The sequence below is a fragment of the Oncorhynchus masou genome, chromosome 14 (genome assembly GCF_036934945.1).
Source record: "Oncorhynchus masou masou isolate Uvic2021 chromosome 14, UVic_Omas_1.1, whole genome shotgun sequence".
Taxonomy (NCBI): Eukaryota; Metazoa; Chordata; class Actinopteri; order Salmoniformes; family Salmonidae; genus Oncorhynchus; species Oncorhynchus masou.
The window spans coordinates 34817365-35058802 of NC_088225.1; the positions used below are offsets into that span (position 1 = coordinate 34817365).

General features: G+C 42.1%; 3 protein-coding genes and 1 long non-coding RNA gene across 7 annotated transcripts; 1 reads left to right on the top strand and 3 right to left on the bottom strand.

Moving 5' to 3' along the window:
• The first annotated feature begins 213 nt into the window (after positions 1 to 213).
• LOC135554803 (NLR family CARD domain-containing protein 3-like) lies at positions 214 to 20365 on the top strand. Its single transcript, XM_064987241.1, has 11 exons — positions 214 to 484; positions 807 to 887; positions 10523 to 10794; positions 11137 to 11253; positions 11447 to 11531; positions 11661 to 11889; positions 12256 to 14026; positions 14312 to 14485; positions 15879 to 16052; positions 16249 to 16295; positions 16697 to 20365. The coding sequence occupies exons 1-11, from the start codon at positions 374 to 376 to the stop codon at positions 17248 to 17250; spliced, it is 3615 nt and encodes a 1204-aa protein (XP_064843313.1). The 5' UTR covers positions 214 to 373; the 3' UTR covers positions 17251 to 20365.
• A 71306-nt stretch (positions 20366 to 91671) lies between these two features.
• On the bottom strand, positions 91672 to 93283 carry LOC135554806 (uncharacterized). Its single transcript, XR_010457746.1, has 2 exons — positions 92332 to 93283; positions 91672 to 92251 (listed from the first exon to the last, which is right to left on the bottom strand). It is a non-coding gene; the product is annotated as an uncharacterized LOC135554806 (long non-coding RNA).
• A 6527-nt stretch (positions 93284 to 99810) lies between these two features.
• On the bottom strand, positions 99811 to 163107 carry LOC135553884 (uncharacterized). The gene is made up of 21 exons (XM_064985811.1): positions 162990 to 163107; positions 161982 to 162080; positions 157648 to 157764; positions 157222 to 157306; positions 156864 to 157092; positions 154772 to 156563; positions 154147 to 154320; positions 145738 to 145911; positions 143940 to 144113; positions 143278 to 143324; positions 142280 to 142806; positions 122192 to 122199; positions 121259 to 121537; positions 110282 to 110398; positions 109862 to 109946; positions 109503 to 109731; positions 107369 to 109160; positions 106954 to 107127; positions 102772 to 102945; positions 100788 to 100834; positions 99811 to 100404 (listed from the first exon to the last, which is right to left on the bottom strand). The coding sequence occupies exons 2-21, from the start codon at positions 162062 to 162064 to the stop codon at positions 99881 to 99883; spliced, it is 6831 nt and encodes a 2276-aa protein (XP_064841883.1). The 5' UTR covers positions 162065 to 162080; positions 162990 to 163107; the 3' UTR covers positions 99811 to 99880.
• A 10466-nt stretch (positions 163108 to 173573) lies between these two features.
• On the bottom strand, positions 173574 to 233211 carry LOC135554789 (NACHT, LRR and PYD domains-containing protein 3-like). 4 transcript variants are annotated; one of them, XM_064987218.1, is made up of 13 exons: positions 233094 to 233211; positions 220194 to 220285; positions 201273 to 201389; positions 200921 to 201005; positions 200562 to 200790; positions 198423 to 200214; positions 197963 to 198136; positions 195631 to 195804; positions 187087 to 187260; positions 185016 to 185189; positions 181781 to 181954; positions 179673 to 179719; positions 173574 to 178154 (listed from the first exon to the last, which is right to left on the bottom strand). In XM_064987218.1, exons 2-13 carry the CDS (start codon positions 220274 to 220276, stop codon positions 177628 to 177630), a joined length of 3750 nt encoding a protein of 1249 aa, XP_064843290.1. In that variant the 5' UTR covers positions 220277 to 220285; positions 233094 to 233211; the 3' UTR covers positions 173574 to 177627. The 4 variants fall into 4 exon arrangements, with proteins under 4 accessions (XP_064843290.1, XP_064843289.1, XP_064843293.1 ...); XM_064987217.1 differs by having other exon boundaries at positions 198423 to 200226; XM_064987221.1 differs by lacking the exons at positions 195631 to 195804; positions 197963 to 198136.
• Positions 233212 to 241438: the final 8227 nt, after the last annotated feature.

A 241438-nucleotide genomic window follows, 5' to 3' on the forward strand; every position in this document is an offset into this window, starting at 1 on the left:
CCAACATATAACACAATATTGAGATACTAAAAAATGTATATGCAACCTGTGGACTGATCTAGTCTATGTTGAAATAATCTAAATGACTGCAGCGACCCCTTCATTAAAACTATAGACGCATTTGACCGTAGACCATGTTGTTTTATAATGGTTACATGTTCAGTACACACCCCTGCATTCTATATTATAAAGTAGGCTGTTGGTCTTTGAGGTCCGTTATGTCAATTTGCCTTTATACATCTCATTGACCTACTGTCAACTCCCTCAGTTGTAAACATCTACAATAATCATTAGACGTACGCGTCAGAGTTATCATACCCCGTGTCGGGTTGGTACAGAGTTGGTTAAATCCGCTCTTTTGCTCCCCACTTACATGGGTAATAATCTCCAAGCTGCTCTAAGCTGTGATGTTTTTGGTGTCTCTAGGTTCATCTCTAGACTGTTGAATGAGGCCTGTTTCAACTTTCTGACAAAACCTTTAAAGGTAGTTTGTGAAACTATTCAGTCGTGGATGTATGTAAAACATATTTAACACGTATTGCAGGTTACAGAAGCCTCCTGTTGTACTATGAATCCCCCCTCATCCCTGTGAGATCTTGATGTGTTGGCTCTCTATGTATGTACATGTTTATAATCCACATAGTGTGAATATTGTTTTCCATAAAGTTAATAACCCCCCTAAACCCCCTCTTCCCCTATCGTTAAAGCGTGAGATACATTTTTAAAACCTGTGATTTAATTCAAAATATTTAGTACCTACATTTTAACACATGTTATAATTACAAAATGTTTACTATTTCTTACAGATAAAGGGTCCGGTTAGCCCTGACCATTATCCGTTTCCAATTCACCAACGCAAAGACGCTTGCCCGATCCATCAAAACTCCGTAAGTTTTCCCTCCATGTGTAGATCAACCGTCCTGCCTGTAAATTTTGGGTATGCCCACATCATTAATTAATAAGATGTGTAGAAAACTGTTTAGCCATAGTTAAAGGCCTTTCATAAAGAGGCTGTCATGATTGCCTGTGCCTCATGTTTAACACCTATTGCTTGTTACAGAATACTACTGTTGTACATTTAATATCCCCTAGCAGATTTCGTCGCATTTGCACAAATTCTGTCCTGTTACTGTGGTCTTTTTAAAAGTCAATAAATATGTGTGTAAAGTGTACATGTTTGTTTCACTGTAGATTTGTTTAAGCCCTCCTAGAAACACCTAATTTCATCATCCCACAGCATTAATTAATAAGCTGTGTAGAAGCTGTTTAGCCATAAGTAAAGGCCTTTCATAAAGCGGCTGTCATGATAAACCTGAATCTGAAATGACCTTTAGGATCTTTTCTTTGGGGTTCTAATCTCCCCAGGTGTGCAGGCCCTGCAAATCCTTAGGCTGGAGCCATCTGGAAGCTCTGTGCCTGTACATATAAAGAGAACTAAATAGGAAACTAGGCTGAGAAACATTATTTAGATGGCTGTTTAATTGTTGTTTAAAGCCTGAAATGGACACAATGCCAAGGGACCTTGTTTCTAACACCCCCTCCCCAAAAGTTCCAAAAGTTCAAAACTCAACCCCCCCAGTTCAACCAGGCCCCTAGACATCAATCACCATGACTACTTCAAAGGATGCAATATAGATATAAAATAACACACACCCTCTAACAGAAGTTGAATTTAAGTTTGTAGTTGAATGCACTTACAAAATGGATTTTGAAACTGTGGCGCACATTTCTCTGTAATCATTAGAAGTCGGGTAAAAGTATTGATTTGAAGGAAAGACGAGCAGATTCTGGTAAGTCGAGACGCAACATACAAACTATTATAAAGTTAGGTCGTCAGACATTTAATAGTCAAGATTAGGTCTGATCTATGATCACTGATCATCATGTGTGTAGTGCTGGGGAGAACTTTCAATTTAAGAAGACACAAAGAAAATATTCTGATCAATTCTAAATGAATTATATTTAATTACCAGGTGAATGGTAACGTTACTGTTACAAAAAATATACCAATTTCTAATAAGATTTTAGGACGGTTTGCTGAAGCTGAATAGTAAAAAAAATTGGAGGACGGATTCGATCCCTCTTCTAAAACAGGGCTCTCTGATCCTGTTCCTGGAGAGATACCATCCTGTAGGTTTTCATTACTATTCAGAACTAGTCACCTGATTAAAATAATGAGTTGATTTATAAAATAAATCATGCTATTTCCAGCTGGGATTGGAGTGAAACCCTACCGTAGGGTAGCGCTCCAGAAACAGGGTTGGAGTGAAACCCTACCGGAGGGTCGCGCTCCAGAAACATGATTGGAGTGAAACCCTACCGGAGGGTCGCGCTCCAGAAACAGGGTTGGAGTGAACCCCTACCGGAGGGTAGCGCCCCAGAAACAGGGTTGGAGTGAAACCCTACTGGAGGGTAGCGCTCCAGAAACAGGGTTGGAGTGAAACCCTACTGGAGGGTAGCGCCCCAGAAACAGGGTTGGAGTGAAACCCTACCGGAGGGTAGCGCTCCAGAAACATGGTTGGAGAGACCTGTAATGAAAGACTATGCAAAAGAATACATATGTCGATACAAACGTTGATGTAATAAATTGTGACATCATTTACATAGTTTGCTGTGCTCCCTCACCTAAAAAAAAATACATCACTGCTTATCATGCCGACCGACCTGATGGCCTCCGTTGAAAATGTTGTAAAAAATATCAGGCCGAGGCTACATTCTCTGTCCTGCTACTGGTAGGACTATAACATTATGTGAACTGATCTGAACAGGTTTAGACTGGTCATCTATGATATGTAGGTTATATACAGTACATTCTCTGTCCTGCTACTGGTAGGACTATAACATTATGTGAACTGATCTGAACAGGTTTAGACTGGTCATCTATGATATGTAGGTTATATACAGTACATTCTCTGTCCTGCTACTGGTAGGACTATAACATTATGTGAACTGATCTGAACAGGTTTAGACTGGTCATCTATGATATGTAGGTTATAGCTCAGGTATAGACCTTGATCTGCATATCACTACCAACCCACTACTCTACATTATAACCTAGTATACTTTACATAATATAACATATCACTACCAACCCACTATTATACATTATAACCTAGTCTACTTTAAATAATATAACATCTACATATCACTAACAACCCACTACTATACATTATAACCTCGTCTACTTTACAAAATATAACATATTTGTCAGGACCCGGTTACGAACCTGGGTCGCCTGAGTGAGAAACAGTCACTTAACCAACTGAGCCACGAATAGTCAGCAGAACCCAGAAGATGAGGCAGACACAGCAGTACTTAAGACGGTGTATTTAATAAAGTAAAAAGGAGAAGTCCTTCAATACAAAAATGGCAAATCCAAAAGGTGGTAGGAATAGCACAAAAAAGCCTCAAGAGATACTCAAAAACAAACAGAATTCCACAAGAGCATCCACCGGAATCGACAAGAATACACAGAACACTAGGGCTGGGTGCTAACATACAAACACAGAGCACAGAACTGAGGGAAACTAAGGGTTTAAATACAATCAGGGGAAACGAGGCACAGGTGCAAATAATAATGGGGAACAAGGGAAAAAACATAAGGTCAAAAAGCACAATGGGGGCATCTAGTGACCAAAACCCGGAACAACCCTGGCAAAATCCTGACAGAATCCCCCCCCTAGGAACGGCTCCTGAAGTTCCTACCAGCTCTCTCAGGGTGGAGGGCCCTGAACTGACGAATGAGGTCAGGATCCAGGATGTCTTTGGCAGGAACCCAGGAGCGCTCCTCGGGACCGTAGCCTTCCCAATCCACCAGATACTGCCAGGACCGCTGCACCCGGCGGGAATCCAGTATCCGATGGACGGTATAAGCCGGCTGGCCTCCAATGACACGAGGCGGAGGGGGAGGTCTGTCTGCCGGGACAAGGGGAGAAAAAACAGGTTTTAACAATGAAATGTGAAATGTGGGATTAATCTTAAGGGATCTGGGTAAGTGTAGGCGATAAGAAACTGGGTTAACTCTCCTGGCAACCTTGAAGGGACCGATGTATTTTTGGGACAGCTTGCGAGACTCCACCCGTAGAGGTAAGTCTCTTGTGGAGAGCCAGACTCTCTGGCCGGGGCGCAGGGTAGGCCCGGGACGGCGACGTCTGTTGGCTTGTTGTTGGTACCTCTGTGAGGAACGCATAAGATTAAGACGGGTCTTCCTCCACATAAGCCGACAGCGTCTGACGAACTTCAAGGCTGAAGGCACTCTGACTTCTGCCTCCTGGTCCGGGAACAATGGAGGAGCATAGCCAAACTGACACTCGTGCGGGGACATACCAGTGGAGGAGGAGCGCAAGGTGTTGTGCGCGTATTCGGCCCAAACAATAAAGGATGACCATGTGGACGGGTTGTCACGAGTCATACATCGGAGGGTGGTTTCCAGCTCTTTATTCATCCTCTCTGTTTGGCCGTTGGACTCCGGATGGTACCCTGAAGATAGACTGGCAGAAGCCCCCATGAGTTGGCAGAAGGCCTTCCAAAACCTTGAGGCGAACTGGGGACCTCTGTCAGAAACCATATCTTGAGGAATGCCGAAGACTCGGAACACATGATTAATTACCAACTCAGCCGTTTCCTTGGCAGAAGGTAACTTAGTCAGAGGGACGAACCTGGCCGCCTTTGAAAACCTGTCGATTATGACTAGGATAGTAGTATTGCCATGGGATGGAGGAAGTCCAGTAATAAAGTCCAATGAGATATGGGACCAGGGTCTGTGGGGAACAGGTAAAGGGTGAAGGAGTCCTTGAGGGCGGAGGTGAGAAGATTTGCCCTGGCAGCACACGGGACAGGCATTGACGAAAGTGGCAACGTCTTCTCTTATGGTAGGCCACCAGAACTTACGCTGGATGAACTCCAAGGTGCGACCTACGCCCGGATGACAGGTGAGGCGAGAGGAGTGCCCCCACAGAAGGACCTGAGTCCTCACTGCCTTGGGGACAAACAACCGATTGGCAGGACCTCCTTTCGGGTCCGGTTCGCTAGCTTGAGCACGTCTCACGGTATCCTCAACTTGCCACGAGATCGGAGCCACGATCTTAGCAGCAGGAAGGACAGGCATGTCCGTGTCATCTCGAATGGCAGGAGCGTAGACTCGGGACAGGGCATCCGGTTTGAGATTCTTCGACCCGGGCCGATAGGTGAGGATAAACTGGAATCGATTGAAGAAAAGAGACCATCTAGCTTGTCTAGAGTTCAACCGCTTCGCCTGCTGGATATACTCCAGATTTTTGTGGTCCGTAAGCACTTGAAACAGGTGAGAAGCCCCCTCGAGCCAGTGTCTCCATTCCTTCAATGCCATCTTAACCGCTAGGATTTCACGATCCCCCACATCGTAGTTCCTCTCAGTCGGGGTAAGCCGGTGTGAGAAGAAAGCGCACGGATGAAGCTTCTTGTCTTCACCCCTCTGAGACAGGACAGCTCCAACACCAACCTCTGATGTGTCTACCTCCACCACAAATGGTTCATCCGTAGTCGGTAGTATCAGGATGGGAGCAGAGAGAACGCGCTGCTTGAGTCCTTGGAATGCCGTCTCAGCTTCTCTTCCCCACAAAAACCTTGCATTGCCACCCTTGGTTAAAGCTGAGAGAGGGGCTGCCACCAAGCTGAAGTTCTTGATGAACTTGCAGTAAAAGTTTGTGAAGCCCAGGAAACGCTGAACTTCCTTAACGGATTTGGGGGTGGGCCAATCCGCTACCGCCCCTACCTTCCTGGGGTCCATTTGGACTCGACCGGGTTCCACTACAAATCCCAGGAATTGTACTCGGGATGAATGGAATTCACATTTTTCCGGCTTAACGTACAGGTGGCTGTCTAGGAGGCGTTTGAGTACTTGTCTGACATGCTTAGTGTGTTCTTGAAGAGAGCTCGAAAAAATGAGGATGTCATCCAAGTAAACGAACACAAATATGTTAAGCATATCCCTAAGCACATCGTTTATGAGCGCTTGGAACACCGCTGGGGCGTTGGTCAGGCCGAAGGGCATCACCAAGTATTCATAGTGACCAGTAGGCGTGTTGAAAGCGGTCTTCCACTCGTCACCAGGTCTGATCCGCACAAGATGGTATGCGTTCCGCAGGTCAAGCTTAGTGAAAGCAACTGCTTCCTGGAGCAGCTCGAAGGCTGTGGCCATAAGGGGTAGCGGGTAACGGTTACGGACGGTTATGGCATTGAGTCCCCGGTAGTCGATGCAATGACGTAATCCACCGTCTTTCTTGGCCACAAAGAAAAACCCTGCTCCCGCCGGGGAGGTGGATGGACGCATGAGGCCTGCTTCCAGAGCGTCCTTGATGTAGGTATCCATAGCAGCTCGTTCGGGTGGAGATAGGGAAAAGATCCGACCCCTGGGGGGCAAGTGCCCGGAAACAGGTCGATGGGGCAATCGTAAGGTCTATGGGGTGGTAGCATGGTGGCCCTCTGTTTGCTAAACACCAGTTTGAGGTCATGGTAACACTCGGGAACTCGGGTCAGGTCGATGGATTCTAAAGACTCGGGAGTAGAACTCGGGAATTCTGGAAAATACAAGTAGCTTGGCACGTAGGACCCCACTGCTTGATAGTGCCCACAGACCAGTCGATGTGAGGGTTATGGCTGTGAAGCCAGGGGTATCCAAGGCTGAGAGGGAACTCGGAACAGGAGATCAAATGAAAGTTCATCAATTCCTGGTGTTGTGAAACTGAAAGTCGCAAGGAGGTAGTGACATGAGTGACAAGTCCAGATCCCAAAGGGCTTCCATCCAATGTAGTGACCCTCATGGGTTCACTTAGAGGTTCAGAGGGAACGCCATTCTCCTTCGCCCAGACACCATCCATGAAGTTACCTGCGGCTCCAGAGTCTACCAAGGCTTGAAGGTGAAGCTTGTGGTTGTCCCAGGAGAGGGTGACTGGAATGACCAGACGGGAGTTGGACGGATGGGAGGAGGTTATGTTTCCCGTTACAGTTCCCCCCGGTCTGTACGGGACAGAGCGTTTCCCTGGAGCCCGGGACACGTGGAACGGAAATGGCCCGGTTTGCCGCAATATAGACAGCGTCGCTCCCTCATCCGGCGGTCTCTCTCAGCCTGGGAGATGCGTCCAATCTGCATGGGTTCCGATGGAGCCAGCGAGGATAAAGGTGGGGACTCGGAGCTGGGACTGATAGGGGCTAGAGGTCTACGGTTGAGTTCTCTCTCTCTCAGACGCTGGTCAATGCGTGAGGCCAACTTGATCAGGGACTCGAGATTGTCCGGTGGTTCCCGAGTGGCCAGTTCATCTTGGATAGTGTCGGAAAGGCCTTTCAGAAAGCACACCGTGAGCGCCTCGTTGTTCCAGCCACTTGCTGCTGCCACCGTGCGGAACTGGATGGCATAGTCCGTCACGCTGCGCCAACCTTGGTGGAGAGTCAGGAGCTGTTTGGCTGAGTCAGAACCACTGCTTGGGCCTTGAAACACTCGTTTGAATTCCTCAGCAAAGGCAGAGTAGCTGGCACAGCTGGAACTATGGGCATCCCACACAGCAGTAGCCCAGGCCAGGGCTTTTTCCGACAGCAGGGTGATGATATAAGCGATCTTAGACCGGTCGGTGGGAAACGACGAGGGTTGTAGCTCAAAGGAGAGAGAACATTGGGTGAGAAACCCTTTACAAGCACTTGGATCACCTGAGAACCGTTGGGGAGGTGGAAGACGAGGTTCAGCCAGGGGGTTAACTGCCATGCGTACGTGAATCTGAGGTACTGGGACGGGAACTGTTGCCGGGGTAAGACGATCAGATATTTGCTTAATGGAAGTCAGCATCTCCGACAGAAGATGAGAATGTCTAGCCATTAAGGCCTCTTGCTGAACCAGGGCGGCTTCGTGGCATTGGACAGTCTCCTGGTGGTGGGACAGCATGGCAAAAAGGTCCTGGGAACTGGCTGCCTCTGGGTTCATTTTTGGCTCTGTGTTTCTGTCAGGACCCGGTTACGAACCTGGGTCTCCGGAGTGAGAAACAGTCACTTAACCAACTGAGCCACAAATAGTCAGCAGAACCCAGAAGATGAGGCAGACACAGCAGTACTTAAAACGGTGTATTTAATAAAGTAAAAAGGAGAAGTCCTTCAATACAAAAATGGCAAATCCAAAAGGTGGTAGGAATAGCACAAAAAAGCCTCAAGAGATACTCAAAAACAAAAACAGAATTCCACAAGAGCATCCACCGGAATCGACAAGAATACACAGAACACTAGGGCTGGGTGCTAACATACAAACACAGAGCACAGAACTGAGGGAAACTAAGGGTTTAAATACAATCAGGGGAAACGAGGCACAGGTGCAAATAATAATGGGGAACAAGGGAAAAAACATAAGGTCAAAAAGCACAATGGGGGCATCTAGTGACCAAAACCCGGAACAACCCTGGCCAAATCCTGACACATCTATTACTTGATGCAAATAAACTTTCTGAATGGATCAATGATTTCCCCCTCAGATCAATCATGTCCATTTTATCCCTTCTGTCTACATTCTCAGAAACATTTAGAAAAGAACTGATTGAAAGACAATAAATAGCACACCTTTAAATAATAAAATAAGAATTTGTTCAGACACTTTTAATGAATAAAAATAAGTGTGAGACATGGCCTTATGTTGCTGTACTGTCTATAACTACCTTAACAAACAGTGACTTATTATTATTATTATTATTGTTGCTGTACTGTCTATAACTACCTTAACAAACAGTGACTTATTATAATTATTATTGCTGTACTGTCTATAACTACCTTAACAAACAGTGACTTATTATTATTATTATTATTGTTGCTGTACTGTCTATAACTACCTTAACAAACAGTGACTTATTATAATTATTATTATTGTTGCTGTACTGTCTATAACTACCTTAACAAACCGTGACTTATTATAATTATTATTATTGTTGCTGTACTGTCTATAACTACCTTAACAAACAGTGACTTATTATAATTATTATTATTGTTGCTGTACTGTCTATAACTACCTTAACAAACAGTGACTTATTATAATTATTATTATTGTTGCTGTACTGTCTATAACTACCTTAACAAACAGTGACTTATTATAATTATTATTATTGTTGCTGTACTGTCTATAACTACCTTAACAAACAGTGACTTATTATAATTATTATTATTGTTGCTGTACTGTCTATAACTACCTTAACAAACAGTGACTTATTATTATTATTATTATTGTTGCTGTATAACTACCTTAACAAACAGTGACTTATTATTATTATTATTATTATTGTTGCTGTACTGTCTATAACTACCTTAACAAACTGTGACTTATTATTATTATTATTATTGTTGCTGTACTGTCTATAACTACCTTAACAAACAGTGACTTATTATTATTATTATTATTGTTGCTGTACTGTCTATAACTACCTTAACAAACAGTGACTTATTATTATTATTATTGTTATTATTGTTGCTGTACTGTCTATAACTACCTTAACAAACAGTGACTTATTATTATTATTATTATTGTTTCTGTACTGTCTATAACTACCTTAACAAACAGTGACTTATTATTATTGTTATTGTTGTTGCTGTACTGTCTATAACTACCTTAACAAACAGTGACTTATTATAATTATTATTATTGTTACTGTACTGTCTATAACTACCTTAACAAACAGTGACTTATTATTATTATTATTGTTGTTGCTGTACTGTCTATAACTACCTTAACAAACAGTGACTTATTATTATTATTATTACAGACAGTTGCCATGGAGATGAAATGTCACTACATTAAATCACCTGACTGTTTCTATGTCTGTTAATAAATGTTTTATTTCTCAAAGAGTTAAATGACTAAATGAGAGTTAATAAATGAGAACAATTCAAAAATGACTATGTTAAACACAACCAACATGTTGTATCTCTGTTTAGTTGTCACTGTGTTAACCACAACCAACATGTTGGATCTCTGTTTAGTTGTCACTGTGTTAACCACAACCAACATGTTGGATCTCTGTTTAGTTGTCACTGTGTTAACCACAACCAACATGTTGGATCTCTGTTTAGTTGTCACTGTGTTAAACACAACCAACATGTTGTATCTCTGTTTAGTTGTCACTGTGTTAACCACAACCAACATGTTGGATCTCTGTTTAGTTGTCACTGTGTTAACCACAACCAACATGTTGGATCTCTGTTTAGTTGTCACTGTGTTAACCACAACCAACATGTTGGATCTCTGTTTAGTTGTCACTGTGTTAACCACAACCAACATGTTGGATCTCTGTTTAGTTGTCACTGTGTTAACCACAACCAACATGTTGGATCTCTGTTTAGTTGTCACTGTGTTAACCACAACCAACATGTTGGATCTCTGTTTCGTTGTCACTGTGTTAACCAGAACCAACATGTTGGATCTCTGTTTAGTTGTCACTGTGTTAAACACAACCAACATGTTGGATCTCTGTTTAGTTGTCACTGTGTTAACCACAACCAACATGTTGGATCTCTGTTTAAGGGTCAGTGCTCTAAAATGAGTCTCTCTGGGGAGAGAGAGGAGGAGGGACCTGCCTCTAAAATGAGTCACTCTGGGAAGAGAGAGGAGGGACCTGCCTCTAAAAGGCGTCTCTCTGGGAAGAGAGAGGAGGGACCTGCCCCTAAAAGGCGTCTCTCTGGGGAGAGAGAGGAGGAGGGACCTGCCTCTAAAAGGCGTCTCTCTGGGAAGAGAGAGGAGGGGGACACTGCCTCTAAAATTAGTCTCTCTGGGGAACATGACAGCAAAACTAAGAGGTGATATGACAATATTGTTTAAGAATATATTTTCTAAAACGTTTTGGAATCTGAAAATATTGCTTATGTGTACATTCTATATACTCTAACTGTTCTAGATGTTGTTTTGTTTTGTCGTTGATCCATTTCTCATCAAATCAATTCTATCTTTTTTAAGTGAAATTACTTTAGAATCCTTTATAAAGACTTGAAGTCATTTAATAATTTCTATAAACAATCAAATATAATTTACTAACATTTCTGAAAGTGGACAGAGCGTTTTGGAATGAAACTCTTCTTATGTTTCCCCATCTGAGCTCAGAGTAGATGAGAGATGTAATGTTTGTCTCTGTTGTGTTGAAGACCAATCCAGCAGGAGAGACCAGCCTCCCCTGTTCCCAGCTGTGTGTCCATGAAGAGTGACGGGTCTATGGATCATCCTATAGAGTTTAGAGAGGGAGACTTTTCTACTGAACAAAGGTAAGAAGAACTCATGGGTCCTGGTCAGTGAGTTGAACAGTGAGTGTGAGTGTGTGTGTGAGTGAGTGAGTGAGTGAGTGAGTGAGTGAGTGAGTGAGTGAGTGAGTGAGTGAGTGAGTGCGTGCATGCGTGCGTGTGTGTGTGTGTGTGTTCTCCCTGGATGAGGAGATGTAATCTCATGTTTTGTCCACAGAAACCAACAGGAGAGATCAGAGTCAGAGATTCTCAGTGGTCAGTCTTCCCAGAGTCATCAAACAGACCTGGCCTCCATATTCAGTGTATGTGGTCCTGTTATGTACATTTGTTTTTGTTTACCTCAAGTAAAGTTGATCTGTCAATCATTCATTAATGTGTTAATGAGAAAGCATTTATTCTCTTGCTTAACTTATTTACTTGATTTATTTCAGTTGCTTGAAGAGAAAATTATGACATTTATGAGGAACGAGCTGAAGATGTTCAAGAGGATTCTTAGTCCAGAACTCCCAGAAGGCTTTGAGAGTCAGAAGCAGGATAAGGAAGTGGTGGACCCTGAAGATGAGAAGCAGGAGAGCAGTGCCAGAGAGGGGGCTCTGAAGATCACACTGCACATCCTGAGGAAAATGAACCAGAAGGAGCTTGCTGACACACTGGAGAAATGTAAGATCTGTCTGCCTCATGTTGAATGCTGTTTTATAACATTTAAAAGCTGTAGCTAAAGTCCAGCTAAAGTAGTTGTGTAACTCAATGATATTGTAGCAGCCTTAACACAACACCTAGTGACCTCATCAAGTAGCAGCAGGGATGTGTTGTGGTGATTAATTTAGAGAGAGAGAGAACATTAATAATACCATCAATAATACCAATAATAATATAATCAGTCACACCAGTCTGTAATGCATTATGAAAACATTTACACGTTTATACAGTCAGTTAAGAGAATAAATTATTATAATGTAAAAACAGTCCTATATACTGTAGGCATTAAAACAGACGTAATATTAATATCCTCTGTGTTATTTCTAGATTCAGATGATCCTGCTGTGATTTGCCAACGTGAACTCAAATCTAATCTAAAGAAGAAATTTCAATGTGTATTTGAGGGGATCGCTAAACAAGGAAACCCAACACTTCTCAATAAGATCTACACAGAGCTCTACATCACAGAGGGTGGAACAGGAGAGGTCAATAATGAACATGAGCTGAGACAGATTGAGACAACAACCAGGAAACAAGCAAGACCAGAGACTGCAATCAAATGTAACGACATCTTCAAACCCTTAACTGGACAAGACAAACATTTCAGAACTGTGCTGACAAAGGGAGTCGCTGGCATTGGAAAAACAGTCTCTGTGCAGAAGTTCATTCTGGACTGGGCTGAAGGAAAAGCAAATCAGGATGTCCAATTTGTATTTTCATTCCCTTTTCGGGAGCTGAATTTGATGAAAGAGGACAAACACACTTTCATTGAACTTCTTCAACACTTCTCAATGGAAACCAAACAATCAGGAATCTCCATCAACAACAAGTACAAAGTTCTGTTCATCTTTGATGGTCTGGATGAGTGCCGACTGCCCCTAGACTTCCAGAAAAACAAGATCTGTTGGGACGTCACAGAGTCAACCTCGGTGGATGTTCTGCTGACAAATCTCATCAAGGGAAATCTGCTTCCCTCTGCTCTCCTCTGGATAACTACCCGACCTGCAGCAGCCAATAAGATCCCTTCAGGGTGTGTTGACCAGGTGACAGAGGTACGAGGGTTCAATGACCCAGAGAAGGAGGAGTACTTCAGGAAGAGATTCAGTGATGAGGACCTGGCCAGCAGAATCATCTCACACATAAAGACATCAAGGAGCCTCCACATCATGTGCCACATTCCAGTCTTCTGTTGGATTTCTGCAACAGTCCTTGAACACATGCTGGAACATAAGAGAGACGAGATGCCCAAGACTCTGACTGAGATGTACACACACCTTGTGGTGTTTCATACCAAACAGAAGAATGAAAAGTATCTTGGGAAAGAAGAGACAGGTCCACACTGGAATAAAGAAAACATTCTGTCACTGGGAAAACTGGCTTTTCAACAGCTTGTGAAGGGCAATCTGATTTTCTATGAAGAAGACCTGAAAGAGTCTGGCATTGATGTCAATGAAGCCTCAGTGTACTCAGGATTGTGCACACAGCTCTTTAAAGAGGAACGTGGGCTGTACCAGAACAAGGTGTACTGCTTTGTTCATCTGAGCATTCAGGAGTTTCTGGCTGCTGTATATGTGTTCCTCTCATTCATCAACAACAATGAGAATCTAATGGACAAACTGCAAACAAAAGACGAGCCTGAAGTTACTGTCTACAAGAGTGCTGTGGATAAAGCCTTACAAAGTGAGACGGGAAACCTGGACCTTTTCCTCCGCTTCCTTCTGGGCCTCTCACTGGAGTCCAATCAGAAGTACTTACGAGGTCTACTGACAAAGACAAGAAGCAGCTCACAGAGCCATGAAGAAACAGTCAAGTACATCAAGGAGAAGATCAGGGAGAATCCCTCTCCAGAGAGGAGCATCAATCTGTTCCACTGTCTGAATGAACTGGATGACCATTCTCTAGTGGAGGAGATCCAAAGATACCTGAGATCAGGAAGTCTCTCAAAACCCAACCTGTCACCTGCACAGTGGTCAGCTCTGGTCTTTGTGTTGCTGACTTCAGAAAAGGAGCTGGATGTGTTTGACCTGAAGAAATACTCCAGATCAGAGGAAGGTCTTCTGAGGCTGCTGCCAGTGGTCAAAGCCTCCAGAGCTGCTCTGTGAGTAAATAAAATGACATTTAGAACTAATCATCAGGAAGAAAGATTCAGTTTAGAGAAAAATATGTATTATAATATGTATATAATATTATATTGAAAAACATACTGAATAAATGCATAGATTTTTACATTATTACAACATTATGACCATACAATAATTGGAGATGGAAGATGAATCTATATGTTGTTTGAGAGAATAAACCAAATGCATCTGCCATTGGCCTTCTACACTACTGGTGTTAAATGAGCAGTGTGTTTGTGAAGTCATGATGATCTATTTGTCAGGCTGTCAGGCTGTGGAGTCACAGAGGAAGGCTGTGCTTCTCTGGTCTCAGCTCTGGAGTCAAACCCCTCACACCTGAGAGAGCTGGACCTGAGTAACAATGACCTGAAGGATTCAGGAGTGGAGCTGCTCTCTGCTGGACTGGGGAATCCCCACTGTAAACTGGAGACTCTGAGGTCAGTATTCCTGTAGTTGGTCAACAAGTGATAACTGTTCACCAGATCCACATGTGTTTACCAGACACACATAGTCCACACCATATGTGTTTGGACAGTGAAGCTTACAGTTTTAAATGTGGTGCTATGCTCCAGCATTTTGGATTTGAGATATAATGTTTCATATTAGGTGACAGTACAGAATGTCACCTTTTATTTGAGGTTAATTAATGCTCGTTAAGAAAGGAGTTATGTATCCATTTAAAGAAGTCTTAATAATTTAAATTAATTTTGTCAAAAGTTTAGTATTTGGTCACATATTCCATGCCTGCAGTGATTACATCAGGCTTGTGATTCTACTAACTTGTTGAATTAATTTGCAGTTTGTCTTGGTTGTGTTTTGGATGTTTTTCCTGATAGAAACTGAATGGTGAATAATGTCCTGTCATTTTGGAGTCACTTCACTTGTATTGTCAGTAAGAATAGAAGATGTTTCTGAACACTTCTACATTCATGTAGATGCTACTATGATTATGAATAATCATGAATGAATAATGATGAATGAGAAAGTTACAGAGGTACAAAGATCAGACCCCCTCTGTTATTGGTAATGGTGAGAGGTTAGCATGTTTTGTTGTAGCCTCTGTTATTGGTAATGGTTAGAGGTTAGCATGTTTTGTTGTAGCCTCTGTTATTGGTAATGGTGAGAGGTTAGCATGTTTTGTTGTAGTCTCTGTTATTGGTAATGGTGAGAGGTTAACATGTTTTGTTGTAGCCTCTGTTATTGCTAATGGTGAGAGGTTAGCATGTTTTGTTGTAGCCTCTGTTATTGGTAATGGTGAGAGGTTAGCATGTTATGTTGTAGTCTCTGTTATTGGTAATGGTGAGAGGTTAGCATGTTTTGTTGTAGCCTCTGTTATTGCTAATGGTGAGAGGTTAGCATGTTTTGTTGTAGCCTCTGTTATTGGTAATGGTGAGAGGTTAGCATGTTATGTTGTAGTCTCTGTTATTGGTAATGGTGAGAGGTTAGCATGTTTTGTTGTAGCCAAAAGACATTCAGGATTAATGTATTATTGTTTAGAAATATGTTATCTACTCACTTAGATATACAATTATTCTGGTGTGGACTGAATACTCAATACAATCTAAATCTGATTCCTCACTGTCTGTCTTTTGACTGATACTGCTTTTTAAACTGGTCTGGTCAGTCTACTCAAATGTTTGTACTAAACATTTTTCTATCTGCAGGCAATACTTTGATAATTTGTTATTTCCAATAATGATACATTAATTTATGAATAGATATGGCAGGTTTCAGGACACTGATGTACCTGCATATTTAGAAACAAATGCCTCTCCATTTTCACCACCAAATAATAGCCGTGTGATTTTAATATGATTTGACTCTTTGCAGGCTGTCACGCTGTCTAGTCACAGAGGAAGGCTGTGCTTCTCTGGTCTCAGCTCTGAGGTCAAACCCCTCACACCTGAGAGAGCTGGACCTGAGCTACAATCACCCAGGAGACTCAGGAGTCAGACTGCTCTCTGCTGGACTGGAGGATCCACACTGCAGACTGGAGAAACTCAAGTATGTAGAGGGTTTATGTCAATGTTCATATCAGACATGTTGGACTTATCAGGCTGGTTAAGAAAAACATTCTGACCACCACTTGGACAAAGTTATATGCTGACTGTGTGTGTGTGTGTGTGTGTGTGTTCAGTGTGTGTGTGTGAGTTCAGGTGTATCCCTCAATGACTGTCTGTTCTTCTGCTTACCGCTACAGTGTGGAACATGGTGGAGAGTACACAATGAAACCTGGACTTAGAAAATGTGAGTGTTGACTGAATGTTACCAAGAATAAGTCTTAATTCAAGTAAAGTCAAAGTAAAAGACCACCATCATTACTGACTTGGTCATATTAAATATCAGCTGTAGTTCTACAGAAGCAGAAATCAGGGACACCAAAGTTTACAAAGAATTGATTTGACAATATGTGTGTGCGTGTGTGTGTGTGTGTGTGTGTGTGTGTGTGTGTGTGTAATTAATGGGAATAAGTGTGTTTTATATTACCATACAGTATAACATGTGATCATTCAACAAGTCTCAAGTTACCTTAACTTCTCCTTTTGATACCTAGAAACAGCTACATTAAATGAATTAGTGAAAAGTGAGTTAACATTCTAATGTGAATGATGATGATTTCTAATATTGTGTCTGGTTTCATCCATCAGATGTCTGTGATCTCACACTGGACCTAAACACAGTAGACAGACTCCTCTCTCTGTCTGAGGAGAACAGAAAGTTGACATGTAGGACAGAGGAGCAGCCGTATCCTGATCACCCAGAGAGATTTGAGGACTGTGGACAGGTGCTGTGTAGAGAGGGTCTGACTGGGCGCTGTTACTGGGAGGTAGAGTGGAGTGGGAGAAGGGCTGATATAGGAGTGACATATAAAGGAATCAGCAGGAGAGGAGGGGTTAAGGACTGTTATCTTGGATGGAATGACAAGTCCTGGAGTCTGTTCTGCTCTGACAACAGTTACACTGCCAGGCACAATAATAATCACATTACCATAGACGTCCCCCCTTCCAGCTCCCACAGAGTAGGAGTGTATCTGGACTGGCCAGCCGGCACTCTGTCCTTCTACAGAGTCTCCTCTGACACACTGACCCACCTGAACACATTCACCTCCACATTCACTGAGCCCCTCTATCCAGGGATTCATTTTTGGTATGATGGCGACTCAGTGTCTCTGTGTCAAACACAACATGATGTTTCACTCTAATCATGGTTCAGTTATACACACTGGAGCATCAATGTAGAATATCTCTCTGTGTGTAAACATCTCTATCCAGGGTGACTCCTCTTCAGTGTCTCTGTGTCAAACACAACATGATGTTTCACTCTATTCTTATGTGTTTATTTAACCTTTATTTAACCTATATTTAACTAGACAAGTCAGTTCTTATTTTACAATGACTTCCTACCCCGGCCAAACCCTCCTCTAACCCAGACGATGCTGGGCCAATTGTGTTGCCTTTCCCGATCGTTATTGTATCTGTTGAGATACAGTCTGGGACTGAACCAGGGTCTGGAGTGACACCTCTAGCTCTGAGATGCTGTGCCTTAGACCGCTGTGATACAGCCTGGGACTGAACCAGGGTCTGGAGTGACACCTCTAGCTCTGAGATGCTGTGCCTTAGACCGCTGTGATACAGCCTGGGACTGAACCAGGGTCTGGAGTGACACCTCTAGCTCTGAGATGCTGTGCCTTAGACCGCTGTGATACAGCCTGGGACTGAACCAGGGTCTGTAGTGACACCTCTAGCTCTGAGATGCTGTGCCTTAGACCGCTGTGATACAGCCTGGGACTGAACCAGGGTCTGGAGTGACACCTCTAGCTCTGAGATGCTGTGCCTTAGACCGCTGTGATACAGCCTGGGACTGAACCAGGGTCTGTAGTGACACCTCTAGCTCTGAGATGCTGTGCCTTAGACCGCTGTGATACAGCCTGGGACTGAACCAGGGTCTGGAGTGACACCTCTAGCTCTGAGATGCTGTGCCTTAGACCGCTGTGATACAGCCTGGGACTGAACCAGGGTCTGGAGTGACACCTCTAGCTCTGAGATGCCTTAGACCGCTGCGCCACTCAGGAGCGTGTTACCTTTGACTTACCAGTCATTTACTGATGTAATGGAACACTGATGTAATGGAACACTGATGTAATGGAACACTGATGTAATGGAACACTGATGTAATGGAACACTGATGTTATGGAACACTGATGTAATGGAACACTGATGTAATGGAACACTGATGTAATGGAACACTGATGTAATGGAACACTGATGTAATGGAACACTGATGTAATGGAACACTAAGTCAAGAGTTGTTCATTAGTGGTCTGAAGGGGATTTGATGCTACATCTGTATGTTAACCCTTTACTGGGAAGTTGTGTCTGAGTTTCATTAGTGGTCTGAAGGGGATGAGATGCCAACATATTTATCTCTCATACATCCCACTTATACTCGGCCCACTTACTCACCCACACACATAGAGGTTGGAGACTTGGAGCAGTGTCGACCACAGACCCTGGAGCAGTGTCGTGCCCTGCTCAACCACACTGTCATTGGTGTGTGTGTGGTGCAGGTAAGAAATCTTTGTACTGGTAATTAGTATTCCTCATCACTGTCTCTATTCCCCTGTGGCTCAGTTGGTAGAGCAAGGGCTTAGCAACATCAGGGTTGTGGGTTTGACTCCCACAGGGGACGGGCGGCAGGGTAGCCTAGTGGTTAGAGAGTTGGACTAGTAACCGAAAGGTTGCCATTGTGTTTTTGTTTTTTCCATGGTAACAGAATGTACAGTTGAAATCTGAAGTTTACATACACTTAGGTTGGAGTCATTAAAACTTGTTTTTCAACCACTCCCCAAATATCTTGTTACCAAACTATAGTTTTGGGAAGTCAGTTAGGACATTTACTTTGTGCATGAAACAATTCATTTTTCCAACAATTGTTTACAGACAGATTATTTCACTTATAATTCACTGTATCACAATTCCAGTGGGTCAGAAGTTTACATACACTAAGTTGACTGTGCCTTTAAACAGCTTGGAAAATTCCAGAAAATTATGTCATGGCTTTAGAAGCTTCTGATATGCTAGATGACATCATTTGAGTCAATTGGAGGTGTACCTGTGGATGTATTTCAAGGCCTACCTTCAAACTCAGTGCCTCTTTGCTTGACATCATGGGAAAATCAATAGAAATCAGCCAACACCTCAGAAAAAAAATTGGAGACCTCCACAAGTCTGGTTCATGCTTGGGAGCAATTTCCAAATGCCTGAAGGTACCACGTTCATCTGTTCAAACAATAGTACGCAAGTACAAACACCATGGGACCACGCAGCCTTCATACCGCTCAGGAAGGAGACGTGTTCTGCCTCCTAGAGATGAACGTACTTTGTTGCGAAAAGTGCAAATCAATCCCAGAACAACAGCTAAGGACCTTGTGAAGATTCTGGAGGAAACCGGTACAAAAGTATCTATATCCACAGTAAAATGAGTCCTATATCGACATAACCTGAAAGGCCTCTCAGCAAGGAAAAAGCTACTGCTCCAAAACCTCCATAAAAAAGCCAGACTACGGTTTGCAATTGCACATGCGGACAAAGATCGTACTTTTTGGAGAAATGTCCTCTGGTGTGATGAAGCAAAAATAGAACTGTTTGGCCATAATGACCATCATTATGTTTGGAAGAAAAAGGGGGAAGCTTGCAAGCCGAAGAACACCATACCAACCGTGAAGCACGGGGGTGGCAGCATCATGCTGTGGGGGTGCTTTGTTGCAGGAGGGTCTGGTGCACTTTACAAAATAGATTGCATCAGGAGAAAGGACATTTTGTGGACATATTGAAGCAACATCGTAAGAATTCAGTCAGGAACTTAAAGCTTGGTCGCAAATGGGTCTTCCAAATGGACAATGACCCCAAGCACACTTCCAAATTTGAGGGAAAATGGCTTAAGGACAACAAAGTCAAGGTATTGGAGTGGCCATCACAAAGCCCTGACCTCAATCCTATAGAAAATAGTGTGCAGAACTGAAAAAGTGTATGGAATGGGCCAAAATCCACCCAACTTATTGTGGGAAGCTTGTGGAAGGCTACCTGAAACGCTTGACCCAAGTTAAACAATGTAAAGGCAATGCTACCAAATACTACTTGAGTATATGTAAACTTCTGACCCACTGGGAATGTGATGAAAGAAATAATAGCTGAATAAATCATTCTCTCTACTATTATTCTGACATTTCACATTCTTACAATAAAGTGGTGATCTTAAGTGACCTAAAACAGGGAATTTGTTACTAGGATTAAATGTCAGGAATTGTAAAAAAAAAACTGAGTTCAAATGTATTTGGCTAAGGTGTACTATAACCCAGGGTGTTTAACTATACCCCCTCTAACCCAGGGTCTAACTATACCCCCTCTAACCCAGGGTCTTTAACTATACCCCCTCTAACCCAGGGTCTAACTATACCCCTCTAACCCAGGGTCTTTAAATATACCCCCTCTAAACCAGGGTCTTAAACTAAACCCCCTCTAACCCAGGGTCTTTAACTATACCCCCTCTAACCCAGGGTCTAACTATACCCCCTCTAACCCAGGGTCTTTAACTATACCCCCTCTAACCCAGGGTCTTTAACTATACCCCCTCAAACCCAGGGTCTTACTATACCCCCTCTAACCCAGGGTCTTTAACTATACCCCCTCTAACCCAGGGTCTTTTACTATACCCCCTCTAACCCAGGGTCTTTAACTATACCCCCTCTAACCCAGGGTCTTTAACTATACCCCCTCTAACCCAGGGTCTAACTATACCCCCTCTAACCCAGGGTCTTTAACTATACCCCTCTAACCGAGGGTCTTTCACTATACCCCCTCTAACCCAGGGTCTTTAACTATACCCCCTCTAACCCAGGGTCTTTAACTATACCCCCTCTAATAAGAGACCTCTGGGTATAAGGAGTAGGCCAGCCCTTAATAAGAGACCTCTGGGTATAAGGAGTAGGCCAGCCCTTAATAAGAGACCTCTGGGTATAAGGAGTAGGTCAGCCCTTAATAAGAGACCTCTGGGTATAAGGAGTAGGCCAGCCCTTAATAAGAGACCTCTGGGTATAAGGAGTAGGACCCCCTTAATAAGAGACCTCAGGGTATAAGGAGTAGGACAGCCCTTAATAAGAGACCTCAGGGTATAAGGAGTAGGACAGCCTTTAATAAGAGACCTATGGGTATAAGGAGTAGGCCCCCCTTAATAAGAGACCTCAGGGTATAAGGAGTAGGACAGCCCTTAATAAGAGACCTCAGGGTATAAGGAGTAGGCCAGCCCTTAATAAGAGACCTCTGGGTATAAGGAGTAGGCCAGCCCTTAATAAGAGACCTCAGGGTATAAGGAGTAGGCCAGCCCTTAATAAGAGACCTCTGGGTATAAGGAGTAGGCCATCCCTTATAAAGAGACCTCTGGGTATAAGGAGTAGGCCCCCTTTAATAAGAGACCTCTGGGTATAAGGAGTAGGCCAGCCCTTAATAACAGACCTCTGGGTGTAAGGAGTAGGCCAGCCCTTAATAAGAGACCTCTGGGTATAAGGAGTAGACCAGCCCTTAATATGAGACCTCTGGGTATAAGGAGTAGGCCCCCCTTAATAAGAGACCTCTGGGTATAAGGAGTAGGCCAGCCATTAATAAGAGACCTCTGGGTATAAGGAGTAGGCCAGCCCTTAATAAGAGACCTCTGGGTATAAGGAGTAGGCCAGCCCTTAATAAGAGACCTCTGGGTATAAGGAGTAGGCCCCCTTTAATACGAGACCTCTGGGTATAAGGAGTAGGCCAGCCCTTAATAAGAGACCTCTGGGTATAAGGAGTAGGCCAGCCCTTAATAAGAGACCTCTGGGTATAAGGAGTAGGCCAGCCCTTAATAAGAGACCTCTGGGTATAAGGAGTAGACCAGCCCTTAATAAGAGACCTCTGGGTATAAGGAGTAGGTCAGCCCTTAATAACAGACCTCTGGGTATAAGGAGTAGGCCAGCCCTTAATAAGAGACCTCTGGGTATAAGGAGTAGGCCAGCCCTTAATAAGAGACCTCTGGGTATAAGGAGTAGGCCCCCCTTAATAAGAGACCTCTGGGTATAAGGAGTAGGCCAGCCCTTAAGAGACCTCTGGGTATAAGGAGTAGGCCCCCCTTAATAAGAGACCTCTGGGTATAAGGAGTAGGTCAGCCCTTAATAACAGACCTCTGGGTTTAAGGAGTAGGCCAGCCCTTAATAAGAGACCTCTGGGTATAAGGAGTAGACCAGCCCTTAATAAGAGACCTCTGGGTATAAGGAGTAGGTCAGCCCTTATAAAGAGACCTCTGGGTATAAGGAGTAGGCCAGCCCTTAATAAGAGACCTCTGGGTATAAGGAGTAGGCCAGCCCTTAATAAGAGACCTCTGGGTATAAGGAGTAGGCCAGCCCTTAATAAGAGACCTCAGGGTATAAGGAGTAGGCCAGCCCTTAATAAGAGACCTCTGGGTATAAGGAGTTGGCCAGCCCTTAATAAGAGACCTCTGGGTATAAGGAGTAGGCCCCCCTTAATAAGAGACATCTGGGTATAAGGAGTAGGCCAGCCCTTAATAAGAGACCTCTGGGTATAAGGAGTAGGCCAGCCCTTAATAAGAGACCTCTGGGTATAAGGAGTAGGCCAGCCCTTAATAAGAGACCTCTGGGTATAAGGAGTAGGCCCCCTTTAATAAGAGACCTCTGGGTACAAGGAGTAGGCCAGCCCTTAATAAGAGACCTCTGGGTATAAGGAGTAGGCCAGCCCTTAATAAGAGACATCTGGGTATAAGGAGTAGGCCAGCCCTTAATAAGAGACCTCTGGGTATAAGGAGTAGACCAGCCCTTAATAAGAGACCTCTGGGTATAAGGAGTAGGTCAGCCCTTAATAACAGACCTCTGGGTTTAAGGAGTAGGCCAGCCCTTAATAAGATACCTCTGGGTATAAGGAGTAGGCCAGCCCTTAATAAGAGACCTCTGGGTATAAGGAGTAGGCCAGCCCTTAATAAGAGACCTCTGGGTATAAGGAGTAGGTCAGCCCTTATAAAGAGACCTCTGGGTATAAGGATTAGGCCAGCCCTTAATAAGAGACCTCTGGGTATAAGGAGTAGGCCAGCCCTTAATAAGAGACCTCTGGGTATAAGGAGTAGGCCAGCCCTTAATAAGAGACCTCAGGGTATAAGGAGTAGGCCAGCCCTTAATAAGAGACCTCTGGGTATAAGGAGTAGGCCCCCTTAATAAGAGACCTCTGGGTATAAGGAGTAGGCCAGCCCTTATAAAGAGACCTCTGGGTATAAGGAGTAGGCCAGCCCTTAATAAGAGACCTCTGGGTATAAGGAGTTGGCCAGCCCTTAATAAGAGACCTCTGGGTATAAGGAGTAGGCCCCCCTTAATAAGAGACATCTGGGTATAAGGAGTAGGCCAGCCCTTAATAAGAGACCTCTGGGTATAAGGAGTAGGCCAGCCCTTAATAAGAGACCTCTGGGTATAAGGAGTAGGCCAGCCCTTAATAAGAGACCTCTGGGTATAAGGAGTTGGCCAGCCCTTAATAAGAGACCTCTGGGTATAAGGAGTAGGCCAGCCCTTAATAAGAGACCTCTGGGTATAAGGAGTAGGCCAGCCCTTAATAAGAGACATCTGGGTATAAGGAGTAGGCCAGCCCTTAATAAGAGACCTCTGGGTATAAGGAGTAGGCCAGCCCTTAATAAGAGACCTCTGGGTATAAGGAGTAGGCCCCCCTTAATAAGAGACCTCTGGGTGTAAGGAGTAGGCCAGCCCTTAATAAGAGACCTCTGGGTATAAGGAGTAGGCCCCCCTTAATAAGAGACCTCTGGGTGTAAGGAGTAGGCCAGCCCTTAATAAGAGACCTCTGGGTATAAGGAGTAGGCCAGCCCTTATAAAGAGACCTCTGGGTATAAGGAGTAGGCCAGCCCTTAATAAGAGACCTCTGGGTATAAGGAGTAGGCCCCCTTAATAAGAGACCTCTGGGTATAAGGAGTAGGCCCCCCTTAATAAGAGACCTCTGGGTATAAGGAGTAGGCCAGCCCTTATAAAGAGAACTCTGGGTATAAGGAGTAGGCCAGCCCTTAATAAGAGACCTCTAGGTATAAGGAGTAGGCCAGCCCTTATAAAGAGAACTCTGGGTATAAGGAGTAGGCCAGCCCTTATAAAGAGAACTCTGGGTATAAGGAGTAGGCCAGCCCTTAATAAGAGACCTCTGGGTATAAGGAGTAGGCCAGCCCTTATAAAGAGAACTCTGGGTATAAGGAGTAGGCCAGCCCTTATAAAGAAAACTCTGGGTATAAGGAGTAGGCCAGCCCTTAATAAGAGACCTCTGGGTATAAGGAGTAGGCCCCCCTTAATAAGAGACCTCTGGGTATAAGGAGTAGGCCAGCCCTTAATAAGAGACCTCTGGGTATAAGGAGTAGGCCAGCCCTTAATAAGAGACCTCTGGGTATAAGGAGTAGGCCAGCCCTTAATATGAGACCTCTGGTTATAAGGAGTAGGCCAGCCCTTAATAAGAGACCTCTGGGTATAAGGAGTAGGCCAGCCCTTAATAAGAGACCTCTGGGTATAAGGAGTAGGCCAGCCCTTAATAAGAGACCTCTGGGTATAAGGAGTAGGCCCCCCTTAATAAGAGACCTCTGGGTATAAGGAGTAGGCCAGCCCTTAATAAGAGACCTCTGGGTGTAAGGAGTAGGCCAGCCCTTAATAAGAGACCTCTGGGTATAAGGAGTAGGCCAGCCCTTAATAAGAGACCTCTGGGTATAAGGAGTAGGCCAGCCCTTAATAAGAGACCTCTGGGTATAAGGAGTAGGCCCCCTTTAATAAGAGACCTCTGGGTACAAGGAGTAGGCCAGCCCTTAATAAGAGACATCTGGGTATAAGGAGTAGGCCAGCCCTTAATAAGAGACCTCTGGGTATAAGGAGTAGGCCCCCTTTAATAAGAGACCTCTGGGTACAAGGAGTAGACCAGCCCTTAATAAGAGACCTCTGGGTATAAGGAGTATGTCAGCCCTTAATGTGGTCAACACTGTGTGTTCTACCTGTGGTCAACACTGTGTGTTCTACCTGTGGTCAACACTGTGTGTTCTACCTGTGGTCAACACTGTGTGTTCTACCTGTGGTCAACACTGTGTATTCTACCTGTGGTCAACACTGTGTATTCTACCTGTGGTCAACACTGTGTATTCTACCTGTGGTCAACACTGTGTGTTCTACCTGTGGTCAACACTGTGTATTCTACCTGTGGTCAACACTGTGTGTTCTACCTGTGGTCAACACTGTGTGTTCTACCTGTGGTCAACACTGTGTATTCTACCTGTGGTCAACACTGTGTGTTCTACCTGTGGTCAACACTGTGTGTTCTACCTGTGGTCAACACTGTGTGTTCTACCTGTGGTCAACACTGTGTGTTCTACCTGTGGTCAACACTGTGTGTTCTACCTGTGGTCAACACTGTGTGTTCTACCTGTGGTCAACACTGTGTGTTCTACCTGTGGTCAACACTGTGTATTCTACCTGTGGTCAACACTGTGTATTCTACCTGTGGTCAACACTGTGTATTCTACCTGGGGTCAACACTGTGTATTCTACCTGGGGTCAACACTGTGTATTCTACCTGTGGTCAACACTGTGTATTCTACCTGTGGTCAACACTGTGTATTCTACCTGTGGTCAACACTGTGTATTCTACCTGTGGTCAACACTGTGTGTTCTACCTGTGGTCAACACTGTGTATTCTACCTGTGGTCAACACTGTGTGTTCTACCTGTGGTCAACACTGTGTGTTCTACCTGTGGTCAACACTGTGTATTCTACCTGTGGTCAACACTGTGTATTCTACCTGTGGTCAACACTGTGTATTCTACCTGTGGTCAACACTGTGTGTTCTACCTGTGGTCAACACTGTGTGTTCTACCTGTGGTCAACACTGTGTATTCTACCTGTGGTCAACACTGTGTGTTCTACCTGTGGTCAACACTGTGTGTTCTACCTGTGGTCAACATTGTGTGTTCTACCTGTGGTCAACACTGTGTTTTCTACCTGTAGTCAACACTGTGTATTCTACCTGTGGTCAACACTGTGTATTCTACCTGTAGTCAACACTGTGTATTCTACCTGTGGTCAACACTGTGTATTCTACCTGTGGTCCACACTGTGTATTCTACCTGTGGTCAACACTGTGTATTCTACCTGTGGTCAACACTGTGTATTCTACCTGTGGTCAACACTGTGTGTTCTAAATGTGGTCAACACTGTGTATTCTACCTGTGGTCAACACTGTGTGTTCTACCTGTGGTCAACACTGTGTATTCTACCTGTGGTCAACACTGTGTGTTCTACCTGTGGTCAACACTGTGTGTTCTACCTGTGGTCAACACTGTGTGTTCTACCTGTGGTCAACACTGTGTATTCTACCTGTGGTCAACACTGTGTGTTCTACCTGTGGTCAACACTGTGTGTTCTACCTGTGGTCAACACTGTGTATTCTACCTGTGGTCAACACTGTGTATTCTACCTGTGGTCAACACTGTGTGTTCTACCTGTGGTCAACACTGTGTATTCTACCTGTGGTCAACACTGTGTGTTCTACCTGTGGTCAACACTGTGTGTTCTACCTGTGGTCAACACTGTGTATTCTACCTGTGGTCAACACTGTGTATTCTACCTGTGGTCAACACTGTGTGTTCTACCTGTGGTCAACACTGTGTGTTCTACCTGTGGTCAACACTGTGTATTCTACCTGTGGTCAACACTGTGTGTTCTACCTGTGGTCAACACTGTGCATTCTACCTGTGGTCAACACTGTGTATTCTACCTGTGGTCAACACTGTGTGTTCTACCTGTGGTCAACACTGTGTATTCTACCTGTGGTCAACACTGTGTGTTCTACCTGTGGTCAACACTGTGTGTTCTACCTGTGGTCAACACTGTGCATTCTACCTGTGGTCAACACTGTGTATTCTACCTGTGGTCAACACTGTGTATTCTACCTGTGGTCAACACTGTGTGTTCTACCTGTGGTCAACACTGTGTATTCTACCTATGGTCAACACTGTGTGTTCTACCTGTGGTCAACACTGTGTATTCTACCTGTGGTCAACACTGTGTATTCTAACTGTGGTCAACACTGTGTATTCTACCTGTGGTCAACACTGTGTATTCTACCTGTGGTCAACACTGTGTGTTCTACCTGTGGTCAACACTGTGTGTTCTACCTGTGGTCAACACTGTGTGTTCTACCTGTGGTCAACACTGTGTATTTTACCTGTGATCAACACTGTGTATTCTACCTGTGGTCAACACTGTGTATTCTACCTGTGGTCAACACTGTGTGTTCTACCTGTGGTCAACACTGTGTATTCTACCTGTGGTCAACACTGTGTATTCTACCTGTGGTCAACACTGTGTATTCTACCTGTGGTCAACACTGTGTATTCTACCTGTGGTCAACACTGTGTATTCTACCTGTAGTCAACACTGTGTATTCTACCTGTGGTCAACACTGTGTATTCTACCTGTGGTCAACACTGTGTATTCTTCCTGTGGTCAACACTGTGTATTCTACCTGGGGTCAACACTGTGTATTCTACCTGTGGTCAACACTGTGTATTCTACCTGTGGTCAACACTGTGTATTCTACCTGTGGCCAACACTGTGTATTCTACCTGTGGTCAACACTGTGTGTTCTACCTGTGGTCAACACTGTGTGTTCTACCTGTGGTCAACACTGTGTATTCTACCTGTGGTCAACACTGTGTATTCTACCTGTGGTCAACACTGTTTATTCTACCTGTGGTCAACACTGTGTATTCTACCTGTGATCAACACTGTGTGTTCTACCTGTGGTCAACACTGTGTGTTCTACCTGTAGTCAACACTGTGTATTCTTCCTGTGGTCAACACTGTGTATTCTACCTGTGGTCAACACTGTGTATTCTACCTGTGGTCAACACTGTGTATTCTACCTGTTGTCAACACTGTGTGTTCTACCTGTGGTCAACACTGTGTATTCTACCTGTGGTCAACACTGTGTATTCTACCTGTGGTCAACACTGTGTATTCTACCTGTGATCAACACTGTGTGTTCTACCTGTGGTCAACACTGTGTATTCTACCTGTGGTCAACACTGTGTATTCTACCTGTGGTCAACACTGTGTATTCTACCTGGGGTCAACACTGTGTATTCTACCTGTGGTCAACACTGTGTATTCTACCTGTGGTCAACACTGTGTATTCTACCTGTTGTCAACACTGTGTATTCTACCTGTGGTCAACACTGTGTATTCTACCTGTGCCAAAGAGCGTGTGGAGTTTCTTTTGAAGATGTTATGTCTCTTTCTAATGATGATTTCAGATGTATTGATAGCACCGTAGATTGTTTTGTTAGAAAATATCAAAAGTGTTTTAAGTATGTGTCCTTTAAGAACCTATAATCAGGGTGTATGCTCACGTCAAATGTTTAAAGAATGTCACAAATGTTCAAATGTATAATAAAAAATACAAATATATATTGAACTTAATCAAATGTCTAACCACCCTGAGAGATTAGGAAAAGATCTGGAGGGGTTCAGGGGTGAGGACTCATCCATACATGAGTTATCATTAACAATTTCAAAAGGGGGAGGAGTTCAGGGGTGAGGACTCATCCATTAATGTGTTATCATTAACCCGTTCAAAAGGGGGAGTAAGGACTCATCCATTAATGAGTTATCATTAACCATTTCCAAAGGGGGAGTGAGGACTCATCCATTAATGAGTTATCATTAACCATTTCAAAAGGGGAAGGACTCATCCATTAATGAGTTATCATTAACCATTTCCAAAGGGGGAGTGAGGACTCATCCATTAATGTGTTATCATTAGCTCTTTCAAAGGGGGGAGGGGTTCAGGCATGAGGACTCATCCATTAATGAGGTATCATTAACCATTTCAAAAGTGGGAGGAGTTCCAAGAACATCTTTAGGAGTGCTGTAGATCTTTGAAGGGTTTTGTTTTAAAGTTGAATCTGGTGGCGAAGCTTATAGTTTGGTACCTGAGAGTCGAATGTTGAGGACTGCCAGGGCTTTAAGACACTGACATCACCCAGGAGGTCTTCTATCCTCAACAATCTGTTGGTGAAGCTTATAGTTTGGTACCTGAGAGGGGAATGTTGAGGACTTCCAGGGCTTTAAGAAACTGAAGCCACACAGGAGGTCTTCTATCATCAACAATCTGGTGGGATGCAGAGATACTTTTAAACAAGTCCATCGTATGAGAACCCCTGACAACGTCCTGAAAGATCAACTCTCCTTTGTCATTCCAAGTAGCGGCCCCCTGAAAGATAAACTCTCCTTTGTCATTCCAAGTAGCAGCCCCCTGAAAGATAAACTCTCCTTTGTCATTCCAAGTAGCAGCCCCCTGAAAGATAAACTCTCCTTTGTCATTCCAAGTAGCGGCCCCCTGAAAGATAAACTCTCCTTTGTCATTCCAAGTAGCGGCCCCCTGAAAGATCAACTCTCCTTTGTCATTCCAAGTAGCGGCCCCCTGAAAGATAAACTCTCCTTTGTCATTCCAAGTAGCGGCCCCCTGAAAGATAAACTCTCCTTTGTCATTCCAAGTAGCGGCCCCCTGAAAGATAAACTCTCCTTTGTCATTCCAAGTAGCAGCCCCTGAAAGATAAACTCTCCTTTGTCATTCCAAGTAGCAGCCCCCTGAAAGATAAACTCTCCTTTGTCATTCCAAGTAGCAGCCCCTGAAAGATAAACTCTCCTTTGTCATTCCAAGTAGCGGCCCCCTGAAAGATAAACTCTCCTTTGTCATTCCAAGTAGCAGCCCCTGAAAGATAAACTCTCCTTTGTCATTCCAAGTAGCGGCCCCCTGAAAGATAAACTCTCCTTTGTCATTCCAAGTAGCGGCACCCTTTGAGTCTTTTATCTTGATCATTATGTATCTAACATTTTTCCTGTTACGTGCTGAAACATGTGTCAACACATGCAGCACATTCAAAATATTTGATCTTCAACCTGTAAGTCATTATAGGGGCAGGGCTCTCTCTCGAATCTTCAACCTGTAAGGCATTATAGGGGCAGGTCTCTCTCTCTGATCTTCAACCTGTAAGGCATTATAGGGGCAGGTCTCTCTCTCTCTGATCTTCAACCTGTAAGGCATTATAGGGGCAGGTCTCTCTTTCTGATCTTCAACCTGTAAGGCATTATAGGGGCAGGTCTCTCTCTCTCTGATCTTCAACCTGTAAGGCATTATAGGGGCAGGGCTCTCTTTCTGATCTTCAACCTGTAAGGCATTATAGGGGCAGGTCTCTCTTTCTGATCTTCAACCTGTAAGGCATTATAGGGGCAGGGCTCTCTCTCTCTGATCTTCAACCTGTAAGGCATTATAGGGGCAGGGCTCTCTTTCTGATCTTCAACCTGTAAGGCATTATAGGGGCAGGTCTCTCTCTCTGATCTTCAACCTGTAAGGCATTATAGGGGCAGGGCTCTCTCTCTCTCTGATTCTCAACCTGTAAGGCATTACAGGGGCAGGGCTCTCTCTCTGATCTTCAACCTGTAAGGCATTGCAGGGGCAGGTCTCTCTCTCTGATCTTCAACCTGTAAGGCATTATAGGGGCAGGGCTCTCTTTCTGATCTTCAACCTGTAAGGCATTATAGGGGCAGGGCTCTCTCTCTGATCTTCAACCTGTAAGGCATTATAGGGGCAGGGCTCTCTCTCTCTCTGATTTTCAACCTGTAAGGCATTATAGGGGCAGCTCTCTCTCTCTGATCTTCAACCTGTAAGGCATTATAGGGGCAGGGCTCTCTTTCTGATCTTCAACCTGTAAGGCATTATAGGGGCAGGGCTCTCTTTCTGATCTTCAACCTGTAAGGCATTATAGGGGCAGGTCTCTCTCTCTCTGATCTTCAACCTGTAAGGCATTATAGGGGCAGGTCTCTCTCTCTGATCTTCAACCTGTAAGGCATTATAGGGGCAGGTCTCTCTCTCTGATCTTCAACCTGTAAGGCATTATAGGGGCAGGGCTCTCTCTCTGATCTTCAACCTGTAAGGCATTATAGGGGCAGGGCTCTCTTTCTGATCTTCAACCTGTAAGGCATTATAGGGGCAGGGCTCTCTCTCTGATCTTCAACCTGTAAGGCATTATAGGGTCAGGGCTCTCTTTCTGATCTTCAACCTGTAAGGCATTATAGGGGCAGGTCTCTCTTTCTGATCTTCAACCTGTAAGGCATTATAGGGGCAGGGCTCTCTCTCTCTGATCTTCAACCTGTAAGGCATTATAGGGGCAGGGCTCTCTCTCTGATCTTCAACCTGTAAGGCATTATAGGGGCAGGGCTCTCTCTCTCTCTGATTCTCAACCTGTAAGGCATTATAGGGGCAGGGCTCTCTCTCTGATCTTCAACCTGTAAGGCATTATAGGGGCAGGTCTCTCTCTCTCTGATCTTCAACCTGTAAGGCATTACAGGGGCAGGGCTCTCTCTCTGATCTTCAACCTGTAAGGCATTGCAGGGGCAGGGCTCTCTCTCTGATTTTCAACCTGTAAGGCATTACAGGGGCAGGGCTCTCTCTCTCTCTGATTTTCAACCTGTAAGGCATTATAGGGGCAGGGCTCTCTCTCTGATCTTCAACCTGTAAGGCATTACAGGGGCAGGGCTCTCTCTCTCTCTGATTTTCAACCTGTAAGGCATTATAGGGGCAGGGCTCTCTCTCTCTGATCTTCAACGTCTAAGGCATTATAGGGGCAGGGCTCTCTTTCTGATCTTCAGCCTGTAAGGCATTATAGGGGCAGGGCTCTCTCTCTCTGATCTTCAACCTGTAAGGCATTATAGGGGCAGGGCTCTCTTTCTGATCTACAACCTGTAAGGCATTATAGGGGCAGGGCTCTCTCTCTGATCTTCAACCTGTAAGGCATTATAGGGGCAGGGCTCTCTCTCTCTCTGATTTTCAACCTGTAAGGCATTATAGGGGCAGGGCTCTCTCTCTCTGATCTTCAACGTCTAAGGCATTATAGGGGCAGGGCTCTCTCTCTGATCTTCAACCTGTAAGGCATTATAGGGGCAGGGCTCTCTCTCTGAACTTCAACCTGTAAGGCATTATAGGGGCAGGGCTCTCTCTCTGATCTTCAACCTGTAAGGCATTATAGGGGCAGGGCTCTCTCTCTGATCTTCAACCTGTAAGGCATTATAGGGGCAGGTCTCTCTCTGATCTTCAACCTGTAAGGCATTATAGGGGCAGGTCTCTCTCTCTGATCTTCAACCTGTAAGGCATTATAGGGGCAGGTCTCTCTCTCTGATCTTCAACCTGTAAGGCATTATAGTGGCAGGGCTCTCTTTCTGATCTTCAACCTGTAAGGCATTATAGGGGCAGGGCTCTCTCTCTCTGATCTTCAACCTGTAAGGCATTATAGGGGCAGGGCTCTCTCTCTGATTTTCAACCTGTAAGGCATTGCAGGGGCAGGGCTCTCTTTCTGATCTTCAACCTGTAAGGCATTATAGGGGCAGGTCTCTCTCTCTGATCTTCAACCTCTAAGGCATTATAGGGGCAGGGCTCTCTCTCTGATTTTCAACCTGTAAGGCATTGCAGGGGCAGGGCTCTCTCTCTGATCTTCAACCTGTAAGGCATTATAGTGGCAGGTCTCTCTGATCTTCAACCTGTAAGGCATTACAGGGGCAGGGCTCTCTTTCTGATCTTCAACCTGTAAGGCATTATAGGGGCAGGTCTCTCTCTCTGATCTTCAACCTGTAAGGCATTATAGGGGCAGGGCTCTCTCTCTCTGATCTTCAACCTGTAAGGCATTATAGGGGCAGGGCTCTCTCTCTGATCTTCAACCTGTAAGGCATTATAGGGGCAGGGCTCTCTCTCTGATCTTCAACCTGTAAGGCATTATAGGGGCAGGGCTCTCTCTCTGATCTTCAACCTGTAAGGCATTATAGGGGCAGGGCTCTCTTTCTGATCTTCAACCTGTAAGGCATTATAGGGGCAGGTCTCTCTCTCTGATCTTCAACCTGTAAGGCATTATAGGGGCAGGTCTCTCTCTCTGATCTTCAACCTGTAAGGCATTATAGGGGCAGGGCTCTCTTTCTGATCTTCAACCTGTAAGGCATTATAGGGGCAGGTCTCTCTCTCTGATCTTCAACCTGTAAGGCATTATAGGGGCAGGTCTCTCTCTCTGATCTTCAACCTGTAAGGCATTATAGGGGCAGGTCTCTCTCTCTGATCTTCAACCTGTAAGGCATTATAGGGGCAGGTCTCTCTCTCTGATCTTCAACCTGTAAGGCATTATAGTGGCAGGGCTCTCTTTCTGATCTTCAACCTGTAAGGCATTATAGGGGCAGGGCTCTCTCTCTCTGATCTTCAACCTGTAAGGCATTACAGGGGCAGGTCTCTCTCTCTGATTCTCAACCTGTAAGGCATTATAGGGGCAGGGCTCTCTCTCTCTGATCTTCAACCTGTAAGGCATTATAGGGGCAGGTCTCTCTCTCTGATCTTCAACCTGTAAGGCATTATAGGGGCAGGTCTCTCTCTCTGATCTTCAACCTGTAAGGCATTATAGGGGCAGGGCTCGCTCTCTGATCTTCAACCTGTAAGGCATTATAGGGGCAGCTCTCTCTCTCTCTGATCTTCAACCTGTAAGTCATTATAGGGGCAGGTCTCTCTCTCTGATCTTCAACCTGTAAGGCATTATAGGGGCAGGGCTCTCTCTCTGATCTTCAACCTGTAAGGCATTATAGGGGCAGGTCTCTCTCTTTCTGATCTTCAACCTGTAAGGCATTATAGGGGCAGCTCTCTCTCTCTGATCTTCAACCTGTAAGTCATTATAGGGGCAGGTCTCTCTCTCTGATCTTCAACCTGTAAGGCATTATAGGGGCAGGGCTCTCTCTCTGATCTTCAACCTGTAAGGCATTATAGGGGCAGGTCTCTCTCTTTCTGATCTTCAACCTGTAAGGCATTATAGGGGCAGGGCTCTCTCTCTCTCTGATCTTCAACCTGTAAGGCATTATAGGGGCAGGTCTCTCTCTCTGATCTTCAACCTGTAAGGCATTATAGGGGCAGGTCTCTCTCTCTGATCTTCAACCTGTAAGGCATTATAGGGGCAGGTCTCTCTCTCTGATCTTCAACCTGTAAGGCATTATAGGGGCAGGTCTCTCTCTCTGATCTTCAACCTGTAAGGCATTATAGGGGCAGGGCTCTCTCTCTGATCTTCAACCTGTAAGGCATTATAGGGGCAGGGCTCTCTTTCTGATCCTCAACCTGTAAGGCATTATAGGGGCAGGGCTCTCTTTCTGATCTTCAACCTGTAAGGCATTATAGGGGCAGGGCTCTCTCTCTGATCTTCAACCTGTAAGGCATTATAGGGGCAGGTCTCTCTCTCTGATCTTCAACCTGTAAGGCATTATAGGGGCAGGTCTCTCTCTCTGATCTTCAACCTGTAAGGCATTATAGGGGCAGGTCTCTCTCTCTGATCTTCAACCTGTAAGGCATTATAGGGGCAGGGCTCTCTCTCTGATCTTCAACCTGTAAGGCATTACAGGGGCAGGGCTCTCTTTCTGATCTTCAACCTGTAAAGCATTACAGGGGCAGGTCTCTCTCTCTGATCTTCAACCTGTAAGGCATTATAGGGGCAGGTCTCTCTCTCTCTGATCTTCAACCTGTAAGGCATTACAGGTGCAGGGCTCTCTCTCTGATCTTCAACCTGTAAGGCATTATAGGGGCAGGTCTCTCTCTCTGATCTTCAACCTGTAAGGCATTACAGGGGCAGGTCTCTCTCTCTGATCTTCAACCTGTAAGGCATTATAGGGGCAGGTCTCTCTCTCTGATCTTCAACCTGTAAGGCATTATAGTGGCAGGTCTCTCTCTCTGATCTTCAACCTGTAAGGCATTACAGGGGCAGGTCTCTCAGATTTTCAAGCTGTAAGATCTCTGGTCCAGGCATAATAATAGAAAGTATAGTAACATATTTAAATCGAGCTCCGAGATTGCAATTCCTATGACTTCCACTAGATGTCAACAGTCTTCAAGGTTTCAGACTTATTTCTTCCAAAACGGAAGAATTCTGAGTTTTGATACAGGAACACAGAGTTGTAAATCAATCTGTGCAGCATGATGAAGAGGACACGCTAAAATCGCTTTCCTATTGAACATACTTCTTTCCGTATTAAATATTAGAGTTGAATTACATTTTAGGGAACGTGAGGATTAAATAGAAATGTAGTTTGACTTGTTTTAACAAAGTTTAGCAGTAGCTTTTTGGACTCCTTTCTCCGCATGTTGAACGAGTGGATTACTGAAATCAATGGCGCCCTTCTAAACTGACTTTTTGGGATATAAAGAAGGATTTTATCTGACAAAACGACACTACATGTTGTACCTGGGACTCTTAGGATTGCAAATCAGAGGAAGATTTTCAAAAAGGAATTGAATAATGAATCGCTATTTGTGACTTTATGAAACCTGTGCTGGTTGAAAAATATGTTGATGTGCGGCGCGGTCCTCACACAATCGCATGGCATACTTTCCCTGTAAAGCCTATTGTACACCAGACACTGCAGGTAGATTAACAAGAATTTAAGCTTTTAACCCATATCACACCTATCTACCTGTCACGTTCTGTCCATCGTTCGTATGTGTTTTCCTTGTTTTAGTGTTGGTCAGGACGTGAGCTTGGTGGGCATTCTATGTTGTGTGTCTGGTTTGTCTATTTCTATGTTTGGCCTGATATGGTTCTCAATCAGAGGCAGGTGTTAGTCATTGTCTCTGATTGGGAACCATATTTAGGTAGCCTGTTTTGTGTTGGGTTTTGTGGGTGATTGTTCCTGTCTTTGTGGCACCAGTAGGACTGTTTTGGTTTTTCACTTTTCTTGTTTTGTATAGTCTGTTCATGTATAGTCGTCTTTAATAAAAACATGAATAACCACCACGCTGCATTTTGGTCCGCCTCTCTTTCACCAGAAGAAAACCCTTACACTACCTAAATGTGTCAGGACCCGGTTACGAACCTGGGTCTCCGGAGTGAGAAACAGTCACTTAACCAACTGAGCCACGAATAGTCAGCAGAACCCAGAAGATGAGGCAGACACAGCAGTACTTAAGACGGTGTATTTAATAAAGTAAAAAGGAGAAGTCCTTCAATACAAAAATGGCAAATCCAAAAGGTGGTAGGAATAGCACAAAAAAGCCTCAAGAGATACTCAAAAAACAAAAACAGAATTCCACAAGAGCATCCACCGGAATTGAGAAGAATACACAGAACACTAGTGCTGGGTGCTAACATACAAGCACAGAACTGAGGGAAACTAAGGGTTTAAATACAATCAGGGGAAACGAGGCACAGGTGCAAATCATAATGGGGAACAAGGGAAAAAACATAAGGTCAAAAAGCACAATGGGGGCATCTAGTGACCAAAACCCGGAACAACCCTGGCCAAATCCTGACAAAATGTTTAATATCCATCATTTTTATGATTATTTATTTGAATTGTGCACCCTCCAATTTCACCGGATGTTGTCGACTAGCCGTAAGAAGTTTTAAGAACAAATTCTCATTTACATTGACGGAAAGGAACAGTGGGTTAACTGGCCTAGGAACAGTGGGTTAACTGGTCTAGGAACAGTGGGTTAACTGGTCTAGGAACAGTGGGTTAACTGGTCTAGGAACAGTGGGTTAACTGGTCTAGGAACAGTGGGTTAACTGGTCTAGGAACAGTGGGTTAACTGGCCTAGGAACAGTGGGTTAACTGGTCTAGGAACAGTGGGTTAACTGGTCTAGGAACAGTGGGTTAACTGGTCTAGGAACAGTGGGTTAACTGTTCTAGGAACAGTGGGTTAACTGGTCTAGGAACAGTGGGTTAACTGTTCTAGGAACAGTGGGTTAACTGGTCTAGGAACAGTGGGTTAACTGGTCTAGGAACAGTGGGTTAACTGGCCTAGGAACAGTGGGTTGACTGGTCTAGGAACAGTGGGTTAACTGGTCTAGGAACAGTGGGTTAACTGGCCTAGGAACAGTGGGTTAACTGGTCTAGGAACAGTGGGTTAACTGGTCTAGGAACAGTGGGTTAACTGGTCTAGGAACAGTGGGTTAACTGGTCTAGGAACAGTGGGTTAACTGGCCTAGGAACAGTGGGTTGACTGGTCTAGGAACAGTGGGTTAACTGGTCTAGGAACAGTGGGTTAACTGGCCTAGGAACAGTGGGTTAACTGGCCTAGGAACAGTGGGTTAACTGGTCTAGGAACAGTGGGTTAACTGGTCTAGGAACAGTGGGTTAACTGGTCTAGGAACAGTGGGTTAACCGCCTTGTTCAGAACAACGGATCTTTACCTTGTCAGCTCACGGATTTGATCTAGAACATTTTTAGTTACTGGCCCAATACTCTAACCACTAGGCTACCTGCCGATCCTAGATCATAATGAATCAGATTACATGGACAGGGGGGACCTGATGCTAGATTAGCACTTCCTGATCTGAGACACTGCCTGTATGAATAAGGAATGCTGTTGTAAAGTCTCGTTACAGCAGATGTTTACTGCCATCTAGTGGAAGATACTAATAAAACACTTTATTATCAGGGTGGGGAGATGGCTGAGTGCAGGATCCATGGTGAGATGACAGAGCAGAAAACACTATATGGAGAGAAGTACAAATAAATTATTTCTGAACAATAAAGGACAGGGTTAGAGAATAAATACCTGGAATGACATTATTACTAGTTAGTAGATCTCACAGGGTTCTGTTGTCATTATTTTACCGTACACCAGAGACTTCAGGAGGGACGTGATTTCCTCATATGAAAGTGAAAGTAAGGGTGTGGTCTACGCCGTTACAAAACAGCTGTTGAAACTGTAGCGCACATTTCTCGGCAACATTAGAAGCAGGATAAATGTGTTGATTTGAAGGACAGACGGACAGACTCTGGTAAGTATTGGCTACATATAACTATTATAAAGTTAGGTCGTAGTCAGACATTCAACAGACAGAGTAGGCTTGAGATATGATTCTTTATCATGCTGACCAACCTGGACCCGTTTTCCACAATGGAGTTTAGACTTAACGTTGGGAACGCATGATAAGTGGGAAACGATATTAACAAAATACAAATTGGAGTTTACACTATTTGAAATATTAAAAGGTGCGTACGTGCTTTTACCCTCCACCCCGTTGATGCGGTGTGGAGCGTAGAGTGCATAGTCCTTTAGTCTCTATGGACCAGGTGGCCAGTTGGTGAGGGCCACAGCATAGTCCTTTAGTCTCTATGGGCCAGATGGCCAGTTGGTGAGGGCCACAGCATAGTCCTTTAGTCTCTATGGGCCATATGGCCAGTTGGTGAGGGCCACAGCATAGTCCTTTAGTCTCTATGGGCCATATGGCCAGTTGGTGAGGGCCACAGCATAGTCCTTTAGTCTCTATGGGCCCTATGGCCAGTTGGTGAGGGCCACAGCATAGTCATTTAGTCTCTATGGGCCAGTTGGTGAGGGCCACAGCATAGTCCTTTAGTCTCTATGGGCCATATGGCCAGTTGGTGAGGGCCACAGCATAGTCTTTTAGTCTCTATGGGCCAGATGGCCAGTTGGTGAGGGCCACAGCATAGTCCTTTAGTCTCTATGGGCCAGATGGCCAGTTGGTGAGGGCCACAGCATGGTCCTTTAGTCTCTATGGGCCATATGGCCAGTTGGTGAGGGCCACAGCATAGTCATTTAGTCTCTATGGGCCAGATGGCCAGTTGGTGAGGGCCACACCATAGTCCTTTATTCTCTATGGGCCAGATGGCCAGTTGGTGAGGGCCACAGCGTAGTCCTTTAGTCTCTATGGAACACAGCATAGTCATTTAGTCTCTATGGAACACAGCAGAGTCCTTTAGTCTCTATGGAACACAGCAGAGTCCTTTAGTCTCTATGGAACACAACAGAGTCCTTTAGTCTCTATGGAACACAGCATAGTCCTTTAGTCTCTATGGAACACAGCATAGTCCTTTAGTCTCTATGGAACACAGCATAGTCCTTTAGTCTCTATGGAACACAGCATAGTCATTTAGTCTCTATGGGCCACAGCATAGTCCTTTAGTCTCTATGGAACACAGCATAGTCCTTTAGTCTCTATGGGCCACAGCATAGTCCTTTAGTCTCTATGGAACACAGCATAGTCATTTAGTCTCTATGGAACACAGCATAGTCCTTTAGTCTCTATGGAACACAGCATAGTCCTTTAGTCTCTATGGGCCACAGCATAGTCCTTTAGTCTCTATGGAACACAGCATAGTCATTTAGTCTCTATGGAACACAGCAGAGTCCTTTAGTCTCTATGGAACACAGCAGAGTCCTTTAGTCTCTATGGAACACAGCAGAGTCATTTAGTCTCTATGGAACACAGCAGAGTCCTTTAGTCTCTATGGAACACAGCAGAGTCATTTAGTCTCTATGGGACACAGCATAGTCCTTTAGTCTCTATGGAACACAGCAGAGTCATTTAGTCTCTATGGAACACAGCAGAGTCATTTAGTCTCTATGGAACACAGCAGAGTCATTTAGTCTCTATGGAACACAGCAGAGTCCTTTAGTCTCTATGGAACACAGCAGAGTCCTTTAGTCTCTATGGAACACAGCAGAGTCATTTAGTCTCTATGGAACACAGCAGAGTCATTTAGTCTCTATGGAACACAGCAGAGTCATTTAGTCTCTATGGAACGCAGCATAGTCCTTTAGTCTCTATGGAACACAGCAGAGTCATTTAGTCTCTATGGAACACAGCAGAGTCATTTAGTCTCTATGGAACACAGCATAGTCATTTAGTCTCTATGGAACACAACATAGTCCTTTAGTCTCTATGGAACACAGCAGAGTCCTTTAGTCTCTATGGTCCACAGCAGAGTCATTTAGTCTCTATGGAACACAGCAGAGTCATTTAGTCGCTATGGAACACAGCAGAGTCATTTAGTCTCTATGGAACACAGCAGAGTCATTTAGTCTCTATGGAACACAGCAGAGTCATTTAGTCTCTATGGGCCACAGCATAGTCCTTTAGTCTCTATGGAACACAGCAGAGTCATTTAGTCTCTATGGGCCACAGCATAGTCCTTTAGTCTCTGTGGAACACAGCAGAGTCCTTTAGTCTCTATGGAACACAGCAGAGTCCTTTAGTCTCTATGGAACACAGCATAGTCATTTAGTCTCTATGGAACACAGCATAGTCATTTAGTCTCTATGGAACACAGCAGAGTCATTTAGTCTCTATGGAACACAGCAGAGTCATTTAGTCTCTATGGAACACAACATAGTCATTTAGTCTCTATGGAACACAACATAGTCCTTTAGTCTCTATGGAACACAGCAGAGTCATTTAGTCGCTATGGAACACAGCAGAGTCATTTAGTCTCTATGGAACACAGCAGAGTCATTTAGTCTCTATGGGCCACAGCATAGTCCTTTAGTCTCTATGGAACACAGCAGAGTCATTTAGTCTCTATGGGACACAGCATAGTCCTTTAGTCTCTATGGAACACAGCAGAGTCATTTAGTCTCTATGGAACACAGCAGAGTCATTTAGTCTCTATGGAACACAGCAGAGTCCTTTAGTCTCTATGGAACACAGCAGAGTCCTTTAGTCTCTATGGAACACAGCAGAGTCATTTAGTCTCTATGGAACACAGCAGAGTCATTTAGTCTCTATGGAACACAGCAGAGTCATTTAGTCTCTATGGAACGCAGCATAGTCCTTTAGTCTCTATGCAACACAGCAGAGTCATTTAGTCTCTATGGAACACAGCAGAGTCATTTAGTCTCTATGGAACACAGCATAGTCATTTAGTCTCTATGGAACACAACATAGTCCTTTAGTCTCTATGGAACACAGCAGAGTCCTTTAGTCTCTATGGTCCACAGCAGAGTCATTTAGTCTCTATGGAACACAGCAGAGTCATTTAGTCGCTATGGAACACAGCAGAGTCATTTAGTCTCTATGGAACACAGCAGAGTCATTTAGTCTCTATGGAACACAGCAGAGTCATTTAGTCTCTATGGGCCACAGCATAGTCCTTTAGTCTCTATGGAACACAGCAGAGTCATTTAGTCTCTATGGGCCACAGCATAGTCCTTTAGTCTCTATGGAACACAGCAGAGTCCTTTAGTCTCTATGGAACACAGCAGAGTCCTTTAGTCTCTATGGAACACAGCATAGTCATTTAGTCTCTATGGAACACAGCATAGTCATTTAGTCTCTATGGAACACAGCAGAGTCATTTAGTCTCTATGGAACACAGCAGAGTCATTTAGTCTCTATGGAACACAACATAGTCATTTAGTCTCTATGGAACACAACATAGTCCTTTAGTCTCTATGGAACACAGCAGAGTCATTTAGTCGCTATGGAACACAGCAGAGTCATTTAGTCTCTATGGAACACAGCAGAGTCATTTAGTCTCTATGGGCCACAGCATAGTCCTTTAGTCTCTATGGAACACAGCAGAGTCATTTAGTCTCTATGGGCCACAGCATAGTCCTTTAGTCTCTATGGAACACAGCAGAGTCCTTTAGTCTCTATGGAACACAGCAGAGTCCTTTAGTCTCTATGGAACACAGCATAGTCATTTAGTCTCTATGGAACACAGCAGAGTCATTTAGTCTCTATGGGCCACAGCAGAGTCATTTAGTCTCTATGGAACACAGCATAGTCATTTAGTCTCTATGGAACACAGCATAGTCCTTTAGTCTCTATGGAACACAGCAGAGTCATTTAGTCTCTATGGGCCACAGCATAGTCCTTTAGTCTCTATGGGCCACAGCATAGTCATTTAGTCTCTATGGAACACAGCATAGTCCTCTAGTCTCTATGGAACACAGCAGAGTCCTTTAGTCTCTATGGTCCAGACGGGGAAAGAAACTGTTCAGATGGACGTCTATAACATCCAATCACAGACTCCCCAGATGAGGCTCATGATTTATACGTTATATACCTCTTAATATGTACATATATTGTCTTTATTTAAACCAAGGTAGTTTGAGTTAGTAGTGATGAAGTTGCAACTGTCAGCTGCTGTAAACCTGTGACAGTATTCATCGGAGAGCTGATCTCAGATCAGTTTAGCTGTTTAGTTTTTTATATCATAACGATACTGCTGCAAACCTGTGACAGTTTTCATAGGAGAGCTGATCTCGGGTCAGTTTAGCTTTTTATATCATAATGATTCTGTTGTGAAGTCTGGTTACAGCAGGTGTTTACTGCCATCTAGTGGAAAATATTTTAGTTTTTATTTTAGTTTTTTAACTTGGCCAATTGTGCGCCACCCTATGGGACTCCCAATCATGCAGCCTGGATTCTAACCAGGTACTGCAGTGACGCAAGAGGCGAGACTCTGCCCCACTCGGGAGGCGGCTGAGCTGAAACAGAAAGTAAAGCTATTATTTTGTACAGGATCCTTGGGGAGATGACAGGACCCCCCACTGTGGTAAAGGTTGCTGAGAGAGATACCAGGACCCCCCCACTGTGGTAATGGTTGCTGAGAGAGATACCTGGACCCCCCACTGTGGTAATGGTTGCTGAGAGAGATACCAGGACCCCCCACTGTGGTAAAGGTTGCTGAGAGAGATACCTGGACACGCCTGTCGCACTGCAGTTCCTGATCCAGAAGAAGATGGGGTCTCACCAGGTGCGGTGGTGCAGTGTGGCCCTCCTCTGCATTAGCACAGGAGTGCTAATAATAACAGGAGGTTGTCCTCTTGTGGGAAAACTGACAGAGGGAGAGACATGTCCCAAGCCAAAGGGGACATCACTGGCCCAGAGTAGTGGCCCAGAAGTAGATGGTAATGACAGAAGGAGTCCTGAGTCAAAGGGGTCATCACCGGCCCAGAGTAGTGGCCCAGAAGTAGATGGTAATGACAGAAGGAGTCCTGAGTCAAAGGGGACATCACCGGCCCAGAGTAGTGGCCCAGAAGTAGATGGTAATGACAGAAGGAGTCCTGAGTCAAAGGGGACATCACCGGCCCAGAGTAGTGGCCCAGAAGTAGATGGTAATGACAGAAGGAGTCCTGCGCATAAAGAACCAACACAGGCCTGTAGTAGTGGCCCAGAAGTAGATGGTAATGACAGAAGGAGTCCTGCGCATAAAGAACCAACACAGGCCTGTAGTAGTGGCCCAGAAGTAGATGGTAATGACAGAAGGAGTCCTGAGTCAAAGGGGACATCACCGGCCCAGAGTAGTGGCCCAGAAGTAGATGGTAATGACAGAAGGAGTACTGAGTCAAAGGGGCCATCACCGGCCCAGAGTAGTGGCCCAGAAGTAGATGGTAATGACAGAAGGAGTCCTGAGTCAAAGGGGACATCACCGGCCCAGAGTAGTGGCCCAGAAGTAGATGGTAATGACAGAAGGAGTCCTGAGTCAAAGGGGACATCACCGGCCCAGAGTAGTGGCCCAGAAGTAGATGGTAATGACAGAAGGAGTACTGAGTCAAAGGGGCCATCACCGGCCCAGAGTAGTGGCCCAGAAGTAGATGGTAATGACAGAAGGAGTCCTGAGTCAAAGGGGCCATCACCGGCCCAGAGTAGTGGCCCAGAAGTAGATGGTAATGACAGAAGGAGTCCTGTGCATAACGAACCAACACAGGCCTGTAGTAGTGGCCCAGAAGTAGATGGTAATGACAGAAGGAGTCCTGAGTCAAAGGGGCCATCACCGGCCCAGAGTAGTGGCCCAGAAGTAGATGGTAATGACAGAAGGAGTCCTGTGCATAACGAACCAACACAGGCCTGTAGTAGTGGCCCAGAAGTAGATGGTAATGACAGAAGGAGTCCTGAGCAAGAGGGACCAACACAGGTCTGTAGTAGTGGCCCAGAAGTAGATGGTAATGACAGGAGTCCTGAGAAAGAGGGACCAATGCAGACCTGTAATAATGGCCCAGAAGTAGATGATCATCGTAGAAGGACAGCCCTGCTGGAACCTCACAAACATGAGGACAATATGTTCTTATCTAAAGCAGAAATGGTTGCCAACCTGCCCTCCAAAGAAAATGACTGTTGGGTGTGTGGGATGGGTCCGGTTAAGGTAGGGGCAGGCTTGCCCCTTATGGGAGTCCCAATCGGAGTGAACTTTACTATAGCATTGGCAGGAAAAATACCTTTTTATACTATGACCAACAATGTTAAGGTATATAATCAACCCCGCGTATCCTATTACCTGAGGCCTGGTAATGTCTCAATCCCGCCCATTTCAGTGGCTGGGGTGATGACTGCCCCTTGGTGTATTAGAGGATATGGAGATCACCATTTGGGTGAATTGAAATGTAATTGTACTATGAATCTTAATGGATCAAATGCTTGCAATTTAACAGTAATACAGGAGAATGGTCAGGCAGATAAGGAACCATTTAAAATGTGGGTTGACAAACATAGCACAACTCTGAGAGGAGCCCCAAATGGCACCTATTGGCTGTGTGGTAAGATGGCTTACTATAGCCTGCCCTCGAACTGGGGAGGTACTTGTACTGTTGGGTTTGTGGTGACAGCTAGGAGAACCGTTCCAAATAATGAGAGGGATCTGATGGCTCTGTTTAGAGACTACAAACTTCCTGGAATGAGGAGAGATAACGTCACTCACGCTGATGTCACTCACGCTCAGATACCTGCCTCCAGGTTCTTTGGTGTGTTTTTCTCTGGGTATGGAGTTGTATGTGCCCTAGACCAAATCCATGACATCTCTAGACACATAGAGAACATTGGCAATGCTAGTAGAAATGCCCTGGAACAATTGAATGGGGAACTAAAAAAATTGCTTAAGTTAGCTCTGCAAATCAGAGAGGCTCTTGATTATCTTCTGGCAGGTCAAGGGGGCACTTGTGCAATCATTGGGGATGACTGTTGTATTTTTGTTCTCCCAGATCACTCTTCTAATGTGACTGATCTTGCAGAATACATTGCCACTGCGGCTTAGAAAAATCCCCCAAAACCAGAGTGGATGCTTGCAACTTGGTTGGAATCCCTGTTTGGAAGTTGGGTTGCAGCGGTGGCTGGGCTGCAGCGTGTGTTTTATGCTTGGTTTGCATGATTATTATTAACTATATATTATTATGTTTTATGCTTGGTTTAACTGATTATTATTAACTATATATTATTATGTTTTATGCTTGGTTTGCCTGATTATTATTAACTATATATTATTATGTTTTATGCTTGGTTTGCCTGATTATTATTAACTATATATTATTATGTTTTATGCTTGGTTTGCCTGATTATTATTAACTATATATTATTATGTTTTATGCTTGGTTTAACTGATTATTATTAACTATATATTATTATGTTTTATGCTTGGTTTGCCTGATTATTATTAACTATATATTATTATGTTTTATGCTTGGTTTAACTGATTATTATTAACTATATATTATTATGTTTTATGCTTGGTTTGCCTGATTATTATTAACTATATATTATTATGTTTTATGCTTGGTTTGCCTGATTATTATTAACTATATATTATTATGTTTTATGCTTGGTTTGCATGATTATTATTAACTATATATTATTATGTTTTATGCTTGGTTTGCCTGATTATTATTAACTATATATTATTATGTTTTATGCTTGGTTTGCCTGATTATTATTAACTATATATTATTATGTTTTATGCTTGGTTTGCCTGATTATTATTAACTATATATTATTATGTTTTATGCTTGGTTTGCCTGATTATTATTAACTATATATTATTATGTTTTATGCTTGGTTTGCCTGATTATTATTAACTATATATTATTATGTTTTATGCTTGGTTTTCCTGATTATTATTAACTATATATTATTATGTTTTATGCTTGGTTTGCATCATTAACTGTCGGGCTGTATCACCGCCTGGTACGGCAACTGCTCCGCCCACAACCGTAAGGCTCTCCAGAGGGTGTTGAAGTCTGCACAACGCATCACCAGGGGCAAACTACCTGTCCTCCAGGACACCTACACCACTCCAGGACACCTACACCACCTCCAGGACACCTACACCACAGGAAGGCCATAAAGATCATCAAGGACAACAACGACCCGAGTCACTGCCTGTTCACCCCGCTATCATCCAGAAGGCGAGGTCAGTACAGGTGCATCAAAGCAGGGACCGAGAGACTGAAAAACAGCTTCTATCTCAAGGCCATCAGACTGTTAAACAGCCACCACTAACATTGAGTGGCTGCTGCCAACACACTGACTCAACTACAGCCACTTTAATAATGGGAACTGATGGGAATTGATGTAAAATATATCACTAGCCACTTTAAGCAATGCGCTTTAATATAATGTTTACATACCCTTCATTACTCATCTCATATGTATACGTATATACTGTACTCTATATCATCTACTGCATCTTTATGTAAACATGTATCACTAGCCACTTTAACTATGCCACTTTGTTTATATACTCATCTCATATGTATATACTGTGCTCGATACCATCTACTGCATCTTGCCTATGCCGCTCTGTACCATCACTCATTCATATATCTTTATGTACGTATTCTTTATCCCTTTACACTTGTGTGTATAAGGTAGTAGTTTTGGAATTGTTAGTTAGATTACTCGTTGGTTATTACTGCATTGTCGGAACTAGAAGCACAAGCATTTTGCTCCACTCACATTAATATCTGCTAACCATGTGTATGCGACAAACACATTTGATTTGATTTGATATTGTCCTGCCAATAGCCCTGCTAACAGGCAAGTCTATTGGTCTGCTAATAGCCCTGCTAATAGGCACGTCTATTGGTCTGCTAATAGACAATTCTATTGTTCTGCTAATAGCCCTGCTAATAGGCACGTCTATTGGTCTGCTAATAGACAATTATATTGCTCTGCTAATAGCCCTGCTAATAGGCACGTCTATTGGTCTGCTAATAGACAATTCTATTGTTCTGCTAATAGCACTGCTAATAGACAATTATATTGTTCTGCTAACAGTCCTGCTAATAGCCAAGTCTATTGTTCTGCTAATAGCCCTGCTAATAGACAAGTCTATTGTTCTGCTAATAGTCATAATGGAACTGTACTAGTATTTTCCAGTAAGCAACTTTACCTTCATTGGACAACCTTGTTCCAATATTTCTGTAATTCATTGATATTGATTCCCATAGTAATTAATTATGTATCCATAACGAAATATACAGCTGCATTTTGAAAGAGTATTTGTATCATTATCTTATGAAGGAAAGCATAAAGATGCTGATGAAGAAATACAGTACAGCTTTAAAGGACATTTTGCGGTTGCATGAGGTCACCCACACGCTCTTTAAACATCAGGATAATGTAGCATTTCAAGCATTTTGAAGATAGAATCCGACTCCATTTGGTTACTTGGCTGCAGTCTGACAAGTAAACACAGCCTGCAGTACATACTGTAGAAACACAGCCTGCAGTACATACTGTAGAAAACACAGCCTACAGTACATACTCTAGTAAACACAGCCTGCAGTACATACTGTAGAAACACAGCCTACAGTACATACTGTAGTAAACACAGCCTACAGTACATACTGTAGTGAACACAGCCTACAGTACATACTCTAGTAAACACAGCCTACAGTACATACTATAGTGAGCACAGCCTACAGTACATACTGTAGTAAACACAGCCTACAGTACATACTGTAGAAACAGCCTGCAGTACATACTGTAGTAAACACAGCCTACAGTACATACTGTAGAAACAGCCTGCAGTACATACTGTAGTAAACACAGCCTACAGTACATACTCTAGTAAACACAGCCTGCAGTACATACTGTAGAAACACAGCCTACAGTACATACTGTAGTAAACACAGCCTACAGTACATACTGTAGTAAACACAGCCTACAGTACATACTGTAGAAACAGCCTGCAGTACATACTGTAGTAAACACAGCCTACAGTACATACTGTAGAAACAGCCTGCAGTACATACTGTAGTAAACACAGCCTACAGTACATACTGTAGTAAACACAGCCTACAGTACATACTCTAGTAAACACAGCCTACAGTACATACTGTAGTAAACACAGCCTACAGTACATACTGTAGTAAACACAGCCTACAGTACATACTGTAGTAAACACAGTCTACAGTACATACTGTAGTAAACACAGCCTACAGTACATACTGTAGTAAACACAGCCTACAGTACATACTGTGGTAAACACAGCCTACAGTACATACTATAGTGAGCACAGCCTACAGTACATACTGTAGTAAACACAGCCTACAGTACATACTGTAGTAAACACAGCCTACAGTACATACTGTAGTAAACACCGCAAACAGTACATACTGTAGAAACAGCCTGCAGTACATACTGTAGTAAACACAGCCTACAGCACATACTGTAGTAAACACAGCCTGCAGTACATACTGTAGTAAACACAGCCTACAGTACATACTGTAGTAAACACAGCCTACAGTACATACTGTAGTAAACACAGCCTACAGTACATACTGTAGTAAACACAGCCTACAGTACATACTGTAGTAAACACAGCCTACAGTACATACTGTAGTAAACACAGCCTGCAGTACATACTATAGTGAGCACAGCCTACAGTACATACTGTGGTAAACACAGCCTACAGTACATACTGTAGTAAACACAGCCTACAGTACATACTGTAGTAAACACAGCCTACAGTACATACTGTAGTAAACACAGCCTACAGTACATACTGTAGTAAACACAGCCTACAGTACATACTGTAGTAAACACAGCCTACAGTACATACTGTAGTAAACACAGCCTGCAGTACATACTGTAGTGAGCACAGCCTACAGTACATACTGTAGTAAACACAGCATACAGTACATACTGTAGTAAACACAGCCTACAGTACATACTGTAGTAAACACAGCCTACAGTACATACTGTAGTAAACACAGCCTACAGTACATACTGTAGTAAACACAGCCTACAGTACATACTGTAGTAAACACAGCCTACAGTACATACTGTAGTAAACACAGCCTACAGTACATACTGTAGTAAACACAGCCTGCAGTACATACTGTAGTGAGCACAGCCTACAGTACATACTGTAGTGAACACAGCCTACAGTACATACTATAGTGAGCACAGCCTACAGTACATACTGTAGTAAACACAGCCTACAGTACATACTGTAGTGAGCACAGCCTACAGTACATACTGTAGTGAGCACAGCCTACAGTACATACTATAGTGAGCACAGCCTACAGTACATACTGTAGTAAACACAGCCTACAGTACATACTGTAGTGAGCACAGCCTACAGTACATACTGTAGTGAGCACAGCCTACAGTACATACTATAGTGAGCACAGCCTACAGTACATACTGTAGTGAGCACAGCCTACAGTACATACTGTAGTGAGCACAGCCTACAGTACATACTATAGTGAGCACAGCCTACAGTACATACTGTAGTGAGCACAGCCTACAGTACATACTGTAGTGAGCACAGCCTACAGTACATACTCTAGTAAACACAGCCTGCAGTACATACTGTAGAAACACAGCCTACAGTACATACTGTAGTAAACACAGCCTGCAGTACATACTGTAGTGAGCACAGCCTACAGTACATACTGTAGTAAACACAGCATACAGTACATACTGTAGTAAACACAGCCTACAGTACATACTGTAGTAAACACAGCCTACAGTACATACTGTAGTAAACACAGCCTACAGTACATACTGTAGTAAACACAGCCTACAGTACATACTGTAGTAAACACAGCCTACAGTACATACTGTAGTAAACACAGCCTACAGTACATACTGTAGTAAACACAGCCTGCAGTACATACTGTAGTGAGCACAGCCTACAGTACATACTGTAGTGAACACAGCCTACAGTACATACTATAGTGAGCACAGCCTACAGTACATACTGTAGTAAACACAGCCTACAGTACATACTGTAGTGAGCACAGCCTACAGTACATACTGTAGTGAGCACAGCCTACAGTACATACTATAGTGAGCACAGCCTACAGTACATACTGTAGTAAACACAGCCTACAGTACATACTGTAGTGAGCACAGCCTACAGTACATACTGTAGTGAGCACAGCCTACAGTACATACTATAGTGAGCACAGCCTACAGTACATACTGTAGTGAGCACAGCCTACAGTACATACTGTAGTGAGCACAGCCTACAGTACATACTATAGTGAGCACAGCCTACAGTACATACTGTAGCGAGCACAGCCTACAGTACATACTGTAGTGAGCACAGCCTACAGTACATACTCTAGTAAACACAGCCTGCAGTACATACTGTAGAAACACAGCCTACAGTACATACTGTAGTAAACACAGCCTACAGTACATACTGTAGTGAACACAGCCTACAGTACATACTCTAGTAAACACAGCCTACAGTACATACTATAGTGAGCACAGCCTACAGTACATACTGTAGTAAACACAGCCTACAGTACATACTGTAGAAACAGCCTGCAGTACATACTGTAGTAAACACAGCCTACAGTACATACTGTAGAAACAGCCTGCAGTACATACTGTAGTAAACACAGCCTACAGTACATACTCTAGTAAACACAGCCTGCAGTACATACTGTAGAAACACAGCCTACAGTACATACTGTAGTAAACACAGCCTACAGTACATACTGTAGTAAACACAGCCTACAGTACATACTGTAGAAACAGCCTGCAGTACATACTGTAGTAAACACAGCCTACAGTACATACTGTAGAAACAGCCTGCAGTACATACTGTAGTAAACACAGCCTACAGTACATACTGTAGTAAACACAGCCTACAGTACATACTGTAGTGAGCACAGCCTACAGTACATACTATAGTGAGCACAGCCTACAGTACATACTGTAGCGAGCACAGCCTACAGTACATACTGTAGTGAGCACAGCCTACAGTACATACTCTAGTAAACACAGCCTGCAGTACATACTGTAGAAACACAGCCTACAGTACATACTGTAGTAAACACAGCCTACAGTACATACTGTAGTGAACACAGCCTACAGTACATACTCTAGTAAACACAGCCTACAGTACATACTATAGTGAGCACAGCCTACAGTACATACTGTAGTAAACACAGCCTACAGTACATACTGTAGAAACAGCCTGCAGTACATACTGTAGTAAACACAGCCTACAGTACATACTGTAGAAACAGCCTGCAGTACATACTGTAGTAAACACAGCCTACAGTACATACTCTAGTAAACACAGCCTGCAGTACATACTGTAGAAACACAGCCTACAGTACATACTGTAGTAAACACAGCCTACAGTACATACTGTAGTAAACACAGCCTACAGTACATACTGTAGAAACAGCCTGCAGTACATACTGTAGTAAACACAGCCTACAGTACATACTGTAGAAACAGCCTGCAGTACATACTGTAGTAAACACAGCCTACAGTACATACTGTAGTAAACACAGCCTACAGTACATACTCTAGTAAACACAGCCTACAGTACATACTGTAGTAAACACAGCCTACAGTACATACTGTAGTAAACACAGCCTACAGTACATACTGTAGTAAACACAGTCTACAGTACATACTGTAGTAAACACAGCCTACAGTACATACTGTAGTAAACACAGCCTACAGTACATACTGTGGTAAACACAGCCTACAGTACATACTATAGTGAGCACAGCCTACAGTACATACTGTAGTAAACACAGCCTACAGTACATACTGTAGTAAACACAGCCTACAGTACATACTGTAGTAAACACCGCAAACAGTACATACTGTAGAAACAGCCTGCAGTACATACTGTAGTAAACACAGCCTACAGCACATACTGTAGTAAACACAGCCTGCAGTACATACTGTAGTAAACACAGCCTACAGTACATACTGTAGTAAACACAGCCTACAGTACATACTGTAGTAAACACAGCCTACAGTACATACTGTAGTAAACACAGCCTACAGTACATACTGTAGTAAACACAGCCTACAGTACATACTGTAGTAAACACAGCCTGCAGTACATACTATAGTGAGCACAGCCTACAGTACATACTGTAGTAAACACAGCCTACAGTACATACTGTAGTAAACACAGCCTACAGTACATACTGTAGTAAACACAGCCTACAGTACATACTGTAGTAAACACAGCCTACAGTACATACTGTAGTAAACACAGCCTACAGTACATACTGTAGTAAACACAGCCTACAGTACATACTGTAGTAAACACAGCCTGCAGTACATACTGTAGTGAGCACAGCCTACAGTACATACTGTAGTAAACACAGCATACAGTACATACTGTAGTAAACACAGCCTACAGTACATACTGTAGTAAACACAGCCTACAGTACATACTGTAGTAAACACAGCCTACAGTACATACTGTAGTAAACACAGCCTACAGTACATACTGTAGTAAACACAGCCTACAGTACATACTGTAGTAAACACAGCCTACAGTACATACTGTAGTAAACACAGCCTGCAGTACATACTGTAGTGAGCACAGCCTACAGTACATACTGTAGTGAGCACAGCCTACAGTACATACTATAGTGAGCACAGCCTACAGTACATACTGTAGTAAACACAGCCTACAGTACATACTGTAGTGAGCACAGCCTACAGTACATACTGTAGTGAGCACAGCCTACAGTACATACTGTAGTGAGCACAGCCTACAGTACATACTATAGTGAGCACAGCCTACAGTACATACTGTAGTAAACACAGCCTACAGTACATACTGTAGTGAGCACAGCCTACAGTACATACTGTAGTGAGCACAGCCTACAGTACATACTATAGTGAGCACAGCCTACAGTACATACTGTAGTGAGCACAGCCTACAGTACATACTGTAGTGAGCACAGCCTACAGTACATACTATAGTGAGCACAGCCTACAGTACATACTGTAGTGAGCACAGCCTACAGTACATACTGTAGTGAGCACAGCCTACAGTACATACTGTAGTGAGCACAGCCTACAGTACATACTGTAGTGAGCACAGCCTACAGTACATACTGTAGTGAGCACAGCCTACAGTACATACTGTAGTGAGCACAGCCTACAGTACATACTGTAGTGAGCACAGCCTACAGTACATACTGTAGTGAGCACAGCCTACAGTACATACTGTATAAACATGCCAGTACCGCCTGGCTCTGGACCAACTCATCAGCTGTCTCCTGTATTTCCAATGAGAATTTTCAAGCCGTCAATTCACTGATGAATGAAGATTATGAGCATCAGCAAAGTCCATCTGTAATCTGCTGGCATCATGGCACATCAACATCACTCTAATCACAGTCAGAAGACAGTAGAAGAGTGGACTCATGGAAAGGCTCAGTAAGACATGTTACACATATATATATATATATATATATATATATATATATATATATATATATATATATATATATATATATATATATATATATATATAAACTGGAGTGGTCTTACTCCCAATCCAAAGGTTGCATGTTCAATTGTAGTGCTAGAAAGTTTTTTGAAGTATTTTTTAAAGCTTTTCCAAACCTTAATGCTAATCATAACCATTCGTAATTAATGCCTAAACGTACATTAAGTTTTAGTTTCACGTTTGCCGGGTTTTTTCTGACAGCTAAAATATGGCAACACCTGGTGTTATTAAAAACCATGATGGTGTAATTCTGCTACTGCAGTTACACAACCTGGTGTTATTAAAACATCAAGCCATGATATGATTCTGTTTCTGCAGAAACACCAAAGGGTGTTATTAAAACATCAAGCCATGGGGTAATTCTGCTACTGTATTACTAATATCATATATATAAACTGTTAAACCAGCTATAATGTTACCATACCCTACATTACTCATCTATATGTATATACTGTTAAACCAGCTATAATGTTACCATACCCTACATTACTAATCTCATATATGTATATTGTTAAACCAGCTATAATGTTACCATACACTACATTACTCATCTCATATGTATATTATGTTAAACCAGCTATAATGTTACCATACCCTACATTACTCATCTCATATGTATATACTGTTAAACCAGCTATAATGTTACCATACCCTACATTACTAATCTCATATATATATATACTGTTAAACCAGCTATAATGTTACCATACACTACATTACTCATCTCATATGTATATACTGTTAAACCAGCTATAATGTTACCATACCCTACATTACTAATCTATATGTATATATACTGTTAAACCAGCTATAATGTTACCATACCCTACATTACTAATCTATATGTATATACTGTTAAACCAGCTATAATATTACCATACCCTACATTACTCATCACATATATGTATATACTGTTGAACCAGCTATAATGTTTCCATACCCTACATTACTAATATCATATATATATATATACTGTTAAACCAGCTATAATGTTTCCATACCCTACATTACTCATCTCATATGTATATACTGTTAAACCAGCTATAATGTTACCATACCCTACATTACTAATCTATATGTATATATACTGTTAAACCAGCTATAATGTTACCATACCCTACATTACTAATCTATATGTATATACTGTTAAACCAGCTATAATGTTACCATACCCTACATTACTCATCTATATGTATATACTGTTAAACCAGCTATAATGTTACCATACCCTACATTACTCATCTATATGTATATATACTGTTAAACCAGCTATAATGTTACCATACCCTACATTACTAATCTATATGTATATAATGTTAAACCAGCTATAATGTTACCATACCCTACATTACTAATCTATATGTATATAATGTTAAACCAGCTATAATGTTACCATACCCTACATTACTCATCTCATATGTATATACTGTTAAACCAGCTATAATGTTACCATACCCTACATTATTCATCTCATATGTATATACTGTTAAACCAGCTATAATGTTACCATACCCTACATTACTCATCTATATATATGTATACTGTTGAACCAGCTATAATGTTACCATACCCTACATTACTAATCTATATGTATATACTGTTAAACCAGCTATAATGTTACCATACCCTACGTTACTAATCTATATATATATATACTGTTGAACCAGCTATAATGTTACCATACCCTACATTACTCATCTATATGTATATACTGTTAAACCAGCTATAATGTTTCCATACCCTACATTACTCATCTATATATATATACTGTTGAACCAGCTATAATGTTGCCATACCCTACATTACTAATCTATGTGTATATACTGTTAAACCAGCTATAATGTTGCCATACCCTACATTACTAATCTATGTGTATATACTGTTAAACCAGCTATAATGTTGCCATACCCTACATTACTAATCTATGTGTATATACTGTTAAACCAGCTATAATGTTGCCATACCCTACATTACTAATCTATGTGTATATACTGTTAAACCAGCTATAATGTTGCCATACCCTACATTACTAATCTATGTGTATATACTGTTAAACCAGCTATAATGTTGCCATACCCTACATTACTAATCTATGTGTATATACTGTTAAACCAGCTATAATGTTGCCATACCCTACATTACTAATCTATGTGTATATACTGTTAAACCAGCTATAATGTTGCCATACCCTACATTACTAATCTATGTGTATATACTGTTAAACCAGCTATAATGTTACCATACCCTACATTACTAATCTATATATATATGCTGTTGAACCAGCTATAATGTTGCCATACCCTACATTACTAATCTATGTGTATATACTGTTAAACCAGCTATAATGTTGCCATACCCTACATTACTAATCTATATGTATATACTGTTAAACCAGCTATAATGTTACCATACCCTACATTACTAATCTATATGTATATACTGTTAAACCAGCTATAATGCTACCATACCCTACATTACTAATCTATATGTATATACTGTTAAACCAGCTATAATGTTACCACAACCTACATTACTAATCTATATGTATATACTGTTAAACCAGCTATAATGTTACCATACCCTACATTACTAATATATATGTATATACTGTTAAACCAGCTATAATGTTACCATACCCTACATTACTAATCTATATGTATATACTGTTGAACCAGCTATAATGTTACTATACCCTACATTACTAATCTATATGTATATACTGTTAAACCAGCTTTAATGTTACCATACCCTACATTACTAATATATTTTTATATACTGTTAAACCAGCTATAATGTTACCATACCCTACATTACTAATCTATATGTATATACTGTTAAACCAGCTATAATGTTACCATACCCTACGTTACTAATCTATATATATATATACTGTTGAACCAGCTATAATGTTACCATACCCTACATTACTCATCTATATGTATATACTGTTAAACCAGCTATAATGTTACCATACCCTACATTACTAATCTATATGTATATACTGTTAAACCAGCTATAATGTTACTGTAATGGTTTTCTTGTGGGGAAAGAGAGGCGGACTGGTGCCACAAACACAAAGACAGGAACAATCACCCACAAAACCCAACACAAAACAGGCTACCTAAATATGGTTCCCAATCAGAGACAATTACTAACACCTGCCTCTGATTGAGAACCATATCAGGCCTAACATAGAAATGGACAAACCAGACACACAACATAGAATGCCCACCCAGCTCACGTCCTGACCAACACTAAAACAAGGAAAACACACACGGACAATGGTCAGAACGTGACAGTTACCCTATATTACGCATCTCATATATATATATACTGTTAAACCAGCTATAATGTTACCCTACATTACTCATCTCATATATATATACTGTTAAACCAGCTATAATGTTACCATACCCTACATTACTCATCTCGTATATATATATACTGTTAAACCAGCTATAATGTTACCATACCCTACATTACTCATATCATATGTATATACAGTTAAACCAGCTATAATGTTACCATACATTACATTACTAATCTCTCTCTATATATATATACTGTTAAACCAGCTATAATGTCACCATACCCTACATTACTCATCTCATATGTATATACTGTTAAACCAGCTATAATGTTACCATACCCTACATTACTCATCTCATATGTATATACTGTTAAACCAGCTATAATGCTACCATACCCTACATTGCTCATCTCATATGTATATACTGTTAAACCAGCTATAATGTTACCATACCCTACATTACTCATCTCATATGTATATACTGTTAAACCAGCTATAATGTTACCATACCCTACATTACTAATCTCATATATATATACTGTTAAACCAGCTATAATGTTACCATACACTACATTACTCATCTCATATGTATATACTGTTAAACCAGCTATAATGTTACCATACCCTACATTACTAATCTATATGTATATATACTGTTAAACCAGCTATAATGTTACCATACCCTACATTACTAATCTATATGTATATACTGTTAAACCAGCTATAATATTACCATACCCTACATTACTCATCTCATATATGTATATACTGTTGAACCAGCTATAATGTTTCTATACCCTACATTACTAATACCATATATATATATACTCTTAAACCAGCTATAATGTTTCCATACCCTACATTACTCATCTCATATGTATATACTGTTAAACCAGCTATAATGTTACCATACCCTACATTACTAATCTATATGTATATATACTGTTAAACCAGCTATAATGTTACCATACCCTACATTACTAATCTATATATATATATACTGTTAAACCAGCTATAATGTTACCATACCCTACATTACTAATCTATATGTATATACTGTTAAACCAGCTATAATGTTACCATACCCTACATTACTCATCTATATGTATATACTGTTAAACCAGCTATAATGTTACCATACCCTACATTACTCATCTATATGTATATATACTGTTAAACCAGCTATAATGTTACCATACCCTACATTACTAATCTATATGTATATAATGTTAAACCAGCTATAATGTTACCATACCCTACATTACTAATCTATATGTATATAATGTTAAACCAGCTATAATGTTACCATACCCTACATTACTCATCTCATATGTATATACTGTTAAACCAGCTATAATGTTACCATACCCTACATTATTCATCTCATATGTATATACTGTTAAACCAGCTATAATGTTACCATACCCTACATTACTCATCTATATATATGTATACTGTTGAACCAGCTATAATGTTACCATACCCTACATTACTAATCTATATGTATATACTGTTAAACCAGCTATAATGTTACCATATCCTACGTTACTAATCTATATATATATATACTGTTGAACCAGCTATAATGTTACCATACCCTACATTACTCATCTATATGTATATACTGTTAAACCAGCTATAATGTTTCCATACCCTACATTACTCATCTATATATATATACTGTTGAACCAGCTATAATGTTGCCATACCCTACATTACTAATCTATGTGTATATACTGTTAAACCAGCTATAATGTTGCCATACCCTACATTACTAATCTATGTGTATATACTGTTAAACCAGCTATAATGTTACCATACCCTACATTACTAATATATTTTTATATACTGTTAAACCAGCTATAATGTTACCATACCCTACATTACTAATCTATATGTATATACTGTTAAACCAGCTATAATGTTACCATACCCTACATTACTAATCTATATGTATATACTGTTAAACCAGCTATAATGTTACCATACCCTACATTACTCATCTATATGTATATACTGTTAAACCAGCTATAATGTTACCATACCCTACATTACTAATCTATATGTATATACTGTTAAACCAGCTATAATGTTACTGTAATGGTTTTCTTGTGGGGAAAGAGAGGCGGACTGGTGCCACAAACACAAAGACAGGAACAATCACCCACAAAACCCAACACAAAACAGGCTACCTAAATATGGTTCCCAATCAGAGACAATTACTAACACCTGCCTCTGATTGAGAACCATATCAGGCCTAACATAGAAATGGACAAACCAGACACACAACATAGAATGCCCACCCAGCTCACGTCCTGACCAACACTAAAACAAGGAAAACACACACGGACGATGGTCAGAACGTGACAGTTACCCTACATTACGCATCTCATATATATATATACTGTTAAACCAGCTATAATGTTACCCTACATTACTCATCTCATATATATATACTGTTAAACCAGCTATAATGTTACCATACCCTACATTACTCATCTCATATATATATATATACTGTTAAACCAGCTATAATGTTACCATACCCTACATTACTCATCTCATATGTATATACAGTTAAACCAGCTATAATGTTACCATACATTACATTACTAATCTCTCTCTATATATATATACTGTTAAACCAGCTATAATGTCACCATACCCTACATTACTCATCTCATATGTATATACTGTTAAACCAGCTATAATGTTACCATACCCTACATTACTCATCTCATATGTATATACTGTTAAACCAGCTATAATGCTACCATACCCTACATTGCTCATCTCATATGTATATACTGTTAAACCAGCTATAATGTTACTATACACTACATTACTTATCTAATATATGTATATACTGTTAAACCAGCTATAATGTTACCATACCCTACATTACTCATCTATATATATATATATATATATATATATATATATATATATATATATATATATATATTTACTGTTAAACCAGCCATAATGTTACCATACCCTACATTACTCATCTCATATGTATATTCTGTTAAACCAGCTATAATGCTACCATACCCTACATTACTCATCTCATATGTATATACTGTTAAACCAGCTATAATGCTACCATACCCTACATTACTCATCTATATATATATATATATATATATATATATATATATATATATATATATACTGTTAAACCAGCTATAATGTTACCATACCCTACATTACTCATCTCATATATATATATACTGTTAAACCAGCTATAATGCTACCATACCCTACATTACTCATCTCATATGTATATACTGTAGTACCAAGCAGCTCAGTGGAACAAAGATGACTTCATTCCCCTTACAGAAGATGTAAAGAAACATCATACTCATCTCAGGGGTGTGGAAGATGAGCAGCTTTGAGAGAGCATCAGTGTGGAAGCATTTGCGAACATGTAAAGCACTAAAGAAGGTTCCGGAAAAGAGAATGGCCTTTTATGTAAAAGGTCAGATCTCTCATAAACAGAGCATGGAAAGACATTAAAAACCTTGTGCACAATACAAACAGAAAAGGGTCTCTACAGCCAGTAAAAGAATAGCATGAAGCAGCCAGTAAAAGACTAGCATGAAGCAGCCAGTAAAAGGCTAGCATGAAGCAGCCAGTAAAATGCTAGCGTGAAGCAGCCTGTAAAAGGCTAGCATGAAGCAGCCAGTAAAAGGCTAGCATGAAGCAGCCAGTAAAAGGCTAGCATGAAGCAGCCAGTAAAATACTAGCACGAAGCAGCCAGTAAAAGGCTAGCGTGAAGCAGCCTGTAAAAGGCTAGCATGAAGCAGCCTGTAAAAGGCTAGCGTGAAGCAGCCAGTAAAAGGCTAGCATGAAGCAGCCAGTAAAAGGCTAGCATGAAGCAGCCAGTAAAAGGCTAGCATGAAGCAGCCTGTAAAAGGCTAGCGTGAAGCAGCCAGTAAAAGGCTAGCGTGAAGCAGCCAGTAAAAGGCTAGCATGAATCAAATCAAATCAAATGTATTTATATAGCCCTTCATACATCAGCTGATATCTCAAAGTGCTGTACAGAAACCCAGCCTAAAACCCCAAACAGCAAGCAATGCAAGTGTAGAAGCACGGTGGCTAGGAAAAACTCCCTAGAAAGGCCAAAACCTAGGAAGAAACCTAGAGAGGAACCAGGCTATGTGGGGTGGCCAGTCCTCTTCTGGCTGTGCCGGGTGGAGATTATAACAGAATATGGCCAAGATGAAGCAGCCAGTAAAAGGCTAGCGTGACGCAGCCAGAAAAAAAGGCTAGCACGAAGCAGCCAGAAAAAAGGCTAGCGTGAAGCAGCCAGTAAAAGGCTAGCGTGAAGCAGCCAGTAAAGGGCTAGCATGAAGCAGCCAGTAAAAGGCTAGCATGAAGCAGCCAGTAAAAGGCTAGCATGAAGCAGCCAGTAAAAGGCTAGCATGCGATGAAATTGAAGTTCACACAGGTGAATGGGAGAGTTGTAAAATACTAAAAGCTTTGTGGACATGCAGGTCCTAGTTCCAACATGCAGGTACTAACTCCAACATGCAGGTACTAACTCCAACATGCAGGTCCAAGCTCCAACATGCAGGTCCTAGCTCCAACATGCAGGTCCTAGCTCCAACATGCAGTTACTAACTCCAACATGCAGATACTAACTCCAACATGCAGGTACTAACTCCAACATGCAGGTCCTAGTTCCAACATGAAGGTCCTAGTTCCAACATGCAGGTACTAACTCCAACCTGCAGGTACTGACTCCAACATGCAGGTACAAGCTCCAACATGCAGGTACTAACTCCAACATGCAGGTCCTAGTTCCAACATGCAGGTACTAACTCCAACATACAGGTACTAACTCCAACATGCAGGTCCTAGTTCCAACATGCAGGTTCAAGCTCCAACATGCAGGTTCAAGCTCCAACATGCAGGTCCAAGCTCCAACATACAGGTCCTAGCTCCAACATGCAGGTCCTAGCTCCAACATGCAGTTCTAACTCCAAAATGCAGATACTAACTCCAGCATGCAGGTCCTAGTTGAGCTCGGTAGCTGGATCTGCTGAGTTTCTGCATTTTGTTGTTTTGTGGTGGAAAACTGAGTGTTTCCAGCATAACATGTCAACTCTGTTACCCATAGATAAAAAGGATAGACATGTTTTAGGAATTTAATTTGCATTCCTTTGCCACTTCCTGTTGCACACAACAGGCTTCCATTCCCCTTGTCTTTATCAGGTGTGAAGGTAAGACCCAGATGCAGACAATATCAAATTAACAACGGTTTAATAATGCAACAGGGGCCGGCAATAGGCAAGTCAAGGCAGGCAGGGGTCAGTAAACCAGAGGTTGGACAACCGTACTGGACAGCAGGCAAGTCAAGGCAGGCAGGGGTCAGTAAACCAGAGGTTGGGCAACCGTACTGGACAGCAGGCAGGCTCAGGGTAGGCAGGGGTCAGTAAACCAGAGCTTGGGCAACCGTACTGGACAGCAGGCAGGCTCAGGGTAGGCAGAGGTCAATGAACCAGAGGTTGGGCAACTGTACTGGACAGCAGGCAGGCTCAGGGTAGGCAGAGGTCAGTAAACCAGAGGTTGGGCAACCGTACTGGACAGCAGGCAGGCTCAGGGTAGGCAGAGGTCAGTAAACCAGAGGTTGGGCAACCGTACTGGACAGCAGGCAGGCTCAGGGGAGGCAGAGGTCAATAATCAAGAGGTCGGGCAAAGGTACAGGTCCTTTGGCTTGGGGTCAGGCAGAGTGGTCAGGCAGGTGGGCTCAGAGTCAGGACAGGCAAGGGTCGAAACCAGGAGGGCGAGAAAGGAGAGACTGCGAAAAGTAGGAGCTGAGACAAAAACGCTGGTTGACCAACTGGCAACAGGCAAACAGAGAACCCAGGTATAAATAGACCGGGGATAATGGGGAAGATGGGCAACACCTGGAGACAGGTGAAACAGATCAGGGTGTGACAGTCACAAGGGATTTATGCATGATTTAATATCAAACCCTGTTATTGTCAATCATTACTTTATTTGGAACTTAATAGGCACTTATCATAGTCATTTTTCCATTTAACCTTTTGAGATATGAAAACTGTTTTTTCTTTTTTAGTTATTAATTTGAATGTGTTCTTTATGACAGAATCTTAAAATGTAGGTGAAGTTTGAGTTATAAACTGATAAAAATCTAGTGGCCAGTCTTTATTGTAAAAGGCCCAACATGTTTCTGATAAGATTTCAGTTTCACTTGGATACAATTTTGATGTGGTTAAAATACTATCAGCTTTTATGATGCTGATAAAGAGGCACCTTAAAACTTCTTGCGACTAGCAATCCCGGATCCGGGAGCGTAATCATCGCCTGAAACGAATTAGCATAACACAGCGGACATAAATACCCCTAGAAACTTTTCCTATTCATGAAAATCGCAAATGAAATATATTCAAACACAAGCTTAGCCTTTTGTTAATCACACTGTCATCTCAAATTTTCAAAATATGCGTTTACAGCCAACGCTAGACAAGCATTTGTGTAAGTTTATCATGGCATAATGCTATGCTAGGCTCTGCTGGCAGCAGGCAACATTTTCACAAAAATAAGAAAAGCAACCAAATTAAATAATTTACCTTTGAAGAACTTCAGATGTTTTCACTCAGGAGACTCCCAGTTAGATAGCAAATGTTCCTTTTTTCCAAAAATATTATTTTTGAAGGCGAAATAGCTCCCGTTTGTTCATCATGTTTGGCTGAGAAATCGACCGGAAAATGCTACCACTACAACGCCAAACCTTTTTCAAAATTAGCTCCATAATATCAACATAAACACGGCAAACGTTGTTTAGGATCCATCCTCAAGGTGTTTTTAACATATATATTCGATTATATATCCATCGAGGCAATTGGTTTCTCATAAGAAGCGATTGGAAAAATGGCTACCTCAGTATTTCACGGAAGATTTTCTGCGGGAGACAGTAATCACGAATGACAAAAAGCAAATAAGAATAATTTCTCCTTTTAAGACGGGGATTCTTACTTTGGATCAAGTAGCTGAGAAAGTCTATTGGTCCACACCATCACTAAGTCATGTAATAGATTGCAAACATTGACAGCTATATAAGGTCCCTTATGGCCATTCTTCAATGGAAATGAGTAAAAAGACGTCACAATGCTGTAGACACCTTGGGGAAAACGTGGAAAATGTAAGCTCATTCGTAGCTCATTCACAGCCATATAAGGAGTCATTGGCATGAGGCGGTTTCAAAAATGCGGCACTTCCTGGTTGGATTTTTATCTGGGTTTCACCTGTAAAATCAGGTCTGTTGCACTCACAGACAGTATCTTTGCAGTTTTGGAAACGTCAGAGTGTTTTCTATCCAAAGCTGTCAATTATATGCATAGTCGAGCATCTTTTCGTGTCAAAATATCTTGTTTAAAACGTGAACGTTTTTCATCCCAAAATTTTAATAGCGCCCCTAATGCTTAACTGGTTCTTTCTCCTCTCTTTCATCTACAAATGAAAAAAGAGGAATCATAGCTTTCACCTGGATTCACAGTTTGTCATGGAAAGAAAGGTGTCCTTAATGTTTTATACATTCATGGTCCCCACCTGGGGACTGAAGGTTATGAGAGAACCCCCACATCACTAGCTTCTCTTTATTCAACCTGCCATCTACCCACCTGGGGACTGAGGGTTATGAGAGAACCCCCACATCACCAGCTTCTCTTTATACAACCTGCCATCTACCCACCTGGGGACTGAGGGTTATGAGAGTACCCCCACATCACTAGCTTCTCTTTATACAACCTGCCATCTACCCACCTGGGGACTGAGGGTTATGAGCGAACCCCCACATCACTAGCTTCTCTTTATTCAACCTGTCATCTACCCACCTGGGGACTGAGGGTTATGAGAGAACCCCCACATCACTAGCTTCTCTTTATTCAACCTGCCATCTACCCACCTGGGGACTGAGGGTTATGAGAGAACCCCCACAACACTAGCTTGCATGTTCCTCAGCCTTGTAAAGATAAGGAGTGGATGACTGGGAGGCAGGTTGGCATTTATTGTCATGAATCTTGCCCTGGAGGCAGTTCAGCAAAGTGGTCACTAGCTGGAACAGGCACAACGTAATACAACCAGATTTAAACCTCAACCCCAACCACACTGCTCATCCTTCCCTTAAATTAAGGCCAATAAATATAATTATTTTCCACAGATTTTCCACAAAGCCAATTTTGACTTTGCAGCTGGCATATCTAGAGCAAATCACACAGTTCTGCCTCCAGGTCATGATTCGTGACAAACATCAACCTGCGACTGGCAGAGGCAATGAAGAATCAATAACGCAACTGTTTTCACAATAAACAGGCTTTTTCTTGTTTCAATTATGTTTTATTGTGAAAAGTACAATATCTCCTTGTATACTTGTACAACTATGGAGCGTATGTCCATGTATAATTGAACAATTTGTTTTTCAACATAAAAGACACACAACAAAGAATATTCCTGTAATATTTTCACATCTTGTCAGACGCCAACAGTCTAGTCGGCTGCAGACATTCAGAAGGAGTTCAAGTAGTTTATTTGCCATTTGCAGGTATTAAAAGTAATACATACATTGTAATTCCTTGTTGGAGCTCTCTCACATATAGGACAGTACATACCAGAGGGGGCTGGTGAGGGGAGGACGGCTCATAATAATGTCTGGAATAGAGTGAATGAAATGGAACACATGGAAACCATGTGTTTGATACCATTCCACTTATTCCCCTCCAGCCATTACAAGCCTGTCCTCCCCATTACAAGCCTGTCCTCCCCATTACAAGCCTGTCCTCCCCATTACAAGCCTGTCCTCCCCATTACAAGCCTGTACTCCCCAATTAAGGTCCCACCAACCTCCTGTGGTACAAACACAAACAGTAAAATATATAATAAAAATGCAAAGTGGTAAAAGATCAGAAAAGGAACTAAAAGGTTCAGTCATGTTCTAATAGTCTGATGAAAACAGTTTAGGTTGATGATTTAACAGGCAAATAGAACTGGGATAGAAGCTGTTCTAGAACCTGAGATCCAGAAACTGCCTAGCAACCACTGGTCCTCACGAGACTGGTGCCCTGCATGGCTATTTTTTCATTGGAGTTTTTCAGGTTTTGAAGTGATATCTGTGTTTGTGGAACCACTTGGTGTGTGTGTGTGAGTGTGTGTCCAGTGTGTGAGTGTGTGTCCAGTGTGTGTGCGTGTGTCCAGTGTGTGTGTGTGAGTGTGTGTTAGTGTTTTTGAGTCCAGTGTGTGTGTGTGTGTGTGTGTGTGTGTGTGTGTGTGTGTGTGTGTGTGTGTGTGTGTGTGTGTGTGTGTGTGTGTGTGTGTGTGTGTGTGTGTGTGTGTGTGTCCTGACCACTCCTGTCTCAGCCTCCAGTATTTATGCTGCAGTAGTTTATGTGTCGGGGGCTAGGGTCAGTTTGTTATATCTGGAGTACCTCTCCTGTCCTATTCGGTGTCCTGTGTGAATCTAAGTGTGCGTTCTCTAATTCTCTCCTTCTCTCTTTCTTTCTCTCTCTCGGAGGACCTGAGCCCTAGGATCATGCCCCAGGACTACCTGACATGATGACTCCTTGCTGTCCCCAGTCCACCTAGCCATGCTGCTGCTCCAGTTTCAACTGACCTGAGCCCTAGGACTGTGCCCCAGGACTACCTGACATGATGACTCCTTGCTGTCCCCAGTCCACCTGGCCGTGCTGCTGCTCCAGTTTCAACTGTTCTGCCTTATTATTATACGACCATGCTGGTCATTTATGAACATTTGAACATCTTGGCCATGTTCTGTTATAATCTCCACCCGGCACTGCCAGAAGAGGACTGGCCACCCCACATAGCCTGGTTCCTCTCTAGGTTTCTTCCTAGGTTTTGGCCTTTCTAGGGAGTTTTTCCGAGCCACCGTGCTTGCTGTTTGGGGTTTTAGGCTAGGTTTCTGTACAGCACTTTGAGATCAGCTGATGGACGAAGGGCTATATAAATACATTTGATTTGATTTGATAAGGATTTGTAAGACCCTTATTCTATAATAATGGACAGAGCCCAGTCTTAAAGTCAATCACCAGAGTTTATTCACGAGAGTACTGAATACGATAAAGTTTACCACAGGTTATAAACTGAAAATGACATCATTAGTTTCAACACCAACCCGTGCCATCTCCGTTACAGTACAAAGGCTGTATCTCAAGCCTTCCCACATCCGTCTCACTACCAATTTAATATAATTTACGACTGAGCCAAGATTTTCCGGTATAGATAAGCATTCTAGCCAGTATGAAGATATCGTTCATTCATTCCTACCAAGGAACAGACAGTCATTGTTCTACCTCTTGACCACATTCACACACATTATATTCAGTACTGGGATCAAGAAAGAAAACTCAGCAACATAATAGTATTCTGATTAGTACATATACAGTAACATAAAAGTATTCGGATTAGTACATATACAGTAACATAATAGTATTCTGATTAGTCAGTCCTGATTGAAATGTATACATAATTAGTGATCATTGATAAAAATTCCCTTAACATATCCACCCTTTGATTAAATATTAGACATCCAATCACACATGTAGTTATATTGTAATATTAAAAAGCCTATTTCTATTTTTATTAGAGATATTTCTTGTCATCAAAACATCACCTAAACATAACCCACTACTGGCATTCGCACTGACTGTTTTTTAGGCCTACATCAGAATCATAACTCTTCTTATCAGTATTTTCGTTAACATCTTCATAAAACAACAGTCTAATATTGAAACAAGATACAACCTAACCTCCCTAAACATCAAAAATGGTCTCATCAAATATAAATTCCCGCAAATGAAGGATCCACTTGTTCTGTAGACATGCATTCAGCACTCCACAGGTCAGAGCCTGGAATCGGCCCGTACCTCACCATCTATTTTCATCGATTTCTCCAGAGTCCTGGAAATAAGACCGCGTACACAGGGAATTAAACAGCCCCATAAAACTAAAACAGTCACACAGGTGAATGTAGCTCATAATACAGTGATCATAATATTTTTACATTTTCCAAACGTACTATCAAACCAATTAGTCAGAAAAGTATCCACCCCAGAGTTTTCTGCCAAACCGTGAGCCAGGGTGGTCAAACCAGCTGAGGCTTCGGTCACTGATTCGTCCGGAGCAGTGTTATTTGGGATGTAAGCACAAACATGGTCCCGAAAATCACGCATACTCCTCCCTTTTCAGCCGATAACATATCTAATGCAATTATATTCTGCCAAGCCATCGGGCTGGTTGATTCAGTCTGTTCTGCCAAACCTTTAGAAGCATCTCTGGTACAATTGGTAAAACGCTGTTGATTATAATCCATATAATTAATCCAGTCCACGTTCTTATTGAGAGTAGACCACCCGGAAATGCTTAACTCTAATCCTGCTAGGATCTGATTTCTTGCTTTGAACTCATCTGGCACCCCCCGTGGAAACCCCAATGTTATCAATGTATACTTTGTCATCAAAAGACCCAGATGGAGTAGCACTTTTCGCCCGTTTGGCTAAACTTCATGTCTTGGTGTTGAATGAGTGTGAAAGGCATTCCCAAATGTACAAGGGAGCATAATGCTGTCCAATCTGCCGGTAAAACCTCGCCCTGACATCATTTCCCAAGAGTAGTGTACCGGGCCAAACGGTAATAATCTCCTCCGGTCACTGTAAAGGGAGGAACCTGTGGATATAAATAGTGCAAATCAATGCAACTGTCATTATCTGGCATTCCTGCTTTCGTGAACAGATTTACCATACTGGACTAACCTCCTCTACCCGGAACCGTACTAGGGTGTCGACCAAAAACTGGTCATATCCATCATATCACAACCCTAGATCCTCCTTCATTACTGTTTAAAGGGTAAGGCGTATCTTTATGCAATACATCCCTCTCTCCGGATTACAGTCAAAAACTCTCACCTTCACTATACTCCACCTCCTTCCAAACTGGGTGAGTGGATTCATATAGCCCTCTCTCTCTAAATGAGCTATGACCTGTGTCCACGATCAATATGGGGACCTGCACTGATATATACCATAATGTCTCAGTCCTAGACTGCCATGTAGTTAGGGACCCCATTTGGTCTACATAAAACTCCATTGAGAGATCCTTCCCAACCTCTACTCTAACTTCCTGTCTACCCAGATCTAGGGATCTCTTAAGCTTGTTTTGGAACAAAATCCTCATCGTCTAAACCATGGGTCAAATTACCACTCTCCGCATACTCAAGTAGGACGTGCTGTATCAGGAATATGGCACCCACGATAAGACAGCTCAGACGAACAGCCCCCATGTGAAGCCCCACCCTCTCCCCGAGAACACATCACTAGCAAGAGCCAGACACACCTTCACTTCTATGAACAAAAACAGGGGTGAAAAGACAGGAAGGATTTTCTTCATTGGCCCCCGGAATTCTGTCAATTCCAGTTCTGCTCTCGAACACTGTTTATTGTTCGACAGTGACACTGTGTCTTACCCTCCCGCCATGTGATATGAATCCGGGTAGCTCTTTCAGCTAGCTGTCACCAGGAGTCCTTGGTATGGTCCCCCCAACAAGCCTCAGGGACTGGACTGAGTGACTTCACCTGTAGTTCACCTGTAATGCATAAAATCCTGGACATACAGGCTTGGTTAACAAACAGTTTCTAACATGTTTTATCTGATTATATCTTTAACTTCTATGCCTATTTGTTAGCTAAACATGTTTTTATTATTTTTATTATTAGTTTATTATCCAATAGGCCACTAACTTACCCATCCCCCTTTTGATACCTGACTCTGCCCAGGTAACAACCTTATATACCCTAAATAATGACTTAGGTAGGATTAGTAAATTATCCTTATATTCTTACATTATCATGTATGTCCAATTCTCCCTTGGGCATCCATTCATATCAATCCTGTTTCAATTCTCTTATCTAGTTTAAGAAGTATTTGTGCTAAGCGTCTCACTGTTTGACTTTATCTAAAATCATTGATTTTATAAGTGGCAATCTCTAAAGTCCTAACAAACTTTTATACTATTTAAATAAAAATGTTCTGAATGTTTAATTAAAACGAATGCTAAACATATTCTATCTCTTTACAGTGTTAATGAAACTCTCCTTAGGGAATCCACTGTATTTTTTCTAAAAATAACATGGGTTAACCTTAAAAATCAGTCACATCAATAATTGGATATATGTTTCATAGTTTGAGATGCCTTATCTACCGTAATTAACCACCCCTAAGAACTGAAACGTATTTTTCTATGTAATTTCCTGCCCTATTGGCTTAATATATCTCCTATCCAAACCTCAATGAATCTTATCTCCCCCTATTTATTCTCGTTGATAAATATAATTTTTTTTCTGTTGTAATAACAAATCAATAATAGCCCATTCAAAAACTTTACAGCTAATATTGTAAAATATCCTTAACCACTTTCTCATCTGCAGTTCAAACTAAAATTCTAACCCAAAACTATAACTAATTTACCTTATAACTAGTAACCCAAATGACCACAAATTCATTATACAAATAGCTCTCCTCTGAGGCTGATCAGACCCCAAGAGATAGCCATGATAAGGTCAAAGGTTACACCACCACCTTTACATTCGTGTTCATCACCATATTAGACATATTAAAGAACCCTTTATCTTTAACCATGTTCATTCACTTGTCTAATTATAACTCAGAAAATAAAACTCCTAATATTCCATACCTTAAGGGAACATTTTGACATTTGCTGTATGGTTAGTGAGAAAGTCCATATTGCAAATGTACGAACCCTAACTAGACGTCCGAAAACATTTCTAAAATTCGCGGACGGCGTCGGGCCGAGCGGCAGGGCCGGACCTACCGGGAAGTCATCAAATGAACTTTCTCGGACATTCGGTTTCCGTTTTATAAAATAATCCAATTTTGGTCATTTTTCCGCTGTCCCGGAAAATCCCACAAGAGGCATAAGCAATCATATTGCAATTGTACAAAAAATCACGAATCACGACATGGCCTTATCTCCAAAACGGAAAATATTTTGAAGCCGAAACTTGGTGAGAGTAGGTTTGGCATAATGGGCAGTTGGCCCCGAACAAGATGGCGTCTAGGCCTCAATGGTTTTTGAGTTATGGCCATTTCTCTGGGATTAAAGGTCCAAAATGAAAATAGAGAAATAGTCAAGGTGTCAATAAAAAAAGAACCAGCCATTTATCTATCGTCATTTAAGAGAAATCGTACAATGACAAATTGGTGATGTTCAAAGATAGGTGTTTTATTTATAAACAGTTACAGATCCAGTTGCAGGGTGAAGTGTGCTGCGGAGCTCTGCAAGATTTCTGTGATTTTCTATGATTTTCTGAAATAACACACACTCACTAAAGCCTCTGTAAATAACTCAGTTCTTAACGTAAAGACATAAAACTCAGGATTCTGTAAAGGCATACCCCAATCAGGATATGAGTTTATTTATAGCTTCCTGTGCCAACCGGAAGTGCCTTAAATGGTGTCATAGTGGCAGTGTCCAAGGGTTAAAAAGATCAGATCTTTTCAAAACTTCATATGTGTGATTAGGCAACCCCCATGAACTGTAAGTTAGTCATTTCTCCCAACAGATGTCAAAGAAAAGCTCTCTCACACACACACAGCAAGGATGGAGTGACAAAGTGTGCTGCTTAAAGACACAGAGAGCAGGCAATGGCACTACCATAATCCCGAGGCCGTGCCGAGTTCAACGAGATATACCGCTTGACCGTAGCTCACTCGGTCTAAGCGCAGCGACCATTAGAAAAGTAGGCCCAAAATGAAGCCTGCCCCACAATGTCATTTGCTTTTGGGTGACAGTGAGAGAACCGTTAGGGTGAGAAGCACAATTCGACCTCAGGTACGTTCCTAAGGTCCTCCCAATCCATGCAAGCCTAACCTTGACCATGTGGCATTAACCCTTACCAGTTAAAAGAAGGTGTTTACATCAAAGAGTTTGCATTGACTTCTCTCCCCATAGGAATACATTGCCTGCACCCCTAAATTCAACCTGAAGCCTATGTGGGTTATGAATGGCGTATGAACCTGTCTTCGGTGACAGTCCATCAGGCCACTACAAGGTCGACCTGTGTTGATTCTAAGCTTCCTGGACAAACCGGAAGTGGTTAAAATCACCCTAAAAGTGTTTATCCATACCCTGCCTGCAGTTTGATAGAAATAGTGCATTCAACCCTGTGTAAATCAGTCAATTCTTAACGTAAAGACTTAAAACTCAGGATTCTGTAAAAGCATACCCCAATGAGGATGTGTGTTGACTTATAGCTCCCTGTGCCAACCGGAAGTGCCATAATTGGTGTCTCAGGGGCTGTTTCGAGGGGTTAAAAAAGTCTGATCTTTCCAAAACTTTGTACGTGTGATTAGGCAACCCCCATGAACTGTAAATCAGTCATTTGTCCCATAAAATTTCAAAGGAAAACTAAATCACACACACACACAGCTTGGAAGGAGGGACCCATTGGGGTGCGTAGAGACATACACTGCCTGCATTAGTTAACCTTGTTGGAACTTTTAAAGAACCGTCAGACCTAGAGTTCCGAAACTTTAGAATCCTGTTCTAGACCTCAGGTCGATAGTACGTGGTGAGTTACGTGGCTCTAGAAGGTTCTCGGACCGCGAAACAGCCTCGTACATTTGCAATGACTTCAATTCATTTTTGCATCACGAAAATGACGACATTTAGAAATGTACATTTAAGTCATTTGGCAGACGCTCTTATCCAGAGCGACTTACAAATTGGTGAATTCACCTTATGACATCCAGTGGAACAGCCACTTTACAATAGTGCATCTAAATCATTTAAGGGGGGGGTGAGAAGGATTACTTTATCCTATCCTAGGTATTCCTTAAAGAGGTGGGGTTTCAGGTGTCTCCGGAAGGTGGTGATTGACTCCGCTGTCCTGGCGTCGTGAGGGAGTTTGTTCCACCATTGGGGGGCCTGAGCAGCGAACAGTTTTGACTGGGCAGAGCGGGAACTGTACTTCCTCAGTGGTAGGGAGGCGAGCAGGCCAGAGGTGGATGAACGCAGTGCCCTTGTTTGGGTGTAGGGCCTGATCAGAGCCTGGAGGTACTGCGGAGCCGTTCCCCTCACAGCTCCGTAGGCAAGCACCATGGTCTTGTAGCGGATGCGAGCTTCAACTGGAAGCCAGTGGAGAGAGCGGAGGAGCGGGGTGACGTGAGAGGACTTGGGAAGGTTGAACACCAGACGGGCTGCGGCGTTCTGGATGAGTTGTAGGGGTTTAATGGCACAGGCAGGGAGCCCAGCCAACAGCGAGTTGCAGTAATCCAGACGGGAGATGACACGTGCCTGGATTAGGACCTGCGCAGCTTCCTGTGTGAGGTAGGGTCGTACTCTGCGGATGTTGTAGAGCATGAACCTACAGGAACGGGCCACCGCCTTGATGTTAGTTGAGAACGACAGGGTCTTGTCCAGGATCACGCCAAGGTTCTTAGCGCTCTGGGAGGAGGACACAATGGAGTTGTCAACCGTGATGGCGAGATCATGGAACGGGCAGTCCTTCCCCGGGAGGAAGAGCAGCTCCGTCTTGCCGAGGTTCAGCTTGAGGTGGTGATCCGTCATCCACACTGATATGTCTGCCAGACATGCAGAGATGCGATTCGCCACCTGGTCATCAGAAGGGGGAAAGGAGAAGATTAATTGTGTGTCGTCTGCATAGCAATGATAGGAGAGACCATGTGAGGTTATGACAGAGCCAAGTGACTTGGTGTATAGCGAGAATAGGAGAGGGCCTAGAACAGAGCCCTGGGGGACACCAGTGGTGAGAGCGCGTGGCGAGGAGACAGATTCTCGCCACGCCACCTGGTAGGAGCGACCTGTCAGGTAGGACTCAATCCAAGCGTGGGCCGCGCCGGAGATGCCCAACTCGGAGAGGGTGGAGAGGAGGATCTGATGGTTCACAGTATCGAAGGCAGCCGATAGTTCTAGAAGGATGAGAGCAGAGGAGAGAGAGTTAGCTTTAGCAGTGCGGAGCGCCTCCGTGATACAGAGAAGAGCAGTCTCAGTTGAATGACTAGTCTTGAAACCTGACTGATTTGGATCAAGAAGGTCATTCTGAGAGAGATAGCGGGAGAGCTGGCCAAGGACGGCACGTTCAAGAGTTTTGGAGAGAAAAGAAAGAAGGGATACTGGTCTGTAGTTGTTGACATCGGAGGGATTGAGTGTAGGTTTTTTCAGAAGGGGTGCAACTCTCGCTCTCTTGAAGACGGAAGGGACGTAGCCAGCGGTCAGGGATGAGTTGATGAGCGAGGTGAGGTAAGGGAGAAGGTCTCCGGAAATGGTCTGGAGAAGAGAGGAGGGGATAGGGTCAAGCGGGCAGGTTGTTGGGCGGCCGGCCGTCACAAGAAGCGAGATTTCATCTGGAGAGAGAGGGGAGAAAGAGGTCAGAGCACAGGGTAGGGCAGTGTGAGCAGAACCAGCGGTGTCGTTTGACTTAGCAAACGAGGATCGGATGTCGTCGACCTTCTTTTCAAAATGGTTGACGAAGTCATCTGCAGAGAGGGAGGAGGGGGGAGGGGGAGGAGGATTCAGGAGGGAGGTGAAGGTGGCAAAGAGCTTCCTAGGGTTAGAGGCAGATGCTTGGAATTTAGAGTGGTAGAAAGTGGCTTTAGCAGCAGAGACAGAGGAGGAAAATGTAGAGAGGAGGGAGTGAAAGGATGCCAGGTCCGCAGGGAGGCGAGTTTTCCTCCATTTCCGCTCGGCTGCCCGGAGCCCTGTTCTGTGAGCTCGCAATGAGTCGTCGAGCCACGGAGCGGGAGGGGAGGACCGAGCCGGCCTGGAGGATAGGGGACATAGAGAGTCAAAGGATGCAGAAAGGGAAGAGAGGAGGGTTGAGGAGGCAGAATCAGGAGATAGGTTGGAGAAGGTTTGAGCAGAGGGAAGTGATGATAGGATGGAAGAGGAGAGAGTAGCGGGGGAGAGAGAGCGAAGGTTGGGACTGTGCGATACCATCCGAGTAGGGGCAGTGTGGGAAGTGTTGGATGAGAGCGAGAGGGAAAAGGATACAAGGTAGTGGTCGGAGACTTGGAGGGGAGTTGCAATGAGGTTAGTGGAAGAACAGCATCTAGTAAAGATGAGGTCGAGCGTATTGCCTGCCTTGTGAGTAGGGGTGGAAGGTGAGAGGGTGAGGTCAAAAGAGGAGAGGAGTGGAAAGAAGGAGGCAGAGAGGAATGAGTCAAAGGTAGATGTGGGGAGGTTAAAGTCGCCCAGGACTGTGAGAGTTGAGCCGTCCTCAGGAAAGGAGCTTATCAAGGCATCAAGCTCATTGATGAACTCTCCGAGGGAACCTGGAGGGCGATAAATGATAAGGATGTTAAGCTTGAAAGGGCTGGTAACTGTGACAGCATGGAATTCAAAGGAGGCGATAGACAGATGGGTAAGGGGAGAAAGAGAGAATGACCACTTGGGAGAGATGAGGATCCCGGTGCCACCACCCCGCTGACCAGAAGTTCTCGGGGTGTGCGAGAACACGTGGGCGGACGAAGAGAGAGCAGTAGGAGTAGCAGTGTTATCTGTGGTGATCCATGTTTCCGTCAGTGCCAAGAAGTCGAGGGACTGGAGGGAGGCATAGGCTGAGATGAACTCTGCCTTGTTGGCCGCAGATCGGCAGTTCCAGAGGCTACCGGAGACCTGGAACTCCACGTGGGTCGTGCGCGCTGGGACCACCAGATTAGGGTGGCCGCGGCCACGCGGTGTGGGGCGTTTGTATGGTCTGTGCAGAGAGGAGAGAACAGGGATAGATAGACACATAGTTGACAGGCTACAGAAGAGGTTACGCTAATGCAAAGGAGATTGGAATGACAAGTGGACTACACGTCTCGAATGTTCAGAAAGTTAAGCTTACGTAGCAAGAATCTTATTGACTAAAATGATTGAAATGATACAGTACTGCTGGAGTAGGCTAGCTGGCAGTGGCTGCGTTGTTGACACTACACGTTGTTGACACTACACTAATCAAGTCGTTCCGTCGAGTGTAATAGTTGTGTTATGGCATTTGACTTTTGACTTTGAATTCCTATGAAATTATATTGTAAATGGACAAAACATATGCCTTATGCACAAGAGGGAAAAAAATGATAATAAAAGTTGACAAAAGTATAGTTTGAGCAAAGTATCGTTTGACTTTTGAGCATGCCAAATTCGTGATGGTAAATTCCCATTGAAACATATTTCAAATGCACGTGCATTTGCAAAATGATTCTATAGTGAAAAAAACATCACCAAATGGACATGATGAAGTCAACACAACGAGCGATGAAAAGGAGCAACTATCACTGCCCGGCCATCCTGTGTTCATCAGGCAAGTCAATTTTGCATTCTTGCAGGATTTTTGAGCATGACAGATTCGTTATGGTAAATGCCCATTGAAACATATTGCAAATGCACGAGCATTTGCAATATGATTCTATAGTGAAAAAACATCACCAAGTGGACATGATGAAATCAACACAACGAGTGATGGAAGGGAACAACTATCACTGCCCAGCCATCCTGAATTCATCGGACCAGTCAATTTTGCATTTCTAAAGGATTATTGAGCATGTCAAATTTCTTATGGCATTTGGCCCCAAAAAGAGTGACTTTTGACTTCCTATGAAATCATATTCCAAATGGAGGAAACATGTGCCTTATGCACAAGTAAAAAAAAAATAATAATGATAATAAAATATGACTAAAGTATGTTGATACAGTTCTTATACTTGTGTAATTGACAAAAATCGAAAGAATTTCGAAAAACTGTCCAGAAAGCACTTTTTTAAGGGTGTGTGAAGTTTTTTATAAAATGTTGCTCTTTTTGACTTTTGACTTTTGACTTACTATGAAATTATATTGCAAATGGACAAAACATATTCCTTATGCGCAAGGAAAATTTAAAAAAATAATTATGATAATAAAATTGGACAAATGTATATTCATACAGTTCTTACACAAGTGTAATTGACAAAGGAATCAAAAGAATTTCGAAAAACGGTCCAGAAAGCACTTTTTTGGGGGGTGATACGTTTTTGAATTTTTTTTCACTTTTTCAAAATTTTGCTTTTGGATATTGACTTGTGTTGCATTTCCAATATGAAAAACCAAGGTGGAACGCACTAACCACCTGTTGAATTTTTTAAGTGTTGCAACTGGCATTTTCCATATGGCATTTGCAATCAACTTTACACGAATCAACGCCACATTGGGTGTCATTGGACACCGTGTATATGGTTTGTCTAGTGCCAATGACTTCCCATTCATTTTTGTCCATTTCAGGGGGGTAATTCCCTTACATATGTGAGTGTACCCCTTTAAGATATATTATCTCCGGGAACAGGGAAATCCCCTTAACCCAAACATTTACTACAACAACAAAACCTAATAATTATGATAATGCCCTCAAACCATTCGTTTTACATTTCCTCGATGTTTCATGTAACTCATTCATTCTATCTCCAAATTGTCGCCCCAAAATATTTTATACCGTGCCACACACTCAAACAATTGTGATAAACGTGCACTGTCCCTTTAAAATAAAACATTCTTAGCCAGCCATACCCTGTTGTAGACATTTCATTGTTCCCCGTAATGAAAACAGATAATGTTTAGAATACGTTAACCTCTTGAAACTCTAGGGGCGCTATATCATTTTTGGATAAAAAGACATGCCCGTTTTAAGCGCAATATTTTGTCACAAAAAGATGCTCGACTATGCATATAATTGGTAGCTTTGGAAAGAAAACACTCTGACGTGTCCAGAACTGCAAAGATATTCTCTGTGCGTGCCCTAGAACGTGAGCTACAGGCAAAACCAAGATGAGACGGCATCCAGGAAATGAGCAGGATTTTTGAGGCTCCGTTTTCCATTGTCTCCTTATATGGCTGTGAACGCGAGAGGAATGAGTCTGCCCTTTCTGTCGTTTCCCCAAGGTGTCTGCAGCATTGTGACGTATTTGTAGGCATATCATTGGAAGATTGACCATAAGAGACCACATTTACCACGTGTCCGCCCGGTGTCCTGCGCCGAAATTGATGCGCAAAACTCAGCTGCAAGTATTTTTCCATGTAAGGGCTGTGAGGGGAGCTGCCACCTGACCGAAATTACGGATGAAACGACGATAGAAATTAGCGAAGCCCAGAAAGCGCTGCAGCTCGACGCGTGACTTAGGAACGGGCCAATCAATGACAGCCTGGACCTTAGCGGGATCCATCTTAATGCCCTCAGCGGAAATAACGGAACCGAGAAAAGGGACAGAGGCGGCATGAAAAATGCACTTCTCAGCCTTCACATAAAGACAGTTCTCCAAAAGGCGCTGGAGGACGCGTCGCACGTGCTGAACATGAATCGAGAGAGACGGAGAAAAAATCAGGATATCGTCCATGTAAACGAAAACAAAAATGTTCAGCATGTCTCTCAGGACGTCGTTAACTAGTGCCTGAAAGACAGCTGGAGCGTTAACGAGGCCGAAAGGAAGAACCCGGTATTCAAAGTGCCCTAACGGAGTGTTAAACGCCGTCTTCCACTCGTCCCCCTCCCTGATGCGCACGAGATGGTAGGCGTTACGAAGGTCCAATTTGGTGAAAAACCTGGCTCCCTGCAAGATCTCGAAGGCTGAAGACATAAGAGGAAGCGGATAACGATTCTTAACTGTTATGTCATTCAGCCCTCGATAATCCACGCATGGGCGCAGGGACCCGTCCTTCTTCTGAACAAAAAAAACCCCGCTCCGGCGGGAGAGGAGGAGGAGACTATGGTACCGGCGTTGAGCGAAACCGACAAATAATCCTCGAGAGCCTTACGTTCGGGAGCCGACAGAGAGTATAATCTACCCCGGGGGGAGTAGTTCCCGGAAGGAGATCAATACTACAGTCATACGACCGGTGTGGAGGGAGAGAAGTGGCCTTGGAACGACTGAACACCGTGCGCAGATCGTGATACTCCTCCGGCACCCCTGTCAAATCGCCAGGCTCCTCCTGTGAAGAAGAGACAGAGGAAACAGGAGGGATAGCAGACATTAAACAGGTCACATGACAAGAAACATTCCAGGATAGGATAGTATTACTAGACCAATTAATAGAAGGGTTATGGCGCACTAGCCAGGGATGACCCAAAACAACAGGTGTAAAAGGTGAACGAAAAATTAAAAAAGAAATGGTTTCGCTATGATTACCAGAGACAGTGAGGGTTAAAGGCAGCGTCTCACGCTGAATCTTGGGGAGAGAACTACCATCTAAAGCGAACAAGGCCGTGGGCTCCCCTAACTGTCTGAGAGGAATGTCATGTTCCCGAGCCCAGGTCTCGTCCATAAAACAGCCCTCCGCCCCAGAGTCTATCAAGGCACTGCAGGAAGCAGATGAACCGGGCCAGCGGAGATGGACCGGAAAGGTAGTGCGTGATCCAGAAGGAGAGGCCTGAGTAGTTGCGCTCACCAGTAGCCCTCCCTTTACTGATGAGCTCTGGCTTTTACTGGACATGAGGTGACAAAATGACCAGCGGAGCCGCAGTAGAGACAGAGGCGATTGGTGATTCTCCGTTCCTTCTCCTTGGCCGAGATGCGGATACCCCCCAGCTGCATAGGCTCAGCATCCGAGCCGGCGGAGGAGGGTGGCAGTGATGCGGCAGGTGGCAGTGATGTGGAGAGGGGAGCAACGGAGAACGCGAGCTCCTTTCCACGAGCTCGGCGACGAAGATCAAACCGAATAGCGAGAGCTATTAAGGAGTCCAGACAGGAAGGAACCTCCCGGGAGAGGATCTCATCCTTAACCTCGATGAGGAGACCCTCCAGAAAACGAGCGAGCAAAGCCGGCTCGTTCCAGTCACTAGAGGCAGCGAGAGTGCGAAACTCAATAGAATAATCTGTTATGGATCTATTCCCCTGACATAGGGAAGACAGGGCCCTGGAAGCCTCCTCGCCAAAAACAGAACGGTCAAAAACCCGTATCATCTCCTCCTTAAAGTCCAGATACTGGTTAATACACTCAGCCCTCGCCTCCCAGATTACCGTGCCCCACTCACGCGCCCGTCCGGTAAGGAGAGAAATGACGTAGGCGATGCGGGCTGCGCTCCTGGAGTAAGTGTTGGGCTGGAGAGAGAACACCACATCACACTGAGTGAGGAATGAGCGGCACTCAGTGGGCTCCCCAGAGTAACACGGCGGGTTGTTGATCCTGGGCTCCGGAGACTCGGAAACCCTGGAAGTGGGCTGTGGATCGAGGCGGAGTTGGTGAACCTGTCTTGTGAGGTCGGAGACTTGGACGGCCAGGGTCTCAACGGCATGTCGAGCAGCAGACAATTCCTCCTCGTGTCTGCCTAGCATCGCTCCCTGGATCTCGACGGCGGAGTGAAAAGGGTCCGGAGCCGCTGGGTCCATTCTTGGTCTGATTCTTCTGTTATGTACTTGAGTGAAGACCCAAAAGCGGTTTTAACAGAAAACAGAGTTCTTTAATAAACAAACAGGAATGGCATAAATCCTCTTCCAACGTAGTCAATGGAACAAAAGAACGTAGTATAATGCAGGATGCACCTGCCAGGCAGACTCCGACAGGATAGGACAAGGTGGAAGCAAACGGGACGACAGCTTGCTTCTGGTATCAAAAACACAAACAAGAATCAGACACTGAAAGTAGCAGGAACAGAGAGAGAAATAGAGACCTAATCAGAGGGGGCAGAGAGAACAGGTGGGGAAAGAGTGAATGAGCTAGTTAGGGGAAATGTAGAACAGCTGAAGAATGAGAGACAGAGAAGGTAACCTAAAAAGACCAGCAGAGAGAGACAGAGTGAAGAGAAAGGACAGGAACAGACATAACAAGACATGACATGGGTGTTCTGATAGGCTGAAAGACCAGGTGGTTCTAGTGTTCAGGACTGGTAGATGGGTGTTCTGATAGGCTCAAAGACCAGGTGGTTCTAGTGTTATTAAGGACTGGTAGATGGGTGTTCTGATAGGCTGAAAGACCAGGTGGTTCTAGTGTTATTAAGGACTGGTAGATGGGTGTTCTGATAGGCTGAAAGACCAGGTGGTTCTAGTGTTATTAAGGACTGGTAGATGGGTGTTCTGATAGGATTCACTCATGCTGATCGGCTCCAGTATGAATCTGTCGCTGTAAGAGGCATCACTGATGTTGTGAAGGGAGACTCTGCATCACTGATGTCACAGTTCAGCTAAACAGACCAACTCTATGTTGTGAAGGGAGACTCTGCATCACTGATGTCACAGTTCAGGTAAACAGACCAACTCTATGTTGTGAAGGGAGACTCTGCATCACTGATGTCACAGTTCAGGTAAACAGACCAACTCTATGTTTTGAAGGGAGACTCTGCATCACTGATGTCACAGTTCAGGTAAACAGACCAACTCTATGTTGTGAAGGGAGACTCTGCATCACTGATGTCACAGTTCAGCTAAACAGACCAACTCTATGTTGTGAAGGGAGACTCTGCATCACTGATGTCACAGTTCAGGTAAACAGACCAACTCTATGTTGTGAAGGGAGACTCTGCATCACTGATGTCACAGTTCAGGTAAACAGACCAACTCTATGTTGTGAAGGGAGACTCTGCATCACTGATGTCACAGTTCAGGTAAACAGACCAACTCTATGATGTGAAGGGAGACTATGCATCACTGATGTCACAGTTCAGGTAAACAGACCAACTCTATGTTGTGAAGGGAGACTCTGCATCACTGATGTCACAGTTCAGCTAAACAGACCAACTCTATGTTGTGAAGGGAGGCTCTGCATCACTGATGTCACAGTTCAGGTAAACAGACCAACTCTATGTTGTGAAGGGAGACTCTGCATCACTGATGTCACAGTTCAGCTAAACAGACCAACTCTATGTTGTGAAGGGAGACTATCCATCACTACTGGGATGTTCATAGTTGAACTGTGTGCAGGGCAGGTACAGGTTTCAGAACCTTTGGTTTGTTGTCTGGCTTAATGCAGAGCTTCCCTGTAATGTCGTTCATTCTACCTATACCTATTCATACTACCTATACCTATTCATACTACCTATACCTATTCATACTACCTATACCTATTCATACTACCTATACCCATTCATACTACCTATACCTATTCATACTACCTATACCTATTCATACTACCTATACCCATTCATACTACCTATACCCATTCATACTACCTATACCTATTCATACTACCTATACCTATTCATACTACCTATACCTATTCATACTACCTATACCCATTCATACTACCTATACCCATTCATACTACCTATACCCATTCATACTACCTATACCCATTCATACTACCTATACCTATTCATACTACCTATACCTATTCATACTACCTATACCTATTCATACTACCTATACCTATTCATACTACCTATACCTATTCATACTACCTATACCCATTCATACTACCTATACCTATTCATACTACCTATACCCATTCATACTACCTATACCCATTCATACTACATATACCTATTCATACTACCTATACCCATTCATACTACCTATACCCATTCATACTACCTATACCCATTCATACTACCTATACCCATTCATACTACCTATTCATACTACCTATACCCATTCATACTACCTATTCATACTACCTATACCCATTCATACTACCTATACCCATTCATACTACCTATACCCATTCATACTACCTATTCATACTACCTATACCCATTCATACTACCTATACCCATTCATACTACCTATACCCATTCATACTACCTATTCATACTATATATACCTATTCATACTACCTATACCCATTCATACTACCTATACCTATTCATACTATCTATATCCAATCATTCTACCTATTCATACTACCTATACCTATTCATAATACCTATACCCATTCATACTACCTATACCTATTCACACTACCTATACCCATTCATACTACATATACCCATTTATACTACCTATACCCATTCATACTATCTATACCCATTCATACTACCTATACCCATTCATACTACCTATACCCATTCATACTACCTATTCATACTACCTATACCCATTCATACTACCTAGTCATACTACCTATACCCATTCATACTACCTATTCATACTACCTATACCCATTCATACTACCTATTCATACTACCTATACCCATTCATACTACCTATACCCATTCATACTACCTATTCATACTACCTATACCCATTCATACTACCTATCCATACTACCTATACCTATTCATACTACCTATACCCATTCATACTACCTATACCCATTCATACTACCTATACCCATTCATACTACCTATTCATACTACCTATACCCATTCATACTAGCTATTCATACTACCTTTACCCATTCATACTATCCATACCCATTCATACAACCGATACCCATTCATACTACCTATAGCCATTCATACTACCTATACCCATTCATACTACCTATACCCATTCATACTACCTATTCATACTACCTATACCCATTCATACTATCCATACCCATTCATACTACCTATACCCATTCATACTACCTAGTCATACTATCTATAGCCATTCATACTACCTATTCATTCTACCTATACCTATTCATACTACATATACCCATTCATACTACCTATACCCATTCATACTATCTATACCCATTCATACTACCTATACCCATTCATACTACCTATACCCATTCATAATACCTATACCCATTCATACTACCTATACCCATTCATACTACCTACACCCATTCATACTACCTATACCCATTCATACTATCTATACCCATTCATACTACCTATACCCATTCATACTACCTATTCATACTACCTATACCCATTCATACTACCTATACCCATTCATACTACCTATACCCATTCATACTACCTATACCCATTCATACTACCTATACCAATTCATTCTACCTATACCTATTCATACAACCCTGCTGTCCATTAAATATGTTTCTTTAAGATGGCAGGTCGGTCTGTCATTGTCTGCACTGATGACCAGTCCAGTGGGATTCTTTAAGATGACAGGTAGGTCTGTCATTGTCTGCACTGATGGCCAGTCCAGTGTGATTCTTTAAGATGACAGGTAGGTCTGTCATTGTCTTCACTGATGACCAGTCCAGTGGGATTCTTTAAGATGACAGGTAGGTCTGTCATTGTCTGCACTGATGGCCAGTCCAGTGTGATTCTTTAAGATGACAGGTATGTCTGTCATTGTCTTCACTGATGACCAGTCCAGTGGGATTCTTTAAGATGACAGGTAGGTCTGTCATTGTCTGCACTGATGGCCAGTCCAGTGTGATTCTTTAAGATGACAGGTAGGTCTGTCATTGTCTTCACTGATGACCAGTCCAGTGGGATTCTTTAAGATGACAGGTAGGTCTGTCATTGTCTGCACTGATGGCCAGTCCAGTGTGATTCTTTTAGATGGCAGGTAGGTCTGTGTCTCCATGTGTCATTGTCTGCACTGATGACCAGTCCAGTGTGATTATTTTAGATGGCAGGTAGGTCTGTCATTGTCTGCACTGATGACCAGTTCAGTGTGATTTCCTCCAACTATGAACATCCCAGTAGTGATGCATAGTCTCCCTTCACAACATAGCGGCAGCTTTTCAGTTTGTCTGTTTACCTGAAGTGTGACATCAGTGATGCCTCTCACAGCGACAGATTCTCCTGTGTAAGTCTTTAACACGAGGGGCGCTGGTTGAAGTGGAAGGTGTTTCAGTGTGACTTCCTGGTCTGATGAGTCACTCACCTCAGTGTTCTCTTTCTTAACGGTGTGAACATGTCCATTTGTCTTTCGTTGAAATGACATTTTCTTGTTTCCCGTTTAGCATTTTCTGTTCTCTTTTTGTTTCTAGAGGTTTTGTCAAATGTGCATTTTCTTACCACATGCTAGACAATCCATGTCCTTACACCAGCATGTAGAAGGCTGATGTCCCACCTTGCCACAGTGGAAGCATGTGACTTGATTTCCCGTCTCTGATTTTCAGTTGAAACACTGTGCACTTTTATTTTTTTTTGTGATCAACTTAATATTTATTTTAAAGGAAAACAGATAAGAACAAATAGCAGCAGGAATGATTTTACATCTAGAGACACAATACTGTTAATTTATATATCAGAACAAATAGCAGCAGGAATGATTACACAGCTAGAGACACAAAACTGTTAATATATATATATATACAGTGGGGCAAAAAAGTATTTAGTCAGCCACCAATTGTGCAAGTTCTCCCACTTAAAAATATGAGAGAGGCCTGTAATTTTCATCATAGGTCCACTTCAACTATGACAGACAGAATGAGAAGAAAAAAACATAAAATCGTACTTATTTTCCACCATAATTTGCAAATAAATTCATAAAAAATCCTACAATGTGATTTTCTGGATTTTTTTCTCATTTTGTCTGTCATTTGGAGTATATATATATCAGTGTGTTATGTAAACCAGTTATTGCAGGGAAATACAAAAATATAATTAACCACATATTCAATCACTCACCTGGGACCAACCCAATCCACCCTCCAGCCCCTCCTGGGACCACCCCAACCCACCCTCCAACCCCTCCTGGTACCAACCCACCCTCCAACCCCTCCTGGGACCACTCCAACCCTACTGGGACCACCTCAACCCTACTGGGACCACTCCAACCCTACTGGGACCACCCCAACCCACCCTCCAACCCGTCCTGGGACCACTCCAACACACCCTCCAACCCCTCCTGGGACCACTCCAACCCACCCTCCAACCCCTCCTGGGACCACTCCAACCCACCCTCCAACCCCTCCTGGGACCACTCCAACCCACCCTCCAAACCCTCCTGGGACCACTCCAACCCACCCTCAAACCCCTCCTGGGACCACTCCAACCCCTCCTGGGACCACCCCAACCCTACTGGGACCACTCCAACCCTCCTGGAAACCCCCCAACCCACCCTCCAACCCTACTGGGACCACTCCATCCCTACTGGGACCACCCCAACCCACCCTCCAACCCCTCCTGGGACCACTCCAACCCACCCTCCAACCCCTCCTGGGACCACTCCAACCCACCCTCCAAACCCTCCTGGGACCACCCCAACCCACCCTCCAACCCCTGCTGGGACCACTCCAACCCACCCTCCAACCCCTACTGGGACCACTCCAACCCTACTGGGACCACTCCAAACCTACTGGGACCACTCCAACCCACCTTCCAACACCTCCTGGACCACCCCAACCAACCCTCCAACCCCTCCTGGGACCACTCCAACCCTACTGGGACCACTCCAACCCACCCTCCAACCACAAATGAAGTTGTGATAAAATCTGTTGAATAAAAAACACACTTTATTGTTTCAGCTGCAGAGAACCAGTTGTCAATTGTTGTTTGGCCCCAAAGATCCCAGCAGTGGATGGTTGTTAATGAATTATATCTATAAAAGTGCTGATCCAATGAGGTGTGGTGGTAGACCCATGGATCCTAACAGTGTATAAAGTGCTGATCCAATGAGGTGGTAGACCCATGGATCCTAACAGTGTATAAAGTGCTGATCCAATGAGGTTATTGACCCATGGATCCTAACAGTGTATAAAGTGCTGATCCAATGAGGTGTGGTGGTAGACCCATGGATCCTAACAGTGTATAAAGTGCTGATCCAATGAGGTGAGGCGGTGGACCCATGGATCCTAACAGTGTATAAAGTGCTGATCCAATGAGGTGTGGTGATGGACCCATGGATCCTAACAGTGTATAAAGTGCTGATCCAATGAGGTGGTAGACCCATGGATCCTAACAGTGTATAAAGTGCTGATCCAATGAGGTGTGGTGGTGGACCCATGGATCCTAACAGTGTATAAAGTGCTGATCCAATGAGGTGAGGTGGTAGACCCATGGATCCTAACAGTGTATAAGGTGCTGATCCAATGAGGTGTGGTGGTAGACCCATGGATCCTAACAGTGTATAAAGTGCTGATCCAATGAGGTGGTAGACCCATGGATCCTAACAGTGTATAAAGTGCTGATCCAAAGAGGTGAGGTGGTAGACCCATGGATCCTAACAGTGGATAAAGTGCTGATCCAATGAGGTGTGGTGGTAGACCCATGGATCCTAACAGTGTATAAAGTGCTGATCCAATGAGGTGTGGTGGTAGACCCATGGATCCTAACAGTGTATAAGGTGCTGATCCAAAGAGGTGAGGTGGTAGACCCATGGATCCTAACAGTGGATAAAGTGCTGATCCAATGAGGTGTGGTGGTAGACCCATGGATCCTAACAGTGTATAAAGTGCTGATCCAATGAGGTGTGGTGGTAGACCCATGGATCCTAACTGTGTATAAAGTGCTGATCCAATGACGTGTGGTGGTAGACCCATGGATGAATGATCATTAAGTGATAACAGTTTGGGGGAACAAGGTGTGATGACATCCACTACAGCAGATAAGACAGAGGGAACCTCTTTCCAAAACATGTCCCCTGGTCACTCCCAGTACATATGTCCCCTGGTCACTACCAGTACATATGTCCCCTGGTCACTCCCAGTACATATGTCCCCTGGTCACTCCCAGTGCATATGTCCCCTGGTCACTCCCAGTACATATGTCCCCTGGTCACTCCCAGTACATATGTCCCCTGGTCACTCCCAGTACATATGTCCCCTGGTCACTCCCAGTACATTCGTCCCATGGTCACTCCCAGTACATGTGTCCCCTGATCACTCCCAGTACATATGTCCCCTGGTCACTCCCAGTACATATGTCCCCTGGTCACTCCCAGTACATATGTCCCCTGGTCACTCCCAGTACACATGTCCCCTGGTCACTCCCAGTACATATGTCCCCTGGTCACTCCCAGTACATATGTCCCCTGGTCACTCCCAGTACATATGTCCCCTGGTCACTCCCAGTACACATGTCCCCTGGTCACTCCCAGTACATATGTCCCCTGGTCACTCCCAGTACATATGTCCCCTGGTCACTCCCAGTACATATGTCCCCTGGTCACTCCCAGTACATATGTCCCCTGGTCACTCCCAGTACACATGTCCCCTGGTCACTCCCAGTACATATGTCCCCTGGTCACTCCCAGTACATATGTCCCCTGGTCACTCCCAGTACATATGTCCCCTGGTCACTCCCAGTACATATGTCCCCTGGTCACTCCCAGTACATATGTCCCCTGGTCACTCCCAGTACATATGTCCCCTGGTCACTCCCAGTACACATGTCCCCTGGTCACTCCCAGTACATATGTCCCCTGGTCACTCCCAGTACATATGTCCCCTGGTCACTCCCAGTACACATGTCCCCTGGTCACTCCCAGTACATATGTCCCCTGGTCACTCCCAGTACATATGTCCCCTGGTCACTCCCAGTACATATGTCCCCTGGTCACTCCCAGTACATATGTCCCCTGGTCAGTCCCAGTACATATGTCCCCTGGTCACTCCCAGTACACATGATTAAAGGAGCCCAAGGCACCTTGATTACATAGATCACACAGAGGAGAGGTTATGGTTTTCATTAAATTATGTTTTCTATGTGGAAGGTATATCCTGTACATGAGATTACAATGTATCAGCTGTTGATTAGGCTTGTTAGATGAACCCACTAAGTTCCTGAGGAACTCAACTGGTTGAGCCTCTTCAGCAGCTAGTTCCATGGACACAGTGATTTCAATGTCCTTCACCAAGGTCAGATGACTTTCAGTCAACAGTCTCTCTGGTGTATCTTCACTCCGTAGCCACATTCTAGTCTGTCTCTTATGATGTCATTTAGAACACCATTCAACTCAGTGTTCTGATAGTTTCTTTACTGCAGCAGCAAACATTGGTACTGATTCTCCCTCTTCCTGTTGTCTCCTGTGGAACCTGAGCCTTTCAGCATTAACTAGTGGTTCTGGTGAAACAGGTCCTTTCAGTATTAACTAGTGGTTCTGGTGAAACAGGTCCTTTCAGTATTAACTAGTGGTTCTGGTGAAACAGGTCCTTTCAACATTAACTAGTGGTTCTGGTGAAACAGGTCCTTTCAGTATTAACTAGTGGTTCTGGTGAAACAGGTCCTTTAAGCATTAACTAGTGGTTCTGGTGAAAAATGTCCTTCAGCATTAACTAGTGGTTCTGGTGAAACAGGTCCTTTCAACATTAACTAGTGGTTCTGGTGAAACAGGTCCTTTCAGCATTAACTAGTGGTTCTGGTGAAACAGGTCCTTTCAGCATTAACTAGTGTTTCTGGTGAAACAGGTCCTTTCAGTATTAACTAGTGGTTCTGGTGAAACAGGTCCTTTCAGTATTAACTAGTGGTTCTGGTGAAACAGGTCCTTTAAGTATTAACTAGTGGTTCTGGTGAAACAGGTCCTTTCAGTATTAACTAGTGGTTCTGGTGAAACAGGTCCTTTCAGTATTAACTAGTGGTTCTGGTGAAACAGGTCCTTTCAGTATTAACTAGTGGTTCTGGTGAAACATGTCCTTTAAGTATTAACTAGTGGTTCTGGTGAAACAGGTCCTTTCAGCATTAACTAGTGGTTCTGGTGAAACAGGTCCTTTCAGCATCAACTAGTGGTTCTGGTGAAACAGGTCCTTTCAGCATTAACTAGTGGTTCTGGTGAAACAGGTCCTTTCAGCATTAACTAGTGGTTCTGGTGAAACAGGTCCTTTCAGTATTAACTAGTGGTTCTGGTGAAACAGGTCCTTTAAGTATTAACTAGTGGTTCTGGTGAAACAGGTCCTTTCAGCATTAACTAGTGGTTCTGGTGAAACAGGTCCTTTAAGTATTAACTAGTGGTTCTGGTGAAACAGGTCCTTTCAGTATTAACTAGTGGTTCTGGTGAAACAGGTCCTTTCAGCATTAACTAGTGGTTCTGGTGAAACAGGTCCTTTCAGCATTAACTAGTGGTTCTGGTGAAACAGGTCCTTTCATCATTAACTAGTGGTTCTGGTGAAACAGGTCCTTTAAGTATTAACTAGTGGTTCTGGTGAAACAGGTCCTTTCAGCATTAACTAGTGGTTCTGGTGAAACAGGTCCTTTCAGTATTAACTAGTGGTTCTGGTGAAACATGTCCTTTAAGTATTAACTAGTGGTTCTGGTGAAACAGGTCCTTTAAGCATTAACTAGTGGTTCTGGTGAAACAGGTCCTTTCAGCATTAACTAGTGGTTCTGGTGAAACAGGTCCTTTCAGTATTAACTAGTGGTTCTAGTGAAACAGGTCCTTTCAGCATTAACTAGTGGTTCTGGTGAAACATGTCCTTTAAGCATTAACTAGTGGTTCTGGTGGAACAGGTCCTTTAAGTATTAACTAGTGGTTCTGGTGAAACATGTCCTTTAAGTATTAACTAGTGGTTCTGGTGAAACAGGTCCTTTCTGTATTAACTAGTGGTTCTGGTGAAACAGGTCCTTTCAGCATTAACTAGTGGTTCTGGTGAAACAGGTCCTTTCAGCATTAACTAGTGGTTCTGGTGAAACAGGTCCTTTCAGTATTAACTAGTGGTTCTGGTGAAACAGGTCCTTTCAGTATTAACTAGTGGTTCTGGTGAAACATGTCCTTTCAGCATTAACTAGTGGTTCTGGTGAAACAGGTCCTTTCAGTATTAACTAGTGGTTCTGGTGAAACATGTCCTTTAAGTATTAACTAGTGGTTCTGGTGAAACAGGTCCTTTAAGTATCTCCACAATATCCCCATACGTCTTATTACCTGTTCTGTCTGGATGTAACAGTCTGACTAGTAAATTACATGTCTTTGGCCCCATTACACTAAAAACTGTAGGTACAATGTTGTCCTCAACAATGTCATTTGCAAGAACAGAATATTCAAACCGTTCTGTATATGAGGTCCCCTGCTCAATACTTTCATCAAACTTTCCTATGCTTCCATCAATTCCAGACATTTTTCATTTCTCAATAGGATCCTGATTGTCCTCAACCACAGCAATATGTTCCTCAGTCACGTGATCTTCATCCACTTCAGTATTGTCCTCAACCACAGCAATATGTTCCTCAGTCACGTGATCTACATTCACTTCAGTATTGTCCTCAACCACAGCAATATGTTCCTCAGTCACGTGATCTAAATTCACTTCAGTATTGTCCTCAACCACAGCAATATGTTCCTCAGTCACGTGATCTTCATCCACTTCAGTATTGTCCTCAACCACAGCAATATGTTCCTCAGTCACGTGATCTTCATCCACTTCAGTATTGTCCTCAACCACAGCAATATGTTCCTCAGTCACGTGATCTTCATCCACTTCAGTATTGTCCTCAACCACAGCAATATGTTCCTCAGTCACGTGATCTTCATCCACTTCAGTATTGTCCACAACCACAGCAATATGTTCCTCAGTCACGTGATCTTCATCCACTTCAGTATTGTCCTCAACCACAGCAATATGTTCCTCAGTCACGTGATCTTCATCCACTTCAGTATTGTCCTCAACCACAGCAATAGGTTCCTCAGTCACGTGATCTACATTCACTTCGCTCATTTAGTAGTTTTTAATTTCTTCACAGTTGAATAAATGTCCTCCCTTTTTAATCACGTTGTTTTCCCGCTCCGACATCAGTCTCGAGTCTTTTTCTGCCCTCCATGATGATGTTAACTCTCTCTGTTAGCTCCACTTCCCTCCATGATGATGTTAACTCTCTCTGTTAGCTCCACTTCCCTCCATGATGATGTTAACTCTCTCTGTTAGCTCCACTATGCACTTCCCTCCATGATGATGTTAACTCTCTCTGTTAGCTCCACTATGCACTTGCCTCTGCTAGCAATCCACTGTGTTAACATTAGCCTAGACTGTACCACAGAAAATAACATTTTCAAACAGTTGATAAACCAACTTCTTCCAGACAGAATAGTTCCTGTAGATTCAGACTCATCGCCAATCTTTTGTTATGTTTTGTAGGTTTCATAACCATGTCTGTATAACAATTCAATAATGATGAGACGGGAGACAGGAATCAGTTCAACCATTTATCTGGAACGGGATCATCTCAACACATACAAACCCCCATGATGCTCTGCGGCACAACTCCAATACACAACAATACAAATAGTAAATGAGTAAATGGACAGTAAACAAAACTCAGAGGACTTTAAATGTTCAGTTCTAGAAAGTAGGGCCATGGGACAGGGTCAGAAAGGTCAGTATGTTTGATACCTGGTTACAGAGGTGACATAACAAGCATAAGGTCCATTATAACACAGTGATGTAGGACCATGGGACAGGGTCAGAAAGGTCAGTATGTTTGATACCTGGTTACAGAGGTGACATAACAAGCATAAGGTCCATTATAACACAGTGATGTAGGACCATGGGACAGGGTCAGAAAGGTCAGGATGTTTGATACCTGGTTACAGAGGTGACATAACAAGCATAAGGTCCATTATAACACAGTGAAGTAGAGGTGGGAGCTAAAAGCAGACATGGACAGTGAGACGGTGTGAGGAGGTCAGGGGTCAAACACTAGATCAGGACAGGTAGAAATGGCAGGGCTGGAAATAGACAGAGACACATTCTCATCATGGCTCAGACCTGACCTGACACCCAATCAGAAGATGCCATAACAAAGGCCTGACCTGAGACACCCAATCAGAAGATGTCATAACAAAGTCCTGACCTGAGACACCCAATCAGAAGATGTCATAACAAAGTCCTGATCTGAGACACCCAATCAGAAGATGCCATAATAAAGTCCTGGCCAGAAGGCTTTATGGGATTTCCTTTCATCAAAATCCAAAACATTTAAATGAGGCATCTGCCAATAAAAAGTTACTTTAGAGCTTTAGTTGTTGTGTCCAGTGTGTGTGTCACTGACTTACTACCATTTAGTGAAAGGATGGAATGACTTAGTGTTACTACCATTTAGTGAAAGGATGGAATGACTTAGTGTTACTACCATTTAGTGAAAGGATGGAATGACTTAGTGTTACTACCATTTAGTGAAAGGAAGGAATGACTTAGTGTTACTACCATTTAGTGAAAGGATGGAATGACTTAGTGTTACTACCATTTAGTGAAAGGAAGGAATGACTTAGTGTTACTACCATTTAGTGAAAGGATGGAATGACTTAGTGTTACTACCATTTAGTGAAAGGATGGAATGACTTAGTGTTACTACCATTTAGTGAAAGGAAGGAATGACTTAGTGTTACTACCATTTAGTGAAAGGATGGAATGACTTAGTGTTACTACCATTTAGTGAAAGGATGGAATTACTTAGTGTTACTACCATTTAGTGAAAGGATGGAATGACTTAGTGTTACTACCATTTAGTGAAAGGAAGGAATGACTTAGTGTTACTACCATTTAGTGAAAGGATGGAATGACTTAGTGTTACTACCATTTAGTGAAAGGAAGGAATGACTTAGTGTTACTACCATTTAGTGAAAGGATGGAATGACTTCAGAGTGTTACTACCATTTAGTGAAAGGATGGAATGACATTTAACATTTACATTTAAGTCATTTAGCAGACGCTCTTATCCAGAGCGACTTACAAATTGGTGAATTCACCTTCTGACATCCAGTGGAACAGCCACTTTACAATAGTGCATCTAAATCATTAAGGGGGGGTGAGAAGGATTACTTATCCTATCCTAGGTATTCCTTGAAGAGGTGGGGTTTCAGGTGTCTCCGGAAGGTGGTGATTGACTCCGCTGTCCTGGCGTCGTGAGGGAGTTTGTTCCACCATTGGGGGGCCAGAGCAGCGAACAGTTTTGACTGGGCTGAGCGGGAACTGTACTTCCTCAATGGTAGGGAGGCGAGCAGGCCAGAGGTGGATGAACGCAGTGCCCTTGCTTGGGTGTAGGGCCTGATCAGAGCCTGGAGGTACTGCGGTGCCGTTCCCCTCACAGCTCCGTAGGCAAGCACCATGGTCTTGTAGCGGATGCGAGCTTCAACTGGAAGCCAGTGGAGAGAGCGGAGGAGCGGGGTGACGTGAGAGAACTTGGGAAGGTTGAACACCAGACAGGCTGCGGCGTTCTGGATGAGTTGTAGGGGTTTAATGGCACAGGCAGGGAGCCCAGCCAACAGCGAGTTGCAGTAATCCAGACGGGAGATGACAAGTGCCTGGATTAGGACCTGCGCCGCTTCCTGTGTGAGGCAGGGTCGTACTCTCTGCGGATGTTGTAGAGCATGAACCTACAGGAACGGGCCACCGCCATGATGTTGGTTGAGAACGACAGGGTGTTGTCCAGGATCACGCCAAGGTTCTTAGCGCTCTGGGAGGAGGACACAATGGAGTTGTCAACCGTGATGGCGAGATCATGGAACGGGCAGTCCTTCCCCGGGAGGAAGAGCAGCTCCGTCTTGCCGAGGTTCAGCTTGAGGTGGTGATCCGTCATCCACACTGATATGTCTGCCAGACATGCAGAGATGCGATTCGCCACCTGGTCATCAGAAGGGGGAAAGGAGAAGATTAATTGTGTGTCGTCTGCATAGCAATGATAGGAGAGACCATGTGAGGTTATGACAGAGCCAAGTGACTTGGTGTATAGCGAGAATAGGAGAGGGCCTAGAACAGAGCCCTGGGGGACACCAGTGGTGAGAGCGCGTGGCGAGGAGACAGATTCTCGCCACGCCACCTGGTAGGAGCGACCTGTCAGGTAGGACGCAATCCAAGCGTGGGCCGCGCCGGAGATGCCCAACTCGGAGAGGGTGGAGAGGAGGATCTGATGGTTCACAGTATCGAAGGCAGCCGATAGGTCTAGAAGGATGAGAGCAGAGGAGAGAGAGTTAGCTTTAGCAGTGCGGAGCGCATCCGTGATACAGAGAAGAGCAGTCTCAGTTGAATGACTAGTCTTGAAACCTGACTGATTTGGATCAAGAAGGTCATTCTGAGAGAGATAGCGGGAGAGCTGGCCAAGGACGGCACGTTCAAGAGTTTTGGAGAGAAAAGAAAGAAGGGATACTGGTCTGTAGTTGTTGACATCGGAGGGATCGAGTGTAGGTTTTTTCAGAAGGGGTGCAACTCTCGCTCTCTTGAAGACGGAAGGGACGTAGCCAGCGGTCAGGGATGAGTTGATGAGCGAGGTGAGGTAAGGGAGAAGGTCTCCGGAAATGGTCTGGAGAAGAGAGGAGGGGATAGGGTCAAGCGGGCAGGTTGTCGGGCGGCCGGCCGTCACAAGAAGCGAGATTTCATCTGGAGAGAGAGGGGAGAAAGAGGTCAGAGCACAGGGTAGGGCAGTGTGAGCAGAACCAGCGGTGTCGTTTGACTTAGCAAACGAGGATCGGATGTCGTCGACCTTCTTTTCAAAATGGTTGACGAAGTCATCTGCAGAGAGGGAGGAGGGGGGGGAGGGGGAGGAGGATTCAGGAGGGAGGAGAAGGTGGCAAAGAGCTTCCTAGGGTTAGAGGCAGATGCTTGGAATTTAGAGTGGTAGAAAGTGGCTTTAGCAGCAGAGACAGAGGAGGAAAATGTAGAGAGGAGGGAGTGAAAGGATGCCAGGTCCGCAGGGAGGCGAGTTTTCCTCCATTTTCCTCCGTTTTCCTCCATTCCATTTCCGCTCGGCTGCCCGGAGCTCTGTTCTGTGAGCTCGCAATGAGTCATCGAGCCACGGAGCGGGAGGGGAGGACCAAGCCGGCCTGGAGGATAGGGGACATAGAGAGTCAAAGGATGCAGAAAGGGAAGAGAGGAGGGTTGAGGAGGCAGAATCAGGAGATAGGTTGGAGAAGGTATGAGCAGAGGGAAGAGATGATAGGATGGAAGAGGAGAGAGTAGCGGGGGAGAGAGAGCGAAGGTTGGGACGGCGCGATACCATCCGAGTAGGGGCAGTGTGGGAAGTGTTGGATGAGAGCGAGAGGGAAAAGGATACAAGGTAGTGGTCGGAGACTTGGAGGGGAGTTGCAATGAGGTTAGTGGAAGAACAGCATCTAGTAAAGATGAGGTCGAGCGTATTGCCTGCCTTGTGAGTAGGGGGGGAAGGTGAGAGGGTGAGGTCAAAAGAGGTGAGGAGTGGAAAGAAGGAGGCAGAGAGGAATGAGTCAAAGGTAGACGTGGGGAGGTTAAAGTCGCCCAGGACTGTGAGAGGTGAGCCGTCCTCAGGAAAGGAGCTTATCAAGGCATCAAGCTCATTGATGAACTCTCCGAGGGAACCTGGAGGGCGATAAATGATAAGGATGTTAAGCTTGAAAGGGCTGGTAACTGTGACAGCATGGAATTCAAAGGAGGCGATAGACAGATGGGTAAGGGGAGAGAGAGAGAATGACCACTTGGGAGAGATGAGGATCCCGGTGCCACCACCCCGCTGACCAGAAGCTCTCGGGGTGTGCGAGAACACGTGGGCGGACGAAGAGAGAGCAGTAGGAGTAGCAGTGTTATCTGTGGTGATCCATGTTTCCGTCAGTGCCAAGAAGTCGAGGGACTGGAGGGAGGCATAGGCTGAGATGAACTCTGCCTTGTTGGCCGCAGATCGGCAGTTCCAGAGGCTACCGGAGACCTGGAACTCCACGTGGGTCGTGCGCGCTGGGACCACCAGATTAGGGTGGCCGCGGCCACGCGGTGTGGAGCGTTTGTATGGTCTGTGCAGAGAGGAGAGAACAGGGATAGATAGACACATAGTTGACAGGCTACAGAAGAGGCTACGCTAATGCAAAGGAGATTGGAATGACAAGTGGACTACACGTCTCGAATGTTCAAAAAGTTAAGCTTACGTAGCAAGAATCTTATTGACTAAAATGATTGAAATGATACAGTACTGCTGGAGTAGGCTAGCTGGTAGTGGCTGCGATGTTGACACTACACTAATCAAGTCGTTCCGTCGAGTGTAATAGTTTCTACAGTGCTGCTATTCGGGGGCTAGCTGGCTAGCTAGCAGGTTGATTGCGTTACGTTACCTTAAAAGAACGACAATAGCTGGCTAGCTAACCTAGAAAATCGCTCTAGGCTACACAATTGTCTTAGATACAAAGACGGCTATGTAGCTAGCTAGCTACGATCAAACAAATCAAACCGTTGTACTGTAATAGTTTCTACAGTGCTGCTATTCAGGGGCTAGCTGGCTAGCTACGTTAAAAGAACGACAATAGCTGGCCAGCTAACCTAGAAAATCGCTCTAGACTACACAATTGTCTTAGATACAAAGACGGCTATGTAGCTGGCTAGCTACGATCAAACAAATCAAACCGTTGTACTGTAATGAAGTGAAATGAAAATGTGATACTACCTGTGGAGCGACGCGGAATGTTGACCGGGTAGTTGAAGTTCAATTCGGTAGAGGTTGGCTAGCTGTTGGCTAGCTAGCTAGCAGCATCTCCTACGTTAAGGACGACAAATAGCTGGCTAGCTAACCTCGGTAAATTAAGATAATCACTCTAAGTCTACACACTCTAAACTACACAATTATCTTGGATACGAAGACAACTATGTAGCTAGCTGACACTACGCTAATCGAGTCGTTCAGTTGAGTGTAATAGTTTCTACAGTGCTGGTGGACAGTGGATGTTAGCTAGCTGCTTAGCTAGCTGCTGGGCAGATACGTTAGGACGACGAAATACGATAATTATGCAATTATCTTTGATACAAAGACGGCTATGTAGCTAGCTAAGAAGAAATTGCTAAGATTATGACTTAGTGTTACTACCATTTAGTGAAAGGATGGAATGACTTAGTGTTACTACCATTTAGTGAAAGGATGGAATGACTTAGTGTTACTACCATTTAGTGAAAGGATGGAACGCCTTAGTGTTACTACCATTTAGTGAAAGGATGGGATGACTTAGTGTTACTACCATTTTGTGAAAAGATGGAATGACTTCAGAGTGTTACTAACATCATATCAAGCATATCAAAAATAAAACATTTACAACTGATGTTTTTTATTACACTGAACAAAAGAGGTGACATAACAAGCATAAGGTCCATTATATATCAGACTGTATACAAGACAATAATGTAAGTAAATGGACACCAAAGATCGTACTTATAGTTCATGTAAGAGTCATAAGAGTTATAGAGTTATAGTTCATATAAGGAAATCAGTCAGTTGAAATACTAAATTCATTAGGCCCTAGTCTATGGATTTCACATGACTGGGAATACAGATATGAATATGATTATCAGACACCTTAACCTCTTGAAACTCCCCATCCCGGATCCGGGATTGTGACTAAGCCTCAGGCTCATTAGCATAACGCAACGTTAACGATTTCTGAAAATCGCAAATAAAATTAAAATAATGTGTTTGCTCTCAAGCTTAGCCTTTTCTTAACAACACTGTCATCTCAGATTTTCAAAATATGCTTTTGAACCATAGAAATTGACTAATTTGTGTAAGAGTATGCAAAGCTAGCATAGCATTTTGTGTAGCATGTAGCACGCAACATTTTCACAAAAGCCAGATAACCAAATAGATAAAATCATTTACCTTTGAAGAGCTTCTGATGTTTTCAATGAGGAGACTCCCAGCCACATACCAAATGCGCAGTGTTTCCTGAAAGCGTCTGTGTGTAGGAGAAATCGTTCCGTTTTCTACATTGCGCCTGGCTACCGAAACGAACCGAAAATGCAGTCACCTACAACGTGAAACTTTTTCCGGATTAACTACATAATATCGACCGAAACATGGCAAACGTTGTTTGGAATCAATCCTCAAGGTGTTTTTTCACATATCTCTTCATTGACATGCAGTTCTTGGAAGCTTGCTTCTCTGTCTGTGCCCCATGGAAAAATACTGGCAGGTGACTTTTGCGCACCAATTTCGGCGCAGGACACCGGGCGGACACGTGGTAAATGTGGTCTCTTATGGTCAATCTTCCAACGATCTGCCTACAAATACGTCACAATGCTGCAGACACCTTGGGGAAACGACAGAAAGGGCAGACTCATTCCTCTTGCGTTCACAGCCATATAAGGAGATCATGAAAGACAGAGCCTCAAAAATCCTTGTCATTTCCTGGATGCCAAGTCATCTTGGTTTTGCCTGAAGCTCACGTTAAAGGGCACGCACAGAGAAGATATTTGTATTTCTGGACACGTCAGAGTGTTTTCTTTCGAACAGTAGCAATTATATGCATAGTCGAGCATCTTTTTGTGACAAAATATCTTGTTTAAAACGGGAACGTTTTTCTTCCAAAAATGAAATAGCGCCACCATAAGTGTAAGAGGTTAATAAAACAGTAGGAGTGTGGATCAGAAAACCAGTCAGTATCTGGTGGGTCATGCAGCGCGACACATCTCCTTCACCTAGAGTTGATTAGGCTGTTGATTGTGGCCTGTGGAATGTTGACCCAGTCCTCTTCAATGGCTGTTCAAAGTTGCTGGATATTGGCGGGAATTGGAACATGCTGTCGTACACATCTATCCAGAGCATCCCAAACATGCTCAATGGGTGACATGTCTATCCAGAGCATCCAAAACATGCTCAATGGGTGACATGTCTATCCAGAGCATCCCAAACATGCTCAATGGGTGACATGTCTATCCAGAGCATCCCAAACATGCTCAATGGGTGACATGTCTAGTGAGTAGTCAGGCCATGGAAGAACTGTTTTTTTCAGCTCCCAGGAATTGTGTACAGATCCTTGCCACATCGGGCCGTGCATTATCATGCTGAAACATGAGGTGATGGCAGCAGATGAATGGCACGACAACAATGGGATCTCATCACGGTGCATCTGTGCATTCAAATTGCCATCGATAAAATGTACTTCGTTGTCCGTAGCTTATGCTGAGCAAAAAAATAAACTCAACAGTATGTGTGTGTTTGTCCTGTATGTGTGTGTCTCAGTGTGTGCATCCTCCGTGTGTGTGTGTGTGTGTGTCCACTGTGTGTGTGTGTCCTCTACATGTGAATGTGTGTGTGTCAGTGTGTGTCCTCTGTGTGTGTCCTGTGTGTGTGAGTGTCCAGTGTGTGTGTCAGTGAGTGTGTGTCCTCTGTTTGATTGTGTGTGTCCGCTGTGTGATTGTGTATGTGAGTGTGTGTGTCCTCTGTGTGAGTGTGTGTGTGTCCAATGTGTGTGTGTGTGTGTGTCCAGTGTGTGTGTGTGTGTGTGTGTGTGTGCCAATATGTATGTGTGTGTATGTGTCAGTCTGAGTCTGTGTGAGTGTGTGTGTGTCCTGTATGTTTGTGTGTGTGTCCTGTATGTTTGTGTGTCTAGTGTGTGAGTGTGTGTGTGTGTGTGTCCTATGTGTTTGTGTGTCCAGTGTGTGTGTGTGTGTCAGGTTATTATTTACAGAGTCACTGAGGAATCATCATGAACCCTAAACCCTGGATAGAGGGGCTCAGTGAATGTGGAGGTGAATGTGATCAGGTGGGTCAGTGTGTCAGAGGAGGCTCTATAGAAGGACAGAGTGCCGGCTGGCCAGTCCAGATACACTCCTACTCTGTGGGATCTGGAGGAGGGGACGTCTATGGTAGTGGGATTATTATTGTGCCAGGCAATGTAACTGTTGTCATAGCAGAACAGACTCCAGGACTTGTCATTGTATCCAAGACAACAGTCATCACCCCTTCCTCTCCTGCTGATTCCTTTATATGTCACTCCTATATCAGCCCCTCTCCCACTCCACTCTACCTCCCAGTAACAGCGCCCAGTCAGACCCTCTCTACACAGCACCTGTCCACAGTCCTCAAATCTCTCTGGGTGATCAGGATACGGCTGCTCCTCTCTCCTCCATGTCACCTTTCTGTTCTCCTCAGACAGAGAGAGGTGTCTGTCTACTGTGTTTAGGTCCAGTGTGAGATCAGAGACATCTGATGGATGAAACCAGACACAATATTAGAAATCATCATCATTCACGTTAGAATGTTAACTCACTTTTCACAAATTAATTTAATGTAGATGTTTCTAGGTATCAAAAGGAGAAGTTAATGTAACTTGAGACTTGTTGAATGATCATATGTTATACTGTATGGTAATATAAAGCACACTTATTCCTATTAATTACACACACACACACACACACACACACACATTGTCAAAGCAACTCTTTGTAAACTTTGGTGTCCCTGATTTCTGCTTCTGTAGAACTACAGCTGATATTTAATATAACCAAGTAAGTAATGATGGTGGTCTTTGACTTAACTTGAATTAAGACTTATACTTAGTCATATTCTTCACAGCAGTCAACACTCACATTTTCTAAGCCCAGGTTTCATTCTGTTCTCTCCACCATGTTCAACACTGTAGCGGTAAGCAGAAGAACAGACAGTCATTGAGGGATACACCTGAACTCGCACGCACGCACGCACGCACGCACGCACGCACGCACGCACGCACGCACACACACACACACACACACACACACACACACACACACACACACACACACACACACACACACACACACTCTCCAATGTGAAACAAACACTGAACTTACATACACACACTGTACACACAAACACACACACACACACACACACACACACACACACACACACACACACACACACACACACACACACACACACACACACACACACACACACACACACACAGTCAAGCGTTGGTAAGAACGTGTGTGTCCAGTAAGTGTGTGTGTGTCCAGTGTGTGTGTGTGTCCAGTATGTGTGTGTGTGTGTGTGTGTGTGTGTTTGTGTGTACAGTGTGTGTATGTAAGTTCAGTGTGTGTTTCACATTGGAGACACACACATAGGACACACAGTACACACACATTACATTACATTTAAGTCATTTAGCAGACGCTCTTATCCAGAGCGACTTACACACGCATACATAGGAACACACACACAGACAGGACACACAAACACACTGGACACACAGGACACACACGCAGGACACACACACACAGGACACACACACACAGGACACACACTCACAACCAGTCAGCATATAACTTTGTCCAAATGGTGTTAAAACCTCTTGAAGCTAGGGAGCACTATTTTTATGTTAAGAAAAGTAAAGGCCTATTCCTCAGGACCAGATGCTGGAATACGCATATAATTGACAGATTATGATAGAAAACACTCTAAACACTCTATTGTCTGTTAGTATAACAGAACTGATATTGCAGGCGAAACCCTGAGAAAAATCAAACCAGGAAGTGGCTTCTATTTTGAAAACTCCATGTTCCATAGCCTCACATTGCTCCATTTAAAGGGATATCAACCAGGTGTCAACAGTCTTCAGACATAGTTTCAGGCTTTTATTTTGAAAAATGAGCCAGAACGATGACATTGTGTCAAGTGGTCACATGAGTTTTGCTCGCGCAACAGAATTTGGAAAGCTATTGTTTTTCCCTCTCCTACTGTGAAAGACATTTGCGGTTGATATATTATTGATTATATAATTTAAAAACAACCTGAGGAATGTGTGCAGGTAGGCTACAGGAGCGCATTGGTTAAGTGATTGTTTGACAATCAGATGAAAACATCATGACTGGTTGTGTTTATGCCACAATTAGAAGGCGTGGGGAAGCTTTCCCGACAGTACATTTGAAATAGCTTCTTTAAAAAAAAAACTTTTGATTGTTTGAAATCGCATAGCCCACAGGCTATGCGAAAAACGTTTGACATGTTTCTGTGGACATTATGGAAACTATTTGGAATTTTCGTCTGCGTTGTTGTGACCGCTCTTTCCTGTGGATTTCTGAACATAACGCGACAAACAAACGGAGGTATTTTAAATCTAAACATAATCTTTATGGAGCAAAAAGGAACGTGTGTTGTGTAACTGGGAGTCTCGTGAGTGAAAACATCCGAAGATCATCAAAGGTAAACGATTAATTTGATTGCTTTTCTGATTTTCGTGACCAAGCTACCTGAATCTAACTGTACTTAATGTTTTATCATGCGATCGATAAACTCACACAAACGCTTGGATTGCTTTCGCTGTAAAGCACAATTTAAAAATATGAGATGACAGGTGGATTAACAAAAGGCTAAGCTGTGTTTTGCAATATTGCACTTGTGATTTCATGAATATTAATATTTTTAGAAATATTATTTGACTGAGACACTATGTTATTCAGCGGTTGCTGATGACAATTATCCCGCTTAAGGGATGGATGGGCAGCGTCAAGAAGTTAAGAATGTTTGTCTTAACCAGCCTGATAATTCAAACATGTCTGATATGAACATTGACATAAACCCTCTACATACTTGAGTTTCTCCAGTCTGCAGTGTGGATCCTCCCGTCCAGCAGAGAGCAGTCTGACTCCTGAGTCTCCTGGGTGATTGTAGCTCAGGTCCAGCTCTCTCAGGTGTGAGGGGTTTGACCTCAGAGCTGAGACCAGAGAAGCACAGCCTTCCTCTGTGACTAGACAGCCTGACAGCCTGCAAAGAGTCAAATCATATTAAAATCACACTGATATTCTTTAGTGGTGAAAATAGTGGCAGTATATTTTTTTCAACATATTCACATGTACAGTGCCTTGCGAAAGTATTCGGCCCCCTTGAACTTTGCGACCTTTTGCCACATTTCAGGCTTCAAACATAAAGATATAAAACTGTATTTTTTTGTGAAGAATCAACAACAAGTGGGACACAATCATGAAGTGGAACGACATTTATTGGATATTTCAAACTTTTTTAACAAATCAAAAACTGAAAAATTGGGCGTGCAAAATTATTCAGCCCATTTACTTTCAGTGCAGCAAACTCTCTCCAGAAGTTCAGTGAGGATCTCTGAATGATCCAATGTTGACCTAAATGACTAATGATGATACATACAATCCACCTGTGTGTAATCAAGTCTCCGTATAAATGCACCTGCACTGTGATAGTCTCAGAGGTCCGTTAAAAGCGCAGAGAGCATCATGAAGAACAAGGAACACACCAGGCAGGTCCGAGATACTGCTGTGAAGAAGTTTAAAGCCGGATTTGGATACAAAAAGATTTCACAAGCTTTAAACATCCCAAGAGGCACTGTGCAAGCGATAATATTGAAATGGAAGGAGTATCAGACCACTGCAAATCTACCAAGACCTGGCCATCCCTCTAAACTTTCAGCTCATACAAGGAGAAGATTGATCAGAGATGCAGCCAAGAGGCCCATGATCACTCTAGATGAACTGCAGAGATCTACAGCTGAGGTGGGAGACTCTGTCCATAGGACAACAATCAGTCGTATATTGCACAAATCTGCCCTTTATGGAAGAGTGGCAAGAAGAAAGCCATTTCTTAAAGATATCCATAAAAAGTGTTGTTTAAAGTTTGCCACAAGCCACCTGGGAGACACACCAAACATGTGGAAGAAGGTGCTCTGGTCAGATGAAACCAAAATTGAACTTTTTGGCAACAATGCAAAACGTTATGTTTGGCGTAAAAGCAACACAGCTCATCACCCTGAACACACCATACCCACTGTCAAACATGGTGGTGGCAGCATCATGGTTTGGGCCTGCTTTTCTTCAGCAAGGACAGGGAAGATGGTTAAAATTGATGGGAAGATGGATGGAGCCAAATACAGGACCATTTTGGAAGAAAACCTGATGGAGTCTGCAAAAGACAGTAACGTCGTTCTTCGTTTGTCAAAGAGAGTCGGACCGAAATGCAGCGTGGTTGTTACTCATGTTCTTTAATAAATGAAATGACGATACATGAAATAACTATACAATACAAAACAACAAACGGAACGTGAAACCTAATTACAGCCTATCTGGTGAAACTACACAGAGACAGGAACAATCACCCACGAAATACAAAGCGAAACCAGGCCACCTAAATACGGTTCCCAATCAGAGACAACGAGAATCACCTGACTCTGATTGAGAACCGCCTCAGGCAGCCAAGCCTATAGAACACCCCTAATCAGCCGCAATCCCAAATACTACAAACCCCAATACGAAAATACAATAACATAAACCCATGTCACACCCTGGCCTGACCAAATATATAACGAAAACACAAAATACAATGACCAAGGCGTGACAAAGACCTGAGATTGGGACAGAGATTTGTCTTCCAACAAGACAATGATCCAAAACATAAAGCAAAATCTACAATGGAATGATTCAAAAATAAACATATCCAGGTGTTAGAATGGCCAAGTCAAAGTCCAGACCTGAATCCAATCGAGAATCTGTGGAAAGAACTGAACCGCTGTTCACAAATGCTCTCCATCCAACCTCACTGAGCTCGAGCTGTTTTGCAAGGAGGAATGGGAAAAAATGTCAGTCTCTCGATGTGCAAAACTGATAGAGACATACCCCAAGCGACTTGCAGCTGTAATTGCAGCAAAAGGTGGCGCTACAAAGTATTAACTTAAGGGGGCTGAATAATTTTGCACGCCCAATTTTTCAGTTTTTGATTTGTTAATTAAAAAAGTTTGAAATAACCAATAAATGTCGTTCCACTTCATGATTGTGTCCCACTTGTTGTTGATTCTTCACAAAAAAATACGGTTTTATATCTTTATGTTTGAAGCCTGAAATGTGGCAAAAGGTCGCAAAGTTCAAGGGGGACGAATACTTTCGCAAGGCACTGTACCATCCTGAGACAAGGCTGAGTATAGCCCACAAAGATCTCCGCCATGGCACAAAATATATTCATGAATGAATGAATGTATCATTATTATAAATTATCAAAGTATTGCCTGTAGAGAAAAATGAAAAATGTATTTAACAAATATTATAGTAGACTGACCAGACCAGTTTAAAAAGCAGTATCAGTCAAAAGACAGACAGTGAGATATCAGATTTAGATTGTATTGAGTATAAAGTCCACACCATATCTATTTAGACAGTGAGGTATCAGGTTTAGATTGTATTGAGTATACAGTCGACACCATATCTATTTAGACAGTGAGGTATCAGATTTTGATTGTATTGAGTATACAGTCCAAACCATATCTATTTTGACAGTGAAGCTAACATTTTAAATGTGACTCTATACTCTAGCATTTTGGATTTGAGATCAAATGTTTCATATGAGGTGACATTGACTCATTTGCAGTTTGTTTTGGTTGTGTTTTGCCCAATAGAAACTGAATGGTGTATGATGACTAGAGTAATATTCTGTCTAAGTGAGTAGATAAAATGTTTCTAAACACTACTAATTAATCCTGATGATGCCATGATTAATACAAATCATTAACGAATCATTAATAATAATGAGTGAGAAAGTTACAGAGGCTACAACACAACACTCTAACCTCTCACCATTACCAATAACAGAGGCTACAACAAAACATACTAAACTCTCACCATTACCAATAACAGAGACTACAACAAAACATGCTGACCTCTCACCATTACTAATAACAGAGGCTACAACAAAACATGCTAACCTCTCACCATTACCAATAACAGAGGCTACAACAAAACATGCTAACCTCCCACCATTACCAATAACAGAGACTACAACAAAACATGCTAACCTCTACAACAAAGCATGCTAACCTCCCACCATTACCAATAACAGAGGATACAAAACAACACTCCAACCTCTCACCATTACCAATAACAGAGACTACAACAAAACATACTAACGTCTCACCATTACCAATAACAGAGGCTACAACAAAACATACTAACCTCTCACCATTACCAATAACAGAGGCTACAACAAAACATGTTAACCTCCCACCATTACCAATAACAGAGACTACAACAAAGCATGCTAACCTCCCACCATTACCAATAACAGAGGATACAACACAACACTCCAACCACTCACCATTACCAATAACAGAGGATACAACAAAACATGCTAACCTCTCACCATTAACAATAACAGAGGCTACAACAAAACATGCTACCCTCTCACCATTAGCAATAACAGAGACGACAACAAAACATGCTAACCTCTCACCATTACCAATAACAGAGACTACAACAAAACATACAAAACTCTCACCATTACCAATAACAGAGTCTACAACAAAACATACTAACCTCTCACCATTACCAATAACAGAGGCTACAATAAAACATGTTAACCTCTCACCATTACCAATAACAGAGATGACAACAAAACATGCTCTCTCACCATTACCAATAACAGAGACTACAACAAAACATACTAACGTCTCACCATTACCAATAACAGAGGCTACAACAAAACATACTAACCTCTCACCATTACCAATAACAGAGGCTACAACAAAACATGTTAACCTCCCACCATTACCAATAACAGAGACTACAACAAAACATGCTGACCTCTCACCATTACTAATAACAGAGGCTACAACAAAACATGCTAACCTCTCACCATTACCAATAACAGAGGCTACAACAAAACATGCTAACCTCTCATATGGTGTGGACTCTGTGCGCCTGGTAAACACATGTGGATCTGGGGATTAGTTATCACTTGTTGGCCAAGTACAGGAATACTGACCTCAGAGTCTCCAGTTTACAGTGCGGATTCCCCAGTCCAGTAAAGAGCAACTTCACTCCTGAATCCTTCAAGTCATTGTTACTCAGATCCAGCTCTCTCAGGTGTGAGGGTTTTGACTTCAGAGCTGAGACCAGAGAAGCACAGCCTTCCTCTGTGACTCCACAGCCTGACAGCCTGCAAAGAGACCATCATGACTTCACAAACACACTGTTAAATTAACACAAGTCGTGTAGAGGGACAATTGCAGATGCAATTGGTTTATTCTCTCAAACAGCATATATATTCATCTTCCGTCTCCAAGATTTGTATGGTCATAATGTTATACTAAAAAAAGTTTTTCAATAATAAATATTTTTCTCTAAACTGAGTATTTCTTCCTGATGATTAGTTCTTAATTGTCATTTTATTTACTCACAGAACGGCTCTGGAGGCTTTGACCACTGGCAGCAGCCTCAGAAGACCTTCCTCTGATCTGGAGTATTTCTTCAGGTCAAACACATCCAGCTCCTTTTCTGAAGTCAGCAACACAAAGACCAGAGCTGACCATTGTGCAGGTGACAGTTTGTCTTCTGAGAGACTTCCTGATCTCAGGTAGCTTTGGATCTCCTCCACTAGAGAATGGTCATTCAGTTCATTCAGACAGTGGAACAGATTGATGCTCCTCTCTGGAGAGGGATTCTCCCTGATCTTCTTCTTGATGTAATTGACTGTTTCTTCATGGCTCTGTGAGCTGCTTCTTGTCTTTGTCAGGAGACCTCGTAAGTGCTTCTGATTGGACTCCAGTGAGAGGCCCAGAAGGAAGCGGAGGAAAAGGTCCAGGTTTCCTGTCTCACTTTGTAAGGCTTTATCCACAGCGCTCTTGTAGACAGTAAATTTAGGCTTCTGTCTTTTCCTCACAGAAAGTTTCCTGGACGTTGATTGAGTTTTGGCCATTAGATTCTCATTGTTGTTGATGAAAGAGAGGAACACATATACAGCAGCCAGAAACTCCTGAATGCTCAGATGAACAAAGCAGTACACCTTGTCCTGGTACAGCCCACATTCCTCTTTAAAGAGCTGTGTGCACAATCCTGAGTACACTGAGGCTTCATTGACGTCAATGCCAGCTTCTTTCAGGTCTTTTTCATAGAAAATCTGATTGCCCTTCACAAGCTGTTGAAAAGCCAGTTTTCCCAGTGACAGAATGCTCTCTTTATTCCAGTGTGGACCTGTCTCTTCTTTCCCAAGATACTTTTCATTCTTCTGTTTGATATGAAACACCACAAGGTGTGTGTACATCTCAGTCAGAGTCTTGGGCATCACTTCTCTCTTATGTTTCAGCATGTGTTCAAGGACTGTTGCAGATATCCAACAGAAGACTGGAATGTGGCACATGATGTGGAGGCACCTTGATGTCTTTATGTGTGAGATGATTCTGCTGGCCAGGTCCTCATCACTGAATCTCTTCCTGAAGTATTCCTCCTTCTGTGGGTCATTGAACCCTCGTACCTCTGTCACCTGGTCAACACACCCTGAAGGGATCTTATTGGCTGCTGCAGGTCGGGTAGTTATCCAGAGGAGAGCAGAGGGAAGCAGATTTCCCCTGATGAGATTTGTCAGCAGAACATCCACTGAGGTTGACTCTGTGACGTCACAACAGATCTTGTTCTTCTGGAAGTCTAGGGGCAGTCGGCACTCATCCAGACCATCAAAGATGAACAGAACTTTGTACTTGTCGTAGTTGGAGATTCTTGAATCTTTGGTTTCCATTGAGAAGTGATTAAGAAGTTCAATTAAAGTGTGTTTGTCCTCTTTCATCAAATTCAGCTCCCGAAAAGGGAATGAAAATACAAATTGGACATCCTGATTTGCTTTTCCTTCAGCCCAGTCCAGAATGAACTTCTGCACAGAGACTGTTTTTCCAATGCCAGCAACTCCCTTTGTCAGCACAGTTCTGATAAGTTTGTCTTGTCCAGTTAAGGTTTTGAAGATGTCGTTACATTTGATTGCAGTCTCTGGTCTTGCTTGTTTCCTGGTTGTTGTCTCAATCTGTCTCAGCTCATGTTCATTATTGACCTCTCCTGTTCCACCCTCTGTGATGTAGAGTTCTGTGTAGATCTTATTGAGAAGTGTTGGGTTTCCTTGTTTAGCGATCCCCTCAAATACACATTGAAACTTCTTATTTAGATTATATTTGAGTTCACGTTGGCAAATCACAGCAAGCTCATCTGAATGAAGAAATAACACAGAGAATTTTAATATAACGTCTGTTTTAATAACTATCAATGTTTTCATAATCCATTCCAGACTGGTGTTATTATTATTGTTATTATTATATTATTATCGGTATTATTGATGGTATTATTAATATCAGTCTCTCTCCTCTCTCTTTCTCTCTCTCTCTCTAAATTAATCAACACAACACATCCCTGCTGCTACTAATGAGGTCACTAGGTGTTGTGTTAAGGCTGCTACAATATCATTGAGTTACACAGCTACTTTAGCTGTAATTTAGCTACAGCTTTTAAATGTTATAAAACAGCATTCAACATGAGGCAGACAGCTCTTACTTTTCTCCAGTGTGTCAGCAAGCTCCTTCTGGTTCATTTTCCTCAGGATGTGCAGTGTGATCTTCAGAGCCCCCTCTCTGGCACTGCTCTCTTTCTTCTCATTTTCAGCGTCCACCACTTCCTTATCCTGCTTCTGACTCTCAAAGCCTTCTGGGAGTTCTGGACAAAGATTCCTCTTGAACAGCCTCAGCTCGTTCTTCACAAATGTCATAATTTTCTCTTCAAGCAACTGAAATAAATCAAGTAAATAAGTTAAGCAAGAGAATAAATGCTTTCTCATTAACACATTAATGAATGATTGACAGATCAACTTTACTTGAGGTAAACAAGAAACAAATATACATAACAGGACCACATACACTGAATATGGAGGCCAGGTCTGTTTGATGACTCTGGGAAGACTGACCACTGAGAATCTCTGACTCCGATCTCTCCTGTTGGTTTCTGTGGACAAAACATGAGATTACATCTCCTCATCCAGGGAGTACACACACACACACACCCACACACACACACACACACACACACACACACACACACACACACACACACACACACACACACACACACACACACACACACACACACACACACACACACACACACACACACAGGGAATGTTGTGTTTGTTTAATATTATTTTAGGACTATGCAAATGGACAAAAGGATGAGCCTATGGATTATGAAAACAACAACAAGAAATGGGAAAATGGGAGAGGAGAAATGACTAGAGACAGTGTTGTTTAACTCACTGACCATGACCCATGAGTTCTTCTTACCTTTGTTCAGTAGAAAAGTCTCCCTCTCTAAAGTATATAAGAGCATCCATAGACCGGTCACTCTTCATGGACACACAGCTGGGTACAGGGGAGGCTGGTCGCTCCTGCTTGATTGGACTTCAACACAACAGAGACAAACCTTACATCTCTCATCTCCTCTGAGCTCAGATATGGAAACTTGATATCACTTTACAGAAATGTTTGCAAATTAGCTTTGGTATATCATACACTACAGTTGATGTGCAATGAGAAAGTCATTCTGCTTTGAAAGATGATAAACTTGTCACGTCACTTTTGAGCAAATGTCCTTTGAATATTTTGGTACAGAGCTCTTCTTTGTCTACAGGGCTTTGCTTTGGCAGATAATGTTCATTAAAAAATATATATATTTATATACACACAGTGGGGCAAAAATGAGTCAGCCACCAATTGTGCAAGTTCTCCCACTTAAAAAGATGAGAGAGGCCTGTAATTTTCATCATAGGTACATATGCCGTACACTGCATCAAATTGGTCTGCATGGCTGTCGTCCCAGAAGGAAGCCTTACAAACACCTGAGACCTTGTAACACTAACGAGTCACATGACAGCGGGTAGGGAAACTGGCTAATTGGGCCCAATTTGGACATTTTCACTTAGGGGTGTACTCACTTTTGTTGCCAGCGGTTTAGACATTAATGACTGTGTGTTGAGTTATTTTGAGGGGACAGCAAATCTACACTGTTATACAAGCTGTACACTCACTACTTTATATTGTAGCAAAGTGTCATTTCTTCAATGTTGTCACATGAAAAGATATACTCAAATATGTACAAAAATGTGAGGGGTGTACTCACTTTTGTGATATACTGTATATATAATATACATAATATATATTTAATTATCTAAATGTATGGTGTTTTTAGTTGATGTCATTTGAATTGTCTGTTAAGCTATAATGGTTATTTTATTTTATTTATTTTTTGTAAGTGGTAAAATGAACTAGAACATTTTGTATTTTGCAATTCTGAGTAATTACTACTTTAGTAAATAATTACACATTATTCGGTACTACTGCAGATGCGACATAATTCCAATAGATGGCAGCATAAGACCACTAATGACATTTCAGAAGATTAGTTTAGTTTCCTCCCTGGATACACCACCACTCCCCCTCACAGGAAAACTCATGTGTGCTTCTTCCTGTCCCTTTTCACACTGCTAACACAAGAGGAAGCACTGAAACAGTATTTAACAGATTACTGTGAAGTCATATAATGATGATTCATGTTTATTATTACCTTTTTTTATGCATGTTTTGAAATTATACTTCATTAATATAACAATTATCAATAAACCTGAAAAGGAATTTAGTCACCTCTGGTCTAGAAAAATATATTTTCCAGGTACATTCACTGTCAAATTTATCAACCAGCATCGAGCTGCTCTGCCTTCTCTCACTAGTAGTCAACTCAGCCCCGCTAAAAAGCTGGTGTCGTCACTCTGCCTTCTCTCTCTAGTAGTCAACTCAGCCCCGCTAAAAAGCTGGTGTCGTCACTCTGCCTTCTCTCGCTAGTAGTCAACTCAGCCCCGCTAAAAAGCTGGTGTCGTCACTCTGCCTTCTCTCGCTAGTAGTCAACTCAGCCCCGCTAAAAGGCTGGTGTCGTTACTCTGCCTTCTCCGGGGGCATGTTGAGGTAAATTTACTAACCGGGAGGGTTGAATTATGTAATTTATGGGAGGGCTGGAAGACGCACTCTTGTCTTTTCTATTCCGAGGTTGTTTACTCGCAATATCAGATATTAATATTATGTTTTATAATGTATGTATACTGAGGTTGAGGTTCTGACTAGTGATTATTTACAGACAGACTAATACAGACAGTTTAATACCTGCTATAGTCACTATTTTTTTGCTCTCCCAAATCAACACAGCCCTAATATGAGATATACAGCTAACTAAAGTAATGAGAGACCATTTTAGAAAATTAGAGACTGGAAGACGCACTCTCAAGGTTGTTTATTCACAATATCAGATATTAAGATGATTTTTATAATGAATGTATACTGAGGTTGAGGTTCTGACTAGTGATTATTTACCCGGGGTTTAATACCTGCTATAGTCACTATTTTTTTGCTCTCCCAAATCAACACAGCTCTAATATGAGATATACAGCTAACTAAAGTAATGAGTGACCATTTCTAATGAGTGACCATTTTAGAAAATTATGGCAATCATATAGTCTGTAGTTGTATGCTATTTTATGTCCATCATATTGCTGCTTGTAGCCTATAACTGATGCTTCATGGTCCATACTATTGCTGCTTGTAGCCTATAACTGATGCTTCGTGGTCGGCAGTGTAGCCTAGTGGTTAGAGCGTTGGACTAGTCACCGCAAGGTTGCGAGGTCAAACCCCCGAGTTGACAAGGTACAAATCTGTTCTTAACCATCCTACATGAAACATCCCTTATTTTCAGTGTTTCTACAATTCCCCCAGAGGAAACTGTATGGTGGAAAAACGATTGGATTTTGACAGCAATGCAAAAAGCAAGACAGATAAATTCAAAATGAGAGGAAGGACTAGAGGCTACAAGGACAAAACTCAAAACTCTTGATGCTGCAATAATGAAAATATCTCAAAAACCAAGAGAGGAATTACTTTAAAACAACAACCGTCTTTTGCACCAAGTTTACCAAGTACTGGGAGAAAATGTAAGCAATCCTGAGAAAGCACTGGCATATTCTACAATCAGCAAACAAATCACACACCTCTTCAAGTAACCCCCACTGGTGGTCTATAAGTGTGGCATTGAGCATGTTGCTCTACCAAGGAGAGGAGGTAACATGGAGATCCTACTACTACAGAGGAGGTAACATGGAGATCCTCCTACTACAGAGGAGGTAACATGGAGATCCTCCTACTACAGAGGAGGTAACATGGAGATCCTACTTCTACAGAGGAGGTAACATGGAGATCCTCCTACTACAGAGGAGGTAACATGGAGATCCTCCTACTACAGAGGAGGTAACATGGAGATCCTCCTACTACAGAGGAGGTAACATGGAGATCCTACTACTACAGAGGAGGTAACATGGAGATCCTCCTACTACAGAGGAGGTAACATGGAGATCCTACTACTACAGAGGAGGTAACATGGAGATCCTACTACTACAGAGGAGGTAACATGGAGATCCTACTTCTACAGAGGAGGTAACATGGAGATCCTACTACTACAGAGGAGGTAACATGGAGATCCTCCTACTACAGAGGAGGTAACATGGAGATCCTCCTACTACAGAGGAGGTAACATGGAGATCCTCCTACTACAGAGGAGGTAACATGGAGATCCTCCTACTACAGAGGAGGTAACATGGAGATCCTACTACTACAGAGGAGGTAACATGGAGATCCTCCTACTACAGAGGAGGTAACATGGAGATCCTCCTACTACAGAGGAGGTAACATGGAGATCCTCCTACTACAGAGGAGGTAACATGGAGATCCTCCTACTACAGAGGAGGTAACATGGAGATCCTACTTCTACAGAGGAGGTAACATGGAGATCCTACTACTACAGAGGAGGTAACATGGAGATCCTACTTCTACAGAGGAGGTAACATGGAGATCCTACTTCTACAGAGGAGGTAACATGGAGATCCTCCTACTACAGAGGAGGTAACATGGAGATCCTACTTCTACAGAGGAGGTAACATGGAGATCCTACTACTACAGAGGAGGTAACATGGAGATCCTACTTCTACAGAGGAGGTAACATGGAGATCCTCCTACTACAGAGGAGGTAACATGGAGATCCTCCTACTACAGAGGAGGTAACATGGAGATCCTACTTCTACAGAGGAGGTAACATGGAGATCCTACTACTACAGAGGAGGTAACATGGAGATCCTCCTACTACAGAGGAGGTAACATGGAGATCCTACTACTACAGAGGAGGTAACATGGAGATCCTCCTACTACAGAGGAGGTAACATGGAGATCCTACTTCTACAGAGGAGGTAACATGGAGATCCTACTACTACAGAGGAGGTAACATGGAGATCCTACTTCTACAGAGGAGGTAACATGGAGATCCTACTACTACAGAGGAGGTAACATGGAGATCCTCCTACTACAGAGGAGGTAACATGGAGATCCTCCTACTACAGAGGAGGTAACATGGAGATCCTCCTACTACAGAGGAGGTAACATGGAGATCCTCCTACTACAGAGGAGGTAACATGGAGATCCTACTTCTACAGAGGAGGTAACATGGAGATCCTACTTCTACAGAGGAGGTAACATGGAGATCCTACTTCTACAGAGGAGGTAACATGGAGATCCTACTTCTACAGAGGAGGTAACATGGAGATCCTACTTCTACAGAGGAGGTAACATGGAGATCCTACTACTACAGAGGAGGTAACATGGAGATCCTACTACTACAGAGGAGGTAACATGGAGATCCTCCTACTACAGAGGAGGTAACATGGAGATCCTCCTACTACAGAGGAGGTAACATGGAGATCCTACTACTACAGAGGAGGTAACATGGAGATCCTACTACTACAGAGGAGGTAACATGGAGATCCTCCTACTACAGAGGAGGTAACATGGAGATCCTCCTACTACAGAGGAGGTAACATGGAGATCCTCAGACTACAGAGGAGGTAACATGGAGATCCTACTACTACAGAGGAGGTAACATGGAGATCCTCCTACTACAGAGGAGGTAACATGGAGATCCTACTACGACAAAGGGAGGCTTGCTGGATATCCTGAAAACACTGACCCCTAGTGGTGTGAATATTGACTTTGATCTCAGGCTGAACAATTCTCTCTTTTAAATTGATATCTTTCGACAGCTTATCAGATCAGCATCCAATATGTTCCTCCTTATTATGCATTAAGAACCAAAAGATTACATGGAAAAATGAACTGAAATAGGGAACAATTAAATATGTGAAATTGAACTAAACAATAATGAATGTTGATGCTAATGTTATGTACAATAATGTATGTTGATGCTAATATGATGTACAATATTCAGTTATGTTTCCATATGATAACAATAGACTAATATATTCAATATGCCATAAACTATCGTTTTTTTAACAGTTTCACTAATTAATTCTAATTAACTTAATAATTATGACACACCCCTCACTATTGACATTAGTTGCACTAATTGCACTGTTTGTCTACATAACCTGGTTCAAGTATTCAGACACAGTGATGCTGAAACGTTGGTAAAAACCCAATACATTACTGGGAGTTTATATATGGAGTTTATATATGGAGTTTATATATGGAGTTTATATATGGAGTCTATATATGGAGTTTATATATGGAGTTTATATATGGAGTTTATATATGGAGTTTATATATGGAGTTTATATATGGAGTCTATATATGGAGTTTATATATGGAGTTTATATATGGAGTTTATACATGGAGTTTATATATGGAGTTTATATATGGAGTTTATATATGGAGTTTATATATATAGAGTTTATATATGGAGTTTATATATGGAGTTTATATATGGAGTTTATATATGGAGTTTATATATGGAGTTTATACATGGAGTTTATACATGGAGTTTATATATGGAGTTTATATATGGAGTTTCTATATGGAGTTTCTATATATAGAGTTTATATATGGAGTTTATATATGGAGTTTATATATGGAGTTTATACATGGAGTTTATACATGGAGTTTATATATGGAGTTTATATATGGAGTTTATATATGGAGTTTATATATATAGAGTTTATATATGGAGTTTATATATGGAGTTTATATATGGAGTTTATATATGGAGTTTATACATGGAGTTTATATATGGAGTTGATACAGTATATGGAGTTTATATATGGAGTTTATACATGGAGTTTATATATGGAGTTTATATATGGAGTTTATATATATAGAGTTTATATATGGAGTTTATATATGGAGTTTATATATGGAGTTTATATATGGAGTTTATACGTGGAGTTTATATATGGAGTTTATACAGTATATGGAGTTTATATATGGAGTTTATACATGGAGTTTATATATGGAGTTTATATATGGAGTTTATATATGGAGTTTATATATGGAGTTTATACAGTATATGGAGTTTATATATGGAGTTTATATATGGAGTTTATATACGGAGTTTATATATGGAGTTTATACAGTATATGGAGTTTATACATGGAGTTTATACATGGAGTTTATGTATGGAGTTTATATATGGAGTTTATACATGGAGTTTATACATGGAGTTTATATATGGAGTTTATATATGGAGTTTATATATGGAGTTTATACATGGAGTTTATACATGGAGTTTATATATGGAGTTTATATATGGAGTTTATACAGTATATGGAGTTTATATATGGAGTTTATACATGGAGTTTATATATGGAGTTTATACATGGAGTTTATATATGGAGTTTATATATGGAGTTTATAAATGGAGTTTATACATGGAGTTTATATATGGAGTTTATACAGTATATGGAGTTTATATATGGAGTTTATACATGGAGTTTATATATGGAGTTTATATATGGAGTTTATATATATAGAGTTTATATATGGAGTTTATATATGGAGTTTATATATGGAGTTTATACATGGAGTTTATATATGGAGTTTATACAGTATATGGAGTTTATATATGGAGTTTATACATGGAGTTTATATATGGAGTTTATATATGGAGTTTATATATGGAGTTTATATATGGAGTTTATACATGGAGTTTATACATGGAGTTTATATATGGAGTTTATATATGGAGTTTATACATGGAGTTTATATATGGAGTTTATATATATAGTTTATATATGGAGTTTATATATGGAGTTTATATATGGAGTTTATATATGGAGTTTATATATGGGGTTTATATATGGAGTTTATACATGGAGTTTATATATGGAGTTTATATATGGAGTTTATATATGGAGTTTATTTATGGAGTTTATACATGGAGTTTATACATGGAGTTTATATATGGAGTTTATATATGGAGTTTATATATGGAGTTTATATACGGAGTTTATATATGGAGTTTATATATGGAGTTTATATATGGAGTTTATATATGGAGTTTATATATGGAGTTTATATATGGAGTTTATACATGGAGTTTATATATGGAGTTTATATATGGAGTTTATATATGGAGTTTATACATGGAGTTTATATATGGAGTTTATATATGGGGTTTATATATGGAGTTTATACATGGAGTTTATATATGGAGTTTATAAATGGAGTTTATATATGGAGTTTATATATGGGGTTTATATATGGAGTTTATACATGGAGTTTATATATGGAGTTTATACATGGAGTTTATACATGGAGTTTATATATGGAGTTTATATATGGAGTTTATATATGGAGTTTATACATGGAGTTTATATATGGAGTTTATATATGGGGTTTATATATGGAGTTTATACATGGAGTTTATATATGGAGTTTATACATGGAGTTTATATATGGAGTTTATATATGGAGTTTATATATGGAGTTTATATATATAGAGTTTATATATGGAGTTTATATATGGAGTTTATATATGGAGTTTATACATGGAGTTTATATATGGAGTTTATACAGTATATGGAGTTTATATATGGAGTTTATACATGGAGTTTATATATGGAGTTTATATATGGAGTTTATATATGGAGTTTATATATGGAGTTTATATATGGAGTTTATATATGGAGTTTATACGTGGAGTTTATATATGGAGTTTATACAGTATATGGAGTTTATATATGGAGTTTATACATGGAGTTTATATATGGAGTTTATATATGGAGTTTATATATGGAGTTTATATATGGAGTTTATACAGTATATGGAGTTTATATATGGAGTTTATATATGGAGTTTATATACGGAGTTTATATATGGAGTTTATACAGTATATGGAGTTTATATATGGAGTTTATACATGGAGTTTATGTATGGAGTTTATATATGGAGTTTATACATGGAGTTTATACCTGGAGTTTATATATGGAGTTTATATATGGAGTTTATATATGGAGTTTATACATGGAGTTTATACATGGAGTTTATATATGGAGTTTATATATGGAGTTTATATATGGAGTTTATACAGTATATGGAGTTTATATATGGAGTTTATACATGGAGTTTATATATGGAGTTTATACATGGAGTTTATATATGGAGTTTATATATGGAGTTTATACATGGAGTTTATATATGGAGTTTATACATGGAGTTTATATATGGAGTTTATATATGGAGTTTATAAATGGAGTTTATACATGGAGTTTATATATGGAGTTTATACAGTATATGGAGTTTATATATGGAGTTTATACATGGAGTTTATATATGGAGTTTATATATGGAGTTTATATATATAGAGTTTATATATGGAGTTTATATATGGAGTTTATATATGGAGTTTATATATGGAGTTTATACATGGAGTTTATATATGGAGTTTATACAGTATATGGAGTTTATATATGGAGTTTATACATGGAGTTTATATATGGAGTTTATATATGGAGTTTATATATGGAGTTTATATATGGAGTTTATACATGGAGTTTATACATGGAGTTTATATATGGAGTTTATATATGGAGTTTATACATGGAGTTTATATATGGAGTTTATATATGGAGTTTATATATGGAGTTTATATATGGAGTTTATGTATGGAGTTTATATATGGAGTTTATACATGGAGTTTATATATGGAGTTTATATATGGAGTTTATATATGGAGTTTATATATGGAGTTTATATATGGAGTTTATACATGGAGTTTATACATGGAGTTTATACATGGAGTTTATATATGGAGTTTATATATGGAGTTTATATATGGAGTTTATATATGGAGTTTATATACGGAGTTTATATACGGAGTTTATATATGGAGTTTATATATGGAGTTTATATATGGAGTTTATATATGGAGTTTATTTATGGAGTTTATACATGGAGTTTATATATGGAGTTTATATATGGAGTTTATATATGGAGTTTATACATGGAGTTTATACATGGAGTTTATATATGGGGTTTATATATGGAGTTTATACATGGAGTTTATATATGGAGTTTATACATGGAGTTTATATATGGAGTTTATATATGGGGTTTATATATGGAGTTTATACATGGAGTTTATATATGGAGTTTATACATGGAGTTTATACATGGAGTTTATATATGGAGTTTATATATGGAGTTTATATATGGAGTTTATATATGGAGTTTATATATGAAGTTTATATATGGAGTTTATACATGGAGTTTATATATGGAGTTTATATATGGGGTTTATATATGGAGTTTATACATGGAGTTTATATATGGAGTTTATACATGGAGTTTATACATGGAGTTTATATATGGAGTTTATTCATGGAGTTTATACAGTATATGGAGTTTATAAAGTATATGGAGTTTATACATGGAGTTTATATATGGAGTTTATATATGGAGTTTATATATGGAGTTTATATATGGAGTTTATATATGGAGTTTATACAGTATATGGAGTTTATATATGGAGTTTATATATGGAGTTTATATATGGAGTTTATACAGTATATGGAGTTTATATATGGAGTTTATACAGTATATGGAGTTTATACATGGAGTTTATATATGGAGTTTATATACGGAGTTTATACATGGAGTTTATATATGGAGTTTATATATGGAGTTTATACATGGAGTTTATATATGGAGTTTATATATGGAGTTTATACATGGAGTTTATACATGGAGTTTATATATGGAGTTTATTCATGGAGTTTATACAGTATATGGAGTTTATAAAGTATATGGAGTTTATACATGGAGTTTATATATGGAGTTTATATATGGAGTTTATATATGGAGTTTATATATGGAGTTTATATATGGAGTTTATACAGTATATGGAGTTTATATATGGAGTTTATACAGTATATGGAGTTTATATATGGAGTTTATACAGTATATGGAGTTTATATATGGAGTTTATATATGGAGTTTATACAGTATATGGAGTTTATATATGGAGTTTATATATGGAGTTTATACAGTATATGGAGTTTATATATGGAGTTTATGTATGGAGTGTATATATGGAGTTTATATATGGAGTTTATATATGGAGTTTATACAGTATATGGAGTTTATATATGGAGTTTATACAGTATTTGGAGTTTATATATGGAGTTTATATATGGAGATTATACAGTATATGGAGTTTATATATGGAGTTTATACAGTATATGGAGTTTATACATGGAGTTTATACAGTATATGGAGTTTATATATGGAGTTTATACAGTATATGGAGTGCGACTCAATTTAACATTTATATCTTATAGTTTATTAGCCGTTAGCTAGAACCTCCACATAAAAAATATCTGGGTGTGCTCCAGCTCATGTTTTCCATTGGAAAAAAATTTGGAACCATTTCCCTGTTTGACCACTAGGTGTTATGGGTACTACAACACCTCCACTGGGGGGCTCTATAAAACTATTGGAACCATTTCCCTTTTTGACCGCTAGGTGTTATGGGTATTATAACACCTCCACTGTGGGGCTCTATAAAACTATTGGAACCATTTCCCTGTTTGACCGCTAGGTGTTATGGGTACTACAACACCTCCACTGTGGGGCTCTATAAAACTATTGGAACCATTTCCCTGTTTGACCGCTAGGTGTTATGGGTATTATGACACCTCCACTGTGGGGCTTTATGGCGCAAATTAAATGGGATAATCTAGAGAATGTGACAATATTAGTTTAATCTTGCTGTGATGTTCTCAGTAAAATGTCACTAAACTCTATTTAAAATGTAATGTCTTAGAACAGTAATATTTTACCCATCAGCCTTCATTTCTCATGAAAAAACACAACTGTGAAAAGATGGTGGACATTGTGTTTTGTATATAAACAATTCATAAAATCTTTAAAAAATGGTCCTCTCACCTCTTAGATTTGGTGCCATGATCCCCAGAGACATTCCTTTTAGAGGCAGGGCCCCCCTTCTCTCTCTCCCCAGTGAGACTCATTTTAGAGACAGGGCCCCCCTCCTCTCTCTCCCCAGAGAGACTCATTTTAGAGGCAGGGCCCCCCTCCTCTCTCTCCCCAGTGAGACTAATTTTAGAGGCAGGGCCCCCCTCCTCTCTCTCCCCAGTGAGACTCATTTTAGAGGCAGGGCCCCCCTCCTCTTTCTCCCCAGAGAGACTCATTTTAGAGCACTGATCCCTAAACAGAGATCCAACATGTTGGTTGTGGTTAACACAGTGACAATTAATTATTGAAGGTCATATGTTCTATTTGATGCATTATCTCTTAGAAATAAAACATTTACTAACAGACACATCCAAACAGTCAGGTGATATAATTAATAGATAACTAATACAAATAATACCAATATAAAAATAGTAACATTATTAATAATAATAATGTCTCTTTCTCTTCTAATAATTTCTCTCATTCTAGTGTGTTGCTTTGTTCAACAGGTATGATATTATGATGCTGTTACTGAACTCAGTTCATAATATCGATGTTAAGAAAAGTCTGTTCAGTGGTTTCATACCAAATTACACAGGAAGCAGGAGCTCATTGGAATTTAGAAAACAACACATGTTCTGATATTATGAAAAATTATTTAGAACTATGATACTAAATAACCACAATATACGAATCGTATAATACGTTATATGAACAATATGTTTTTGAATGTGACTTGCCTATGCCCCAGTTAGCGCCATTTTGTATGATTGAACTGTCACGTAGCTGTCCCAGGTGAAATGGACTGTTACATCTGAGTGTTTTACTGTCATTCACTATACTAAAATAACACCAGACATTGAATGTCTCTACACACTTTACAATAATCCCTGGGAAGATTCTTACCTTGTAGCCTGAATTCACAACCAGAACATGTCAAGTCATTGAGATATTTTCCGTTGTGCTGAGAGAGCACCTTCCTGATGACAAGTGTCTCTGTATCTATGTTCTAGGTTCAGTTGATCTTTGGATGCAATAATATCTGGTCAAAGTCTAGTGACACAACACCATAGTATATCATAACCATAACAGCAGTTTAACCTTTGGCCAGTAAAGGCCATGGCATATTATAACATGTAGAATCATTATGATGATCCAGGTTCATATTATAACATGTAGAATCATGATGATGATCCAGGTTCATACTATAACATGTAGAATCATTATGATGATCCAGGTTCATACTATAACATGTAGAATCATTATGATGATCCAGGTTCATACTATAACATGTAGAATCATTATGATGATCCAGGTTCATATTATAACGTAGAATCATTAAGATGATCCAGGTTCATACTATAACATGTAGAATCATTATGATGATCCAGGTTCATACTATAACATGTAGAATCATTAAGATGATCCAGGTTCATACTATAACATGTAGAGTCATTATGATGATCCAGGTTCATACTATAACATGGAGAATCATTATGATGATCCAGGTTCATACTATAACATGTAGAATCATTATGATGATCCAGGTTCATGTTATAACATGTAGAATCATTATGATGATCCAGGTTCCTACTATAACATGTGGAATCATTATGATGATTGTCGCGCCCTGGTCGTAATATATTGTGTTTGTCTTCATTTATTTGGTCAGGCCAGGGTGTGACATGGGTTTATTGTGGTGTGTTTTGTCTTGGGGTTTTGTGGGGTGTTGGGTGTGTGGCTTAGTGGGGTTATCTAGCAAAGTCTATGGTGTCTGGAGTGGTTCTCAATCAGAGGCAGGTGTTTATCGTTGTCTCTAATTGGGAACCATATTTAGGCAGCCATATTCTTTGAGTATTTCGTGGGTGATTGTTCCTGTCTCTGTGTTTGTTGTCACCAGATAGGCTGTATAGGTTGTCACGTTCCGTTTGTTGTTTTTTGTATTGTTATTTTTTCTTCATAATTAAACATGTTTCAAAAATACCACGCTGCATTTTGGTCCGATTCTCCTTCACCAGACGAAAGCCGTTACAGAATCACCCACCACAATGGGACCAAGCGGCGTGGTAACAGGCAACAGCAACAGCAGGAGCAACAAAGAGAGGAATGGACATGGGAGGATGAATTGTTTGGAGAAGGACCCTGGGATCAGCCTGGAGAATATCACCGCCCCAAAGAAGAACTGGAGGCGGAGAAAGCTGAGAAGCGCTGGTATGAGGAGGCAGCACGGCGACGGGGATGGAAGCCTGAGAGTCAGCCCCAAATATTTATTGGGGGGGCTCACAGGGAGTATGGCGACGCTAGGTAGGAGACCTACGCCAACTTCCTGTGGTTACCGGGGGGCTAGAGAGAACGGGCAGGCACCGTGTTATGCTGTGGTGCGCACGGTGTCTCCAGTGCGGGTGCATAGCCCGGTGCGGTATATTCCAGCTCCGCGTATCGGCCGGGCTAGATTGAGCGTCGAGCCAAATGCCATGAAGCCGGCTCTACGCATCTGGTCCCCAGTGCGTCTCCTTGGGCCGGCTTACATGGCACCAGCCTTGCGCACGGTGTCCCCGGTTCGCCTACATAGCCCAGTGCGGGCTATTCCACCTCGCCGCACTGGCAGAGCGACCGGGAGTATTCAACCAGGTAAGGTTGGGCAGGCTCGGCGCTCAAGAGCTCCAGTGCGCCTGCACGGTCCGGTCTACCCAGTACCACCTCCACACACCAGCCCTCCGGTGGCAGCTCCCCGCACCAGTCTTCCTGTGCATGTCCTCGGCCCAGTACCACCAGTGCCAGCACCATGCAACAGGCCTACAGTGCGCCTCGCCTCTCCAGCGCTGCCGGAGCCTTCCTCCTCTCCTGTGCTGCCGGAGTCTCCCGCCTGTTCAGCGCTGCCAGAGCCTTCCTCCTCTACAGCGCTGCTGGAGTCTCCTGCCTGTTCAGCGCAGCCAGAGCTGCCAGGCTGCATGGAGCAGCCAGAGCCGCCAGTCAGCATGGAGCAGCCAGAGACGCCAGTCAGCATGGAGCAGCCAGAGCCGCCAGTCAGCATGGAGCAGCCAGATCCGTCAGTCTGCCAGGATCCGCCAGTCAGCCAGAGTCTTCCAGATCTGCCAGTCAGCCAGACTCTTCCAGATCTGCCAGTCAGCCAGACTCTTCCAGATCTGCCAGTCAGCCAGACTCTTCCAGATCTGCCAGTCAGCCAGACTCTTCCAGATCTGCCAGTCAGCCAGACTCTTCCAGATCCGCCAGTCAGCCAGACTCTTCCAGATCTGCCAATCAGCCAGGATCTGCCAGAACCGCAAGCCAGCCAGGATCTGCCGGATCCAACTACCGGCCTGAGCTTCCTCTCAGTGCTGAGCTTCCACTCAGTGCTGGGCTTCCTCTCAGTGCCGAGCTTCCTCTCAGTGCCGAGCTTCCCCTCAGTCCCGAGCTTCCCCTCAGTCCCGAGCTTCCCCTCAGTCCCGAGCTTTCCCTCAGTCCCGAGCTTTCCCTCAGTCCCGAGCTGCCCCTCAGTCCCGAGCTGCCCCTCAGTTCAGTGGGGTTCTGGGTGAGGACTACTAGGCCATGGTCGGCGGCGAGGGTGGACTATCATAGGACGCGAGGAGGAGGGATTAAGGCATTAACCTTTTGAAACTCTGGGGGCGCTATATCATTTTTGGATAAAAAGACGTGCCCGTTTTAAGCGCAATATTTTGTCACAAAAAGATGCTCGACTATGCATATAATTGGTATAACTCTGACGTTTCCAGAACTGCAAAGATATTTTCTGTGCGTGCCCTAGAACGTGAGCTACAGGCAAAACCAAGATGAAACGGCATCCAGGAAATGAGCAGGATTTTTGAGGCTCAGTTTTCTATTGTCTCCTTATATGGCTGTGAATGCGAGAGGAGTGAGTCAGCCCTTTCTGTCGTTTCCCCAAGGTGTCTGCAGCATTGTGACGTATTTGTAGGCATATCATTGGAAGATTGACCATAAGAGACCACATTTACCAGGTGTCCGCCCGGTGTCCTGCGCCGAAATTGGTGCGCAAAAGTCAGCTGCAAGTATTTTTCCACAGAATTCAGAGAAGAATGCAGGCTTCCACGAACGATATATCAATGAAGAGATATGTGAAAAAACACCTTGAGGATTGATTCCAAACAACATTTGCCATGTTTCGGTCGATATTATGGAGTTAATTCGGAAAAAGTTTGACGTTGTAGGTGACTGAATTTTCGGTTCGTTTCGGTAGCCAAATGTGATGTACAAAACGGAGCGATTTCTCCTACACAAAGACGCTTTCAGGAAAAACTGCACATTTAGTATGTAACTGAGAGTCTCCTCATTGAAAACATCCGAAGCTCTTCAAAGGTAAATTATTTTATTTATTTGGTTATCTGGTTTTTGTGAAAATGTTGCGTGCTAAATGCTACTCAAAATGCTAAGCTAGCTTAGCATACTCTTACACAAATTAGTGAATTGCTATGGTTCAAAAGCATATTTTGAAAATCTGAGATGACAGTGTTGTTAAGAAAAGGCTAAGCTTGAGAGTAGGTGCATTATTTTCATTTTATTTGCGATTTTCAGAAATCGTTAACGTTGCGTTATGCTAATGAGCCTGAGGCTTTAGTCACGATCCCGGATCCGGGATGGGGAGTTTCAAGAAGTTAATAGAGTGGGGTCCACGTCCCGCGCCGGAGCCGCCACCATGGACAGACGCCCACCCGGACCCTCCCCTATTGTTTTGATATGTGTCCGGGAGTCCGCACCTTAGGGGGGGTTCTGTCACGCCCTGGTCGTAATATATTGTGTTTGTCTTCATTTATTTGGTCAGGCCAGGGTGTGACATGGGTTTATTGTGGTGTGTTTTGTCTTGGGGTTTTGTGGGTGTTGGGTGTGTGGCTTAGTGGGGTTATCTAGCAAAGTCTATGGCTGTCTGGAGTGGTTCTCAATCAGAGGCAGGTGTTTATCGTTGTCTCTGATTGGGAACCATATTTAGGCAGCTATATTCTTTGAGTATTTCACGGGTGATTGTTCCTGTCTCTGTGTTTGTTGTCACTAGATAGGCTGTATAGGTTTTCACGTTCCGTTTGTTGTTTTTTGTATTGTTTGTTTTCTTCGTAATTAAACATGTCTCAAAAATACCACGTTGCATTTTGGTCCGATTCTCCTTCACCAGACGAAAGCCGTTACAATGATCCAGGTTCATACTATAAATGTAGAATCTTTATGATGATCCAGGTTCATACTATAACATGTAGAATCATTATGATGATCCAGGTTCATACTATAAATGTAGAATCATTATTATTTTACCAGCCTCAGCCCCAGCATCAACCCCAGCCTCAGCACCAGCATCAACCCCAACCCCAGCCTCAGCCCCAGCATCAACCCCCAACCCCAGCCTCAGCCCCAGCATCAACCCCCAACCCCAGCCTCAGCCCCAGCATCAACCCCAAACCCAGCCTCAGTCCCAGCATCAACCCCAACCCCAGCCTCAGCCCCAGCATCAACCCCAACCCCAGCCTCAGTCCCAGCATCAACCCCAGCCTCAGCCCCAGCATCAACCCCAGCCTCAGCCCCAGCATCAACCCCCAACCCCAGCCTCAGCATCAACACGCAACCCCAGCAACTCTTCAGAAACCATCGTACCATAAAGACAGACCAAAAGGCAAGGTGGCGGATTGGAATTTTTAAGGGAAATAAACCAATACTAGTCTTGGGAGACTCAAATGTTAATAGAATCCCTCCATTTCATAACCCAAACATACAAGTGGACAGTTACCCTGGAGCAACATTTTACCATTTCACAAAGGTTCTGGAGAAAACAGAGGTTCATTTAGACACCAGCATAGTGGTTCTCTCGGTGGGCATAAACAATATGGATAATGACCCATACACAACATCAATCAAACAGATTGCATCAATGCACAAGGAAGCAATCGTCACTTTCCCAAATGCAATTATTTACATCCCCATTATTAACCACTCACACCTTCTTTCACCAGATCGAATATAAAACCTCAGTCATTAACGGTTACATCACCACACATGGCCCATTTCTCTTGGTGCTACCCCGTGATGAATTCCACACAACAGACCTGATACACCGGACAACAACCACAGCAGACCACATTTTTAAGAATTGGTGTGAGCTGCTAAATTTCAGAATTTGGACCCACCTAGCCACACCACACCCTTCTTTTTCCCCCAACCCCCTGTACTCTCTCCCCCCTTTCCTCCCCCAGTTGCTTTCTTAGATTACCCAGCAGAGGGGGTAGTTGGCCTCCTCTCATCAAACATCATGAATTTATCCAAGTCTTTTCAACTCACAACAGCACAGACCCAACTTTTGGAGAGGGGTTGTCTTTCTTTCCCCACCCTGGTAAATTTGACTGGGAGGAACTTCATAGGGACACACATAAATATCATAGACGACTTAAACTTCTAGACTACTTTGACTATCAGACAAATGACAACCATTTACCATTCACCCTTCCTTCCATCTGGGAACCCAAACTGTCCCAGATAGATAGGAGGGTAAAGAACCTAATCAGAACCGACCAAGACACCCTTCACAACTATCACACCCAGACAGATAGAGAGGACAACATCACCCGCATCGAAAGACAAGCCATAAAAGAACTTATAAACAACATAATATAGAAACCGGCAGATAAGGGATCTAAAACAGTGATCCTAGACAAACATCAATACACATACGAGGCAAATAGACAGTTAACCAACACCAAGTATTATGAACAAATAGGAAACAGCCTACAACCACAGACCCAGACTAAATTACGTAGAATCATACAAACACTTTATGATAAACGGCACATCACGAAAAACAACGAGACTTTCTATTTGGACCAGACACTCCACCACCTAGACTGTTTTACCTGCTTTGCAACATTCATAAAGAACCAGAAACCTGGACTATTCCCTATGAAGTTCCTCCTGGCAGGCCAATCGTATCAGACTGTAATAGCGAATCATACAACATAGCCCAATATATTGATCATTATATCAACCCTCTCTTCACTAGACACCCCAGCTACCTCAGAGACACATCACTTTCTTGAGAAGATCAAACCCATAGTTGTTCCCTCCCAAACATATATATTCACTATAGACATTGATAGCTTACACACTAACATAAATACAGCAACAGGAGTACAGACGGTCAGAAATATTTTCCATGCACACCCAGATAGCAATAGACCAGACAATGAAACACTACAATTATTAGAAATCAGCCTCACACACAATGACTTTATATTCAATGATGAGCACTACTTACAGTTGGAGGGAACAGCTATGGGTAAGAAATTTGCCCCGGCATATGCAAACATTTACATGGCTGAATGGGAGAGAGAGGCATTGGCCAAGTGCCCACATCAACCTACATTCTATTACAGACTTCTAGACGACATTATAGGATCCTGGCCTCATGATATCCAACTATTCACTGAATTCATTATCATTCTCAACAGTCACCACCCATCCATTAAGGTTAAATACATAATACATCCATGTGAAGTACACTTCTTGGATACTACAGTTTTCTTTAATCACATAAATCAGTCTCAAAAAACAATATCCACTAAAGTTTATTTCAAACCAACAGATACACATGCTTTACTCCACAAACACAGTTATCACCTGTTACAAGAATTAAATTCCTATATGTTTTAATACCCAATTAAAATTAAACACTGTCAATTCCTAAGAATTTGTAAGACTCTTATTTGCATGAAATGGACAGAGACCAGTCTCAAAATCTATCAGCAGCATTTCTTCCCGAGAGCACTGAACATGATACAGTTACCACAGGTTATAAACTGAAAATGGCGTCATTAGTTTGCGTACGACCCCGTCTCATGTCCGCTCCAGTACAACGGCTGTATGGCTCTCAAGATTTAGATCATTTATGACCAGAGCCAAGGTCTGCCTGTGTAGATAAACCTTCTAGCCAGTCTGGCTATAAGTTCATTCATTTCTACCAAGAAACAGACAGTCATTGTTCTAATTCTTGATTATATTTACATACATTATATTCGGTACTAAGGTTAAAAGAAAATTCATACATCTATACAGTAACATAATAGTATTCTGATTAGTACATATACAGTAACATAATAGTATTCTGATTAGTACATATACAGTAACATAATAATATTCTGATTAGTACATATACAGTAACATAATAGTATTCTGATTAGTACATATACAGTAACATAATAGTATTCTGATTAGTCAGTCCTGATTGAAATGTATACATAATTAGTCATTATTGCTACAAATTCCCTTAACATATCCACCCTATGATTTAATATTCTACATCCAATCACACATGTAGTTGTATTAAAATATTTAAAAAATAAATTAAAGAAATTAAAAAGCCTATTTCTATTTTCACTAGAAATATTTATTGTTATCAAAACATCACCTAAACATAACCCACTACTTGCATTCACACTGACTGTTTTTAGGACATCAGAATCATAAGTCTTCTCATCAGAATTTTCGTTACAATCTTCATTGAAACAAGGTACAACCTAACCTCCCTAAATATACAAAAATGGTCTCAAAGTTCCCCGCAAATGAAGGATCCAGATTTGTCCACTTGTTCTGTAGCCATGCATTCAGTCCTCCATGGGTCAGAACCTGGAATCCCCTGGTACCTCACCATCTATTGTCATCGATTTCTCCAGTCCTGGAAATAAGGCCTCATACACAGGGAATTAGACAACAGCCCCATAAAACTAAACGGTTACACAGATGAAGGTGACCCATAATACAGTGATCATAAAAATGTTCCATTTTCCAAACATACTATCAAACCAATTAGTCAGAAAAGTATCCAAGAGTTTTCTGCCAAACCGTGAGCTGAAGCTGAGGCTTTGGGCACTGATTCGTCTGGAGGTGTGTTATGTGGGATGTAAGCACAAACATGGTCCTGATAATCACGCATACTCCTCCCTTCTCAGCCAATAACATATCTAATGCAATTCTTTTCTGCCAAGCCATCAGGCTGGTTGCTTCAGTCTGTTCTGCCAAACCTTTAATAGCATCTCTGGTATATTTTATAAAGCGCTGCTGATTATAATAAATCTAATTAAACCAGTCCACGTTCTTATTGAGAGTAGACCACCAGAAAATGCTTAACTCTAATCCTGCTAGGATCTGATTTCTTGCTTTGAACTCATCTGCCCCCCCCCCCCCCCGTGGATCCCCAATGTCATTAATATATACTCTGTCATCAAAAGACCCAGATGGAGTACCTCTTTTCTCCCATTTGGCTAACTTCATGTCTTGGTGTTGAACGAGTGTGAAAGGCATTCCCAAATGTACAAGGGCCCATAATCCTGTCCAATCTGTCAGTAATACTCGGCCATAACGTCATTCCCCCACACAACCACCACCAGATGTGAGCCCTGGGCCTCCTTATCTTACTGAAATCCCCAGATCTCAACCAGCCAAATCACTCATTTGCCGCATCAGAAGTAACATTATCTGTCCTATTGCAGGTACTGATTTCCCCACATATTTCCCAGAAGCACTATACCGAACCAAACAGTAAACAGTCTCCCCTTGCCTCTGTGAAAGGAGGAAGCTTAGATTTCAGAGGAACATGTGGATTTAAATAGTGTAAATCCATACAACTGTTATTATCTGGCTTTCCTGCTTCCGTGAATAGCTTTACCATACAGGCCATTCCCTTAGGTAACCAGTTTCCCTTTCCTTAAGATCTTTCATCTGAACTATTCACACCGGCTCTTGGCTCTGGACAACTCCAAAGTCAGTATCTGCTTTGTCAGGGAGACTCTGCTTGTATTCTGCTGACTATAGAGCAATTAGCTGCTCTAACTTTTTCTACCTGGAATGCACTAGGTTATCAACTGAAACCCTTACTTTCACTACACTCCATCTTCTTCCATGCTGGGTATGTAGATGTATGTAGCCCTCTCACATGATCTGAGCTTTAACCTGTTTCCGTGAACTACACAGGGACTTGCATAGATGTCTTCCATAATAGCTGCTCTTAGTCCTGAACTGCCAAGGAGTCAGAGGCCCCATTTGGTCTACCAAGAACTCCACTGAGACATCCTTCACAATCCCACTCTCATTTCCTTACTGTTTTGTTTCAGTGATCTTTTCAGATGCTTTGATAATGTCAAAGTTCCCTCGTCTAGCACATGAGTCAAGATACCCCCTTTGGCCTTCTCCGGGGATCATGGTGGATCAGGACTATGGCCCCTACAATTACACAGCTCAGGACGGTCAGCGCACATGTGAAGCCCCACCCTCTCCCCGAGAACACATCATTTGCAAGAGCCAGACACACTTTCACTTCTATGAACAAAAACAGGGATGAAATGATGGAAAGGAGATCTTCATTCGAGAGAAGGCCCCGGAATTCTGTTAATTCCAGTTCTCCTCTCGAACACTGTTATTGTTCGAGAGTGTAAAGGTGTCTAACCCTCCCATCGTGTGATATGAATCCGGGTAGCTCTTTCAGCTAGCTGTCACCAGGAGTCCTTGGTATGGTCCCCCCAACAAGCCTCAGGAACTGGATTGAGTGACTTCACTTGTAATTCATCTGTAATGCATAAACTCCTGGACATACAGGCTTGGTTAACAAACAGTTTCTCATATGTTTTATCTGATTATATCTCTAACTTCTATGCCTATTTGTTAGCTAAAAAAATGTTTATTTATTTTTTATTATTAGTTTATTATCCAATAGGCCACTAAGTGTCCTATCCTAGACCACAAACGTCCCTATCCCCCTTTTGATACCTGGCTCTGCCCAGATAACAACCTTATCTACCCTAAATAATGACTTACAGTGCCTTGCGAAAGTATTCGGCCCTCTAGAACTCTGCGACCTTTTGCCACATTTCAGGCTTCAAACATAAAGATATAAAAGTGTATTTTTTTGTGAAGAATCAACAACAAGTGGGACACAATCATGAAGTGGAATGACATTTATTGGATATTTCAAACTTTTTTCACATATCAAAAACTGAAAAATTGGGCGTGCAAAATTATTCAGCCCCTTTACTTTCAGTGCAGCACACTCTCTACAGAAGTTCAGAAGTTCAATGAGGATCTCTGAATGATCCAATGTTGACCTAAATGGCTAATGATGATAAATACAATCCACCTGTGTGTAATCAAGTCACACCTGCACTGTGATAGTCTCAGAGGTCCGTTAAAAGCGCAGAGAGCATCATGAAGAACAAGGAACACACCAGGCAGGTCCGAGATACTGTTGTGAAGAAGTTTAAAGCCGGATTTGGATAAGATTTCCCAAGCTTTAAACATCACAAGGAGCACTGTGCAAGCAAAAATATTGAAATGGAAGGAGTATCAGACCACTGCAAATCTACCAAGACCTGGCCGTCCCTCTAAACTTTCAGCTCATACAAGGAGAAGACCAGAGATGCAGCCAAGAGGCCCATGATCACTCTGGATGAACTGCAGAGATCTACAGCTGAGGTGGGAGACTCTGTCCATAGGACAACAATCAGTCGTATATTGCACAAATCTGGCCTTTATGGAAGAGTGGCAAGAAGAAAGCCATTTCTTAAAGATATCCATAAAAAGTGTCGTTTAAAATTTGCCACAAGCCACCTGGGAGACACACCAAACGTGGAAGAAGGTGCTCTGGTCAGATGAAACCAAAATTGAACTTTTTGGCAACAATGCAAAACGTTATGTTTGGCGTAAAAGCAACACAGCTCATCACCCTGAACACACCATACCCACTGTCAAACATGGTGGTGGCAGCATCTTGGTTTGGGCCTGCTTTTCTTCAGCAGGGACAGTGAAGATGGTTAAAATTGATGGGAAGATGGATGGAGCCAAATACAGGACCATTCTGGAAGAAAACCTGATGGAGTCTGCAAAAGACCTGAGACTGGGACGGAGATTTGTCTTCCAACAAGACAATGATCCAAAACATAAAGCAAAATATACAATGGAATGGTTCAAAAATAAACATATCCAGCTGTTAGAATGGCCAAGTCAAAGTCCAGACCTGAATCCAATCGAGAATATGTGGAAAGAACTGAAAACTGCTGTTCACAAATGCTCTCCGTCCAACCTCACTGAGCTCGAGCTGTTTTGCAAGGAGGAATGGGAAAAATGTTCAGTCTCTCGATGTGCAAAACTGATAGAGACATACCCCAAGCGACTTACAGCTGTAATCGCAGCAAAAGGTGGTGCTACAAAGTATTAACGTAAGGGGGCTGAATAATTTTGCACGCCCAATTTTTCAGTTTTTGATTTGTTAAAAAAGTTTGAAATATCCAATAAATGTCGTTCCACTTCATGATTGTGTCCAACTTGTTGTTGATTCTTCACAAAAAAATACAGTTTTATATCTTTATGTTTGAAGCCTGAAATGTGGCAAAATGTCGCACAGTTCAAGGGGGCCGAATACTTTCGCAAGGCACTGTAGGTAAAATTAGTAAATTATCCTTATGTTCTGACATTTTCATGTATGTCCAATTCTCCCTTTGGTAACCATTCATATTTATCCTGTACCAATTCTCTGTCAAGTGTCTTATCTACTTTTAAGAGGTTTTTGTGTTCATTTCCTCTCTGCTCTGTAACAGCTGTGATGCTTCCAAATTTTAACTAAATGTCTCACTGTTTGGCTTTATCTAAAAGTCATGGATTTTTTTTGTTGTTGAAAAATCATGTCTATGGTGTCAATTTCTAAAGTCCTTTTATAGGTTAATTAAGGTTCTCGATTCTATCCCTAATTCTGAATCTCCACATATGTCATATATCCCTGTCAAATTTTAATACTATTTAAATAAAAATATTCTAAATGTTTAATTAAAGCCAAAACGAATGCTAAACATATTCTATATATCTTTACTGTGCTAATGAAATCTCTCCTTCGGAATCCACTGTATTTTTTCTAAAAATAACATGGGTTAACCTCTTACATCTATGGGGGCGCTATTTCATTTTTGGATGAAAAACGTTCCCGTTTTAAACAAGATATTTTGGCACAAAAAAGATGCTCGACTATGCATATAATTGATACCATTCGAAAGAAAACACTCTGACGTGTCCAGAAATACCAAGATATTCTCTGTGCGTGCCCTAGAACGTGAGCTTCAGGCAAAACCAAGATGAGATGGCATCCAGGAAATGACAAGGATTTTTGAGGCTCTGTTTTCCATTGTCTCCTTATATGGCTGTGAATGCGAGAGGAATGAGCCTGCCCTTTCTGTCGTTTCCCCAAGGTGTCTGCAGCATTGTGACGTATTTGTAGGCAGATCATTGGAAGATTGACCATAAGAGACCACATTTACCAGGTGTCCGCCCGGTGTCCTGCGCCGAAATTGGTGCGCAAAAGTCACCTGCCAGTATTTTTCCATGCGATACAGAGAGGAAAGCAAGCTTCCACGAACTGCATATCAATGAAGAGATATGTGAAAAAACACCTTGAGGATTGATTCCAAACAACGTTTGCCATGTTTCGGTCGATATTATGTAGTTAATCCGGAAAAAGTTTTACGTTGTAGGTGACTGAATTTTCGGTTCGTTTCGGTAGCCAGACGCAATGTAGAAAACGGAACGATTTCTCCTACACACAGACGCTTTCAGGAACAACTGCGCATTTGGTATGTAACTGAGAGTCTCCTCATTGAAAACATCAGAAGCTCTTCAAAGGTAAATGATTTTATTTATTTGGTTATCTGGTTTTTGTGAAAATGTTGCGTGCTAAATGCTACTCAAAATGCTATGCTAGCTTTGCATACTCTTACACAAATTAGTCAATTTCTATGGTTCAAAAGCATATTTTGAAAATCTGAGATGACAGTGTTGTTAAGAAAAGGCTAAGCTTGAGAGCAGACGCATTATTTTCATTTTATTTGCGATTTTCAGAAATCGTTAACGTTGCGTTATGCTAATGAGCCTGAGGCTTTAGTCACAAACCCGGATCCGGGATGGGGAGTTTCAAGAAGTTAATGCATTACAATATAAACAGCAGGCTATAGTCCTATTTCAATCATACTGAAATACATTTAACTTGTCCATTCCCTTTGTGTGATTATTCTGATGAAAGCTGAAACATTAATCTTTTAACCTTGATTAAATAAAACAAATCATTTTCCAGGCCACACATCATAAAATATACTGAGACAAATTACAGACAGTAGCCTACAAGTAGCAAAATAGAAGTCAATTGATGGAACATGAAATTCACCCAATCCAGTACTCAACTGATAAACCGTGTGATTCTTTGTTTAGTGGGGATCTTCTGTGTATAACGTGACGCAGGAGGGCAGATAAGCATCTAACGATGCATTTCCCTTCTCTATGCCTGGGCTGAGGCAGGAGGTACATTATAACTGTTTTCAGGTGCAACCTGAATAACCATGGTTTTGGGAAAGAGATGTAACGATGCTCCTATGAAGGTTAACTTTGCCTTAATATGAGGTTGGGAAACTGGTCCCAGATCAGTTCACAGAACATTATATTATTTATTAAATGTGTTTATGTGACCTTCATTTAACTGGTCCCAGATCAGTTCACAGAACATTATATTATTTATTAAATGTGTTTATGTGACCTTCATTTAACTGGTCCCAGATCAGTTCACAGAACATTATATTATTTATTAAATGTGTTTATGTGACCTTCATTTAACTGGTCCCAGATCAGTTCACGGAACATTATATTATTTATTAAATGTGTTTAGTTGACCTTCATTTAACTGGGTCAGTTAAGAACAAATTCTTCTTTACAATGACATCCGACACCGGCCAAACCTGGACGACGCTGGGCCAAACATGGACGACGCTGGGCCAAACCTGGACGACGCTGGGCAAAACCTGGACGACACTGGGCCAAACATGGACGACGCTGGGCCAAACCTGGTAGACGCTGGGCCAAACCTGGACAACGCTGGGCCAAACCTGGTAGACACTGGGCTAAACCTGGACGACGCTGGGCCAAACCTGGACGACGCTGGGCCAAACCTGGACGACGCTGGGCCAAACCTGGACGACGCTGGGCCAAACCTGGACGACGCTGGGCCAAACCTGGACGACGCTGGGCAAAACCTGGACGACGCTGGGCCAAACCTGGACGACGCTGGGCCAAACCTGGACGACGCTGGGCCAAACCTGGACGAGGCTGGGCCAAACCTGGACGACGCTGGGCCAAACCTGGACGACGCTGGGCCAAATTGTGCGCCACCCTATGAGACTCCCAATCACAGCCGGATGTGATACAGCCTGGAATCAAACCAGGGTCTGTAGTGACACCTCTATCACTGTGATGCAGTGCCTTAGACCGCTGCGCCACTCAGATGCCCATTATTGGCCCTACCAGTAGGTAGGACGGTTCTTAACGATGAACTGAGCTTTAAGATGCTGTTGGGAAAACGGTCTGAGATCAAGATTTAACTTGTTTGCTAAGCAAACTGAATGCTAAGCGTCACATCTGGAGGTAACCTGGCACCATCCCTACGATGAAGTATGGTGGTGGCAGCATCATGCTGTGAGGATGTTTTTCAGCAGCAGGGACTGGGAGACTAATTGGAATTAAGGGTAAGATGAACAGAGCAAAGTACAGAGAGATCCTTGATGAAAACCTGCTCCAGAGCACTCAGGACTTCAGACTTGGGATTAAGGTTGACCTTCCAAAAGGACCACGACCCTAAGCACACAGCCAAGACAACGCAGGAGTGGCTTCTGGACAAGTCTCTGAATGCCGTTGAGTGGCCAATCCACAGCCCAGACTTGAACCCGATCAAACATCTCTGGAGAGAACTCAAAATAGCTGTGCAATGACGCTCCCAATCCAACCTGACAGAGCTTGAGAGGATCTGCAGAGAAGAATGGGAGAAACTCCCAAAAATACAGGTGTGCCAAGTTTGTAGCGTCACACCCAACAAGAATCAAGGTTGTAATCGCTGCCAAAGGTACTTCAACAAAGTACTGAGTAGAGGGTCTGAATACTTATGTAAATGTGATATCTAAGTTATTTTTAAATACAAATGTTCACACATAAAATAAACAGTTTTTGCTTTGTAATTATGGGTTATTGTGTGTAGATTGATGAGGGGAAAAACACATTTAATCAATTTTAGAATAAGGCTGTAGCATGAGAGAGAACAGAGAGCAGAGAACAGAGAGAGCAGAGAACAGAGAGAAGAGAGAGCAGAGAGCATAGAGAGAGGGAGCAGAGAGACAGCAGATAACGAGAGCAGAAAGAGAGAGCAGAGAGCAGAGAGAGCAGAGAAAAGCGAGAGAGCAGAGAGTGTGTGTGAGAGAGAGAAGAGAGCAGAGCACACAGAGAGAGCAGAGCAGGGAAAAGAGAGAGAGCAGAGAGAGAGCAGAGAAAAGAGAGCAGAGAAAAGAGAGCAGAGAGTTGAGAGAGCAGAAAGCAGGCAGAAAGCAGGCTGAGAGAGCAGAGAGAAGAGAGAGCAGAGAGAGAGCGAAAGAGAGAGGAGAGCAGGCTGAGAGAGCAAAGAGAGAGAGAGAGAGATCAAAGAGAGCAGAGAGAGCAGAGATAATAGAGAGTGAGAGAGAGAAGAAAACAGAGAGAGAGCAGAGAGAGCAGAGAACAGAGAGAGCAGAGAGAGAGCAGAGAGAACAGAGAGAGCAGAGGGAGAGAGAGAGCAGAGAAATGAGAGAGCAGAGAACAGAAAGAAGAGAGAGCAGAGAGCAGAGAGAGAGCAGAGAGAGACAGCAGATAACGAGAGCAGAAAGAGAGAGAACAGAGAGATAGAGCAGAGAGAGCAGAGAAAAGCGAGAAAGCGAGAGAGCAAATAGAGAGGGCCGAGGGAGAGAGAAAGAGAGCAGAGGGAGAGAGAAGAGACCAGATAGGGAGAGAGAACAGAGAGAGAGCAGAGAGGGCAGAAAGAGAGCGCAGAGAGAGAGAGCAGAGATCAGAAAGAGAGATAGAGAGAGAGAGCAGAGAGAGAGAGGAGAGAACAGAGAGGGAGAGCAGAGAGAGAGAGAGCAGAGGGAGAGAGATAGCAGAGAGAGAGCGAGCAGAGAGCAGGCTGAGAGAGCAGAGAGAGAGCGGAGAGCAGAGAGAGCAGAGAGCGAGCAGAGAGAGAGAGCAGAGAGAGAGAGCAGAGAGAGAGAGCAGAGAGAGAGAGCGAGCAGAGAGCAGAGAGAGAGAGAGAGAGAGAGAGAGCAGAGGGCAGAGAGAGGGCAGAGAAAGAGAGAGAGCAGATAGCGCAGAGAGCGCAGAGAGGGAGAGCAGATAAAATAGAGAGCAGCAGAGCAGAGAGTACAGAGAGCAGAGGGAGCAGAGGGAGAGAGAGAGAGCAGAGAACAGAGAGAAGAGAGATAGCAGAGAGCAGAGAGAGCAAAGAGAGAAAGAGAGAGAGCAGAGAACAGAGAGAGAGCAGAGAGAGCAGAGGGAGTGAGAGAGCAGATAAGAGAGAGCAGAGAGAGCAGAGGGAGAGAGAGAGCAGAGAACAGAGAAAGCAGAGGCAGAGAGAGAGCAGAAAACAGAGACAAGAGAGCAGAGAGAGAGCAGAGGGCAGAGAGAGTAGGAGCAGATAACGAGAGCAGAAAGAGAGCAGAGAGAGCAGAGAAAAGAGAGAGAGCAGCAGAGAGAGCAGAGAGAGAGCATAGAGCAGAGAGAGAGCAGAGGGTGAGAGAGAGCAGAGGGAGTTAGAGAGCAGAGAACAGAGAGAAGAGAACAAAGAGCAGAGGGAGAGAGAGCAGAGAACCGAGGGAGAGAGAGAGCAGAGAATAGATAGAAGAGAGAGCAGAGAGAGGGGGCAGAGAGAGTGAGCAGAGAGCAGGCTGAGAAAGCAAAGAGAGAGTGAGAGAGCAAAGAGTGAGAGAGCAGAGAGAGAGCAGAGAGCAAAGAGAGAGAGCAGAGAGGGCAGAGAAAAAGAGCAGAGAGAAAGAGCAGAGAGATCAGAGGAAGTGAGAGAGCAGAGAACAGAGAGAAGAGAGAGCAGAGAGTGAGAGAACAGAGAAAAGAGAGCAGAGAGAGCAGAGGGAGAGAGAGAGCAGAGAGAGAGCGAGCAGAGAGAAATCTGTTGCTATAGTGACCCTGCATCACAACACTATGTTGCTATAGTGACCCTGCATCACAACACTACGTTGCTATAGTGACCCTGCATCACAACACTCTGTTGCTATAGTGACCCTGCATCACAACACTATGTTGCTATAGTGGACCTGCATTACAACACTCTGTTGCTATAGTGACCCTGCATCACAACACTCTGTTGCTATTGTGACCCTGCATCACAACACTCTGTTGCTATAGTGAACCTGCATCACAACACTATGTTGCTATAGTGACCCTGCATCACTCTGTTGTACAATTGGTTTAATTCTATTCACACATTTAATTGTTTTGTATTTCATTTCATATTTGTTTCATGTTTCAACCAGACAGAGGAAACGTAAAATCAATAACCAAACTGTTTTCACAATCAACATGCCTTTTCTTGTTTCAAGTGTGTTTTATTATGAAATGTACAATATATCCTTGTATACTTGTACAACTATGGAGCGTATGTCCATATATAATTGTATATAATTGTATAATTCGTTTTTCAACATAAAATACATGTTATTGTAAGAGGTCCTGGGTCAAGGTCACAACTATAGGAAGACGCGCATGTGTGTGTGTGTGTGTGTGTGTGTGTGTGTGTGTGTGTGTGTGTCCAATGTGTGTTTGTGTTTGTCCAGTGTGTGTGTGTGTCCAATGTGTGTGTGTATGTGTGTGTTTGTGTTTGTCCAGTGTGTGTGTGTGTCCAGTGTGTGTGTGTCCTGTGTGTGTGTGTCCACTTTGTTTGTCCAGTGTGTGTGTATGTGTGTGTGTGTGTTTGTCCAGTGTGTATTTGTTTGTCCAGTGCCTGTGTGTGTGTCCAGTGTGTCCAGTGTGTGTGTGAGTCCAGTGTGTGTTTGTGTGTCCAGTGTGTGTGTGTGTGTATCCAGTCTGTGTGTGTGTCCAGTGTGTTTGTGTGTGTGTGTGTGTGTGTGTGTGTGTGTTTTTTTTTGGTCCAGTGTGTGTGTGTGTGTGTGTTTGTTTTGTCCAGTGGGTGTATGTTTGTCCAGTGTGTGTGCGTGCGTGTGTGTGTGTGTTTTTGTACAGTATGTGTGTGTGTGTTTGTGAGTCCAGTGTGTGTGTTTGTTTTTGTCCAGTGTGTGTGTGTGTGTGTGTGTGTGTGTGTGTGTGTGTGTGTGTGTGTGTGTGTGTGTGTGTGTGTGTGTGTTTTTGTCCAGTGTGTGTGTGTGTTTTTGTCCAGTATGTGTGTGTGTGTGTGTGTGTGTGTGTGTGTGTGTGTGTGTGTGTGTCCAGTGTGTGTGTGTGTTCAGTGTGTGTGTGTCCAGTGTGTTTGTCCAGTGTTTGTCCTGTGAGTGTGTGTGTGTGTTTCAGTGTGTGTGTGTCAAGTGTGTGTGTTCAGTGTGTGTCCTGTGTGTGTGTTTGTCCAGTTGTGTGTGTGTGTGTGTTCAGTGTGTGTGTGTGTGTGTGTGTATGTTCAGTGTGTGTGTGTGTGTGTGTCCAGTGTGTTCAGTGTGTGTGTGTCTGTGTCCAGTGTGTGTGTTTGTTTGTCCAGTGTGTGTGTGTGTGTGTGTGTTTGTCCAGTATGTGTGTGTGTGTGTGTGTGTGTGTGTGTTCAGTGTGTGTGTGTCTCCAGTGTGTGTGTGTGTGTTTGTCCAGTGTGTGTGTGTGTGTGTTCAGTGTGTGTGTGTCCAGTGTGTGTGTGTGTCCAGTGTGTGTGTGTGTCCAGTGTGTGTGTGTGTCCAGTGTGTGTGTGTGTCCAGTGTGTGTGTCCAGTGTTTGTCCAGTGTGTGTTTGTCCAGTGTGTGTGTGTCCAGTGTGTGTGTGTGTCCAGTGTGTGTGTGAGTGTCTCAGTCCAGTGTGTGTGTGTCTCTGTCCAGTGTGTGTGTGTGTGTGTGTGTGTGTGTGTGTATGTGTGACCAGTGTGTGTCCAGTGTGTGTGTGTGTGTCTCTGTCCAGTGTGTGTGTGTCTCTGTCCAGTGTGTGTGTGTGTGTCTCTGTCCAGTGTGTGTGTGTGTGTGTCTCTGTCCAGTGTGTGTGTGTGTGTCTTTACCCAGTGTGTGTGTGTGATTGTCCAGTGTGTGTGTGTGTTTTTCCAGTGTGTGTGTGTGTTTGTCCAGTGTGTGTGTCTTTGTCCAGTGTGTTTGTGTGTCTTTGACCAGTGTGTGTATGTGTCTCTGTCCAGTGTGTGTGTCTCTGTCCAGTGTGTGTGTGTGTGTCTCTGTCCAGTGTGTGTGTGTGTGTGTGTCTCTGTCCAGTGTGTGTGTGTCTCTGTCCAGTGTGTGTGTGTGTCTCTGTCCAGTGTGTGTGTGTGTCTCTGTCCAGTGTGTGTGTGTGTCTCTGTCCAGTGTGTGTGTGTGTCTCTGTCCAGTGTGTGTGTGTGTGTGTGTGTATGTGTGACCAGTGTGTGTCCAGTGTGTGTGTGTGTGTGTGTCTGTCCAGTGTGTGTGTGTGTGTGTCTCTGTCTAGTGTGTGTGTGTGTGTGCCTCTGTCCAGTGTGTGTGTGTTTCTCTGTCCAGTGTGTGTGTGTGTGTGTGTCTTTACCCAGTGTGTGTGTGTGATTGTCCAGTGTGTGTGTGTGTTTGTCCAGTGTGTGTGTGTGTGTTTGTCCAGTGTGTGTGTCTTTGTCCAGTGTGTGTGTGTGTCTTTGACCAGTGTGTGTGTGTGTCTCTGTCCAGTGTGTGTGTCTCTGTCCAGTGTGTGTGTGTGTGTCTCTGTCCAGTGTGTGTGTGTGTGTGTCTCTGTCCAGTGTGTGTGTCTCTGTCCAGTGTGTGTGTGTCTCTGTCCAGTGTGTGTGTGTGTCTCTGTCCAGTGTGTGTGTGTGTCTCTGTCCAGTGTGTGTGTGTGTCTCTGTCTAGTGTGTGTGTGTCTCTGTCCAGTGTGTGTGTGTGTCATTGTCCAGTGTGTGTGTGTGTCATTGTCCAGTGTGTGTGTGTGTCATTGTCCAGTGCGTGTGTGTGTCTTTCCAGTGTGTGTGTTTGTCCAGTGTGTGTGTGTGTGTTATTATTTCAGGGACACTGAGGAGTCATCACCCCAAAGCCCAAAGCCTGGATAGAGGGTTTCAGTGAATGTGGAGGTGAATGTGATCAGGTGGGTCAGTGTGTCAGAGGAGGCTCTATAGAAGGACAGAGTGCCGGTTGGCCAGTCCAGATACACTCCTACTCTGTGGGAGCTGGAGGAGGGGACGTCTATGGTAGTGAGATTATTATTGTGCCTGGCAGAGTAACGGTAGTCAGAGCAGAACAGACTCCAGGACTTGTCATTGTATCCAAGACAACAGTCATCACCCCCTCCTCTCCTGCTGATTCCTTTATATGTCACTCCTATAACAGCCCATCTCCCACTCCACTCTACCTCCCAGTAACAGCGCCCAGTCAGACCCTCTCTACACAGCACCTGTTCCCAGCCCTCAAATCTCTCTGGGTGATCAGGATACGGCTGCTCCTCTGTCCTACATGTCACCTTTCTGTTCTCCTCAGACAGAGAGAGGAGTCTGTCTACTGTGTTTGGGTCCAGTGTGAGATCACAGACATCTGATGGATGAAACCAGACACAATATTAGAAATCATCATCATTCACATTAGAATGTTAACTCACTTTTCACTAATTCATTTAATGTAGATGTTTCTAGGTATCAAAAGGAGAAGTTAAGGTAACTTGAGACTTGTTGAATGATCATATGTTATACTGTATGGTAATATAAAACACACTTATTCACATTAATTACACACACACACACACACACACACACACACACACACACACACACACACACACACACACACACACACACACACACACACACACACACACACACACACACACGCGCACACACATTGTCAAATCAACTCTTTGTAAACTTCGGTGTCCCTGATTTCTGCTTCTGTAGAACTACAGCTGATATTTAATATGACCAAGTCAGTAATGATGGTGGTCTTTGACTTTGACTTAACTTGAATTAAGACTTATTCTTAGTCATACTCTTCACAGCTGTCAACACTCACATTTTCTAAGTCCAGGTTTCATTCTGTTCTCTCCACCATGTTCCACACTGTAGCGGTAAGCAGAAGAACAGATAGTCATTGAGGGATACACCTGAACTCACACACACACACACACACACACACACACACACACACACACACACACACACACACACACACACACACACACACACACACACACACACACACACACACACACACTGGACACACACAATCACACTGGACACATACACACAGGACAATGTCCTGTGTGTGTGTGTGTGTGTGTGTGTGTGTGTCCAGCGTGTGTTTGTGTGTATGTGAGTGTTTGTGTGTGTGTGTGTACTGTGTGTGTGTGTACTGTGTGTGTGTGTGTGTGTACTGTGTGTGTGTGTACTGTGTGTGTGTGTCCAGTTTGTGAGTGTCCAGTGAGTGTCAGTGTGTGAGAGATTGAACACACACAACTTTGTGCACAGACACACAGGAAACACACACACACACAAGAAACACACACACACACACACACAGGAAAAACACAACACACAGGAAACACACAAACACACACAGGAAACACACACACACAGTCAGTAACTTTGTCCAAGTGGTGGTCAGAATGTTTGTCTTAACCAGCCTGATAAGTCCAACATGTCTGATATGAACATTGACATAAACCCTCTACATACTTGAGTTTCTCCAGTCTGCAGTGTGGATCCTCCAGTCCAGCAGAGAGCAGTCTGACTCCTGAGTCTCCTGGGTGATTGTAGCTCAGGTCCAGCTCTCTCAGGTGTGAGGGATTTGACCTCAGAGCTGAGACCAGAGAAGCACAGCCTTCCTCTGTGACTAGACAGCCTGACAGCCTGCAAAGAGTCAAATCATATTAAAATCACACTGATATTCTTTGGTGTTGAAAACAGCGGCAAGATATTTTTTTTTAATGTTTAGATATATCAGTGTCCTTTCAAATAAAGTGTGACATTCTGTCATCATGAATAATAATGAAAGAAAACAATAAGGGACTACAACAAAACATGCTAACATCTCACCATTACCAATAACAGAGACTACAACAAAACATGCTAACATCTCACCATTACCAATAACAGAGACTACAACAAAACATGCTAACCTCTCACCATTACCAATAACAGAGACTACAACAAAACATGCTAACCTCTCACCATTACCAATAACAGAGACTACAACAAAACATGCTAACCTCTCACCATTACCAATAACAGAGGATACAACAAAACATGCTAACCTCTCACCAATACCAATATCAGAGGCTACAACAAAACATACTAACCTCTCACCATTACCAATAACAGAGACTACAACAAAACATGCTAACCTCTCACCATTACCAATAACAGAGGATACAACAACACATGCTAATCTCTCACCATTACCAATAACAGAGACGACAACAAAACATGCTAACCTCTCACCATTACCAATATCAGAGGCTTCCACAAAACATGCTAAACTCTCACCATTACCAATAACAGAGACGACAACAAAACATGCTAACCTCTCACCATTACCAATAACAGAGGCTACAACAAAACATACTAACCTCTCACCATTACCAATAACAGAGGCTACAACAAAACATGCTAACCTCTCACCATTACCAATAACAGAGGCTACAACAAAACATACTAACCTCTCACCATTACCAATAACAGAGACTACAACAAAACATGCTAACCTCTCACCATTACCAATAACAGAGGATACAACGACACATGCTAATCTCTCACCATTACCAATAACAGAGACGACAACAAAACATGCTAACCTCTCACCATTACCAATAACAGAGGCTACAACAAAACATACTAACCTCTCACCATTACCAATAACAGAGGCTACAACAAAACATGCTAACCTCTCACCATTACCAATATCAGAGGGGGTCTGGTCTTTGTACCTCTGTAACTTTCTCATTCATCATTATTCTCTATTCATTCCTGATTATTCATCATCATAGTAGCATCCACATGAATGTAGAAGTGTTCAGAAACATCTTCTATTCTTACTGACAATACAAGTGAAGTGACTCCAAAATGACAGGACATTATTCACCATTCAGTTTCTATTAAGAAAACATCTAAAACACAACCAAGACAAACTGCAAATGAATTCAACAAGTTAGTAGAATCATAAGCTTGATGTAATCACTGTTGGCATGGAATATGGGACCAAATACTAAACTTTTGACAAAAATAATTTATGAAGTTTTTTATTTTATAAACTGTAAAATATATATGTATGAAAATACCTTTAAATAAAAGGTGACATTCTACAGTCAATTAATATGAAACATTATATCTCAAATCCAAAATGCTGGAGCAGAGCATCACATTTAAAACTGTAAGCTTCACTGTCCAAACACATATGGTGTGGACAATGTGTGGGTAAACAAATGTGGATCTGGTGAACAGTTATCACTTGTTGACCAACTACAGGAATACTGACCTCAGAGTGTCCAGTTTACAGTGGGGATTCCCCAGTCCAGCAGAGAGCAGCTTCACTCCTGAATCCTTCAGGTCATTGTTACTCAGATCCAGCTCTCTCAGGTGTGAGGGGTTTGACTCCAGAGCTGAGACCAGAGAAGCACAGCCTTCCTCTGTGACTAGACAGCCTGACAGCCTGCAAAGAGTCAAATCATATTAAAACCACACTGATATTCTTTGGTGGTGAAAATAGTGGCAGTATATTTTTTTTCAGCATATTCATAAACCTTCCATATCTATTTATAAATGTATGTTTCATTATTAAAGTATTGCCTGCAGATAGAAACATGTATAGTACAAATATGTGAGTAGACTGACCAGACCAGTTTAAAAATCAGTATCAGTCAGAAGACAGACAGTGAGGAATCAGATTTAGATTGTATTGAGTATACAGTCCACACCATATCTATTTAGACAGTGAGGTATCAGATTTAGATTGTATTGAGTATACAGTCCACACCATATCTATTTAGACAGTGAGGTATCAGATTTAGATTGTATTGAGTATACAGTCCACACCATATCTATTTAGACAGTGAGGTATCAGATTTAGATTGTATTGAGTATACAGTCCACACCATATCTATTTAGACAGTGAGGTATCAGATTTAGATTGTATTGAGTAAACAGTCCTCACCATATCTATTTAGACAGTGAGGTATCAGATTTAGATTGTATTGAGTAAACAGTCCACACCATATCTATTTAGACAGTGAGGAATCAGATTTAGATTGTATTGAGTATACAGTCCACACCATATCTATTTAGACAGTGAGGTATCAGATTTAGATTGTATTGAGTATACAGTCCACACCATATCTATTTAGACAGTGAGGTATCAGATTTAGATTGTATTGAGTAAACAGTCCTCACCATATCTATTTAGACAGTGAGGTATCAGATTTAGATTGTATTGAGTAAACAGTCCACACCATATCTATTTAGACAGTGAGGTATCAGATTTAGATTGTATTGAGTATACAGTCCACACCATATCTATTTAGACAGTGAGGAATCAGATTTAGATTGTATTGAGTATACAGTCCACACCATATCTATTTAGACAGTGAGGTATCAGATTTAGATTGTATTGAGTATACAGTCCACACCATATCTATTTAGACAGTGAGGTATCAGATTTAGATTGTATTGAGTATACAGTCCACACCATATCTATTTAGACAGTGAGGTATCAGATTTAGATTGTATTGAGTATACAGTACACACCATATCTATTTAGACAGTGAGGAATCAGATTTAGATTGTATTGAGTATACAGTCCACACCATATCTATTTAGACAGTGAGGTATCAGATTTAGATTGTATTGAGTATACAGTCCACACCATATCTATTTAGACAGTGAGGTGTCAGATTTAGATTGTATTGAGTATACAGTCCACACCATATCTATTTAGACAGTGAGGAATCAGATTTAGATTGTATTGAGTAAACAGTCCACACCATATCTATTTAGACAGTGAGGAATCAGATTTAGATTGTATTGAGTATACAGTCCACACCATATCTATTTAGACAGTGAGGAATCAGATTTAGATTGTATTGAGTATACAGTCCACACCATATCTATTTAGACAGTGAGGAATCAGATTTAGATTGTATTGAGTAAACAGTCCACACCATATCTATTTAGACAGTGAGGAATCAGATTTAGATTGTATTGAGTATACAGTCCACACCATATCTATTTAGACAGTGAGGAATCAGATTTAGATTGTATTGAGTATACAGTCCACACCATATCTATTTAGACAGTGAGGTATCAGATTTAGATTGTATTGAGTATACAGTCCACACCATATCTATTTAGACAGTGAGGTGTCAGATTTAGATTGTATTGAGTATACAGTCCACACCATATCTATTTAGACAGTGAGGTATCAGATTTAGATTGTATTGAGTAAACAGTCCACACCATATCTATTTAGACAGTGAGGTATCAGATTTAGATTGTATTGAGTATACAGTCCACACCATATCTATTTAGACAGTGAGGTATCAGATTTAGATTGTATTGAGTAAACAGTCCACACCATATCTATTGTGACAGTGAAACTAACATTTTAAATGCGTCTCTCTCCTCCAACATTTTGGATTTGAGATCAAATGTTTCATATGAGGTGACAGTATGTAATGTCAACGTTTATTTGAGGATATTTTAATACACACAGTTGAAGTCAGAAGTTTACATACACCTTAGCCAAATACATTTAAACTCGATTTTTACAATTCCTGACATTTAATCCTAGTAACAATTCCCTGTTTTAGGTCAGTTAGGATCACCACTTTCTTTTAATAATGTGAAACGTCAGAATAATAGCAGAGAGAATGATTATTATAATTATTTATTTCAGCTTTTTTTCCTATCATCATATTCCCAGTGTGTCAGAAGTTTACATAAACTCAATTAGTATTTGGTAGCATTGCCATTAAATTGTTTACCATATGGGGCTACGGGTTCCCAACTAGGAACCCCTCGCCCCCTTCAGCCCAAACGGTGGCGCAGGGAAAGCAAAAATATTCTTAAAAATATTTAACCTCCACACATTAACAAGTCCAATAGCTTAAATGAAAGATAAACACCTTGTTCATCTACCCAGCATGTCAGAATTTTAAAATGTTTTACAGCGAAAACATAGCACATATTTATGTTAAACCACCACTAGGGAAACATACAATATGTAGCCACATGGCTATGCAAAATAGCACAATCACAAATGCAGGATTAAAAGAAAAATAATTCACTAACCTTTTGAAAATCTTCATCAGATGACAGTAATAGCATATGTTACACAGTACATTTATGTTTTTTTCAATAATATGCAATTTATATCCATAAATCTCCATTTACATTGAGCCATGTTAAAAAAATGCAGCAGAAATGACCGGAGAAATTATAAATATCTCCAGCAGCTAAGCCAGATAACAGCAATAAACATCATAAACTTTGACTGAATATACATGTTCTACATATATTTAGAAAGATACACTTCTTCTTAATGCAAACGCTGTGTTACATTTATTTTTAACGTTACAGAATTCGTTCACTATTCAATAATCTGAGACCGCGCTCAGCCATTAGCATTATTTCTCTACTATGTTGGATTCGACAAAAATACAATTTTATAACATAAATATTCCCTTACCTTTGATGGTCTTCGACAAGAATGCCGTGGAAGGAGTTATACTTACCTAATATAACGTTTGGTTGCTGTTGGTGTGTCTTTGTATTAGCAAAAGCTAACATCTTCAGGTGAATTACCCCAAAAAGGACTTCCGATCACGAAAATTGCGCATCAAAACTTCAAATTTACATATTATATGTCGACTAAACTGGTCAAACTAAGTGCAGAATCAAGCTTTAGGATTTTTTTAACGTACAAAACAATTGGCGATTAAATCAAACATAACGAACTCTCTTCAGCCAGACTGGAAAAAAAAGTCCCTTTTCACAGAGCGCGCTCCTGAAAATTCGTGAAACCTCAGTATTTTGCCCACCAAGCAGTCAAAGCTCGTGCTATTTTCTCCGTTCCACGTCTCAATGAAAGACGAGAGCGCCCTGAAGTAATAGAAACTGTTCCCAGATCCGTAGCTGATTGGGAAGAGTGGGGGCGATGACGTCAAAGTTGGAGCAACTTTCTTAGGAGAGAGAGAGAGTTTGGGAGAATGGCTGCCCTGTGAGTTCTGCTTTACATACAGACATAATTCGAACGGTTTTAGAAGCTTTAGAGTGTTTTCTATTCAATAATAATTATTATATGCATATATTAGCAATTTTTGACAGTTTTTTTTTTAGTTTACTTTGGGCACACAATTCATCCAAAGGGGGCAGTATTTCCCATAGCCCCATCAGGTTTTAACTTGGGTCAAACGTTTCGGGTAGCCTTCCACAAGCTTCCCACAATAAGTTGGGTGAATTTTGGCCCATTCCTCCTGACAGAGCTGGTGTAGCTGAGTCAGGTTTGTAGGCCACCTTGCTCGCACACGCTTTTTCAGTTCTGCCCACAAATTTTCTATGATTGAGGTCAGGGATTTGTGATGGCCACTCCAAATCCTTGACTTTGTTGTCCTTAAACCATTTTGCCACTACTTTGGAAGTAGGGTCATTGTCCATTTGGAAGACCCATTTGTGACCAAATGGCCACGCACGCCTCCAACTCAATCATCAAGTTTGCGGACGACACTACAGTGGTAGGCTTGATTACTAACTTACATTAGTACCTCAGGTCATCTTAGGTTTCATTACATACAGCCGAGAAGAACTACTGTATATAAGATCAGCGTCAACTCACCATCAGTACGACCAAGAATATGTTTTTCGCGACGCGGATCCTGTGTTCTGCCTTACAAACAGGACAACGAAATGGATCGCATGCAGCGACCCCAAAAAACGACTCCGAAAAAGAGGGAAACGTAGCGGTCTTCTGGTCAGACTACGGAGACGGGCACATCGTGCCCCACTACCTAGCATTCTTCTTGCCAATGTCCAGTCTCTTGACAACAAGGTTGATGAAATCCGAGCAAGGGTAGCATTCCAGAGGGACATCAGAGACTGTAACTTTCTGTGCTTCACGGAAACATGGCTCACTGGAGAGACGCTATTACATTTACATTACATTTAAGTCATTTGGCAGACGCTCTTATCCAGAGCGACTTACAAATTGGTGAATTCACCTTATGACATCCAGTGGAACAGCCACTTTACAATAGTGCATCTAAATCATTTAAGGGGGGGGGGGGGGTGAGAAGGATTACTTTATCCTATCCTGCGGTGCAGCCAACGGGTTTTCCATGCTTCGCGCCGACAGAAACAAACACCTTTCTGGTAAGAAGAGTGGCGGGGGTGTATGCCTTATGGCTAACGAGGCATGGTGCGATGAAAGAAACATACAGGAACTCAAATCCTTCTGTTCACCTGACTTAGAATTCCTCACAATCAAATGTAGACCGCATTACCTACCAAGAGAATTCTCTTCGATTATAATCACAGCCGTATATATCCCCCCCCAAGCAGACACATCGATGGCTCTGAACGAACTTTATTTAACTCTTTGCAAACTGGAAACCATTTACCCGGAGGCTGCATTCATCGTTGTTGGGGATTTTAACAAGGCTAATCTGAAAACAAGACTCCCTAAATTTTATCAGCATATCGATTGCGTAACCAGGGGCGGAAAAACCTTGGATCACTGTTACTCTAACTTCCGCGACGCATATAAGGCCCTGCCCCGCCCCCCTTTCGGAAAAGCTGACCACAACTCCATTTTGCTGATACCTGCCTACAGACAAAAGCTAAAAAAGAAGCTCCCACGCTGAGGTCTGTCCAACGCTGGTCCGACCAAGCTGACTCCACACTCCAAGACTGCTTCCATCACGTGGACTGGGACATGTTTCGTATTGCGTCAAATAACAACATTGACGAATACGCTGATTCGGTGTGCGAGTTCATTAGAACGTGCGTTGAAGACGTCGTTCCCATAGCAACGATTAAAACATTCCCTAACCAGAAACCTTGGATTGATGGCAGCATTCGTGTGAAACTGAATGCGCGAACCACTGCTTTCAATCAGGGCAAGGTGTCTGGTAACATGACTGAATACAAACAATGCATCTATTCCCTCCGTAAGGCTATCAAACAAGCTAAGCGTCAGTACAGAGACAAAGTAGAATCCCAATTCACCAAAAGCACTCACAAACGTCTACAGAGGCACAACCGAGAGCATCCTGGCGGGCTGTATCACCGCCTGGTACGGCAACTGCTCCGCCCTCAACCGTAAGGCTCTCCAGAGGGTAGTGAGGTCTGCACAACGCATCATCGGGGGCAAACTACCTGCCCTCCAGGACACCTACACCACCCGATGTTACAGGAAGGCCATAAAGATCATCAAGGAGAACACCCACACGAGCCACTGCCTGTTCACCCCGCTATCATCCAGATGGTGAGGTCAGTACAGGTGCATCAAAGCTGGGACCGAGAGACTGAAAAACAGCTTCTATCTCAAGGCCATCAGACTGTTAAACAGCCACCACTAACATTGAGGGGCTCCTGCCAACATACTGACTCAACTCCAGCCACTTTAATAATGGGAATTGATGGAAATTGATGTAAAATATTTCCCTAGCCACTTTAAACAATGCTACTTAATATAATGTTCACATACCCTACATTACTCATCTCATATGTATATAGTGTACTCTACATCATCTACTGCATCTTTATGTAATACATGCATCACTAGCAACTTTAAACAATGCCACTTTGTTTACATACCCATTACTCATGTCATATTTATATACTGTACCTGATACCATCTACTGTATCTTGCCTATGCCGCTCTGTACCATCACTCATTCATATATCTTTATGTACATATTCTTTATCCCTTTACACTTGTGTGTATAAGGTAGTATTTTTGGAAATGTTAGGTTAGATTACTCGTTGGTTATTACTGCATTGTCAGAACTAGAAGCACAAGCATTTCGCTACACTCGCATTAACATCTGCTAACCATGTGTATGTGACAAATAAATGTGATTTGATTTGATTTGAATCTTCAACTTCCTGACTGATGTCTTGAGATGTTGCTTCAATATATCCACATCATTTCCCACCTCATGATGCCATCTATTTTGTGAAATGCACCGGTTCCTCCTGCAGCAAAGCACCCCCACAACATGATGCTGCCACCTCTGGGCTTCACGGTTGGGATGGTGTTCTTCGGCTTGCATGCCGCCCCCTTTTTCCTCCAAACATAACGATGGTCATTATGGCCAAAAGGTATTTTTTTTGTTTCATCAGACCAGAGGACATTTCTCCAAAAAGTACGATCTTTGTCCCCATGCGCAGATGCAAACCATAGTCTGGCTTTTTTTAAGGCAGTTGGGAGCAGTGGCTTCTTCCTTGCTGAGCAACCTTTCAGCTTATGTCGATATAGGACTCGTTTTACTGTGGATACAGATACTTTGTACCTTTTTCCTAAAGCATCTTCACAAGGTCCTTTGCTCTGGGATTGATTTTCCCCCAAAGTACGTTCATCTCTAGGAGACAGAATGCGTCTCCTTCCTGAGCGGTATGACGGCTGTGTGATGCCATGGTGGTTAGACTTGCTTGCTATTGTTTAAACAGATGAAGGTGTTACCTTCAGGCATTTGAAAATTGCCCCAAGGATGAACCAAACTTGAAGAGGTCTACAATATTTTTTTCAGAGGTCTTGGCTGATTTCTTTTCGTTTTCCCATGATGTCAAGCAAAGAGGCACTGAGTTTGAAGGTAGGCCTTGAAATACATCCAAATTATGTCAATTAGTCTATCAGAAGCTTCTAAAGCCATGACATCATTTTCTGGAATTTTCCAAGCTGTTTAAAGGCACAGTCAACTTACTGTATGTAAAACTCTGACCCACTGGAATTGTGATACAGTGAATTATAAATTAAACAATCTGTCTGTAAAAATTGTTTGAAAAATTACTGTGTCATGCACAAAGTAGATGTCCTAACCGACTTGCCAAAACGATAGTTTGTTAACAAGAAATTTGTGGAGTGGTTGAAAAACGAGTTTTAATGACTCCAAACTAAGTATATGTAAACTTCCGACTTCAACTGTATGTGTTTCATGATTAAAATGAAATTCTGATGATGCCATGATTAAGAAAAATCATGAATGAATCATGAACAATAATGAGTGAGAGAGTTACAGAGGCTACAACAAAACATGCTAACCTCTCACCATTACCAATAACAGAGACTACAACAAAACATGCTAACCTCTCACCATTACCAATAACAGAGACTACAACAAAGCATGCTAACCTCTCACCATTACAATAACAGAGGCTACAACAAAACATGTTAACCTCTCACCATTACCAATAACAGAGACTACAACAAAACATGCTAACCTTTCACCATTACCAATAACAGAGACTACAACAAAACATGCTAACCTCTCACCATTACCAATAACAGAGGGGGCCTGATCTTTGTGCCTCTGTAACTTTCTCATTCATCATTATTCTCGATTCAATCATGATTATTCATAATCATGGAATCATCCACATGAATGTAGAAGTGTTCAGAAACGTATTCTATTCTTACTGATAATACAAGCGAAGTGACTCCAAAATGACAGGACATTATTCACCATTCAGTTTCTATTAGGAAAACATCTAAAACACAACCAAGACAAACTGCAAATGCATACAACAAGTTTGTAGAATCACTTGCTTGATGTAATCACTGCAGGCATGGAATTTGGGACAAAATACTAAACTTATGACTACTCTAATAGTAAGTATGACTTTTTCAAATGGGACACTACATACATAAAATGCTTTCATATCTGATAATACTGACCTCAGAGTCTCCAGTTTACAGTGGGGATTCCCCAGTCCAGCAGAGAGCAGCTTCACTCCTGAATCCTTCAGGTCATTGTTACTCAGGTCCAGCTCTCTCAGGTGTGAGGGGTTTGACCTCAGAGCTGAGACCAGAGAAGTACAAACTTTCTCTGTGACTCCACAGCCTGACAGCCTGACAAAGAGATCATCATGACTTCACAAACACACTGTTAATTTAACACCAGTAGTGTAGAAGGACAATGGCAGATGCATTTGGTTTATTCTCCCAAACAAGATATAGATTAATCTTCTGTCTCCTTGAATTGTATGGTCATATTGTTATACTAATGTGAAAATCAATGCATTTACTCAATATGTTTTTAAATATCATATTATACACACAGGGTAGAAATAGTGGTCATAGCGTTGGATTAGTAACCGGAAGGTTGCAAGTTCAAACCCCGAGCTAACAAGGTACAAATCTGTCATTTTGCCCCTGAACAGGCAGTTCTGTTCTGGACGTCATTGTTCTTAACTCAACACACAGTTAAATAAAGGTAAAATAAAAAAAGAATACATATTTTTCTCTAAACTGAATATTTCTTCCTGATGATTAGTTCTAAATGTCATTTTTATTTACTCACAGAACAGCTCTGGAGGCTTTGACCACTGGCAGCAGCCTCAGAAGACCTTCCTCTGATCTGGAGTATTTCTTCAGGTCAAACACATCCAGCTCTTTTTCTGAAGTCAGCAACACAAAGACCAGAGCTGACCACTGTGCAGGTGACAGGTTGCGTTTTGAGAGACTTCCTGATCTCAGGAAGTGTTGGATCTCCTCCACGAGAGAATGGTCATTCAGTTCATTCAGACAGTGGAACAGATTGATGCTCCTCTCTGGAGAGAGATTCTCCCTGATCTTCTCCTTGATGTACTTGACTGTTTTTTCATGGGTCTTTGAGCTGCTTCTTGTCTTTGTCAGTAGACCTCGAAAGTGCTTCTGATTGGACTCCAGTGAGAGGCCCAGAAGGAAGCGGAGGAAAAGGTCCAGGTTTCCCGTCTCACTTTGTAAGGCTTTATCCACAGCACTCCTGTAGACAGTAACTTCAGGCTCGTCTCTGAACAGCGCAGAAATGTTCCTTGAGGTTGATTGAGGTTTGGCCATTAGATTCTCATTGTTGTTGATGAAAGAGAGGAACACATATACAGCAGCCAGAAACTCCTGAATGCTCAGATGAACAAAGCAGTACACCTTGTCCTGGTACAGCCCACATTCCTCTTTAAAGAGCTGTGTGCACAATCCTGAGTACACTGAGGCTTCATTGACATCAATACCAGCCTCTTTCAGGTCTTCTTCATAGAAAATCAGATTGCCCTTTACAAGCTGTTGAAAAGCCAGTTTTCCCAGTGACAGAATGCTCTCTTTATTCCAGTGTGGACCTGTCTCTTCTTTCCCAAGATACTTTTCATTCTTCTGTTTGGTATGAAACACCACAAGGTGTGTGTACATCTCAGTCAGAGTCTTGGGCATCTCTTCTCTCTTATGTTTCAGCATGTGTTCAAGGACTGTTGCAGAAATCCAACAGAAGACTGGAATGTGGCACATGATGTGGAGGCTCCTTGATGTCTTTATGTGTGAGATGATTCTGCTGGCCAGGTCTTCATCACTGAATCTCTTCCTGAAGTACTCCTCCTTCTGTGGGTCATTGAACCCTCGAACCTCTGTCACCTGGTCAACACACATTGAAGGGATCTTATTGGCTGCTGCAGGTCGGGTGGTTATCCAGATGAGAGCAGAGGGAAGCAGATTTCCCTTGATGAGATTTGTCAGCAGAACATCCACTGAAGTTGACTCTGTGACGTCCCAACAGATCTTGTTCTTCTGGAAGTCTAGGGGCAGTCGGCACTCATCCAGACCATCAAAGATGAACAGAACTTTGTACTTCTGGTAGTTGGAGATTCTTGATTGTTTGGTTTCCATTGAGAAGTGATTGAGAAGTTCAATGAAAGTGTGTTTGTCCACTTTCATCAAATTCAGCTCCCGAAAAGGGAATGAAAATACAAATTGGACATCCTGATTTGCTTTTCCTTCAGCCCAGTCCAGAATGAACTTCTGCACAGAGACTGTTTTTCCAATGCCAGCGACTCCCTTTGTCAGCACAGTTCTGATAGGTTTGTCTTGTCCAGTTAAGGGTTTGAAGATGTCGTTACATTTGATTGCAGTCTCTGGTCTTGCTTGTTTCCTGGTTGTTGTCTCAATCTGTCTCAGCTCATGTTCATTATTGACCTCTCCTGTTCCACCCTCTGTGATGTAGATCTCTGTGTAGATCTTATTGAGAAGTGTTGGGTTTCCTTGTTTAGCGATCCCCTCAAATACACATTGAAACTTCTTCTTTAGATTAGATTTGAGTTCACGTTGGCAAATCACAGCAAGCTCATCTGAATGAAGAAATAACAGAGTATATTAATATTATGTCTGTTTTAATGTCTACAGTATTGCAGGACTGTTATGAAGTTTAAAATTATAGTCATTTCTCCTCTTAACTGACTGTATAAATGTGTAAATGTTTTCATAATGCATTACAGACTGGTGTGACTGATTATATCTCCCTCCTCTCTCATCTCTCTCTCTCTCTGTTGCTCCAACATCATTGAGTTACACAGCTACTTTAGTTGTACTTTAGCTACAGCTTTTAAATGTTATAAAACATCATTCAACATGAGGCAGACAGATCTTACATTTCTCCAGTGTGTCAGCAAGGTCCTTCTGGTTCATTTTCCTCAGGATGTGCAGTGTGATCTTCAGAGCCCCCTCTCTGGCACTGCTCTCCTGCTTCTCATCTTCAGCATCCACCACTTCCTTATCCTGCTTCTGACTCTCAAAGCCTTCTGGGAGTTCTGGACTAAGAATCCTCTTGAACATCTTCAGCTCGTTCCTCATAAATGTCATAATTTTCTCTTCAAGCAACTGAAATAAATCAAGTAAATAAGTTAAGCAAGAGAATAAATGCTTTCTCATTAACACATAAATGAATGATTGACAGATCAACTTTACTTGAGGTAAACAAAAACAAATGTACATAACAGGACCACATACACTGAATATGGAGGCCAGGTCTGTTTGATGACTCTGGGAAGACTGACCACGGAGAATCTCTGACTCTGATCTCTCCTGTTGCTTTCTGTGGACAAAACATGAGATTACTTCTCCTCATTCAGGGAGTACACACACACACACACACACACACACACACACACACACACACACACACACACACACACACACACACACACACACACACACAAACACACGCACGCACGCACGCACACTCACTCACGCACACACACACACAGGGAGGGAATGTTGTGTTTGTTTAATATTGTTTTAGGACTATGGAAATGGACAAAATTATTAGCCTATGGATTATGAAAACAACAACAATAAATGGGAAAGTGGGAGAGGAGAAATGACTAGAGACAGTGTTGTTTAACTCACTGACCAGGACCCATGAGTTCCTCTTACCTTTGTTCAGTAGAAAAGTCTCCCTTTCTAAACCATATAGGTTGACCCATAGACCGGTCACTCTTCATAGACACACAGCTGGGTACAGGGGAGGCTGGTTTCTCGTGGTTGATTGGTCTTCAACACAACAGAGACAAACATTACATCTCTCATCTTCTCTTAGGTCAGATGGGGAAACATGAGAGGTCTATCAGATGGTTTCATTTCAGAGAGACGCAAATCATGTTTGTTTTTTAAAATGCTGTATATCTAACTCACTCTCAAATGTGACCGACCGGCTCAATTTGGTAATTAACTAAATTAACTAAATATATAGTGTTTTTGGTTTATGTTTAATTGTTTGTTATGCTATAAGTGGTTATTTTATGGTTGTAAGTGATACAATTATCTCGAAGATTGTATATTGTATATATATATATAACTACTTTTGTAAGGAATTTCACATTATTCAGTACTACTGCAGTTGCTACATAATTCCAATAGATGGCAGCATAAGACCACAAATTACATTTCAGAAGATTAGTTTAGTTTCCTCCCTGGATACACCACCACTCCCCCTCACAGGAAAACTCCTGTGTGCTTCTTCCTGTCCCTTTCCACACTGCTAACACAAGAGGAAGGACTGAAAAGGCATTTAACAGATTACTGCGAAGTAATATAATGATGATTCATGTTTATTATTACCTCTGAAAGTGAAGGGCATGTTGAGGTAAATTTACTAACCGGGAATGATGTAATTTATTGACGGGCTGGAAGACGCACTCTGTCTTTTCTATTCCGAGGTTGTTTACTCACAATATCAGATATTTAGGTGATATTTTATAATCAATGGTTACGGAGGTTGAGGTTCTGACTAGTGATTATTTACCCAGGATTCAATACCTGCTATAGTCACTATTTTTTCTCTCCCAAAAGCAACACAGCCCTAATATGAGATATATAGCTAACTAAAGTAATGAGAGATCATTTTAGAAAATCATGGGACATATAGTCTGTTGTTGCTGTTTTATATCAATCATATTGCTGCTTGTAGCCTATAACTGACGCTTCATGGTCCATCATATTGCTGCTTGTAGCCTACAACTGATGCTTCATGGTCCATCATATTGCTGCTTGTAGCCTATAACTGATGCTTCATGGTCCATCATATTGCTGCTTGTAGACTATAACTGATGCTTCATGGTCCATCATATTGCTGCTTGTAGACTATAACTGATGCTTCATGGTCCATCATATTGCTGCTTGTAGACTATAACTGATGCTTCATGGTCCATCATATTGCTGCTTGTAGCCTATAACTGATGCTTCATGGTCCATCATATTGCTGCTTGTAGCCTATAACTGATGCTTCATGGTCCATCATATTGCTGCTTGTAGCCTATAACTGATGCTTCATGGTCCATCATATTGCTGCTTGTAGACTATAACTGATGCTTCATGGTCCATCATATTGCTGCTTGTAGACTATAACTGATGCTTCATGGTCCATCATATTGCTGCTTGTAGCCTATAACTGATGCTTCCTGGTCCATCATATTGCTGCTTGTAGACTATAACTGATGCTTCATGGTCCATCATATTGCTGCTTGTAGCCTATAACTGATGCTTCATGGTCCATCATATTGCTGCTTGTAGCCTATAACTGATGCTTCATGGTCCATCATATTGCTGCTTGTAGACTATAACTGATGCTTCATGGTCCATCATATTGCTGCTTGTAGACTATAACTGATGCTTCATGGTCCATCATATTGCTGCTTGTAGACTATAACTGATGCTTCATGGTCCATCATATTGCTGCTTGTCAACTATAACTGATGCTTCGTGGTCATATGCTCCCATCTATTGGACATTTTGCAATTAAAAGTTATTAATTCACCTACAGACATTGGTGGGGCTGCTGAGAAATAAAGTGTATTTTTCTGGTTAATTCCTTAGATCTCAAACCTGCCCCACCTTTCCCAGGCCAATTGCTCGACTTTCACATAGAGGTTACCAGGTCACCCAGTTCAAACCACATTTGAAAAATAAAACACGTGACTTGTTGATCAAGTGTTCTACCTTGCAATAATAAAATAACAAAACAAAAACAGCAAAATGCTGAGACAGGTTTTGATTAACAAAATAATCTAAATGCTATTTAGTACCATAATGGTATTTACTAACATAATATTATTACTAAAACAATTTCTAAAATAATTTGGGTTAAGGTTAATGCTAAAATAGGTAATACGTAGGGTTATATACTGATGTAAAAGGGCTTTATAAATACATTTGATTGATTGTTAGGTTCAGGGTTTATAAGGAAAAAACAGTATGGGTTTATAGCTCTCTTGCTCCTCCCTGTGGCCTCTGGGTACTACATAACTAATTCAAGACATAATCTGAGGAAGCAACTGCTTCAGATCTACAAATCAATGAGCGAGACCTGCCCATTTGTTTTCTAACTCAGTGAAACTGCGCAGCTTTCACTCAATCCGATGTCTACGAACGAACATTTCGATGCATATCAAATTACCCAGCAGTCATTTAGTAACAACAAGTCATCAAAAAAAGTGTTGTTTCTTAATTTAAAAAATGTCTTCTGGATTTTTAAATCGGCCACGTCTTGAAAAAGAGGACAGGGACATATGTTTTAGTTAGGTGGTATACCTTTTCCTGAAAACAAATATGGTTAACCATGACCAGAAAATGTTTAAGGTTTAGCACTGTGCGTCACCACAACGTGTATCCAGGCGAACGGTAATCACGCTCACCAAGTAGCTGTAACCCTGTTGATAATAAGTAACCTGACGTCAGCGTTCAAGCTTCATGCCGGCAGGTGTCACTGATAAAATAGTGAAGCTGCCATTGTGACGCAGAACAATGAGTTGGGAATAGAACGTTCAGAAGGTGAGTTGATTCCACGGAGCTCAATAGAACTAATAGGAGCTGGCAGGAAGAAGAATGACCTAAAATAACGCCTGTTTTTTTAGCGATACTATATAACATAACATAATATTATGAAACTGGGCACCATGGCGGATGCAATTAACTAGTTATCAGGAAAAAACGTTGTTGTAAATGTCATGTTTCCAGCCTACTTAAGGTGCAACGAAAATAATATTCAAAAGTTTGGTCCTTGGACACAGAGGGGTTAAACACTAAAGTTACCGTCCATCTAGTGAAGAGAGGAGGGGTTAAGAATGGAGCAGAAGAGACATGTTTGCTGTAACTAATGGTCAACGTTGTATTATAATGTATGTATGTATTGTAATGCCAGTGTTGACATGGGCCATCGTTCAAACAAAGAGATGCCTCCCTGACCACCAGTGTGTTTGGATATAATGAAGATCAATTCAGTGAAGAAGAACCTCTAGAGTTCTGACCAAAGAGCCCTATAAAGGGTTAAATATATACTGTATACTCAGACACTACCTAACCTCCTATAAAGGGTTCTATATATATTCTATATATACTGTATATTCAGACACTACCCAACCTCCTATAAAGGGTTCTATATATATTCTATATATACTGTATACTCAGACAGGCTAACCTCCTATAAAGGGTTCTATATATATTCTATATATACTGTATACTCAGACACTACCTAACCTCCTATAAAGGGTTCTATATATATTCTATATATACTGTATATTCAGACACTACCCAAACTCCTATAAAGGGTTCTATATATATTCTATATATACTGTATACTCAGACAGGCTAACCTCCTATAAAGGGTTCTATATATATTCTATATATACTGTATACTCAGACAGGCTACCCTCCTATAAAGGGTTCTATATATATTCTATATATACTGTATACTCAGACACCTCCTAACCTCCTATAAAGGGTTCTATATATATTCTATATATACTGTATACTCAGAGAGGCTAACCTCCTATAAAGGGTTCTATATATATTCTATATATACTGTATACTCATACACTTCCTAACCTCCTATAAAGGGTTCTATATAGAACTTTAGTGGTTCTGTATATTGTAGGAAGATAGAACCCTTTTTGGTTTCAACAGGAGTGAAGAGTGTGTTGATATAACGGATATATTGTCAGAATTCAGCTTGTAACAACGATCAGAATAAAAACTAGAAAGTTATGCCTGCCAACATATTAGATCATAATTAAGAGGCTAAATGATTGTGTCATGCTAAAATTTTATAGAGGTGTGTGTGTGTGTGTGTGTGTGTGTGTGTGTGTGTGTGTGTGTGTGTGTGTGTGTGTGTGTGTGCGTGTGCGTGCGTGCTCGTGTGTGTGTGCGTGTGTGCGTGTGTGTGTGTGTGCGTTTTGCGAAACAAAAATTCATACAAACAAACATTGTAATCTCACCTCTTAGCTTTGGTGTCATGTTCCCCAGAGAGTCTCATTTTAGAGGCAGGGCCCCCCTCCACTCTCTCCCCAGAGAGACTCATTTTAGAGCACTGACCCCTAAACAGAGATACAACATGCTGGTTGTGGTTAACACAGTGACAACTAAACAGAGATCCAACATGTTGGTTGTGGTTAACACAGTGACAACTAAACAGAGATCCAACATGTTGGTTGTGTTTAACACAGTGACAACTAAACAGAGATCCAACATGTTGGTTGTGGTTAACACAGTGACAACTAAACAGAGATCCAACATGTTGGTTGTGTTTAACACAGTAATTCTTGAAGGTCATATGTTCTCTTTTATTCATTATCTCTTAGAAATAAAACATTTACTAACAGACACATCCAAACAGTCAGGTGATTTAATGCATCACATGAATATGTAGTCCTGATTTATATTTTTCACCTTTTGTCCATAATAATAATAATAATAATACAATAATAACAATATAATAATAATAATAATAATAATAATCACAATATAATATATAATAATATTAATAATAATGTCTCACTTTCTCTTTTAATAATTTCTCCCATTCTAGTGTGTTGCTTTGTTCAACAGGTATGATATTATGATGCTGTTACTGAACTCAGTTCATAATATCGATGTTAAGAAAAGTCTGTTCAGTGGTTTCATACCAAATTACACAGGAAGCAGGAGCTCATTGGAATTTAGAAAACAACACGTTCTGATATTCTGAAAGACGACTTACAATTTATACATAAAAAATATACAAATTGTAAAATAACCGCGATATAGGAATATATGAACAACATGTTTTTGAATGTGACTTGACAACACCCAGTTAGCGCCATTTTGTATGATTGAACTGTCACGTAGCTGTCCCAGGTGAAATGGACTGTTACATCTGAGTGTTTCCCTGTCATTCACTATACTAAAATAACACCAGACATTGAATGTCTCTACACACTTTCAATAATCCCTGGGAAGATTCTTACCTTGTAGCCTGAATTCACAACCAGAACATGTCAAGTCATTGAGATATTTTCCGTTGTGCTGAGAGATCACCTTCCTGATGACAAGTGTCTCTGTATCTATGTTCTATGTTCAGTTGATCTTTGGATGCAATAATATCTGGTCAAAGTCTAGTGACACAACACCATAGTATTTCATAACCATAACAGCAGTTTAACCTTTGGCCAGTAAACACCATGGCATATTATAACATGTAGAATCATTATGATGATCCAGGTTCAACATATCTCTAACTTTGAAGTATGCAATGGGGTCCCACATTATTGACCCTCAAACCAACTCTTAGTTTCCTGATTCAGATCTGTCTAAATCAACTCTTAGTTTCCTGATTCAGATCTGTCTAAATCAACTCTTAGTTTCCTGATTCAGATCTGTTTAAACCAACTCTTAGTTTCCTGATTCAGATCTGTTTAAACCAACTCTTAGTTTCCTGATTCAGATCTGTTTAAACCAACTCTTCGTTTCCTGATTCAGATCTGTTCTAACCAACTCTTAGTGTCCTGATTCAGATCTGTTCAAACCAACACCAACTCTTAGTTTCCTGATTCAGATCAGTTTTAACCAACTCTTAATTTCCTGATTCAGATCTGTTCAAATCAACTCTTAGTATCCTGATTCAGATCTGTTTAAACCAACTCTTAGAGTCCTGATTCAGATCTGTTCAACTCCTCTGACTGTCATTGTCATGCCCTGTATATCTAAAGGAGTTGTCTAAAGCACACACAGCTCTGGGACCAGACTAATGTATCCGTGGCTGTGTCTAATCCTTCTACCTGCTGTTTTCCCTCATTATCCCTGAAATTCTTATGCATTTGTCTGATCATGGAATCTAACTGATCTGTGTCTAAATGTGCAGTGAACCCGTACCTCTTTCTCCATTTGGGGCCATAATATACATGTTCCTATTATCCTTGGATTCCATATAAAGTACCTCTCATCCCCGGTTAATTCCAGAACCTCCTGTGAGGATTTACTACCCACATTATTCAATGACTTTCCTTGTTATTATGCTTATTCTCACAATCTATGTGTGTGCTCTTATTCTCATTCATTTTTAATAGTCCCAGACTATTTCCCATATTCCTCTAATAGTCCCAGACTATTTCCCATATTCCTCTAATAGTCCCAGACTATTTCCCATATTCCTCTAATAGTCCCAGACTATTTCCCATATTCCTCTAATAGTCCCAGACTATTTCCCATATTCCTCTAATAGTCCCAGACTATTTCCCATATTCCTCTAATAGTCCCAGACTATTTCCCATATTCCTCTAATAGTCCCAGACTATTTCCCATAGCCCTCTAATAGTCCCAGACTATTTCCCATATATTTTAATAGTCCCAGACTATTTCCCATATTCCTCTAATAGTCCCAGACTATTTCCCATATATTTTAATAGTCCCAGACTATTTCCCATATCCCTCTAATAGTCCCAGACTATTTCCCATATCCCTCTAATTGTCCCAGACTATTTCCCATATATTTTAATAGTCCCAGACTATTTCCCAAATTCCTCTAATAGTCCCAGACTACTTCCCATATATTTTAATAGTCCCAGACTATTTCCCATAGCCCTCTAATAGTCCCAGACTATTTCCCATATATTTTTAATAGTCCCAGACTACTTCCCATATCCCTCTAATTGTCCCAGACTATTTCCCATATTCCTCTAATAGTCCCAGATTACTTCCCATATATTTTAATAGTCCCAGACTACTTTCCATATCCCTCTAATTGTCCCAGACTATTTCCCATATTCCTCTAATAGTCCCAGATTACTTCCCATATATTTTAATAGTCCCAGACTACTTCCCATATTCCTCTAATAGTCCCAGACTATTTCGATACGGGGTAGTTTCTTTTGGTAATGGCTTCAACTACTTTGAGTCATTGTGGACCCAATTTCGTTCAATTCTCAGCCCCCCATTTTATATTTCTCTAGATACTTTGGTACTTTTGAACTAAGTCTATATAAACATATGAAAAAGGTATACTGAATATGAATCCTCCTGGACTTTAGTGATTATCACCCAGACAGGATTTATACCAATGTATACGTCTAATGCAAGTTTAGATCCTTCCCCAAAAATCCATGAATAAAGACTACTGACCTTATTCTTGCAGCTGAGACTTCAATGTAGATTGGATCTCATCACTGCCTCTGTCGTGTACCAGTTCACCACTGGCCTGAAGTAGACCCTCAATCTTAGAGGTCAGGTCTTTGTCTTACGGATCCGTGATCCGCCCGTGCATGGTTATCAGCAGTTCCCTGGGACGACAAGCAGGTATTGAGATCCGGCTCGAAAGGACCAAGCTGTCATGAGAATTGTCAATCTCAATGATGATAACAATCACTATAGCTTTGACCAATTCCCCCAGGTTGTAAAGCTAGGGTTAATAAGAATTAGGCAAAGACTCAGATTCTGCAAAAGGTTTGTTGTAGTTTATTCATTAGAGCTCTAAATATCATATAATGCGAATAGCCTTTTATATAACTCCTACAAGCACCTACAAGTCTACAAGCACATCTGTTCCTCCCTGGGTGGAGGAACTTTATCTCCTGTCCTTGGTCTCATAGTACCATAACATGTCTGTTGTCAGGTCCTCTTTATCACACACAAACACAATGTTCCCACTGTCTCACAATATTATAGTATTATTAAACACATTGTCTGAGCTTCTGTAACTATTAGGGTGAAATACTTTAGTCATTACCCTTAATGTCATTCAGATTCTCTTATTATTACTTTAAACATATACATTCACTTATCACTGACAGGCCAGGTACAGTAGGTTATAAAAACACCCTGTTATTTCACTATTTAACCAGAACTGACGAACAGGTCAGACTAACAGTAGGTTATAAACACACCCTGTTATTTCACTATTTAACCAGAACTGACTAACAGGTCAGACTAACATACCTTAAGGGAACATTTTGACATTTGATGTATGGTTAGTGAGAAAGACCATATTGCAAATGTACGGCCCCTTACTAGACATCCGAAAAAGTTTATAAAATTCGCGGACGGCATTGGGCCGAGCGGCAGGGCCGGACCTACCGGGAAGTCATCAAACAAACTTTATCGGACATTCGGTTTTTTATAAAATAATCAAATTTTGGTCATTTTTCCACTGTCCCGGAAAATCCCACAAGAGGGAATAAGCAATCATATTGCAAATGTACAAAACATCACGAATCACGACGGGGCCTTATCTCCAAAACGGAAAATATTTTGAAGCCGAAACTTGGTGAGCGTAGGTTTGGCATAATGGGCAGTTGGCCCCGAACAAGATGGAGTCTAGGCCTCAACGGTTTTTGAGTTATGGCCATTTTTCTGTGATTAAAGGTCCAAAATGAAAATAGAGAAATAATTTTTCCGCTTCACGTCAAAGTCAAGGAGCCTCTGGTGTCAATAAAAAAAGAACCAGACATTTATCTATCGTCATTTAAGAGAAATCATACAATGACAAATTGGTGTTGTTCACAAATAGGTGTTTTAAAAAAAAAAACAGTTACAGATCCAGTTGCAGGTCGTTCATACAAATCTTTTTAATGTGTGATGCGGAGCTCTGCGAGATTTCTGTGATTTTCTGAAATAACAGACACTCACTAAACCCTCTGTAAATAACTCAGTTCTTAACGTAAAAACTTAAAACTCAGGATTCTGTAAAGGCATACCCCAATCAGGATATGAGTTTATTTATAGCTTCCTGTGCCAACCGGAAGTGCCTTAAATGGTGTCATAGTGGCTGTTTCCAAGGGTTAAAAAGGTCAGATCTTTTCAAAACTTCATGTGTGATTAGGCAACCCCCATGAACAGTAAGTCAGTCATTTCTCCCAACAGATGTCAAAGAAAAGCTCTCTCTCTCACACACACAGCAAGGATGTAGTGACAAAGTGCGGTGCTTAAAGACACACAGAGCCTGCAATGGAATTTCCATATTCTCTAGGCCGTGCCGAGTTCAACGAGATGCCCCGCTTGACCGTAGCTCGCTCTGATGGACACTGACTTGCTAGTTGACTTGTGTGCATTTGCAATATGTTTAAACGGAGAGGGACCATCACCAAAATGTCATTCTGAAATCAACACAAAAAATGGCATCACCATAATCTCCAGACTGCCGAGTTCAACGAGACGCCCCGCTTGACCGTAGCTCGCTCTGAGTGCAGCGACCGTGAAAAAGAGTAGGCCCAAAATGAAGCCTGGCCCTAAATGTCATTTGCTTTTGGGTGACAGTGAGAGAACCGTTAGGGTGAGAAGCACAATTCGACCTCAGGTACGATCCTGAGGTCCTCCCGATCTGTGCAAGCCTAACCTTGACCGTGTGGCATTAACCCTTAACAGTTAAAAGAAGGTGTTTACATCAAACAGTTTGCATTGACTTCTCGCCCCATAGGAATACATTGCCAGCACCCTTAAATTCAACCTGAAGCCTATGTGGGTTATGAATGCCGTATGAACCTGTCTTCGGTGACAGTCCATCAGGCCACTATGAGGTCTACCTGTGTTGATTCTAAGCTTCCTGGACCAACCGGAATTGGTTAAAATCACCCTAAAAGTGTATATCCATACCCTGCCTACAGTTGATAAATAGTGCATTTAACCCTGTGTAAATCAGTCAGTTCTTAACGTAAAGACTTAAAACTCAGGATTCTGTAAAAGCATACCCCATTGAGGATATGTGTTGACTTATAGCTTCCTGTGCCAACCGGAAGTGCCATAATTGGTGTCTCAGGGGCTGTTTCGAAGGGTTAAAAAAGTCAGATCTTTCCAAAACTTCATATGTGTGATTAGGCAACCCCCATGAACTGTAAATCAGTCATTTTTCCCATAAAAATTCAAAGGAAAACTAAATCACACACACACACAACTTGGAATGAGGGACGTATTGGGGTGCGTATAGACATACACTGCCTGCATTAGTTAACCTTGTTGGAACTTTTAAAGAACCATCAGACATAGAGTTCCGAAACTTTAGAAACCTGTTCTAGACCTCAGTTCGATAGTGCGTGGTGAGTTACGTGGCTCTAGAAGGTTCTCGTACCGAGAAACAGCCTCGTACATTTGCAATGACTTCAATTCATTTTTGCATCACGAAAATGACGACATTTAGAAATGTCCCAGAGACGCAAGACTAGGTGCTTTACGACCACCTTAGCCCATATAGACGGACCCCAACGTTTCTGTCCGATAGCTCATTCAAGGACCCCGTAGCAAGTGAAGGAAAAAAATGGATTTTCAGCACCAATTAGGGTCTTGCTCGGGCACCAAATGACCTATCGAGCCAAAACTTGGGATTCAGTTCAGTCAATTTTGCAATTCTGCATGATTTTTTAGCATGACAAATTTGTGATGGTAAATGCCTATTGAAACATATTGCAAATGCACATGCATTTGCAATATGATTCTATAGTGAAAAAACATCACCAAATGGACATGATGAAATCAACACAATCACTGCCCGGCCATCCCGAGTTCATCGGGCCTGTCAATTTCTAAAGGATTTTGGGGCATGTCAAATTTCTTATGGCATTTGGCCCCCAAAAAGGTGACTTTTGACTCTGACTTTTGACTTCCTATGAAATCATATTGCAAATGGACAAATCATGTTCCTTATGCACAAGTAAAAAAAAATATGATAATAACATTTTACAAAAGTATATTCATACAGTTCTTACACATGATTAATTGACATAAAATCAAAACAATTTCGAAAAACGGTCTAGAAAGCACTTTTTTATGAGGGTGATAAGTTTTTTTTAAAGTTCACATTTTTGACTTTTGACTTCCTATGAAATCTTATTCCAAATGGAGAAAACATATGCCTTATGCACAAGTAAAAAAACAAATCATGATAATAAAATATGACTAAAGTATGTTGATACAGTTCTTATACATATGTAATTGACAAAAAAGTCGAAAGAATTTCGAAAAACGGTCCAGAAAGCACTTTTTTGGGGGGTGATACGTTTTAGAAAAAAAATGCACTTTTTCAAAATGTTGCTTTTGGATGTTGACTTGTGTTACATTTCCAATATGAAAAACCAAGGTGGAACGCACTAGCCACCTGTTAGATTTTTTAAAGTGCAATCAACTTTACACGAAACGACGCCGAATTGAGTGGTATTGGACACCGTGTATATGGTTTGTCCAGTGCCAATGACTTCCCATTCATTTTTGTCCATTTCAGGGGGGTATTCCCTTACAGTAGGTTATAAACACACCCTGTTATTTCACTATTTAACCAGAACTGACTAACAGGTCAGACTAACAGTAGGTTATAAACACACCCTGTTATTTCACTATTTAACCAGAACTGACAAACAGGGCAGATACAGTAGGTTATAAACACACCCTGTTATTTCACTATTTAACCAGAACTGACTAACAGGTCAGACTAACAGTAGGTTATAAACACACCCTGTTATTTCACTATTGCCATACCAGCAGCTCTGACCAAAACAAGTTACAGGCAGACACACTGCTCTCATAACCAGCAGCTCTGACCAAAACAAGTTACAGGCAGACACACTGCTCTCATAACCAGCAGCTATGAGGCCCCGGGTGTTGCAGGAGGAATTAAGTGAATGCCCATCGTTACCAATACAGTTCTGTCATTTGAAAGGAAAGCATTGTCGTTAGATGTAACTCAACTAAAAACATTCAAGCATTACATTGTATAACTTCTGTGTTGACTAAATATTTCACCTGTTGAAGTGTTTTACTTATTCTTTTGAGACAAACACTGAAGGCAAATGTTGAACACCTTGAGTGATGGGAGAACAGACTAGAATGGTAGCAAAGATATATGTAGCAACAACATGATGAGGATAGCTAGCTAATCTTTTTCTAGCTAACTACTGTAACATTCTTTAGGTGTTTCTAGCTATATTAGCTAGCTACTGTAACTAACATTCTTTAGGTGGTACTAACTATATTAGCTAGCTACTGTAACCAACATTCTTTTTTTACTCATTTAAATGTGTTCTTTGTGACAGAATGTTAAAATGTAGGTGACATTTTAGTTATGAATATAAACTGGTAATAATCTAGTGGCCAATCTTCATTGTAAAAGGCACAAAATGTTTCTGATCAGAATTCAGTTTGACTTGGATGGATATTTCATGTGATTGAAAAACTATCAGCTTTTATGATGCTGATAAAGAGGCACCTTAACAGACGGAATCTAACTGAGCAGTGTAGCCTACAGGTTATACACTGAGTGGACTAGATATTACTCTAATTGAGCAGTGTAGTCTATAGGTTATACACTGAGTGGACTAGATATTACTCTAACTGAGCAGTGTAGTCTATAGGTTATACACTGAGTGGACTAGATATTACTCTAACTGAGCAGTGTAGTCTATAGGTTATACACTGAGTGGACTAGATATTACTCTAACTGAGCAGTGTAGTCTATAGGTTATACACTGAGTGGACTAGATATTACTCTAACTGAGCAGTGTAGTCTACAGGTTATACACTGAGTGGACTAGATATTACTCTAATTGAGCAGTGTAGTCTATAGGTTATACACTGAGTGGACTAGATATTACTCTAACTGAGCAGTGTAGCCTACAGGTTATACACTGAGTGGACTAGATATTACTCTAACTGAGCAGTGTAGTCTACAGGTTATACACTGAGTGGACTAGATATTACTCTAACTGAGCAGTGTAGCCTACAGGTTATACACTGAGTGGACTAGATATTACTCTAACTGAGCAGTGTAGTCTACAGGTTATACACTGAGTGGACTAGATATTACTCTAACTGAGCAGTGTAGTTTACAGGTTATACACTGAGTGGACTAGATATTACTCTAACTGAGCAGTGTAGTCTATAGGTTATACACTGAGTGGACTAGATATTACTCTAACTGAGCAGTGTAGTCAAATCAAATCAAATTTTATTTGTCACATACACATGGTTAGCAGATGTTAATGCGAGTGTTGCGAAATGCTTGTGCTTCTAGTACCGACAATGCAGTAATAACCAACAAGTAATCTAACTAACAATTCCAAAACTACTGTCACACAGTGTAAGGGGATAAAGAATATGTACATAAAGATATATGAATGAGTGATGGAACATAGCAGCATAGGCAAGATACAGTAGATGGTATCGAGTACAGTATTTACATATGAGATGAGTATGTAAACAAAGTGGCATAGTTAAAGTGGCTAGTGATACATGTATTACATAAGGATGCAGTAGATGATATAGAGTACAGTATATACGTATGCATATGAGATGAAAAATGTAGGGTATGTAAACATTATATAAGGTAGCATTGTTTAAAGTGGCTAGTGATATATTTTACATCATTTCCCATCAATTCCCATTATTAAAGTGGCTGGAGTTGAGTCAGTGTCAGTGTGTTGGCATCAGCCACTCAATGTTAGTGGTGGCTGTTTAACAGTCTGATGGCCTTGAGATAGAAGCTGTTTTTCAGTCTCTCGGTCCCAGCTTTGATGCACCTGTACTGACCTCGCCTTCTGGATGATAGCGGGGTGAAAAGGCAGTGGCTCGGGTGGTTGTTGTCCTTGATGATCTTTATGGCCTTCCTGTAACATCGGGTGGTGTAGGTGTCCTGGAGGGCAGGTAGTTTGCCCCCGGTGATGCGTTGTGCAGACCTCACTACCCTCTGGAGAGCCTTACGGTTGTGGGCGGAGCAGTTGCCGTACCAGGCGGTGATACAACACTATCTTCTCTTTTTCAACCTGCCATCTACCCACCTGGGGACTGAGGGTTATGAGAGAACACCCACATCACTGGCTTCTCTTTATTCAACCTGTCATCTACCCACCTGGGGACTGAGGGTTATGAGAGAACCCCCACAACACTAGCTTCTCTTTTTCAACCTGCCATCTACCCACCTGGGGACTGAGGGTTATGAGAGAACCCCCACATCACTAACTTGTATGTTCTACAGCCTTGTAAAGATAAGGACGGGATGACTGGGAGGCAGGTTGGCATTTATTGTCATGAATCTTGCCCTGGAGGCAGTTCAGCAAAGTGGTCACTAGCTGACACAGGCACAAAGTAATACAATCTGTAATACAAAGTAATACAACCTGGGGCTAGGGGGAACAAGGAGTTCCCTAAAGGGAACACCCCCTCCCATTCAGCTGAAAAAATATTCTTTAGAAATATGTAATATACTTTTCACACATTAACAAGTCCAATACAGCAACTGAAAGATAAACATCTTGTTAATCTACACATCGGGTCCGATTTTTAAAATGTTTTACAGCGAAAACAACATATATTTATGTTAGATGACCACCAAATTCAAAAACAAACACAGCGATTTTTCAGTCACAAAAGCATAAATATAGATAAAATGAATCACTAACCTTTGATTATCTCCATCAGATGACACTCATAGGGCATCATGTTATACATGTATTGTGTGTTTTGTTCGATAATGTGCATGTATATATATAAAAATCGCAGTTTACATTGGCGCGTTACATGCAGTAATGTTTTGGAATCAAAACATCCGGTGATTTTGCAGAAATACTCACAATAAACATTGATAAAAGATGCAAGTGTTATTCACAGAATTAAAGATAAATGTATCCTCTATGCAACAGCTGTGTCAGATTTAAAACAAACTGTATGGAAAAATAATAATCTGAGAACGGTGCTCAGAACCCAAAGAAATAGCCGCCATTTTGGCGTCAACAGAAGCTACAAAAAACACTATAAATATTCACTTACCTTTGAATATCTTCATCAGAAGGCAGTCCCAGGAATCCCAGTTCGACAATAAATTACTGATTTGTTCCATAAAGTTCCAAAAAGCCCATAATTTAGCCACTTGTTGCTAGCTTGTTCAGCCCAGCATTCAATCTTCAAAAAGCACGAGTAATTCCTCCAGACAAAAACTCAAAAAGTTCCGATACAGGTCCTAGAAACAAGTCAAATGATGTTTGCAATCCATATTTAGGATGTTTTAAACATTAATCAGCAATAAGGTTCCAACCGAAGAATTTCATTGTCTGAAGAAAAGCATAGGAACGGGAGGACACTCTCTCGTGACCGCGCGTAACGAGACCGAGGCTTTCTGCCAGACCACCCACTCAAAGAGCTATTATGAGCCCCACCTTTATAGTAGAATCATACAACCAGAATCTAAAGACGGTGACATCTTGTGGAAGCCCTAGGAAGTGCATGCTCATCCATATTGAAGGTAGACATCCAATGGCACTGTTTTCTAAATTGAGTTCTCACTTCCTGTTTGGATTTCTTCTCAGGTTTTTGACTGCCATATGAGTTATGTTATACTCACAGACATAATTCAAACAGTTTTAGAAACATCAGAGTGTTTTCTATCTACCAGTAATAATATTATGCATATATTCTCATCTGGGACTGAGTAGGAGGCAGTTCACTCTGGGCACGCCTTTCATCCAAAAGTGAAAATGCTGCCCCCTAGCATCAACAGACAGGTTCTTAATATCTTGTGGAAATCACGCAGTTCTGCCTCCATGTCAAGATTCATGACAAACATCAACCTGCGACTGTTTGTTTTCACAATTAACATGCCTTTTCTTGTTTCAATTATGTTTTATTATGAAAAATACAATATCTTTTTGTATACTTGTACAACTAAATGAACTAAAATCACATTTTATTTGTCACATACACATGGTTAGCAGATGTTAATGCGAGTTTAGTGAAATGCTTGTGCTTCTAGTCCCAACAATCCTTATATACACAAGTGTAAAGGGATAAAGAATATGTACATAAACATACATGAATGAGTGATGGTACAGAGCGGCATAGGCAAGATGCAGTAGATGGTATAGATTACAGTATATACATATGAGATGAGTAATGTAGGGTATGTAAACATTATATTAATTGGCATTGTAAAGTGGCTAGTGATGCATTTTTTTCCATAATTTTCCATCAATTCCCATTATTAAAGTGGCTGGAGTTGAGTCAGTATGTTGGCAGCAGCCACTCAATGTTAGTGGTGGCTGATAAACAGTCTGATTGCCTTGAGATAGAAGCTGTTTTTCAGTCTCTCGGTCCCTGCTTTGATGCACCTGTACTGACCTCTCCTTCTGGATGATAGTGGGGTGAACAGGCAGTGGATCGGGTGGTGATGATGCACCTGTACTGACCTCTCTTTCTGGATGATAGTGGGGTGAACAGGCAGTGGATCAGGTGGTGATGATGCACCTGTACTGACCTCTCCTTCTGGATGATAGTGGGGTGAACAGGCAGTGTCTCGGTGGTGATGATGCACCTGTACTGACCTCTCCTTCTGGATGATAGCGGGGTGAACAGGCAGTGGATCAGGTGGTTGATGTCCTTGATGATCTTTATGGCCTTTCTGCGACATCAGCAGTGTATGTGGAGCGTATGTCCATATATAACTGTACTATTTGTTATTCAACATAAAAGACGTACAACAAATGATCACATTGGTATTTTAACGGTGTTATTATTTAAATTGTTTACATTTAAGAGTTTAATTGTTTAATTGTTTAAATTTAAGAGTTTAAATGTTTAAACAGAGGATACATCTAAAACAGTATAAAACAAGATGATAAACAGAGGATCCATCTAAAACAGTATAAAACAAGATGATAAACAGAGGATCCATCTAAAACAGTATAAAACAAGATGATAAACAGAGGATCCATCTAAAACAGCATAAAACAAGTATAGTATGTTCTGAGAATGTTACTTTAACGTCAACTCATAACGTCACACTATAACTTCATGGGAGTCTTGTGGAAAGACTGCATGTTGTTTTGGGGGGATTGAGTGACATCTTCATCAACATTTGCAGAATATTCCTGTAATATTTTCACCTCTTGTCAGACGCCAACAGTCTAGTCGGCTGCAGACATTCATAAGGAGTTCAATAAGTTTATTTGCCATTTGCAGGTATTTAAAGTAATAGATACATTGTAATTCCTTGTTGGATCTCTCTCACATATAGGACAGTACATACCAGAGGAGGCTGGTGAGGGGAGGACGGCTCATAATAATGTCTGGAACAGAGTGAATGAAATGGAACACATGGAAACCACGTGTTTGATACCATTCCACTTATTCCCCTCCAGCCATCACAAGCCTGTCCTCCCCATCACAAGCCTGTCCTCCCCATTACAAGCCTGTCCTCCTCATTACAAGCCTGTCCTCCCCATCACAAGCCTGTCCTCCCCATTACAAGCCTGTCCTCCCCAATTAAGGTCCCACCAACCTCCTGTGGTACAAACACAAACAGTAAAATATATCATGAAAAAGTGGTAAAAGATCAGAAAAGGAACCAAAAGGTTCAGTCATGTTCTAATAGTCTGAACCAAGTCTGAACCTGTGATCCAGAAACTGATTTAACAGGCAGATAGAACTGGGATAGAAGCTGTTCTAGAACCTGTGATCCAGAAACTGATTTAACAGGCAGATAGAACTTCGATAGAAGCTGTTCTCGAACCTGTGATCCAGAAACTGATTTAACAGGCAGATAGAACTGGGATAGAAGCTGTTCTAGAACCTGTGATCCAGAAACTGATTTAACAGGCAGATAGAACTGGGATAGAAGCTGTTCTCGAACCTGTGATCCAGAAACTGATTTAACAGGCAGATAGAACTGGGATAGAAGCTGTTCCAGAACCTGTGGTCCAGAAACTGATTTAACAGGCAGATAGAACTGGGATAGAAGCTGTTCTAGAACCTGTGATCCAGAAACTGATTTAACAGGCAGATAGAACTGGGATAGAAGCTGTTCTAGAACCTGTGATCCAGAAACTGATTTAACAGGCAGATAGAACTGGGATAGAAGCTGTTCTAGAACCTGTGATCCAGAAACTGATTTAACAGGCAGATAGAACTGGGATAGAAGCTGTTCTAGAACCTGTGATCCAGAAACTGATTTAACAGGCAGATAGAACTGGGATAGAAGCTGTTCCAGAACCTGTGGTCCAGAAACTGATTTAACAGGCAGATAGAACTGGGATAGAAGCTGTTCTAGAACCTGTGGTACAGAAACTGATTTAAGAGGCAGATAGAGTGTGTATTTTTTATTTTACCTTTATTTAACAAGGCAAGTCAGTTAACTTCTTGAAACTCCCCAACCCGGATCCGGGTTTGTGACTAAAGCCTCAGGCTCATTAGCATAACGCAACGTTAACGATTTCTGAAAATCGCAAATAAAATGAAAATAATGCTTCTGCTCTCAAGCTTAGCCTTTTCTTAACAACACTGTCATCTCAGATTTTCAAAATATGCTTTTGAACCATAGAAATTGACTAATTTGTGTAAGAGTATGCAAAGCTAGCATAGCATTTTGTGTAGCATGTAGCACGCAACATTTTCACAAAAACCAGATAACCAAATAAATAAAATCATTTACCTTTGAAGAGCTTCTGATGTTTTCAATGAGGAGACTCTCAGTCACATACCAAATGCGCAGTGTTTCCTGAAAGCGTCTGTGTGTAGGAGAAATCGTTCCATTTTCTACATTGCGTCTGGCTACCGAAACGAACCGAAAATGCAGTCACCTACAACGTAAAACTTTTTCCGGATTAACTACATAATATCGACCGAAACATGGCAAACGTTGTTTGGAATCAGTCCTCAAGGTGTTTTTTCACATATCTCTTCATTGACATGCAGTTCGTGGAAGCTTGCTTTACTCTCTGTATCGTTTGGAAAAATACTGGCAGGTGACTTTTGCGCACCAATTTCGGCGCAGGACACCGGGCGGACACGTGGTAAATGTGGTCTGTTATGGTCAATCTTCCAATGATCTGCCTACAAATACGTCACAATGCTGCAGACACCTTGGGGAAACGACAGAAAGGGCAGACTTACTCCTCTCGCGTTCACAGCCATATAAGGAGACCATGGAATACAGAGCCTCAAAAATCCTTGTCATTTCCTGGATGCCATCTCATCTTGGTTTTGCCTGAAGCTCACGTTGTAGGGCACGCACAGAGAAGATCTTTGTATTTCTGGACACGTCAGAGTGTTTTCTTTCGAACGGTAGCAATTATATGCATAGTCGAGCATCTTTTTGTGACAAAATATCTTGTTTAAAACGGGAACGTTTTTTATCCAAAAATGAAATAGCGCCCCCATAGATGTAAGAGGTGAAGTACAAATTCTTATTTTCAATGACGGCCTAGGAACAGTGGGTTAATTGTCTGTTCAGGGGCAGAACGACAGATTTGTATCTTGTCAGCTCGGGGATTGGAACTTGGAACCTTTCAGTTACTAGTCCAACGCTCTAACCACTAGGCTCCCCTCCACCCCATGTGTGTGTTCAGTGAGTGTGTATCAGTATGTGTGTCCAGTGTGTGTGTGTGAGTGTGTGTGTGTGTGTGAGTGTGTGAGTGTCCAGTGTCCAGTGTGAGTGTCCAGTGTCCTGTGTGTGTGTGTGTGTGTGTGTGTCCTGTGTGTGTGTGTGTGTGTGTGTCCCGTGTGTGTGTGTGTGTCCTGTGTGTGTGTGTGTCCTGTGTGTGTGTGTGTGTGTCCTGTGTGTGTGTGTCCTGTGTGTGTGTGTCCTGTGTGTGTGTGTCCTGTGTGTGTGTGTGTGTGTGTGTGTGTGTGTGTGTGTCAGGTTATTAGTTACAGGGACACTGCAGAGTCATCGTAATAAACCCTAAACCCTGGATAGAGGGGCTCAGTGAATGTGGAGGTGAATGTGTTCAGGTGGGTCAGTGTGTCAGAGGAGGCTCTATAGAAGGACAGAATTCCGGCTGGCCAGTCCAGATACACTCCTACTCTGTGGGAGCTGGTGGAGGGGTCCCAAATGGTAGTGGGATTACTATTGTGACAGGCAATGTAACTGTTGTCAGAGCAGAACAGACTCCAGGACTTGTCATTCCATCCAAGCCAACAGTCAGCACCCCTTCCTCTCCTGTTGATTCCTTTATATGCCACTCCTATATCAGCCTCTCTCCCACTCCACTCAACCTCCCAGTAACAGCGCCCAGTCAGACCCTCTCTACACAGCACCTGTCCCCAGACCTCAAATCTCTCTGGGTGTTCAGGATACGGCTGCTCCTCTCTCCTCCATGTCACCTTTCTGTTCTCCTCAGACAGAGAGAGGTGTCTGTTTACTGTGTTTAGGTCCAGTGTGAGATCACATACATCTGATGGATGAAACCAGACACAATATTAGAAATCATCATCATTCACATTAGAATGTTAACTCACTTTTCACTAATTCATTTAACCTGAGTATTGATAGCTAGCATAGCATTAAGCCTAGCATTCAGCAGGCAACATTTTCACAAAAACAAGAAAAGCATTAAAATAAAATAATTTACCTTTGAAGAACTTTAGATGTTTTCAATGAGGAGACTCTCAGTTAGATAGCAAATGTTCAGTTTTTCCAAAAATATTATTTGTGTAGGAGAAATTGCTCCGTTTTGTTCATCACGTTTGGCTAAGAAAAAAACCCGTATCCGAGAGCGTAATTATAGCCTCAAGCTCATTACCATAACGCAACATTAACTATTCATGAAAATCGCAAATGAAATGAAATAAATATATTGGCTCACAAGCTTAGCCTTTTGTTAACAACACTGTCATCTCAGATTTTCAAAAAATGCTTTTCAACCATAGCTACACAAGCATTTGTGTAAGAGTATTGATAGCTAGCATAGCATTAAGCCTTGCATTCAGCAGGCAACATTTTCACAAAAACAAGAAATGCGTGTTCATCACGTTTGGCTGAGAAAAAACCCTAAAAATTCAGTCATTAAAACGCAAACTTTTTTCCAAATTAACTCCATAATATCGACAGAAACATGACAAATGTTGTTTAGAATCAATCCTCAAGGTGTTTTTCACATAACTATTTGATGATAAGTCACTCGTGGCAGTATGGTTTCTCCTCTGTTCAAAATGGAAACATGCACACACCTGGAGATTACGCAATAATTTTGACGGAGGACACCGAGCGGACACCTGGTAAATGTAGTCTCTTATGGTCAATTTTCCAATGATATACCTACAAATACGTCACAATGCTGCAAACACCTTGGGGAAACGACAGAAAGTGTAGGCTCTCTCCTTGCGCATTCACAGCCATATAAGGAGACATTGGAACACAGCACCTCAAAAATCTGGCTCACTTCCTGCATGAAATTTCATCCTGGTTTTGCCTGTAGCATCAGTTCTGTGGCACTCACAGACAATATCTTTGCAGTTTTGGAAACGTCAGAGTGTTTTCTTTCCAAAGCTGTCAATTATATGCATAGTCGAGCATCTTTTCGTGGCAAAATATCTTGTTTATAACGGGAACGTTTTTCATTCAAAAATGAAATACTGCCCCCAGAGGTTCAAGAGGTTATGTAGATGTTTCTTGGTATCAAAAGGAGAAGTTAAGGGAACTTGAGACTTGTGGTGTGTGTGTGTGTTATATTTTATACTGTTATATGTATGGTAATATAAAACACAAATATTATATATGCATCATGAACACAAACACACACACATTGTCAAAGCAACTATTTGTAAACTTTGGTGTCCCTGATTTCTGCTTCTGTTGAACTTCAGCTGATATTTAATATGACCAAGTAAGTGATGATGGTGGTCTTTGACTTGGACTTAACTTGAATTAAGACTTATTCTTAGTCATATTTTTCACAGCAGTCAACACTCACATTTTCTAGGCCCAGGTTTCATTCTGTTCTCTCCACCATGTTCCACACTGTAGCGGTAAGCAGAAGAACAGACAGTCATTGAGGGATACACCTGAACTCTCACACACACACACACTGGACACACACTGAACACACACACACACACACTGAACACACACATGGACAGCTCGGCATTCAACACCATAGTACCCTCCAAGCTCGTCATGAAGCTCGAGACCCTGGGTCTCGACCCCGCCCTGTGCAACTGGGTACTGGACTTCCTGACGGGCCGCCCCCAGGTGGTGAGGGTAGGTAACAACATCTCCTCCCCGCTGATCCTCAACACTGGGGCCCCACAAGGGTGCGTTCTGAGCCCTCTCCTGTACTCCCTGTTCACCCACGACTGCGTGGCCACGCACGCCTCCAACTCAATTATCAAGTTTGCGGACGACACAACAGTGGTAGGCTTGATTAACAACAACGACGAGACGGCCTACAGGGAGGAGGTGAGGGCCCTCGGAGTGTGGTGTCAGGAAAATAACCTCACACTCAACGTCAACAAAACTAAGGAGATAATTGTGGACTTCAGGAAACAGCAGAGGGAACACCCCCCTATCCACATCGATGGAACAGTAGTGGAGAGAGTAGCAAGTTTTAAGTTCCTCGGCATACACATCACAGACAAACTGAATTGGTCCACTCACACAGACAGCATCGTGAAGAAGGCGCAGCAGCGCCTCTTCAACCTCAGGAGGCTGAAGAAATTCTGCTTGTCACCAAAAGCACTCACAAACTTCTACAGATGCACAATCGAGAGCATCCTGGCGGGCTGTATCACCGCCTGGTACGGCAACTGCTCCGCCCTCAACCGCAAGGCTCTCCAGAGGGTAGTGAGGTCTGCACAACGCATCACCGGGGGCAAACTACCTGCCCTCCAGGACACCTACACCACCCGATGTTACAGGAAGGCCATAAAGATCATCAAGGACATCAACCACCCGAGCCACTGCCTGTTCACCCCGCTATCATCCAGAAGGCGAGGTCAGTACAGGTGCATCAAAGCTGGGACCGAGAGACTGAAAAACAGCTTCTATCTCAAGGCCATCAGACTGTTAAACAGCCACCACTAACATTGAGTGGCTGCTGCCAACACACTGACACTGACTCAACTACAGCCACTTTAATAATGGGAATTGATGGGAAATGATGTAAATATATCACTAGCCACTTTAAACAATGCTACCTTATATAATGTTACTTACCCTACATTATTCATCTCATATGCATACATATATACTGTACTCTATATCATCGACTGCATCCTTATGTAATACATGTATCACTAGCCACTTTAACTATGCCACTTTGTTTACATACTCATCTCATATGTATATACTGTACTTGATACCATCTACTGTATCTTGCCTATGCTGCTCTGTACCATCACTCATTCATATATCCATATGTACATATTCTTTATCCCCTTACACTGTGTATAAGACAGTAGTTTAGGAATTGTTAGTTAGATTACTTGTTGGTTATTACTGCATTGTCGGAACTAGAAGCACAAGCATTTCGCTACACTCGCATTAACATCTGCTAACCATGTGTATGTGACAAATAAAATTTGATTTGATTTGACATATATAGCATATATCAAGCAAATGTGTGTGTGTACTGTGTGAGTGTGTGTGTGCATGTGTGTGTGTGTGTGTGAGTCCAGTGTGTGTGTAATTCCTGTGTGTGTGTCCAGTGTGTGTGTCCAGTGTGTTTGTCCAGAGTGTGTTTGTCCAGTGTGTGAGTGTTTGTGTGTGTGCGTGTGTGTGTGTGTGAGTCCTGTGTGTGTGTGTGTCCAGTGTGTTTGTGTCCAGTGTGTGTGTGTCCAGAGTGTGTGTGTGTGTGTGTGTGTCCAGTGTGAGATTTACACTGGACACACACACACACACACACACACACTGAACTCACTGAACACTGAACTCACACACACACACACACTGAACACACACACACTGGACACACACACACAGTCAACAGTCAGCATATAACTTTGTCCAAGTGGTGGTCAGAATGTTTGTCTTAACTAAGTCCAACATGTCTGATATGAACATTGACATAAACCCTCTACATACTTGAGTTTCTCCAGTCTGCAGTGTGGATCCTCCAGTCCAGCAGAGAGCAGTCTGACTCCTGAGTCTCCTGGGTGATTGTAGCTCAGGTCCATCTCTCTCAGGTGTGAGGGGTTTGACCTCCGAGCTGAGACCAGAGAAGCACAGCCTTCCTCTGTGACTAGACAGCCTGACAGCCTGCAAAGAGTCAAATCATATTAAAATCACACTGCTATTCTTTGGTGGTGAAAATAGTGGCAGTATATTTTTTCAACATATTCAGATATATCAGTGTCCTGAAACCTGCCATAGTACAAATATTATAGTAGACTGACCAGACTGACCAGACCAGTTTAGTGAGGTATCAGATTTAGATTGTATTGAGTATACAGTCCACACCATATCTATTTAGACAGTGAGGTATCAGATTTAGATTGTATTGAGTAAACAGTCCACACCATATCTATTTAGACAGTGAGGTATCAGATTTAGATTGTATTGAGTATACAGTCCACACCATATCTATTTAGACAGTGAGGTATCAGATTTAGATTGTATTGAGTATACAGTCCACACCATATCTATTTAGACAGTGAGGTATCAGATTTAGATTGTATTGAGTATACAGTCCACACCATATCTATTTTGACAGTGAAGCTGACATTTTCAATGTGTGTCTATACTCCAGCATTTTGGATTTCAGATCAAATGTTTCATATGAGGTGACAGTATATAATATCACCTTTTATTTGAGGATATTTTAATACATGTCTGTTCTACCATTTAGAAAAGCACTTTATGTATCTAGTCCCCTATTTGAAGAAGTCATAAGTATTCTGACCAATTCACTTATAGTGTATTAATAATCCTGTTAAGGCTATGCCCAATACTGCCCCCTGTGGAGGAATTGCGTGCACATAGTAAACAGAAAACAAATCTGTCCAGAATTGCTAATATAAGCATATAATAATTATTATTGAATAGAAAACACTCTAAAGCTTCTAAAACCGTTCGAATTACGTCTGTATGTAAAGCAGAACTCACAGGGCAGCCATTCTCCCAAACTCTATCTCTCATCAGGAAAGTTACCCCAACTTTGACGTCATCGCCCCCACCCTTCCCAACCAGCTACGGATCTGGGAACAGTTTCTGTGTGTTCAGTGTGCTGTGTTCTTTCAATGGGTCGAGTAATGGAGAAAATCCCGCGAGCTTTGACCGGTTGGCGGGCAAAATACTGAAGTGTCACGAGAATTTAGCTGCGCGTCCTGGCGCAATTGTAGACAGGGCACTCATTGTTCCAGGTCGTCTGAGAAGAGTTGCGTTCTTTCAGTCGATTCGCGATTGTTTTGTACGTTAATAACATCCTAAAGCTTGATTCTGCACTTAGTTTGACCAGTTTAGTCGACATATAATATGTAATTTTGAAGTTTTGATGCGGGACCAGAAGTCATTTTGGGTGCATTTCAGCTGAAGCTGTTAGCATATGCTAATACAAACACACAACCTGAAACCAAACGATGTATTGGGTAAGTTTGACTCCTTCCACTACATTCTGATCGAAGACCATCAAAGGTAAGGGAATATTTATGTTGTAATTTTGTATTTCTGTTGACTCCAGCAAAACAGAGAAATATTGCTTATGTCTGAGCGCCGCCTCAGAATATTGCCTAGTGAACGAATTCTGTAACGTTAAAAATAAATGTAACACAGCGGTTGCATTAAGAAGCAGTGTATCTTTCTAACTATATGTAGAACATGTGTATTTAGTCAAAGTTTATGATGTGTATTGCTGTTATCTGGCGTTATCTGGCGGAGCTATTTATAATTTCTCCGGACATTTTTTTTTATCGTTTGAACATGGCGTCAATGTAAACGGAGATTTATGGATATAAATTGCATATTATTGAAGAAAACATACATGTACTGTGTAACATGTCCTATTACTGTCATCTGATGAAGATTTTCAAAAGGTTAGTGAATTATTTTTCTTTTAATCCTGCGTTTGTGATTGTGACTTTTGCTTGACAATATGGCTACATATTGTATGCGTCCTAGTGGTGGTTTGAAATACATATGTGCTATGTTTTTGCCGTAAAACATTTTAGAAATCTGACTCGCTGGGTAGATGAACAAGGTTTTATCTATCATTTGAGCTATTGGACTTGTTAATGTGTGGAGGTTAAATATTTCTAAGAATATTTTTGCATTCTGTGGGCCATCTTTTGAGTTGAGCTTGGGGGGGGGGTGCCCTTGGGGAACGTGTTCCGTGATGTCGTTGTTAAAGTAGTCAAATGAGTGAAAAGTTGAGGAGAAGAAAAGAAGAAAACATACTAACCTCTCACCACGACCAATAACAGAGGCTCCAACAATACATGCTAACCTCTCACCATTACCAATAACAGAGGCTACAACATGCTAACCTCTCACCATTACCAATAACAGAGGCTACCAACAAAACATGCTCACCTCTCACTATTACCAATAACAGAGGCTACAACATGCTAACCTCTCACCATTACCAATAACAGAGGCTCCAACAAAACATGCTCACCTCTCACTATTACCAATAACAGAGGCTACAACATGCTAACCTCTCACCATTACCAATAACAGAGGCTCCAACAAAACATGCTAACCTCTCACCATTACCAATAACAGAGGCTGCAACAAAACATGCTAACCTCTCACCATTACCAATAACAGAGGCTACAACAAAACATGCTAACCTCTCACCATTACCAATAACAGAGAGTACAACAAAACATGTTAACCTCTCACCATTACCAATAACAGAGGATACAACAAAACATGCTAACATATCACCATTACCAATAACAGAGGATACAACAAAACATGCTAACATATCACCATTACCAATAACAGAGTCTACAACAAAACATACTAACCTCTCACCATTACCAATAACAGAGACTTCAAGAAAACAAACTAAGCTCTTACCATTACCAATAACAGAGGCTACAACAAAACATGCTAACCTCTCACCATTACCAATAACAGAGGCTACAACAAAACATGCTAATCACCTCTTATCATTAACCTAAATTTAAAGGTGTTTTTCTGTACTGTTGCCTAACATGAAAAATTCCATCTCAAATCCAAAATTCTGGAGCATAGCACCAAATTTAAAACTGTAAGCTTCACTGTCCAAACACATATGGTGTGGACTATGTGTGTCTGGTAAACACATGTGGATCTGGTGAACAGTTATCACTTGTTGACCAACAACAGGAATACTGACCTCAGAGTCTCCAGTTTACAGTGGGGATTCCCCAGTCCAGCAGAGAGCAGCTTCACTCCTGAATCCTTCAGGTCATTGTTACTCAGGTCCAGCTCTCTCATATGTGAGGGGTTTGAACTGAGAACTGAGGCCAACACTTTACAGGATGTGTCTGTGAGTTTACAGCCAGTGAATCTGCCAACACAGAATAAATACAATGATAGACATGTGGTATTAAAATGTTACACTTAGCTTTCCCTGCTTACACTATTACCCATGCACAAATTATGTGTTGGGTTTGACCTCAGAGCTGAGACCAGAGAAGCATAGCCTTCCTCTGTGACTAGACAGCCTGACAGCCTGCAAAGAGTCAAATCATATAAAATCACACTGATATTGTTTGATGGTGAAAATAGTGATATTTTTTTCAACATATTCAGAAGTATCAGTGTCCTGAAATCTGTCATATCTATTCATAAATGAATGCATCATTATTAGAAATGAAAAATTATACAAGTATTGCTTGTAGATAGAAAGTCGGAAAATAACAAATATTTGAGTAGACTGAATAGACCAATTTAAAAGCAGTATCAGTCAAAAGACAGACAGTGAGGTATCAGATTTAGATTGTATTGAGTATACAGTCCACAACATATCTATTTAGACAATGAAGCTAACATTTTAAATGTGACTCTATACTCCAACATTTTGTATTTCAGATCAAATGTTTCATATGAGGTGACAGTATATAATGTCACCTTTTATTTGAGTGTATTTTAATACATATCTGTTTCACCATTTAGAAATAATCACTTTATGTATCTTGTCCCCTATTTGAAGAAGTCATAAATATTCTGACAAATTCACTTATATGGTATTAAAGTAGTCAAAAGTTTAGTATTTGTTCCCATATTATTTGAACACAAAACTACATTAAGACTGTGACGCCATCATTGAGAAAGATCATGAATGAATCATAAATAATAATGAGTGAGGGAGTTAGAGGCTACAACAAAACATACTAACCTCTCACCATTACCAATATCAGGGGATGCAACAAAACATGCTAACCTCTCACCATTACCAATAACAGAGGCTACAACAAAACATACTAACCTCTCACCATTACCAATATCAGGGGATGCAACAAAACATGCTAACCTCTCACCATTACCAATAACAGAGGATACAACAAAACATGCTAACCTCTCACCATTACCAATAACAGAGGATACAACAAAACATGGTAACCTCTCACCATTACCAATAACAGAGAGTACAACAAAACATGTTAACCTCTCACCATTACCAATAACAGAGGATACAACAAAACATGCTAACCTCTCACCATTACCAATAACAGAGGCTACAACAAAACATGCTAACCTCTCACCATTACCAATAACAGAGGCTACAACAAAACATACTAACCTCTCACCATGACCAATAGCAGAGGGGGTCTGATCTTTGTACCTCTGTAACTTTCTAATTCATCATCATTCAAGACTCATTCATTATTATTCATCATCATAGTAGCATCCACATGAATGTAGAAGTGTTCAGAAACATCTTCTATTCTTACTGACAATACAAGTGAAGTGACTCCAAAATGACAGGACATTATTCACCATTCAGTTTCTATTAGGAAAACATCTAAAACACAACCAAGACAAACTGCAAATTAATTAAACAAGTTAGTAGAATCACAAGCTTGTTGTAATCACTGCAGGCATGGAATATAGGACCAAATACTAAACTTATGACTAAAATAATAACTTTAATACAATATAAGTGAATTTGTCCGAATATTTACAACTTTTTCAAGTTGGTGAACCACATACAGAAAGTGCCTTCCTTTCTTAACAGTAACACAGCTATGTATGAAAATACCTTCAAATAAAATGTGACATTCTGTACTGTCACCTAATATGAAACATTCTATCTCAAATCCAAAATGCTGGAGACTAGCACCACATTTAAAACTGTAAGCATCACTGTCCAAACACATATGGTGTGGACTATGTGTGTCTGGTAAACACATGTGGATCTGGTGAACAGTTATCACTTGTTGACCAACTACAGGAATACTGACCTCAGAGTCTCCAGTTTACAGTGGGGATTCCCCAGTCCAGCAGAGAGCAGCTTCACTCCTGAATCCTTCAGGTCATTGTAGCTCAGGTCCAGCTCTCTCAGGTGTGAGGGGTTTGACCTCAGAGCTGAGACCAGAGAAGCACAGCCTTCCTCTGTGACTCCACAGCCTGACAGCCTGCAAAGAGTCAAATCATATCTTGGTGAAAATACTGGCCGAATTCTTTTCAACATATTCAGATATATCAGTGTTCTGAAACCTTCCATATCTATTTATAAACGAATGTATCATCATTAAAAATTACACATGAACAAAGTATTGCCTGCCGATAGAAACATGTATAGTACAAATATTTGAGAAGACTGACCAGACCAGTTTAAAAAGCAGTATCAGTCAGAAGACAGACAGTGAGGAATCAGATTTAGATTGTATTGAGTATATAGTCAACACCATATCTATTTTGACAGTGAGGAATCAGATTTAGATTGTATTGAGTATACAGTCCACACCATATCTATTTAACAGTGAGGTATCAGATTTAGATTGTATTGAGTATACAGTCCACACCATATCTATTTAGAAAGTGAGGTATCAGATTTAGATTGTATTGTGTATACAGTCCACACCATATCTATTTAGACAGTGAGGTATCAGATTTAGATTGTATTGAGTAAACAGTCCACACCATATCTATTTAGACAGTGAGGTATCAGATTTAGATTGTATTGAGTATACAGTCCACATCATATCTATTTTGACAGTGAGGTATCAGATTTAGATTGTATTGTGTATACAGTCCACACCATATCTATTTAGACAGTGAGGTGTCAGATTTAGATTGTATTGAGTATACAGTCCACATCATATCTATTTTGACAGTGAGGTATCAGATTTAGATTGTATTGAGTATACAGTCCACACCATATCTATTTAGACAGTGAAGCTGACATTGTTAATGTGGCTCTGTACTCCAACATTTTGGATTTCAGATCAAATGTTTCATATGAGGTGATAGTTTATTATGTCACCTTTTATTTGAGGATATTTTAACCCATACGTACAGTGTAAGTCAGAAGTTTACATACACCTTAGCCAAATACATTTAAACTCAATTTTTACAATTCCTGACCTTTAATCCTTGTTAAAATTCCCTGTCTTAGGTCAGTTAGGATCACCACTTTACTTTAAGAAACTGTTTCCGGTTCCGGGTTGGAGCGAGCGGTCGCATCTACACTTCGGTCCGCAGGTAGTATAACTTTTCATTACATTTCATTATAGTACAACGGTTTGATTTGTCTAATCTTAGCAACTTCTTCTTAGCTAGCTACATAGCCGTCTTTGTATCAAAGATAATTGCGTAATTATCGTATTTCGTCGTCCTAACGTATCTGCCCAGCAGCTAGCTAACGTCCACTAGCACTGTAGAAACTATTACACTCAACGACTCGATTAGTGTAGTGTTAGCTAGCTACATAGTTGTCTTTGCTGTCTTCGTATCCAAGGTAATTGTGTAGTTTAGAGTGTGTAGACTTAGAGTGATTATCTTAATTTACCGAGGTTAGCTAGCCAGCTACTTGTCGTCCTTAACGTAGGAGTTACTGCTAGCTAGCTAGCCAACAGCTAGCCAACGTCTTCCGATTTGAACTTCAACAACCCGGTCAACATTCCGCCTCGCTCCACAGGTAGTATCACATTTTCATTTCACTTCATTACAGTACAACGGTTTGATTTGTTTGATCGTAGCTAGCTAGCTACATAGCCGTCTTTGTATCTAAGACAATTGTGTAGTCTGGAGCGATTTTCTAGGTTAGCTAGCCAGCTATTGTCGTTCTTTTAACGTAATGTTACGTAATCAACACTGCTAGCTAGCCAGCTAGCCCCCGAATAGCAGCACTGTAGAAACTATTACACTCGACGGAACGACTTGATTAGTGTAGTGTCAACAACGTAGCCACTGCCAGCTAGCCTACTCCAGCAGCACTGTATCATTTCAATCATTTTAGTCAATAAGATTCTTGCTACATAAGCTTAACGTTCTGAACATTCGATAAGTGTAGTCCACTTGTCATTCCAATCTCCTTTGCATTAGCGTAGCCTCTTCTGTAGCCTGTCAACTATGTGTCTATCTATCCCTGTTCTCTCCTCTCTGCACAGACCATACAAACGCTCCACACCGCGTGGCCGCGGCCACCCTAATCTGGTGGTCCCAGCGCGCACGACCCACGTGGAGTTCCAGGTCTCCGGTAGCCTCTGGAACTGCCGATCTGCGGCCAACAAGGCAGAGTTCATCTCAGCCTATGCCTCCCTCCAGTCCCTCGACTTCTTGGCACTGACGGAAACATGGATCACCACAGACAACACTGCTACTCCTACTGCTCTCTCTTCGTCCGCCCACGTGTTCTCGCACACCCCGAGAGCTTCTGGTCAGCGGGGTGGTGGCACCGGGATCCTCATCTCTCCCAAGTGGTCATTCTCTCTTTCTCCCCTTACCCATCTGTCTATCGCCTCCTTTGAATTCCATGCTGTCACAGTTACCAGCCCTTTCAAGCTTAACATCCTTATTATTTATCGCCCTCCAGGTTCCCTCGGAGAGTTCATCAATGAGCTTGATGCCTTGATAAGCTCCTTTCCTGAGGACGGCTCACCTCTCACAGTCCTGGGCGACTTTAACCTCCCCACGTCTACCTTTGACTCATTCCTCTCTGCCTCCTTCTTTCCACTCCTCTCCTCTTTTGACCTCACCCTCTCACCTTCCCCCCTACTCACAAGGCAGGCAATACGCTCGACCTCATCTTTACTAGATGCTGTTCTTCCACTAACCTCATTGCAACTCCCCTCCAAGTCTCCGACCACTACCTTGTATCCTTTTCCCTCTCGCTCTCATCCAACACTTCCCACACTGCCCCTACTCGGATGGTATCGCGCCGTCCCAACCTTCGCTCTCTCTCCCCCGCTACTCTCTCCTCTTCCATCCTATCATCTCTTCCCTCTGCTCATACCTTCTCCAACCTATCTCCTGATTCTGCCTCCTCAACCCTCCTCTCTTCCCTTTCTGCATCCTTTGACTCTCTATGTCCCCTATCCTCCAGGCCGGCTCGGTCCTCCCCTCCCGCTCCGTGGCTCGACGACTCATTGCGAGCTCACAGAACAGTGCTCCGGGCAGCCGAGCGGAAATGGAGGAAAACTCGCCTCCCTGCGGACCTGGCACCCTTTCACTCCCTCCTCTCTACATTTTCCTCCTCTGTCTCTGCTGCTAAAGCCACTTTCTTCCACTCTAAATTCCAAGCATCTGCCTCTAACCCTAGGAAGCTCTTTGCCACCTTCTACTCCCTCCTGAATCCTCCTCCCCCCCCCCCCTCCTCCCTCTCTGCAGATGACTTCGTCAACCATTTTGAAAAGAAGGTCGACGACATCCGATCCTCGTTTGCTAAGTCAAACGACACCGCTGGTTCTGATCACACTGCCCTACCCTGTGCTCTGACCTCTTTCTCCCCTCTCTCTCCAGATGAAATCTCGCTTCTTGTGACGGCCGGCCGCCCAACAACCTGCCCGCTTGACCCTATCCCCTCCTCTCTTCTCCAGACCATTTCCGGAGACCTTCTCCCTTACCTCACCTCGCTCATCAACTCATCCCTGACCGCTGGCTACGTCCCTTCCGTCTTCAAGAGAGCGAGAGTCGCACCCCTTCTGAAAAAACCTACACTCGATCCCTCCGATGTCAACAACTACAGACCAGTATCCCTTCTTTCTTTTCTCTCCAAAACTCTTGAACGTGCCGTCCTTGGCCAGCTCTCCCGCTATCTCTCTCAGAATGACCTTCTTGATCCAAATCAGTCAGGTTTCAAGACTAGTCATTCAACTGAGACTGCTCTTCTCTGTATCACGGAGGCGCTCCGCACTGCTAAAGCTAACTCTCTCTCCTCTGCTCTCATCCTTCTAGACCTATCGGCTGCCTTCGACACTGTGAACCATCAGATCCTCCTCTCCACCCTCTCCGAGTTGGGCATCTCCGGTGCGGCCCACGCTTGGATTGCGTCCTACCTGACAGGTCGCTCCTACCAGGTGGCGTGGCGAGAATCTGTCTCCTCACCACGCGCTCTCACCACTGGTGTCCCCCAGGGCTCTGTTCTAGGCCCTTTCCTATTCTCGCTATACACCAAGTCACTTGGCTCTGTCATAACATCACATGGTCTCTCCTATCATTGCTATGCAGACGACACACAATTAATCTTCTCCTTTCCCCCTTCTGATGACCAGGTGGCGAATCGCATCTCTGCATGTCTGGCAGACATATCAGTGTGGATGACGGATCACCACCTCAAGCTGAACCTCGGCAAGACGGAGCTGCTCTTCCTCCCGGGGAAGGACTGCCCGTTCCATGATCTCGCCATCACGGTTGACAGCTCCATTGTGTCCTCCTCCCAGAGCGCTAAGAACCTTGGCGTGATCCTGGACAACACCCTGTCGTTCTCTACTAACATCAAGGCGGTGGCCCGTTCCTGTAGGTTCATGCTCTACAACATCCGCAGAGTACGACCCTGCCTCACACAGGAAGCGGCGCAGGTCCTAATCCAGGCACTTGTCATCTCCCGTCTGGATTACTGCAACTCGCTGTTGGCTGGGCTCCCTGCCTGTGCCATTAAACCCCTACAACTCATCCAGAACGCCGCAGCCCGTCTGGTGTTCAACCTTCCCAAGTTCTCTCACGTCACCCCGCTCCTCCGCTCTCTCCACTGGCTTCCAGTTGAAGCTCGCATCCGCTACAAGACCATGGTGCTTGCCTACGGAGCTGTGAGGGGAACGGCACCGCAGTACCTCCAGGCTCTGATCAGGCCCTACACCCAAACAAGGGCACTGCATTCATCCACCTCTGGCCTGCTCGCCTCCCTACCACTGAGGAAGTACAGTTCCCGCTCAGCCCAGTCAAAACTGTTCGCTGCTCTGGCCCCCAATGGTGGAACAAACTCCCTCACGACGCCAGGACAGCGGAGTCAATCACCACCTTCCGGAGACACCTGAAACCCCACCTCTTCAAGGAATACCTAGGATAGGATAAAGCAATCCTTCTCACCCCCCCTTAAATGATTTAGATGCACTATTGTAAAGTGGCTGTTCCACTGATGTCAGAAGGTGAATTCACCAATTTGTAAGTCGCTCTGGATAAGAGCGTCTGCTAAATGACTTAAATGTAAATGTAAATGAAATGTCAGAATAATAGTAGAGAGAATTTTTTTTTTCAGCTTTTATTTCTTTCATCACATTCCCAGTGGGTCAGAAGTTTACATACACTCAATTAGTATTTGGTAGCATTGCCTTTAAATTGTTGAACTTGGGTTAAATGTTTCAAGTAACCTTCCACAAGCTTCCCACAATAAGTTGGGTGAATTTTGGCCCATTCCTCCTGACAGAGCTGGTGTAACTGAGTCAGGTTTGTAGGTCTCCTTGCTCACACATGCTTTTTCAGTTCTGCCCTCAAATTTTCTGTAGGATTAAGGTCCGGGCTTTGTGATGGCCACTCCAATACATTGACTCTGTTGTCCTTAATCCATTTTGCCACAACTTTGGAAGTATGCTTGGGGTCATTGTCCAATTGGAAGAACCATTTGCGACCAATCTTTAACTTCCTGACTTATGTCTTGAGATGTTGCTTCAATATATCCACGTAATTTTCCTCCTCATGATGCCATTTATTTTGTGAAGTGCACCAGTCCATCCTGCAGCAAAGCAACCCCACAACATGATGCTGCCACCTCCGGGTTTCACGGTTGGGATGGTGTTCTTTGGCTTGCAAGCCTCCCCCTTTTTCCTCCAAACATAACGATGGTCATTATGGCCAAACAGTATTTTTTTTTGTTTCATCTGACCAGAGGACATTTCTCCAAAAAGTATGATCTTTGTCTCCATGCGCAGCTGCAAACCGTAGTTTGGCTTTTTTTATGGCAGGTTGGGAGCAGTGGCTTATTGCTTGCTGAACAACCTTTCAGCTTATGTTGATATAGGACTCGTTTTACTGTGGATATAGATACTTTGTACCTTTTTCCTCGAGCATCTTCACAAGGTCCTTTGCTGTTCTGGGATTTATTTGCCACAAAGTAAGAATCTCTAGGAGACAGAACATGTCTCCTTCCTGAGCGGTATGACGGCTGTGTGGTCCCATGGTGTTTATACTTGCGTACTATTTTTTGAACAGATGAACGTGGCTCCTTCATTCATTTGGAAATTGCTCGCAAGGATGAACCAGATTTGTGGAGGTCTACAATATCTTTTTCCAAGGTCTTGGCTGATTTCTTTTCATTTTCCCATGATGTCAGGCAAAGAGGCACTGAGTTTGAAGGTAGGCCTTGAAATACATCCAAATTATCTCAATTAGTCTATCAGATGCTTCTAAAGCTATGACATGATTTTATGGAATTGTCCAAGCTGTTTAAAGGCACAGTCAACTTACTGTATGTAAACCTCTGACCCACTGGAATTGTGATAGAGTGAATTATGAATTAAATCATCTTTCTGTAAAAAAGTGTTTGAAAAATGTATTTTGTCATGCACAAAGTAGATGTCCTAACCGACTTGCCAAAACCATAGTTTGTTAATAAGAAATTTGTTGAGGTTCAAAAACTAGTTTTAACCTCTTACATCTATGGGGGCGCTATTTCATTTTTGGTTGAAAAACGTTCCCGTTTTAAACAAGATATTTTGTCACAAAAAGATGCTCGACTATGCATATAATTGATAGCATTCGAAAGAAAACACTCTGACGTGTCCAGAAATACCAAGATATTCTCTGTGCGTGCCCTAGAACGTGAGCTTCAGGCAAAACCAAGATGAGATGGCATCCAGGAAATGACAAGGATTTTTGAGGCTCTGTTTTCCATTGTCTCCTTATATGGCTGTGAATGCGAGAGGAATGAGCCTGCCCTTTCTGTCGTTTCCCCAAGGTGCAGCATTGTGACGTATTTGTAGGCAGATCATTGGAAGATTGACCATAAGAGACCACATTTACCAGGTGTCCGCCCGGTGTCCTGCGCCGAAATTGGTGCGCAAAAGTCACCTGCCAGTATTTTTCCATGGGATACAGAGAGGAAAGCAAGCTTCCACGAACTGCATATCAATGAAGAGATATGTGAAAAAACACATTGAGGACTGATTCCAAACAACGTTTGCCATGTTTCGGTCGATATTATGTAGTTAATCCGGAAAAAGTTTTACGTTGTAGGTGACTGAATTTTCGGTTTGTTTCGGTAGCCAGACGCAATGTAGAAAACGGAACGATTTCTCCTACACACAGACGCTTTCAGGAAAAACTGCGCATTTGGTATGTAACTGAGAGTCTCCTCATTGAAAACATCAGAAGCTCTTCAAAGGTAAATGATTTTATTTATTTGGTTATCTGGTTTTTGTGAAAATGTTGCGTGCTAAATGCTACTCAAAATGCTATGCTAGCTTTGCATACTCTTACACAAATTAGTCAATTTCTATGGTTCAAAAGCATATTTTGAAAATCTGAGATGACAGTGTTGTTAAGAAAAGGCTAAGCTTGAGAGCAGACGCATTATTTTCATTTTATTTGCGATTTTCAGAAATCGTTAACGTTGCGTTATGCTAATGAGCCTGAGGCTTTAGTCACAAACCCGGATCCGGGATGGGGAGTTTCAAGAGGTTAACATCTCACCATTGCCAATAACAGAGACTACAACAAAACATGCTAACCTCTAACTATTACCAATAACAGAGGCTACAACAAACATGTTAACATCTCACCATTACCAATAACAGAGGCTACAACAAAACATGCTAACCTTACACCATTACCAATAACAGAGGACACAACAAAACATGCAAACCTCTCACCATTACAAAAACAGAGTCTACAACAAACATGTTAACATCTCACCATGACCAATAATAGAGACTACAACAAAACATGCTAACCTCTAACTATTACCCATAACAGAGGCTACAACAAAACATGCTAACCTCTCACCATTACCAGTAACAGAGACTACAACAAAACATGTTAACCTCTCACCATTACCAATAACAGAGACTACAACAAAACATGCTAACCTCTCACCATAACCAATAACAGAGACTACAACAAAACATGTTAACCTCTCACCATTACCAATAACAGAGGCTACAACAAAACATGCTAACCTCTCACCATTACCAATAACAGAGGCTACAACAAAACATGTTAACCTCTCACCATTACCAATAACTGAGGGGGTCTGTTCTTTGTGCCTCTGTAAATTTCTCATTAATCATTATTCTCAATTCAGAAACATCTTCTATTCTTACTGACAATACAAGTGAAGTGACTCCAAAATGACAGGACATTATTCACCATTCAGTTTCTATTAGGAAAACATCTAAAACACAACCAAGGCAAACTGAAAATTAATTCAACAAGTTAGTAGAATCACAAGCTTGATGTAATCACTGCAGGCATAGAATATGGGACCAAATACTAAACGTATGACTACTTTAATACACTATAAGTGAATATAACCGAATAATTACGACTTTTCAAATGGGAGAACTACTGACCTCAGAGTCACCAGTTTACAGTGTGGATCCTCCAGTCTAGCAGAGAGCAGTCTGACTCCTGAGTCTCCTGGGTGATTGTAGCTCAGGTCCAGCTCTCTCAGGTGTGAGGGGTTTGACCTCAGAGCTGAGACCAGAGAAGCACAGCCTTCCTCTGTGACTAGACAGCCTGACAGCCTGCAAAGAGTCAAATCATTTTATAATCACACTGCTATTCTTTGGTGGTGAAAATAGTGGCAGTATATTTTTTCAACATATTCGGATACATCAGTGTCCTGAAACCTGCCAAATCTAATCGTAAAATAGTGTATCATCATAAAAAATGGCAAATGATCAAAGTATTGCCTGCAGATAGAAACATGTATAGTACAAATATTATAGTAGACTGACCAGACCAGTTTAAAAAGCAGTATCAGTCAGAAGACAGACAGTGAGGAATCAGATTTAGATTGTATTGTGTTTACAGTCCACACCATATCTATGTTGACAGTGAAGCTAACATTTTAAATGTGGCTCTATTCTCCAACAATTTGTATTTGAGGTCAAATGTTTCATATGACGTGACAGTTTATAATGTCACCTTTAATTTGAGGGTATTTTAAGACATCTGTGTTTCACTAATAAAAATGAAAACAATTTATGTTTCCAGTCTCCCCATTTGAAGAAGTCTTAAGTATTCTGAACAATTCACTCATAGTGAAATAAAATAGTCAAACATTTAGTTTTTTGTCATAAACTCATTGGTTGCATTTGCAGTTTGTTTTGGTTGTGTTTTTGGTTGTGTTTTGCCCAATAATAACATGGTGGATGATGAGTGGAATACTTTTCTGTCTAAGAGAGTAGATAACATGTTTCTAAACAATAATAAATTAATCCTGATGATGCCATGATTGAGAAAAATCATGAAAGAATCATGAATAGTAATGAGTGAGAAAGTTACAGAGGCTACAACAAAGCATGCGAACCTCTCACCATTACCAATAACAGAGACTACAACAAAACATACTAACCTCTCACCATTACCAATAACAGACTACAACAAAACATGCTAACCTCTTACCATGACCAATAACAGAGGCAACAACAAAACATGCTAACCTCTCACCATTACCAGTAACAGAGACTACACCAAAACATGCTAACCTCTCACCATTACCAATAACAGAGGCTACAACAAAACATGCTGACCTCTCACCATTACCAATAACAGAGACCACAACAAAACATGCTAACATCTCACCATTACCAATAACAGAGACTACACCAAAACATGCTAACCTCTCACCATTACCAATAACAGACCACAACAAAACATGCTAACGTCTCACCATTACAAATAACAGACTACAACAAAACATACTAACCTCTCACCATTACCAAATACAGAGGCTACAACAAAACATGCTAACCTCTCACCATTACCAAATACAGAGGCTACAACAAAACATGCTAACCTCTCACCATTACCAATAACAGAGGCTACAACAAAACATGCTAACCTCTCACCATTACCAATAACAGAGGCTCAAACAATACATGCTCACCTCTCACCATTACCAATAACAGAGGCCACAACAAAACATGCTAACCTCTCACCATTACCAATAACAGAGGCTACAACAAAACATGCTAACCTCTCACCATTACCAATAACAGAGGCTACAACAAAACATACTAACCTCTCACCATTACCAAATACAGAGGCTACAACAAAACATGCTAACCCTTCACCATTACCAAATACAGAGGCTACAACAAAACATGCTAACCTCTCACCATTACCAATAACAGAGGATACAACAAAACATGCTAACCTCTCACCATTACCAATAACAGAGGCTACAACAAAACATGCTAACCTCTCACCATTACCAATAACAGAGGATACAACAAAACATGCTAACCTCTCACCATTACCAATAACACAGGGGGTCTGATCTTAGTGCCTTTGTAACTTTCTCATTCATCATTATTCTCGATTCATTCCTGATTATTCATCATCATAGTAGCATCTACATGAATGTAGAAGTGTTCAGAAACATCTTCTATTCTTACTGACAATACAAGTGAAGTGACTCCAAAATGACAGGACATTATTCACCATTCAGTTTCTATTAGGAAAACATCTAAAACACAACCAAGACAAACTGCAAATTAATTCAACAAGTTAGTAGAATCACAAGCTTGATGTAATCACTGCAGGCATAGAATATGGGACCAAATACTAAACGTATGACTACTTTAATACACTATAATTGAATATAACCGAATAATTACGACTTTTCAAATGGGAGAACTACATACATAAACTGCTTTCATATCTGATAATTCTGACCTCAGAGTCTCCAGTTTACAGTGGGGATTCTCCATTACAGCAAAGAGCAGCTCCACTCCTGAATCCTTCAGGTCATTGTTACTCAGATCCAGCTCTCTCAGGTGTGAGGGGTTTGACTCCAGAGCTGAGACCAGAGAAGCACAGCCTTCCTCTGTGACTCCACAGCCTGACAGCCTGACAAAGAGATCATCATGACTTCACAAACACACTGTTCATTTAACACCAGTAGTGTAGAAGGACAATGGCAGATGCATTTGGTTTGTTCTCCCAATCAACACATAGATTCATCTTCCGTCTCCCAGAAATGTATGGTTATATTGTTATACTAATGTGAACATCAATGCATTCATTCAATATGTTTTTCAATATAGTATTATACACATATTATAATGCATAATTTTCTCTAAACTGAATATTTCTTACTGATGATTAGTTCTTATATGTAATTTTATTTACTCACAGAACAGCTCTGGAGGCTTTGACCACTGGCAGCAGCCTCAGAAGACCTTCCTCTGATCTGGAGTATTTCTTCAGGTCAAACACATCCAGCTCCTTTTCTGAAGTCAGCAACACAAAGACCAGAGCTGACCACTGTGCAGGTGACAGGTTGTCTTCAGAGAGACTTTCTGATCTCAGGTAGCTTTGGATCTCCTCCACTAGAGAATGGTCATTCAGTTCATTCAGACAGTGGAACAGATTGATGCTCCTCTCTGGAGAGGGATTCTCCCTGATCTTCTCCTTGATGTACTTGACTGTTTCTTCATGGCTCTGTGAGCTGCTTCTTGTCTTTGTCAGTAGACCTCGTAAGTGCTTCTGATTGGACTCCAGTGAGAGGCCCAGGAGGAAGCGGAGGAAAAGGTCCAGGTTTCCCGTCTCACTTTGTAAGGCTTTATCCACAGCACTCCTGTAGAAAGCAACTTTACGCCTTTGTTTGATCCTCACAGAAAGGTTCCTGGACGTTGTTTTCAGTTTGTCCATTACATTTTCATTGTTGTTGTTGAATGAGAGGAACACATATACAGCAGCCAGAAACTCCTGAATGCTCAGATGAACAAAGATGAACACCTTGTCCTGGTACAGCACACATTCCTCTTTAAAGAGCTGTGTGCACAATCCTGAGTACACTGAGGCTTCATTGACATCAATTCCAGCCTCCTTCAGGTCTTCTTCATAGAAAATCAGATTGCCATTCACAAGCTGTTGAAAAGCCAGTTTTCCCAGTGACAGAATGCTCTCTTTATTCCAGTGTGGACCTGTCTCTTCTTTCCCAAGATACTTTTCATTCTTCTGTGTGGTATGAAACACCACAAGGTGTGTGTACATCTCAGTCAGAGTCTTGGGCATCTCTTCTCTCTTATGTTTCAGCATGTGTTCAAGGACTGTTGCAGAAATCCAACAGAAGACTGGAATGTGGCACATGATGTGGAGGCTCCTTGATGTCTTTATGTGTGAGATGATTCTGCTGGCCAGGTCCTCATCACTGAATCTCTTCCTGAAGTACTCCTCCTTCTGTGGGTCATTGAACCCTCGTACCTCTGTTACCTGGTCAACACACCATGATGGGATCTTATTGGCTGCTGCTGGTCGGGTAGTTATCCAGACGAGAGCAGAGGGAAGCAGATTTCCCTTGATGAGATTTGTCAGCAGAACATCCACTGAGGTTGACTCTGTGACGTCACAGCAGATCTTGTTCTTCTGGAAATCTAGGGGCAGTCGGCACTCATCCAGACCATCAAAGATGAACAGAACTTTGTAATTGTTATAGTTGGAGATTCTTGATTCTTTGGTTTCCATTGAGAAGTGATTAAGAAGTTCAGTCAAAGTGTGTTTGTCCTCTTTCATCAAATTCAGCTCCCGAAAAGGGAATGAAAATACAAATTGGACATCCTGATTAGCTTTTCCTTCAGCCCAGTCCAGAATGAACTTCTGCACAGAGACTGTTTTTCCAATGCCAGCGACTCCCTTTGTCAGCACAGTTCTGATAAGTTTGTCTTGTCCAGTTAAGGGTTTGAAGATGTCGTTACATTTGATTGGAGTCTCTGCTGTTGCTTGTTTCCTGGTTGTTGTCTCAATCTGTCTCAGCTCATGTTCATTATTGACCTCTCCTGTTCCACCCTCTGTGATGTAGAGCTCTGTGTAGATCTTATTGAGAAGTGTTGGGTTTCCTGGTTGAGCGATCCCCTCAAATACACATTGAAACTTCTTCTTTAGATTAGATTTGAGTTCACGTTGGCAAATCACAGCAAGCTCATCTGTTTTAATACCTACAGTATTGAAGGACTGTTATAAAGTTGTACATTATAATAATTTATTCTCGTAACTGACTGTCTAAATCTGTAAAAGTTTTTATAATGCATTACAGACTGGTGTGACTGATTACATTATTATTGGTATTATTGATGGTATTATTAATGTTCTCTCTCTCTCTCTCTCTAAATTAATCACCACAAAACATCCCTGCTGCTACTTGATGAGGTCACTAGGTGTTGTGTTAAGGCTGCTACAATATCATTGAGTTACACAGCTACTTTAGCTGTACTTTAGCTACAGCTTTTAAATGTTATAAAACATCATTCAACATGAGGCAGACAGATCTTACTTTTCTCCAGTGTGTCAGCAAGCTCCTTCTGGTTCATTTTCCTCAGGATGTGCAGTGTGATCTTCAGAGCCCCCTCTCTGGCACTGCTCTCCTGCTTCTCATCTTCAGCATCCACCACTTCCTTATTCTGCTTTTGACTCTCAAAGCCTTCTGGGAGTTCTGGACTAAGAATCCTCTTGAATATCTTCAGCTCGTTCTTCACAAATGTCATAATTTTCTCTTCAAGCAACTGAAATAAATAAAGTCAACAGGTTAAAGCAAGATAATATATGATTTCTCATTTACACATTAATGAATGATTGACAGATCAACTTTACTTGAGGTAAACAAAAACAAATGTACATAACAGGACCACATACACTGAATATGGAGGCCAGGTCTGTTTGATGACTCTGGGAAGACTGACCACTGAGAATCTCTGACTCTGATCTCTCCTGTCGGTTTCTGTGGACAAAACATGAGATTACATATCCTCATCCAGGGAGTACACACACACGCGCACGCGCACACGCACACGCACATGCACACGCACACACACACAGGGAGGGAATGTTGTGTTTGTTTAATATTGTTTTAGGACAATGAAAATGGACAAAATGATTAGCCTATTGATTATGAAAACAACAACAATAAATGGGAAAATGGGAGAGGAGAAATGACTAGAGACAGTGTTGTTTAACTCACTGACCAGGACCCATGAGTTCTTCTTACCTTTGTTCAGTAGAAAAGTCTCCCTTTCTAAAGTTTAGAGGTTGACTAATAGACCGGTCACTCTTCATGGACACACAGCTGGGAACAGGGGAGGCTGGTCTCTCCTGCTTGATTTGGCTTCAATACAACAGAGACAAACATTACATCTCTCATCTCCACTGAGTTCAGATGGGGAAACAATAATTGAATTCCAAAACGCTATATATCCATTTTCAGAAATGTTGGTTAATTTTCTTTCATTTGAATAAATCATTAAACCACTATAACTCTTTATAAAGGCTCTTTCATTTACTTTCCTGACTTTAAATGTGTACAGGAAACTGGATTGTTTTTTTGCAGTGTCATGTATACATTTAAAGTGGTGTTATAAATAGCAAACAAATTGAAAACTTTCATAACATTTACATACAAATTAAAGAGGCTACCTGCTGGCCTTACTGGGTGGATAGGATCATTAACCAGAGATATATAGGAGGGATATCACACCTGGCATTACTGGGTGGATAGGATCATTAACCAGAGATATATAGGAGGGATATCACACCTGGCATTACTGGGTGGATAGGATCATTAACCAGAGATATATAGGAGGGATATCACACCTGGCCTTACTGGGTGGATAGGATCATTAACCAGAGATATATAGGAGGGATATCACACCTGACCTTACTGGGTGGATAGGATCATTAATCAGAGATATATAGGAGGGATATCACACCTGACCTTACTGGGTCTATAGGATCATTAACCAGAGATATATAGGAGGGATATCACACCTGTCCTTACTGGGTCTATAGGATCATTAACCAGAGATATATAGGAGGGATATCACACCTGGCCTTACTGGGTGGATAGGATCATTAATCAGAGATATATAGGGATATCACACCTGACCTTACTGGGTCTATAGGATCATTAACCATAGATATATAGGAGGGATATCACACCTGGCCTTACTGGGTCTATAGGATCATTAACCAGAGATATATAGGAGGGATATCACACCTGGCCTTACTGGGTGGATAGGATCATTAACCAGAGATATATAGGAGGGATATCACACCTGACCTTACTGGGTGGATAGGATCATTAACCAGAGATATATAGGAGGGATATCACACCTGGCCTTACTGGGTCTATAGGATCATTAACCAGAGATATATAGGAGGGATATCACACCTGACCTTACTGGGTAGATAGGATCATTAACCATAGATATATAGGAGGGATATCACACCTGGCCTTACTGGGTGCATAGGATCATTAACCAGAGATATATAGGGATATCACACCTGGCCTTACTGGGTGGATAGGATCATTAACCAGAGATATATAGGAGGGATATCACACCTGACCATACTGGGTGGATAGGATCATTAACCAGAGATATATAGGAGGGATATCACACCTGGCCTTACTGGGTGCATAGGATCATTAACCAGAGATATATAGGAGGGATGTCACACCTGGCCTTACTGGGTGGATAGGATCATTAACCAGAGATATATAGGAGGGATATCACACCTGACCTTACTGGGTCTATAGGATCATTAACCAGAGATATATAGGAGGGATATCACACCTGGCCTTACTGGGTGGATAGGATCATTAACCAGAGATATATAGGAGGGATATCACACCTGTCCTTACTGGGTGCATAGGATCATTAACCAGAGATGTATAGGATGGATATCACTCCTGTCCTTACTGGGTCTATAGGATCATTAACCAGAGATATATAGGAGGGATATCACACCTGGCCTTACTGGGTCTATAGGATCATTAACCAGAGATATATAGGAGGGATATCACACCTGGCCTTACTGGGTCTATAGGATCATTAACCAGAGATATATAGGAGGGATATCACACCTGGCCTTACTGGGTCTATAGGATCATTAACCAGAGATATATAGGAGGGATATCACACCTGGCCTTACTGGGTGGATAGGATCATTAACCAGAGATATATAGGAGGGATATCACACCTGGCCTTACTGGGTCTATAGGATCATTAACCAGAGATATATAGGAGGGATATCACACCTGACCTTACTGGGTCTATAGGATCATTAATCAGATATATAGGAGGGAAATCACACCTGGCCTTACTGGGTCTATAGGATCATTAATCAGAGATATATAGGAGGGATATCACACCTGGCCTTACTGGGTCTATAGGATCATTAACCAGAGATATATAGGAGGGATATCACACCTGACCTTACTGGGTAGATAGGATCATTAATCAGAGATATATAGGAGGGATATTACACCTGGCCTTACTGGTTCCATAGGATCATTAACCAGAGATATATAGGAGGGATATCACACCTGACCTTACTGGGTGCATAGGATCATTAACCAGAGATATATAGGGATATCACACCTGGCCTTACTGGGTCTATAGGATCATTAACCAGAGATATATAGGAGGGATATCACACCTGACCTTACTGGGTCTATAGGATCATTAACCAGAGATATATAGGAGGGATATCACACCTGACCTTACTGGGTCTATATGATCATTAACCAGAGATATATAGGAGGGATATCACACCTGACCTTACTGGGTCTATAGGATCATTAACCAGAGATATATAGGAGGGATATCACACCTGACCTTACTGGGTCTATAGGATCATTAACCAGAGATATATAGGAGGGATATCACACCTGGCCTTACTGGGTCTATATGATCATTAACCAGAGATATATAGGAGGGATATCACACCTGACCTTACTGGGTGGATAGGATCATTAACCAGAGATATATAGGAGGGATATCACACCTGGCCTTACTGGGTCTATAGGATCATTAACCAGAGATATATAGGAGGGATATCACACCTGGCCTTACTGGGTGTATAGGATCATTAACCAGAGAAATATAGGAGGGATATCACACCTGACCTTACTGGGTGGATAGGATCATTAACCAGAGATATATAGGAGGGATATCACACCTGGCCTTACTGGGTCTATAGGATCATTAACCAGAGATATATAGGAGGGATATCACACCTGGCCTTACTGGGTCTATAGGATCATTAACCAGAGATATATAGGAGGGATATCACACCTGGCCTTACTGGGTGGATAGGATCATTAACCAGAGATATATAGGAGGGATATCACACCTGGCCTTACTGGGTGGATAGGATCATTAACCAGAGATATATAGGAGGGATATCACACCTGACCTTACTGGGTGTATAGGATCATTAACCAGAGATATATAGGAGGGATATCACACCTGGCCTTACTGGGTGGATAGGATCATTAACCAGAGATGTATAGGAGGGATATCACACCTGACCTTACTGGGTCTATAGGATCATTAACCAGAGATATATAGGAGGGATATCACACCTGGCCTTACTGGGTCTATAGGATCATTAACCAGAGATATATAGGAGGGATATCACACCTGGCCTTACTGGGTCTATAGGATCATTAACCAGAGATATATAGGAGGGATATCACACCTGGCCTTACTGGGTCTATAGGATCATTAACCAGAGATATATAGGGATATCACACCTGGCCTTACTGGGTGGATAGGATCATTAACCAGAGATATATAGGAGGGATATCACACCTGACCTTACTGGGTCTATAGGATCATTAACCAGAGATATATAGGGATATCACACCTGGCCTTACTGGGTGGATAGGATCATTAACCAGAGATATATAGGAGGGATATCACACCTGGCCTTACTGGGTCTATAGGATCATTAACCAGAGATATATAGGAGGGATATCACACCTGGCCTTACTGGGTCTATAGGATCATTAACCAGAGATATATAGGAGGGATATCACACCTGGCCTTACTGGGTCTATAGGATCATTAACCAGAGATATATAGGGATATCACACCTGGCCTTACTGGGTCTATAGGATCATTAACCAGAGATATATAGGAGGGATATCACACCTGACCTTACTGGGTGGATAGGATCATTAACCAGAGATATATAGGAGGGTTATCACACCTGGCCTTACTGGGTCTATAGGATCATTAACCAGAGATATATAGGAGGGATATCACACCTGGCCTTACTGGGTCTATAGGATCATTAACCAGAGATATATAGGAGGGATATCACTCCTGGCCTTACTGGGTCTATAGGATCATTAACCAGAGATATATAGGAGGGATATCACACCTGGCCTTACTGGGTGTATAGGATCATTAACCAGAGATATATAGGAGGGATATCACACCTGGCCTTACTGGGTAGATAGGATCATTAACCAGAGATATATAGGGATATCACACCTGGCCTTACTGGGTCTATAGGATCATTAACCAGAGATATATAGGAGGGATATCACACCTGGCCTTACTGGGTGTATAGGATCATTAACCAGAGATATATAGGAGGGATATCACACCTGGCCTTACTGGGTGTATAGGATCATTAACCAGAGATATATAGGAGGGATATCACACCTGGCCTTACTGGGTCTATAGGATCATTAACCATAGATATATAGGAGGGATATCACACCTGACCTTACTGGGTGGATAGGATCATTAACCAGAGATATATAGGAGGGATATCACACCTGGCCTTACTGGGTCTATAGGATCATTAACCAGAGATATATAGGAGGGATATCACACCTGACCTTACTGGGTCTATAGGATCATTAACCAGAGATATATAGGAGGGATATCACACCTGACCTTACTGGGTCTATAGGATCATTAACCAGAGATATATAGGAGGGATATCACACCTGACCTTACTGGGTCTATAGGATCATTAACCAGAGATATATAGGAGGGATATCACACCTGACCTTACTGGGTCTATAGGATCATTAATCAGAGATATATAGGAGGGATATCACACCTGGCCTTACTGGGTCTATAGGATCATTAACCAGAGATATATAGGAGGGATATCACACCTGACCTTACTGGGTCTATAGGATCATTAATCAGATATATAGGAGGGATATCACACCTGGCCTTACTGGGTCTATAGGATCATTAATCAGAGATATATAGGAGGGATATCACACCTGGCCTTACTGGGTCTATAGGATCATTAACCAGAGATATATAGGAGGGATATCACACCTGACCTTACTGGGTAGATAGGATCATTAATCAGAGATATATAGGAGGGATATTACACCTGGCCTTACTGGTTCCATAGGATCATTAACCAGAGATATATAGGAGGGATATCACACCTGACCTTACTGGGTGCATAGGATCATTAACCAGAGATATATAGGGATATCACACCTGGCCTTACTGGGTCTATAGGATCATTAACCAGAGATATATAGGAGGGATATCACACCTGACCTTACTGGGTCTATAGGATCATTAACCAGAGATATATAGGAGGGATATCACACCTGACCTTACTGGGTCTATATGATCATTAACCAGAGATATATAGGAGGGATATCACACCTGACCTTACTGGGTCTATAGGATCATTAACCAGAGATATATAGGAGGGATATCACACCTGACCTTACTGGGTCTATAGGATCATTAACCAGAGATATATAGGAGGGATATCACACCTGGCCTTACTGGGTGTATAGGATCATTAACCAGAGATATATAGGAGGGATATCACACCTGGCCTTACTGGGTGTATAGGATCATTAACCAGAGATATATAGGAGGGATATCACACCTGGCCTTACTGGGTGTATAGGATCATTAACCAGAGATATATAGGAGGGATATCACACCTGGCCTTACTGGGTCTATAGGATCATTAACCCGAGATATATAGGAGGGATATCACACCTATCCTTACTGGGTCTATAGGATCATTAACCAGAGATATATAGGAGGGATATCACACCTGGCCTTACTGGGTCTATAGGATCATTAACCAGAGATATATAGGAGGGATATCACACCTGTCCTTACTGGGTCTATAGGATCATTAACCAGAGATATATAGGAGGGATATCACACCTGGCCTTACTGGGTGTATAGGATCATTAACCAGAGATATATAGGGATATCATACCTGTCCTTACTGGGTCTATAGGATCATTAACCAGAGATATATAGGAGGGATATCACACCTGGCCTTACTGGGTGGATAGGATCATTAACCAGAGATATATAGGAGGGATATCACACCTGGCCTTACTGGGTCTATAGGATCATTAACCAGAGATATATAGGAGGGATATCACACCTGGCCTTACTGGGTGGATAGGATCATTAACCAGAGATATATAGGGATATCACACCTGGCCTTACTGGGTGGATAGGATCATTAACCAGAGATATATAGGAGGGATATCACACCTGGCCTTACTGGGTGGATAGGATCATTAACCAGAGATATATAGGAGGGATATCACACCTGGCCTTACTGGGTGGATAGGATCATTAACCAGAGATATATAGGAGGGATATCACACCTGACCTTACTGGGTGGATAGGATCATTAACCAGAGATATATAGGAGGGATATCACACCTGGCCTTACTGGGTGGATAGGATCATTAACCAGAGATATATAGGAGGGATATCACACCTGACCTTACTGTGTCTATAGGATCATTAACCAGAGATATATAGGGATATCACACCTGGCCTTACTGGGTGGATAGGATCATTAACCAGAGATATATAGGAGGGATATCACACCTGGCCTTACTGGGTGGATAGGATCATTAACCAGAGATATATAGGGATATCACACCTGACCTTACTGGGTGGATAGGATCATTAACCAGAGATATATAGGAGGGATATCACACCTGGCCTTACTGGGTCTATAGGATCATTAACCAGAGATATATAGGAGGGATATCACACCTGGCCTTACTGGGTCTATAGGATCATTAACCAGAGATATATAGGAGGGATATCACACCTGGCCTTACTGGGTGGATAGGATCATTAACCCGAGATATATAGGAGGGATATCACACCTGACCTTACTGGGTCTATAGGATCATTAACCAGAGATATATAGGAGGGATATCACACCTGTCCTTACTGGGTCTATAGGATCATTAACCAGAGATATATACGAGGGATATCACACCTGACCTTACTGGGTGGATAGGATCATTAACCAGAGATATATAGGAGGGATATCACACCTGGCCTTACTGGGTGGATAGGATCATTAACCAGAGATATATAGGAGGGATATCACACCTGACCTTACTGGGTGGATAGGATCATTAACCAGAGATATATAGGGATATCACACAAATCAAATCAAATCAAATCAATCAAATCAAATTTATTTATATAGCCCTTCGTACATCAGCTGATATCTCAAAGTGCTGTACAGAAACCCAGCCTAAAACCCCAAACAGCAAGCAATGCAGGGATATCACACCTGACCTTACTGGGTCTATAGGATCATTAACCAGAGATATATAGGAGGGATATCACACCTGGCCTTACTGGGTCTATAGGATCATTAACCAGAGATATATAGGAGGGATATCACACCTGACCTTACTGGGTCTATAGGATCATTAACCAGAGATATATAGGAGGGATATCACACCTGACCTTACTGGGTGGATAGGATCATTAACCAGAGATATATAGGAGGGATATCACACCTGGCCTTACTGGGTCTATAGGATCATTAACCAGAGATATATAGGAGGGATATCACACCTGACCTTACTGGGTCTATAGGATCATTAACCAGAGATATATAGGAGGGATATCACACCTGACCATACTGGGTGGATAGGATCATTAACCAGAGATATATAGGAGGGATATCACACCTGGCCTTACTGGGTCTATAGGATCATTAACCAGAGATATATAGGAGGGATATCACACCTGACCTTACTGGGTCTATAGGATCATTAACCAGAGATATATAGGAGGGATATCACACCTGACCTTACTGGGTGGATAGGATCATTAACCAGAGATATATAGGAGGGATATCACACCTGGCCTTACTGGGTGGATAGGATCATTAACCAGAGATATATAGGAGGGATATCACACCTGGCCTTACTGGGTCTATAGGATCATAAACCAGAGATATATAGGAGGGATATCACACCTGACCTTACTGGGTCTATAGGATCATTAACCAGAGATATATAGGAGGGATATCATACCTGACCTTACTGGGTGGATAGGATCATTAACCAGAGATATATAGGAGGGATATCACACCTGACCTTACTGGGTGCATAGGATCATTAACCAGAGATATATAGGGATATCACACCTGACCTTACTGGGTCTATAGGATCATTAACCATAGATATATAGGAGGGATATCACACCTGACCTTACTGGGTCTATAGGATCATTAAACAGAGATATATAGGAGGGATATCACACCTGACCTTACTGGGTGGATAGGATCATTAACCAGAGATATATAGGAGGGATATCACACCTGGCCTTACTGGGTCTATAGGATCATTAACCATAGATATATAGGAGGGATATCACACCTGACCTTACTGGGTCTATAGGATCATTAACCAGAGATATATAGGAGGGATATCACACCTGGCCTTACTGGGTCTATAGGATCATTAACCATAGATATATAGGAGGGATATCACACCTGACCTTACTGGGTCTATAGGATCATTAACCAGAGATATATAGGAGGGATATCACACCTGGCCTTACTGGGTAGATAGGATCATTAACCAGAGATATATAGGAGGGATATCACACCTGACCTTACTGGGTCTATAGGATCATTAACCAGAGATATATAGGAGGGATATCACACCTGGCCTTACTGGGTGGATAGGATCATTAACCAGAGATATATAGGAGGGATATCACACCTGACCTTACTGGGTGGATAGGATCATTAACCAGAGATATATAGGAGGGATATCACACCTGGCCTTACTGGGTCTATAGGATCATTAACCAGAGATATATAGGAGGGATATCACACCTGGCCTTACTGGGTCTATAGGATCATTAACCAGAGATATATAGGAGGGATATCACACCTGTCCTTACTGGGTGGATAGGATCATTAACCAGAGATATATAGGAGGGATATCACACCTGGCCTTACTGGGTGGATAGGATCATTAACCAGAGATATATAGGGATATCACACCTGACCTTACTGGGTCTATAGGATCATTAACCAGAGATATATAGGAGGGATATCACACCTGGCCTTACTGGGTCTATAGGATCATTAACCAGAGATATATAGGAGGGATATCACACCTGGCCTTACTGGGTGGATAGGATCATTAACCAGAGATATATAGGAGGGATATCACACCTGGCCTTACTGGGTCTATAGGATCATTAACCAGAGATATATAGGAGGGATATCACACCTGACCTTACTGGGTCTATAGGATCATTAACCAGAGATATATAGGAGGGATATCACACCTGACCTTACTGGGTCTATAGGATCATTAACCAGAGATATATAGGAGGGATATCACACCTGGCCTTACTGGGTCTATAGGATCATTAACCAGATATATATAGGAGTGATATCACAACTGACCTTACTGGGTCTATAGGATCATTAACCAGAGATATATAGGAGGGATATCACACCTGGCCTTACTGGGTCTATAGGATCATTAACCAGATATATATAGGAGGGATATCACACCTGACCTTACTGGGTGGATAGGATCATTAACCAGAGATATATAGGAGGGAAATCACACCTGGCCTTACTGGGTCTATAGGATCATTAACCAGAGATATATAGGAGGGATATCACACCTGACCTTACTGGGTCTATAGGATCATTAACCAGAGATATATAGGAGGGATATCACACCTGACCTTACTGGGTCTATAGGATCATTAACCAGAGATATATAGGAGGGATATCACACCTGACCATACTGGGTGGATAGGATCATTAACCAGAGATATATAGGAGGGATATCACACCTGGCCTTACTGGGTCTATAGGATCATTAACCAGAGATATATAGGAGGGATATCACACCTGACCTTACTGGGTCTATAGGATCATTAACCAGAGATATATAGGAGGGATATCACACCTGACCTTACTGGGTGGATAGGATCATTAACCAGAGATATATAGGAGGGATATCACACCTGGCCTTACTGGGTGGATAGGATCATTAACCAGAGATATATAGGAGGGATATCACACCTGGCCTTACTGGGTCTATAGGATCATAAACCAGAGATATATAGGAGGGATATCACACCTGACCTTACTGGGTCTATAGGATCATTAACCAGAGATATATAGGAGGGATATCATACCTGACCTTACTGGGTGGATAGGATCATTAACCAGAGATATATAGGAGGGATATCACACCTGACCTTACTGGGTGCATAGGATCATTAACCAGAGATATATAGGATATCACACCTGACCTTACTGGGTCTATAGGATCATTAACCATAGATATATAGGAGGGATATCACACCTGACCTTACTGGGTCTATAGGATCATTAAACAGAGATATATAGGAGGGATATCACACCTGGCCTTACTGGGTAGATAGGATCATTAACCAGAGATATATAGGAGGGATATCACACCTGGCCTTACTGGGTCTATAGGATCATTAACCATAGATATATAGGAGGGATATCACACCTGACCTTACTGGGTCTATAGGATCATTAACCAGAGATATATAGGAGGGATATCACACCTGGCCTTACTGGGTCTATAGGATCATTAACCATAGATATATAGGAGGGATATCACACCTGACCTTACTGGGTCTATAGGATCATTAACCAGAGATATATAGGAGGGATATCACACCTGGCCTTACTGGGTAGATAGGATCATTAACCAGAGATATATAGGAGGGATATCACACCTGACCTTACTGGGTCTATAGGATCATTAACCAGAGATATATAGGAGGGATATCACACCTGGCCTTACTGGGTGGATAGGATCATTAACCAGAGATATATAGGAGGGATATCACACCTGACCTTACTGGGTGGATAGGATCATTAACCAGAGATATATAGGAGGGATATCACACCTGGCCTTACTGGGTCTATAGGATCATTAACCAGAGATATATAGGAGGGATATCACACCTGGCCTTACTGGGTCTATAGGATCATTAACCAGAGATATATAGGAGGGATATCACACCTGACCTTACTGGGTGGATAGGATCATTAACCAGAGATATATAGGAGGGATATCACACCTGGCCTTACTGGGTGGATAGGATCATTAACCAGAGATATATAGGGATATCACACCTGACCTTACTGGGTCTATAGGATCATTAACCAGAGATATATAGGAGGGATATCACACCTGGCCTTACTGGGTCTATAGGATCATTAACCAGAGATATATAGGAGGGATATCACACCTGGCCTTACTGGGTGGATAGGATCATTAACCAGAGATATATAGGAGGGATATCACACCTGGCCTTACTGGGTGGATAGGATCATTAACCAGAGATATATAGGAGGGATATCACACCTGGCCTTACTGGGTCTATAGGATCATTAACCAGAGATATATAGGAGGGATATCACACCTGACCTTACTGGGTCTATAGGATCATTAACCAGAGATATATAGGAGGGATATCACACCTGACCTTACTAGGTCTATAGGATCATTAACCAGAGATATATAGGAGGGATATCACACCTGGCCTTACTGGGTCTATAGGATCATTAACCAGATATATATAGGAGTGATATCACACCTGACCTTACTGGGTCTATAGGATCATTAACCAGAGATATATAGGAGGGATATCACACCTGGCCTTACTGGGTCTATAGGATCATTAACCAGATATATATAGGAGGGATATCACACCTGACCTTACTGGGTGGATAGGATCATTAACCAGAGATATATAGGAGGGAAATCACACCTGGCCTTACTGGGTCTATAGGATCATTAACCAGAGATATATAGGAGGGATATCACACCTGACCTTACTGGGTCTATAGGATCATTAACCAGAGATATATAGGAGGGATATCACACCTGACCTTACTGGGTCTATAGGATCATTAACCAGAGATATATAGGAGGGATATCACACCTGGCCTTACTGGGTCTATAGGATCATTAACCAGAGATATATAGGAGGGATATCACACCTGGCCTTACTGGGTGTATAGGATCATTAACCAGAGATATATAGGGATATCACACCTGACCTTACTGGGTGGATAGGATCATTAACCAGAGATATATAGGAGGGATATCACACCTGGCCTTACTGGGTCAATAGGATCATTAACCAGAGATATATAGGAGGGATATCACAACTGGCCTTACTAGGTCTATAGGATCATTAACCAGAGATATATAGGATGGATATCACACCTGGCCTTACTAGGTCTATAGGATCATTAACCAGAGATATATAGGAGGGATATCACAACCGGCCTTTCTAGGTCTATAGGATCATTAACCAGAGATATATAGGAGGGATATCACACCTGGCCTTACTGGGTCTATAGGATCATTAACCAGAGATATATAGGAGGGATATCAGACCTGGCCTTACTGGGTCTATAGGATCATTAACCAGATATATATAGGAGGGATATCACACCTGACCTTACTGGGTGGATAGGATCATTAACCAGAGATATATAGGAGGGAAATCACACCTGGACTGGGTCTATAGGATCATTAACCAGAGATATATAGGAGGGATATCACACCTGACCTTACTGGGTCTATAGTATCATTAACCAGAGATATATAGGAGGGATATCACACCTGACCTTACTGGGTCTATAGGATTATTAACCAGAGATATATAGGAGGGATATCACACCTGGCCTTACTGGGTCTATAGGATCATTAACCAGAGATATATAGGAGGGATATCACACCTGGCCTTACTGGGTGGATAGGATCATTAACCAGAGATATATAGGAGGGATATCACACCTGGCCTTACTGGGTCTATAGGATCATTAACCAGAGATATATAGGAGGGATATCACACCTGACCTTACTGGGTCTATAGGATCATTAACCAGAGATATATAGGAGGGATATCACACCTGGCCTTACTGGGTGTATAGGATCATTAACCAGAGATATATAGGGATATCACACCTGACCTTACTGGGTGGATAGGATCATTAACCAGAGATATATAGGAGGGATATCACACCTGGCCTTACTGGGTCAATAGGATCATTAACCAGAGATATATAGGAGGGATATCACAACTGGCCTTACTAGGTCTATAGGATCATTAACCAGAGATATATAGGAGGGATATCACACCTGGCCTTACTAGGTCTATAGGATCATTAACCAGAGATATATAGGAGGGATATCACAACTGGCCTTACTGGGTGGATAGGATCATTAACCAGAGATATATAGGAGGGATATCACACCTGGCCTTACTGGGTCTATAGGATCATTAACCAGAGATATATAGGAGGGATATCACACCTGACCTTACTGGGTGCATAGGATCATTAACCAGAGATATATAGGAGGGATATCACACCTGACCTTACTGGGTCTATAGGATCATTAACCAGAGATATATAGGAGGGATATCACACCTGGACTTACTGGGTCAATAGGATCATTAACCAGAGATATATAGGAGGGATATCACAACTGGCCTTACTAGGTCTATAGGATCATTAACCAGAGATATATAGGAGGGATATCACACCTGGCCTTACTGGGTCTATAGGATCATTAACCAGAGATATATAGGGATATCACACCTGACCTTACTGGGTCTATAGGATCATTAACCAGAGATATATAGGAGGGATATCACACCTGACCTTACTGGGTCTATAGGATCATTAACCAGAGATATATAGGAGGGATATCACACCTGACCTTACTGGGTGGATAGGATCATTAACCAGAGATATATAGGAGGGATATCACACCTGACCTTACTGGGTGGATAGGATCATTAACCAGAGATATATAGGGATATCACACCTGTCCTTACTGGGTGGATAGGATCATTAACCAGAGATATATAGGAGGGATATCACACCTGGCCTTACTGGGTGGATAGGATCATTAACCAGAGATATATAGGAGGGATATCACACCTGGCCTTACTGGGTCTATAGGATCATTAACCAGAGATATATAGGAGGGATATCACACCTGACCTTACTGGGTCTATAGGATCATTAACCAGAGATATATAGGAGGGATATCACACCTGACCTTACTGGGTGGATAGGATCATTAACCAGAGATATATAGGGATATCACACCTGGCCTTACTGGGTCTATAGGATCATTAACCAGAGATATATAGGAGGGATATCACACCTGGCCTTACTGGGTCTATAGGATCATTAACCAGAGATATATAGGGATATCACACCTGACCTTACTGGGTCTATAGGATCATTAACCAGAGATATATAGGAGGGATATCACACCTGACCTTACTGGGTCTATAGGATCATTAACCAGAGATATATAGGGATATCACACCTGGCCTTACTGGGTGGATAGGATCATTAACCAGAGATATATAGGAGGGATATCACACCTGACCTTACTGGGTGGATAGGATCATTAACCAGAGATATATAGGGATATCACACCTGTCCTTACTGGGTCTATAGGATCATTAACCAGAGATATATAGGAGGGATATCACACCTGTCCTTACTGGGTGGATAGGATCATTAACCAGAGCTATATATGGATATCACACCTGGCACAAATTGTTGTCTCATTCTGCTTTTCCTACCGAAGGGTACCCTACACCTGCACCCAGAGGGGAGTAGTTCAATGTCCAGGTACAGGGGGTGGCTTGGGTATCAAACATAATAATTTGTGAACCTTGCTGAGGGCCCTGACCTTGCTGAGGGCCCTGACCTTGCTGAGGGCCCTGACCTTGCTGAGGGCCCTGACCTTAAAGGCCATTTTCCTTTTTTAATTTGGTCAGATTGTTGCTGAGGTGATAATCCATCTGAAGTGATTTCCATTTCAAAATGTCACACTTGATTTGCCCTGATGAAGAATGTATCAACCCCTAAAAAAATATACCTTAATTATTATTATCCACATAAAAACGCACATTTGCCGTTGCTGCAGGATTATTTTCCTGCTGTGAGAAACTGGGTCAAATTAAGTTGGCACATGTAAATGCATTCATCTTAAATTAGCTAGGTGATAGATATCTAGGTGAGACAACCACATATCACAGTCTAATATACAGGATACCAACATTCCTGTTCAATAATGTATATATAGATATCGAGGTGAGACAACCACATATCACAGTCTAATTGTCACGCCCTGATCTGTATTTATTATGTTTATCTTCATTTATTGGGTCAGGCCAGGGTGTGACATGGGTTTATTTGTGGTGTGTTTCGTCTTGGGGTTGTGTGGGGTGTATAGCATAGTCATTGGCTGCTTGAGGCGGTTCTCAATCAGAGTCAGGTGATTATCGTTGTCTCTGATTGGGAACCATATTTAGGTAGCCATATTCTTTGTGTGTTTCGTGGGTGATTGTCCCTAGTGTCCTTTTTCCTGTCGCTGTGTTAGTTCACATAAGTATAGGCTGTTTCGGTTTTCGTTACATTCATTACGTTCTTGTTTTTTGTAGTATTTTGTATTGATTCGTGTTTACGTTTTTTGATTAAACATGGATCGCAATCTACACGCTGCATTTTGGTCCGACTCTCTTTCGCCTACAGAAAACCGTTACAGAATCACCCACCGCAAACGGACCAAGCAGCGTGTTAACAGGCAGGTGCAGCGAAAGGAGGAATCGACATGGGAAGACAAATTATTCGGAGAAGGACCTTGGGATCAGCCTGGAGAATATCGCCGCCCCAAAGAAGAACTGGAGGCGGTGAGAGCTGAGAGGCGCTGGTATGAGGAGGCAGCGCGGCGACGCGGATGGAAGCCCGAGAGTCAGCCCCAAAAAGATTTCTTGGGGGGAGGCTCAGTGAGAGTGTGGCAGAGTCAGGAGTCAGACCTGAGCCCACTCTCCCTGTTTATCATGAGGAGCCAAGGAAGAGACCAGAACCGGTGTTGGAGGTGAGCGAAGCAGAGACTGTGAAGGAGTTAATGGGGAAATTGGAGGAGAGAGAAATGAGGGAGTTGCTGTGTTGGTGATTTTTGCATGGAATTCGCCCGACTGAACGTGTCAGGGATTTGATGGCACCTGGGTCAGCGTTCCATACTCGTCCTGAGGTGCGTGTTAGTCGGCTGGTGAAGTTGGTGCCAGCCTCACGCACCAGGCCTCCTGTGCACATCCCTAGCCTTGCACGTCCGGTGCCAACACTGCTCTCAAGATCTCCAGTACGCCTTCACGGTCTAGCCCATCCTGTGTCACCTCCACACACCAGCCCTCCGGTGGCAGCTCCCCGCACCAGGCTTCCTGTGCGTGTCCTCGGCCCAGTACCACCAGTGCCAACACCACGCATCAGGCCTACAGTGCGCCTCGCCTCTCCTGCACTGCCGGAACCTCACGCCTGTTCAGCGCTGTCGGAGCCTTCCTCCTCTACAGCGCTGCTGGAGTCTCCCGCCTGTTTAGCGCAGCCAGAGCCTTCTTCCTCTCCTGCGCTGCTGGAGTCTCCCGCCTGTTTTGCGCAGCCAGAGCTTTCCTCCTCTACAGGGCTGCTGGAGTCTCCCGCCTGTTTAGCGCAGCCCGAGCTGTGAGTCTGCATGGAGCAGCCAGAGCTGTCAGTCTACATGGAACAGCCGGAGCTGTCAGTTTGCATGGAGCTGTCAGTCTGCATGGAGCAGCCGGAGCTGCCAGTCTGCATGGAGCTGTCAGTCTGCAAGGAACTGCCAGTCTACAAGGAGCTGTCAGTCTGCAAGGAGCTGTCAGTCTGCAAGGAGCTGTCAGTCTGCAAGGAGTTGTCAGTCTGCATGGAGCTGCCAGTCTGCAAGGAGCTGCCAGAGCTGCCAATCTGCATGGAGCAGCCAAAGCCGCCAGTCAGCATGGAGCAGCCAGACCCGCCAGTCAGCATGAAGCAGCCAGAGCCGTCAGTCTATCAGGATCCGCCAGTCAGCCAGACTCTTCCAGATCTGCCAGTCAGCCAGACTCTTCCAGATCTGCCAGACAACCAGACTCTTCCAGATCTGCCAGTCAACCAGACTTTTCCAGATCTGCCAGTCAACCAGACTCTTCCAGATCTGCCAGTCAACCAGACTCTTCCAGATCTGCCAGTCAACCAGACTCTTCCAGATCTGCCAGTCAACCAGTCTCTTCCAGATCTGCCAGTCAGCAAGACTCTTCCAGATCTGCCAGTCAACCAGACTCTTCCAGATCTGAAAGTCAACCAGACTCTTCCAGATCTGCCAGTCAGCCAGACTCTTCCAGATCTGCAAGTCAGCCAGACTCTTCCAGATCTGCCAGACTCTTCCAGATCTGCCAGTCAGCCAGACTCTTCCAGATCTGCAAGTCAGCCAGACTCTTCCGGATCTGCCAGTCAGCCAGACTCTTCCGGATCTGCCAGTCAGCCAGACTCTTCCGGATCTGCCAGTCAGCCAGACTCTTCCGGATCTGCCAGTCAGCCAGACTCTTCCGGATCTGCCAGTCAACCAGATTCTTCCAGATCTGCCAGTCAACCAGATTCTTCCAGATCTGCCAGTCAACCAGACTCTTCCAGATCTGTCAACCAGCCAGGATCTGCCAGAACTGTCAACCAGCCAGGATCTGTCGGATCCAAATACCTGGCTGGGCTTCCTCTCAGTGCTGGGCTTCCTCTCAGTGCTGGGCTTCCTCTCAGTGCCGGGCTTCCTCTCAGTCCCGAGCTTCCTCTCAGTGCTGAGCTTCCCCTCAGTCCCGAGCTGTCTTTGCCCCGAGCTGCCCCTCTGTCCCGCGCTGCCCCTCTGTCCCGAGCTGCCCCTCTGTCCCGAGCTGCCCCTCAGTCCCGAGCTGCCCCTCAGTCCAGTGGGATTCTGGCTGAGGACTACGAGGCCATTGTCGGCGGCGAAGGTGGACTATCCTAGGACGCGAGGAGGGGGACAAAGACATTTATAGAGTGGGTTCCACGTCCCGCGCCGGAGCCGCCACCATGGACAGACGCCAACCCGGACCCTCCCTATTGTTTTGATGTTCGTCCGGGAGTCCGCACCTAAGGGGGGGGGTTCTGTCACGCCCTGGTCTATATTTATTATGTTTATCTTCATTTATTGGGTCAGCCCAGGGTGTGACATGGGTTTATTTGTGGTGTGTTTCGTCTTGGGGTTGTGTGGGGTGTATAGCATAGTCATTGGCTGCCTGAGGCGGTTCTCAATCAGAGTCAGGTGATTATCGTTGTCTCTGATCGGGAACCATATTTAGGCAGCCATATTCTTTGTGTTTTTCGTGGGTGATTGTCCTTAGTGTCCTTGTTCCTGTCGCTGTGTTAGTTTACATAAGTATAGGCTGTTTCGGTTTTTGTTACGTTCATTACGTTCTTGTTTTTTGTAGTATTTTGTATTGATTCGTGTTTACGTTTTTTGATTAAACATGGATTGCAATGTACACGCTGCATTTTGGTCCTACTCTCTTTCGCCTACAGAAAACCGTTACACTAATATACAGGATACCAACATTCCTGTTAAATAATATATATATATATATCTATCTCTAGGTGAGACAACCACATATCACAGTCTAATATACAGGATACCAACATTCCTGTTAAATAATGGATATATAGATATCTAGGTGAGACAACCACATATCACAGTCTAATATACAGGATACCAACATTCCTGTTAAATAATGGATATATAGATATCTAGGTGAGACAACCACATATCACAGTCTAATATACAGGATACCAAGATTCCATTCCAGCTAAATAATGGTTTTAAAATCTCAAGTCTACAATAGTTATATTGAAGCCAGCAACAATCATTTATGATGAAAAAACACAAACGTGATTTGTTTTCAGTATAGCGTTTTTGAAAATAAATTCTTAAACAATATTGTCAGCTCACCTCTTAGTTTTGATGACATGTTCCCCAGAGTGACTCATTTTAGAGTCAGGGCTCCCATCCTCTCTCTCCCTAGAGAGACTCATTTTAGAGCACTGACCCCAAAACAGAGAACCAACAAGTTGGTTGTGGTTAACACAGTAATTCTTGAATGTCATTTGCTCTCAATTATTAATTTTCTCTTATAAAACATTTACTAACAGACATAGAAACAGTCAGGTGGTTAAATGCAATCACATGAATATGTAGATGTGACATCTCTTCTCCATGGTAACTGTCTGTACTAATAATAAGTCACTGTTTATTAAGGTAGTTATAGACAGTACAGCAACAATAATAATAATAATAATAATAATAATAATAATAATAATAATAATAAGTCACTGTTTGTTAAGGTAGTTATAGACAGTACAGCAACAATAATAATAATAATAATAAGTCACTGTTTGTTAAGGTAGTTATAGACAGTACAGCAACAATAATAATAATAATAATAAGTCACTGTTTGTTAAGGTAGTTATAGACAGTACAGCAACAAAAACAATAATACTAATAAGTCACTGTTTGTTAAGGTAGTTATAGACAGTACAGCAACAAAAACAATAATAATAATAAGTCACTGATGGTAAAGGTAGTTATAGACAGTACAGCAACAATAATAATAATAATAAGTCACTGTTTGTTAAGGTAGTTATAGACAGTACAGCAACAATAATAATAATAATAATAATAAGTCACTGTTTGTTAAGGTAGTTATAGACAGTACAGCAACAATAATAATAATAATAAGTCACTGTTTGTTAAGGTAGTTATAGACAGTACAACAACAATAATAATAATAACAAGTCACTGTTTGTTTAGATAGTTATATACAGTACAACAACAACAATAATAATAATAATAATTCACTGTTTGTTAAGGTAGTTATAGACAGTATGTCACGCTCATTGAAATGAAGGGACCAAGGCGCAGCGTGCTTAAAGTTCCACATATTTTAATTAATCGAAACTCACCAAACAAAACAATAAAGCACAAACGAAACCTAAAGCTACTGGCGTGCACATAGTCAACTTACCAAAATCAAGATCCCACAAACTGTGGTGGAAAGGTGGAAAAAAAGGCTGCCTAAGTATAATCCCCAATCAGAGACAACGATAGACAGCTGCTTCTGATTGGGACCATGCCAGGCCAACAAAGAAATATAGAAACTAGAATGCCCACCCAAATCACAACCTGACCTAACCAAATAGAGAAATAAAAAGGCTCTAAGGTCAGGGCTTGACAGTACCCCCCCCCCCAAGGTGCAGACTCCGGCCGCAAAACCTGACTCTTTAGGGGAGGGACCGGGTCGGCATCTAGCCTCGGTGGTGGCTCAGGTTCAGGATGTAGCCCCCGCTCCGCTCGCTGATCCCTCCGTGAACCGGACTGTGGATCGTCACCAGAGGCTCTGGACCGTGTATCGTCGCCGGAGACTCCGGACCTTGGAACGTCGCCGGGGACTCCGGACCGTGGATCGTCGCCGGGGACTCCGGAACGTGGATCGTCACATGAGACTCCAGACCGTGTACAGTTTCAGGAGGTTCCGGGCTATGGATCCTCACAGGAGGCTTCGGGCCATGGTTCATCACTGGAGGCTTTGGGCCATGGATCATCACTGGAGGCTTTGGGCCATGGATCATCACTGGAGGTTTCGTGCCATGCATCATCACAGGAGGCTTCGGGCCATGGATCATCACTGCAGGCTACGGGCCATGGATCATCACTGGAGGCTTGGGGCCATGGATCATCACTGGAGGCTTTGGGACATGGATCATCACTGGAGGCTTGGGGCCATGAAATCATTGATTTCAGCACAGTTGACATTAGCACAGCGGACGTCATTTACGTTCACAACTTACAGACTTGTTTAAGTGCTGCTGTGCATTTTGTTGATAACCTTACCCTACCTGACAACTTTACATTTTTTTACTTTTTAATTACGTTTATATTTTTGGTTTTTCTCTCACTCAACTTTTTTTCCCATTCAACTTTATCACTCTGGACGCTTTATCTGGACGTGGTTTGTCAGGACCTCCACCAGCTGAAGCTAAGTAGTTACATTGACATGATGCCTTCTAATTGCAGTCGCTGTACTCATTATATACAGGATAACGATCGCCTTACGGCGAGAATAGCTGTGCTGCAAGCCCAGCTTCAGACGCAATCATTAGGCAAGGGATGAAACAGTGTCTGTGCCACCAGTGAGTACAGATAGTAGTATAAATCCCCTCGCACGGTCCCCGCAGCCGGACAACGCTAGCGTCCCACCTCAACAACAGCCAGTGAAATTGCAGGGCGCCAAATTCAAAACAACAGAGCACCTTTTTCTTCAAAATCTCCGAATGCTGCCCCCTACCCCAGTGAAGTTAAGCAACGAGTTGGAGTCAGAGGCCGCGCCTTCTCTGGTCTCTACTCCAACCGTTACAGGGTCTGAGACGCCGAAGCCTCCCACCATTAGCTCTGGCAAATTGAAAACCCTAGTCATTGGCGACTCCATTACACGTTGTATTAGACTTAAAACCAATCATCCGGGTGAAAAGATTTGGATAGAAAACACTCTAAAGTTTCCAAAACTGTTAAAATAATGTCTGTGAGTATAAGAGAACTGATATGGCAGGCGAAAACGTAAAGAAAATCCATCCAGGAAGTGGGATTTTTATGTTGTTTTCCATTGACTGCCTAAACAGTATCCAAACACTTAGGACTCCGATTGCACTTCCTATGGCTTCCACTAGAAGTCAACGGTCTTTAGTAATTGTTACAGGCTTGTATTGCGAAAAATGAGGGCGTAAGAGTCAGTGGATAGTGGGAAGTCCCAAGAGCTTTATGCTACGCACGACCGAAAGCGCACCTTTCTTGTTTTTCTTTTATATTGAGGAAGCTATTGTCCGGTTGAAATATTATTGATTATTATCACTGCAAAACAACCTGAGGATTGATTATAAACATTGTTTGACAATGTCTATGAACTTTATTGATACTTTTTGGATTTTTCTGTTGTGACTGCCTTGGTTTACTGAACAAAACACGTCAACAAAACTGAGGATTTTGGATAAAATGAGGGACTTTATTGAACAAAACAAACATTTATTGGGTAAATGGGAGTCTTGTGAGTGCAACCATACAAAGATCATCAAAGGTAAGTGATTAACCTCTTGAAACTCTAGGGGCGCTATATCATTTTTGGATAAAAAGACGTGCCCGTTTTAAGCGCAATATTTTGTCACAAAAAGATGCTCGACTATGCATATAATTGGTAGCTTTGGAAAGAAAACACTCTGACGTTTCCAGAACTGCAAAGATATTTTCTGTGCGTGCCCTAGAACGTGAGCTTCAGGCAAAACCAAGATGAGACGGCATCCAGGAAATGAGCAGGATTTTTGAGGCTCTGTTTTCCATTGTCTCCTTATATGGCTGTGAATGCGAGAGGAGTAAGTCTGCCCTTTCTGTCATTTCCCCAAGGTGTCTGCAGCATTGTGACGTATTTGTAGGCATATCATTGGAAGATTGACCATAAGAGACCACATTTACCAGGTGTCCGCCCGGTGTCCTGCGCCGAAATTGGTGCGCAAAAGTCAGCTGCAAGTATTTTTCCACAGAATTCAGAGAAGAATGCAGGCTTCCACGAACAATATATCAATGAAGAGATATGTGAAAAAACACCTTGAGGATTGATTCCAAACAACGTTTGCCATGTTTCGGTCGATATTATGGAGTTAATTCGGAAAAAGTTTGACGTTGTAGGTAACTGAATTTTCGGTTCGTTTCGGTAGCCAGATGCGATGTACAAAACGGAGCGATTTCTCCTACACACAGACGCTTTCAGGAAAAACTGCGCATTTGCTATGTAACTGAGAGTCTCTTCATTGAAAACATCCGAAGCTCTTCAAAGGTAAATGATTTTATTTATTTGGTTATCTCGTTTTTGCGAAAATGTTGCGTGCTAAATGCTACTCAAAATGCTAAGCTAGCTTAGCATACTCTTACACAAATTAGTCAATTGCTATGGTTCAAAAGCATATTTTGAAAATCTGAGATGACAGTGTTGTTAAGAAAAGGCTAAGCTTGAGAGTAGGCGCATTATTTTCATTTTATTTGCGATTTTCAGAAATCGTTAACGTTGCGTTATGCTAATGAGCCTGAGGCTTTAGTCACGATCCCGGATCCGGGATGGGGAGTTTCAAGAGGTTAAGTTTATCACTATTACTTTTCTTTCTCCTCTACTTGGCTGGTTACTGTTTGTAATGTTTTGTATGCTGAGCGCTGACCTCAGATAATCGCATGGTATGCTTTCGCCATAAAGCTTTTTTGAAATCTGACACTGTGGTTGGAAGTTTATCTTTAAACCAATGTAAAACACTTGTATGTTTTATGAATTTTTATTTTGAGTTTTTTTGTTTTTGAATTTGGTGCTCTGCAATTTCACTGGAAGTTGGCCAGGTGGGACATTAGCATCCCACACCCCTAGAGAGGTTTAAGCTAATCTGAAGATGGTGCTGGCTAAAACTAAAACTGGCAAGTGTAGAGAGTATAGGGATATTGTTATCCACATCGGCACCAACGATGTTAGGATGAAACCATCACAGGTCACCAAGCGCAACTTAGCTTCAGCGTGTAAATCAGCTAGACAGTTGTGTCAGCATCGAGTAATTATCTCTGGCCCCCTCCCAGTTAGGGGGAGTGATGATCTCTTCAGCAGAGTCTCACAACTCAGTCGCTGGTTGAAAACTGTTTTCTGCCCATCCCAAAAGACAGAATTTGTAGATAATTGGCCCTCTTTCTGGGACTCACCCACAAAAAGGACCAAGCCTGGCCTGTTGAGGAGTGGCAGACTCCATCTTAGCTGGAGGGGTGCTCTCATCTTATCTACCAACATAGACAGGGCTCTATAACTCTCCTAGCTGCACAATGAAATATGGTGCAGGCCAGGCAGCAGGCTGTTAGCAAGCCTGCAAGCTAAGTAGAGTCTGACACTAGCACAGTCAGTGTAGTCAGCTCAGCTATCCCCTCTGCCTCAACCTAGGTTTGGCAAAACTAACCATGACAATGTTCGCCTTAGCAATCTCACTGAAATAAAGACCTCCTCCATTACTGTCATTATTGAATGCGACTTTGATACCTCACATCCCAAAATAGGGCTGCTTAATATTAGATCCCTCACCTCCAAGGCAGTTATAGTCAATGAACTAATCACTGAACATAATCTTCATGTGATTGACCTGACTGAAACATGGCTTAACCCTGATGAATGTACTGTGTTAAATGAGGCCTCACCTCCTGGTTACACTAGTGACCATATTCCCTGCGCATCCCGCAAAGGCGGAGGTGTTGCTAACATTTACGATAGCAAATTTCAATTTACAAAAAACCCCCGACATTTTCGTCTATTGAGCTTCTTGTCATGAAATCTATGCAGCCTACTCAATCACTTTTTATAGCTACTGTTTACAGGCCTCCTGGGACATATACAGCGTTCCTCACTGAGTTCCCTGAATTCCTATCGGGCCTATCGGACCTAACTAAAAAGCAGTATTCCCCAAGAAAAGATGTATTTCACTTCAGCAGTGATAATAACTTCTTTGAGGAAAAGATCATGATCATTAGAAAGCAAATTACAGACTCCTCTTTAAATCTGCGTATTCCTCCAAAGCTCAGTCATGGCAGATAATATTCTATTTTTTTGTGACATTAATATTCACATGGAAAAGTCCACAGACCCACTCCAAAAGGCTTTCGAAGCCATCATCAACTCATTTCTCTGGACCTACTCACTGCCACAGTCATACTCTAGACCTAGTTTTGTCCCATGGAATAAATGTTGTGGATCTTAATGTTTTCCTCACAATCCTGGACTATCGGACCACCTTATTATGATGTTTGCAGTTGTAATAAAAAATCTGCTTAGACCCCAACCAAGGATCATCAAAAGTTGTGCTATAAATTCTCAGACAACCCAAAGATTCCTTGATGCCCTTCCAGACACCCTCTGCCTACCCAAGGACGTCAGAGGACAAAAATCAGTTAATCACCTAACTGAGGAACTAAATTTAACCTTGCGCAATACCCTAGATGCAGTCGCACCCCTAAAAACTAAAACCTTGCTCCCTTGTATACAGAAAATACCTGAGCTCTGAAGCACGCTTCCAGAAAACTGGAACGGAAATGGTGCCACACCAAACTGGAAGTCTTCCGACTAGCTTGGAAAGACAGTACTGTGCAGAATCGAAGAACGCTCATTGCTGCTCGATTATCCTATTTTTCCAACTTATTTGAGGAAAATAAGAACAATCCAAAATTTTGATTTTGATACGGTCGCAAAGCTAACTAAAAAGCAGCATTCCCCAAGAGAAGATGTATTTCACTTCAGCAGTGATAATTTCATGAACGTCTTTGAGGAAAAGATCATGATCATTAGATAGCAAATTACAGACTCCTCTTTAAATCTGCACATTCCTCCAAAGCTCAATTGTCCTGAGTCTGCACAACTCTGCCAGGACCTAGGATCAAGAGAGACACTCAAGTGTTTTAGTACTATATCTCTTGATACAATGATGAAAATAATCATGGCCTCTAAACCTTCAATTTATACTGGACCCTATTCCAACTAAACTGCTGAAAGAGCTGCTTCCTGTGCTTGGCCCTCCTATGTTGAACATAATAAACGTCTCTCTATCCACCAGATGTGTACCACACTCACTAAAAGTGGCAGTAATAAAGCCTCTCTTTAAAAAGCCAAACCTTGACCCAGAAAATATAAAAAACTATCGGCCTATATCGAATCTCGCATTCCTCTCAAATTTTTTAGAAAAAAGCTGTTGCGCAGCAACTCACTGCCTTCCTGAAGACAAACAATGTGTATGAAATGCTTCAGTCTGGTTTTAGACCCCATCATAGCACTGAGACTGCACTTGTGAAGGTGGTAAATGACCTTTTAATGTCGTCAGACCGATGCTCTGCATCTGTCCTCGTGCTCCTAGACCTTAGTGCTGCTTTTGATATCATCAATCACCACAATCTTTTGGGGAGATTGGAAACCCAAATTGGTCTACACGGACAAGTTCTGACTTGGTTTAGATCTCATCTGTCGGAAAGAAAGATATCAGTTTGTCTCTGTGGATGGTTTGTCCTCTGACAAATCAACTATAAATTTCAGTGATTCTCAACGTTCCGTTTTAGGACCACTATTGTTTTCACTATATATTTTACCTCTTGGGGATGTCATTCGAAAACATAATGTTAACTTTCACTCCTATGCGGATGACACACAGCTGTACATTTCAATGAAACATGGTGAAGCCCCAAAATTACCCTCACTGGAAGCCTGTGTTTCAGACATAAGGAAGTGGATGGCTGCAAATGTTCTACTTTTTAAACTCGGACAAAACAGAGATGCTAGGTCCCAAGAAAAAAGAGATCTTCTGTTGAATCTGACAATTAATCTTGATGGTTGTACAGTCATCTCAAATAAAACTGTGAAGGACCTCGGCGTTACTCTGGACCCTGATCTCTCATTGGACAAACATATCAAGACTGTTTCAAGGACAGCTTTTTTCCATCTACGTAGCATTGCAAAAATCAGACATTTTCTGTCCAAAAATTATGCAGGAAAATGTATCCATGCTTTTGTCACTTCTAGGTCAGACTACTGCAATGCTATACTTAAAAAACCCACAAAATAAACTTCAGTTAGTGCTAAATACGGCTGCAAGAATCTTGACTAGAACCAAAAAATGTTTATCATATTACTCCAGCGCTAGTCTCTCTACATTTGCTTACTGTTAAGGCAAGGGCTGATTTCAAGGTTTTTCTGCTAACCTACAGAGCTACATGAACTCAGCAAATAAAGAAACGTCCTCTCACTGTCATTTGCGTTTATTTTCAGCAAACTTAACATGTGTAAGTATTTGTATGAACTTAACATTCAACAACTGACACATAAACTGAACAAGTTCCACAGACATGTGACTAACAGAAATTAATAATGTGTCCCTGAACAAAGGGGGGCTCAAAATCAAAACTAACAGTCAGTATCTGGTGTGGCCACCAGCTGCATTAAGTACTTCAGTGCATCTCCTCCTCATGGACTGCACCAGATTTTCCAGTTCTTGCTGGGAGATGTTACGCCATTCTTCCACCAAGGCACCTGCAAGTTCCTGGACATTTCTGGGGGGGAATGGCTCTAGTCCTCACCCTCCGATCCAACAGGTCCCAGACATGCTCAATGGGATTGAGATCCGGGCTCTTCGCTGGCTATGGCAGAACACTAACATTCCTGTTTTGCAGGATATCATGCACAGAACGAGCAGTATGGCTGGTGGCATTGTCATGTCAGGATCAGCCTGCAGGAAGATTACCACATGAGGGAGGAGGATGTCTTCCCTTTAATGCACAGCGTTGAGATTGCCTGCAATGACAACAAGCTCAGTCCAATGATGCAGTGACAAACCGCCCCAGACAATAACGGACACTCCACCTCCAAATCGATCCCACTCCAAAATACAGGCCTCGGTGTAACGCTCATTCCTTCGACGATAAACACAAATCCGACAAACACCCGGACATCAACCCTGATGAGACAAAACCGCGGCTCGTCAGTGAAGAGCACTTTTGCCAGTTCTGTCTGGTCCAGTGACAGTGGTTTGTGCCCGTAGGTAACGTTGTTGCCGGTGATGTCTGTGAGGACCTGCCTTTCAACAGGCCTACAAGCCCCCAGTCCAGCCTCTCTCAGCCTATTGCAGACAGTCTGAGCATTGATGGAGGGATTGTGCATTCCTGGTGTAACTCGGGCAGTTATTGTTGCCACCTGTCCCGCAGGTGTGATGTTCGGATCCTGTGCTGGGGTTGTTACACGTGGTCTGCCACTGTAAGGATGATCAGCTGTCTGTCTCCCTATAGAGCTGTCTTAGGTGTCTGTACGGACATTGGAATTTATTGCCCATGCCCATCTGCAGTCCTCATGCCTCCTTGCAGCATTTTTTAAATTTGATTTATTTCACCAGGTAGGCTAGTTAAGAACAAGTCTCATTTGCAACTGCGACCTGTTCAAGATAAAGCAAAGCAGTTCGACACATCCAATATAGGGTTACACATGGAATAAACAAACATACAATCAATAATACAGTAATACATCTATATACATCTATATACAGAATGTGCAAATGAGGCAGGATAAGAGAGGTAAGGCAATAAATTGGCCATGGTGGCAAAGTAATTACATTATAGTAACACTGCTACAACACTGCTTAAACACTCAATGGTAGGATGTGCAGAAGATTAATGTGCAAGTTGAAATACTGGGGTGCAAAGGAGCAAAATAAATACATAAATACAGTATGAGGATGAGGTAGATTGAATGGGCTATTTACAGATGAGCTATGTACAGGTGCAGTGATCTGTGAGCTGCTCTGAAAGCAGGTGCCTAATAAAGCCAGTGAGGGAGGTAAGAGTATCCAGCTTCAGAGATTTTTGCAGTTCGTTCTGGTCATTGGCAGCAGAGAACTGGAAGGAAAGGCTGCCAAAGGAGGAATTGGCTTTGGGGGTGACCAGTGGAACGTGTGCTATGGGTGGGTGCTGCTATGGGGACCAGTGAGCTGAGATAAGGCGGGGCTTTAACTAGCAGAGACTTGTAGATGACCTGGAGCCAGTGGGTTTGGCGACGAGTATGAAGCGAGGGCCAGCCAACAACAGCATACAGTTCGCAGTGGTGGGTAGTATATGGGGCTTTGGTGACAAAACGGATGGCACTGTGATAGACTACATCCAGTTTGCTGAGTAGAGTGTTGGAGGCTATTTTGTAAATGACATCGCCAAAGTCGAGGATCGGTAGGATGGTCAGTTTTACGAGGGTATGTTTGGCAGCATGAGCGAAGGATGCTTTGATGCGAAATAGGAAGCCGATTATAGATTTAATTTAGAATTGGAGATGTTTAATGTGAGTCTGGAAGTAGAGTTTACAGTCTAACCAGACACATAGGTATTTGAAGTCAGAACCATCCAGAGTAGTGAAGCTGGACGGGAGGGTAGGTGCGGACAGAGATCAGTTGAAGAGCATGCATGTAGTTTTTCTTGCTTTTAAGAGCAGTTGGAGACCACGGAAGGAGAGTTGAAGCTCATCTGGAGGTTAGTTAACATCTTTGGGATAGGGGGCAGCATTTTCACTTTTGGATGTAACGTGTGCCCAGAGTAAACTGCCTCCTACTCAGTCCCAGATGCTAATATATGCATATTATTTGATTTGGATAGAAAACACTCTAATGTTTCTAAAACTGTTTGAATCATGTCTGCAAGTATAACAGAACTCATATGGCAGGTCAAAAACCTGAGAAAAATCCAACCAGGAAGTGGGAAATCTGAGGTTTGTAGTTTTTCAAAAGCTTGGCCTATCGAAAACACAATGTCTATGGGGTCAATTTGCACTTCCTAAGGCTTCCAATAATGTCAACCGTCTTTAGAAACTTGTTTGAGGCTTCTACTATAAAGGCTCTTTGAGTCAGTGGTCTGGCAGAGTGTCACAGGCTGATGACGCGCGGACACGAGAGTTAGCTCTCTTAACATGGCTTTTCTACAGAATTCTATGGAATTCTCCGGTTGGAACATTATTGAACATTTATGATAAAAACATACTAACGATTGATTCTATACAACGTTTGATATGTTTCTACGACCAGTAATCTAACTTTTTTGAATTTTCGTCTGACCTCTCAGCTGGAAGTTGAAAACGCAACGATTTGTTTACCAAACTCCCTAACAAAAGGAGGTATATGGACATCAATGATGAACTTTATTGAACAAATCAAACATTTATTGTGGAACTGGGATTCCTGGGAGTGTATTCTGACGAAGATCATCAAAGGTAAGTGAATATTTATAACGCTATTATTTCTGACTAATGTTGACTGCGCAACATGGCGGATATTTCTTTTGGCTAGTTTGGGCTCTGAGCTCCTTAAATTATTGCTTTTTAAAACTTTTTCCGTAAAGTTTTTTTAAATCTGACACCGCGGTTGCATTAAGGAGGAGTGGATCTAAAGTTCCATAACACTTGTATTTTCATCAACATTTATAGTATTTCTGTAAATTGATGTGGCTCTCTGTAAAAATTGCCACATGTTTTTGGAACTACTGAACATAACATGCCAATGTAAAATGAGATTTTTGGAAATAAATATGCACTTTATAGAACAAAACATACATGAATTGCGTAACAATTGTAGTCTGAATTCACAACCAGAACATGACAAGTCATTGAGATATTTTCCATTCTGCTGAGAGAGCACCTTCCTGTTGACTAGCACTCTGTAAATTCTGATGGGTGAGGCCTGAGCTGGAATGTGAAGCTAACTGAATCTGGCTAACTTTAGAAAACCAGTATATCTAGCTAGTATCATAGTTTACCCCTCAGGCTACAATCAGGTTTCAGCATCAGGCAGCTATCAACATGCCGAGTCGTAGGCTACAACCTGGGATGTATTCATTAGTTTACTCCACAGCCAACAGTTTTAAAATGTTGTATAAACAGTTTACTCTAAAAACTGTACAACGTGACCTAAACGGTTTCTGTCGCCAAACGTTTTGCTAAAGGGGCACGAATGAATACACTAAAACTGTTTTGAGGAAGTGTAATTTGTTGTTAGGCTTTCCACCATATATATTTGTATCTCTTTCACACAACAAACCTCCCTGAGTGAAAAGCATTAACATTAGATTAGAAAGAGAAAATACTAGTTTGTTGCTTGTTGTGTTTTAAGGCTGTTTTGAGAAGACAAGTCTATAGACCTATGATACAGTAGGAGATCACCCTGGTCTATAGACCTATGATACAGTAGGAGATCACCCTGGTCTATAGACCTATGATACAGTAGGAGATCACCCTGGTCTATAGACCTATGATACAGTAGGAGATCACCCTGGTCTATAGACCTATGATACAGTAGGAGATCACCCTGGTCTATAGACCTATGATACAGTAGGAGATCACCCTAGTCTATAGACCTATGATACAGTAGGAGATCACCCTGGTCTATAGACCTATGATACAGTAGGAGATCACCCTGGTCTATAGACCTATGATACAGTAGGAGATCACCCTGGTCCATAGACCTATGATACAGTAGGAGATCACCCTGGTCTATAGACCTATGATACAGTAGGAGATCACCCTGGTCTATAGACCTATGATACAGTAGGAGATAACCCTGGTCTATAGACCTATGATACAGTACACTCGTAGACTAAAGGGTTCCAAACAGGTCCTCCGGCTGTCCCCATAGGAGACGCTTTTGGGTTCCAGGTAGAACGCTTCTGGCTTCAATGTAGAACCCTCTGTGGAAAGGGTTCTTCATGGAACCCAAAAGGGTTCTACTAGTACCAAAAAGGGTTCTACAAAGGGTTTTCCTATGGGGACAGCCAAAGAACCCTTTTAGATTCTAGATAGTGTAGGAGTGATCACCTTGGGGCACACAGATGGGCACGGAACAAATTCACCCGAAGCATTTAATTTATATCAAAACATTTTAAGGAGAGTGGGACTATTATAACACTGTCCACCAACAATATCATCAACTATATGAATACACATAACAACATCATCAACTATATGAACACACATAACAATATCATCAACTATATGAATACACATAACAATATCATCAACTATATGAATACACATAACAATATCATCAACTATATGAATACACATAACAATATCATCAACTATATTAATACACATAACAATATCATCAACTATATGAATACACATAACAACATCATCAACTATATGAATACACATAACAATATCATCAACTATATGAATACACATAACAATATCATCAACTATATGAATATACATAACCATCGTCGTCTTACCTTTTATCTCTCAATAGAAACAGAGTCTGAATGATCATCAGGTCGTCAAAAGTTACTTTCATTTGCTCTGCTCATTTACATATCAGGTTCTGCCTGTTCTCTCTCCCTCTCTCTTTACAGCTCTTACAATGTGACTTGGAATACATTCTACAACTGTCTGGAAATCTATTCTTCTGTCTCTCTCCATCACTTTCTCTGTGTCGTTTGTTGCTGTCTCTGTGTCTTGTCTGGTTTCTCTCTCCATCATATCCTATTCTGTTGCTGTGTCTGTGTCTTGTCTGTGTCTCACTCCATCACCAGAAAATGTTGAGGGTTAGGCCTGCTACAATACAACTTTCACAACATGACAACACAACTACATAACACCATTAAATACAGTTGAGGGTTACTACAATACATGACAAAACAACTACATATCACCATTAAAAACAGTTGAGGGATACTACAATACAACATGACAACACAACTACATAACACCATTAAATACAGTTGGAATGTAGTTAGAACTCAAATTGTTTCCGTCAAACAGAAAAACAACAATTGATCTGGATCAACACATTTAGATTTCTAGATGCTGCTCTTTGCTGTTTCATTACCCAGACAGCTGTTTAAGGTCAGACCAAGGCAGAGTGTAGTATCAGTACTTAGGGGTTATAGGTCAGATCAGTGGTCATGGACAAGAAAACAAACTGTAAAGCCATTTTTGTCAGATTCACTATTTGTGTAGATGCTGTTTGTCTTTGTAGGACAGTATTTCAGGTGGATGTTTGTGTAGATGCTGTTTGTCTTTGTAGGACAGTAGTTCAGGTGGCTGTTTGTGTAGATGCTCTTTGTCTTTGTAGGACAGTAGTTCAGGTGGCTGTTTGTGTAGATGATGTTTGTCTTTGTAGGACAGTAGTTCAGGTGGCTGTTTGTCTTTGTAGGACAGTAGTTCAGGTGGCTGTTTGTCTCTGTAGGACAGTAGTTCAGGTGGCTGTTTGTCTCTGTAGGACAATAGTTCAGGTGGCTGTTTATGTAGATGCTGTTTGTCTTTGTAGGAAAGTAGTACAGGTGGCTGTTTGTCTTTGTAGGACAGTAGTTCAGGTGGCTGTTTGTTTAGATGCTGTTTGTCTTTGTAGGACAGTAGTTCAGGTGGCTGTTTGTGTAGATGCTGTTTGTCTTTGTAGGACAGTAGTTCAGGTGGCTGTTTGTGTAGATGCTGTTTGTCTTTGTAGGACAGTAGTTCAGGTGGCTGTTTGTGTAGATGCTGTTTGTCTTTGTAGGACAGTAGTTCAGGTGGCTTCTTTGTGTAGATGCTGTTTGTCTTTGTAGGACAGTAGTTCAGGTGGCTGTTTGTGTAGATGCTGTTTGTCTTTGTAGGACAGTAGTTCAGGTGGCTGTTTGTGTAGATGCTGTTTGTCTTTGTAGTACAGTAGTTCAGGTGGCTGTTTGTCTCTGTAGGACAGTAGTTCAGGTGGCTGTTTGTGTAGATGCTGTTTGTCTCTGTAGTACAGTAGTTCAGGTGGTTGTTTGTCTCTGTAGGACTGTAGTTCAGGTGGCTGTTTGTCTTTGTAGGACAGTAGTTCAGGTGGCTGTTTGTCATTGTAGGACAGTCATTCAGGTGGCTGTTTGTGTTGATGCTGTTTGTCTTTGTAGGACAGTAGTTCAGGTGGCTGTTTGTGCAGATGCTGTTTGTCTTTGTAGGACAGTAGTTCAAGTGGCTGTTTGTCTTTGTAGGACAGTAGTTCAGGTGGCTGTTTGCCTTTGTAGGACAGTAGTTCAGGTGGCTGTTTGTGTAGATGCTGTTTGTCTCTGTAGGACAGTAGTTCAGGTGGCTGTTTGTGTAGATGATGTTTATCTTTGTAGGATAGTAGTTCAGGTGGCTGTTTGTGTAGATGCTGTTTGTCTTTGTAGGACAGCAGTTCAGGTGGCTGTTTGTCTCTGTAGGACAGTAGTTCAGGTGGCTGTTTGTCTCTGTAGGACAGTAGTTCAGGTGGCTGTTTGTCTCTGTAGGACAGTAGTTCAGGGTCTGTTTGTCTCTGTAGGACAGTAGTTCAGGTGGCTGTTTGTCTCTGTAGGACAGTAGTTCAGGTGGCTGTTTGTCTCTGTAGGACAGTAGTTCAGGTGGCTGTTTGTCTCTGTAGGACAGTAGTTCAGGTGGCTGTTTGTGTAGATGCTGTTTGTCTTTGTAGGACAGTAGTTCAGGTGGCTGTTTGTCTCTTTAGGACAGTAGTTCAGGTGGCTGTTTGTCTTTTTAGGACAGTAGTTCAGGTGGCTGCCCTTGCAGTTTAGTCTGCCTCCTGTCTTTCCTATCGTCATGGTTACACCTTCCTGAAAACATTTACTCCATACTTTGCTGAAACCTGTACTGCCAGGTCATGTCCTTAAAGACTAGAATGTTCCAATGTGGTTAGCCAAAGAGATGACAAGATAGTTCACACATGCATCTTTCAGGGTAACTGTCAAACAGACATGTCACATTTCTGGTTGGTCAAAAACATGAGGATGTTTTTCTGCAGTGAGAATGTAATGCAAGTCAAGGTGTCATTGGATGAATGTCAACAAGGTTTATAACCAACATGGTTAAACTAAATGTTGTAATTGAGAAAGAATTGTAATGTTTTATTGTCACATGCAGTAAAAAGTGTTGTTCTACAGGATTAACAATAGTAGTACGGTTCTCCGATAGCAAAATAGGGTTAACTGCCTTGCTTAACGGCACCTAGACAGATTTTCACCTTGGCGGCTTGGGTATTCGAACCAGTGACCTTTCGGTTTCTGGCCCAACACTATAATCGCAAGCAATCTGACCACACTATACCTCTTGCCGACCAAGATGGCATAGCAGTTCAGACGTCTTTTGTCCTCGTCTTGTCGTGTGCTGTATATATATATATATATATTTACAACTTTTTTCACATACATTTTATTTTTATTTTCCATCAACTCATCTTCAAACACTCTCCTGCAACCCGCCTCACCAATTTATATTTATAAATAATTATTATTTTCCTCAAATCTGCAATCCTCCAAGAAGCTAGTCAGAAGCTAGCCAGAAACTCCAAGAAGCTAGCCAGAAACTAGTCAGAAGCTAGCCAGGAGCTAGCCAGAAGCTAGCCCAGAAGCTAATCCAGAAGCTAATCAGAAGCTAGTTCAGAAGCTAGTTCAGAAGCTAGTTAGCTTCTTTACTGGCAAATCGTTAGTATTCAGCTAACCACGGTTTGTGGTCATCAGCTATCCTTTAGCTCGAAAATCTATCGCCAGTTTTGTACGGCGCAGTGCGGCTCGGAACGGAACATACCTGACCAATTTTTCTCTCCATGTCCCTGGATTTCAACTGCTCTCTGGACATTCATACCCGGATCTCACAGCTAGCTAGCTGCTATCCATGTGACTATCGGCTTTCTTCGATTCCGGAGCAAACATCAATTACTCCGGAGCTAGCCAGCTCCGTCAATCACTCCTGAGTTCCATCAATCACTCCTGGGCTGCAGTCACCTGTCCGGACCCGTTTTACTGCCTACGCGGAGCCCCACCGGGCCTTCACAACTGGACTGCCGACGTTATCTACCCGAAGGAGTTATCCGGCTGGCTCCTCCGTCGCGACGTTACCTGAACGCCCATCTGCGGCCTGCTAACCGTTAGCTGTCTTATCGGCTGCTCTCAGAATAGACAATCGGACAATTTATTTATTTTTATTATTATTATGTTTCTTCTTGGGCCTCTATAACTATATCTATTGTTTTTATTTTTTGTTGTTGTGTGATTTGGATTAATCCCCTCTACCACACGGAACCCCACTAATCTACTGATGGAACGCAAGAGGTGGCTAACAATAGACCTCCATCCTATGCTAGCTTTCTACCGATGGCCTGGCTAGCTGTCTAAATCGCCGTGACCCCCAACCAACCTCTCCACTCACTGGACCCTTTTGATCACTTGACTAAGGATGCCTCTCCTTAATGTCAATATGTCTTGTCCATTGCTGTTCTGGTTAGTGTTTATTGGCTTATTTCACTGTAGAGCCTCTAGTCCTGCTCACTATACCTTATCCAACTTATTAGTTCCACCACCCACACATGCAATGACATCTCCTGGTTTCAATGATGTTTCTAGAGACAATATCTCTCTTCATCACTCAATATCTAGGTTTACCTCCACTGTATTCACATCCTACCATACCTTTGTCTGTACATTATAACTTGATGCTATTTTATCGCCCCCAGAAACCTCCTTTTACTCTCTGTTCGAGACGTTCTAGACGACCAATCCTTATTGCTTTTAGCCGCACCCTTATTCTTCTCCTCCTATGTTCCTCTGGCGACGTAGAGGTGAATCCAGGCCCTGCAGTGCCTAGCTCATTTACATTTACATTTAAGTCATTTAGCAGACGCTCTTATCCAGAGCGACTTACAAATCCTCTCCTATTCCCCAGGCGCTCTCTTTTGATGACTTCTGTAACCGTAATAGCCTTGGTTTCATGCATGTTAACATTAGAAGCCTCCTCCCTAAGTTTGTTCTATTCACTGCTTTAGCACACTCTGCCAACCCGGATGTTCTAGCTGTGTCTGAATCCTGGCTTAGGAAGACCACCAAAAATTCAGAAATTTTTATTCCAAACTACAACATTTTCAGACAAGATAGAACTGCCAAAGGGGGCGGTGTTGCAATCTACTGCAAAGATAGCCTGCAGAGTTCTGTCCTACTATCCAGGTCTGTACCCAAACAATTTGAACTTCTACTTTTAAAAATCCACCTCTCTAAAAACAAGTCTCTCACCGTTGCCGCCTGCTATAGACCACCCTCTGCCTCCAGCTGTGCTCTGGACACCATATGTGAACTGATTGCCCCCCATCTATCTTCAGAGCTCGTGCTGCTAGTCGACCTAAACTCGAACATGCTTAACACCCCAGCCATCCTACAATCTAAACTTGATGCCCTCAATCTCACACAAATTATCAATGAACCTACCAGGTACCCCCCCAAAGCCTTAAACACGGGCACCCTCATAGATATCATCCTAACCAACTTCCCCCTCTAAATACACCTCTGCTGTCTTCAACCAAGATCTCAGCGATCACTGCCTCATTGCCTGCATCTGTAATGGGTTCAGCGGTCAAACAACCTCCACTCATCACTGTAAAACGCTCCCTGAAACACTTCAACGAGCAGGCCTTTCTAATCGATCTGGCCGGGGTATCCTGGAAGGATATTGATCTCATCCCGTCAGTAGAGGATGCCTGGATATTTAAAAAAAAATGCCTTCCTAACCATCTTAAATAAACATGCCCCATTCAAGAAATTTAGAACCAGGAACAGATATAGCCCTTGGTTCTCCGCAGACCTGACTGCCCTTAACCAACACAAAAACATCCTATGGCGTTCTGCATTAGCATCGAACAGCCCCCGTGATATGCAGCTGTTCAGGGAAGCTAGAAACCGTTATACACAGGCAGTTAGAAAAGCCAAGGCTAGCTTTTTCAAGCATAAATTTGCTTCCTGCAACACTAACTCCAAAAACGTTCTGGGACACTGTAAAGTCCATGGAGAATAAGAACAACTCCTCCCAGCTGCCCACTGCACTGAAGATAGGAAACACTGTCACCACTGATAAATCCACCATAATTGAGAATTTCAATAAGCATTTTTCTACGGCTGGCCATGCTTTCCACCTGGCTACTCCTACCCCGGTCAACAGCACTGCACCCCCAACAGCAACTCGCCCAAGCCTTCCCCATTTCTCCTTCTCCCAAATCCATTCAGCTGATGTTCTGAAAGAGCTGAAAAATCTGGACCCCTACAAATCAGCCGGGCTAGACAATCTGGACCCTTTCTTTCTAAAATGATCAGCCGAAATTGTTGCCACCCCTATTACTAGCCTGTTCAACCTCTCTTTCGTGTCGTCTGAGATTCCCAAAGATTGGAAAGCAGCTGCGGTCAAACCCCTGCGGTCAAAGGGGGGACACTCTTGACCCAAACTGCTACAGACCTATATCTATCCTACCATGCCTTTCTAAGGTCTTCGAAAGCCAAGTCAACAAACAGATTACCGACCATTTCGAATCTCACCATACCTTCTCTGCTATGCAATCTGGTTTCAGAGCTGGTCATGGGTGCACCTCAGCCACGCTCAAGGTCCTAAACGATATCTTAACCGCCATCAATAAGAAACATTACTGTGCAGCCGTATTCATTGATTTGGCCAAGGCTTTCGACTCTGTCAATCACCACATCCTCATCGGCAGACTCGATAGCCTTGGTTTCTCAAATGATTGCCTCGCCTGGTTCACCAACTACTTCTCTGACAGAGTTCAGTGTGTCAAATCGGAGGGTCTGCTATCCAGACCTCTGGCAGTCTCTATGGGGGTGCCACAGGGTTCAATACTTGGACCGACTCTCTTCTCTGTATACATCAATGAGGTCGCTCTTGCTGCTGGTGAGTCTCTGATCCACCTCTACGCAGACGACACCATTCTGTATACTTCCGGCCCTTCTTTGGACACTGTGTTAACAACCCTCCAGGCAAGCTTCAATGCCATACAACTCTCCTTCCGTGGCCTCCAATTGCTCTTATATACAAGTAAAACTAAATGCATGCTCTTCAACCGTTCGCTACCTGCACCTACCCGCCTGTCCAACATCACTACTCTGGACGGCTCTGACTTAGAATACGTGGACAACTACAAATAATTAGGTGTCTGGTTAGACTGTAAACTCTCCTTCCAGACCCATATCAAACATCTCCAATCCAAAGTTAAATCTAGAATTGGCTTCCTATTTCGCAACAAAGCATCCTTCACTCATGCTGCCAAACATACCCTTGTAAAACTGACCATCCTACCAATCCTCGACTTTGGCGATGTCATTTACAAAATAGCCTCCAATACCCTACTCAACAAATTGGATGCAGTCTATCACAGTGCAATCCGTTTTATCACCAAAGCCCCATATACTACCCACCATTGCGACTTGTACGCTCTCGTTGGCTGGCCCTCGCTTCATACTCGTCGCCAAACCCACTGGCTCCATGTCATCTACAAGACCCTGCTAGGTAAAGTCCCCCCTTATCTCAGCTCGCTGGTCACCATAGCATCTCCCACCTGTAGCACACGCTCCAGCAGGTATATCTCTCTAGTCACCCCCAAAACCAATTCTTTCTTTGGCCGCCTCTCCTTCCAGTTCTCTGCTGCCAATGACTGGAACGAACTACAAAAATCTCTGAAACTGGAAACACTTATCTCCCTCAATAGCTTTAAGCACCAACTGTCAGAGCATCTTACAGATTACTGCACCTGTACATAGCCCATCTATAATTTAGCCCAAACAACTACCTCTTTCCCAACTGTATTTAATTTATTTATTTATTTTGCTCCTTTGCACCCCATTATTTTTATTTCTACTTTGCACATTCTTCCACATTCTACCATTCCAGTGTTTTACTTGCTATATTGTATTTACTTTGCCACCATGGCCTTTTTTGCCTTTACCTCCTTTCTCACCTCATTTGCTCACATTGTATATAGACTTGTTTATACTGTATTATTGACTGTATGTTTGTTTTACTCAATGTGTAACTCTGTGTCGTTGTATCTGTCAAACTGCTTTGCTTTGTCTTTGCCAGGTCGCAATTGTAAATGAGAACTTGTTCTCAACTTGCCTACCTGGTTAAATAAAGGTGAAATAAAAATAAATAAAAGTCTCTCCATTTCAGGGGCCTATTTTAACCTGACACCCCTATCAGTCTCTCCTTTTCAAGGGCCTATTGTAATCCCACACCCCACCAGTCTCTCCTTTACAAGGGCCTATTGTAACCTGACACCCCACCAGTCTCTCCTTTTCAAGGGCCTATTGTAATCCCACACCCCACCAGTCTCTCCTTTACAAGGGCCTATTGTAACCTGACACCCCACCAGTCTCTCCTTTTCAGGGGCCTATTGTAACCCGACAGACACCCCATTAGTCTCCACAAGCTGTGAGGGCCTCAGACGTTGCCTCTTCCACGCTGGCTGTCCATGGCCTTCCAGGTGTCGTAAGTTTTCTTTTCCCTGATAGATCAACCTTCTTGCCGTTCAGCCCAAGTTTTGTCTTGAGGACAAAAGGGACCATCTTCGTAAATGTTCACGATGGTGGAAAACTGCTGTACTTGTTTTATCCTATCAAGCACTGTAAACCAATCTCACCACTTGAAGCTAAAGACAGGCCCAAAGTAGTTGACCACTGTACAAGCGTTTGAAAATACATATGAACTAACAGATTTGGTTGCTTTGCGCTACTGAATTCAGAAAAACCTAAAATTGTCACTTCGGAGTCTGGACTATACGCTGCTGAAGAGATTCTTATGGCTTTCAAATCATCTCTCCTGCAGA

Coding starts and splice junctions, on each gene's coding strand:
- LOC135554803 (XM_064987241.1), top strand. CDS start 374: ATGGGTAATAATCTCCAAGCTGCTCTAAGCTGTGATGTTTTTGGTGTC. Junction 888..10,522: donor GCCCGATCCATCAAAACTCC/GTAAGTTTTCCC, acceptor TCTCTGTTTAAG/GGTCAGTGCTCTAAAATGAG. Junction 10,795..11,136: donor CATGACAGCAAAACTAAGAG/GTGATATGACAA, acceptor GTTGTGTTGAAG/ACCAATCCAGCAGGAGAGAC.
- LOC135553884 (XM_064985811.1), bottom strand. CDS start 162,064: ATGAGTCTCTCTGGGGAGAGAGTGGAGGGGGGCCCTGCCTCTAAAATG. Junction 156,564..156,863: donor TGCTGACACACTGGAGAAAT/GTAAGATCTGTC, acceptor TTCTTCATTCAG/ATGAGCTTGCTGTGATTTGC. Junction 145,912..154,146: donor TGTAAACTGGAGACTCTGAG/GTCAGTATTATC, acceptor GACTCTTTGCAG/GCTGTCAGGCTGTCTAGTCA.
- LOC135554789 (XM_064987217.1), bottom strand. CDS start 220,276: ATGAGTCTCTCTAGGGAGAGAGAGGATGGGAGCCCTGACTCTAAAATG. Junction 201,006..201,272: donor GACTTTTCTACTGAACAAAG/GTAAGAAGAACT, acceptor TTTTGTCCACAG/AAACCGACAGGAGAGATCAG. Junction 179,720..181,780: donor TGCAGACTGGAGAAACTCAA/GTATGTAGAGGG, acceptor TTACCGCTACAG/TGTGGAACATGGTGGAGAGA.